The sequence below is a fragment of the Passer montanus genome, unplaced genomic scaffold (genome assembly GCF_014805655.1).
Source record: "Passer montanus isolate IOZ18808 unplaced genomic scaffold, ASM1480565v1 scaffold82, whole genome shotgun sequence".
In the NCBI taxonomy this organism is placed as follows: Eukaryota; Metazoa; Chordata; class Aves; order Passeriformes; family Passeridae; genus Passer; species Passer montanus.
This window is the reverse complement of record NW_024373479.1, coordinates 1599020-1887377: the sequence shown is the minus strand read 5'-3', so window position 1 is coordinate 1887377 and position 288358 is coordinate 1599020. Positions and strand designations below refer to the sequence as shown.

The window sequence follows — 288358 nt, the reverse complement described above, 5'->3', positions numbered from 1 at the left end:
TGCTCTGTTGGACAATTCCCACTGCCAAAAGCCATCCCAAATCCTCCTGGGTGTCTGCTCTTGAATATTTCTTCATCAGCAAGTGCCTGCTTCCTCCTCTTCTCTTTCTCCAGCTGGAGGCATGACTTCATCTCATCCCTTCATCTTTCCAGATTGTAACAGGGCTTGGGTTGAAATCAAATTTGGGGAAATTTTAACTGAGTCTGGCCCAAGGGTTGAATTAATTTAGGAGCATGCAGTTCTGTGGAACCTAGAACAGCAGCAATAAAAGCCACTTGCCACCTGACCAGGAGAGGAAACTAAAAGGCTCCAGCAAAAGAGCTGTTGCCACAATGTGTGCATTCCTCAAAATCACTGAGGGCAGACCAGTGCCCTGCTAAGTTTGATGTTTTCTCAAATTGGCAACTTCTTGCTATTTTTAAACAGTACAAGCATTTCAGGAGGGTGTGAGCCAATGAACTTGTCTGTGTAAATTAAGATATCAAACAGCTCAAATATCTCTTCTAAACTCACCTAGGTTTGAGTTAAAAGATGAAAAGCTGGAAATAAACCCCGAGGCTTATTTTGTTTATTCAACAGTAGCCCTTAGATCTTGGTTTATGACTCAGATTTCTATTCCATTCCATACAAATCCCCAAGGCTGGCAGGAGTGTTGATCTGCTGGAGGGTAGGAAGGCTCTACAAAGGGATCTGGACAGGCTGGATCAATGGAGTGAGGCCAATTGTATGAGACTCAACAAGACCAAGTGCCAGGCCTGCATTTGGATCACAAGCCCAGGTACCACCACAGGCTGTGGGAAGAGTGCTCAGTTTGTGCCAGGAGAGATTTAGATTGGATATTTGGATGAATTTCTTCACTGAAGGGATGTCAAGCACTGGCACAGTCTGCCCAGGAGGAGTCACCACCCATGGAAGTATTTAAAATAGTTTAGATGTGGCACTTGGGGAGCTGGTTAAGTGATGGGCTTGGCTGTGCTGATTTAATTGCTGATGATTTTAAAGGTCTTTTCCAACTCAAATGATTCTAAGATTCCGTGAGACAAGAATCTCTTTTAAAAGAAGAGTCTCTCTTAAAACTGTCTACTACGTAGGCTATGTATGAAACTTCCTTCTGAGGCAGGAGAATAAATATTCCCATATGCTATTAAAAAAGCCCTCAGCATTTGCTAGGTCACCCCAAAATCTATCCCAATTCTGCATGTAATACTGTGCAAGTTTCACTCTTAAAACCTGAGGTTTTAAGAAATCTATAGCCTTGTAAAGTTTACAAAAGAGTAAATGAAGCTATTGCAGTCTCTGGGAGACATTTCATTTTTGGTTGATTAGACAATCAAAAAGAGAGAACCATTGGTTCTCTATTAGGAACCAATATTGACTCGTGGGAATGTGATCCTGGAGAATCCCTGAGAGCCCAAACTGCACCAAGTTCACATCACAAACAGTATAAATTGCAAGCCTGAGCACAGCTCTCTGCTGGAGCATTAACTCTTTACCCCCAGATGCTTCATGTGGGTTGAGCCTGAGTCCCCAGCTGATGTGTGGGGCAGAAAGGAACAGTGCACATCTAACCTCTCCTGCCAAACGTGCTGCAAGCATGAGAAGGAACTCTCTCTGCAAGTATAAATTCCTTAGTGTTGCTTGCTGCATGGGGAGCCGGGGTGGAGGCTCTTTGCCAGCCATGGGTAGGAGCTAATCTTGAAGAAGGGGATCACTTACTGCTGTGACACGACACAAAAAGAGCATTTCTGCCCCAGGTCCTCTGTGGACAGAGCTGGGGTGCTGGCTTTGTAAATGTTTGTAAATTCTTGTGGCAGCTTCCTGTAACCCTCAAGAGGTCATGCAGCACAGGGAGAAGCCCAAGGTTGTTCCCTGAAAGGTCTTGGGAGCTTCTCTTCCTGGGAAGGAGCATGGCAGAAGCTGGGGATTAAAATCATAACCTGACTTCTGGGTAGTTCAGAGCTTGTGATTAATCTGAGATATAAAAAGGAGAGCAATAATGTGAGTGGCATTGAAACTGAGGACAGATGATTTAGATTTGGTGAGATTGAGAAGCTGGCCTGCACCTGAAATTTTTGTATCAGGTTTTTCCTCAAAAAACAGGCATAATAACACTTTTTTTTGTTCTTGTCCACCTTTCACTTACATTTATTTTAAAAGTTTTATGTCAAAAATACCTCATATATGCATTTCCACTTAGCATAATGGAACATGCATAGCAGTTGCGTTTCCTATTGGTGCTGCAATACCAGGAGTTTATTGCTCACAAACCATTTTATTTTATGTCTCTATAACAGTATAGAAAAATCAATGAACTTCTAATTAAGACTTAAAAAGAAATGTAGGCTAGTACTTTAATCCTAGATCAATTTGCTTTTATTTCATAACAGCATAAAAATTTATCTGCTGAGACTATTATTAACTACTTCAGCTTTTGGATACCCAGATACAACACTTTAGAAGAAGTGCAATTAAATTATTTATTTCACATCCATCCAGAAAATTAATTAATAATAATAATATTAAGGGAGAGGACTTAAAACACTGGTTTTGTACTGAAGGAGGGGAAAAAAGGCTCTAGATATAGAAGACATTTGTTGCATGAAGTTGTCTTCTCTGTGGAAATGTAAGTACCACATGCTATTGGTGTGAGGCTTTGCTCAGGAATGTTGTGAATATTTGTGCAAGAAAAAACAAACAAACAGCAAAAAAAGCACTTTTTTGGTCATAATTTTCAGAAGAAAAAAACAGAGTTAATATGGACTGGTGACAGACAAAGCTCAGTGCTGGTGGCATTTACTCTGGGATGTTCTGTTACTACTGCCTCTCCTCCACGGTACCAAGTTCAGCTTTCAAAAACACAATTGGAAACAACTGCAAAGTGTAGAAATAACACCAATTGTAGAGCCGCAAATAACCTTATTGTGCTTAAAAATACAGTGCCTAAAACTCAAAGCAAATTCTTCACATCCCATTCCTGCCAAGTGTTTCTGTGTCTGCTCACTGGACAGGGACAGAGCACACCTTGCAGAAGGACCTAGAACTCATCCTCTGGTTTCCACCTCTTGCAGATGCTCATTTCTTCCCCAGCCAGAAGACAGGATATGGGAGGGCATCTCGAGGGAAAACACCATTCAATGAGTTTCTGTACTCAAAGGCAAGGTTTTGGAATCTTTCCTTTCTGTTAGTGAAATGTGTAATTATTAGAACTGCGGGACTCAAAGAGTTTTGAGATATTGTACTCCTGCAACAAATTGACTGAGGGGCTCAAAATTTTGGAGGAGTTATGTATGTACACACACTGCCAAGTGGCATCTGTTGTGCAAGATTAATTCTCTTTGGAAATGAAGGCAAGAATGGTAATGGTGACAGAAAGATATTTTTCTTCCAAAAGAGATTGAATGAGGTTTGAATTTGACATAGGAAAATTAAATCACTGCTGGACTAAAGAAGACTGCTGTTAAAAGCATAAGCTTTGGGACCATGTCTAGAGAAAAATTGGCAGTTTTTGTGAATCCCTGGTTTGTGTTAACAAAGCCAGTCTATTATAGTTGGATTGAACTCCTTTACAAGATGTGCTTTGTGGATGATATAAAACTCCTTGAGATAAGAGAAGGAACAGCACAGGCAGGATCCTTGTCCACTCACAAGCAGACAATGTGAGAGCTGCTGTATTCTTAAATTGATTTTGTGGCAAGCAAAAAGAAAAATTATTTATTTTCTTTTATTAGAAACTTATTGAATTATAAAAGAAGTTGTGGGGTGCATTTAGAGGTGTAATAAATTTAAATTCCATAGGTGAGAAATTTCCTCCCCTCTTGTTATCTGACATGTCTGGTGATAACCTCTAGTTCTGTGCTGTCTGTGTCAGGATGATGAAATCAGATATTGCACTGCCTGGATCTGCTGTTATTAGAACTGATAGGATACAGAGTCTGTAAGTAACACAAAGCTTCCATTTGACCTCCCTAGGCAGAGGATCAGATTTAGGAAGGAATACAATGCTCTGCAAACATGTCCCTTGCAGAGCTGGGGAGGGGATGAAATGGATTCACCTATTATGTTTCCATGTTTGAGCATGGGAGGTCTGGGCTTAAATTCAGCTTTCAAAATCGAAGACTAGAGTTTTAGCAGAAAGCTGCTCAGGATCTGATGTGAGCTCACAACAGGCTCTTTGGTTCACCCATTGCCTTAATGCAGGAATTGTATCATATTTAAGCCACTTTATATGGTTCACATAATAGCAACCCTCATGTCAATAATAAACTCCCTCTGGAATCTGCCAAACAAAAATGCTATACTTTTTTTGTAGGAACTTTCTGTGTTATAAATGATGGTTTACACATCAGAAAAGTAGTTTGAGAGGACTGCTGTTCCAGCTCTGCTTTAGAGTGCTGGATCCAGAGCTTTTTAAACAATTTATAGTCCACTTTGACCTGACTACACTTCTGGAATGGCCTTTCTGGCATGCCTCAGCATGGGATTGACAGAAATAAACACATCCTTTTCTTCCCCCCCCACAGATTTCAAATGCCTCAGACCTGCTGATTGCAGCACAGCCTGGACAGCAGGCATTTTTTTTCTGCATGTTGCTTCTGTGCAAGGTTTGTATTTGAAGTGCAAAGAGCAGACAGCAGCTTACACAGGTACAAAAAGCAGAAGTTTGCCCCTGTTTCTCTGCTGTGGTGGGCAGTTACATTTGTGTTTTATTTAGCTGGTTCCCAGAAGCACTTTTCACAGAGCCAGAGGTGTAAAAAACGTGGCTCAGCAAGAGCAGGGAGCTTTGCTTTGCTGTCTGCCTTGTGCTCCTGCCCAGAGGGTCTCCTGAGAGTAGCAGAGGTGGCACTAAGGACATGCCAGGCATTGTTGAGAGGAGCTGCAGCTCCCAGGGTAAGCCAGAGTAAGGCAGGGAGAGACAATGTGTGGATTCGGGACAAGGGAAAGGGCAGTGAAGCTGGGCACTACTTGGAGCACCCAGAGATGTGTCAGGCCACAAACCTAACTCCAGAGTCCTTGGGATACCCTGCAGTCCCATGTTAGCTTTGTGTCTGGGATTGCAGCTTGGCAATCGTGTGATTATCCCACTTGGGTGCTCGGTGGGGTTGGAGGAGCAGGAGGAGTGCTGCTGCCAGCCTGACTCAGAGATTATTCTCCTGCAAGACAGCTCAGTCCTGTCAACCACTCCACTGGAGTCCTGCCTTGTCTCTGTGCACATTACCTGCCCCAGCAGGCAGAGGGGATGCAGCTTGTTTAGGAGTGTCCTGGGCCAGCTGAAAGCCCTGCAGCAAACCTCGGGGATGTGCGTGCTGCTCTCCGGGGAGACCCGGCTGCTCCATTTCTGTAAGCCCCATATGAAAAGCAGGTTGCTGAAGGATGTTTCCTCCTTTTGCCACTCTGTGTGGCTGATCCAGAAAAGGGTGGTTTTGTTGAGACTTGAGTATTTCTGAAGGAAGGGTGCGTGTTCATGTGTGTGTGGGGAATAAAAAAAGAAACATCAGCGCGTTCTGACGGAGTCACGTCCCCACTTAACTCAATGGCAGACACCCACCCACTTCACAGGGGTCAAGACTGCAGTATCCTATGTGTGGGGGATCTGTCAGTAATGCTGTCCTTGTTACAGCAGCAGCTGAACTCCTGTTGGCATAGCAGGCTACGGGGAGCTGCCAGTTAGCAGCTCTGTCACTTGCGCTCCCTTCATGCGAGTGTTCGTGTTTGATTGCTATCTTGATTAGCCAAGAAGGCTTCATGTTCCTGGAATGTCCCTGGAGTTATCTTAGTGCTGAAAGAAAATGAGGGAAGAGTCTCTCAAACTGGACAGTTACAGTCTCACATCCTTGTCTTGGGTGTCCTCTTACATGAAGATCAGCCTTACCTCCATCACCTCTCCTCTTCCCTCTCCTCTTAAACCCTGTAGGCATACAGCTACTGACTCATACCTAAATTCAAACCTTTCCAGGCTTGTCTCTGTATTAGGTAGAAGACTTCTGGGCTCTAGTACACCAGAGGAAAATAAGTATCGACTGAGAAATTGCTATTGTGACCCTTGGAAAAGAAAGAAAAAGATGGCAACAACCATTTAACACTGACTTCATACGCAATGAAGTGAAACTCTAGAGCTGTCAAGACTCTCCGGACACTTAACTTTGCTCAAATAATTTTCTGAAGATGTCTGTTCAGACAAACCTCTACAGAGAATGGTTTCACCTGTGCACAGGTGCTCTTTTATCACTCTACTCTTCAGGGCTTTGTTGGACTTATTCATTCCAGGACCTTCTTTTGCTTGGTGCTATACAGACAAAATTCCCTGTCAGAATTATCGGTAGGAACTGGATCTAGCTCAAGAGCAGTTCATCCTCCAAACTACTAGAAAATAAAACATTTTGGAAGCACTGCATCCACTGTGGAAGCATTAATTCCTTCAGCAGTGGCTCTCTAACTAATGTCTGCATCCCTGTTGTGGTGGGCTGAGTTTGAGTTCTCACTAAAAACAACAAAATCTCTCATGTTTCTCAAATACCTGATCTGTGCACTTCCTTCACAACTTATTTTAAATACAATGCTGATTTCTTGAGACAATCTGCATCTGTTTACTTTCTGGTCAGGATCTTGTTAAACTTCCAGATGAAGTGATGCATGTTGGGACTCAAAGCTGTTCCTTTCCTGCTTACAGGGGTATCTTGACTAAACTCTTGTGGTACTGCAAACTTGACATGGACTGTATCTTTTTATTCTTCACACCTGTGCAACTTCTGACATGGGTGAAATGTTCCCTGTTTTACAGCTTCAGAGCGTTGCCAATAAAAAGGTTGTGATTCAAGCTAGAAATAGCACTTTCAAAACTTGCATTTCTTCAGTTGAAAAGTAATGCTGTTTTTGTTGTGAATGCCCTTCAGATCTATGAATCTGTTTTAAAACCTGGAAAAACTGGTAAAGCTTTTCAGGCAGTGCTTTTTTAAGTCCTACATAGGTTACATTTTGTCTTCCATGTTCTTACTTCTGCATTTCCTGCAGGTTTTTTTTTTTGTTTTGTTTTTTAATGGGCTTTGTGTACATAGTCCTACATAGGTTACATTTTGTCTTCCATGTTCTTACTTCTGCATTTCCTGCAGTTTTGTTTTGTTTTTTTTTAATGGGCTTTGTGTACACAACAATGCCCCATGTCACTAAATTTGCCAAACATGATGCAGATGTTTGCATGCATGCAAGTGCTGCAAAGGTTCCTCATCTCCTACTGAAGCTTTAGATCTGAGCTCTAAAGTCACCCTTTCTAGACTCATACAGGCCATTTCCAGTTAAAATCCCTTTCATGTTCTTTCCATTGGGCATCTCTGGCTGCACCTTGGATCAGGAGAACACTTCAGATTCCCAACATCCTGGAGATGTCTCTATTGGCACTCTTGTCTGTGTATATTTGTTGAGGGTTCTCCCTGATCCTCCTTTGTGATATGCAAATGATATGCAAATGTTAGGTACTGATAGCAATGTTTTAATCACAATAGTGTTGAACTTGGGAGCACATAGCTTTTCTTCATATGAAGAAGGCACCAAAAGCTGATTTTCCAGTTGTAGCTTTGGCTTAATGTGGGGAAGCATGTGAAAAAGAGATTGTTTCTTGAAATTTCATAAAGTTAATCTCACTGGAGGTTAGGATTTGTAACTTAAAACTGGCAAAATATTAGATGAACAAACTACAGTTGTTTCTCTCAGGAAAGAGATTGATTTATAAGGAGAAAGAATAAGTTGTTCACAGCTCATTATTTTACCCCAAAATTTTTAAGAGGTAAAGAAAAGCAGGGACTTAACATTGGTATGACATGGAATACATGGCAAAAGTAAGTCCCCCTGGATGCAGCTAATGTCTGATAGATTAATTAATGTTAGATTGAGTAATTAGTGAACACAATATGCGACAATATGAAGTGACAAATCTGGAATTCAGGCATTTTTTCCAAAAGACTAGCTTGTTTAATGTGGGATCTTTTTAGACTAAATGAAGAATCTTGGTAATATACAAGATATTGTGCAATATTTTTTCATTATAGAATATTGCTGCAATTAAGTAAACATATTTCAATATTACTGTGACACAAACTAATGCACTTCTCCTAACCAATTGACTACTCCATATCTGTTAGATAATATGCAAAATACATAGTTAATAAGTAAACATGAAGATGAAAAGGGGATTTTGGAGCTGTTTCTGAAGATGATGTGGCATCTTGTCTGCTGCTAATCATGTTTCTAACACAATGGGGTTTAGGCTGGAGTTTAAAAAAATTTTGTGAGGCTGATTAACTCAGTTTGTTTGGTTTATGTGAACACACTTCTGTAACAGCTTTGGTCCTATTTAACAGGAAAGGGGTTATCAGTCTGAGAAATAAGCTAATAAACTGAAGAAATAATTAGATCTTTCTAAGCAGACAGATGGCGGGGCCATGTCCTTTGATACCGAGAATGCCAACAAGCTTCTCTAGTTTTACAATTAGATTATTTCATCTGATAATTAAAAAAAAATACAAAAACAAACTTAAATATAACAGCTGAAAAAACCCAAACAAAACAGATCATGGCATAAATCTTGGGTTTTTTCCTTTATAGGTGATCTTTACTGTGGCAACATTTTTATCGTGATCTAAAGCCCAGTAAAGCTATTAGTGGCATCCTAAGTACCAAGCCAGACAGAATACTAACATGCTGTTAAAAAAATAAAAAGGAAAAAAAAAACCCAACAAATTTCAGGGTTATGAAAGCTTCCTTCAAAAGCTAAACTGTTTAAGCTCATCACTTTTAGGAACTAGGTCTGGTGTTGGAATGCGAGGAGGAGAATGTGGACTGGTTGAGAAAACGTGCAAACCACTAGAATAGCAGCAGAAAGACATTTGCATTTGTGCTGGGTTTGGGTGTGCTGAGTTCATAAGAGGACACTGGCTGGGAGGGGGCCACAGGAAAGTCCAGGGCAGCACTATAAATGAGCTGTAAAGCTGTAAGCTATAAATGAGGAGGGGACGGACAGGAAGGGTCCTGGCCACCTCGGTGTAATCAGAGCTGAGTACAAAGTGGGTTGGAAAGGTCCGAGCAGTACCAAGAAGTGTTTCCAATTTGGTTATTGCTGAATGGGTAATGTCTTAGCCTTTAAAATGGGATATTGGCCCTTTTCTTGCAAGTCATAGAACCATGGAGCAGTTTGTGTTGGAAGGGACACCTTAAAGACCCTCCTTGTTCCACCCCCCTGCCAAGGGGAGGGACACCTTTCACTACACAAGGTTGCTCTAAACCCCATCCAACCCGGCCTGGAACACAGAGATGAGGCATTCACAGCTTCTCTGGGCAACCTCTTCCAGTATCTCACCACCCTCACAGTAAAGAATTTCTTCCTAATCTCTAATCTAAACCTTCCCTCTTTCAGTTTGAAGCCAGTCCCCTTCATCCTGTCACTGCATGTCTTTGCCAAAAGTCCCTTTCCAGCTGTGGTATCCCCTTCAGGTACTGACATGTGCTCTAAGGTCTCCTCAGAGCCTTCTTTTATTCAGGAAAAAAACATTAAAGAAGGTTCAAAAGTGCTGTATCCCAAAGAGGATGTTAAAACTCTGGTGCTTAATTCACAGAGACCTCTTGGTCATTGGATGAGGTTCAGATGGAAGTAAAAGGCTGCCACTGGGAAAGAAACATGGGAATGTTTAATTCTTCATAGTTTCCATTTATAGCCATAAGAAACAATATTTAGGAGACTTCAAGCTCTTACAGACATGCAATAATGCAATTTTAGAGCTTTATGTACCAAACTGCACCTATTTAAAGTCTTTGCCATGCATTGTTCTCCACATAGCAGTAAATTTCTGTTTGTAGAACAGTTTATCAAACCTTTCAATCATTAAAATAATTCCCTATGCACCTCAGAAATGTTCTATAATGACTATAAAGAAGCAAAAAAATCTTTACTTTCTTAAAATAACTTGGAGTGTAGGAGAAGGCTTTGAGTTCAGTATTGCAGTCTCTGCCTTACTTTCACTGATTCTGCTATTGACTGGGTGTAATGGATTCACTTGATACTCTATCCAAATAGATTCAAACAGCAGACTGGCTCAAGACTCAGTCTTTTGTTTTGCCAGGAATTACATAATTGGGTCTCTCAGTCTACTTATGAAATATGGGAAGTTATCTTTTTAATTGCTTTGGTCACTACTGTTCTATGGAAAATTAGTATTTCAATGGATTTCACCCAGTTTATCACAATGCTTCTTTCCATATCAGGTTTTGAAATAACAGTAGAGATCCTAAAATATAAGTAGCTTTGGGGGGTTGTGGGTGACCACAAAGCCTATTCCCTTTATGGAAAGGTAGCCTTTTAAGCTTAATTCAGAGTTGATGGTAAGAGATGTGATCCTCTGAGGCTGCATCAGGACATCTGAACGAGGTCTCTCTCTCTCTCTCTCTACAGGAATCTGTTTCTCTTCACTGACTATGGATGAAGTTTGGGAACCTTTTCTCCTTGTGCTGACATGAGCCTTTGAGTAACTGCTGAAGACTTCATAACTTTTTTCCTCCTAATGAGGTCCATTAGTGCAATTTAAATCTCATTAAGCTAATTGTAGTCTGTTAGACTACACATCTCTGAAAATATGTTTAAAAAACATGAGGGATGTTTAACTCATCAGCGTGTTCTATGAAGTACTCAATTAATATTCGAGTAAATTTCCCTTGCAGTTATGCTTGTGTCTGGAGCAGTTGGGCTGAGGGGATATTCACCATAAAGCATCAGTGAAGTATTGTGAAGTAATTGCCCTTTTCTATCAAATATAGAAGTGTTCTTCCTAGAAAATTAACCCCTTAGAGTGATGGAAAGATGAAAGAATGTTCTTGGAATATATTCATTCAGGGGATGGGTCCATATATCCAAGTTTTGCCTTCCATCAAAATACAAATCAAAGTGCCCTGGCTTCTGGGATCCCTTCCAGATGCATTGACATGAATGCTGCTGTCTACCTGTAAATGAGAGCTTTCCATTTCCATAAAATTGAATTTCTTTAAGAGGTCTCCCAAAGCAGAGGCACCCCAAATCCCTGCTCAGCCTAGGAACACTCTTGGCTACCATCTAAAGCTATATGACAGAAATAGAAGCGCTGGCTCTCCTGCGTTAGAAAGCTCTTTGACACATTCGTGTTACTGCAAAAACTTCTCAGATCTTTGTTTCTCCAAAGAGTTCCCTGCTGGGAAAGGTTGGATTTGCTCCCTGTAGGCAGCCAGACGTGGTGCAGGACCTGTTTCTCACACCGGGGAAGGAAATGGGGCTCTTCCAGAGATTTTTGCCAGCAATATGCTTGGTTTGGCAGGGCAACCCCAGCCAGCCCTGTTGTTCCCGGGGAATGAAGCAAGCTCTCAGATCTTATTTCGTGCAGGTTTTTGTAGGTCAGAACTCACATGGCTCTGACTGGGAGTGTTCTGGGGCTGTGTGTTCACAGCCTTCACCTGATGAGGAACTGGCTTCTTTCACCACCTTTTTCTTCTGTGTCTGTGCTCTGTCCCACTGGGATCAGTACAAAAAAATCAATGTCCTCTAGAAATGGCAGTGTAGATCAGGTTAACAAGAGACACAAATAAGAACTGGTGGGATTTTTTTCTTATATAACACCAGAAAGTCATCAGTTTTTCCTGTTGAAGTTATCACTTCCCCATCCCAGCTCACCTGCATTGACACTAAAACCTCTGCAAACACTCACAGAGAACTCAGACATTAGAAACTTAACTTCTTTCTTCGTTTCTTTTCTCTAAGTTTTGTAGTCACTTGACTTCCTAGATCTGAATTTTGGTCAGTGGTACAAATCCTCCTTGGGCTTGTACCCTACTGGGCTAGTGAAGTCTGTAATGAATAGAAGAGGTGACATACAAGGAAGGATTTTGACATCTGAGGAAGACCTGTGAGAGAAGGCTGTTCTAATTAGTAAAACTTGTGACTAAATTAAGTATGGAGTAAGGAATGAGAGAAGAGAGGTTGCTGCAGCAACAAAAGCTGTGCGGGTGCTAAATGTGCTGATTATGAGCTTGAATTCCTTGGAAGAAATGGATCCTAACAATTTATTGCTGACAAAAAAAAGTGGTTCAGATGGAAAATTGAAGTGTAACATGTTTGGGCATATGGAAGTGTTACTTGTGGCTTTCAAAGTGGGAGAGTCACTCTCCATTCTGCTTAGCAATGGGGAAAATTAATGTTGAATTTGGGGGTTGTAATAGGAGTAGAAATTGGAGAGCAATGAAGCTTCCAAAATCAGGATGATAGATTAGTGCAGTGTTTGGTATCAAATCTTGTAATGGTTTGTAAATTTCCAACAGAAAAATAGCTATAAAATAGAGTTGTGTGTTTCCTGTAATGACACAAGAAATGTGCAGCTGCTCTCTGGTTTGTGGGAACACTGAGAAATAGGGGTGGGAGGTGACCCCCACCACCACTGATGTGGCTGGGACCAAAGAGCAGTAACAGGAGGGTTACTGTCAGCCAAAGCTGTTTTCATTTTTAACACTCCCTCTATTCCAAGAGCAAAGATTTTGTTGTTGTGGTTGTTTATTTAAATCATAAGATGCTCCTTGCATCATATCTTTCCAGAGAGGGAGAGTGAGAATAAACTATTGACAAAGTCAGTCAGATTCCTTGGTATGGTACCAGAAAGCATCACAAATGAGCTCCAATAACTGAAAAAAGCAATGAGGGGAAATATGGAGGGCATGGAGGAGAAACACCCTGAAAAGAAGGAGGAGAAACATCAAAATTGTTCTAATCTGCAGGGTAACATGACTTTAAGATCTAGTAAGGAGATCAGGCAAATGTTAGGGAGCTTTTTTTGCTCTTTGAGTTTGTTTTCTTTTCTTCCAATGAGATGTTTCATCTGAAGAAAAATGGTATATTGACAACAACGAGGCTAGACTTAAGTTCAGGAGGTCAGGTCCTCATAAGATTTTCATCTTTCAGTCATAATTTAGAGGAGAACTGAATACAAAAGAAATCTTTGTGAAATCTGTTTGAGAACACACTGAGAAAAACATTGAACTATGTCTCTTATGATCCAATCAGGCATATCTTTGAAGCAATAACATTTCCCCACAGGGGTAGGAATTGATATGCAGATCTGCCTGCTGTCTCTTGACTTTCTGGCAATGAACAGATGAGTCTCTGTCCTCATTGCTCCTCCTCTGACCTTACAACTCCTGGGTGACTGGCTAGAAAAGGGTTTTTAATTCGCGCACTCTTGTAGAGAAGGCAGAAATCGGGGTAGACAGATCAGCTGCTAAGTGCAGAAGGCTTCACCCTGAATTTTGATTTCCCTGATGCTCTTTTCTGCAATCCCAGGATAGACCTGTGTCCAAGAGTGTGGCAGTTTGGCACGTGTCCTCTTGACTTCAGCAATGGTTGGCTTTGAGCGTCGCTTACTCAGCGCACCAAAGTGCGAACCCTCGCACAAAGTGTAACTGAGCTGTGGGAATTTTATCCTTTGAACAGCATTTTTACGCAGTTGCAGATCTTGCCATCACACTTGTGCCCTTTTAGCTTCTGGCCTCAAAATGCTAGGGGTCTATCTGATGCAATGTTGGAGCTCAGCTGGGGCATTTCTGACACTTTCAAAAATGCGATTTGGGTTCTCTCTCAAATATCTTTTGTCTGTTACTGGCAGAGTTCTAAAAAAACCCATCTTATGTAAAAGATACCCTACCTGGATTAAAAGAACTCAAATGCAAGAGTGAGTTCTGATATATTTTACCTTGGCCTTACCTAAACTCACCGTACCTTTTGCTCATTTCTTTTTGAACTCCAACTTCCAGTCTTTCCATCTTATTTTGCTCCGCTATCTGGAACTCAGCTGTATCTGAAATCTTGTCCCCAGAAGCATTAGAATAGGTGCAAAGTGCCAGTCTCTAAAGCAGACACTACGTAATGTAGTAAAACACAATGAGCAACTGTTTATTAAAAAAAAACCCCAAAGATATGTGCATGTGCATCGCACTGCCTGATTCGAAATCTCCAGGTGATAAAAGGACCTGGCACAATGAGGATGTAGTTTTGTTCCTCTATTCCTGTTCTTTAATAATATGAGAATTTGAAAGGCATAAATATGCAAGACTTTTTTTCCCAGTTATTTTTATATCACAAGGCATGATAAGAAAAGATACTTTGAGTGAGGTATTTTAATAATGTCCCTTTTTCAGTTGTTGATGATTGAAAAACAACAGCAATAAGGGTACAGTACAAAACCTGTCCATGATGCAGCTTCTAAATAATTACTAGGCACAAGCTTGTCAATGCTATATTAAAACATTATTAAAGTTAGGGGAATGAAATCAGCAAGGGTTGTTTATCAGTTTGCTTATGTATCTGGAACAAGTTGAAACAGACTGTTAAGGGGTTTTCACAGCATGTGGGGAAAGGCTACAGTTCTTTTTTTGGGTGGGTTGTCTGTAGTAGAATTGCTTCAGCAGAGCTGTGCAGAACTTTCCCTTTTCCTCTTATGTGTCCTTGTCCCAAAAATCACAAGTAGAATGGGGCAGGCTTTCACAAAAGGGAGAAGGCTTTCTGGTGGGACCAGCTTTAAAACACCATTTTCCTGCAAAGGTTGCTTCTCTTCTAAGTAAATAAATAAATAAATGCTTTTGTCTAGTTGTTTGACTGCAGTAATCCAGACTATAATGGATGTGAAAAAGAGAAAGCTCAGCTGGAGAGTGAGGAAATATTGGGAGACAAGGTTTTGTGGTTCCTCATGGTTTGATGCATTTCCTATCCCATGAAGAATACTCTATTTATTTAGGTTTAGAAAGCTATAACACATTTAATATACCTGAATATGTAAGTCAGGCAATCCAAAGCTGAAGTATGGGAGAGAGAATTAGATATAATGTGTCATAGATTTTATGTATTTTGGTATGTCTTCAATATTTTGTTCCCATAATTGTGCTAAATAATCCTTAGAGAGAAATTATATTTTTCAGTTCACCTACAGGTTTTGATAAGTAAAGTCCTGTTTCCCTCCATCTTCCTCCCTTTTCCTTTGGAAATCTGGACAGTCAAAAGAATCTGGGAATGCTGCTATAAGTCAATATGGGGTATGTAGTGCCACGGCCTTATCTCCTGACTCTCTCAAGGGAAGCTCCGGGGTGGGATGTGTTTTTGTAGAAAAGACAATGTTTATCACCCTCATGACACAAGATGAGGCACAGTTAGCTGCTCAGAGATGGCTGTAGACAGCTGATGCTCCCTCAAGAGAGAAGGACTGATGTCTCTTATCTCATGTTATTTGCAAAACAACAGTGTAATTTGTTCATAATGATGTTTTTCTGATTGCTTAGCTGAGAACTAAGCCTTTCCCAATGGGAGAACATGGAATTGATTTGATCAGCTGTTCCCTCTGAAATCCTGAGGAGGAGAAGAGGGTCAGTGCAGCACAGGCCAAGATGGGCCATCCTTATGTGAATGAGTGTTCAGACCTTGCATTCTGGGCACAAATGGGAAGGAAATTCTGTTTAAACATATGAAAATACTTTTGCTGCAAATGTGGTTGAAGAGTGAAACAGATTGCCCACGGGGGTGGTGAAATCTCCATCCTTGGAACTGTTCAAAACCTGACTGGGCAGAGTCTGCTCTCCTTGGCTGTGTTCTGAGCAGGGGATTTCAACTAGAGCTTCCTTCCAGCCCCTGCCATGCTGTGATCACAAACTCCCCCAGACCAGGAGTGGCCAGTCTGCTCTGTGTGCTGTTTCCAGTCTAATGCCCTGTGGATAAAGAAAGGTGGAGTGAGCCAAACACAGCAGACAACCTCAACCTGCAAAATTATATGTATTAAACATTTCCTTCTGCTGAATTCTCTTTTGTCTGTCCTTTAATTATCATTATTCAACCTTGAGTCCTACTCCCAACATCCCAGTATGCTCCATCCTTTACAGTGGCCCACTCCAAAGCCAGGTGAAGTTTCTATGCTGTTTCCTTCTGATTTTGGCAAACAGGGATTCAGATCCTAATCTAGCTTTGTCCTCTGCTGGTGGCAAATCTGGATTGTAAAGAGGAGGCATTTTCCTCAATAATGACTGAGTCTCGTGCTGCTGCAGCTAATCTAAGACAGGATCTGATGGAAACTGCGGTTCTAGGTCTCTGCAAAGGAAAAACCTGTGGGAAAACCTCAATTTTGAGGCAGCTGATGGTACTGCTTGGGACACACAAAATAATCATGTTCCAAAGTGATTTGTCTGCAGAAAATCCTGCTGTGCTGTGGCTCCATGGAGCCTCACTGAGTGTGTGCATGCACACACACTTCCTGCCAGTCCATCCTCTCTGACTGGCAGCTATTTTTGCAAAGCTGCCTTCTGTTTTGTCTGCTGCTTTGCTGCTTTGCTCACACACGTCTCTCGCTGATGCCATCCCTCCCTCTCATGGGCAGGGAGCTCTTCCCCCACTTAGAGCTGCTTTGCTTTTCATCCCAGCCCACCATCTTCCCCTTCATGGGCACTGCTCTGAGAACTCTTTGCCTTTTCGTTTGGAAGGACAGATTTCCAGTTTATTATTGACTATTTCTTTTAATACATAACCACGTGCCACGTCTTTTTTTTTTTTTTTCCCCACAGAAACTTCCTTTGCTGCAGCCTTTGTCTTACAGACACCTGCAAGCTCTTTATTGATTTGTCTTGCCAGCTCTCCCTGCTCAGTCCCCACGCTGTCAGGTCTCTGGCTCTGTTTACTTCCTGCAGCTTTTCTCTCCTCACTTAAAGGTGAAGGCAGCTATACCTGTGAGGCCTCTATTGTCAGCAAAAATGGACTTCCACTGTGGCCAGAAGTATAAATATCTTTCCTGTGATCTCATACAAAAAAAAAAATAAAAAAAAAAAAAATTAAAAAAAGCCCTTTTATCAATCTGAACCCACAAAAAGTGCAAAACCACTCTACTAGTGTATTTTCTATAGCTTTATAAATAGACTGTTCCTTTCCTTTCCCTGCTTGCTCAGGGCAGCTGAGTGAATACCATCCAGGGACATTTAGTGCCCTCCACCCCCTCAGTAGACATGGCATTAAAAAGAAAACAAAAAAGATAAAAGGGTTTGATGTAAAATGACCATTTGCTTCAAAAGAACATTGACTGAATAATAGATCAAGCTTCACTTTGGTGCAGTGTTTTTAATAAAGGATGTGCCTTTGCCCACATGTTTCTGCTCAGCATTAACTTGAGAGACTGAAATGTTTGAGTATTCTCTCTAATTTAATAATCAGTGGTTAATTCTCCTCTGGCCTCTTCTGATCCTTCTGCTAGCATGTATTGGCCACTCAGAAAATGAAGCTGAGATTTAAATTGAGATCAAGCCTCCAAAGCTTTGATCAGCAGACTAACTTGGGTTTCTGTGGCAGAAACTAAAAGGTGTTGGCATTCAAATTCCCAGCTAGAGCAAAACCAGAAGGTGCTCCTGCAGTCCCTGCAGTGACACTGCCTGGTTTTGGGGACACAGCTGAACTCTGTGGTAGAGGTAGGGCTGACTCAGCCACACTGAAGTTTTAACTTTAGACTGTTTCATACTTTGCAGGGAGTTTGCCAGTGGTTTAAAATAGAGAATTTAAGGTTGTGCATCTTGGATGCCAGTCCCATGTCATCACAGGTGACGTGTGACTTGTCCCCAGCCCCCTGGCACTGCAGGAGTTCTGCTCCTCCTGTCAGTGTACACAGTGCCACTTTTGCTTTTTCTCCTCTTCCTGTCCCATGGAAAATTCCTTCTTTCACCCTCCGTGTGAGACTTGGTGAAATTCTCATGCCCCCATCACATCATGACCTCTTCTACTGCCTGACACCATGAGCTGTGCTGCTCCAGGTGCTGTCCCAGCTGAGCTGGATCAATGGATGCTGACCTTCTCAGGCTGAAGACTGACACTGGTGGCTGCTCTAAACTGAAATTATACTTCCATGGGCTAATTTCATTCTAAACCTCACACTGGCTTGGCTGAAAGGAAAAAAAAAATCATTTGTAACCCATCTTGTGTTGATTTGCTGTGTGTTAGCCTTGACTTTATCAATATTACCTCAAAGACATTGGGGATGTTTGTTTGAACCCCTGTGAGATGGGAAAGGATAAAAGGATAATTCCAGATTTCCATCTGGTTAATTAAAATCAATCCCTGTGCTTCTCAGGAAAAAAAAACAAAAAACAAAACCACACATAAAACAAAAACACCAAAAAACCAAAAACAAAACAAAACAATACAAAACAAAACAAAACCAACCCCCCCCCCCAAAAAAAAACAAAACAAAACAAAAAAAAAGACCCCACCAAACCCAAAACAGCAAAACCAACATTTATATTTTTGTAGTTTCCTGGTGGCAATCTTCTGTACTTGCTGAGACCCAGATTCTTAAGAACCTAAGGTCAGATTTATTTAAGCTTCCAGTTGCTCTCTATGGAAATTTTGCAATTTACATGAAGGACAGTAAATTCAAATCATCACCATAAGTATAAATAGTTAAATCCCTACTGCTTTCATCCAAATTCAAATTCCTTGCTGATAATTTGAGCAGTATACTGGCTTTGATAAATTCCTTTCCCCGCTTTATTTTATCATCATAATTATTTGCTGTTCTGCTTTGAATCTGCAAATTATCTCATACAGTTATATTTACATATGCAATAAAACTGGGCACATGATTTATTGTCTTGTCAACAGCAAAATAAATAAAACAGTTTGTCAGAGATTATCCCTTACTTTTGGGCAGAGTTGTAATAAATAAATAAACAAACACCTAGATGATAGATTTTTAGAAGGGATAAGTATTGTAACAAGTTTGAGGTGCAACACTTCAGCAAATACACAGCTGTGGGAGTTTTGTCTGAAGGCTGACTCTGAGGTGCTATTCAGATTAGAGATGGAATTCCAATAGGTTTTTCATTTTGAAACATGTGCTGCTAAAATATTCCTCTGCAAAGGGAACACAGCCTTTGAGTTGGAGCATTTGTAGCTTACTCAATAAACCTGTCTAAAAGACACAGTGGATGAAGGTCCATCAATCACATTTTATGGTTATGATAGCAACGTGGCAAAGGAGTAATGTACCAAATAAGTGTTGAAATTGATGGCTGTAGCTTTTATAGGTTATAAAGAATAAAAGCTTGGGAGATGTATTTTTAGCATTGTGGGTAAATTACTTGGGTATTTTGATTGCAAATATTATGAAATTAGATGTAGAATTATTGGCATGCATTTTTATTTCCAAGAAAGTGTAAAAAATGCTGATTGAGAAGACCACCATCCACATGCAGAATAAAAATCCACACATAGGCATATTTCTAAAGAAATAGTCTTAGAGCCGTCCCTCATGGTTTCTACAATTTTTAAATTATTTTCCTACACTTACTGATAACCCAAACTTTTGGTTAAAAATACTTTTAACTAAATCAGTTAAGTATCTGAGAGTCTCATCTGAAATTACCAAGATAAAAATTAACAAAACAAATTTTACATGCTCTTAATTTTGAAGCTGACCCATGAACCTCCACAGCACCTTCAAGATTTGGTGACAAATCAGTACACTCTATTTACTGAACAATAAATAATGCATGAGCAGTCAGCACCCTGACAGAAGTTGAGAAATACTTGCAGAAATGTAACTGTAAAAAAAAACTGAATTAAAATATGATGGTGGAAGTGATTTGTGAAACGGATATGGGTCAACAATGTCAAATTACCAATTTCTTCTGAATGACTCACCCAGCCATGGTACTTATAGTAGTGTGCAGTCAGCAAGAAGGAATTGGGACAATAACTGTGGATTTCCTTCCTTTTTCCATCACAGTGACCTAAAATTCAAACTATCCCAAGTACTGCTACGACAGGCTGTATCTTAATACCTCTCCTAAATTTGTCCATGCTCTCTTCAGTCCCCCAAAATCTAGTGGCAGCTCTTCAGGTCAGCAGCACCTTTTCTGTTACTTCATGTGAGAACATGAAGTTTTCCCTGCCAGAGCCGAGCCAGGTTGGGTCCCTGCAGTGGTGGAAGTCTCCTGTGAGGAATTGTGGTTTCCCTGCTGTGCTCTGTGGAACAGGCAGGGCCTCTCCCTGCTGGATTGGAGCTCTGGGTGTGCTAACCCCATGGCCAGCATGTTTCTGAAGATGCCATCAAACATCAAGTAGGCTGGGAAAGACCTCTGGGATCATCGAGTCCAACTTTGACTGATTCCCAGCCTGCCAAGCAGAGAGCAACACCAAGTGCTGCATCCAGCTTTTCCTTAAACACCTCCAGGGATGGGGACCATTGGCCATGGACCAAAAAAAACCATGATGACAAAAATCCTCCTCTAGATATGTCTCAACAGACTTTAGACGACCCGCTGTGGATAACCAACAGTCTGTGGATTTACCCAGTTGCAATCAAATCTCACCTCACCTTTAGGATGGGCAGGAGTCTGCAGAGAGGAAGCTGGACTCTGTGGAGTACTACCTAGAATAGGAAGACCAGACAAATTATCCAATTTACGAGTGCCCCTGTAGTCATCTGCTCCAGCCTGTACACTCCTTCCAGCCCAGAGCTGCCCCTTGGCTGAAAGGATGAGGAGATCTTGCTGGTGCCACGCTGTGTTCTGCTGTCTCAACGTGCCCTCAGAGCTGCTCAGCTGCCCTCCAGCCCTCTGTGGAATACAAACATCCCTGTCTCTCCCAAAATTGTGGGGTGTTGCCCATGGGGATCTTGGCAGGTCCTGGAAGCCTCTGCCTTTCTATGTGAATGAATGGTTCTCAGGTACCTGGAATTAGGGTGGGTATGAGATTTTTCTTTCTGCTTCTCCTTCTCCTAAGGGTCCTTTGATCTTTCATGCCAGGGAGCCTTACTCTAATAAGCCAAGGTTTGTTTCTTTTGCTGAAGAAACATCAAAGAAGGTAAAGACCTCTTGGGTTGTGTAAGAAATAACTAGACATGATCCTAACCTTGTATATATGCAATGGCTGATCTGTTTGTCTGGAAGGAATCAACACAGACTCATCAACTTAGAGAAGCAAACAAAAGCAGGGCAGAATTACTGAAAGCAGCAAACCCCAAGCTGTATATCAGGTGAATCAATTCAAGGGGAGCTGCAGTGAGAAACTCAGCGTGGGGGGTTTTTTAAGTCTTTATGTGCAGTTTGCTGTACTATAATATCTTCTCCCAACCTACAATACTTTAAAAATTACTACAGATTTCTTGTAAATCAGCACTAATAACAGTCCTTGAAGGACTCTTTGCCAGCGTTTTTTGCACGGTGCTGGAAGTAATCAACTCTGTGTAAAGTAATGATCCTGGAATGTAACATTCCCCTGGGGAATGATTTGTCTTGCCACATTGCCTTGCCCATACCCTGCAGGTATACTTTCCTTAGCTGTGATTGCTTTGCAAATAAGGATATTTGCTTTCACATAACTGCTTAAATGCTGCTGTAAATATGAGCCTGGGGTGGTTGTTCATTCAGCTTTTAGTCTGAAAGAGTGTTACAGCACCAAGTGAGCTGATGGAATAATTCCTCCTGGCCCTTACCTGCAGTGGCAGATGTGGGAAAGGATTAGAGAATATGAACTGGGTGCTGTTTTAGCCTGCACATGGGGTGAGAGAGGATATGTGCTTTAGTTTTGAAATGCCTTTGCTGTTGGGCAGAGCTATTTGCATCCTGACTTGCTCTAGTGCACTTCTGGAAGGTATCCTCGAGAGTCATAAAGCTCCCCCAAAGATATGGGGACACCTTTCCAGGCGCAGGAATGGGCAGCAGTGAACTGAACTGAGCACATGCTAAACACTTTTGCTTGCTGTGTAAGGTGTGAATGTTCCATGGTCTTTGTTTGAATGGCAGCACCTTGCAGTTACCACTGGAGTTGAGCCTTGCTAAGTTCTGCAAAGGAGCAAAAGTGGAGTGAATATTTCCATTTACAGCTCAAGAAGCTGAGATCTCTGTCAGACCCAGGTAATTTCCGTGAGGTTGTGCAGCCCATACACAGCTGAGCTGTGCCTTGAACTAGACATTCCAGCAGTGTCTAGTTCTCTTGACACAAATGAAGGTCTCTCACCATTCTTGTCAGTAGGTTTTTCTAATGCACAGAGCAGAGCTACCACACTGAAGGCTCTTTCTCCTGGACCACTCACACCTTTTTCCAGGTGTGCATGTTCTTTTTCTGAGGAATATGGAGCACAGCTTCTGTCTGACACCTCTGTGCTCTGCTGTCCCTGTTGTGAATGGGTGAGCCTTGAGCAGAATCAAGTCAGTTCCTGGCTGCTCTTTCTCAGTGTGGCCATAAATGATGCTCGGTGCAAGAAGAAAGGGGAAAATTGGAGTCTGGTGGTGACTGCCTAAAAAAATGTGGTTTCTGTCCCATTTTTGAAGGGATGGAACCTGAGGTCGGTCCTTATACAGGACTTGTGCCCAAATTCCAGGATATCCCAGAGCCACTCCCCTGCCCAAAGTTTTTTCAAGTGTCCTGGATTGAGCTGTGTAATAGCATGTCCTGGTAACTGTTTCACTTAGCAAAACTGCAGCCCGTGTTAGCTATGAATAACAACCTTTGTCATTATTGGCAATTATTTATGTCCTGGAGTCTTGCTGTGTATCCTGTGTTTACCAGGATCCCTTACAAATATTGCTCACCCACCTTTTGTCAATGCATTTATTGTGCTCTAAAAGCCCTGAGTGCCTTGAGTAAGTTCAGAGGACATTGGATCACATTTCAAGGTAAAGAAATACGGGTTCTGCTTTTTAGAGTTAAAGCCTCCAGGGATCTGAAAACTCTTCCCTTGAGTTTACAGAACTTTATCATTCTATATCCTCAGCGTCTATCCAGCACAATATACAATATACAGTATTCAATATACAATATTCAGAGACTTCCCTGCAAGAATGCCCAGCTCTGCCAGCATATTGGGGCATTCCCTTTCTCTTGGGAAGTTCTACTTTACATGAAAAAATTAAATGCACCTGGAAACATAAAATGAGAGCCATGGAAATGGACAGTGTGAGCCAGTAACAGTTTTGTATTTTTGATATTACAGTATTTATATTCACAGGTATTTGTATATTCACATAAACATTTACATATATATACATATATAATATTTTAGTTAAAATCCAGAAAATGCACTCATTCCCAAAAGCCATTTAAATGCTGCCTGTCAGAAGCTGGAAAAGCACCCCTATGCTAATCTAGCAGGGATGGATGAGAGGGCTGTCTTCCAAATGCTAAAGAAAATTACTTTATAAACTGGAAATGCTGGGTCCTTAGGAGGAGACACAACTTTGTAGGACTTCTGCTTTGAACATGGTTATAGGTTTTCAGTGAAATGTCTTCATTTCTCCATGATGCAGGAATTCCACTTGGGGTTTTACCTGGTGTGGGGCTGTGCCAGGGCAGGGCTGCACCCACACACCAAGGGGTCAGGGCACAGTGGGAAGGAGGTTTCAGCATGGAAATTTGGGGTATTTGTCACCTGAGTAGCAGAAACCCTCCAGTAAACCAAAATATCACAGCAGGCTATTGTTAAAAGTTCCAGGCAGTGGCAAACTCATCAAAGCAGTCCAGAGGTGTACACAGTGTGTATCTGTTGTGTATCTCAGTTGTATTAAAGATTGATTGAGCTGCACCAGCCTATCTTAGCAGTCATCTGACTCAGTGCACTCTAAAACCAATATAAGCCTGTAAACCTATTTAACCTTCCCATCTGGGAATGCATTTTGTTGAAGATGGCAGTCTGATGTTCATTAAAATTAAAGACAGAAAATAATATTAGATAATGCAGTGCTTTTCCCTTGGCAATGTAGGGCTGGCACCTCCTTGATGTTCCAGTTTGACCCTTTGTGTAGTTTTGAGAAGATTTGTTTTCACATTATTTGGGATATTTTCTCTCATTGCTCCTCATGCTACTTGTGCATTGTCTTAACCCAGATTGTCTTTCCCCATTCAGACATTTTTAAGGGGACAGAATACCTAAACAGAAGAGTTTTCCAGCTATTGGCCTCTCTTTTAGCATAAAACAATTTTCAGTAGAGACCACTGGACTTGCTGTAAGACAAAGAAGAAGAAAGGAGATGCAGCTGTCAAGGTATAAAAACATATTTCTTTCATGAAGGGTACCACTGTGGCTGTTTGGATTTAAAATAACAACAATAATGCTAATTTTGTAGATATTATATAGGTATTTAGGTATTTGTAGATATTATATGCTGGTTACAGCTACAAAGGTATCTTCCCAGTGTTGTGTGTATGAATTTGCAGGATCAGTAACTACAGGATTTTTCAACCTACCACAAGTCTGGGTTACCTCAAGTTGTGGAATTGAGCTGATTTCTCTTGAAAAGTAAGAACTGGAAATTAATAGCAGTTTTTAAAATGTTGAAGGTGGAAGACAGTGCTCACAAAGCTGTAGACCCAGGACTAGAGCAATTACAGACTGAGAAAGGCAATATTTCAATATTAACATGTATAGACCCTGTACAGAACACCAGGATTATGATAATGGAACAAATGTGTGCTGGGTGTTCAGCTGTCTGAGGTCACTGCTGTTCCAGCAATGCTGCTGGTGTGCAACATAAAAGAAAGAGTGCTCTGGTTTTCTTGTTCTTTGTGGAGAATTGTTGCTAAGCAATTGGGAAAACAGTAAGGCAAAAGATATGAAAGCATAATTCACTTTGTAAACAATAAAGATCTTTACAATTTTGGAAGAAACTGCAGCGATAATACATAACATCAGAAAGGAGAAGCTCTACAGAACATCAATAGAACATTATCCAGGTTCTTTTTCTTTTAAGAGTGCCAGAAGACTGACGACTTGATGCTGATGTAGAATTGAGTTACCATCACTGATATCAATCATTTCCCTACCATGGTTCACAGGACTCAAACCACAATGAAGTTAGAGAGGAATGCACATGCACACGCTCACAGTGCAGACATATTTCACCAGCGTAACTTTATCATATCAAAACTCATAACAAGTTCGAAGGTGGGGGAATTTTCTTCACATTAATATGACTTTATACTGTTATTGCTTTACAGATGGTTTTGCATTGTTTCATTTTGGTTTTTGAGGGTTCAAATAAACATCTGTATTGCAGTGGCTTTTGTGTATGAATTAGTACAGGAATCACTGATTTCTGAAAGAGAGCAGAAAATTTCCTGATCCTAGCAAAGGCAATTCCTTGTTTACCACTTTTCCAAAAGTGTTGACTCCCTGGCTGGGCATTTCCAGGTCAGCACCTACCTGGGTGTTCTGCAGCATTATTCCCTCTCTCAATCCTTGTCTGATTGAACTGATGCTGCCCTTTTGAAATCGATGGAGTGAAGTCACTTTACATTTCCTGAGGGTCTGTTCTAATGTGGAAATACTTCCTTTTCTGTCAGCTGGTGTTTTCATCTGGCTTGGAGGTGAGTTTGAAGGCTGCAATACACTTTTATCTTTTTAAATCAGCTGCCAATATATTAAGGAATGGTGACATAATCTGTTCTCCTGTCATCTTTATAAAAAAGATCCAGTCTTTTCTTTGAAACTCCCAGAACTGGGAGTCGACAACTGCTTAGTGCTCCTGAGTACTTTGTGAGAGCTTGCTCAAGCCAGCTTCACATCTCTGTGTTTTGCACAGAGACATGGGGGAAAATCACACATCTTTCATCTGGGCCTGTGAAATTTTGCACAGAAACTTTATTTCTGCCTGTGATTGCTGTATTTTACTACAAACTATTGTCCTTCAGCAAATTTAGGGGAGAAAGCCCCAACAATTCCTTAAAAAGGAATTTTTAAGTGTGGATTCTGGCATTCTCACCTGAGCCAGCCCATGCTGTGCTGCTGCCTTTTCTTTTGCCCTGGTCCTCTGCTGGGTTGCTCCAGCCTCTGGGATGGGATGGGATGGGATGGGATGGGATGGGATGGGATGGGATGGGATGGGATGGGATGGGATTTTTTTCCAAGCTGTGTCCCCTTTGCCTTCACCAGAAAGGAGACCTGCAAACAGGATTGTAAATCCCCAAATGAGTGGCAACATTTAATGCTGCCAGGAAAGCAGCATAAATGGGACTCTGGTGCTAAACCTTTAATTAAAGGCCTGAAATTAAATTCTAACAAGTTGCCATGTAGCTTTATGATCCTTTGAAACCAATGGTCCAAATCCTGTTGATTACAGTGGATCCAGGCTTTCTCCTGAGGTCTTTCTGCTGTACTCACACCCTCTGAAATGCTCAGGATGTCACAGTATCTGTTAATTTGGTGAAGAGCCTTCCAAGTTCATAAGGAGACAGAACAAAAAAAAAAAAAACCACTGTGGGTTTTGGCCACCTACAGTCAATGTGAATGTTTGTTTTTTAAGTTTCACTTTGGGTTTTATATGTTCATTAAACACCAGCAATTCAGATATTTTTTTCTATACCACTCTGGTAATGTAAAGAGTTTGATACATTGGTGAACTCATCCATAACAAATTACATGGCAACTACGGAAACACTCTGCTTAATGGAGTACAAGGTCAGGCTGTCTCATACTAAAAAATTAATCATTCCTCTGGGGTTTTTTTCCACAGGATTTCTTGGGAGGTGGGGAAAAGAGATTCAGATCAGTAGGACATGGCAAGACTAAATAGTGGAATTGATTAGACCTAGCTGAATGAATCACTGAGAACAAGTCACCTCAAAAATCTAATTTTTCTTTTATTTTGTTTGCTTCCACTTGTGTGAGGGGAAGTGTTTATTTCTGCAACTATTGATCAAATTATTTACCTGAACACATTCTGGGGCACTTATACCACTCACAGATATGCCTTTACAACCCCTGGGATCCTTTGGCCTTTCTTGCTCTGCAGTGGCTTTGCTGGTGGTGGTTCAAACAGGTCACTCTGCCATAGAAGGCCAAAATATTTTCAGGACACTCATGAGATATGTTTCAATTTCCATCCAGTCTGACTGCAGGAAAGTTGATTCTGTACTGGGTGTTTCGATTAATCCCCAAATAAATTTTTATATTTGCCTTTGTGGTAGCAATTATTTCCTCTTTTCCATGCAGACCTCCTGTCCAAGACGGGTTTGTCCAGCACAGTCCAGTGCCCAGCAGAAAAAAGATGCACTTATACCACTCACAGATATGCCTTTACAACCCCTGGGATCCTTTGGCCTTTCTTGCTCTGCAGTGGCTTTGCTGGTGGTGGTTCAAACAGGTCACTCTGCCATAGAATGCCAAAATATTTTCAGGACACTCATGAGATATGTTTCAATTTCCATCCAGTCTGACTGCAGGAAAGTTGATTCTGTACTGGGTGTTTCGATTAATCCCCAAATGAATTTTTATATTTGCCTTTGTGGTAGCAATTATTTCCTCTTTTCCATGCAGACCTCCTGTCCAAGACGGGTTTGTCCAGCACAGTGAGTGCCCAGCAGAACAAAGATAACTTTTCATGGAATTTATCTTAGTTTTATTTGTGGTTTGAGAATTTGATAAGATCTCCAGTTTTTTTCCCCTTTCAGTGTTTTCAGATTGTGATAGATGTAGAACCATTCTTTTAAAACTGAGATAATTCAGATGTTTGCAGTTCCATTTAGTGTGTAAACCCCTGCACATTTGGACTCACAGCATACAAAAATTATTACTGAGGAAAGGTTGCATATCAGTCTTTTCCTGGAGCTGAATGTGACACAGCCAGGCCTGTGTAAAAGAGTGAATCCTGAATTCCAGATGGGGAGGGGTTTCATGGATTCCAGGAACAGGAGAAATGAGCTGCCAAATATGCAAGCCTGCCACCCTTAGTCTAATTTTGTTTAATGGAAGTACTTCATGGAACTGAACCAGGCAGTTTGACCTCAATGGGATTTTAGCATATGCTTGAATGTTCTGCTGATTCTGAGATGACAAATCTAGTTAATTTTTACCATTCTGATGAAACAGTGTATTCACAACTACAGTTTTCTATAGAGGTGAGCTGTTTATAATGATATTTTCTTTAGAGAGGAGATAAGGGAAGAAGGGATGGAGACTCCACTGCCAGTATTTAAGACTCTGGCTGGGCTGGCAGGAGAAAACTCTTCATGCCCTGCCTGTGTCAGAGACCTGGTGCATGAGGAGCTTGGCTGTGAACCAGACTCAGGGTGCTGAACCTCAGCCTTTTCCATCCTCCCCATCCATTTGTCCAGAGGAAGAGAAATCAAATCACTATTTCTGTGGCTACATTTCCATTCAGAAAATTTCCGTAAAACCCTTTTTGTCTTCTACCTTTCTGGCTTTCTTGGTGATTTTCAACTATTCTTCCTCTAAGATTTGAAGTATTCTGCTTCAAGCTCTTCTAAAACTTGATTTTTTTTAGTTTTTCCATTTCTTTTCCTTTTAGCAGGTAGGAAAGACTTGCACAAACCAGCTGAGACCTCTGGGCTCATCTCACACCACCATAAATCTGTTGGCCAAGGTTTGTCATTTTTTGATAGTGATGAGTGTCCTGCAGCTCTGGGATGTTTTGTTGCTTTTTCTGACACTGAATTCTCAGCTTTGTATTAGAACACTTGTGTTTAGTATTTTGAACAGTCACAGCAAATGTCACTTTCCTTATCAATTATTGCTTGAATTCACTTTCCTCTTCAAGCTGCTCTTGTTCCCACATGGTCCGTAGCTCTGCTCTCCTCAAGTTTATGTAATAGTTGATATTCTCTGAGTGCTGCCCAGCTGAAGGTCCTCCCTTGTCATTTATGTAGGCTGGTATGAGCTAGGAATGCACATCCATTTTCATGAGCATCCCCTCTACTTTGTAAGGCCAGAAAACCTGCAAGGATTTGGTTTCTGCTGACTTTCCTATTTAGGGTTACAGACACAGGCACACCTGAAGCTTTTCTCTCCAAAGCTGCTTATGTGGGGATGAACGATGCATGCAGAGAAAGGACAGCTTAAACCTGGGAAGGAATCTGGGGTTGCCATCCAGGTTGCTGTGATTAGACCCTCTGGCTTGTATGCTTAGAAGGAGCATGAATCACCCACTTGAGTCTTTTCTGTAGCTGAAATCGACTTCCCTGCAGGTTGATTCAATATTGCCACAGCCTTGTCAGCTCCCCCAGGGTGAGTTTGCCCACCTTTTCCTCAAGGAAAATCAGCTCATATCTAGCACCATTAATAATTTCCCTGTGTGTGGGGATCGACTGCACTCCCAAACTTCAACCTAAAGTATTTCTGAAGAGCACTACAGGCTTGTTCTCCTTCTGCCACCCCCTTTACCTCCATCTCAGCAACCTTCTTCTGCAGGCAGATGGCTCCCACCCCCTCCCAGCTCCCCCTGACACCCTGCCAACACCATGCCCAACCACCCCTGTCATCTGCCTCTTGTCTCTAACCCAGTTCCCTCTGATATGACAGACTACAGTCTCCTCTTTCTCTAAAAAGAAACGCTGCACCAGCACACCAGCACCCAGGAACCCTGCTCAAAGAAATGGGGATGGGGATCAGAGAGGGGGTGCAAGGCTTTCCTACAGACATTTTATGACTTTTTCAGCCAATATAACTGACTTTTTAAGGGTATTTCTTTCTTCCTGTTCAAAAAGAAAAATAAAGAAGAAAGCAAGCACACCCTCACTTCCTCCTCCCAGTCTGGTTGGAAATGCGGCTGCAGCACAGCGTGGGAGCTGCAGTTCAACACTTGGTGCATCCATTCTCTCACGAGGCATCCTGACCTCCCCCCACCAGGGCACCTCCTGTATCCCATCTCCACATGGGAGCTGCAGTTCAACACTTGGTGCATCCATTCTCTCACGAGGCATCCTGACCTCCCCCCACCAGGGCACCTCCTGTATCCCACCATGCTTTCCACAGGAAACCCAGACTGGGGAGATGGAAAGAGCAAGTGACATTTCAACATCAAGCCAGTCACCTGTCATTTCTTTGGCTTGAATCTGATAAATTTTCAAAATACAAATATTTTGGCTTTCCATTTTCTCTAGTGCATTTTTTTGTTTGTTTTTTTAAAGCAGAATCCTTCTTTTTATGGGAATAAAGTCCATAACAATCACAAGGTGTTTCCATTCCCTCAATTTATCTTCAAAATGTTTTTTATCAACTTTAGTAACAAACTGATTTCTGCAACATGTAAAGTAGCCTCATGTCACCATCATATTTTCTGGAAAAATCCCTTCGTCCAGAATTTCTCTCCTGTGAAGCTGAGATGCCTCAGAGAAAAAGGAAAACAATATTATCTCATTTGCTTCTCCTGTGTTTTGCTGCTTTGGAATGTGGTTTGGGCATTGTTTATCCAACAGTGATTGTTTCATTGGTTGCATGTGAATTGTTTTTACTTATTGGCCAGCCAGGGCCAGCTCTGTCAGGCTCTCTGAAGAGAGAGCCATGGGTTTTTCTTTAGTATTCTTTCTATCTTTCTGTATTTCTTTAGTATAGTTTAGTATAGCATTCTTTAATATAATATAATTCATAAAATAATAAATTAGGCTTCCAAGAACATGGAGTCAGATTCCTTCCTTTCTTCCCTTTGTCGGGGGACCCCAAAATTACCACAGCCTTAAATTTGACTTTTCTTGGGAAATCTCTCTAAGATATGTTGGCTCCAAGCTCAATAGGTTTTTTTTTTTAGTTTTGGTACTCCTGATCGCAGCACCCTGGTTAAGTTTTCTTTGTGTGTTAAACAATGTTGTGTTCTCATCTCCCAGCTCTAGACTTGCACACAAACCTTTGCAAATTGGCCTCAGGAGAAGCTGGGGAATTTATAATCAGGATCACAACATAATCTTCAATAAAGTGTCCTCATATAAAATTCCACATTTGAAGTTAGACACGTCTCTTTCTCATTCAGGGAACAATTTGGGACTGCTTCTGTCTTTAAACTTGTGGCTATAAACTACACTTAATCCATTGCCTCCCGCTGGCACACTGGGCTTCCAGTGATCTGTTAGGCAACATTTCATCCCTTCTTTTCATTGATCTCTTGTTTGTTTAATGTATTTTCCATCCCTCAGTCCTGCAGCAATGTGATTTCTCAGTTGTGCTTACTGATACTGGAGAAGGCAGGTTTAAGAAACAATCCTCATTTTCCTTACTTGTTTAATACCTCAACACAGAAGCTCTGTCAAGAGAATAGTGCTAGTACTGCAGAGGGTTCTAAAGTACTTTTAGAGAGGCCCTTCAAGATTTCTCAGTGCTTGATGTATATTTCAGAAGACACAACCCCAGGTAAGGGAGCTAAGAAATCAAGGAAAAGACTGCTATAATCTGTTACCATGCAATATACATACATATTATCACATTAATTGATATTTGTCTGTACCTTGGAAGGTGCCAGTGGATGTAGAGTGGTGTCCTCATGCTGCATTCCTTGGTGTTGTGGCATCTGGGGCAGGGGACCTTGAGTTCTTTGAGTTCTCATTTTATTTTCATTTGATGCCCATAGAGTCATCAATGAGAAATGTCAGCTTAGATTTTTGTGCTTGAAACTGTGCTAACATTTGTAAACATCACTAATTCAATTTATAAACCTAACAGAGGCCAGGTTGGACAGGGCTTGGAGCAACCTGGTCTGTGGAAGCTGCCCCTGCCCATGGCAGCAGGGCTGGAGCTGGATGGTTTTTAAGGTCCCTTCCAAACCAAACCCTTCTGTGACTCTGTGATTAGAAGTGGTCACTGGCAGACTGAAGGAGCTGCTTTCTTCTGAGACACTGAGCTGTTATCAAAGAATCTACAGGGCTGAAAATCCCATCACAAAAACCATAAACAACAACTTCATGACTTTCAAAATCAGCTTGGTGTCTTGGGGCACAGCTGATACACTGAAAATCAGTGAGACTTTTGTTCTTTAGCAATTTAGGTAAAAAATCCCTTTCCCTCCTACATTTGGTGCTAAAGCTGAGATAGGCAAAATCCCAGAAGAGAGAGGTGAGTCAGGAAGAAAATATCCTTGCTTCCCCAAAACTGAAACAATGATCAGCCAGGCTGTGGTTCCCACTTTCTCTAAAATTACAGAAGCTCTTGAGGAAAAAATTGCATTAAAGGCCTCAATAGTTTTCCTTTTGTCAAATTTACCCAGGAAGCCTTTATAATATGTTACTGCTTTTCAGTGTTTTTTAGCATCAATTCTGCTTTTAGTTTCAGCTTGGACAATGTAAATTTAATTGACCTATTTTTGGCCACACAATATTTCTGTTGTTATTATGCACAGCCTAGAAATAGCACTGGGAATTGAGAAGAAATTTTAATTTACAGGACTGGATAAACCTTACCAAGCACAACTGTTTGTATTTTGTATTTCAATTTACTGAAGGTGCACAAAGCTGTCCTCTGTAGCTTTTACACAAGAAAAGTCACATTCTTAACACAGATGTAAAATGCAGAAGAAAATGCAGAATAATAAACTTGGACCTGTGATCAGGGCTTTTTTTTTCCCCCTAAAACTCATTTCTGAAGAGTTAAGTGATAATGCTATTAGAAAGAAAGTGAATAGCTAAACATTATCTTCCAGAAACAGCTATTTCTGGGATTCCATTTAACCAGCTTTGTTTAGAAAGCTCCAGACTGATGTAGTTTTAATGACATTTAAATTTAGCATTCATATTTGCAGGACAAGGAGATGGGTGCCCCTGTACAGCAGGGCCCCCAGTTTCCACACAGGCGTGAAGTCAATAAAGATTCTGCTCATGGTACCATGGGTAGTAACCATGAAAGGAAAGGAAAACAACACCCTGCTTGCCCTCTTGTTGCTAAAAAAAGTGTTTGTGAATTAATAACTGCTCATTTTTTTTAAGCAGCTAGGTTAGCATAAAAAGGAAGAAAAATAATCACTTTGTGGCTGGGGCAGCAACCCTGCCTGAGTGTGACAAACAGCAAGGGTGGGAGAGGGAGCAGGCAGAATATTCATTATTTTCCCACTGAGAAAGGAGGAGGGCAGTCTGAGAGCCAAAATTTGGAATCCATGTAAGCCAGGATTGCTGCCTATGATCCCCTCCAGCCCCACCCAAAGGCCCAGCAGCTCTCTGGGGCATTGGTGTACCCAGCTCCCCATCCTGGGTCACTTAGTGCAAGAGGGAGCTCTGCCTGCTCTGCTCATCTGCTGGCACATTCTCATGGCCCAAATGTCATCTTTCATTCACCTGAATTCAAGATGTGACCCTTGGGTGTCAAAGACCAGGTGCTGTTGGTTAGGAGGAGAGGAGAGGTGGCATCAGCAAGCCCGTGGCTGGAAGATGTTGAGTTCTGGCAGCCATCCTGAAAACAGAGATTTCAAAACTCCGAACAGAGCTACAGAAATGTCTGTAGACATGGGACTGTGCCCTGGAGAGGCTGAGCTTGAAGGTGAGTTAGTTTTCCATCTCTGATGATGGATGGCCTCTGAGACTGGGGAATGGTCTTCAAACTAATGAAGACAGAATGTGGTGCAAGAAGTGGAACAGGAAACTCAGACAAAATCGTGCTGAAAACAGAGAGTGTGATCTTGATAATGAGGATTATTGATCACTGAAACTGCTCATGAGGAAATACACAGGAACATCATCATCATAGACTTGATTAATCAGCCTTCTAAAACATGGGCATTTTTCAGAGAATCTGGGTTTGATGGTGGATTTGGGGTGGAGGATCTTTGATCCCCAAGCTATAGGATGGTACAAAGCTCTAAACAATTCTATGCACATCTTTATAGGAAACACTTTCTGGACCACAACATATTTTTCTTTACACACTTGGGGTATTTTGCTCTGTCCTGGAATTAATAAAATGTAATCTAAATGTTCTGTTGTTTTTCATTTAAAATTGCAACATTTGAGAGAGATTTTTTTTCCCCCTTAGAAATTTATGTCTTTTCTCTGCTTTTATGGCCTGGAGGTTTTCTCTCCCTTTTTTATTTATCATCTCATATTGCTATGGTTTGAGGATATGCAGCAGTGACGCAGGCTGCTGTAGGGTTTTGGTCCTTTGACTGGTTTCTATTTTTAGAGTGTTCTTAGTTGTACTGAGAGCAGGCAGCAGCAGCTGTATTGTCCCCAGTATCTGACACACTTTTTGTCAGAAGATGCACTGTGAATAACACATCCTGCCCTATATTTAGGGACTATGAAGAGCATGATCCTTCTAAAGAACACGCTCTTTCTAAAGAAAGAGTAACAGGTCTTGTGGCTGCCCTGATCTGCTCCTGGACAAAGGAGAGCAGAATGAACCTGGCTCAGCCTCTCCCCTGGGGCTGTGTCAGCTCACCTGCAGAAAGCCAGGTGAGCTCTGCTGCTGCCCAGCTGGCCCCAAGCTCAAGGCCCTGGAGCACAGAGTACTGCAGGGCAGCCCAGAGGATCAGCCTGCCTGGTCCTTCTGCCCAAAGTCTGATTAAAAAGTGGAATGTCTCCTTCAAGAGCTGGAACAGCTCCTCATCTCAACCCTCAGAGCAATTAGAGATGACAGAAGAGCCAGGATTAGCTCTTGCTGGCAGAGCAGTGCCTGTCCTTCAGCTTGCCAGAGTCCAGCTGAGCATCCTTCATGCCAACAGTCATGGATTCTTCTCTTTGCCAAAGCAAAAAAAAACAAAACAAAAAAAAATTGAAGCATAATTTTATCCCAATGTATGGCAGGATCACCATTATTACTGGTCATAATAATTTTTTCTTATCCATGCTCAGTACCTGGTATAGCTTTTTATCAGTTTGTGCTTTAGAGGAAGAGAAATTCCCAGTTCTACCCTTTCCTGCAGCCACCTTCTGTCTAACTCAAACACCCCATAGGAGAAACATTCACTTGGGATAAATAAAATGGAGTGATTCTGTTAGCAGTTTCCTGAAGAAGAAGCTTTGCCTGTGAAAGATTTCTTGAAAGTGATTTTCCTGGTATGTGGTTTCCTTTTTTTAACTTGAATTTCCTCTGAGGTTTTGTCTCTATGTTTTTCCCTGGATTACCTGAAGTAAGAAACTTTTAGCTGAGCTGCATTTGAAGAAGGAACACCAATATTAAGAAAGAAAGATTCTATTTGAGATTGTAATTTCTACCTTTTAAAAATCTTCCTAAAGTTTGTATCAAAAAAGCCCCAAGCTAATAAGAGTGAACAGGGCTAAGTGAAAGAAAATGCAGCCTGAGTGGTGGTGCGTGTTTTGAGTCAATTAAAAAGGGCTCTTTTCCCATCCAGTGTGAAAATATTAACCATTTAATGCTGTATAAATGCCCTGGCTGAGGGAAGAGTCTTGCACAGGCTGTATAATTTCTCACATTTCCCTCTGACTCCTTTTCCAGGTCGTGTTCCCGGGTCCTGCCCTGTTCCTGTGGATATTTTGAGCAGTGATGGGCACTGAGCAGAGCATGTCCATGCTGCATATGCAGGTCCAGCCCTTTCCTGGGGTCAGGCTGGTGGTCCAGGACACCCTTGGAGGCACCAGTCAGGCACCAAGAGATTTCTCTGAGGAAAAGCCTCAGCCTGCACTCAGACTCCTTCATGCCACATGGAGACATCAGACACAGTCCAGACAGTGAACTGACAGCTCTGTCCCCAGAAACGTCTGTCTTAAGTCAAACCTACTTAAGTCTGCCAAGAGACAATGATGTGCTCAGAATCTGCATGGAGTGTGGCTCCCAATATGTTGTATTCCATTTTCCATCCTGGTTTTATCACCCTTTCCCCATCACAGACCAAGCCCCTGTATTTTATTTGCAGGGCTCACAGATGAAGGAAGGAATGATGAGTCTGACTCTGTGCTCTCAGAAGGCTAATTTATTATTTTATGATATTATATTATATTAAAGAATACTAAACTATACTAAAGAACACAGAAAGGATACTTACAGAAGGTTCAAAAGATAACAATGAAAACTCATGACTCTCTCCAGAGTCCCGACACAGCTTGGCCCTGATTGGCCAAAGAGTCAAAACTATTCCCATGAAACCAATGAAACAATCACCTGTGGGTAAACAATCTCCAGACACATTCCAAAGGAGCAAAACACAGGAGAATCAAATGAGATAAGAATTATTTTCCTTTTTCTCTGAGGCTTTGCAGCTTCCCAGGAGAGAAATCCTGGGTGAAGAGATTTTTCAGAAAATATAACTGTGACACCCCTGGGTTGAGAAGTACAAGACAGAACCTCACTGTCTTATTTCCCATCTTGGATCAGGTCTCATGGACCTTTGCCTTGTGACTACTCTTAAATAATTCTGTCTAGCATCTGATTTAAAAATATCTCCAAGTCAAGCTTTGTGCAATATCATCTGTTCAAAGCAACGCCCAGACTGAACTGCAACTGCACACTCGGTGCCCCTGCTTGTTTCGGAGGAGGAGTGAATTTAGGCCAGGAATGGGAGGATTTCTGCAGCTTCTGTGTCTCCTCTATGATAAACTTTTAGTTGAGATGTGTTCTGGATTTGCAAAAGGAATGAGACCTCTTAACTTTTGCAATTTTTTTGTAGTTGTCCTCATTTATTGCTACTTTTGCTAGCTAATCTTAAACCTAAATGTCACATGGCAGTGTATTTTGCCCTAATTAAAGGCAAGTTAATGGAAGTTATAGGAAGTAATGAAAGCAGGTTGTTTGTGATTTTTAAGCTTAATTAGAATGTTATTAATTATTAATAGGATTAATTAGAATACCCCTCTCTTTATCAGTCCTATATCCAGCCTTAAAATTTTTCCCACTATGAAGTATTTTCCACTTTCACATTCACCTGAATTGCTGATTTTACCCCTCCTGCTCCTCTCTGTGCATCCCTAGTGACTGAACATGATCCTGTTATCAGTTCTAGGGCATGTTCCACTCTCTGCTGCCTGGCACCCCCTTTCACAATGAAACACATTGTGAAACTCCAGGAGAGACCACTGTTGTTGTGTGTGATAAAACAGGAAATGCATGGGGCTAGGTATGGTAGCACCTTGGTAATAAATGAATAATTTGGGCCAGAAGGGATGTCAGGAAGTCTTCTAGCCCAGAGCAGGCAGAGCGCCCCAATGTAGGGTCTGAGTAGAGGGGAAGGATGTCTTCCCTTAGCTCAGTGGCTACCCTTGGTTGTTCTTTTCTGAACATTAACTACAGCCAAGTTTGCCCTCGAGGGAGGCTGCGGTGGGAAGGAACACCAATATTCCTCTCTTCTCCAGGAGTGACAGCCAGGGTGGGGTGTGAAAGCAGCAATGCTGAGGAAGTTTATTTAATGCTTCCTCGGGTGTGGGCTAAAGCTGTGGATGCAGCAGAACACAAATGGTAAAGGGTCACATCCACTCTGTCCTCCCCAGAGGCTGCAGCCCTTGAGAGCCCTCACATCCTCAGGGCAATGAGTTTTGTACTTCTCTGCACCAGAAAGCCATAATTTAAATAAAAAAGAGGCTGTTTAGTACTTCATTATAAACCTCTGCCTAAAACATGCCAGAGAATTGCTCCCAGTAATTCCTGCCCTGTGCATTGCATCCCAGTCTCTGTTTCAGCTGGAACAGACCTCTAGACACTGAGATTTACTTATCTTTTAGCAACATTATGAGGTGCAGAGCTTGCAGCTTCCCTTGATAATCTTTTTAATCTAAACAAGTCCCTGAATGGGAGAATGGACTTCAGACTATTCCAGAATAAACTGGAACTTTAAAATATTCTATGAAATATTTTAAAATAGATTTGGTAACTATTTGGAGCTTAAGCTTAATTATTTTTCTGGAAAAAGGTGTCTTGACATCAGCAGCAGACCTGGCAGGCACTGTAAGACCATTTCATTTCACTAAGAAATACTATAATTGCTCCACTATCTAAAGGTTATTCTTATAGGCATTAGCCTTTACAGTAATGCAAATATGTTATTGGTATAAATGCTATTAATTAATAATATTAATTAATTAAATGCCATTTGGTAACATGCTGACCCAGCATGCAGATTCAGTCAGGCAAAAAATAAATCAAAACCTAAACTCAAATGACAAAATCTTGATGGTTGATGCTTTTGTCATGAGGATTCATTGCCTGTGCAATTGTTCATAAATCCAGGGCTTTTCCTGTATCATTGACCAACAGCATGAGAGTTCTGTTCTCTCATGTCAGTAGGTCATAAAATGTAATTTGAACATTCCTTTTTTTTCCTAAATGCAGCCTGAGTGAGTCTGGGTGAGTCCCAGATGAGGGCAGGACTTTGGGAATACCTGAGAAACCTGATCTAGGGTAAGGCTGGAATGAGATGGTCTTTAAGGTCCCTTCCAGCTGAAACCTTTCTGGGATATTTGAGCATCTTTAGCAGCCATTTGGAGACCAGCTGTGCAGCAAACACTGGTTGCCTCAAAAATTGGAGGAAAACTATGCCCTGGACAATTTTTTCAAAATTGTTGTTGGTATACACAACAGGGATGTCCTGTATTCCTCAGGGTCTTCGGCAATCAAATCAATCCCAGATCTATTTCTGCCTCAGGGCTGAAGTTCTGGGCTCCATGGGGCTGTGGCACGAGGCTGGTGCAAAGTCTCAGAAGTGTTTGAGCTGTGTAAGCAAACAGAAGAAAAGGAGTAGAAGGAAATTAGGAAATTTCTGCACAAATGTGTTGCTCAGAGCCAGAGAAACCAGGATAAATGTTCTTTTTGAGAGATTATTAAGACCTCTGTAGTGGAGTCATTGCTGTATTTCATTCCCATGACTGGAGCTTCATCATGAACTCCTCTGTGTGGTGACTCCAAGGTGTTCTCTGTGAACAGAGGCAGAGCTGTGTCCCCCTGGCAGCAGAGGACTGGCTGGCACAGGCAGGATTCCATCTGGGAATGTGAAGTTGGTACCTGCAAGAATCTTTCCACTTGAGTAAATTTATTTGTTATGAACTCTTGGCCTTTACTTCTGGGAATTGCTCACACGATTAAGATGTGCCCTACAAGACTGTTAGTGTGATCATAGCTGAAAAGATTTTGGGTACAAAGAATAGGGTCTGAGATGATACCAGAAATTCTGCAGTATCTCTTTACAGTTGAAATTGGGGTAGTGATGATCAGTGCATTTCCTCTCCCTTTATTTTTTTTGTTCACCATTTTTCAGAAAGTAAAATATTTAAGCACTCTTCCAGCACAGACAGGTGTCATACCTGGTTTCAAAGCACACCCCTGGCAAACTCCATGTGCAAACACATTTCTGGTCAGGTCAAGGACAGCACAATCTCTGTTTTACAGCTGAAAGTCTCTAGTGATGGAGATACCAGGACAAAAAGGTTTTTATTATGATAATCCAGAACTGGATTACAGTAACAGAAATAGTTAAAAGCCATGGCACAAGAGTTTCCCAGAGCCTCTGGCACTCCTGTGTGCCTGCTTTTTTTTCCTCCAGGTTTTTACAGTGTAGTAACCCTCCCCAAAAAAATGTTTCTTATGAGCACATTGAAACTACTTTAGGGGGAAGCAGTTTGACCAAGTAAGTGTATTAAAAGTTGCCCTTAGCAGTGCCCCCTGAGCTGGGATGGCACACAGCTGGCACATCTGCATGCTGAGAGAGGAAAGGCACCACTCCACCTGCAAAACCTCTGCAGCTGGACTTGCAAGCTGCAGTGTAGCACTGACCCTTGCAGTGAGTCTGGTGCAAAGCAAACCTTCCAAAACTTTCTGTACCCACTCATTTGTGAACCCAGAAGCAGTTTTCCACTCACAGTATGAAATTCAATCCCTTATTCACCCAGATGAAAGTCTCATCCTCTCCAGCATGTCAAAATGGCCCAGCAAAGAGATGCTACCACCAGCAGCTATCATCATCACATTCCAGTGAGTTCAAGCTGTTGGAATTACCTGGTTTTGTCTCCTGCACAGAAAAGTTTATTTTTCTTGGGGCTACCTTCTTCACTATTGAAATGGAACATAAATTTTATTAAAATATCTTATCCTCACTTACAAAGGTCGGATGATGGTGTACTATATTATAGTGAAATATTCTGCTCCAGTGCTTAGTTATTGTCACCAATCAAAATGTCCTATTCTATATCTGGATTTTGCAGATTTAAGCTCCAAGGATTGCTACATTTGGTGGTTTGAAGTGTCCTTTTCAAGAGGCCTGCTTCCACTCCTCCTGTCTCTTTAATTCATTTAAATCACACCTTAATTTTCCCTCTGATAAAGAAAATAGCATAAATGGAAGTCAAAAGTTCTGTTCCATGAAGGATAATGGGTTGGGATATTTACATTAATTGGGTCAGAGCACAACTTCTATTAAACTAATGCAAAATGCAGGTAAGCTGTTGGAGCAGCATTAAACTGCAATGTTTTAATGTGACTCAAATATTTCAGTTGGTGTGTTTCTGAGGGAAATTTCATTGAAATTGATTATTTTTATATTGAACATTTCTCTTATGAAGAGATAGCTTCAGATGTGAGATCATGCTGTTGGCAAAATGGTGCTTTGCTTGGGCTTCTTCTTTTTTCTTTCAAGATATATCTTTAAGACAAAGCAGTTTCTCAACATCCTTTCAGAATATTTTCTCTCAATGGCTTTATAATTCCATATGTGAAGACATAAACAGAGTCTATGACACCCCTTTATAAAAACAAAGACCTTTTAGGAACTCTTTACGTTTTGTTCCACTTAGTTAATTTTCCTCCAACAGCTTCTTTTTCAACAGTTTTCTGTATCTTCTTGGTCAATTACCCAAATGAATTGCCAGGGAAGTAATTTGCTGTCTGCTCATGTCATTGCTGTGCATAGTTTGACTTGATTAGACTTGCCATGCCACCTTGCTTCGAGTCTTTCTGCCACTTACTCTGCCAAATGAGATGTTAATCCATCTTTCATAAGTGCAGCTCAGTGGTTTCATTGTCAGTGATTTTATTAACCAACAAACCACCTCACAGCCACTTGTTGCCCTCAGCTTCATTACACGACCCTCTTGGGATCCAAATAACTGCTCCTTCCTGAACAATTTTCCTTTCTTTTACAAACTGTAGACATCTGTGTATCCTTGCTCTCTGCATATTTTCACAAGTGCTTTTCTACCCTTATTGTTTGGTATACAGCTGATTGTCAACACTCCTATAAATCCATGGAAGTTGTTGTGGATGAGCTCCACCCAGCATGGAACTGCTCAGACTTTGCCCCCAGACAATTTCTCCTCCAAATTTCATGTACTTTCTTTTCTATTAGTCTGGCTTTAGCAGTGACTCCATCCCAAAAATGCCCAGGAATGAGTTTATTTTGTGGCTGCCTCGCTGATAAGACTCTCATGTGGATGGAGGAGCCCAGTGGGAATGGGATCCCTTATGAGGTGTGGGTATGAGGGAAGATGGGGCCAATGCACAGTTCTGGGAAGCTGAGGTGCCAAGAGAAGAGCCACAGTTCTGGGAAGCTGAGATTAAGTTACTGGGGTCTTCCCACCAAGGTCCCACAGCCACATTTGCCTTATACACAGGTGCTGCTCTGGCAACTTTGGTGAGAAAACTTTAAAATTTCTTTTCATTGCCATGTTTTGTTTTTGTATTTATAACCCAGGGTCTGAGGGCTGGGACTGTGCTGCCCTAGTTAGTCTGTGATCCTTTTTCCCTGCTGGTTTTCATCCCAGACAGGGTGATGTGTATCTTGTGGGGAAACTCCATTCTAAGGAGATCAGAAGCTTTTGATCTGCCATGGCAGATGGGAGCTGTGAAATGTCTGATCAAAGGGGAAAGGACCTGAGATAAAGCCATGTCCATGAGATGAGATTCAGCCCAAGTGTGCTTCCAGCTCCAGAATATATTTCTCTCTCTACTTTTATTCCTAAGGTGAATTTGTCCAATTTCTAAGTGACAAATGGCCACTTCAGCATCATTTCTCGTTTTTTTTACACGTCTGCTGTTCTGCTGACACATAAAGTCCTCCCTGTTCTTGGGGAGAGTGTCCTAGATCTGAGTATCCAGAATTGCTGCTTTCCCCACCATGTTTTATGTACAATATAGAAATGAACACCTCCAACAGGAGATTTGTGGAAAGGAGTCAGTCAGAAACCAGCCAAGTGCCTGGATGTAAGGACTTTTCCCTAGATTGCAGGAGGTCTGCAGGTTCTGAATCTTTACTGGTAACTTATTAACCTTAAACTGGCACACTCACATTGAGGAAGAATCATGTTGTGTTTGGGTTGAGAAAAACTTTGAATTCTGCACTAATGTTAACAAACCTTCCATCAAAATCAGTATATTTCACTGGAAGGGTCTGGTTTCATTCAGCCAGCAGGTTTTGATGAACAATCATAATAATTTTATTTCCCTCCCTCAAAAAATTCATGCTATGTTTCCTAATTACATGTCCAACAAAAGATTGCAAAAGATGGTTTAAGACCCAGTTGTAGCAGGTGTAGTTTGAATCTTCCAAAGATCATCTGTTCATCCAGGTATCAGGATGCATAACCCAGGAAATTGCATAAGTATGTAGGCTATTGATGACAAAGAGAGCACAAGATTGTGCCTAAAATAAACAGAAAAATATAGAAAATTATCTGTCATCAAAATCACCTCCAAGCATGTTTTAGAATTTTCCATGAGGCATCAGGAGGGATCTTTGACCCAAGCTGAAAAAAAATTATTCTGTCTTTCGTTATGTATCTTAGTCACAGACTGACACTTTAAGTTCATTTCAGCAGTGTTTGTGCCATCAGAATCCAGTGTGAATTCTCCTGTGACAGCATTAGATCAATCATGTTTTAAAGAATGCAAGTAATTGCATCTACTCCATCTTCTGAGACAGTCCAAAACTGACACTTTGGGTTCACTGCAACCTGAGCTGCTAACACGGGTTGGAAGGTGAGAGATAAGTATCACAAAGCTGTATTTTTAATATTCTTATGTAAAACAACCTGGGTTTAAGTTTAAAAAAAAAAAAAAAAGAGTGAGAGAGGATATGAGCAAAACACCTAAAATCAGTTTTTGAAAAATGGGATAAAATGATAAAAGTTGGGACTTCACTGAACCCAAAGCACTGTTAGCACTTATTGAACATACACTGAGGTTATCATTTTAATGGGTAGGTCAGGCTCTTTGAAATACTGGTGTCTGCAATAACCCCTGTGATCAAGGTCTTTAAAGGGAATCTTTGCTACAGAGACAGACCTAAATGGAGAGCAGAAAATGCCACTTGGGTCTAATATCTTGGTGAAGGGCTGGTACTTGTGGTCTTTGAGAAAAATTGGTTACAAGCCCAGAAAAAGAGCTTTTCCTCATACTGCAGGTGTTCTAAACGACTATCACATTTTGTGCATCTTTGCTAAACCTGCATTTCCTTTTCAGAGCCTTGAATGCAGGCACTGGGATTTTCAGAGAAGCCAAAACTAGGCTAGGACCAGAGTGTGCTTTCCATGGCAGTGGCAGATAACCAGTGGAGCACATGTGGAGTATTCTTGTCAGCTGTCTGTTGCTGGCACGCCTTGAAATGAGATTAGGTGTTTTTCAAAATGGAGCTCGACTCCAAATGGAAAAACGTCCCAGGAAGTTCTCAGGTGTGTATTGCACAGAAAGTCAGTCTAGATAATTGCAGTATTTTCTCCTGACCTTGCCATCTGAAGATGTATTCTACACTACCTGGCAAGGCTGTGCCACCAGAGAAGAATGGCAGTGGGAATTTAGAGATTTTCACTGTGATGAATTTGCATTCAGAGATTCCCTCTGCCTTTACTGCTGCTATCCTGCTAAGAGAAAAGCCCTGCCCATTTCTCCTGCTCTTCCCATGTGCCTCAAGAGGCCACTCCAGGGTAGGAAGTTCTCTAAGGGCATCCTGCACCTCCTGAAGCTTTAGCTGAAGGGGATGAGAGACACTGGAAAAGCTATTCCCTTCCCCTCCCTGTCCTCATATCCAGATGGAGCTTAGACCTGGCATTTTAGAAGGAGGGTGAGCACTGAACGAGGCTGGGATTACATCTTTGTCATTTCTCAGGATTTCTAGTCAGGATGGAACAGTAAAATTCTTCCAGAATGGCACAGTAATTGCACAGGTATTAAACTTTCTCCTTCTCCCTTTAATGTTTTTATTAGTCCTTCCCAGGCTTCATCTACAGGTGAAAATGGATATTTGATAGTCACTGGTTGTGTCTGGGCCATGAGTGTAAGATCTGTGTTGAGGCTCGAGGTGATGAGGACACATCAGGACAGTTTTGTCTCTCCTTGTTGCCTTAAGCTATTCAGTTTTCTACAAAGAAATGGGAATCAAAAGGTTTTATTGATTACCTTAATCATCCGAATCTGTTTATCATGTTCCCTTGATGCTGTGAAATCAAAGCACTGCCAGACACTAAAAGGTCAGATTCAAGGGTCATTAAAAGCAGCAGCATGCTTAATCAGGAGCCCTTGCAGAGCAGCACAAAGACCCCCTCCCTTTCTGCACATGAATTATTTTTTAATAAATGACCAAGATGGCAGCCCCTGTAGCACACTGTGCTGCTCTGCAGCAGGGCCCTGTGATCTGCAGACCCTCTCTGCAGTGTTGGTGTCTGTGTGAGCAACCTGGAGCAGGCAGTGCTGCCTTACTGCTCCGAATGACTCCCCAGCCATGTGGGCCTGACTCACTCTGGGTACAGAGATTGCAGAACTCATTATGCAGATATGAATTTTTAAATGGTGTGGTTTTATTACCTTCTGGTTTCCTACACAGACTCCACTGCTGGGTAGCCCAAGGTACAGCAGCTCACTCTTTTATGGGCTGTCCAACCTTCAACAGAAGATGTTGCCTGGCTGTTTTGGTAGATTTGGCTTATTAGCTTCAAACACCAAGGAGGATGGATGTGGGACTAGATGAACCTTCAGCTGAGTTTTTGTGAGGGTAAAATGCAACAGAGGCAGTTGAAAGCTAAGCTTTTGTCCCACTCTGTTGTAGCCCCAGGAATCCCCTTGTGTGGGATTCATCCCTGGAGTTGAGCACAGGGCCTCCCTGATAAGGGGCACGGCCCTCCCAGCATTATCTTCTTCAGAGCAGTTTAGAAGGCAGAGTGCCTGCACCAGCTATCCACACATTTTACACAGAAAGAGTGTGGCCTTGTGTGTTCACAGCCTGAAGAGAAGCAGCCATCCTGCCCTGCCTGCTCTGCTGCCTCTCCTTCACCCTCTCAGAGGAGATTCACTGCCCCATCTTCAGTCCCCACAGTGGCTCAGGGGCTGTGGGCACCTCACCCTCTCCTCTCTCCAGCTCTTCCAGCTCCATCTGGAGCTCCAAGCATGAAGACAGCAGCAGCTTCTGGCTGGCTGCAGCAAGCAGAGTCCCAGTGGTGAGGGACCAGGGGTTTGCAGTCACAGCCCTGGTAATACAGGTGTGTTCCCAGCTTGACTCCCCCTCCTGCAGCAGAAGAGCTGCAATCAGGCAGAGAAGCTCAGAGCACAGAGATCTGGCTGTGAAACAGGCAGCAGGTACCAGAGGACTGCACCTCCTCTGTCTTCCCTCCTTTCCCCCTTTGGGATACAAAATTATTATGGCATTTTTCAGAAAAAGGAGAAGGTTTAAAGTGGGTGGGAGAGGGCAGGCAGAGGGTGATGACATGTGAACAATGCACGAGTGACAGAGGCACCTGCTGTCCTAAAGCATTTTCAAATGTTAAAAACATATAATTGGGGGCATCTGAAAGTTGAAAGAGTGCATGGGGAGCTTTTAAAGAGTGGAGGGCTGGAGCTTACATGAAGGATTGCCCTTTCATCTCTCTGATCCTGGCAGCCTCCAGGAGCAGTCATATTCAAATGGTGAAGGATTAGGAAAAGAAGTTCCATGTGGTGGACAAAATAAGAAATACATTTGCCCTTTCCTTTCAAGTCGTCCTTTTTCATTCTGAGACTTTGCTAAATAAATACATCTTCACACTGAGATCTACCATTTATTGTCTGCATTTCTGACATAAACCTGCCTCTTTCACACTCTGTTTTGTGAGCCACAGAGACCATTCCACAACCCTGGGGAAATGCAATTGTGCATCTAATTTCCTACTGGTGAAGGCAAAGGTTTTCAAGCAGATCTGATGACTGTGGGCAACCACTTTGTGAGAAATCCAAAGGGAACCTGCAACTCAGAAAATGCTGAGCCTTCTGAAAGCTGTCTGCTCAGACAGAATTTGATGGGGGGAGGAAAAAAAGTTTGCTTGTTTTTTTGTTGTTTTTTTTTTTTCTTTTCCATTTTTAAGTTTGCAGATGGAGCGCATATGGGAGCAAGGGATGAGTAGTGAGGAGATGAGGCAGACATAGTACTGTGGGCTGTGTTGAGACTGCCCCAGATAGATGTGTTGATCCCTTGGCATGAAGCATCCTCTGCTGTTCCCATCCCAAGCAGCTCCTGATCACAGACTAACAGCTGAGCTGTGGAGCTGCTTAGCAAAACTCCCAGGGAAGGTTATAGAGGAGCCTGCTTTTTATTGAAGACTGGAGAGTTCACCTGCCTCTAATTAAACCAAAATTTTCAGATCAGTTGGGTATATTTTACTGATCTTGTTGCACAAACTTATCCCACTTGTGTGGCCCTGAGATAGAAATATTTGAAGATTACCCTGTGTTTGCTATGTGTGCATAAGCTAGTTCAAAGAGCAGTGAAGGGAGAAGCCTCAGATTTCTCTCTTTCATTACAAATACCCTACAACAGTGAAGTGTCACCATTTTTAGTAGCAACACATGAGGTGTAGCTGTGGTAGTTTCTGGGGTCCCCAGGACAGAGAAGGAATTGATGAATCTGACTCCATGTTCTTAGAAGGCTGATATTATATTATATTATATTATATTATATTATATTATATTATATTATATTATATTATATTACTGTACAAAAACTATATTAGAGAAAGGATACAGACAGAAGGTTTAACAAGAATGATTAATGAAAGCTTGTGACTCCAGAATCCTGACACAGCTGGACTGTGATTGGTCATTAAGTTAAAACAATTCACATGAAACCAATGAAACACTCACCTACCACATTCCAAAGCAGCAAAACAGGAGAAACAAATCAGATAATTATTATTTACATTTTCCTCGGAGGCCTCTCAGCATCCCAGGGGAAGAATCCTGGGCAAAGAGATTTTTCAGAAAATATGATGGTGACAGTGTAGTTGTGGGTACATGGATAAGTATCACAGAATCATAGAATGGTCTGGGTTGGAAGGGGCCTTAAAGATCATCTCATTCCACTCCCCCTGCCATGGGCAGGGACACCTTCCACCACACCAGGTTGCTCAAAATTCCCTCTAACCTGGCCTGGAATGCTTTCTGAGATGGGGCATCCACAGCTTCTGTGGGCAGCCTGTGCCAGGGCCCACCACCCTCACAGGAAAGAATTTCTTCCTAATATCTTGTCTAAATCCACTCTCTTTCAGTTTGAGGCCATTCCTCCTTGTCCACTCACTCCATGCTCTTGTCAAAAGTCCCTCTCCAGCTCTCCTGCAGCCCCTTCAGGTACTGGAAGGTTCTCTAAGGGTCTGAACTGCCTCAGGTCCCTCTGTCTTTGTAGGAGAGGTTCCAAATCATAATTAAATCACATCCTGAGCACACCATGTTCTGTGAACTTCTGAGTAACTGTGCAGCACAAGAAGGATTTTGCTCTCATCTGAAGGACCATGGCTGGTTAAACACTTCTTCTGCATTCAAGAACCCTGGAGTGGTGATTGAGCTGTGCCAGGATTTGAACTTCTAAAAGTCATTGATTCACTTCAGACAAAGTGTTATGAAGACTCCATGTGTTTTGCTGTGTGCACCCTGATGTAACTGAGAGAAGGATCTCGTGTTTGCAAACCACAGTAGTTTCTTTACCTGCCTTTTTCTTTTTGAGAAGAAACCTATCCTGCCCTGAAATCAACCCCAGATGTCCAACAGGCAGCACTGCTCATGGCATATGAAAAGCCTACAAGGGAAATATTTTGAAAATGTTGCATCTTGTTATTGCTAAAATTACTATTCACTGTGCTTCTGCCAAGAGAGTCTGGCTTGGCTTGGCTTGGCTTGGCTGTACTTCTTTGTGTGCTGCTCCAGAGCCTGAAAAAGAAATGGGCACCAGGCAGCCCAGGTCATCCCTTCCCCACAATCCCAGTGCAGGGACAGTCTGGGGACACTGGCCCCAGAAGGCTGATGCAGCACAGGCCTGGAAGGTGATGTGTCATTCCCCAGCCCCATCACCAGCTCACCACATCACTGCTGGCATGGAGCCCTCCCCCTCTGCCTGCATTGCCCTGTCAGGGCAGTGTAGGCAACACAGTTTGAATGTGCAGTGGTCTGAACTCAGAATATTTCATTTTATTCATGGAAAGTGTAACTATTTTCTCCTATGCTAGACATGAAGCTCAAGGCTGCAAAGAGATACCAAGGAGATAACACAAGCTATGTCTGGCTCTGGCAGCCTCTCCTTGAGGAGAGTGTGAGGAGGGTAGCCATGCTCATCTGCCAAGAGAAAGTGATTTTGGAAAGTTTGAAGCCCTTTGGAAGCTTTGGAGCCATTAATTTATCTGGGCTTTTCTGTATTTTTATTATTATCCTGCATTGTTAACATTTCCAATGTGTGGGGGTTTTTTTCTTGTAAACTTCCCTATGATATTGGTAATATTTGATAAAATAATTTCAATTGACTGTGTCTCAGGTGGAAAATTTAAATTTTCTTCAGAATGATATTTTCATTTTGTGAACTGGACCACCCATCCTCGGAACAGGAATGCACATAAAAGCCAGCAGAGCTGTGATGTGACCACAGAAAAGATTTCCTTTGAATCAGAGCTGTTGCATGGCCTGAAGCAACACAAGTTTTATGTGGGCTTGCATGCTTCAGACATGAAGCATCAGCAGGGAATACAAACAGAGCAGAGTTTGACCTAATGGACATGGAATATACACAAATTTCCTGCAAGAAAATCTCCCATCAGGGTGTGGATGTGTATTACAGGTTCTGGCCTTTTGGACAATTCTTCATTTGTCCTAAAAGTAATGCTGTTTTTTAAAGAGCCTCCTTCATGCTGCTGAGACCCTTCCAAACAGGAGCACTAGCTGGCCCACTTAATGAATATTCATCATTAATGCATAAACCATAATTTGTATTCAGGCAGCTATTGCTTCCCCCTCCATGGTGGCATCAAAGTAGTTACAGGGGTTTTAAATGTGAAGGGCTGATTAGGAGGAGAGTGGAAGGCAAATTTCACACTTCAATTAATGCTTTTGAGCCTGTCCCTCTGGTTGCAGATTGCCTAAACACAATTGGCTGCTCCCCACAGCTGCTGCTGAGGATGAGAAGCAGTCCAACTTGCCCTGAAGTCTCTGGCTAACAGCAAAGGTCATGGGGAAGCAGTGTTGGGGTATTCGACAAGTTAACACTGCAATTAAAAGAGGCGAGGAAACAAAACCCTGCTGATGGCTGCCTTGCCAGCCTCACATCTCTGCTGTGCTGGCTGGTGCTCAGGACAGCTGCCTGTGAAAAGCAAATGAAATCCATCCCTGCTGCACAGCCTGCAGCAGGAGTGTGTCTTTCACAGCAGGAAAGGCACAGACAGGACTCAGACCGGCTCAGATGACCACGTCCTGGCAGCGAGCCCCTCTGCTGAAAGCAGCCTTTGGTGCAGTGCAGCCAGCTCTGCAAGCTCTCCAGAGAGGCACTGGGCTTGTGTTGGTGTCTGTTATCCCCAGGTTCATGCTTGTGGCCTCTTTCCGACCCTTTACCTTTACACCCCCCTCCTTTTCTTACCTATTTTAGCTGTTGTGGCTCAGGGAGGAGATGGAAAGCACAGGAAAGAGGAGATGCTTTAGACAACCCACAGAACTTGCTCCCAGTGCAAGGATCTCCAGAAAATCAGCCTGAAGGACCTGGATCCTTGCTGGATGGAAGGGATGGTTTGGAATGGAGGCAGAGTGCAGACAGAAGGATGTGTGTGTGCTGGCAAAGGTCCCATTAGCAGCCCCTTGGTTGTTAACCCCATCTCTGGTCACCCCAAACTCAGTGTTTTGACTTCATGGACTTCACCCATCACTTGAGGGCCCAGGCAGCAGATTGAGGGGTCTCTCCAGAGTGGCAAAAGTGACCCAACAGTAGTTTTTGGCCTTTTTGTAATGTGGAAGCATAAAAAGAAGAGCAGCAGCCTGGAGATCCCTTCTGTACCTCCCTCCCTGCTCAGGCCTGTGTGGGACACTGAGAGCACCCATTTGAGTCCCAGCCCAGATGAATCCAAGCTGGTTTCTCCATGGTGCTGGGGTGGAACAGCATGCTGTGGTGCTGCCCCAGTGCAGAGCTGTGCATCACAGCCCCTGCATGTACCTGCTGCCTTCTCCCCTTTCTCTTGGGCAAACGTGCTCAAGACTTCTGTGGAATGCAAAGCTCATTGCTGTCACCCTCCATGCTATCCCTCAGCTGAGGAAGCACTATTTTAGATGTGAAATATATCAGTAAGTGAAAAAAAATACCAGAACACATTTTGAAAAATACCAGAAGACATTTAAATACCATTTAAATGTCTTCAAATTGCGCAAATCCTTGACCATGTAGGATGGGAAGAGGTTCTTCAATTAAACTCCTCTGTGTGGTTCCTCCAGGGAGCTTCATCTCCCCTGCCCACCCTGTCCAGGTGTGGGGCCTGAGCACGTGCAGGACAGAAGGCACCACAGAAATACCTGTCTGGTCTGTTCCCCACAGAAAAAAAGCCTTTCCAAAGGGCTTTTTCATAAGGCATTCACCATCCTAGAAAAGCACAGAGCTGCACACCAAGTACGTGGGTAAAGGAAATGCAAACTAAAATTCCTTAGGGCTGACTTGCTCCACTTTTTCTCAGATACAAATAAGTGTAAAAACATAAAATATTGGAAGGTGTGAGTCTGAGTTATTTATCAAACCTAGAGAACGAATATTTGCACCCCATTTTATCTCTGCAAATTATGTGAGAGACCCACTGTCAATCCTGTGATGAGTAAATGGGTTCTTTTAACTCTATTTCCTCTCCTTTTCTTCCCTTCTAGTGCTCTCTGAAATGGCTTTCCCTTGGTTTATTAGATTTGTCCGATTTTGGCTTTGTAATATTTTAAAGTGATGAAGACCCCTCCTGGCTAGTTTTGCAGGCTGATGGGCTGTGTGCAGCTCACTGCTGCTGCCCATGAAATATTATTTGATGCCCTGTGAGAAGAGGAGGAGGTTCCTGGCAGACCAAGAGAAAACTGGAACAGTGTCCCATAGCAGTGTGTGGAAACAGACCCATTTTATTCCTCTGAATTACATTTGAAATATCTTTACTGAACATGACAGGTCAGAAAATGAAATATTCATTCTGCAGGAAACTTACAATTTTATTTTCAAACAAGCACTAGAAGTCAAAATTAAATACCAAGTGAAGTTGGGGAATTTTTTGTTCCTGAAACAGTGAAATGTCTTGATTGAAATGCTTCGTAATGGTAATTTAGAACATTTTGCTCTTATTTCTGCTTGTCACAATGGTAGCTGAAATTATTCTATTGAAACAAAATGATTGAATCTATCACAGTGAAATGTAATTTCTGGTGAAAGAACTGATGGAATTTGATACCTTCTTGCAGCATTTCCCAATTTTAACACTTCAGTCAAAAAAGCACTTACTATTATAAAACTTGGTCAAGCAGCTCTTTTAGGCTTGTTATTCCACTGTCATCTGTGATACTTTGTGTAAAAACAGTGCCAGTGGATGGAAAGGCAGATCTTGATAACCAGCATGGAGAAAGGCATCATGGAGATTTAGGTCTCTTTTCCATCTGATTTTCTGTTCAGTTGGCCTAAATATTTAGTCTCAGAGTTCCCTTTGTCCTTTCAAGTATTTGTCTTAGCATGGGGATGAGCATCTAGCCCGTGATGACAGGAAAACCCATCAAAGCTCTGTGATGATCATCTTCCTTCTAACATGGAGTTTCTGCAGCACCAGGCAGGCCCCAGACCTGAGAAGATTTTCTTTCTCCGTCCTGACTGGACTGCTAGCCATGTCTGCTAAACTCAATGTTTTTTGGAAGTCCCTTAGAGTCTGCCTTTGCACAGGATGCTTCTAGACCCACTCTGGATATGCTCCACCTCTCCTGATGGAGGCTGTGACTGTATTTATTTCTTTGGAACTGAGCTCAGGGGGCTGTAACACCCAGACAGGGTCGTGCCTAGGGCTGGAGGAGGTGACAGCTATTAGATGCTGCTTCACAAAGTGCTTCTCTTGCTGGCTAACCTCCTTCTCATCCATGCTTTTCAAAGACCAGCCAATCCTTTGAAGCACTTGGGAGCTATAAATGCTGAGTTTTTGCATCAGGTAGGCAGAGGGGCACTGTGAGTGCTCACGGGGCCTCTTGGAGAGGAAGATCCTTCCCACAGGGAGCCTTAGCAAGTGTGACAGCTCTCTGACACTAATACTCCTATCACCTCTAACGTCTCAGCTTTGCTAGGCAGGAGCATAAAGCCCACAATATTAGCATCCAAGGTACGTGTCTATTAATAGCTGCTCACCAGTTCTTAATTAGATTGGCATATATTGAAGATATGTAGCTGAATTAAACCAGGCTGAATGCAGAGCTGCTATCAGAGTTTCCAGACTTTTAACCATATTTTCCATTGTTGCCTTGTCTTTATGAGCACGGTGAAATTTTCCTTAGGATGCTGCCTGGGCACCTATAGAGAGATAATAAATAACCTGCTGCTCATTCCCCCCCACCCCCCTCCCTCCTGCATGATTGAATTCTTCAGCACCTAATAACAGTTCCTGCCAGCACAGCACCAATTCTAAATCTCAACACACAGGGAAAAAAGAGTAAGTTTAGACAATATTGAAGTGAAGAAACTAAAAGTTGGAATTGAAGTCTCGGCACTGAGTACAAAGTCTGAAATTTATTCTACTTCTGAAACATCCAAGGCTCCACTTCGGAAGAGACTATTGTGGATATCTTAATTCAATGTCTGAGGGCTTCATGACTTCATTCAGGCCTTTTAAAAAGTCTATTAAATGTTCCAATTGCTTTCTCAGAATTCACAATTGTCCTCCGTGACTGACTGGTTTCTTGTTATTGGGTTTGGGTTTTTTTTTTACCTCTAGCCTCAATAATTCAGACCTGTTAAGTGCTGGCGGATTTTTTTCAATGTCTTAAAGAGCACTAAAATTTCAGCCAAGTGCTGTAGCTAACTGGTTCAGGCTATGAAAATTCAAAGGATTTCCAAAAGTCCTGGCTTGTTCCTACTCGTGATGCAGCTGTGCCAACCGATTCTAACATTTTTGACAGACTTGCAGTGATTGGTGAAGGCAGGAGAGGGAGAGTAATATATCACCAGAGTATAGGATCAGTCAGCTATAGCAACAACAACAAAAACCAGCAACACTCTCTCCAAACTGAAATAGAAAGTAATGTCTTCAAATGTAGACACTCACTCCTCCAGTGGGAGTCACTTGCCCAGGTTGTCAGGCACCCATGCTTTATGTACCCTGTCGGGATATTGTAAAACAACTCCACAGCCATCAAGTATTTGTGCTTTTATAACACTTAATGTTATGCAAACTCTCTGCCAGACCATGCCTCAGAAATGCCTGTACGGCCTCTAACTCTGCTTGTGTCAAAGGAGTATTTTTGCTTTTGTTACACAAGCCAGTAGTTAAATTCACCTAAATGTGTCAAATCAGAAATGCTGGGGTGAGTTTTCTGCAAGAACTTCTGATCTCTTCTAGAGGTGGCACAGCAAGTTTGGGTTAGCATGGAGGTTTGATGCATCATCTATGTTAGTAAGGAGGGAAGTGAGTAATAAAATGAAATGACTCAATGAATTTACTGATGGATTTAAACACTGTGATCAGAAATTGAAAGTGCTGGAAGTGGAAAGACAGTTCAGGAAATGAGAAAAAGTGTGAAAAGAAAATTTGTCATTTGACCATAGGTATTAACTTAGGGAGAGGCTGGCTAGGGGAGGTAAGGCAGGCATTCTAATGATGGATCATCAGATATCTCAGGAGAAGTTCATCTCATACACAACCTCTTCACTGAAGTCTTCAGTGAAATGTGCTTTAATTCCTGTAGTTTATCCTTAATAATGCAGCCTTCCAGTACCTGAAGTCAGCCTGCAAGGAAAGGGACTTGTTACAAAAGCATGTAGTGTCAAGACAAGGGGAAATGGCTTTGATCTGAGAGCAGATTTAGGTGAGATAATAAGAAAAGATTCTTTACTGTGAGTTTGGTGAGGCCCTGGCCCACACTGCCCAGAGAAGCTGTGGATGCCCCATCCCTGGAAGTGTTCTAGGCCGTGTTGGATGGAGCTTGGAGCAATCTTGGAGCCAGAATAGGCCTGGTGGAAGGTGTCCCTGGATGCCCCATCCCTGGAAGTGTTCTAGGCCGGGTTGGATGGAGCTTGGAGCAACCTGGCCTGGTGGAAGGTGTCCCTGCCCATGGCAGGGGATTGGGAATAGATGATCTTTGAGGTCCCTTTCAATCCAAACCATTCTGTGATTCTGTGTTTCTCTGATAACACAGAGAGGTGGGATCACAGGGCTGAGCAGAGGAGGCTTGGCTGCCTTTGTGCAGATGGCAAACATAAGGGCATGACTTGTTGGCAAACATAAACAATCATGACTTGTTCTGAAACCAGAGAGCAAATCTTCTGTTTGTGTCTCTAACCATTAGGAACTTATGTTTTCTTTCACTGTTCACGTCTTGGGAGATTGCAAATGAAAACACTACGAAATAATGCCGCAACAAATTTAAATATTGCTATTATATGGAATTACACAATGAATCTTTTAAGACAACAAAGACGATCATAATTAAAGTGGCATTATAAAGACATTCCATGGCTTTTGGGCTCTCAGTTGCTTTAGTGTCTGTCTGGGTTAATTGACCATATGAGAGAATTGGCCTCCAATTTATCGTGTTTTAATCAAGATTGAGAATGCTGCAGTAATGCTGCATCCTTGCCTGAGTCTGTAATGTTTGAAATACAGAGTTTACTCTGAAATGGACAGCTGCATGCTGGTGGTGATTTAGCAATTTAATAAACAAATCTGCACACTTGCAGTTGGTATGTGCTATCTTTTGAACAAGAAGATACAAAACCGGGAGCTTTGATCTAGTTGTTGTTTTTTGTTAGTCGTGGCTTGGTTCATATCCTGATGAAAAGAAAATAGCTCAGGTTGACTGCCCACTCAGGCTATCTCTGAGGACAGCTAACAAATGCTCTTCTTCAGCATCTTTCTTCAAAATCACAGACATGCAATGGTGGAAAAGTGTTTTTTGGGAGGGAAAGAGCATCTGTGCTTCTGTTGTAATAATATAATTTGTTCAGAAACTGCATTACCTTTGTCTAATACCCTCTCTGCTAGGCAACATTTTGCTGATCTTTCAGGAGGATCTAAATATTAATCATAGGCATCATATCAAGGCCCTTGGTTTGGTTGGACCTCAACCACTTGTTGTGATAGGACATTTGTACTGAGGTAGTGATCAAATCCAGGAATGTACAAAACAGTGATGTGGGTGTAGTGCTGTTCATTCAGACTATAAACTTTGCAATCCAAATAAACTGTTTAAAGTGGGCTCAGTTTATGAAATGTTTTGTGTTACCCTACACAGACACTAAAATGCCTGAATGTAGGGCATAATGATTTAATCACTAAGCTTTGAGATCTTTAGATCCTGAGATCTTTAAGATCTTTAGATCTCATATCACTGGGATACACTGATGGAAACTAGGGGTTTGCTAGAGGAAACCCCATGGTGCTGAGGCCTTCACTGATTTTATGCCTGTGGCAAAATAAAAAACTCTGCAGATGTTATTTCACGAGCAACAAGCTCAGCCCAACACACAGAGGTCAGAATCTGCTGGTGAGGGCTGCTGAAGCTTCTTAATTTCTTTTCTCCTGGCCTTTGATTAACAGACTGTCCAGGCTGTTCTTTGCTTGCAGCCCGGCAGCACTGGCAGGTGCAAGCGAGAAAAATGTTGCTTTGAATGAACTTGGCTGGGCCAGTGCAGTCAGTGGTGACCCCAAGGACAGAGTGGATGTGTCATTGTCAGTGTAGCTACTCAGAGCACTTCAATCCATCAGGGTGGTGGCCCATATCTAAAGGAAGCAGAAGGCCAAGTAGTGCCTTGCCACAGGATATTTCCAAAGACTGGTGCTCAAATATTGAATTTCTTCCTCACTCTGTCTTTGAGACTGGTAGTCCTTGAAAACATCTGAGATTTGTCATCTAGTGTGAGGCAAACAAGCTCCTTGCTGACCACAGGGCCAGAGGGTTGTGATGATTTCTGGAGTGTTTCACAGCTTCTCAGCCTTGGTTGGAATTCTGTGTCATTTTTTAAAGGAACAAATAATGGACTCTGGTCAAACTGGACGGTCTGCTCACAGGGCACAGCCTGTGCATGTTGCTGGGACTATTTTCAGTTGTGTTATTTGATTTGTCCTTTCCACAGAGCTTGGTGCTGCAGATCAGAAAGGCAGAGGGTGGGGAGAAGAAAAGCAGCTAAACATGATGGTTGGTGAAGGATGGCCCAAGTGAAAGGAGAAGAAATGGCCTCCAGGAGTGCCCAGGGGAAGTTCAGATTAGATATTAGAAAAAAAAAAAATCACTGAAAGACTGGTTAGAAATTGCAATAGATTGCCATGGGGAGTGGTGAAGTCACCACCTCTGGAAGTGTTCCAGAGCAATCCAGAGGCTCTTGGGGATATGGTTTAGGGGTGATTAGGCTGGCAGCTGGACTAGATGATCCTGAAGGTGTCTTCCAACCTTGATTACTCTGTGATTCTGTGAATATTCATGTCCTGCCCTTGCGGGTACCATATCATTCAAATATGAGACACAAGGAAATAAAAATTATCAGAATAGAAAGCCAGCACACTCACTGCTGTGTCTCTTAGGGAAAAACAAGCAAGGTGTTTTTCCATGCAATTTTTATTTTCAGAGACTGAAACTGAATTGCCTGTAAAGTATGTTATATAAACTGGCACTGTAACATTAGCCATTGCTCTAGAGAATCTGCAAGGTGGGAGGTGGTAATCAGGATGAGTGGCAAATAAAATCCTCATAAAAGACTGGGGCTCCTCAAAGACTGGCCTTTTTAACTGCATGGTTAAAATGCTGCTTGAAAGTGCTCTTGTACTAAGGGAAACTAAATGTTGCTAGCATAGGCTGAAGCAACCAATATCTCAATATTTTTAGCAAAAGTTTGGCCCTCCTCCTCTTTTCTCAAGCCTTTGTGTTCATGACACTGTCAGAATAGAATCATTGCAGGAAGTATAAATATTATGGAGCATTTTTTTAACCCTTATAATCCAGTTTTTATGTAAGTTCAGGTGATACTCTAGAACTTATAGGCTCATGTGTAGCTATAGTACAATTTCAGCAGCCTGGTAATATTTCATCTCATTCATGTGGTTTGTTGTATATTTTGCATTTAATGAAAGGTAAATGAAATATAAAAGCACAGGCTTGGAAGAGGGACCCCAGGGCATTGATTTCAGTCCTTTGCAAGGGTAGGAGACCAAGAAGTACTCAAAAAAAATCTACAGACTTATCCTCACACCAAGAAGCATTGAAATCATGTCCCATTTGGGCCTGTAGTAAGAAATAAAATGCCTTAAATGTGTGTCAGAAGGGGAACAGAAGAGATTGAGGGAATCAGCAATGTTTTTACACTCCTTTCATACCAGAGAACTCAATAAACAGATTTTCCTTGAGATTATGGAAGAGAGAAAAGGCACATAAAGGGGGGAAGCCAGAAATGCCTCGAAATTCTTGCTTATCTTACCTAGGGGGAAAATTCCCTCCTCGGGAGTTCCAAACCTGTTGGAGTGCAAGCCCTGCACACTTCAGAGAATAGAATTTCGTTGACAGCTCCATAAAATCAGCCTCTCTCTCATGTTGAAATTTGGCTGCTCTTTGGTGTCCAGAGAAAGCAGGAAAAAAAAAAATTCACCAACCAGAAATTAAATTATGCAGCAAGATAAGAGAGAAATGTGAGATTCTTACTGTCTGCTGCATCCACCAGCAGCAGCCCTGCAGTCTAAGGCTTGTGTCATGTGGCTAAAAAAAGAAGTCACTGGCTACTGTCTCCCCTTACAAACCTGCCTGGGTGTATAACAGATCATAAAAAATGCTTGATTTCATGGAAAATCTAGGATGATGAAAATAGAGCATGAGAGAGTCTTAGAGGGGGTGTAAGGCAGAGACATTCTGGTCAGTATTTCCACAATGACTCTGCAAATGAGTGCTGGTTTTGCTCTCTAAGACAATCAGGTAATTGTTTTAATTGCTTTTAGTTTTGCCAAGACCTTGACTCCCTCAATGCATCTGTAATTATGTTGTTGTTATGCTGCCAGACCAGGAGTGGCTGTAATTTTTTTAGGCTGTTTTGTGCTTTCTTTTTTGAAGAGGAATGGGTCTAGGAATTTTTTTTACTTTTTCTACATGTCCAAGCAAATTCTCTGCTGGACCTATTATTTTTAAAAATAATTAGTAAAATTCTGGTGATGGTCAACCAAAATTTCTGAAAAAAAATCTCTCAGATGGAATGGAAGCCTTCAAGTAACTGCTCGCAGTTGATTTTAATCTGACTATAGGGTTTTAAACATATACTGGCATCTTTGGCCAGAAAATGCTGTTAAAATCTAGTCAAACTCCCTGGAGAGGATGTCTCCCTTTAGCTGCACTGAAAGAAGTGCTTCTTCTTTGTCTCTCATAAACAAAAGAATGAGGTTAATGTGGAAAACAGCACTGCAGCATGTGTCCCCTGGACATACAATTTCACTTTCTCACCAGAGCAATAAAACTGTAGCAGGGCTTCTTTTTGAGCCAGGTTCTCCCACTCCTCCAGCAACCACTCCACAGGGAAGGGCTTTGTTTTCTCACTGCTCTCCTCTTCTCACCCCTTTGGTCACCAGGTCTGTACAAGCTCCTGCTCCTTTAGCAGCTTCAGGCAGACCAGGGGCTGCATCTGCCCAAATTCCAGATCCTCAGGAGGCTTGGCAGGTGCTCTCTCAGCTGATCCTTGGAGGTGGGGATATGTACCAACAACCTTCACTTTCTTCTGGTCTTCCCATTGATGCCTCAGGTTTTAGCTTTTCTATTTTTCAGATTCTGTGCTGCTTTAGTGTGTGGATCTGAGCTTTATATTAGGGGATGGTGAGCTCTCTGCACAGAGCAGGGAGACAAAACAATTCCTTCTCTAGCTGGGGACCAAGGACAAATGATCCAAATGTCAGGCCCAAAGAGCACAAACAACGTGGGCTGAAGAGAGAAAAACAAGAAGGATGGTAATTCATAACCTAAAGCTGTAATTGGACAATTAACTCCAACATGCAAATGGAGCGGAACTTATAAAAGTGAGAGGCCCCGTGAGCAGTTGTGCATTTTGTGACAATTTTGGTTCATTTTGGGTGTAGCCCTGGCTGGGCTCTTGTGCTGCCCAAGAATGGATCCATTGAGGCCTTTTAATAAATCCCTGCTTTATTCTTTAGCTCTGTCCAGCCTCTGTTCTAGGTCAGCCTTCACCATCTGTGACAAGCCTGTTTGAAGCCACTTTAGGTGGGCAGCTGTGGTGAAGTGGTTTGTTTTGGGCACCTGAGGTCACAAATGTTTCCCTCAAGTAAGGCATGTTTTGGGGAGAATGGGGCAAGAAGTGATCAAAGGGCATCCTGCAGAGCTCAGGAACCTGGCAGAGCCTGTCTCCAGTATTCCAGCTCTTCCTGTGGCCTCTCCACAGCTCCACAGGGGAGTGATTTCTCAGGGGAACTTCCTTAACACCTCTCCTTCCTTGTTTCCCCTCAGGAGCCCGTAGTGCTGAGCCGTGTGAAGGATAACACTTCTGTCAGCTTTGCCTGTAAGAATGGAGCAAACATGGGAACAAACCATCCCATTTGTGTTGCCCCAGCTCTTCCCATGCCAGAGACTGCAGCTCTGAGGACCAGTCTTACCAGATCACACATGAAGGGTTAAAAGCCTTCAGGACTCTCTTTCCTGCCACGTCCTCACCAGGAGGGTAGTGCAGCTATTCACTTTATTTAGCAAAGTGAAGCAGCTCCCCACTAAACAGGCTTGTCCTCTGCCCTCCAGCCCCAGGGAGCCTGGGCTGTACCCTGGAGGAGCCTTCAGCTGAGGAGACAGCCCATGGGTACCTCCTTTTGGATACCCCAAGTGTGTGAGTGGCTGTAGGGCTTGGCCCCAGGAGATGCAGTGGATGGTGACCTTTACACACATTGATTTCAAAAATGCAATATCTAAAACTTGTTCCTAAGACTTTTTTTTTTCTTCCAGACCAGGATTAATCCCTGCTAAAGTAGCCTGCTTGTTTTAAAATGAAAAATACATCTGCTGGTCTCACTTTATAGACATTGCCTTGGAAAAAGCCTAAATTCAGTGTGAAGGCCTCCAGCCAAATTCATCAGTGTCCAGCCTGACTGTGTGCCCACCACTGGCAGAGAGCCAAGGCAATATAAAAATGCCTGTCCTCCTCATTTTGTGCAAGAGGGCTCAAAAAGGGGCTGATGCTGCAGCAGGGACATTCAGACTGCTTTCATCTGAGGTGATGCAGCCTGTCAGTGGTGCTCCTACTCCACTGCCTTTCCTTCTTCCTCCCCTTCCTCCTCTCCCCACACCTTGCTGCGAGATCTCACCTCCTCCCACTGTCTCACTGGTGTCACAATGCACACTTGGCATCAGGCTGAGCCTCCAAAAGTGGCTGCAAGGCAGCAGGGTGGCTGCTGGATCAGACATTTGCTTGCAAGGTGGATCCCTGGAAGGGAAGAGAGCGACTGAATGGTGCAGGAATCAGCCCTATCTCTCTCTCTCACTTGGAGGTGGATTTTCCTTCATGAAAATCCAAGTTCTCCATGCTAAGATTTTTAAGTGCCTTTTCCATTTACATAAGCAATGGATGAAGTCTTGCTAGTGAATGATTTTGCTGAAAGCAACAAGAAGAACCAGCAGCTAAAGTTTGGAAGTCGTGCTTGGTTACTGGGAGAGGGGTGGCTGGTGAGTGGTTGGAAGAAAAATGGGGGATCAGCCCTTGGAGGTTCCATGCCCAGCTTGATTCAGTTGGTAATGCATGGAAAGTTCCTTACTCTCTTTATGCCTTGGGTTATCATAGTGGTACACAGTGGTACTTGGTTATCCCCAGGGCATTGAGGAGATTTATGAATATGAGGTTTGAAAAGTACATTGCCATCAGACAATGAGGGATATTACTGTCTGCACATGCCAGAAAGCATTTGTAGCCTCAGCACTCCTGGTGAAGGCTGAACACAGAAAATGTTTAGAAATAATAACACTAACAATGAAAAAGGAAGCTGTTAGATTTTCCCAAACCTGCAAAAAGTTATGGTGCAGTAGTTTTTGAAGGCTTTGGCCATAGTTTAGAACAGTTTAACCACTGCTGATCTTACCCTTGGAGATTAATTTTGCTGCTGCTGGAGAAAAACAACCATATGCAATTCATTGCTTCTCATATGGCATTTGGAACTGAGTCACTGTACACAGAAAAGCAGTGCAAGGTGAGGTGTCAGGAAAATCCAGGTTTCAGCCCCCAGAAGGAGAAACTGGGGAGCAGCACAGCTTTCTTCATAAGACAAACCGCTCCCTCAGCAAGCTGGGAGAAAACTGTTCAAGCCTAAAAATCTTCAAGTGCAAAATCATCCCTTTAAATGCTAGAATTGTAGGCTCTAATTTTAGGTTTTTTAGGTTTAACTGACTGACTGTAGTCATTACAATGCTCCATTTTTAGGCACTGCAGGTATTGTAAGTCTGATCCTCTTCTAACACCCTGTTGCTAGGAAAGGCTGTGTTTGATTCCTTTTCAGGCAGTTCAGATGGCAGTGAACAAAGTCAAGCAGGCTTACAAAGCAGAACTTATCTGTGAAACATTCCCCAAGCTGAACTTGTGCTCTCTGTCCCTTTTTTGACTCACAGGAGTGGAGAACAAGCCTGGCTGGGGCTGTGATGGAGGAGTGAAGTGGCAAAGAATAGTTTGTGGCTTTGATTGCTGCTGGCTGAGTGCTACAGATGTTGAGGTCTGACTGTCTGTGGAGTGGCAGGCTGAAAACTGGGAACAGTTTTTCCTCCAAAGTGAGCAGCAGGATTTACTCACAGGCTTGGAGGCAGGTGGAGGTGTGCAGACAAATTCACTGCTGTAGTGGCCCTGCAGGCTGGGGGGACAGGACTGCACGTCCTGCTGGCATCAGTGACACAAAGTTTGTGGCTGTGAGGAAATGACACAGCACAGTCTGTAAGGCTCCCCATCCTTCCTGACTATTCTTCATTTCTGGAAGACCATCCCAGCTAATTATTCTCTTAGTTTAGATTGACTGCCCAGTGAAAATTTGATGCAGTATGATGGGAGCAGGCCAAATGGAGGTACAGGAGATGTGAGACTTGCTGGGCTGTCCCCAGAAGGGACTGCAGCAGGAAGGTTTTTATTTTGAGACACACACAGCTGAGGCCAGATCCCTTCATGCTGCTGAGGACTCCCCAGTTCCCACAGGGTTGCTGATGAGGGAAGATTCCCCTGTCCAGGTTCAGACAGGCATCCCAGGAAGCCTGGCAGGTAGGATGCATGCTGCATGAGTTAAATAAGCATGGTGGAGCATCTGCTGGCACTAATAATATGATTCAGACTTGCAATTCAGAATTAAGGGAAGCTTTTGACATATTCCTCCTTGTAGGTAGCCACCAGAGACCTGGAAATAAAAACACACATGGAAAAGCCAGGAATTTCTTGTTGCTTTAGGCTTATTTTAATTTGTCACTCAGTAGGGAATGTATCAGCCCTTCACTTTGCTGATATGACTAAAATTATTACCTCTTCAGTTCTGAGTTTTGGAGGTTTTTTTGTGGTGGCTCTGGAGTTAAGAAACTCAAAAGAATGAATGCACTACCTACCAGCAAGTTTAGATGTTATTGCTTAGTTTATAAGTCCATTTGAAAAAATGGATCAATCTTCCTAAAAAAGAAGGAAAGAGAAGATTTGAGCAGTTTAACAAAAGGAAATGGGACACAGAAGTTGAGGATCCTTTGGGCATGGGGAGATGCTGAAGGTTCCAAACAAATGTAGTTGTTTGCTTTCTTCATTTATCATGGTGGGAGGAATTTGTCCCTGTCCTGTGTGATGGTTGCCTGCAGCTCCTTGTGTGTTGTAGCTCAATCAATATCCCCCTGTGCTTCCCTTTCCAGTCCTTGCAGGGCAAATCAGAGTCTGCATTTCTTCCTTGTGCCATGGGAGTGGGGATTGCTTTGTGTGCTGCAATCGCACAACATTTCTGGCTAAGTTGCAAAATACTGAGGTTGGCTTTTTACAGAGCAAATTTCGGGCTTTGCCCCAAAATTTAGAATCAAAGATTATCAAAGATTATCGAAATTATCAAAGATTATCAAAGATTACCAAAGATTATCAAAGATTGGTGTTTGTGCAGCCCTATGTGTCCCATCATGGTCAGGACAAGCAGGACATAGTGACACGGATGGAAAGGCCTGCATCAAAGTGTCCCTTAGCATGTTGCTGCTGCTCAGGGTCATTCATGAGAAAAATGGAAAAATGTTGGTGGGAAGCAGGAATTTGGTGGGCTGGTGCCCAAATCACTGCATGGAGGTTTGGGACCACCTGTCCGTGGGTTCTTCCAACAGTAACATCAGGGTCTCAATCCTCACAGCATCTTTGCAATAGGAAAGGGTGACTTGACCCTGATGCAATTCCATTTCACTGATGATGTTTCACTTTCTTCAATCCTGGAGTGAGAAATGTCTGGTCTGGCTGCTGTGTCCTGCTCTTAAATGTGTCTCTGAGAAGCCCCATTCCTAAGAGTAGGGAATGTCACTCTGGAATCAGAAATCAAACAAATCCTTGGCCTATTTTGGGCCTCCAGCTCACTAAAAAACAGGCCTAGGCTTGTAATATCTCCTGCTATAACTTCTTGATTTGTAGAAGGATAGATCAGGGAAATTTTATGTGTGCACTTTGTTTATTCCTTGCTAAAGTGACCATGCATTTTGTATTTGATGTGTTTGAGCATTTCCAGCACGTTCACCATGGTCTCACTTGTCTGAAATAGAATTTTCAAATCCTTCTACTGCTGCAATGTTCTTTTAGAGTAAACACGGAGTTTGTGTCAATTTGGTGCATTAGGCAAAGGGTGCAAAATATCCACTCCTTTCCTTCCTCCAGCAGTGGTCATCCTCTGTTTAGCCTAATGTGCTCCCTTCCCACACTGCTGGGGGTCTGCAGTTTTGTATCTGGTTATGGATTTGTGCTCTCACTTCAACACACAGATTCTTCTTCTTCTTTTTTTTTTCCAATCCACTGATCTACTGATTTTAGTAGCACTGGGAATCCACCAAAGGAAATTAGTTCAGTTTAATATATTCAACGTGTTTGTTAGAAAACCCTTTGTTGAGTTTGAATAATTGGAAATAGTTCATTTTATCACCACTCTCAGGTCCTGGCCCCATCATTTTGAGTCAGATATAGAGATCTAAAGGGAAATTGAAGCCAGTAGCTTATTGGACTATATTCCTGATGGAGCCAAAGTGTGGTGATGAATTGTTCATAAACCACATCACAGAATGCTCCTTATTTTGTCTTTGAATTACATCACTGTCTCCCTAATTGACTTTGATATTGCTGTGCTTATTTTAGGACACTTCTGATGAGTAAATAATTTTCCTTCTTCCTCTTCAATATGAATGTATTATCTGTGGTTCTGTTCACTCTGTTCAAATTTTATTCCAATGCTGTGGAGGACATTAAACCAATTTCATTGCATTAGTTTCTGCCTGTCTGATTTCAGCCCCAGTTCTGGGGGCACGAAGCAAATCATTAGTCAGAAGTAAACTGAAGAAATACAAAATATCTATTAAAATACTTTTTAAAAGTTAATGTCAGGTCCATGTGAGTGTTTTGCCCTCAGCGGGTTCACTGGTCTCATCTCTCCTGAGCAGTGGTGAAGTTTGTCCTCACACCAACCACAGATGCAGCTCAGCTGTCAGGAGCTGACAGGAGGCCCTCACAGCCAGGAGAAAATCCAGCTGGATCAGCTCCAGACCACACACAGGCATCTGAGTGTCCAAACTTGGGAGTCACGGTCGCTTTCTCTCCCAGTTGTTCTTCCACTGCCCTGTAATTCCTGTGCTTCTGGCTGCTCCATGTCCCAGGAAAGGCAGAGTCCCATCCTCACCCACCCAGCATCCCACAGTAGCCAGGTGGCCCTGGTGCTCTTACAGAGCCAGCTGGGATGGAGTGGAACCCCTCTGAGCAAAGACCTGCAGCTGAGGTTATTCCATCCTTGGGCTGTTGGCTGAGTGTGTCCTTCACCAAACACAAAATTTTGAGGCTCTGGAGGCCCAGACACAATAGTTTAGTCAAGGAAGTGTTGCCTTTTCGTTTGGATACACAAGGAACCCTCTGGCCGCCTCAGAGCACACTGAGATTCAAGGGTTGAGCAGTGCTGGAGAGCAGAGAGGCTGCAGCACTTCTGGGACTTGAGCAGAATTTAGGCTGCCTGATGTCACCTGCAGGATCTGATCAAGGAGGCACAAGTGTGCTTCCCATCCATCCTCACTGCTTTCAGGGTCAAGTGCCTTCTGTTGGGTCTGGGAAGAGTCTGTCTGAAGTCTCACTCAGTTTCTGCACATTTAGGGATGGACACATGGCAAAAAGATGAAGTATTCAGAAACTGATGTACCAAGTCATAAGAAAACATTGTAAAGAAACTATTGTGGCCACAGAGAGACAGCTGCAGCCAACAACTCCTTAGAAAGTGCTGGTAAAGCCAGAAAATTCCCTTTGTGTCTGGCTGAAAATGGGGATACTGTGGGCTGACCTCATCCTGCTGAGATTTGGCCACCAACAGAGAGCAAGGAGTCGGGAAATCACTGATCCCCTTAGCTTGTTAGGCATCTCTCCTCTCTCACTGCTTCACCCCCATTTCCCATGACTTCTGGAGGGCAGGATGCCTGACTCTTCAGTCTGTGGTGTCCACTGCCCTCACTCTTCCATCTTCTGATTCACTGCAGGATTTTACATTTGCTTTATGCCTTTTAAGGCAACTTGAGTTCCTCATATGGGGAGCAGCCCTGTATTGAGCATGAAACTTCCTTGGCTCAGATGTTTTGTGAAAGGAAAGGGGCAGATTTTTGCATGATTTCTCACTACCTTTACTGCTCTTGCACTGCAGATGTTGCAGCCCATGAAAGGCCTGAAGAAATGATCAGTCAAGTGTTTTTTAGGGACAAATATGTAGCCCACACAGGGTCTTGTGGGTATTAAACAAGGTTAAGGAAATCTGAGAAGTATTTGGAGTCCAAGAAGAGGAGCACTGGAAAGGTGAGGAGCAAAGCAGGTACAAAGCAGATTGTCTCCAGAGGGACCAGGAAGAATATGTAATCCTTTTACAAAATAGCAGGTCTGTTACCTTCATATGCTTCACTTTAGAGTGGTATCCTGGCTTTCAAATATCCTTTGTAAATTGAATCTCTGCCCATGTGTGCCCTAGGAAACCTCTCAGGAAAACAAAGAGGTGGCTTTCTGTGCTTTCTGTCCTGTAAATACAGTCAGCCTGCATTTTCCTTCTGGAAATGATGCAGAGATCAATGGTTCAAATGAATTAGAGTGGCACTCATGTTATTTATTTCAGCCCTCTAGGATGAACTTGACACAAGATATTAATTACTGAGATCTGTCTCAGTGTCAAACACATAATCATCACAGAAATCTGATTCTGACAAGTGAAAAGGGAAACCCTGTTTGCAAATTCCTCTCAAAAGCTACCTCATTTCAGGGGTGACTTCTGGATGTCACTTCCAGCCTGTGTTTGTCACAGAGTGCAGGGATTTATGGTCAAAAATTCTTGATTATAAAGAGATTTTAGTAAAGGTGTACCTCAGCCCAGAACAACTTGTGGGGACCAGTGTCACTCTGAGGATGGAAGGACTCTTGGCTCACACAGAAGCATGGTGAGAGCCACAGGCCATTTCAGGGAAGGACAAGGATGTCAGACACCCCACTGCACTGTCTTGTGTGCAGAACATCATAGCACCCTCTGCTCCATCCATTCTTTCACAGACCCAGTACATGACTCATTCACATGTGCAATATGATGAATATTGTGCAGGTCACCTCTTGAGCCACAGATTTGGGAAGCACTTGAGTTAGCTACATATGTTAGTTTTCCTTTTTGAGCTCCCATGTCGATGTAGAGACAGCCAAGAGATGCTTTGACCAGCCCCTTGTGAGGCCCTACCTGCAGCACTCTGCAGGTCTGTGCTGTGCCACCCCAGGGTGATGAATGTGGCACATCCAATTGTGAAATTCCAGCAGAGTTTTGCTTGCAGAGGGGGAATTGTGTGGAGCAACACTCGGTTGAGTTTGATCAATGCAGGGAGAGCTGTGGATGGCATTTCCTGCTCTCCATCTCCAGTAATTGACTGTATGTGTTGAGATGAAGTTTTGGAAGGGTTTAAGACGTTATAAGGTTAATACCTGCAACTGAGTTGCCATCTATCCTCAAGCCTAATGAGCTACCTGTGTGCCTTCCTGATGCCTTTGGGTGGAAAGCCAGAGTACATCTAGTAAATAAATTGCTTTCCACCACTGCCTTCAAGTCTGCTTCCTTCAAATGAGCACAGACATGAAACACAGCTGTGAACCTGTGCCACAATCTTTCATTTTAATTTGTGATTTTAACCAAAGCAATAGTCTTCCCAAGGCTTGCTTCATCACAGTTCCAAGGTGTTCAGTAGAACATTAACTATTGCTGGTGCAGTTCCTCAGAGTTTTGGCTTGCTGGGAGAGCTGCTTGTGGCTGCTTTGCATTCAGAGCTTGCTGTGTGCTGCTTGGGCTCGTTCTGCTTCCTCACAGATTCATATTTAAGTGTGGTCATCTCTCAGAAGGAAGGCTAAGTTAACTTGCTGAAAAAGCAAAGAGCTTTCTCTCCGCAGAATGAAATTGCAAGTCTCTTCCAATCTCATTTATGTGGCTGTTATACCACTGTGGACACCTGATTTACGATGCTGGCCTGATTTACAACTCTCCGAGACCAGATTTAGCCCTAAGAGTTTTTTGAATTAATGCGAGTGGAAACATAGCTGGGGGGAAAAAATGGGAAGGAAAATGCACTGTAATGGTTGCTAATGAGAGGAATAATTATGGGTAACTGGTGATCCAATACACGACATCACTGAGCTGAAGCAGTGACATTCGGATTTATGTTCAGGTCTTTAGGACACTGCAGCACCTCTCTTATGGGGAAAGGCTGAGGGAGCTGAAAAACTCATCAGGCAAGTGCCAAAGCCCTTCCTTTTGGGTTGCCAGCCTGGTGGGAGGAAGGAGAACACTGGCATGCCCTGGTTCTGAAGATGTTTGCTCCAGCAGTACACTGCCTGGCTGACTCTTGCTTTTTATTTTATATTGAGATCACAATATTTTATATTATTAGGTGCATTGTCACCTAATGCAGGAAGTCAGGAATCCCAAGTTAAGTAAATAAATAAATTTTCACATCTACTTTTAACAAAAAATATCTGCAAATATGCTTTTCTATGGGAACAGATGGTTTGATCATTTCTGTGTCTGCAGAATGTCTTGTTTTGGTAGAATATGGTCATTATTTCTGTTGTTTTTGTCAAGCTTTTGCTTTCTGTTAGTTTTCAGCATTATCACATCTTGGGTTGCATTGGAACCCAACTCCCTAACTGCAACAAAGTGGCTTTACCAATTATCCTCATGATTTCTTAAAATACTTGCAGCTTTCATTCCAATTTGCAATGAAATAGCAAAATTTCCTGTGCCTAGAAATTGTCATAAGCTCTCATTTTAAAGCAATGGGCCAAGGAACACAGTTTAAAGCACAAGATAAATAACTTGCACGCACTGCCTGCACTGGAAGAAGATGGATTGTGTGTGTTTCCTTGTCTCATCTTTGTCTTGTAGACCATCTTGCTTGATGGACTGGCAAGCAAGGGCTGAAATGTGCTTTAGACATCCTTCAGTGGCAATGCTTTTCTCCTTCCTGACCAGTGGGATTTAACTCACAATGTTTAGAACAGAACTGCACACTCCATTTGGTACAGCTTCAAGAGCACAATAATTACAGGAATAAATCACCAATATCTGCACAGTGTTTGTGGAAACTGAGGTTATAAAGCACTAGAGAACTGCAAACACTGGCAGCTAGAGAGGATGGTGCTGGAAGGCAGTCTGTGTCTAAAGTTACCTCCCTAAGCAAGAGAGTTAATTATGATAATTATATAGTTATTCTTTCATTTCTTTGGGGACCAGAACTTTGGAAATGGGTCTGAGCTGGGGTATAGGCAGAAAAATCTAGAAATTATCCCAAATAGAAAAACCGTGGTGTTCAAGACACCACTTTCCAGAGATGAGAGCATGGAGGATACTTCTCCTAATTCTCTCAAAAAAAATTATGTCTTGATCTTTGAAAATACTCCAGCTTATTGTAGAAGTAAAGGAGTTTAAGATGTCAAAAAAGTGCTTATGTGTGCTATGTAAAGTTCATTTTTATGACCTTGGTCCTCTTGAAGGAGTCACAGCCAGCCCAAATTTACAGACAGATTTAATATACAACAAATTTAGTTTGCATTGCTTGAAAACCTGCAAGCTTGGCCCTCTTGCTGACCATCCTCCCTGTGTGCAACCATGGCAATACTCAGTATTATATTATACTCACTACTATACTCATTATTACAGAGCAACACATATTTATGGAAGGTGCTTCCAAGTTGTGGCTCCACTCAGCACCACCAAAGAGCTCACCAGAAAACTTCATGGTGTGTGTATACACAGCGGCTTGACATGCATTAAAGAAAAGATAATCTCAGCCACTGAGTAAAAGTAAATTTGTTGTGGACATTTATAGACATTACATGCATGACCTTGAAGGTTTTTGGAAAGGTTCTGTATCTCCCTCATGTTTCTTGAAGGAGTTATGGAATCATAGAAACCAAGAATGGTTTAGGTTGGGAGGGACTTTAAAAGTCATCCAATTCCACGCCCCTGTCTTGGAGAAGGACATCTTCTACCAAACCAGGTTGCTCCAAACCCCATCCAGCCTGCCTGGAACACTCTCAGGGTTGGAGTAGCCACAGCTTCTCTGAACAACCTGTTCAGGGCTTCACCACCCTCACAAAAAAATATTTTTTTCCTAATATCTAATCTAAACCTACTTACCTTCAATTTGAAGCCATTCCCCCTTGTCCTGTCTCTCCACATCTCTCTCGTAGGGCTCCCTTCAGAATATGGAATTCTGTACCCCAAAGCCTTTTCTTTTCCAGGATGAGCAATCCCACTGCTCTCAGCCTTCCCTCGTAGCAGAGCTGCCCCACTGGGGCAGAGACGAGTGACAGCCGACCCCGGCACTTGCTGGCCTCTTCTGGACTGGCTCCAGCCTTCCAATGACCTTCCTGTGCTGGGGTCCCAGAGCTGGATGCAGGTGGGCTCTCAGCAGAGGGGCAGAATGCCCTCCCTGGCCCTGCTGCCAGCTCTGCTGGGGGTGCAGCCCAAGATGGGACTTTCTGGGCTGAAAATGCACGTTTCCAGCTCCTGGCCAGCCTCTCACCCACCACACCTCACAGGAGGATCTGCCATGGCTCATTCTGGCTCTAGCCAAGAGTGGAAGCTCAGAGCAGGAAGGGTGGTAGCTGATAAGGCACAGAAAATCATAAATGAAATACCTGCAGGGGCTTATGCAGCCCTCAAGCATAAGGAGTGAATTTCTGCTGTTTTCAGCTGATTACAGTGAATGAGGAGTGTCACTGGCCTGTTGGTACAGATTTACACTGCCTTGCCAAGGAAAAGCTTGTTACCTGGGTGAAACTGTAGTCTCCAAATAAAACACATCATAAATGAGAACAAGTGCCCAACATTTATATGACCAGGCTGGCTATTTTCTTTTTGTCATAAATACCAATGCCGAAAGGCAAACAAGAAGCAGAATCTATTCTGTTCTCCAAAATTTAGGATAACAGACTTTCCAAACTATTTAAATTTGGAACGACTCAAATGCTAAAAAGACATCAAAACCAATATAAGATAGTTTTTAAATATAGTTCAATATGGCTTATTCATTTTGCTTTGATTAAAGTAAGAACAAATTTCTTGTGACATTTTCAAAACAAAATGGGACAACCTCAATAAGTCATTTACTTTTTTTTTTTTTTTCTATCTAATAATAGTTCGAAAACAGTACCCAGAGAAGCATTTCACTTGCAGTGAAACTTGCAGGGAAAATTTCTTCTGGCAAAAATATTTCAACCAGCTCTGGGATTGAAAAAAATTCTGGCTTAACATTTATTTTACAGACAGATCTATTTTTGTCCAAGACCACCTGGCTGGTGAATAGCAGGAGATAAAAACCAACACATAGAAGTCTCAGGACAACGTTTCTGTCACAAATAAATCAATGTCCCAGCAGCACATAAATGTAAAGTGGAGGAGGAGAGACCTTAAGGCCCTGATCATATGACTTTATTAGGATTCAGGTCATGCTGATGTATGAAAAATGTTGTCAGGGAACAATAATTCACTTTACTTTGGACTAGATAGATGAGGAAATATTGAATCTTGCATCAGTTTTCAGAGCTGGTATTTCACATGCATGGGAAATGTGAAATTCTCAGTGCCAGTCAGGAATGAAGCTGTAGGGGAGAGAAAATCTAAGGCTTAGCCAAAACTTTTAAAGGGACTGGTGGCACTGGAATGGTAATGGAATTTTTGTTCAAGAGTAATCCAGAAACATCTGTGTCTCTCTTCATAACTGAGCATCCAAAAAGTGAGGAGCGCATCCCAGTTTAGTAAAACATTGTCTTAGTGATTAATCCTAAATTGTTTCTGGAGGAGAAAGTGGGCACCAGTACCAAGCTGGGGACTGGCCTCTTCTCTCAGGCAGCCACCAACAGGAGGAGAAGAAATGGCCTCAAGCTGTACCAGGGGAGGCTCAGCTTGGACATCAGGAAAAATTTGTTCATGGAAAAGGTTGTTGAGCATTGGAATGGGCCCTGGTGGAGTCACCATGCCTGGAGCTGTTCAAGAACCATCTGGATGTGGCACTTAGAGCCGTGGTTTAGTGGACAAGGTGGTGATCAGTCAAATGTTGGATTCAATGATCTTGGGGGTCTTTTCCAACCTAAATGATTTTATGATCCTGGGGTTCTCTGGACAAAAGAAATTGTGGATTTGTAAGTAATTTGGAAATGGTCAGTACTGGTTTACAAGAACAAGTAAGCAAAATAAATACGACCTTTTTATAGGACATTTTTAGTGCCTTGTTTTCGCATTTTCAGACACCTTTTTCTAAGAACCTTTAGTTACTGCCCAGAAGTGGACTTTAACAAGATTATTAGCATGGTGTCAGGTGACATCAAGTGGTCATTTGAAGGAATCTTCCCATCAAAGCCTTGGCCTTGGGCTGCCCTGCAGACCCCCAGAGGCTGAGACTCACAGAGCTGTAGTGAAATCAGCTCAGTACTGAGCCATGGAACTGAAATGAAAACGAACATTCACAAAAGTGCCCACTCTGTGCATGTACTTTGTGCAGTCCATCAAGGACCACCCACTCCTCATGATTCCACTGGGCCAAGTATTTGGGAAACAAATCCTTAAAACTACCTAGGATTTCTCTACTCCCTTGGACACCTATAGTTGTTGGCATCAGCCAATAAATTCCTAAATATATTGAAAAAGATATTATATTGTTATGTTATATTTAATAAGCTATATTTAAGTTTATAATTTATTAAAGTTTGAGTTTATTATTATTTTTATTATATTTAATATTCCTAAATATATTGAAAAAGATATTATATTGTTATGTTATATTTAATAAGTTACATTTATTATTAAGTTTATAATTTATTGTTTGAGTTTATTATTGTTCTTATTATATTTAACAAGTTTAAGTTTATTGTTATATTGTTCAATAAACCTCATACTGTAACTGTAACAAATCCATGGTCCTGACTATCCGTGTCTGTTTCAGAAGCATCTTTACTTTTTTTGCTTTCAGAAGCATTTTACTTTTTGTAAAATGCAGGTGGGTCATTCTGGGGGAATGTTCTGTTTCAGAAGCATCTTTACTTTTTTTGCTTTCAGAAGCATTTTACTTTTTGTAAAAGGGGTCATTCTGGGAGAATGGGTGAAAAACAGGCTTGTTAGATGAGCAGCCCTGAGCAGCCTGCCCTAGGAGACTTTTCTTGAGCATGGCTTGGACTGGGTGGCTTCCAGGGATATTTCCAGCCTCATCCATTCCATAAGCTGTGATTCTGTTTGGTTGCAACAATATTGAGATATATGTTTAGAAAACACTTATGTGTATTGGTTTTGCTATTGTATTTTTTTCCCCCTCAGTATGTCCTTGTGCTCGTAATGTGGTTTCAATCTGCTACAGTGCAATTTTTCCTAGTGTAAAAACACTTTCACAAAACTTTCACCTGCTGTAATTCCCAGAGTTGCTGTGTGAAAAGCTTCCACATCCATAATAAACTGCCCACCTCTGGAGGCAGAGAAACCAGTGCTTGAAACATTGCTGTCTACACCAGTTCTAGATTCCTTCTAAGTCTGATGTACTCCTAACTGGACTCTGTGCATGTTTTTCATGGAAGCTTAGGACAAAATAAATGCTATAAGTTCATCTCAGTTATTCTCTATGGAGGTTGTTGCTGTCTCAGAGTTCTGGTAACAATTAATTGCAGCAATTTTAAAATTTTTGTCTCTATTTTTTACAAGTGCTTTAAATTTAATAAACCCAGTAACTAGACTAATGTCATCTCATTCATTTCCCTGGTTTCCCTTGTGATCTATTGGTGGAATTATGCAGCTTCAGCCTTTTTTTCAGCTGTTAAGGTTTTATTCCTAAGTGTGTAACACAGAAGTGAACAGCACCCTGAAAGTGCCATTAAAAGTTGTGAATTGAAATCACTTATAGCATTTGTTGCATTTGTATTCCTGATTTGTTCATCATGCTTTTCTTCAGCCTTTCAACTAAGCCACGTTGAAATCATTTGAGGTACAAATACTAGACATGAGACACCTCTTTAGAGGTTTTTTAAAAAAGCTAGCTTGACTAGGAAGTAGAAATATTGGCATATTCTGGCAGCCTTTCTTATGCCACAGTGTTAATTTCTACCAAAGATTCCCTGTGCCACTGATAATATAAAAGAAAAGAGGTCAGAAGTTTCCTGCATCTTTGAAAAAAAAATAGTGACAGGGTTTATTGTTCTGTGGTGATGGGATATCTTCAGATCCATCTGAGAAATGTACTTCTGTGTTGTTAGAAAAGATCTTACATGTGACCTTGATTCCAGGTCCTCTGAGTGGGACCTGGAAGTGTGAGGGGCTGGAGGCAAGCTCTGATTTCGATACAGGATCCAAGGTGTGGAAACCCAGAGCACCTGGAATATTTCTCTGTCTGCTCTGGGGTGCCCTGACCCCAGGGGAGCACTGACTTTGACCCTCATTCGTGGAGAAAGTTTCCTAGACTTCAAGGTAGACTGGAATCCACAAAAGTGTGAAATAGATTATAGAGAGTAATGTAGGTGGATCACTTGGTGAGAAATTGAGGTTTTGGGATTTTTGCTATGTTGTGGATGGAAGCAAGATGGAGGGCACAGGGTGCTGTCCTGGGTTTCTTCTTCATGCTTCTTCTTCCTTCTTCTTCATAAGTTTGAGTAATGTTTTGTAATTAGACAAAAAAGTCTACATTGTGAGCTTACAAGGATCAGCTACTAGGTTAAAATAGAAAATAATCTCTGTGTCCTTTCTTAATTGGATAGTTTAGTCTTAAAAGACCTTGTAACAAGAGATTGTTGGCCATTTTGTACCTTACTAATGAAAAGCTGCAGAACTCATAGTTGTGAGACTGTTTTACTGATAAAAAATATTACACACATAAGTCCAAACATAAAACTACTGTCTCAAGTGCCTTCAATCCAAACCCAAAGAAACCAATACCCAGGATAGAGTCTGTTCCCATCATATCAAGGTATCTCCTGGATGCTCCCATCACCAAGTGATGGTTGAGTCCATCAAGACATGAAGGAACCTTTTTCTCCCTTCATAGCATAGAGATATCTGTGGCAGCTCTCCTGTCCCTTCTTGTTCCAAAAGGCAGAAACCCTGGAAAATGGAGTCACTTTATTTTTAAAACATCACCAGAAAAGATAGACCTCAATGCTCTAAGTTTGTGAGGTGTAGCTTGGAACTGAGCAGAAATTTCCACAGGGAACAACTGCCCTCCTCCCTGATTTCCAGATGTTTAGCCAGTCTTTGGTAGGAATGAGAGTCCTGGTATTGGGAAGAGTAGTTTTGCTTTTGGGCAGAAGAAGAAATGTTAAGAGGCAGCTGGAAAAGAATGATAGCACAGGGTTGCTGTTGGGCAGAATCCCTCTGACTTTTAATTCTGAGCTTTGGGTCAATTTTTGATTTGTCTCCTGCTGTGCTCACCCTCTCCCACAGCAATGAAGCAACTGTAAATGCTACTGTTAAAGTAGCAAACTCACCTAGGAAAAGGTTCTCTTTTATACCATGCAAATTCAGATTGTGGGAAGCTTTGGTTGAGTCCCTTTTTGTCATTTTTCAGATATCAGTTCTTTTATTGCGACTCATCCCACTTCAGCTACTGAATCCAGACTTTACAGAGGTTCTGCAGTGTTTCCTGTCCCAGTGTAGTCACATTTCCATGTGTAATTACATTTGTATCAGTCATTGATCAAAATGACTGATCCAAATGACACTCAAAATGTCACTTTACCATTTTTGCAGTCGCCCTCCTGTGAATTTTCCCTTCCCACTCTGAATTTTTTCCAGACATTTCAGTCTCTTTGAAACCTCTGTTTTTACAGGAGCAGCAGTGCTTTTCTCAACAGGTAAAATTATTTCCACTCCAGGTATTTGCTGAGCAGTTAATAACTATGTCTTATAAATCAAATGACCTAGCACTTTCTGAAAAGCAATGGAAACTTTTCTATCACTGAGAATGTGTCAGTATTTTAATTAAATGCAAAATAATACTCATTACATCTAACAGTGCAAGTAGAATAGGCTTACCATTTATCCAAATAAATGAGCAAACAGTCCAAATCCCAAAGCAACAGAATGAAATGGAATTGAGCTGCTTGTGATGGTCTCCCCCCTAAAATAATCATTCCTGGTCACTGTATCACAGGTGCTTCCATTTTTCAATTTATTTCTTAATTACATTTTCCTTTCAGGGTTTTTTTTCTCTGACTTCAAATGCCATAATTCATCTATCACTTTTTATTCCTTGGACTCAGTCAGAAATGGAAGAGGGGGAGCGAGCGGGGTCACTGATGGAAATGGAAAATGGCATCACTGTATTAAGGTCCACAATAAAAAATACAAAAGTTTCCAAAAGGTAAAGAATTAAAAAAGAAAACAAAACAAAACAAAACAAAACAACAAAAAGCAGCCATGAATACAAAATATCAGCAAAGTACCCTCTGGTTGAGTCAATTTTGTCCTGCATATTAATAAACTACTTCCATAGAGGAGACCCTGAATGTTTGGCTGGCAAAGCACAAAGGCACAGGTGAGAAGTCACTGCTGCAAGGGGGATTCAGGATCTCAGATGCAGGATTTGGGCACCCATGGGGCTGCAGGCAGGGGATCCACAGCCGGGAATTCTCTGCTGCCAGTGGAGTTTTGGAGTGGCTGTGCTGGGTCACTGCCCTGTGTGGGGACCTCGCTCTCCAGCCCCACAGTTTCAGTGCTGTCCAACCACACAGTGACATCCCACCCTCTGCCAGGCTCCTGGGGAATATCTGTGCTGCTGAACGAAAGGCATGGAACCAGCTTAAGTGCTGGGCGTCTATTGTTCACATTGCTTAGCTGATAATTCAACTTTCAGCTCTGTTGTCGACCCATGCAACCCTCTTCTAGACAAATTCAGGACAGAAAGTCTGAGCTCTAAACAGCAGAGATGTGAGCCAGCTGCTTCCACCTGTGCTTGGTGTCTGAGGCTGTTTCCTCTAGCAGCACAGGCATAGCTTAAGCAGCTTTCTGGAGGAATTTGGGTTTCCCAAAATAACGCTTGCAGTTCTTTGGGGTGGAAAGTTACCGATGAGGATTGACTTTGGGGTCACTACTCATTCAGAGGCTTCACAAAAAGACAGTGAAGTAGATTCTGGAATCAATAGGGCCTGGACTCTTTCAAGGGAGTGGGAGAGTTTTCCATGGCTCCAGGGGCCCCATATCTGACCACGGCTGTAGAAGAGCTCCAGGGACTGGGGCTGTGCATGGTCCTCTAGGAAAGTGTCCACAGGGTTTCTGCCCATCAGCAATATCTTTCTGCACATGGCCTGACTGTGTTCTGGCCAGCTGGAGGAAAGCAGAGTTTTTTTGAGCAGTCCACCATCACGTGTTACTGCCTTTTCTGTCCTATTTGCATCCCATAGGCACTGAGCTCTGTTGAGGTGTATTTTTACTAACACAATCTGAAAGCCTAATAGGAGTGACTTCTCGGTCTTTATCAGCAAAAAATGCATGTATAATCTGATATGAAAACTACTAATCCATTAGGACTTGGACATTTCATTAGCATGCAGAGAGGAGCTTTTATAGCCTGCTCAAGCTCATAAACTTGTCTCCAACTGGAAGGAAGTGGCATGTCGTTTGGAATCCTGGGGTTGGGCCCCAGGGGGATGCTTGCAGCACTGTACCAAGCCCACACATAAAGGTCACACCAGGAGAGGCTGCTCCTTGTCGTGCTGCTCTGCAGCAGCAGCTTTGCCTCTGCAGGCACTGCCGGGAGCTGAAGTCTTGCTTGGGAAAGTCCTGCTTGGGTTGGGATAGTTTCTAAGCTGCTGATGAGCTAAGCTGTCCCCAAGAGCATGGAAATGGAGAAAGGAAAGGAAAAGTAATTTACTGAGAGTCACAGGTGAGAATTTACCGGGGCTTTCCACCTGACAGCATCAATTCCTGCCTTAGAGTGATGAACAGTGTGTAATTCACTGGAGAAAAATCTTGTGTCCTTTCTTCCACTGTCCCTCTGTGCTGTCCCAGTCACTTTGACTCTGTTTCACCCTCACCTGTCCCCTGCTTCCCTGCTTCTCCTCTCCCTTTCCTCTCTCAGTGACTCTGCATATGCCCAGCTGGGCTTTCCTGCTTCACTACCCCTTCTCCTACATGGTTCAACCAGATTTATCCTCCTTCTGCCTTTCCCCAGACTTAGGAAGGATTCTTCTATGCCAGCTCTTCTTCCTAAATTGGAGAGCATAGATTTGAGCCTTGAGTGAGGGCACTTCTTCAAAGTGCTCCTGGAGAGGACAAGGAGGTTCAGGGCTGGCTCTACCCCTGGAAAGAAAAGTTCAGTCCAGTGTTTCCTCCTCCTGAATCTTATATTTCATCCAATGGTAGAAAAGATTATGCATAGTCTATTATTGTCAGAACCGTGGTGTAGAACTACTGTAGGAAGACTTACTAGTACTGCGTTTTATAGAGGGTTTTCTGTTGTCCCTCATCTAATCCTAAAGCTGAAACTCGATCTTAAGTTTTACCTTTAACTTCTGAGCATTCTGATGTACAACTCACTGACCTGATAAAGCCAAAGCCAGTCCTGATCCACAAGTACGTGATCCATTAGGAAAAAGGCAAAACCCTCAGTGTATTTCTCTGACCACTTCAGCTGTTACACAATAACTATATGCAAATCCAGGGTTATTCTCACAGCTGGCACAGCTTGGCTTAGATAAATATAAAACTTGCTTTAAGGGAATAGCTCGTAATTGGGTTAGGCCCGGGGTTTTAATTAGATTTACGTAAATGCACACAATGCATGGCAAAAATCAATAACCTGGAGAGCTTCTTTGGGCTTATTGGCTAAATCAGCAACACCAAGTCAGCTGAATTTAACAGGATATTTGCATTCCCCATCCCTCCAGAAATGGCACATTTTACATGGCATGTTTGAAACGTGCTGTGCTCTCCCATGTTTGTGTCCTTTTTTTCTCTGTCTGGCCACTTGCAGTTGGGTGCTTGCAGGCAGAACCCTGTCAGCACAAAAGAAGAAGGTAGGAAGTATTTTAATCAAGGAAAAAATTGAGATTTAAACCAAAAGCTGTGCTATGCAAACAGTTCATGTTCACCTTGCAGCTTGATGTGAGGTTATCAGTTGCTGAAGTTAAAGCATTTACCATCCCTGCAAGTGGTAGCAATGGTAAAAAAGGAAGCAAGATCCTCTATTGTGGTTAGAAGTAAAACCCTGTGAGCTACATATATGTGTCAGAGACAGGGTGTGCTGATTTTCTGTGAAGGACTCGAGAAGAAGTAATTGTTTAATTATTTATTTCAACTAAGAAACTGAAACTGTTAAAAAATAATTGCTTTATTATTTACTGATAAAGAGTTCCTTGCCTCTATTCATCAACTAAGAGGAAAAAGACAAATAGAAAATGGTATTATCAGCTAATTCTTAAATGGAACAAGTTTAAGTGCAGTGTGAAATGGATTTAAAATATCCTTAGAGCTCCAAATAGCCATATGTTGTATTTTCTAAGGGGAAAAAAAGCAGATTTTCTCTTCTTTTCTGCTTTGTTTCCCACCTCAGTATGGTCTTGTTGGCACTGCTGCTTTTCCACATCTCAAGGAGCCTTTTGTCCCTTAGGAAAATTTACATAAAATAAGGGTGAGACTTTTAGCACAGCTTGGCATTGAGCTCACTTACAGCCAGTGGAAAACCACCACCATGAAGTGCTTCAAAACCCTCAAACCATCCTTTTTCACAGGGAAAACTGTCACTTTCCAGGAGCACCATCAAGTGCAGAGTTGTGCACTCACAGGTGACTGCCAGGGTTAAAGAACTCGTGCAAAGTCCATTTCTGCAGACATTTTGTGATATGGTCTTTAACTGACTGACCACCATCTGATCCTCCTGACTTCAGCAGCACCTGAGTGGACACAATTTTTGTCTCCTTGTGGCATTCACATTCTCTGGAAAAATCCCTTGGCCCGGGACTTTTCTCCTGGAAGCTGAGAAGCCTCAGAGAAAAGGAAAACAATTCTTATCTCATTTGCTTCTCCTGTGTTTTGCTCATGTGGAATGTGTTTGGAGATTGTTTACCCACAGGTGATTGTTTCATTGGACTCTGATGTGAGTTGTTTTGATTCGTTGGCCAACCAGGGCCAAGCTGTGTTGAGACTGGAAAGAGTCACGAGTTTTCATTATTATCTTTTCAGCATTTTAGTAAGTATCCTTTCTGTATTCTTTAGTATAGTATAGTACTTTTACTATAGTGCTATAAAATAATAAATTAGCCTTCTGAGAACATGGAATCAGATGCATCATTCCTCCCTGCCACAAGGGTCTCTGCAAATACAACATCTCCTCACTGGGCGAAGTGTGGCTTCAAGCCTTTTTACTGCTGTCCAGAGCCCCAGTACACTGTCCCTCACCAACTGGGATAATCACTGTAGTAACATAACCAGATTTTGGGATGTCTGAAGGTGTTCAGAGAGTTCTAATGGAAGTTTCCAAAGTTTCATTGTTTTTCCTTGGAAATCCCAACTAGGCCCTTCTCTTCCATCCATAACCCTGAGCTCTTCAGCTCTGCACCTCCAACCTGTATTTTTGTTCTCCTTTTTCTATTGTATCATTCAATCCTGCCTTAAACCCTTCTCCTCAATTCAGACCCTGTCTTGCCTTTTCATTCTTTCTCCATTCTGTCATTTTGATGGCTCCTCCTCCCAAACTCATCTCACCCTTTCTTCCCTGCCTTCCCTGCCTCACCAGGGCTTCAAGTTTCGTGTGCTTTTCATTTTCTTCACCTTGTCCTTTCTGTCCCTCATTTGAGTGCTGCACAGTGAGATTCAGCAGTGATGGAAGAGAAATTCCAGCCCCACATCCACCACCCCTGGCTGCAGCAGGTGCTGCCCCATGGATCTCACACGTCAGAGATGTGCAAATCTTCTGAGGTGAAAACTGCCACCTTCAAAAGCAACAACAGCCAAATTCAGAAAAAGAACCAAAAACATTAAACTGAGTCTCATAGCTCGGTGCATTTTCACAGCAGCAGGGAAAGGCAGAGCTGTAACCACAAAGAACACACCTGCACTAAATCTGTGTGCTCATGGTTTCTATTGAAACCAAGCAAAGCAAAACAAAAAACAGAAAGGCTTGCCAATATTATTTTAAGACAAAAATGGAAAATATGCTTCCTCTTCTCCTTAATTCTTGTTTCAAAGCTCTAAATTTTTTCCTCAACCTTTTTTACCTAAAAAGAAGTGAGATAAAAAACCTCAAACCATAATAATCAAAACAGAAACAAAAAGTCCAAGCAAGCTCTCCTTACATGAATTCTCAGAGAGTAGTTGGGGTCACCTGTCCAGGCTGTGTCTCCTCCCAACCCACCCTGAATTCCCAAATTCCTTATCAGTGTGGCTGTAGGAAAAGCAGAAAAGCCTTGGCTTTGTGTGAGACCTGCTCAGCAATAACAAAAACATCTCTGTGTCACCAATGCTGTGTTCAGCACAAACCCAAAACACAGCCCCATACCAGCTGCTGTGAAGAAAATTAACTCTACCCAGCCAAAAGCAGCACACCTCAACAATGATTGATGCCAACACTGATTTATAACATCATAAATGTTATGTCTAAGTCTGATGAAAGAATGGAAATTGCCGTTGTTGAGGGCTTATATTCCCATTTTTTCTGCAAAGTAGATAGAGTGAACAGTAGTGGTATGTTTGTATTTACACAGGGTAAGAAATGGGCTATCTGAGACCTAGGAAAGCAAGCACTTAATAGAAATAAAATCTTTGGACACCTAATTTTTGAGTTTCCATGTTTGCTACTTGCTTCAGTTATTTTTCCTTCCTTACCTTTTCTAAAATTTTTTCCTTGTTTTTTGTTGTTTGCAGCACTGTAGTTCCAAAGAAAATAGGGTGGACTGATGAGTCTATTGAGACTCGTCTTCATGGGAAATTTCTGCTAACTGGACTGATGCTGTAGCCAGAAGTATCCATGTAAATATTTTTAAAAAACCCCTCAATACTTATATCTTTACCCCAATGGTCAAGATAACTGACACAGATCTGTGCTTGAGCATCTTCATCAGACATTCCTGAAAATTATCTTGGTTGTCTCAATGGGTTGAGAACTGATGACCAAAGGATGGCTTGGAGGAAGGAAGATTCAAGGTGCCATTTGTACCAGGAAAACTGACAGTCACTGAGCTGTGCAGGCCAGGCTTAGAACAGAACATCTCAGGTTGAAATCAGGGGTTCCATGGCTAAAACACAAGAAGTCACTTTGGCTTTGGCTCTGTAAGGGAGAATCAAATCGCGACTTGGCCACAGATGCAAAATTTGCAACATCAAGAAACATGCAAATATGTCAGTAAAGTATTTCACATGGAAACAACAGCCACTAGAATAAACAAAACAAAAAAAAAATTAAATTCTTTCCATTCAGCCTTTGAAAGAGCATGAAAGAAATTCCTTTGCAGAAATTTGAAAGTATGCCCAGGCAAGATATATATGGAAAGAAATCTAAATTTGAGGTAGGAACATGCATCTCATATAAAAATGTTGTGAGGGGTTTTTTTTTATTTGGTTTTTGGTTGGGTTTGGGTTTTTTTCAGAATAAAACATTCTTCAATGAATTTTTTAAGACTCAGTTTATGCAGGGAAATGCTAATGTTGCTGTGTAGAGGCAGCTGCTGGGCCAATTCAAATCAAGTTTGGACTGCATCCTATAAAGTCTGTCTGGAGGAAGCATATGCATTTTTGGTGCCTGGATTTGAAAAGCAGTCTCTGAAATAACTTGGTTCAATATTTGGCAGACAGGGAACACAGAAGAAAAGCTGAATCTTCAATAAAATTGTCACTCGTATTCACAAGAGTAATACAGACCAAAGTGAGGTGCTTTGAAACTGCACAAAGGAACAAACAGGAAGATGGAGCAAAAGGCACACAAAACCACAAGAAAAGATAAGTAAGGGTCAATTTTGTGGCAGAACTGACAGACTGCTTAAATGAAAAAGGAAATCAGTTCCACATGGCAGCTAGGAGCCAATAACAAATGAATGATAAGAACAGTAGACAGCAAAAGAAAGTAGATCCTGGGCTAAGAACTTGAAGAAATGGCACAAGGAAATGGTCCTGGACAATGCTGCTTACCTTTTAAACTGGAGAGTTCTGCTTACTTGCAGTACGTAGGCAGCGTACAAAGTGTATCCTGCCATCCTTAAAAATAAAGCTGAGTGGCTGTGGCCTGGTTCAGCACGCTTTTTGCAATTAGTTTTGTGGTGAGAAGATAATTTTGTGAGGATGCAGAAGCCCACCCCCTCCGAGCCCTTGCTGGTGCACAGAGATGAGGTGACCTGTGCAGGGGAGCTGGACTGAGCTGTCCCTCCACCAGCTGGCCACAGTGGTGAGGTTGGTGGCCCTGGATTGCTTCAAACTCTCAAATAATATCCCTCTCAAAGTTCATTACTTAGCCATGTCTCACTGCAGCTGGAGCTGTTCTGACTGCACAGTAGGGCTGGATTTTTCCATTACATGTCTCATGGAAATCCATAACGCAGAATTTTCAAATTGGACTATTGAGATGCTAAATTAATGGGATGGCAATATTTTTTTCTGTGAAATGCTGCAGAGAAAAGAACCTAGATTTCACTGGTTTCTTTTTTGCTCATTTTTCTCTGTTAACAATTTTTACAGAAGGAGCCAGGCTCTCTGCAGTCATCTGGGTCTTAAGGTTGCTCCTGACACTGGTCAAGTCATCCTGCAATTCTCTCAGAAGATGTTTTCCCCTATGTTATCACAGCACTGGCCAAATCCTCCTGGAATACTGCCAGGAATGTTTTGTTCCATGTTACCCCAGGGCCTCCTATAGGAAATAGGAGCTGTTGGTGACCCTGTGGCTCATGGCACTTCCCAGGAGATGGTCTGAACTGTGCCTGGTCAGTGGTTGCAAAGCACAGAGAGATCCAAGAAGGTGGTAGTTAGGGAGTAAAATTAAGAGATCCTTGGCCACAAGGAGTCACTCTGATCAACCAGTCTCATCATTTGCAAAATGAAAAACTTACTGAGGCAGAAATATATTTATGAAGATCAGAGTCCTTCTTTGAGTTGCTTTGGAAATTTGGCCTTGCACAAATTTCAAGTAAGGTAAATCTTCTAAGTGTCCCACAAGAAAATTAGGTTGAAGATGGTTTGAAAGTAAAATTCTTTAATTAATTTCTCCTCTATGTTCATGTAACATTTTAAAGCAAGACTGAAATTTTAAACTTCAAAAATCCTTGAAACACTAGGGTGTGAGATAGCCTGACTTTTTCCTTTTGTTTTCTTCCAAAGACAAAATCTTTGCAGAAAATCAACATGACTTTAGTATTTATTTATTCTTGAGCTATATTTAGTTACATTCAGGTAACATCTTTTCAGATAAACTTGCCTGAATCTGTTGATGGGCAAAGCTGACCACACATCTGGGGCTGGCATTTTTACTTAGCAAGAGAAAGAATCTACCATTGTTTCTCCCAAGATTTGGTGTTATACACTTTAATTATTGCCAGTCATATCAGTGAAGCTATCTGTGTAGTAAGGCACTTGTAAATGTTCAGAAAAGTGATAGAAACCAGCCCCAGCTCATTACCATGGCTATAGTGAAATGGTAATGGTGGAATAAATTGCCTGGTATAATTATGTATATGCCAGATGCTCTTAATCATTCCACTTCAAGCCTCCTTTGCTAACTGCAATTTTGAGCCTTTTCTGAATCTAAAGGAATTGGTAAACATGAGTAATTAAAAAGAAATTAAATGGATTTAAGAAGTGAATTACTGCAGTTCCTGCAACACTAATATAATTAGCACCTCTACAATCAGTCTGAGCTAGAAGATGTGCTTTAAATGGCACAGAAGATGTTTCATTTGTGGTTTGCACTAAAATCATAGTCACTGTGTTAGAGTGGTTAAACATCTCAATAGAACCATGCCAGGCTAGTAAGGAGAAACTTATTCTCTCAGCTGATTTATTAAAATAGAAAGCCACATTTCACTGGTGTAAATCACAATATTTCCACTGACTGTTAGATGCTGAACTGGCTGAGCCTGTGGCCCATCCTTGATTTGGATTCATGCAAGGGTCTATTGGTATCCCTACCCATAATAAATTATTTTTGGCTCTCTAGCTAGAATTCCTCTTTCAAATGAGACAAAGTTCCTGTAGTGAAAGCAGAAGATACCCTACTATCAGTAAATTTTTTTTTGTTATGTTGATATATGAAGTACTTCTCAATTTTCAATACTCAGGGGACAAGAAGGACAAAAACAGATTGCCACAAAGAAAACAAATTTCTGATCAAAAGTTTTCCTCAGAGGCTCAAAGACACCTGTGCTTTGTCAGAACTTTGTGATATATCACAAAAGTTCCATTTATCTGGGAGAATGAAGGTTTTACCAGCAGAGGAAGGTGGGTAAGAACGACACATCTGTTGCAGGAATCATCCCGGAGATATCTATAGTCTGATTTTGCAGTCAGATGTGATTTTATCTGTGTCTTGAAAGCCACCAAGAATGAACCTAAAATCACCTGCCTGTGCAGCTTGCTGTAGCATTGCAGCACCCTCCTGGTGGAAGGTTTTTCCCTGAACCTCCAAAATGGCAATTTGTGGGGATTTTCCCCTGCTATATTGTCTGCTTCTACTTGATCCACCTTTGGAATTCCAGCTGCAGGAATTTGCACATCTTTTCTTTGTACTCCATGACTCTGTAGTCCCAGTCAAATTTCTCAAGATCCCCCCAAAACCAAAGTGAGTCATCAAGGGATAAGATTCCTTTTCTGTGTATTTTGTGCTAAATACAAGGCACCTCCTTGATTTGATCCCAATAAATTCTTTATTTGCACCTAATTATCTTATCCCAAGGGTGCTTCCTACAGACTGGGGTGGAAGAAGCACTATTTGTGTTCTTAAATACAGATTTATTAGAAGCTAGGGCACACAGCTATCTTGCAGAAACACAGGCACCAGAGTACCAGAGCACCTTGGCTGCTGCCTGCCTCTTGGCTGTGGCACCAAACAGGTGGGAAATTCTCTCCTTTCACCAGGCTGCAAGTTGAAAAGTGGAAAGTTGCTCCAGCCATCTATCTGTATGTTCAGAAGTATGGAGAAAATGTGAAGGAAAGTTTTTCTGCTGAGATGCTTGTCTGCCTCCTTACAAACACAGTGGAGCAGATCTTCTGCTGTTCCTGAGTTGGCTTTCACTTCATTGAAGATGTGGAGTTATTCCAGCTGACAGCAGGGCCTGAGCAACAGCACTTTAATGGTTTTTGCCTTATTTAACTATTAACATTTGTTACAGGATCGTTCATTAGATGAGGCATAAAGCACAAGTATTTTTATTAGGTTTTCATCTCTCCTCTCCCATTAGGGAAAGGTTCCACTTTCAAATTAATGTTGGAAGGACTTTAAAGTCTTAGCTATCCCTAATCTTTATGGTTTCATTTGAGTTCCTAATATATCATTTGGTTTATCCTGTGAGCTGGGAGCTATATATTTGAGGGACTTAGCCCAAAGATACAGTATAAGCAGATAGTTTGGTTAAGCTGATTTTTGCAGTTTAAGTGGGTTTAAAGCCCATCATGCCCAGGATTATATTTATACTTGTGGTTAAATTTGACAGAATTTGAGCATTCTTTGTGTATTGCAGTGTACAGCTGGGAAAGTAGAAGGCAGCAAGGTTAGTAGTTTATATGTAAAGTGGAGCTTGAAGGAGCACGTAGACAATTTACATTTTTATTCTTTAGTACATCACTCAGGGAGAAAGTAAATATTTTGGCAGCCTAGATCATGTGATAGCGAAACAAGAGACTTCATTAATTCAGGTATTTCAGATTCAGCAACAGCAGAAAGGAGGGATTATGAGTGCCCAATTTGAGCCAGCTGGAAAAAACTAAATCTAGACCAAGGTCAGGTATATCACAAATGAAGGAAAGGTATAAAATGCATTTAATTTCCTGAGAGCTGTGATAAAATTAAGATAAGAGCCCTGGGAAGAGAGTCTAATACACCACTCAGCCCTATCAGGCCTTACAGGTTTGCTAGGTGTGTCATAGCTGATTTGAAAGGATGATTCCTAAAAAAAAAAACCCAACCTGCAGAATGTTCTATTTTTGTTCTATTAAGAGTTCTTGTCTTTCTGAGCACTGCCATTCACAGAATGGAATGATATTTTTATGCAATATTGCTTAGTGAAGACACTTTTTGTAACTAGGGATAAGACCAGCCTTTCACTCCTGCAGCCAGCCAGAGCTTTTCACTCTGTGAAAAGCTGTGAGAAATCCCCTCCTGTGGCACTGCAGACCCCAGCACTGCAGTGGGCTTGGCTGCCTTTGGCACTTGCCCTTCCCTGGCTCGTGGTGGAAAAGGCTGCTCCTCACAAGCAAAGCAAAGCCCTGGAGGAGTCCTGCATCACTGAGGCTGGGAAGCATTTCCTTAAGCTTAATTTATTTTGCAGAGGCCAAAAAGGAGGGAGCAGCACTAGGTAGGGGAGAAAGAGACTGTGGGAACATCACTGCCTTACACTGCTCTCTCCTCAGCAGTTATTCTGCAACCAAGGGTGAAAACTTGCCATCTTCCTCTATTTTCCCTTCTCTCTTCAGTCCATGCCTTCAATAATTTTATTTGCATGCACATGGGAATATGGGACACACAGGTATACTTTTATGTGTACAGCACACGATTTTGTATAGGGGTGTGTGTACATTTTGAACTGAAATCATGTTGCTGCTTATCTCTCACAGACTAAGGGCCTTGTTCTAAATGGTGAATTTTAATAAATATTCACTTCTGCTTGAAAATCACACCCAACATTTTCTTATTAGACCAGTTCTAGGGGGTCTGGTCTTACTAGACCAGATCTACAGAGGAAAGGAATTTACACTGCCCCCTAACCCAAACCTATTTTCAATTCCTGACATGGTGAAGGTTAGATACATGCGTGAAAGATTCTCTCTGTGTTCTGCCCACTTCTTTGTTCACTCAGGTAACAAAAATCCTCTGACCTCACCCAGAGTGTAACAGCTGGCTCTGCAGCTCAAGAAACAGCAGCCAAGAGCAGGAGCACTGAAAGCACCCAGCAGTGGAAGGGGAGGATGGCAAAATACCTGCAGGCCACTGAGCATTTCCCAGCACTCAGCAATGGCCAGCTGTGAGCGCTAATTAGAGACATTGCATCACCGACCTTCTGCTGAAAGGGAAGGGAAATGGGGCTGTTTACCTTTGCTGTGCTCAGCTCTGCTTCCAAAGGAGCGGCTGCTGCTCCTGGTCTGATGCTGTACCCAGGGCACAGCTCCAGCAGCAGCTGAGAGGGTACAGCAGGGCAGGGGAGCAATGAGGGCTCAGCAGTGAGCTAAAAATTCAGCTGGACTGATAAAAATATCTGTATCACGGTGAAATTCAGTTTTGCAGAGTCTCTCTTCATATCAAAGTTAGATTAAATTTATGTTTAAACAGGAAAGAAATCAAAGGTGCTTTCAGAGCACCAAGTTTAGTGTCAATCCACAGTAGCCAGCACGGTGAGCACTGCACAGCCCAAATCCATGATCCAATGGATTCATGAATCCATTCTCCTCAGAGATCCAGGTGGTGCATGCAGCAGTTCGAGGTCATAATTCCTTCTGATGCTTGCATGTTATTCCCAAGGGTTGGTGAGCATTCATTCACCTTGAAAAACTGTAAATTATGGCTCTGGTGTGCTCACATAGCTGTAGGGTCTAATGCTTGTACAGCTGCCATGTGTCAAGAAATTTTCCATAAAAATAGTAATAAAAAACCAAGATTGTTACTTTCTGCAACCCTCAGCCTAAGCAGGCCTTGTGCTAGATCAAACCCCACCTCTCCTCTGAATACCTCTGTGTCACCTGCTTGTGCCTGGTGTGCTGCTCTCCTGATCATCAGTTCCCAGTTACAATTGTGTCTGCCACACTCCTCTGAAGCCAACACTTTGCTTCGTTTATTTGGGATTTTATTGCTCAGCGTGAAAAGATGTGATTAGATAAAGGAAAACATGAGCTGATTGTTGTAGCCCTGTACCAGCAGCTTGTTTTGGCTTGACACCAGGGTTTAAATGGAACACACAACTGCGAGCCTGAGGAAGCAAGGCACAGGTCTGAATCCTCTCAGCACAGGGGCCACGGAGGTGATTGCACAGGAAGGACAACGTGCTCCCAGGAGCTGTCCAGCTGGGCAGGCAGCTGGAGGGGACCATCAATTAGCAGAGCCAGCAGTGGTGTGCAACTGGGTGTGCAGAAGCCCCTGTGGTGATGGAGAACCCCAGACTGGAAAGCTGGGCTGCAATGCAGGCTGAAATTGCTCTCTCAGGATAAGGCTGAGACTTCCACTGCGAGGGAGGAATTACCAAGACACCTCAGTCATCTCTAAGGAGAAGTTACACAAGTACTGAGTCCTCAGTGGTTTTGGAATAAACAACCCAACAAGCTCATCTTCCTTTGGTGGATCCCCAGTCACAAGGGTGAAGAATCTGCTGAGCACCAAACAACCTGCACCTCTTAGTAATGCCAGGGTGATGCTGACTTTATGCAGGAAGGATCAGCTGAATGTTATGTGCTGCCTGTTTGGGAAGCAGGTTTTCTATGTGCCACATGGTAAATGAACCCCGGCATTGCCCAGGACCTTGTAGGTGAGTTTTACCCAGACTGGCAGAGGGCTCTGGCAACATGGCAAACAAACTCCACAGAGACATCGTGCAAACTAGTTCAAGATGGGTTAGAAATAGGAGCTGCAAATGCCAAACCAGGGGCTAATCATGTGAAACATGCAAAGGGAAGAGATATTCACAAAGATATTCACAAAGATATTCACAAAGCAGCAGTGCTGAGAAAGCTCTGCTGAGCGCCCAGTTTAAACACCAATGAGCCCAGCAGAGTTTCAAAGTGATAATCTGAGTAATAAAAGTTCTTGTAGCCAAAATATGGAGCAAAAGCACAAGGGCAGTAGCCAGGCTGCTGTAACCAGAGGCTGGGAGCACTGCTGCACTCTGGGGGCTCTGGGACCAAAAGTTTGTGGTTATCTGCTGGTCACAGTGGGATGCTTTGCCAGATCAGAGCCTCCAAGAACAGATGGGATTTATCCATGCAAAAGCACGCACCTGCCTCTCTGTGAGGCCTAATTTAAAACAAGAGAGGAAGAGGTGCTCAGTGCAGCATGGCTCATCTGACCTATCTAAATATTTTATTTTGAGAAGAAGTTTTGCTTAGGGAAATTCTGGGACGGGATCATCTTCTTCTCTCTTCTTCTCTCTTTCTATGGGTGTTGCACACATATTTTGTCTGTTACCCTGGGCCTTCAGGTGCTCAAATGGGTAGTACCTGTATTAATGAGCACTGCTGGGCTCCAGGTGAGCAGGTCAGGGCTGAAGAGCCCTGGGTGGAGCTGGACATGGCCTTAAACAGAAATGGGAGCACAGAAGAGCCTTTTGGGGTGAAACCCCAGGTCAGCAGGTCACCAGCACAGCAGCACTGGCAGCATCTTGGGTTTGGGTACTGTCCTCTCTGTGACTCCAGCCCAAAGGCTTGGCATTGATTTGTAAAGTATTTGAAAGCCCTGTAAGGTTCTCTGCACCTTGCTGCTAATGAGATTTCAATGTAAAATAAAAGGAACATTGTCTAACCTAGATTAAACTTGCTCACGAGTTATTTTTAGCTTGCCTAAACTCTTTCAACCCCTTTGGTAAAACTCATCAAAATTCATCTCTACTAAAAGGATGTAACTTCAAAGAAGGCATATGCATTAAATGTCAATATGCTTTACTCATTATAAATTACAGTATCATTAAATCTAACATGAGTTAAATGGCAAAGGTTTAATTTCACTATCTTTAAAATGAAGGCATTTTAGCTTGGGAATAAAATTTTCTTTTAAAAATGTTTTTAAAGTAAAAAGGGGCACAGAAGGTTTATTTTACGTGTTATTATATTTGTATGTAAAAACAAAAGCAAAAATGCAACACCCCGTTGTTCTGAGGAAGATGTGGCAATAGTAGCTGACTTCTGCTCATTTTACAACCCTCTTTTTGGATACACTTCCAATTTAAACTGTGGAAACCGAAAACGTTCCTTTAAAACTGGTTGTCATGGTTATAAAATCCCGAAAGAAATTATGTGCGTCTGCATCTGCTGAGGGAAACATTTATGGCATGATTTAGCAGAGGGGGGGGCAAGCAACCACCCACCACAACCCATTTTCAGACTCGCTTATTACATTACTCAAATTAATTTATCACCCTCCCCAAAAAGGCACGGAAAGGATTCTCACACATTTTCCACTGCATGCAGTTCATTAGCAAATATCATATGGTGAGGGGTTAGTTCTGTCAAGTTTTAAGAGCTTGGGGGGGTTTTTGTTTGTTTGTTTTCTTTAGTTGTCTTTGTTTCAAGCAAGCTTATCTAGAAATATAGAGTGTGCTAGACTGCCAGCATACAGTTGCTGTCACAATTGATGTCTTGGATTTCTTCCATTCTTTTTCCTTTCCCTGATACAGCTAGAAAGTCATCTGGCCAGAATACAAAGCCATGCTGAATGCTGCAGGTCAGACTGGCCTGAACAAATGTCTGCATTTCTGCATGGAGCTCAAAAGGATTAAGCAAAGGACAAGAGGAAAAGAAAGCTAAAGAAGAAGAAAAAAAAAAAAAAGGAGAAAAGGAAAGAATAAAAGGAAAGAGAAGAGAAAAGGGAGAAAAGGGAAAGGGAAATGGAAATGGAAAGAGTCATCACCTTACTGATGGAAAACTAAATCTTCTGTGAAGCCACTGCACTTTCATATGCTCCCAGGACAAAGGTGACCAACCTGTTGAAATAGGTTTATTAGAAATGAGTCTATGTTGAGTCAGGCCTCCTCTCCCACAGGGATGCACAAGTCTGCTCATGGCTTAGAAACCATGGTCTGGCACATTTTGTTTTTCATTAAGAAAAAATGACTGCATAGACAATTTAAAAATTACATCCTGACAGGCTGAGGTAGCATTTTTTGATCTTTAGGGTGAGCGATCTGGTGGCTGCAGGAAATCTGTGCTGTTCCTGACCCTGTTAATGCAAATTGCAGATAAGGATGAGGAGGGCAGTTTAGATAAACAATACATTTTGTGTTATCTGATTGTGAGCCACAAATGGGATTCAGAGTCTCCTAATACCCATTGATCCAGGGTTTTTCCCATTTGAAAACTTCTGCTGGAGAAGGAAGTCCCAAGTGTGAAGCCGAACCCTTGTGAGAAAGTTTGAAGAGTAACAATAGGATGAGCTTCTGAAAGGCTGTGGATAATCTCAGACTCCTTGACTTTCTGCCACCCGTTCTTCACTCTTCTGTTTCTGTGGAAAATTATTTCAAGTGAATATTTTCTACACTCCTGATGGAAGCCCTTAATTTATGGCACCTGAATGGAAGAATATAAGAAACTGGAGAAAAAGGAAATCATCAGGGACAGAATTATGCTTCTTAGTCCTCTTGCTTCCTTCCTTTACATCTCAACAAACAAAACCTTGCCATTGGTTTTGAATCCTTTATGTGGCTTCTGAATGTTCATGTGCTGCATGACCACAGATTTGGCTTTTCTCTTGTTGCCTGTTAAGTGAAAGATGTGCTTTCCTATGTCTGCACTACCTAGCTCCTCACTCTGATGCTTCCTAATGGCTGGAATAAACCTGAGAACAGGCAGGCAGCTCCCTGTAGCTCTTCCTGCAGGCTACTGCCAAGCTGTGGAGTAGTGGAGCTGAGGGCTTTGACTGTTACCACACACACACATATATATGAAAAACAGATAAATATGCCAAAATTCTCCTCCCATGTTGAATAATGTCTGCTCTGCAGTCCTAGATCTCACACAGAGATGTGCTTTTCTTTGAGTAGTGTCTATATCATTGATTTATAATCCTATAAGTAGACTGATTAATCCCTCATTTCTCTCTGTCCATCTATTTCTCATCTTAGTTATTTTCTCTCACGGCATTTATTTACCTAGCAGGAAATAAATTGATTCAATCTATTTCCTTATCCTGTCTTTCTTATTTCTCTGCTAATTATTAGTAGACAGATCCTGTGGGAGGGTCCCCCTCTGCCTTTTGGGTACCTTTGGAGCAGCCCCAACTGCTCTCAGCTGGGATGGATCCCACCCTTCTGCTCTCTCCAGGGGCTAATGACAGCCTGCTTCACTGCAATCTGATTAATTTGGAACTGTGTTACTTTCCTGGAGAAAATGCCACAGGATTACCTAGGGGAGGGATGCAGAGGTTCATTAAATTGGTCAGTCCATCTTCCTGCCAATCAGCGGCAGTTCCTGGCAGGGCACACTCCAGCTCTGCTCCAGCAATGTTTCCTAAGTGCCTGGTGATGTGCTGCCAGCCTTGATGATGTTCACAGCCAGCAGCTTCCCAGGTCAGGAGCACTCAGAGCCGCCCCTCCTGTGCTCTGCCCTGCTGCCTGATCCCTTCCTCCTCATGTTCCCCTGTGAGCACCACAGACAGCTCTTGCTAAGGAAAGTGTTGAGAAGAAGTAATCCCTGCAGCAGCACTTGTGAAGGAATCCTCCCTGGGACAGCTTTGCTGCTCTTTGGGAATGTCACCTCAGTGCCTCTGTCCCGTGCTGCCCACACACAAACATCCCTCTCAGGCTTGCAGGAGCAGCCTGCTCATGCTTGAAAGTAATGATTTATAAACTTTCCTTTGTGCAACCCAGTGAGCAAGAGGCTTTACTCAGACAGATGGAAGATAGAAATTATTGACCAGGAGAGGGTCTGAAAGTGTCTAGAAAAATAGCTGACACCAGTGGCATACCTCTCTTTATCCATTTCTGAGGTGTGCTTTACAAAAGTTCAGGTGGCTTTCGATGCCTGACTCAATTTGTGCCCTGAACGAATCAGCTGTTTTATTTCTATGCAGACAGAAAATTTTCAGTGCTGAAGAACTTCCTTGGTCCATCTTCATTACTTCACTTAATCAGATGTGTAAGGTGATCATTTTAGCCTCATTCTCTGCCAAATAACAGAATCACAGAATGGTTTGGGCTGGAAGGGACCTTAAAGCTCATTCAGTTCTATCTGCCTCTGCCCTGTGCTCCTGCCCTGTGTTGGCTTGTACATGTTGTTTATATCTGGACCCTAAATCAGGACTAGCATCAGCCATGGAGAATAAATCTTCATCCTGCCGTGTTGGATGATGCTCTCCTAAAGGGATTGAGATGTGCATATATTAACTTGTTTCCCTGGCTTCCACAGGGCTTGTTTAGGCAGAGGTTATGAGCACAGGCAAAGCAGTCTGCAATGCAAAATGGGTGCCCCAGGGCCTCAGAAATTTTGGTGGCTGATCCTGCATTTTGGAGAGCATCCTTACCACTACAGGTTACAATGCAAACCCTGTCTGGGGTTGTGAAAGGAGCCTGGGATCTGGTGAGGGCTCATCCCATGGATAATGACAGGAGTTGCCAGCTTGCTCAGGCACAGCTGCAAGACCACACAAACCAGTGCTGTCAGCCAAATCAGCTCCTGCAAATAAATCCATTCTTGCTTCATACCCCATCCTGACAGTTCCCTTTCCAGCAAGGCTCCCAGGGCTGGGATGTACAGCCTTGACACTCTCCCAAATGCCCACTTGGAAGAAGCTGCTGTGCTGATGCTGCCGACTCCCAGTCTGGCAAAAGCCAACCCCAATTACAAAAGACAAGCAGCAGGAGCAGTCCTTGACACTGTTTTCTTCAGCAGTGGAAATTATGGCTTGTTCTACCAGGGTTTGAAGGCTTTAGCCTGTTCTCCTTCCTGTGCTGAGCCCCGGGAATCTTCACCCCAGCTGAGGATGCTGAGAGTAGGCTCAGAGAGTCAAAAACAAAAACAAAAAAAAGCTCCCCAATGAATATTTTACACCATAAATTGAAGAAGAAGTTTTCTGCACCTGTCCCTACAGATGGCAAAACCTATCTGTGGACAACTAGATTTGGATGCTTTATCCTCAAACTGAATTAATGCCTCTCTGTCCCTCACAGCTGTGATGACTCCACACCCAGACACCATTCCTGGCTGGGACAAAACCTTCAGGGTCTGGTCAAAGCCACTTGCAAGAGAATAGAAAAAGCTCCACCAATTTCCACATGTGTTGGTTTCTGCACTGAAGGAGTCCCAAAGCAATGGTGGTTTCAAGAACAGGTCAGCAATGTTGTGTATGTTTATGTCAAAAAATCTCTTGTGCCTTAGCACAGTCAGTTCTTTTGGGAATGCACTTGTAACCAAGCTAATGATGCAAGCAGCAAAGGGAGCCATGTCTTAGAAATTATTTAAATTTCCAAGTGAAACACTTCTGCCTCTATCCCACTGTCCTTCAAAATCTTCATTTTGTATCTGAAGTGTATTTTTTTTGAAGCAAGATTACCCATTTGCAGCAAATAAAGTGGGACATTTTATGAACAAAAGGTTATAAGAAAACACTTATTATCTACATGGATAAAGTATTCCCTCTCCAGCCTGATTTGCTTGGGAGAGGGAATTAGATGCTACAGAAGTTTTATGGATGAGGTATCTGTGACCAGCTCAGCTTGATTTATTTCCTATTGTCTTCAGGCTAATGAGGAGGAGGGTCAAGAACTGTTCCTATTGTCCTGTAGAGAAGCTCCATTGTAACAATAGATTTATGTATCTCCCTCATCCCCAAACCATCTAAAAATAAGATTATGTTTTGCTCATTAATCTCAACAAATTGTATTCTGCTTTGGTCAGGAAAACAAGAGCTGTGGCTTTTATGGTACTCAAGAAAAGTAAGGACACAAACACTCAAGGTCAATAAAATGCACTTTTTATTCTGTATCAATGAAAATATAGCCACATGTAAAGACGTGTGGAAAAAAAAAAATCAACATTGATCCTCCCTGAAGAAGTACAGTTCATTGTGCTAAAACCCATTTTCCTTTGGGTTAGAAACAGTTGTCTGCCAATGCTTTAAAGTGACCCACGATTTTCCTTCTTGTTGAATTTTAGCAAACAGAAAAGTGCAACAAGAAGCTTCCTACAGCTAAACCAACTTCCCCCGAGCACACACACAGGTGGCCAAGGGAGCATCCACTCTGCACAAACTGATGTGGGATTTCCAGTAGAAAGATGGTCCTTCCTTGATGCAATTCCTGATTGTTTGCAGGTTTCAGATATGGTAGCAGAGGTGCATTCCTTTCACAGCTGTTCGCTTTCAAACGCTTTATTTTATTTTTTTTTCCTCCAGGTTTTTATAAGCTTCCTGCTGTCAAAACACCGTTCTCAATTGCTTTTGTAGAAATAATCCTGAAAGGCAGAGGCATTTAAAATCCTCCCAAATCCTCAGTATATTAACAACAGCAAAAAAGATAGCTGGGCTGTTCAAAAATATTGTCGGGAACATGAATGTCATTTGCATTGGCTAGTGTACAAAGAGCAGCAAGTAGTAACAAAAGAAACATCACCCCAGCAATAACCCTTTCCCCCAATTTCTTCCTTGCAAAAAAAAGAGTTTTCTCAAAATACTTTTCCTCCCCACAGTCCCGTGTCTGTGAATCACACACATTCAAAAGCAGCAGTCACTCTGTAGATCAGGTTTTCCAACACGAGCTTTTAAAACCAGTTGTTTTGCCCGACTTCTCCACGAGGGTTGCACAAACACAATTATACCAGCTGGTGCTTTTTCAGCTAATGGGACACCTTGAAACTCGAACACAGAAAACAAGGACCTCAGGGTAGTAAAAAAAAAAAAAAAAAAAAAAGAGGATTTAAAACTCACTATGCTTTGAAAGTCCTGCTAATGTTCGTGGAAAGATTCCCACAAGTCAGGGATTAATCCCTGTTAGGTGCTGGAGGGTGGAGAGAGACACCACAGCACAAATGTGCCACAAATGTGAGATGGGGAGTGCTGAGCTGGTGATACAGGGGAAGAAAAAAAATGCACATTAGCATTTCAGCAGAAAAAAACCCAAAAAACTAGAAGGCAGGTTATACCAAGGTGGGGTGCTCAGCACAGCCCCGTGGGCACCTTGTGAGGGCAGGCTGGCTTTTAGGTTCAACATCTCTGTGCAGGCTTGTACAGCAGCTCCTGCTCAGTTTAGTTTTCAGCTGTCATTTTGGGTGAGGGGGGGAAGCCTAAGGAAAAAAAACCTAGGAAAACAGTACAATGTTTTGACTGTAATGAGGTCCCCTGCGATAACAATTCATTAAAAAGTAATCTCCCCTTGCCATTAATTGTGATTATTCTGTGAGCATGCTCCTACCAGGATACTTCTGCAGACATCACTGCAAAGCTGAGGGTGCACAGATCATGCCCACCCCTTGTCCCTCTTTCTTCCCAGTATAAATTCCCTAGATTTTTTCCTCATTTAGGAGCTCAGTTTGACTAGTTCCCTAAACGGGTGGGAACTCATAAGCATATCAAAGGGATGGGGGAGGCAGGGGAGGAAGCCTAAAACCCATGTGTGCCTCACAGAGCCAGGATTTCAGGCTCGAAGCCTGGTCTGGGTGGGGGCTGCACCTCAGGAACCCCCCAAAAGCTGCCCCCTCCCTGCTCTACTCTGCTCCAGGTGTGGGCACGAACAGGACCCAAAAGTTGAGCACATCTGCCCACAGCTGGATCAGCAGGGCTCAGATGGAGGGCTGCATGGCAGGATTCAGCCTCACAGCACCTGGTGCTCAGCCCCTTGTCTTTGTCATCATCTCTCTCTCCGTGGTAGCAATAATAGCTTTATTTTTAACTGCGCTGCTCCCCAGAGAGTTTGCACAGCTTATGTACATACCTAGCTTGTGCAAGGATATTCTAGACAGTCATGAATTTTGAGCAGTTACTTTGGATGGAAATTACTGACAGTTCAGACACCAAGAATGTCTTTTGGATTCAAATATGTGTTAATTAAAAAGTGCCCTTTCCCTGATTGGGTCAGCTGATTTTTATGGCAGTTCACCTTGCTGTCCCAATCTTCAAACACATCCTCTACATTTCTGCATTCAGCATGCAGCATTTAGTAGGGCATGAAATCTTGGACCCATTTGCATTAGACAAGGGCCTGAAATTAAAATTCTAGTACCCACAGTTCTCAGTTTTGAGAATGCTCAGCCCACGCTGGGACTCAGTGTCAAAATCCCTCTGCAAGAACTGGGTTAGAGTTAGAGAAATTAATGGAAAGACTTCCACTGACCTTAGAAGGAGTATTTACACAAGATGCTCAAAGCTTGAAAATATTTACCTCCAAAACAGGGAACACAATTTAGAAGATCTGCTGAGACCACTTTACTGAACCACTCAGTCACTGGCTGGTATTTAAGCAGGACATTAAAAAATCTGCTCTTGCTACAATTCTTATTAGCATATTATTTCTTCTGAACACAAATGGCAAAACAGATCATTACCTCATTAAACCTGCTGATGCAACATCACTTAATCAATCTCCCCATTTCTACAATTTGCTAACCTAATGATCAAGGCAAGAAAACATGAGAGGAAGGAAGGAGAGAGAAAGAGAAAAGATATAAACAAATAAACAAGGAAAGAAAACACTGCATTTCATTGTGGAAAATATCCTGCTTCATATTATGTAGCTTTCAAAACACAAAAATTAACTCAAGATACACAGCTACACCTGCACATAAAAGCCCAGGCAAGTCTCTGTGCAGAAGAACAGTCAATAGGTATGTAAGGTTTATGAAGCACATCATGTCCTAATTCATGTGAGGGTGGTTGGCAGTACTAATGGGATTTTGTTACATAAACTGTGCTGATAATGCATTGGAGCTTTAAACTGTTAGTAAGAGTATTTTTATGGCTGGCATGTTTTCCAGACAAGATGTGGTGAACCTTTGCCTCTGCTAGCAGCCCCACAAGCTGCCCCACGTCCCTCACAGGGCTGCAGATCCCTTAAAGGGCAAATAATCCACAATCAGCAAGTAAGGGGGAAACAAAGCTGCCCTGGAGAAATGCTGCAGCACAGCTCTAGGAGCATCTCTGAATCCCTGTGAAACCAGGGGCAGGGGGAGGCTGACACTGAGGTCAGCTGGGAAATGTGCCCACGGAAGTGGAACAGTGCCAACTCTCACATTTGGGAAAACATGGTTTGTGTGCAAGTTTTCTGGAAAAGCTCATTAGCCAGTTGTGCCCTCCACAGAAAGGAGCCACAGCTCCCCTTGTCTGAGTGCAGGGATTTGACTGGGGCAGCTGAAAGGAACATTTACAGACCTGCCTCGCACTTCAACGCTAATGAGCTTTTCCACTGCTATCAATAAATTCTCCTGCTCACAAGTTTAGCATTCCTTTGGCATGCATTGCCAGATAAATCCTTTATTGTCTTTCTGGTAGCTTGCCCAATTCCCACCAGGCAGATTTTTGAAACCCAAATCCTGCCTTATTGCTGGCTACTGCCTCTCTCGCCCAATAAATTCAATTTACCACTTGGTAGAATTAGGCAGTTGGTGGCCCTCAGCCCTTCCTTTAAATAGAAAAGAGATTTGTCTGGGAATCTACAGACCAGCAACAGGCAGCAGGAAGAGCTGGGAGGTGCCACTGCATCCTTGCACCCATAATCCTTTTCTGAAAGTCCCATTGTGGGAGGATCCTGCAGAATAAAACCCCTTCTGGATTGATTTCAGGAGAAGGATGTTCACACTCACCTACTGATGACCCCAAAGGGATGAGCTCTGAACATGCTCTGAGTGCAGTGGGGTTGTTGGTATTCAGAAGCTGGGTATAAACTACTGGCTGAGGTGATATTTCAGCTCTGAAATTTTAAGGTACAACCTGACTGAGCTTGTTTGTAATGCCAGGACTCCTAATTATATCTAAAATAAAATTAAAAAAAAAAAAAAAGCTGTTGCCAAATAGCATTTGATGATTCTAGTGAAGAAGGCAGTAATTAATCCTGCAGGGACAACAGAGGACTAATTAGAAGGAGAGCAGAAATTTTGTTTTCCTTTAGAAAAAAAAATGCCTTTTTCCATGAGAGCTCAGATAAGACACCCAATTTACAAACTGAACTGTGACCTCCAACTAATGGCCCTGGCAGCAGCCTTGGATGCAAGTGAATTCCCAATGATTAGTCAGAAACTACTTTTATTTTTTTTTCTTTTTCTAGGAAATAAAAGTGGTGACAGAGAAAAAAGGTGGAACATGTCAAGAAACTCTACTGAAAACAAGTCCAGAACAGGAAAGTACCCACATGTTCTTGGCACAGGACACGTGGAGAAGCTGAGCAGAGCCCTAGGTTTGCCTGAGGAAATACAGAGAAATTCTACTATCACTACATGGCACTGGTTCAAACTGCTGCTAGGGATGAAGTTCACCCAAAGTGGAACTGGAGTAGGAATGGTCACACCCATGGCAGAAGCTGGTGTCTCACTCCGGTTCCCCTTCTCAAAGTGGCTCATTAAAACCCACAAACACTCCAGTCTGCCATTCTATGGAACACTGTGCAGCTCAAGAGTGTACAAAAGGGCCAGGAAATAAAATAATAAAATATAATAAAATATAATAAAATAAGAGAAAATATAATAAAATAAATTAAAATAAATTAAAATAAAATAATATAATACTAAATAATACTAAATAAAATAAAAATGAAGGCTTGTTTAATAAAATAATGCCCTGAGAATGGCAGAAGCCTTGCCCTATTATTCCTGTTTAATTTGGAGACTTGTTGCTAAGCCACAGGTTGGGAAGGATTTTGTGAGCAACCCTGTGAGCTACCACAGAGACTGAGGAGGTTGCAGAGTCTGGCAGAACATCTAATAACAGAGCCAGGTGTGAACCTTTGAATGTGCCTCATCAAGCAGGGAATAAGTCTGGGAATGGGGCTTGGACAGACCCCAGGAATGTGCCCAAACCCCATGGATGTGCCCAGATCCTTTGGACAAGCCCAGGTCTTTTCATCAGTGGTGTCCACACTCCATGAGAGGAGGAGGTTGAATCCAGAGGGATGAGAATCCAGAGGGATGAGAATCCAGAGGATGAAAACCACCTCCAGATCCAGCCACTGATAAAAACCTGCACATTTTTTACAGCCTTGGTTGTGCACATCTGCCAGGGCAGCTCTGAAAACCAGCTCAAATGCTACTGATATTTTGATGGCATTTTCAGACACTGTAATCACCCTTCACTGGGCTGGGGAAGAGGCTGGGAGAGGGTGTGGGTGTTGTTGATGTATCCATATCAGCCCACTGCTTCCAGAAACTGCACAGTCACCGAGACATTGTTCTCAGTGTTTGGCACCAAGGGTGGATTTTAGCTGATCCCTGACTAAATGCTTAATTTATTTGTATGCCATAGTTTTAGAATATGCCAGATTTCTCTGTTTGATGAGTATTGGCTCTCACAGCTATTATCTTGAAAATTGGCAACATGCTCCTCCGCATGGCATTAAAACTGAAAACCAGGAAAAAATAGGACATAACTAAAAACCTTCAACTTTTACCTCCTGGTTGTGCTATTAAAATCTACAGAATCACCAAATGATAAAGCAGGACTTGAGGCTTTCTGGAAATCACTTGCCCTCTGTTAACTGCAGGGCCAGCTGCAAATACAGAGTCCATACACGGATGCTACATAATTCAGATAATGTAGTAATTCCTCTTTGTAACAGATTTTTGGGATACTGGAGGAGCTTTGGCTCTCCTGAAGCCCACGTTTTCCCCTAACAGCATATTTTTAAATATCCTTTAATGGACTTTCCTGTCCCACAGATGTCACCCCAGAAAAGTCTGCCAGCCTCATCCTGTCCTGGAACAGGGAGAGCTGAGCCCAACCTAGCACAAAATCCTTTTCACAGGGCTTTTAATTACGGCTAATTGATGTATTCATGGCAGGCAGCCAGACACAGAGTTGGTGCACACCAGTAGTCTCAGATTGTGGGCCAAACAAGCTTGCATCTCTGAGAAGAAAATAACAAACAAAAGAACTTATCTGCTTTATAGAAAACAGATAAAAGGGTTTGTGAGAACACTGCCTCAGATTCCTGGTTCCACGTGCCATGCATCAGGGGGCTGATTAACATAATGTAAGAAATAAATACAATTTATTCAGCATGGCCTGGTCAAACCCTTTTAAAATGCTTCTGCTATTTGAGTATACAAAATCAATATGTGCCTTCTTGTCCCACTGTGCTCTACAAGGTCAATTTTCTGCCTGGATAAATGCACCCTCAGTAAGGATGATTTTAGTTTGTTTGTCATTTGTTAGATATCACAGCACTGATCTTTGCACAATATTCTTTATGTCAGTAAGAACATTCACTGCTTCTCTGCCAGAAGAAATGTGGACTTTTTGTCAGTTTTAGCTCCATTCAGCACTTTGTTTTAAGAACATATTTCATTTGAAAATGCACCATAGCATATTAAACCAAATAAAACATGTAGAGATTGTGTTATCTCCTTGCACGAAAAAAATTAGGGGAGAGTTATAAAAAATATTCCCAGATGTGGAAATCTAGATGGATCAAACTTTTCCTTCTACAGCCTATTAAGAGCAATGTTAGCAAAACCCATCCAAACCCTCCTCTGCAGGAAAATGGTATTTGAAAACCTTTTTTCAAAAATAAACCAGGTATCACTTTGACACCACCTCACTTGGGGAAAAAAGTATTTTTTTTAAGAGTCAATCTGTCCAATTCTGACACCCAAGAAAACAGGCTTGGGTTTTCTAAATGCTCAAAATCCAAGTAAAAAAAAATGCCAACTCTCACAATATATCCCTCTATGTCCTCATTCCCAAATTCCATATTAAACCTTTGGCTTTTTTATTGTTTTCCCTTCCAGTTCAGGACTTCTTTTTCCCCTAAAAGCCTCTAAGCTATTTCATGAGCACAACATCTGTTTTCTGACCCAGGCAATGATGACATCTGTGGAACGGTCTCAGTTACTTCCAGGGCAATTGCTCTTGGCTTTGGAAAGAGTACAACATTATTTCTGCAGCTTCCAGTCCTCTGAAACTGTCCTGGGATCCAAAATACATATTAAAGTCTGACCTGATAATCAGATCAAACAGCCTTCACACCTGTGCAACAGGGTTACTCTCCATGAGGTGGAAAATGAACTTGGGTCTAGCAATGAGCCCAAACTTGGTGCAGCATCAAGCCCCCATAGTGTGCTACTTCTGCAGAACACAGAAAACAAAAATGGACAAAGCTAAAGTTTGTCACTTCCAGAATCAGCTCTGCTCTAACCCCCCTGCCCTGGCAAAGACAGAGAAAAAAAAAAGATTTACAAATACAAATTCAGAAGAACTGAATCCTCACTACAATATTTTTTTTCATTAATAATCCTGAAGTGCTGTTCTATCTCTTATATGCAACATTACACAAAAAAAGCTATTAAAAGTACTCTAGTTCATTTGCTTTGGGAAGTGTTTGCTTTTCTGTACACATTTTCTGTACATGTTTTATTTCTATCCCAAAGTCCAGAAAGATAAAATCCACTTGAGTGCAGGTAAAATGCTTTGGACACACAAAGCACAGGGTAGGTGCTAAGGATGCTGTTCCCAGCATCTGGCAGGAACATCTGTACAGGTTTTGAGCTCTTACAGGAAAGGAAAGGAAAGCATGCAGCCAAGAGCTCCCTCCTCATGGTGTGTCACTGCTTGAGCACGGCCTGGGTGGAAGTGACACCCTGGTGTCCTTATTGCACTCAATGACTACAGGTGGTTGTTTTCAGTCCAGCCCGAACTACAGGACTGTGAATCATGCTTTTTAACAGAGAAGGAAGGCCCCAGTCACTCATCACATCATGCACAACGTGAGGGGACAGGAGAAGAACTGCTGACGACTCCCCAAAGCAACGTGGAATGCTCCCAACATGGATTTTGGAGGCAAAGTCCTTCAGAATTGCACCAGCCATAGCCAACCCCACAAACTGGGTCTTCCCCAGCACACAGAGCCTGGGACAGCCCAGCCACAGGCTGTGCCTGCAGGGCACCCATCACTCCACTGATCTGTGCAAGGTACAAGCTGGTTCCACTGAACTTGCAGTGCACAGGGCTGGGATATCAGTCAAAGCAGCACTACACATAGACCTGGAGACACCGTATTTGTTTCATGAACTTGGTATTTTACACTATTTAGCCACTCACTACACATTTGAACCACTCAAGCTGCACTTAAACTGTAATAGACATTCTGGGCCTGCCCAAATGATTTTCAAGGTCAGACTAATCCTGTTAAACACATTCTCCCATTGTAAAGTGGCACAAAGTTACACCTGACTTGCAAGATAAACCTAAACAGAGATCCCTTAGCATGCCATGCAGTTCTACCTAGAATTACTATCAGTCATAGAGAAAGAAAAGCTGTCACAAAGGCAGAGGAATGCCATTAAGGCTAAAGCTTTCTAACAAAGCCAACCCCCATTATCCTGCTGTCTCTTTGACAGCATCACTTCATGGCAGGTTCATGCATTCCAGGCATTTTAACAAAGTCTGGCCCCCAGACTGAGCCTGTGTGGCTCAGCTATTCTCCAGGCAGCCCTGGGCAGTGGCTGTGTGTCTGTCTTAACCAGCAGACCAAGTCAGGCAAGAACATTCAACACTCGACATCTTGGCACTTAAACTGTACCCACAAGGTCTGTGCAGACTCCTGCAGCAACCCCAACCCCATAACCCCCCCATTCTTTCGGAGTCCCAGGGTAGAACTTATCACGGGAATGGGAAGTCCTGTTGTTTTGCAGGTTGTCCTTGCAGTCCAAACCATGGCTGCAGAGTCATGGATTTGCACTTGTGTCAGAACAGCAGCTGCAAAATACAGCTGAAAATTCTGACAGAGGCAACTGCAGCTGCAGAGAACTAAAATGAGAGGGTGGCCTGATCACCAGGGTTTGGGAAAAGCTGTCCCCTACTGTGGCTTTTTGTTCTTCTTTTTTTTTTTTTTTTGGTATCTCTAATTTCCCAAAGAAAGGGGCAGAAACAGGACAGAAAAAACTATCATCTCCCAAAAAGCTTCCACGAGTTGACACAACAGAAGCAATGACTTATCTGGCTTTCTTAGGAGCTTTTGGAGCTCTATGGGTTTGCATTTCACAGTCGAAGATATGTTCACCCTAAGATGTAGATTCCTAATTGCCACTACAGCAAATGATGGTTTGTTTGGGTTTTAGGGATTTTGTTAGTTTTTCAGGAACTGATTTAATTTAGTCTAGTTTTCTAATGCTAAAAAATGGATCTAATACTGGTGTGTGTTTAGAATGCTCACTAATTATACCCATGTATTTGATACACCTGATTCATAGTGATGCCTTGTGGTACATACATGTTTTACTCCAGGCACTTTTGAAAACACAGGGTCTTGATACAAGAGGCCATTTAAGCCAGAGCCAGGGGGAATCCCTCCCTGAAGGAGCCACTGTGCTCTGCTGGGCTGGCCTCAAACCACACCAGGTAACATCTCTGAGGCTGCAATGGCAATTTCTGCTATGCACCTTGTGTTACCTGGATTCAAACCAGTGCAAATTGAGAGGCAAAACCCCTCACCAAACTCAGGGGCAGAGTCCCAAAGTCCAGCTCCAAACAGGAGATCCAACAAGATCCACTGCAAAGCCTGCCCTGCTGCAGCCCTGCAGAACCAGCAGCTCCAGCCCAGGAGTGGAGAGGGGGTCTGAGCACAGCCCAAGGCTGGGAGATGCCGATGGGAGTCAGCTAAGAGGAGGGACAGAGCCTCTGACACCGACCTGAGGGACTCAGAGTGTGTGGGACCTGCAAGCCTGCTCCTGAAACGTGGCTCCTCCATGCACTGAAACCTCCAGGAGCCCAAGGCAGGAGCAGCACTCCAGGCAGGGCTCCATCCCCCCAGCACACCCACCCACACATCAGCATCCAGGCACCTTGGACTACAGAGAACTACATCCTGACCAGTTATTTTCTCTCTTTCTAAAGGCAGCTGCAGACTGATAAATGTCCTCATGAAAGAGAGTGGAGGGGGATTTACAGCAGCCTTTTAACTTCAGGCTTTCAGACCTGCTCCCATGGCTCCCAAGAAGCTGAACTATGAGTGCTCTCTATGAATGTTCTCTCCCTTGCTCAGACCTCGTGCAAAGTCTTTCTGCCAGGGGCAATAGGGGAGACAGTGGGAGAGAGCAACCCCACAAAAATGGGACATGCTAATGAAGATACTGACAGAGCGGGACACCACCACTGAGTGCTGCAAAGAGAATTTACATAATGTTACTCTAACAGTTCAGTAAAAATGGCATCAGTAAAAGGAGGCTTTCAAGAAAGAAGTTACCCCCAAACACTCAGGGAGTGCAACTGAGAGAGTTTCTGTTAGTTTCGTTTTGTTACATAAATCACCATTGTTATTATTCTTATTATTATTATTATTTCTTACTTACGATGTTAAAAGAGCAGGAGGATACTTGAAACAAAAGGCTGTGCATGCACAATACCCACACAAATAAATTCCAGTGAACCACCCTAGCACCAGGCACGGTGCCTTTCCCTGCCCACTGAGCTGAGCCCTCCCTTTAGGAGGAGTAGGGGAATTCATCACCAAATATACAGTATATTCTCATGGAATGATACCAGGAAACAATACTAACAGGAGTCTGAACGTGTCCTTCACGTCATAGCAATCTACTGTTTAACTCGGCAGAAAAGACAGTGAGGAAATAAAAGCTCAATTCACCCAGCCTGAGATCAAAACTGTCATGGCAATATTGGCAGGTTAGACCCTGATTCTTTAAATAGTACATTGCCTTTGTTAAACAAAAGTCATTCTTTTATTACATAATAGAGATTATAAATAAATGTAAAGTGTGCATGCAGTCAACTGCATATTATACAAGCAATATCTATGTTAATAATTGCTTTCTTTGGCAGGCCAGAATCCAGCTGGACATGCAATATTTACATATCAAAATCCTTGTTGTGTTCAAGTCATATTGGATGCAAGTGAAAATATATATGTATATATATTTACCGTATACACACACATTTATATATATATATATGTATAAAGGTATATATACACCTCTGCATATATACTGTATACATATATACACATAGGTATATGCTAAAAGTGGATTTCATCTTTTTCAGATTCAGGTGATGCAGGCCTTGAAACACTAAAAATATCCTGACAGGGTATCTGGGGAGGGGACTGGGGTGATAAATGAGACTTGGGGGAAGAGAGCTGGGACACGTTCTTTTCAGACAATATTTTTAAAATTTCTGCCACCTGCTTCTCAAGGGCAGCCATCCTACTGCTTAGCAGCTGGATATCTTCTTTGAGTTCGTGCTTGACTTCCTGCAGCGTGGTTTGTAAGGCCTGCTCAGGAATGGGGTAGAAAGGACACCTAGCATCCGCCTGGATGGGGCTGTGCTCCAGGGGGCTGCGAGTCTCACCAGCTTTATCCAAGCGAAGGTCACTTTTTGTTATTCCACTGTCACAAGAGTCTGTTTTCCTCAGCGGGTTTTTATTTACACCGTTCTCCGAGTCGTTGGACTTGGGGTCGTCGGACAGCAACCCCATGGACTCGGCCTTTGTGACGTTGTTCCAGTCCTCCTTCTTCTCCTCGTGGGCGCCCATGGTGTTCTTCAGCCGCAGCCAGCCCTTCCCGTTCCCGTTTTTCATCCGCATGGGGCTGTTCACTTTGAGGCATTTCTGCTCCCCGTTTGCGTTTGGCTTGAGCTCCATCACGTCGCGGTTGTTCTGCTTGACGGCCTCGCTGGTTTTCATGTAGGCCAGGGTGGTCTGGATGGGCGTGATCTGGGACACGGTGACCACGCTGGTGCCCGTGATGGAGGCCCCGTTCTGCACGCTCCTGCTTTCCACCTGCAGCTGGTTCCGCTCGGGGTCGATGTGGGTCGAGCCTTGGTTGCGCATCTCCTTCTGCTGCTTGAATTTCTGGAAGAGTTTCCGCACAGGGTGGTCCACAGGGATGCTCAGGGTCACCTCGTTCTTCTGGCGCAGGCGCTCCTCTTCCTCCTTCTTGACATCGCTGATCTTCCTGAAAATGATCTGTGGGGGATAAATCCACAACAGAGTCAGGAACCAAAGGATATCGCATGAAATTATTAATTTGAGATGGATAAAAAGTCTTGAGAACAGCCATTTCTCTTTATTCTTAACTATGATCTTCCTTTCCATCTTAATTTTTTGTAGTGAATTCAAATGGAGCTGATCAAGACACAGCAACCTCAAGGTTAACCACTACAGATAGGTTATGTACACACACACACACACACACACACACACACACACACTTTTTTAACAGGATACATTAAAAGTGGGTTTCACCTTTCTTCTTGATGCAGAAGATACTACTACTTGAAGAACTAAAAATATCCTGACACCAACAGGAGGAAAGAAACTGAACAAAGAGAAGAAAGCCGTTGACAAAGAACCCAAATACTCTGATGCCAACCTACCCATTACTCACACTCATACCTGCTCTGTCACTATCTTTAGTACAGATCAAAAGGAAACAGTAATTCAGCAGGGACTACACAGCTGCAAGATCAATTCAATGTACACACCCTTCCAGAGGCTGGAAAATCCCAGTTTGCTCAATACTTTTTGGTTCTGCTGTCAGGATTAGGGTTTTTAGGAGTGTTGGAGGGTGCAGTTATGTTCCTCATGGGCCACGTGTGTGGCTTCACACACTTTTTAAGTGTTTACTACAGAATTAGTATGTCTAATATGTGTAAATGAACTGGAAGCACCATGGAGAAGCAGCGTAACAGGCCTGTGTGTGGCTCTAAATCCCAGCAATATCCACCATCTCATCATGCCATGCCATTTAATGCTGAGTTATTTCACCCAGCAGCATGTCTCAGGCTGCTACAGAAAAAAGAATTTGAGCCTCAAGCTGAGGGAGGATCCACAGAGCAAAATCTTTTTGTTGATTTTCTGCATGTTACTCATATGATTTTTTTTTTACTTTTTATTTTTAGGTTCATCCAGTTTTCTTGAATGTGGGACTGGGAATCTGGGAAACTGGTTCTCTGTTTGACAACACTGTGAAAAGCAGCCTGTGATTAAATACAAATATGGACTGTGAAGGGATAGTGTGGTAAGAAAAGGAAAACAAAGCCCTTGAAATACACAAATAAAACCCTGTGTCAGTCAGCTGTAGGCTTTTGAAATATCAACATGAGTATCCATATTTGACAATCTATTTACTTTCAAGTCTCACATCTTCAGAAGTCATCAGAGAAGTGCCACTATGGCTACAGATCCTTCACTGCATGAATCTGGGATGAGCTGGACTTCAAAGCTTCATTAGAGAGCTTTCAAATGCAGCAGATATCTCCTTGCCTGCTGCTGATAGACACAGCTGCTTATAATAATTCGGTTAACTCGCTTATTAGAAGCCCAGTTAAAAAAATATAAACAAAAGCAAGGGACAAACATGGAAGTTGCTTTAATCTGACTACTCTGACCTAGATGCAGTGACACATTCCCTCATTTGGAGGCTCCCCTTCATTAGCAGCTGCCCTCATGGAGCTACTCTCTCTCTTTCTCTCTCTCCCCCTCTCAGGCCACTCTCGAGAGCAAACAATGGCAAGAGAAACTGCCCTTGATTCAAAATCGAGTGATCACATTTAATTGAAGCCACGCTCTCTAATGGCACATTTGGAAGGTGGGCTGTGTGTGGTGTTTTGTTTGTGCCCCTCTTGCCCCAGAGGGCAGTGCAGCTCCTCTGGCAGAAGATGCATCGGTGAAAGCGACCAGCTGCAAGGATGTGTCCCCAAGGGGTGTCTCAGGGGACACGGCTGGTCCCTCTGCTGGTGTCCCTGTTTGGCTGTGCTGCTCTGCCTTGTGCCGAGTCCCTGAAAACATCTGCAGTGGGGAAAACATCCTCTACCTAATGCTGTAAAAGGTTGTGTAGGGACAGGACAAAGGGGGGATGACTTTAAAATGAGAGTAGGTTTAGACTGGCTGCTAGGAAGAAATTACTTATTGTGAGGGTGGTGAGGCACTGACACAGGTTGACCAGAGAAGCTGTGGCTGCCCCATCCCTGGCAGTGTTCCTGGCCAGGTTGGATGGGGCTTGGAGCAACCTGGGATAGGGGAAGATGTCCCTGCCCACAGCAGGGGGTTGGAAATGGATGATCTTTAAAAGTCCCTTTCAACCCAAACCATTCTATGTTTCCATGATCCCCCTGCTTTGTGGCACAGCCTGTGCCAGGCAGCTGCTGTCCAGAGGCAGTGGCGGATGCTGAAGGGAGGCAGCTCCAGCAGCCTGGCACTGGATGTGCCATTGGGAAAGGCAGGAGGCAACTCTGACAACTTCTGTCCTACTGCATGTTTACAATAACACAATGACAACGAGGACCACAGCAGCAATTTCTGATTCCTCTCCCAAAGCTTGCACTTCACTGAAAATTACCTTCACCTTCCTTTCTCCCCCAGTCCAATCTTGGCTCTTTTGTCCCTCTTCTAGACTCAGTTCAAACCTTCCCCAGACAGAGGTTATCTCCCTGCACAGAATATAATTACCAGTGACTGCTGCTGCTGGGTTTGGCAGAAGAAAAGCAAAAACCTCTTTAATCTGACACCACCTTTGCCTCATACTCCTGAAGTGTGTCCTTATAAAAGTCAGGAAATGACTGTGAAGCTTTTTGCCCCAGAACCACTTGTCCAGGTGTCATTTGGATGGATTAAGCCCGGTGGCAGGGGGGTCTGAGCCTGAGTGCTGCTGTGACTCAGAGCAAACACTTTGGGAACAGGAGAAAAGGATGGTGGCCAAGGTGGTAAATGCCATCAGATACACGATGTAAATCTGCTCTGTGAGGCCAAGGACCCACTCACCACTCACAGCCATGAGCTTTACCCTCCTTTATCCCCATGCAGTGGAGAAGACACACACCCAAAGCCCTGCTGTCACCTCCTCAGAACATGTTCTCTCAGCTTCTTGCAGGACACAAGAGCTCTTCAATGAGTTATTTCCCTTTCCTTCTCTTGGGACAGAAAATACTCCAGCCTGGAATGGTTCTGGGCAGCTCCTTTGAAGAATCAGATCTGCCACGTGCTGATTAGTGCAGAAAAGGCCCAGGGACTCAGAAATCCAGGGGTTAGCTGAGAGTCAAGGATTCAGGACTGATCTACCTCAGTGGAGCCCTATTTCCAGTGGAGCAAAGGTGGGCTGATGCACAGCCCTGAGCCCACTCCCCCCTTGGCTTTCTCATGGAACCTGTATGTGTTCAGAGCTGTTTGTTATTTTCTTTTTCACTCTGAAATGCAAAACCAAGCAGACCCTTACAGCCCAGCTGACCCTGTGGGATAATGGCACTTTGGATGGAGACTGAGGTGTTGATCCTCACTCTCCCACTGAACTACTCTGCCAAGGAAATCATTTCATGGAGAATCCCCCCTCTTCCTTCCCCTCAACGTAGGAAGATGCACACCTAGCACAGCAAGGATCTAGTTTTGGTCAGCAGTACTTGAGACCAGCAGAACATGTACAAGTAAAAGAAAAGAAAGATCTTACACAGACAAAGAACTGAAAAAAAAACAAGAACAAAAAAAACAAAAAAAACCCCCCAAAAAACAAACAAAACAAAACAAAACAAACAAACAAACAAACAAAACCCAAAAACAAAACAAAAAAAAAGTGAATTCTAACACTAACAGAGCAATAGTTATTTTCATTACCAATTTTTTCCATATTAGGAGATTTTTCATGTGGCTGGATTTAATCTGCTTCCAGATTGGTTTAAACTAAACCAGAATAGTTAAAATGTGTTTACATTTACAAACGTTTACATGGAAACTTAATTCTATTAATGTCTAATAACTTTAACCAGATTTTTTTTCTTTATAAATAAGAACTGAAAAACATCTCATGCAATCTGACATTTCCCTGAGATTGGGAGAGCATTATTTTGAAATCTTAAATTGGATGAGCTATTTCATTTGTCCCTGACCTTCTCAGAGAAGTTACACATAGGCCTGCCCAAATACATGTCCCAAGAGCAATTTTCAGACAATTTTCAGAAGAGTTAATCAGAAGAAGCTGAATTGAGTATGTATAGAGTATCTCAAAGAGTAAAGCGCCACACTCCTGTCTCACACCAAGTTCTAAATTCATTAATGTAACAGACCTTAGGTGCAGGACTCCATTTCCTTTATGGATCACATTTTGAAAGACTCTTCCATGTGGCAGAAATTTGTCCCATGGGACCAGGTTCCTGGGTTTCTTTTAGTGTATTTATTTTGGGAAGAAAGGGCAACAGAGATGACATTAATTACTGAGCTGGCAAAGATGAAGCAGAAGTTAACTGACATTCAGCCATGGGGACTGAAATACTCAAGTTATTTATGAGGCAGGCACAGAGGAAAAAACAGCAATTTGAGATTCTCCATCTGATCTCAACCTCAGGCTCCTTTCCCTCCCTTCCATCCAAGAGGTAACTCATGTGAGTGTGAACTCTGTCCCTTCCAAAGGGGAACCTTGCCACAGGTACTGGCAATGGATGTGTCATTGCTGGAGCAGCTCCTGTGAGGTGCCAGCTTCTATAACCAGCCCCAAAACCAAGTGCAGACGAGGGCAGCAGCAATGAGGAGTCAGGGAGGCAGCTCAAAGCTGAGACACACACACTGAATTAAAGAGTAAAGCTGTGGCCTTTTCAGGTGCTTTGAAATGCATCCCTTGTCTGCTGTCTTTTTCTGTAGCAGTACTGTGGAAATCATCCCTCCATGACCTTGCTCCATACAGGAGATCTGCACAAAGATCCCTTAATAAGTGACTCCAAGGCAGGGACGTGCAGGGATTACAGAACTGGTAAAAGTCTTGAAGAATTAGAGTGAGTTCAAAAAAAGTGGCAGGTATTTGACCAGAGATCATCCTGTCCTGTGCCTGAACATCCCATGCTGTTGTTAGTGGTGCTCAAGGTGTGCCTGCTCCTCTCCACAGAAACCCACAGAAAGGGACAGCCACAGATCCAAAGGGAACACAGTTGTCATGGTGATGTATGCAGGCGTGTGCCCTGACTGTGGGGGAGAGAGGGAAGGAGGGAGGGAGAGCCACACAAAGCCATCAAAAAGCAAAGATTTTCACAGTGTGAAGACCCTGTCCTGGGAGAATTGGTTTAACTCAGCTCACTGGACATTTCTGCAGCAGGAACACCACACTTCAGTCCCCACAGCTACATCCACTCAGTAACCACAGGTCACTCTCATTAAAGCACAGACCAGGCTGATGGCAGTCCTGATCATCTCTTGAAAGTTTGTTTCAGGGGCAATTATCTTGTCTGATTCAATGTCTCGTAGAAGCCTCATCCCCCTTGCATCTGATTATTCACAACCCAAAGTATTTGTCCACATCCCTGTATTTTTGTTCCTATTTATTACAGCAACTTCTTAGAAGGCATCTGAGATCAGTCAGACAGGAATCATAGAATCATAGAATCATTAAGGTTGCAATCAAGATCAAGTCTGAACCAGGTTAATAAATTTGAAGAAATAGAGGGCTCTTTTTAACCTGGTCCCATCTGACAGCACAGGTCCAGAGCTGTATGTGAAAACACTGGAGATGGAGCAAGTGGAATGAGCAAAGTGATTTGGAGCTTCCCAAGTGATGGAGGCAGGGAAATGAACCCTTCCTTGAACCACACTGCAGAGCTGGCAGCTGGACTGCAGTTGGCTGAGACCCACCCAGCAGCTCCTCCACCAGCTTTCAGATCCAACCAGAAGGATTTGGGCTGGTTCACCTTCTCCAGAAATGTCTAATTCCCATACAAAAAGGAAATTAGAGTGTCCTCACAAGGTGCGTTGTTTTGGCACTCTTTTATATAAGCCTTTTTGACTTTTTTGGGGTTTTTATTGGAAATAGGAGAGCTGCCTTCCCTTGCCTCCTGGGCCTGAAATTACACAAGCTTAGCTGAAGCTGGCAAATTATTTTAAAAGTTTTAAGTGTATAACCAATATCCAATACTGCAATAACACAGATCTCATTTTCTTTGGAAATAATGCTACAAGGCTGTACAACATAAATTTCCATAAAGATGTCTGCAAAAAATACTATTAATTTTCACATCTTGGAGTGCACTGTACAACAGTAATTTCCATTTTTGTCATGCTAATGTGGAAGGCAGATTTATGTCAGATCCAGGATTAAGACACAGGATACCCCAGCGCAGACATGTGTGCTATTTCCTGCTCCTGAAAATACATAATGCATAAATACATTTCCTGCCCCATAAAATACACCCAATTTCCAGAGCACAGACACTCGGAACGGGGCTCACCTACAAAGCCTCTGTCTGCATCTGAACTCACCCTCCAGGAGCCCTGCACAGCGCAGGGAGGAAGACAAAGGCACTTGGAAGGTGTGAGTCACTTCACCTGCAGCTGGATGTTAAAGCAGGTCAGACAAGCTGTACCCTGAGCTGCCTGCTTGTCTCTGTGTCTGCACAGGGAGCTCCGTGCCCGTCGCCTCTGTGCAGACACCCTCCACGGATGGTGGGGAGGGAGGATTCAAATCCCCACCTCTGGCAGTGCAAATGTCAGGGTTTGGTGCAGAGCGTATAAAAAAGCCTCCTGTGGTTATTCTGTGTGTGTTCTGCACCCTTCATCTGGTGCTGGTTTTATTTCCACCCCAGCTCCTGGCTGGGATGAATTCCCCACAACCTCAGGGCACAGCCAGTCCTTACAGACACACTTTATTCTTCCAAAAGCTGCAGAGGGAGGACAAGCCATGACTGCCCGGGAGGACCTGCCAGACTGGTGGCTCTCAGTGAGAGCTTGTGGGAAATCACATGGAGCAAATGGATGAAGCACCCGCAGGGAAAGGAATGCCACCCCTTCCCCCTTATTCTCACTACACTTCCCAGGAAAACCTTCAATGCCCTTCCCACAGCCCCTGGGAAACTGGAGACCACCTGAGATGTGTCTGCTCTGCACACCCACCCTTTGCACTGCAAAGCTCATCCCCCTCCAGGTGCTGCAGGACAGATCCTGCTTGGATCATTCCCACCTCTGGCACCCAGCACTGCCCAACCCAGCAAACCCTTCCCAGGCCTCTGCTCTGATGGGTTCATGGGGGTCTGGGATGCCTCACCCCTCACTTCTTGAGGATTGGTCCCCTCTAGGAGCCTTCAGCTGTCAAAACAGGGCATATCTGGGATCCTCTTTTCTGATATTCTGAAAACTAGGCCAGTCAAACCCAATTCCTAATGTATAACCCTTGGTGAAAAGGCTTGCTCCAAAATGAACGTGTTTTTAAAATCTAGGCAGGTCCCAGAGAACAAGGCTCACTATTAATACTTGATGTTAAAATGCTTTTAAATCTTATTTTTCAGATTTCATTTTTTCAGAAAGCTCCCAAGACACTACTAATACCTGATGCTAAAATGCCTTTAAATCTTATTTTTCAGATATTATATTTTTTAAAACCCAAAAAACTTCCATTATATTAAAAAATCTTTCTTTTTTTTGTTTACATTAATTAAAATGCAAATTTAAGAAGTCAAACTATGAAAGACTAGATAGAAATGGATTAATAGGAAATGACCCCACACAAGCTTTTAGGCTGCTTCCCCTAATTCACTCCTGCAAATCTCCATAAACTCTTCGCTCACTTCATTAATCTGCACTCCAAGGATGCAGAGTAGATGGTTTGAAATGATGGCTTTATTGTTCTTCTGCTCTGTACGCTCCTCAGATAGCTCCACTTTGATGTGAAATTCAGCCTCAAAAACAAACTGCTCTAACAACTCTTTTAATTGCTCTCCAGTAAATTCCCCTTAATCCTCCTGTCCCAGGAACTGTTTTGTGTTAAACCACTGCTCCATCTGTGTGTGAGAAAGGAATCACTGTCCTTGGCCGTGCAGTGAAAATGACTGACTGCTGAGCAATTAGTTAATCTCCAGGATAGGGATGTCTCACTAAACAGTCTTTCATGCTGGATTTTGGAGGAAAAGAAGATTTCTGCAGGTTAGTCTTCCAGCTGCTTGAAAGAAACAGTAAATAATAGCCTTTCTGCAAGTTTCCATTGATCCTGACTTCACAGACACAGCAACATGCTACAGCAAAAGCTTCCTACCAAGCACATTTTAATTTTGCTTTGGAGAAACTGTATTCACATCCATTCTTCCTAAGCAACAACTGAATTGACCTGCAAAAGATGTGAAGATTTCCAATCCAAGTTACAAAGTCATGTCACTTCAAGGAAATGAGAATTATTTCCACAATGCTAAAAAATCCCTTTTAAGGGATATTTAGTGGCATTTTATGTGCAAGAGGTTCATTCTTTCATGATGACTTAATAAAGATCTTTGTCCCCCAAGCTGCTCATCAAAAGAAAAATCAGGACATGTAATGAGGGAGACACCCTTCAGAAGAGCACAACAACAGACAATAACTGATTTCCAAAGTCCAGAAATTCCATCATCTCTTTACTGCTTGTCCTACTGTTTATAAATTGATTACTGTAGGTCAAATTTTAATCTGGTTCCATTTCATGTTCGCAATCAATTCTCACAGCACCTGAGAACTCTTGCAGAGAGACATCTGTGCGTGCTGGCAGCCAATTAGGCTGATCTGCATTTGTGAAAAAGCATGAATATTAAGAAGAAAGTGGTTGAGAGTTTGACCCATCCACTTCATACTTGGAATGGACCTGAAGTCATCCTGGTTTCATTTAAAACACGTCTGGATGGAAGAAGAAAGAGGAGAGAAGCAGGCAGAGATCCAGGTCTCATTTGTCACATCCCCAGAGCATCGTGGCCGAACACACAGAGCACCAGGCTGGGATTCACAGGGATGGATTATCCTGCTGGCCTGACCTTCAGCCAAGGGGGAAGTCCTGCACAAATCACTCTGCTTCTTCATGTCTCCATCTCCCCCAGTGTAACAGGATAATAACACTGCCCTCATTTCCCCAATTAACTGGAAATCCCTCTGTCACTGCTAACTATTTACAACTGAGAGACTGAGACCCATGGCTGACAGCAGAGAGAGGTCACTGTGCTGGCCTGTTGCCAAAACTGAGGCAGTTCATTAAAAAAAAAAAAAAAAGTCACAGAAAAAATGCACATAGGTGTCCTCAGGGTTTCAGCTCAAGATCAAGGGCCCAGGGCACTGCTGCCCTAAGATGTTTAGGGCAGGGCACAATGGAAGTACAGAGCTCCATGAAGTCCTGTCCTCATGTCCTGCGACATCAACCTCAGATTGATTAAAGGTACTGACACCTACTCTGCAAGGAAGGATCGGTCAGATCACTCAGCTGGCCTGATGGACTCTTTAAATGGTGTGAGTACACGTTCAGCCAAGTGTGGGCTGAGCTATGCAGTCAGATTTCCAAAAGAAATGCCAAAACCTTCTCCTCCCTTGGCAAAATTATACTATTTTCCACCAACTACAAGAGCATTATCTGAGAGCAGCTCGGTTTCCTTTTCTGCTTTTTCAGTCACTCAGGCCTGAGCACCTCCTGCCCAGAGATGCCTCCATCTTTTCATATCCCAGGGGAAAACAACTCAGAGATTTCCTGCAGCTGCAGGTTCAGCTGTTGTCTAATGTCTGTTGGGTTCTTTGTCTGCCTGAAAGGGATGCTGAAGAAGGGCACTGTGCACCTTTGGAAGTAGGGAGCTTTGCCACTGTTTTTAAATGAGACTCTGGAATTGGTCACTTATTTTTGCTGCTTTATCACTCACTATTTTCTGTTTTCTTTTCTGTAACCAAGCAGCAGATGCTTTAGCATGTTGCAGAGCAGACAGCTTCAGAATGATTTCTGCAATACTATCCAAGTGAGCAAAATGCTCTTTCCACATACAAAATCATTTCAATCAATAAACCAGAAAGGCTACTTTGTTTACGAATTTATGGTGGGTTTCAACCAGGGTCTGTTGCTGCTTGGCCTTGTTTAGGGTCAGTCTGTTGCAGAGTGAAGTATTGATCTGTGTGGCCTCAGAAGGACTGTGACCATGATCACAGCTCCTCTTGGGCACCTGTCACAACTGGGAGCAAAGAAACCCAGCTTTAGCCTCCTAACTCCTTTTCAGGACCCTAAATCCTACAATGAACTCAATAAAAAGACAAAACTGGATCAGAGAGCTGAAATAATGCATTGAATCAGAGTCTAGTCTGTTTTCTGTATATCACACAGAGTTGGTTAAACATGGGGAAATTGAGCAGAGAACAATCTGAGTATGACTGCTGCAGGGTAACTATTACTGAGCAGAGTCTTGTGGGGACCTCTACTCCCTCCCTCTCACTGGTTAGGTTCATCCACTTTGGGATTTAAACTCATGCCTTCCTTCACTCCCTAACAACCCTCCCACGTAAACAAGTCTAATCTGGACTGGTTATTTGGTGGGTGAGTAAAGTAGCTGCAGATGTGCTCTTGATGGAGAGTATCACATATTCATCTTTCCTTCCCCTTTTTCTTTTCTTCCTTGTGGATGCAGTTATTAGAGAGCAAAGGGCAAGGGAGGTATTTCTCCTATTTCTTTGTCTGGCATTAAGGCAGAGGGAAAAGCAGATTTCTCTTGACAGTATTTTTTTTTCATTTTTTTCATTTTGCAGATGTTTCTTTCTCCTGCAAGAAGGGAAGCTGAGGTACTTACAGAGGGGGATAGAGGAGCCCTGCATATGGCTAAAAACCCAAGCCCATTAGACCTGAGATCTTTCACTGCATGTGGAAGTGAATCCCAGCAAAGACAGCCTCCACCCACCCCAACCAGAGACTTTCAGAGAGCCCCACTGATGTAAGGAGATGGTGACATGTGGTACCACGTGGCACACTACGGCCACGTTGTCACCACCAGCACATCACCATCAGGTACCCCAGGGCTCAAGAGCCAGAGGAAGCTTCCCACTGCCTCCCAGCCCAGCTGAGGGGTGCTGTGCCACTGCCAGACAGCTTCCTCTTCCACAGGACAGCTCCCATCTCCATCAGGCAGGCTGGGTCCTTGCAAACTTCTATTGATTGGCCGCTGGATCAATATCTGCTATTGGCACTGGCCTAATGAAATGTCAGTCAGCAGCACTGCCAATTGATCCACACTCATCTGTGCTGCAGATTAGTCACTGTCTCTGCATTTTACCAGAGATGATTAAAAGAAGAAAACAGCCTTCAGCTCTCCCAGGATCTCCTGAGGGGGCCACGCTCCTGGGCAGGGAGAGGGAAACACAGCCCAAAGCCTCCAGATGACAGCAGGGTGGTTTGGGCTTGGGGCACGCTGCAGAAACAAGGGGAAAGTGCCAAAAAGACTTTACAAGTTGCTCTTCAGCCTGATTTAACTTGGAGCAGGAAATCAATCATCAATAATAATATGCAGCACTGATCCAGCACTCCCCTTTCCCTGTGTTGGATGAAGTTGGATTTACGTAGCTGCCGTTTGTGCCAGAGGCCAACACAGGGCACAGAGAGGTCATGCAGCACTGGCCCAGGGTCACTGAGCTGGTCAGTGGATAAGCTGGGGGGATGAAACCAAGGTTTCCAACCTAAAGCCCCTGAAGTAGGAAAATCCATACAGCAAAAAGATTAAACATACAAATATATATTTTTAGAAGTGAAAAAACCCCATATTAGTATAATAACAACCTTTCTTTTCACCACTGTCCTGTCTGGTGTGCAGAGTTCTGGATTTGATATAATTGAAAGGGCTCACCTTTAATTGCAGTTAATTGCTGAAATTAAATCCAGACCAGCACAATTTCCTGCTGCTCAGGTTTTTGTTGGAAGAGGGGTGAGGAGGGAGGCAGAACTATTTCTGTTTATTTAGTGACAAAGGTTGTGCTTTTATTCCAATGAAAAGTATGAAAATCCTCATGTTTGGCTTCTGGCCAGCCCTGTTTGTGCAGTGTTCCAGCACATCCCCAGCACAAAGCCACACGGAACACGGGCACAGAGGATTTGCAGAATTTGTGTTTTCTTCTCTGCATTTCTGCCTCTTATTGCTTTTTGCCTGAAGACTAAATGGTCTCACTAAATGCCTAAGAGAGTCTCTCCATTTACAAAGTAATACATCAGCAAAAGAATTGCAAATTGTTCCCCAAATATACTACTCTCTGCTGTCTGCTTTAAGTGGAAATTTAAATTAATTGGAATCATTATGGCTTTCTTTTTTAACTTAAATATTACTGTACCAGACTATAAAGTGCCTGAAATTTAATCTGAAGTCTTCAGACCTGAAAAAGCGTTTTGCAACTGTAAGATTTTTGATTTTTTTCAAGCTACATCCACTGGCCCAATAAAAAATAACACCCGCTGCTATCAGCCTTGCTTCTGACATTGACAACATTCCACCTGGCTTTCAGAAACCTTCTTTTTATATGGAATGTGCCACCAGCTACTCTCTTGACTTCATCACTCTCAAGGTTTTGTTAATTTATTGAAAAGCTTTTACAGCAGAAGCTTCAATTAGAACAATGCACTTCCATTGCCATGCAATGTAGAACAAAATCACTTTTGTTTGGAAGTGCTAAGTCAGAAGCGAAGAGATAATTTTAAAAACCCAAAAGGAAGGGACAAGGGGCAGCCTCTGTACCTAGAAGAATCAAGACACCAGCTTGTATTACAAAACAAGGAGGTGAAACATGCTGCTCAGTCACTGTCAGATATCCCTCACCTCAACCAGGGCAAGTAACAGAGACCAATTTAGGGGAGAGAGTCATTGACTCCAGACCCAAGCTACCTGAAAAACATTCCAGTATTCCTGACCAGAGCAGATTTACACTGGTGGATAGGCAGTCATTTCTTTCTTTCCCATTTGCTTCTAGATTCCAATCAAGGACCTGACCTTTTGGGGCTAAAAGTGAGGGCCTGCCTGTGTCACACCAGGTGGAAAGGGCACCAGGACTCCTTTTGTCCCACAGCAGTGTCCCCCTGCAGAAAGGCAGGATCCAGGAAGATGAAGCCAGGCTCTTCTCAGTGGTGCCAAGCAGGAGAAAATGGGCAGAAAGTGATGCACAGGAGTTCCACCTGAACACGAGGGAAAACTTCTTTCCTATGCAGTGACTGAGCACTGGAACAGCTTGCCCAGAGAGGGTGTGGGGTCTCCCTCACTGGAGATATTCCAGAACCATCTGGACACAATCTTGTGCCCTGTTCTTCTGGGATGGCCCTGCTGGAGCAGGGAGGTGGGACCAGATGATCCACTGATGTCCCTTCCAACCTGACCCATCACAGGATTCTGTGATTCTCTGATCAGGCTGCACTCAGAACTGCTCTCATCTCTCTATTTTCAAGCCCAAAGCTCAAACTATTCCATGGTTCTGCTCTCAGCCAGCCAATCATGACAAAATTACCTCAATTATTTCTTTTCCTGTACAGCCTATTGCCATATCAGAGAAGACTGAAGCTGTCTAAACCAACCTCAGGACACTTCTGCCAGTGCTCACTCCCTTTCTACAGATCCTTTGGATGAAACCTAAGTTCAAATGACCACTGATCATATCCCAGTGCCCACCTTACCCACGGGATGCCCTGCAAATGAAGCCACAGGAATGCTGCCAGGGAGAATGAGCTGGGGCAATTCAGCAACATCTCTGCTTCTCAACTCAGAGACACAGCACAAAGTCCACTGGCAGGGTGACCTGGCAATTCTTTTCATTTGAAATCAAGACTTGGAAAGGATTAACACCTCTGAAAGACAGGGTCAGCCCACTGCACAACAGATGTGAAATAACTCAGTTAAACCATTGGGAAATCCAAATTGACAGGAAAAGAAGACCAAAAGGTTATTTAAACTTTTAATATCTACTTAATTTAACTACAGAAAGCTTGGTGAAATAACCTTAAAAAGTATCCTAGGGATTCTTCAAGTGAAACATCTTGCCCAGCAAGAGCAAATCTTTTCCCAGTTGGGAGCTCTTAGTTGGCAGTGTGTGATTAAGGAGTGCTGGCTGTTGGAACATGCTGAAATTGCCTTTAATATGATGACAGTCACTGCTTCAGTGGGGAGGAACCACTTGGGGAGGAAAAAAAAAAATACCCTAGATGCAAGCATGCAAACATTAAGGAGTATGCTGTCAAGAAGAAATATACCATGAAGAGGATGTGCTACTTGCACCTCAAACTTCTCCCTTTAGCCTGAAGTGGCTGGCATAGCTCTGCCACTGAGGGTGCTTTAGCTCAGGAGATTGAAGGAATTACAGTTTTTTAGAGGCATCTGTAATCGTCAGCAGAGCAGGAGCCTTCTATTTATGGCAGGATCAAATTAAATTATTTTTTAGAGAGCAAAGATGCCATTTCAAAGATTTTGCTAATGTTTCCTCATACCTGAATGTGCACCAGAGAAGAGCTCTTCCTTTCTGGTGCAGAGTCAAGGGAAATCACCCACAGCTGGGAAAGCCAGGAGGAGATCTACCCACCAGCCAGTGAGCTCTCTACCACAGCATGGAAACACAGCATCAGCCATGTGAAAATTCAGAGTGCTGCTCCCTGAAGCCTCTTGTGCAGAGATGGAGCTGCTGATGACAGTCGTGGCAGAGCCACTGGTGGACAGCACCACGGGGCTGCCTCTGTGACACACCCAGAGGATGAGGTGCTCTCCCTGTTCCCAAAGGGAGCACTGCATGTTCTCCCAGCTCAGGAGAGATGGGAGAACTTGGCAAGCAGTGACTCTGCAGAGCCTCACATTTATTTCTGAAGGGGGTGCTCTCCCTGTTCCCAAAGGGAGCACTGCATGTTCTCCCAGCTCAGGAGATGTCACTTGGCAAGCAGTGACTCTGCAGAGCCCCGCATTTATTTCTGAAGGACACCCACAGGAGGAAGAGGCAGCACAGGAGAGTGAGCCAGTGGGGTTATGGGGATGGCAGGAACAGATGGTGTGGTGAAGAGCCATTTCCTTCCCACTTGCACACTGCATTAAATCAATCCCTGGGCTTTCATGGCAATGAGCTGAGGCTGTGCTGTGAAGGGTTTTAACAATCTGACCATATCCTGCTTGTGGGTATCATTCCACTGGGTCTCCACACTTCATCTACTCTCGCGGAAAGCCCCTTCCATTTTTCTCATGAGTTTCTTGGTGATCTTCCCTGCTGTCTGTATGGCAGCCATCTCCTCTTTGCCAGCTGTGGATCTCTGTAAAGCTCACCAGCAGTGTTTTTGTTCCCATCCAGGTACTCAGGCACTGACACAGGATGCTCCACGGGGGCTGAGCCTGCTGGTTCTGCAGCCTTCGCTTATCTCATTGCTCCAGACCTAAACAAATTAGTCTGTAATCCTCAGTATTGTATGCTCTGGAAAACCTGGCTTTAAAAGTGATCAGAAATTACCTCATGTAAAACTGGGGTCAATTTCCTTTTCCTGTCTGGGGCTAGAAGAAAACCCTGTACCTGCACAAATAACAGGTCCCTGCAATCAATAATATTGACGATTCTGTATTTCCCTATTTTTGGCCATGCTTCACCCTGTTTACACACAGTTTGTATTGCTTTCTACCAGTCCCTGTGCACACACAATTAATGAAACACCAGCTGGTGCAGGATAAACACTGCTGCAGGGATGTAAAAAGACACTACACAAAAGTACAGATCTCTACCTCTGTTATTTTCTATCTCAGATGCTGTGCTTGCCTCCCAGAGCTCCTTCTGAGCTCAGAAACTTTGGCTAAAGCATCTTCCTGTTTTTCTCTATGATTTTTTTTTTTCTGACGTCTCAAAAATCCAGCTAACCCCAAGCTTCCCACACAGGACAGCAGTTCCTCAGCCACCTTCTCCCAGGAAAGCCTTGTCCAGGAGGCTGCCTCTCCTCAGTGGGGTTTGCACTCGCCTTAATGCTGGGGGACAAATGTGCAGCTGTGTTGGGTGTTAAGACCATGAAGGTGCTCAGAGGGCTGGAGCAGCTCACCTGTGATGACAGGCAGAGAGAGCTGGGCTTGTTCAGCCTGGACAAGGCTCCAGGCAGACAGACCTGAGAGCCCCTTCCAGCATCCAAAGGGGCTGCACGAGAGCTGGAGAAGGACTTTTGATAAGGGCATGCAGTAATAGGACAAGGGGAAGTGGCTTTATACTGCCAGAGGGCAGGTTTAGATTCAATTTAAGGAAGAAATCTTCGCTGTGAGGAGGATTTGCACATGGTTGCCCAGAGAAGCTGTGGATGTTCCATCCCTGTAAGTGTTCAAGGCCTCAGTGGATGGGGCTCAGACCAACCTGCTGCACTGTACCTGCCCATGGCAGGGAGTGTGGAAATGACTTTTAAAGCCAAACTGTCCCAAACTATTCAGTGATTCTGTAATTCTATGTTCCACCACGGGGCAGAGCTGATCCATGGGGCCAGAGCATCTTGCCCTCAAGAAGGCCAGCCAGGTTAAAGAAGGCTGTGGGGGTTTTGCAAGCCCAGTCTCTGTCCTGGCAGATTCCTGAGCATCCCCATTAGCAGCTGCCTGACATGTTGGACTGAATTTGAGGACAACTGGTCTGGCAGGAAGCTCTTCATGGGACACATACTACAAAATTTTTAACAATTTTTTTTAAGTTACAGCTGATGGTTCATCAGGCTCGGCCTGGCATCTGTTTGGGACATTAATGCATGGCAGCACTGAGCTTGTAAATTATTATTCATGTACTTTTGTAGAACATCTTGAGGTTGTTGGCTGAGTCCTTCACTAAATGGGAACAGGGACAATTATCCACACGTGAAAAACATGCATGATTCACTTCATCCATTTACGTTTCTAGTGTGGCCTGCCTTGGCAGGATGGCCAATACAGCCTGGGAGAAGGATGGTCATTCATAACTGAGCTGCTCTGACCAACAGCTGTCCCATTTAAAAATGGATCTACCTCAGACAAACCATGGAGATGGAAATTCACCACAGAGGCACGGAGCCAAGGAAGGCAGAATTGGTGAAAATAGTGAGGTTAGACACAGAAATTAATTATGGAGATGACAGGATGCTCTGTTAAGGTCAGGGATGTGGATAAGGAAAAGTGGATGTCTGTGCACTGAGAGGGAAGCAGTGGGCATGAATGGAAAAGCAAATTGAATCATAATAAAAAGGCTTCATTTCATCTGATCAGTTAGAAATGTCCTGATTAGAAATGGCTGCTCTTTGCTGCTGTCATCTGCTGGTTGCTTAGGTCTCCATTTTCACATTTTTAAGGGAGTGTGAAGTGTTTTAGGCTCTCAGAAGAAGCCAGAGCCTGTTCCTGAGGTAACAGGAGTGCTGTTCATAATAAAAAAGAGGACAATGGACTGCTTCCAAAGGGATATGTACTCAAAGAGCAAGGAGAGGTAAAGTCCCCCTGCTCTGCAGGTACAGTGACTGATGGAAATTTAATACAGGAAACAGTATATAGAACCTTTTTGGCAGCTGAGACAGCTTTGTGAAGTACTAAGAAAGAATCTGATATTCACCCAGAAGTCAGAGGGGAGGTCCCAAAGTTCAAAATCACTGACAGTTCAAAAGATCACTGACAGTTTAATTAAGGAGTTAAGAAAATCAGAGGATTTTATAATGGCTCACACTGTGCTCCTTTTCTTAACAGTAACCTACAACTAAGACCTATATTATGGTTTTGTTATCTTCAGGAAGGGAAACAAATTAAGAGCTAGGGCTGTAAGCTCTGAGAAATAAAAATATGGGGGAAAACCAAATTAATAATATATATTCCTTCCTAAATGCACGGAATATTTTTAGCTTCCAGTAAGTTGCTCAGAAGTGCAATAATAGGGGACTCAGCTTACTTCAGGTGCTTCCCAAAATGTCCCTGTCCCTCCTGACAGCTGTGCCCACCTCTGGAATATATTTAAGCATCTCCTGAATTTGTTCCTCCAGAGTTTCTTTGCATGGGACCTAAACTGAGCCAGCTTGCTAATCACAGCCACTGGCAGACAATTAAAAAAGGCACAGTCAATCAGCCATCATCAAGTTGGAAGTGACAGGCTGGGTTTTATTTTAAACTAAAAACAGGGGGATTTATGCAAACCTTCCCACAAAGCTCCTCTTGCACTTTGTTTACAATTTAATACTTTCCTACATGCACTGTAGAAAGCAGCCCCAAACTACCACTGAAAGCAAGGTAAATCTGGGATTTGCAGGACTGCAATGACTATTATGTGCTGAACCAGCACGTTTGGGTATTATTGCATCTGTGAAGTGTGAGCTGAAAAATAATAGATTAATGGATTTAAACTTGCACAGAAAAGAAAGGCCTCACACAGGGAGTTTTATTTAGCATTTGAGAAGGTATTTATTTATTTATTTATTTATTTGAGGAGCCTTTTTGTTCAAGCCAAGGCAAAAAACCTAATAAATAAAATCAGTTCTGTCTCCATTGCAAAACTGTGAAATTGTTACTGAACATTTCTAGATGGGTCAAAATGGATCCCATTTTGGGCAGAGCCAGACAATTCCCACTTGGATGAATGCTCACACTCTGCCTGTGCCTTGCGAAGCCCATGGGGATCCACTGATATGATCCCAATGAACAGGGATCATATCAGTGGATGTTTGTTTTCTTTCCCCAGCCATGACTTTGGGGGCATTTCTACCAGCATTCCCAGTCTGGCAGATATAAGGTTTAGGGAATGAGAAGTCCAGGGTAGAAGCTCATTTTATACCTTCAAGTCATACTGTGCTGTTGCTAAAATGTCTGGTGTTCAGCTCCAGGAAGCAATGACAGAATAAATCACCTCAGATTTTTAAAATCTCCCTGTTTTCTTGAAGTTATCAGGTTGAAAAAAAAAATCATAGATCTACACAGCAATTAGACTCAGCAGCCCCTCTAAGAAGAAATCCATTGCTCTGGAATAATTGCTTGGAGGGGTGTGAGGTAACACAACACACCTCTGTCCCCACTTTCTGTGTAAATCCTGCCTGATGGTAAAAACTTCCTTAACTGGAAATCAAAAATGAAATGGCAATGTTCCTTCCCATTGCACCATGCACATTCCCTCCCCTTCCTTTGCAGTGGGAAGAGATTAAAAGCATCAGTTTTAATTGATGAGGAGAGGTAAACACAAAATGTTTATTTTTTAATATTTACAAGATTAAAAATAGCAAACCTTTGATTTATTTATTAGCAGTCACTCATGTCCTGTGCAAGTAAGGCTGCCTTGAACTGATATTAGCAGACAGCCTGCAGAATGCTTTCTGTGTCAACCAAGGAGAATATCTTAATTATGGGAGCTTTCTAAACAACAAAATAGTATTAATTCACAGAAAACAGAATAGCAAATAATCATCAATCTGGATCTTCACTCTAACACAGCCAGTCATATTTTTGTCTCCCTGTGGTCGCTGCCCATCCCTGACATTCCTGTTTAATGACCTCTGCACACACAAACAAATCACCCAGACTGCACTGCCTGCCTGAGGAGGGGATGCTCACACTTTTCACTGGGGTGCATCAGCTGAGTGCCTTTAGCACCAGCTGCCTGCAGAAAGCATCACACCTGCACACAGCATTCTTCTTTCTGCAGTCAGACAATCCTGTTCCAACAGCCTTGAATGAGAAGTATGCTAAATTGCCTTGCATTGCTCAAGAAAGACCAGCAGAAAAACAACATAAAATGACCTTTTGATTTAGATTTAGACAGGGAAGTTCCACATACAGGTAAATAATAAGTGTACCTCTGTAATGCCAAAGGATTATCAGAATTGGGTTCAGTCCTGCTTTTAACAGAGCTGGTGATTTGTCTCTTGCTCCTACAGAAGCATGGTCAGGACGTCTGAGGAAGGTATTTAACTCAGAGATTATATCCAGAATAGAATATTGGCCTGCTGGTACCCTGGAGGATTTATGTGGCTCTGAAACACCACTGAAGATGATAGTGCACTGGCTGATCTCTGCATCTGCCTGCAGTCTGAAGGCAAAATGTGCTAATCCAGACTGTGCTGTGAATCCACAGTACCCCCAACCTCCCAAAGATCCCACGGGATATTCAGTGCCCTGGGCTTTAGGTGAGGAGGAGAGGAGAGGAGAGGAGAGGAGAGGAGAGGAGAGGAGAGGAGAGGAGAGGAGAATCTGCAACCATCATCTAATTCAATTGCCTGACCACTTCAGGGCTGATCAACAGTTACAGCATGATCTTAAGGGCAATGTCCAAAAGCCTCTTAAACACTGACAGGCTCAGGGTATCGACCATCTTTCTAGGAAGCCCATTCCAGTGTTTGTCCATCCTCTCAGCACAGAAATGCTTCCTAATTTCCAGTAAACCATCCCTGGAGCAGCTCTGAACCATCCCCCCACATCCTGCCACTGGACCCCAGGGAGAGACCAGCAGTTCTCTCCCTGCCCTTCCCCTCCCCAAGCAGCTGCAGGGGGAAATGAGGTCACCCCTCAGCCTCCTTTTCTCCACACCAGACAAGCCCAAAGTGCTCAGCTGTTCCCCTTTCACCAGCTTTGCTGCCCTGGATGCCTTCAAGAGTTTCACAATTAGCACCAAGTTCTGAACTCAGCCAAGCAAGAGAAAACCCCTGTGCTCCCTCTGCTCCTGCAGGGAGGGCATTCAGAGGTGCCCCTGCACCCCATTTCCCACGGTCAGCATGACCTGAAGAGCACCCAGAAGAGAAGACCTGAAGAAGAGATGAGTGCACAGGAGATGAAGAAGTGGCAGAAAGGAGAGGGAAAGGATTGAGGCTCAGGGAGAAGAGTCCAGCTGTGTCACAGCTCCAGAAAACCACAGCAGCTCCTGCAGTGCTCACTGTGCTCCAGCTGTCCCACCCTGTCTGGCAGGGGCTGAACTTGAAGCTGCTGCAGTTCTCCCTTTCAATTTTTATGCTGCTCTTCTACCTAGCAAAGTCACACACAGTCCTCCAAGGACTCACTTCCTTGCTTTGAATGCCTTAAATTCAAATCCCCATGTCCCTGAAGATGGGCAAAGACACAAGGAATTGCTCAGGGGAGCAGGAGATGGGAAGGAAGAGCTGCAGAAAAACTCTCACCTCAGATCTGTAATTCTCACTTGGAAGGATCTGTGGGGCTCTCAGGGGCAGAAGGAGGAGGATGGCCTTTGCTGGGCTGTATGTAACCACACAGCTACAAATACACAAGGAACTGCTGCACTATCTGTACTGATAAATTCCTCACATGGGTTTGGATCACTCATATTGCTCAGTTTCTCCAGAAGCTCCAGAAATTTCCAGCCCAGGACCACCAATCAACAATATGGACACTTTATTTGAAGGCTTGGAGTGGGCTCTTATCACCCAAGCCCATCTGACATGCAACTGTAGACACCATCAGAGGGGGTGTTAGATATAAATCAATGGAACAGTCCTTTAGGAAATATTGCAACTGAGTATTAACATATCTGGAGAGAAAGGTGAATGCAATAAAGCTAAACAATAAAAATCTTCAAAAATTCTCTAAAGTGAAAGTTTTTCCAAGCATCATGGGAGCTGCAAAGTCACCTAAGGTGTGAACAAAACAAAACCAAATTGAATTTTGATGGTATAACTTACTTGTTTGGTAATCACACTAAACAGTCACTAAAGATAAACTATCCCTGTAGTTAATTTTCTGGGACAACGTGTTCAAATAAAAAAAAAATACAAAAACCCAGACAAGTTAAAACCAGAGAGAAAAAGGCCTGAGACAAGGGCAATGCTCTGACCCCTTTCCATGTAAGTCACTCTCCAGCACTGATGGGGACTGTGTGTAAGCACCAGCTGGTGAAGTGCTAACAGCTCTGAACTAAGCTCCTGCAATTGTGAGTAGCTCCATTCAGAGCTCAAAATGTGTGAAAGTCCTCGGGTCACCAGAACACAAGTGACCTTCAGGGGCAAGGGCTGATAGCTGAGCAATGCTCTCTGCCGCTGGCGTTCTGCATCAGGACTGTCACTAATGCAGCACACCATTGGGAGGGTCTGGAAAATGAAAATAGGGATGGTGAATGAACCTTGGGACAACCTTCACTTTTAGGACACGTGAATGCAGAATTCAACATAAGACAAAGCTTTTCTAAAAACCACATGACACAGAACTGACGAGTGATTCAGTCAAGAAACCATATGAGATGCATTAAAACCTCAAGCAAGAAGAGGAAGGCAATTTAAAAAGAAATTATTCTAATCTGAAGGAAAAAAGGAAAATAGGACATGTGTGTTAACACAGTCTGATGGCCTCGCCCGCTAAAAAGCCCCAGAGATTCCGTGTGCTGGAGGTATTAGATAACATCAGTCGCTCACAGTGTTGTCCCTGGCTTTAAGAGCATCACAGGTAAAAAACCTGAACCTCCCCAAATGGGATTTCATTGCCTTAAAGGCACTCATCTCCCCTCACATCTCCTCGGCTCGCTCTCAGCACACCTTCCAGAAGCAAACGCACCAGGGGTCAGGCAGGAACAATTGTCCTCTTCTCTGGCTGCTCCTGACTCATTCCTTTAACACAGCTCATTCTGGCCACGGTAGAAAGCAGCAGGATGTGACTGTGTGCCTTAAAAGCTGTGGCTGAAATCTTTGCTGTATGGAAGCACAGGAGAATTTTAGCTGTGATTTCAGGAGGGACAAGGCTTCATCTGGATTTTTCCCCGCGCTTGCACAGGCTGTGCTGGGCTCACAGTTCAGCAGAGGTGGTACATTAGTAAATGGAAGCAATGATGAGAAAAGGAAAACAAAAACCCAGAATGTGGCTGGAGCAGGGGCCATATGGAGGTAGGTAGGGCAGCACTTTTCCAGGACAAACATCCTTGTTCTGGCTCCTGGAAATAAAACAACACGGCACAGCACAAGTGCAGGAATGAGGTTGAGATGTGGGCATGGACAGTAGCAGGGGATCAAGACCACCCAAGACCCTCAAAGCCTTCCAACCCAGTGCCAGGAAGGTCTAGAAGAAGTGACTTTGCATGATATCTAATTTCCATTGAAAATGAGAAACTTATCTCCAGGATGGGAAAACCTATCTACAAAGAGGTACCCCCACAAAGCCTGGGCATGTGTGCATCCCACAACCCTGGACACCACAGCTGGAACAACTGGAGCCAGGACTGGTGGTCTCTCTTCCTCACCCTTCTTTTGCTTGTTTTCTTGCTTTCATTCATCTCTCTCTTTCTCTTCTCCCTTCCACCCCACTCCTTTATCCAAAACCCACTGCTGTGCGCTTTCACAAGGACAGCAGGGATTAACTCATAAAAATTCCCATGCCAAGTGAGTAATTTACTAATGAAACTTTACAAACATTTGTAGACCCCCTGACTTCTGTTGTTCCTTTTGCCCCAAGATTTCCACCCTGGGTGCTCACTTCCCTTTGATGTCAGGATGCCACAGAGCCTCCTAAAAATCAGTCATGACTCCCCTCCTCAGGCCAAACTCCATGGCTCAAGTTTACAGAGAAGGCTCCCTCCAGCTGTGTGAAATCTTGAGAGGCACTTAATGAATTAGATATTATTAATATTCTCTTCCAGCATCAGAAGGCAGTAATTAACTCTTTGAAGACTCATCCCAAACCCTGCTTTATTACTCAATCCTCAGAGGCAGCTATGTAATCTCATTGTGATTTTAAAGAATATCTTTTCAGAATAATTATTTTCCTTGATTAAAAAAAAAAAAAGTTCAAAGTATTCCTGGTATTGCCTTGGAGTGTGCAGTAGTGATGTCAGACATGCTGTAAAGATATCAGAGCACAAAACATGATGTGCTGCAATACTTTTGCTGAGCAGATGCCTTAAGGAGGTCATTCAACATGCCAGGCTCTAAATGCTATTTGGGAGTGAGAAAACATTATTTTCCCACTTCAACAAGACTTTAGCTTCCCTGTCATGTGGAAATAACCTTTTGTGCTCAGCACTGTTATTAATTTATTAGCCTTTTGAACGTCTAAATGTTTTGCAGTCTGTGGACTGCATCAAAGTGCTGGCTGAGGGACAGGGCAGCACAAACACATGGTGTGTGCACCCAAGTCCATGGATATGTGTTTCAAAGAGCAGACCTGGTGCAAGAACACTTCTGCCTATGTATTTTTGGCAGTGAGAACAGCCATTTTCTCAGGCACAAACCCCCAGGGAGTTTATTTAAGTCATAATTAAATGTCAAACCTTATGAGTGATGACTATATAGGAAAAGTGTTAAGTATATATTTCTATAGAAATCAATTAAAGGAGACAATGATTTTCTTTCCATTTAGGCTACATGACTCCAGCACAAGCTGCTGCAGCACAGTGCAGCTGTCAGCCCAGCCTCAGAGCCTGAACAATTGCTTTCTGTTCACCTGATGGAACAGTCCTGGAAGGCACCGATTTTCCTCAGGGGTGAACTCACCGCCAAACGCTTCTGTGATTCCCAACAGGGAACCACGTATCCTTCCAGCAGATAGGAGGTTTGAAACAATCCCCTGAATATCTTTATGTAACAGCACTTGGATTGTGTCCCTGGTGTTGAATGTAGCATGATCTATTTTGTGCCCAGGAACAAAACACAGAATTTCTGCAGAGCAGAGCAGGCTCTGGCTCAGCACATCTGACTGCAATGCCAGGCTGCTTCCAAAACAGTTATTGACTGGAACTGCAGGAGAGGGGTGCAGTTCAGCTGATGGACGTGAGGTATTTAAAAGTTAGTGGTCATCAATCAAAAGGGGATGGTTTTCCAATCCCAAACTGGGAACCCAAACTGGTTCCTCCCAGAGGAACCATCCTTCATGGACTGTGGAGGTGATTGGTGACTACCCTGGACATCATTACCCAGTTTTTAATTAAATGAACTCCACTCTGCATGCCCCACTTGATATGACCCTTCTTTTACTCTTCGTCCACTCTCACATTCTGCCCACACATTCCCCCAAACAGCATTTCTTTTCTTCTGCAAAATCCAACGTTTCTTTAGGAATGCTGTTCCTTTAGGAGTCACTGCCCCCATGTCACAGTCCATGTACCTGACTCTGAGCTAAACAGCAGGTACACTGGCAACTGGAATTCCATGAGTTTTTCCACCTGGGTGATTCCCCATGCCAGGGCCCTGCAGGGAAACCAATTTTCCTTAAGAAAATGAGGAAGAAATTCTGAGAAGAAAGAGAGAAAATGAGAAGAAATTCTGTGACAACTCAGCCAGGAGGATACTCCCCATACACAGCCCCGGACTGCAGAGCTGAACTCTAGCACACAGCCCTGTCAGGAACAGACATGTCCATGTTTTTCTCAGGAAGGCAGCTGGAGTGACAGGCTCACAGTTTTAAGAAGAAAAGAATACATTTTGGTACAATACATGTGGCATTATCTTGTCCCATGAAATCACCATCAGCAATGCCTGAGCAGAGTTGTCATTGCAGGGCTGTAGCTGGTGAGATGGCAAGGGGGAAAATGCTGAACTCAAGGCTTGGAGCACTTCTTATCAGCAGAGAAGTGATAAGCTAGAAATCATGAACCAGCTTCCAAGCCCCAAAGCCCTCCCTCAGGTCTGAAGTGGAGCTAACAACCTCGAGTCAGAGGTAAGCTGACAAGCTGGAACCAAACCTGATTATAACTCAGCTCTTTCAGGCTCCAGCACAGACAGAGGGGCACTGTAATCCCATTGCATCTGCTTCTTGCCACGGGTATTTTGTGCCATACTTGGGGTGTTAATGAGCACAAGTGATGCACAGGAATTGAAACCTCCTCTGAAAGCAGCTCCAGTGGCTAGAGAGCAACTAGACTTAAGAAAGTAAAATTGTAGCTATGTTGAAGTCCTCTTACTGCAGAGGCTGAAATGGTCTTGTGAAATACTGAGGTAGCCTTGGTACATTATCAGGTGAGATGCCCAAGGTACAGCTGCAGAAAAACGTGTTTCAGCAGCTAGAGGATCACAGCTAATGCTCAGCAATCTATAAATCATTGTTATGAGATTTCTCTATGCAAATGAAATTTATATAACCCTCATCAATCGTAAAAAAAAAATCATAAAGATGAAATTTTGCAGCCGCAATGTGAATTAAAGGATCCCTTAACCTGTTTTCAAGATACGTCTTTATAGCTAATTAATTTTTAGATGGAGTGTTCTTTGAAAGGACTAATGGATAGTGAGCATTGCTGATTGATTATAAAATGAGCAGGAGGGTTTAAGAAGTGAGCTGTGAATGTAAAATCACTACCCAGCTTTATTAACTTTGCCATATTAGAATTCTAGACTATGCAACTGTGAGAAGCAGGTATTAACACAGTACCTTTGATGAGTGTATGTTATTTACTTAACATCAATAAATTTCTCTTAGTTGGTCTATAACATGGAGATCTATCAGATTGTCCTCTAAACTGTATCTTAGAGACTTCAAGTTTGAGAAATTCAAAATCTGGATTCTATAAAATATAACTTTATACATTTATGCGACGGGGTGGAAAAAAACCAACAAAATGAGAACCAGCAACTATGAAGAAAAGGAAAAGAAATGCAATCCGTATGTCATCCTGCTAGGACCGCTCTCCAGAGCTGCAAATCTACAGGTAACTTTTACAGAGCCATCATTACCAGCAGTGACAAGAGCATTTATCGAAAGGCCACTCAATCTGCCATGACCTGAAAACATCAGGAGGAAACGGGGGGTTGTTAAACACCGCAAGCACCTGGTGAGAGGAAGGGGACAATAAGGAGCTTACCCTCTTCCTCAGATTGCAGGTGAGCGTGAGGTTCCTCGAGAAGGAGTTGGCAAAAGCAGTGTAGAAGTCCAGCACTTTCAGCAAAGCTTCTCGCTTAATTATATGCAAATCGCAGTAGGTCAGAGCCCGAACGTTGGCACATGCATGGGCCAGGCTGGTTTCCTTCCAGAAGATATCTCCAAACACATCACCTTTGCCTGAAAAACAGCAGGGCAGATTTGTTAAAAGGTAATGGTTGGGAAGAGTTTCTCGGCACACAGATGATTTTTTCACAACCTGTCTTATGCTCTCAATTATCCCGACGCAAGCTCCCAGCCATGAAAACTAACAAGGGTAAAAGTTTTAAAATTACCTAAGGTACTTGAGCATCCTTAGCAGTAGCCCCAGGTTTTTAAGGTATTTATAGATTGCTCTGTGAAGTGTCACAAAGCATAAGAGCCAGATTGCAAAGGTCTCCTTGTAGCTGAGGATTCAAGTAATGGGTTTTTCAAAGGCTACGGGATATAATGAGCCCTTAACTAATGTTCAGGTGATTGAATATTTCAGGTGTCTGTTCCCAGGTAATTTAAGAGTCCTGGTCTTACAAAAACCTTCTGACATCTAGGTTCTTTCATCCTCATGGCTCTACAGTGAGGGGCAGGAGCCAGCTTCCAGGGCTCAAGGACAACATTTTAAAGGACGTTTTAACATTTTTAATTCAGTATCAGTGGTAATAATCCTTCTGGAAAACCCACCAAAAGCCTCACTGAGACTTTTAACTTTTAAGTAACCACCTCTAAATCTTAAAACATATCCAAAAGTATAGTTCTAAACCCAAATTCATCCATTTAAGTAGAGGCTTAGGCTTAAGTCTGTATTTCAATGTTTGCTGAGTAAGAGAGGGTTTGACACCTGAGACACCTACATGTATAAATACCCTCAACCAGAGGGGAAAATTACACCTAAGGCTACTTCTTCAGTGTAGCAGAACAGCTGACTGAGGATTTGGGATTAGCTGTAGCCCAGTGCCATGGACAGAAAGGCTCCAGGGACTGGGAGTGCTCTGACTTAGCCTGGTTTTCTTTCCTCTGCAAGGAATCCACACCCCCAGACCTGTGCTAGACACCCAAGCAGGAGGAGAGGATGAGGACACCAGACTCAGAATCAAATTTCTGACCCAACCAGATCCCCAGCATGGGTGCAGGCTGGAGATATCCTTTCAGGTTTGGACCTTCTGTTCTGAGAAGGGGCAACAGAAAACAAACTGAAACATTCCAAAGCTGCCTCTTGCTGTCTGGGTTTGGCCAGGACCTTGGTGTGTGGTTTGTGGCTGACACCTCAAATCCTCAAAGCAGAAACCGTGGTACAAAAGGTATTTTTTGTTTCACACCCCCAGAGATATCCCAGCTCTGTATTTTAGCAGTTATTAAAGGGAACTCAAATCAGTCAGCCAGTGGCTGACTCTGATCTCAGGCACCTCAAGGAGCCTCTTGGTGAAGGTTAGGGATGTTACAGTTTTGGCATAAAACAGGTAATGGATTTTAGTATTTCCTCTTGTAAGGACTTTTAACAATTTGCTCCACTCTATTGTGGAAACCAGACCAGAGGGGTAATCTATCCAACCTTATTACTTTTAGGGGTCAGAGGTTCTATTTCTCTATTTCCATTTCTGCTTTTGGTATTGTATACAGTAAAACATATCTAACATTTCTCAGGCAGAGTGAAATACAATGTGCAAGTCCTTATCTTCCCTTCTCTGTTTTTATTTTCTAAAAAATGTCTCTATAACAGAACGATCCCTTAGAAAGGTTATAACTGTATCTCATTGAGCTGCTTTTGATTCTACATATTTTTATGTAATTAAATTCAACTACAATACATAACACAGCTGGTATAATTTATAAACCAAGGTGCTTTAAAATGTTTTCTTTAATACAGAGCATTTTCTAGTAACATTATAATTTACCCAATGTACTGCTTTGAAATTACCTTTTGCAGTTAATTGTCCTTGTCTCTACTTATAGAGTTCAAAACCCAGTTTACAGACATGCCCAACAGAGTTACATAATTTATAAAAAACAGTCCATCTCTGAAATGCAGAAAATTGCTTAATGGATTTGCTCTCTGAGGTGGACATAGGACAGAGCTGAGTCCTACTTTCAGAGCAGAGTGCAGTTAAAAAACAGTGTTTTCACCACTGAAATGTGAGCAAACCACTTGTTCTCTTTTCAAATTTAGGCTAATATGTAGTTAATTTAACCAAGAGGTTGAAAGGAGTGGATGCTCACCCGAAACTCAGGACAACAATGTGTTACAGAATCTGTATTCAGACCATGAATGGTCTGAATTCAGGATAAGAGCTTGAGAAGATCTTGCTGTCCTTCTGTGTGGCAGGAATGTGGGACTGCACTGGTAGGGACTTAAAGGTTGGGACACAATGAACTGAATTTATTCACTCTTCCATGAGCCATCACTCACTGGATTTGAAGGGTGAAACTCTAAACTCCTCTTACATTGGTTTATACTCTTCAGAAAGTACAAAATATTGGATGCCTTTAAGGGATCTTGAATTTGACATTTCCCACACACACTTCTGAGCTTGTCTGCTGGTTATAAATGTGCTAAGGAATGTACAGAATGAAAACAAAACCTACCAGATTCTCCAAAACAACGCCTCTTTTTTCATAAATACAGAGATTAATGCACTATACTTTATCCCCATTAACTGCAGTTCACTGTGCAGAGAGGTAATTTCTCACTCAGGACAAGACCAGAAATTAGGAAAAAATTCTTTACTCAGTGGGTGGTGAGGCACTGAACAGGATGCTCAGAGAAGCTGTGGCTGCCCCATCCCTGAAATGCTCAGGGCCAGGCTGGATGGGGCTTTGAGCAGCTTGGTCTAGTGGAAGGTATCTCAACCCATTCCATGATTCTGAGGGTACATCCCTGAAATGCTCAGGGCCAGGCTGGATGGGGCTTTGAGCACCTTGGAAGGTGTCTCAACCCTTCCATGATTCTGAGGGTGATTTTTACACATTGCAACTAAATTAAAACAAAATTTTCAGGGTTGCAAAACAGAAAATTTAACTGGCTAGGTCTGACACAACCACCCAGAGACACATACAAGAATTTTTCACCTGCAGGGGATGTTCAGAGCTCCAGGGGAAATGCTGCTGGGGCTGAGCTGGGAATGCAGAGGTGCTGATGCAGCCTGCATAATACCCAAAGATTCTCTGGAGATTTATTGAGGCCTTAGTACATTCCCTCCCAAATCTGCCCTGTCCTGAGTCCTGAGCACCTCCTGAATGGAGGCAAAGCTCTGAGAAACTCTCCTGTCCCTGCTCCCAGAGCCCAAAGCATCGCTGGAAGGAATGCTGTAAATTAGAGTGCAAGGGAACTACTTGCATACATTTTACACATCACAGAATCCTAAAATACTTTTGGTTGGAAAAGACCAACCATTAACCCAGCAATGCCAAATCCACACTAAAACATGCCCCTAAATGCCACATCTACAGAATTATGGAATTATCGGGTTGGAAAAGAACACTAAGATCATAAAAATTCAGATTTTTGCAACAAGAGGATATGTGAAGGGTGTTGGTGGCAGGTATAGTTTTTGCTGAAATAACTACACTGCTATTATTCTAAATACTATGTGTGTTTGCCTGTACATAAAATATACATATATATTCATGCATATTCACATAAATATATTTAGGGGCAATCATATGGTATGCAGCTCTATAACAGGTCAGGATATTTCTATGCACTGTTCTATATTCTACATTCTGATAACGTTGCCAAACAGATTTGGGGGGACAGCTGTGCTCTGCAGCCTTACACCATGGGCTGACCTGCCAGTTTGTCAGACAGGAGTTCATGCCTGGACCTTTCAGGTAGAAAAATTCTTAAGGGCTTTATAGAACCCCCCAGGAGCTTGCAGATGGAATGAAACACTCAGAAACACTCTGTTTAAACAACATCTCAGAATCCACACATGTATTTATGCAGAGACAAAATTTATCCTCCTTCAGATGGGGACAGAAACTGAGCTAATAAATATCCTAGCAGAAATAAGAGCTTGATGGATCCTTTGGAAGAAAGTTTAGGCAGGCAGTTAAAGAATAAATTCTTGGTGGGAAATAGCACTGGGTAAAAACACATAAAGGGGACCAAGTCTTCTTAAGGAAGTGGGTTTTTGTGCAGTCTTAGCTAATAAACCAGCTACCCTTAACCATTTGAAAATATCTCCAAAGCCTCATCAGTCACGCTAGCACGAGCCAGGCATGATGAATGATGTTGGCTTTCCATCAGGATGCACTCAAATCTGACACCGCTCATGAAAAGCAAAGGCTGATGTTGTTTGAAGATCAGTAAAACTGTACCACAGAGAGAAAATGTTCATCCAATCAGCTCAAGTGCCAAACACCATGAAGTGATGGCAGCATGCATGCAAGTGGAGGTCATAATTACATATATTGGTGTCTATATTCATAGAAATTCATATTTCTGTGCATCTGCAGTGAAACCTCCTGCTGCAGGAGCAAACTGATGTAGAAACCCAATGAGCAGGGAGTGAATCAGCTCCTGCCACCCAGAGCAGCTCTGAGATGGTCAGTGAGCAGTTCTGCATCTCCTCACCATGACACACTGGGACTGGTTGCACAGGTTTACAAAATGATGCCATATATTCATGGAATAAAATCCATCTGTGGCTACTAAACACAAAAGATTTCCCTCTGGGTGAAATACTTTCCAGTGGAGGGTTGGAAACATTCTGGGGAAGTATCACAGTTTCCTTACTTCACTTTCCTGCTTTCTCCTGCACTTCACCACTTTTGGAGACAGGCTGGCTGGACTTCTGGGCGTCCTGGTTGGAGACAAATTTGGGAGGAAATAAATTTGGGAAAAATAGGGGATAGCAGACCATAAAGTCACTCCAAGACATTTGGCTTAGCTGAAATGGTTGTTTCTGCCTAAAGAGGGTGTCTGGAGAAGGTGATGAAGTGGCACAAATCCATCAGGTGCACTTCCCATCTGGGACATCACTGCCAGCACAGCCCAAGATGTGCAGAGATGTTTCCAAACTGTGAGAGAGGTCTTCTTGCCCCTGTGAATGTTTTAGCCTCAACTTCTGGGGCATCCAGAAGGGCCAGAAATTCCTTGAAAATCAGACCAGAATTGTCACTGAGCTGCACATAAACCCACCTCTATGGGACTGCAAGTGAAAGGGCAGAAGGACAGGAGAAAACAGCATTTCCAGCCTCTGAGACACTGTCAAACAGTCAGTAAAGCAGCAATGACTGTGCCAAAACCCTGGCCCATGCTGGCTTTGCATAATTTAACACAGTCAACCTTCCCCATCTGCACCTGGAAACACAAAGGAATTACCTTTCTTCCAGCATTCAGGACTGCTCCAAGCAGGACCCAAAGTCTAGAAATATTTCTCTCCTTATCTTTCTCATTTTTAGTGCAAGTAGCATCACTGCCTGACATCCTTCTAGAATCCCCAGCTCCTGGAGATATTTCCATTTTGATTTTACATAGAAATAGGTTTCTATCCTTCTGACTGAGGAAATCAACCTGAAAGCATGACCATTCCTACCACCTTGAAAACTTGTAGGGCAAATCAGATTGCTTCAAACTGTTAGTCTGATTTAAAAGAACTGTACCACACGATTTTAAAATAATTTTCCTATTCTTGTGCTGGCAATACTTTCCAGTTTTGGCAGTGAAGCGTGCAGGTCTAATTCAAAAACATATCAATTCAGAGAAAGGAATCTTTCTGACTCTGGAGGCTGTGGATCAAATATGTAACACACTAGCTGGCACTAAATTAAGACCGATGTTTCTTATCATAATTAACCATCATGCAGAGACACAAAAATATATTAAATTTACAAAACAATATGAAAAATTCAGGTTTGTTGGCAAGAACTAATGACACTTTTGAACAAGCATCAGTAGGACTAAATCACACAACGGCAGTGCAGACGTCAACCCAGAGCTGCAAGATCTGACTGATTCCAAGGCACTTAAGGAGAACTGCACAGTGCAGACCAGCAAACCACACTCGTTTTCAGACCAGTAAGCCTTCAAGTATTTTGCAAAATATTTTCAGATTCAGCACTTAAAACCCAGCCTAAATCACATTAATTATTTCAGTTCTGCTAGCTGAAGAAAACCTCAACCCTTTCCTTTATGAATAATTTTCCTCTTAGTTAATTTGGAGCTTTAACTCATTGGAACACAGGGGACTTTTCCTATAGATGAAATAGGACACAGTCTGTTCTGTAAAATGCTACTAACCTGGGGAAATGTTCACAATTAGTTTGCCTTGCTCGACGTCACTTGGAAAACAACACAAAAGTCCAGTATAAATTAACAAGAGCTGATTTGACGCAGGGGCCAATTCTGCCACCCTCATTCCACTTGAGAAGAAACCCAAGCTGCAACTAAACAAATTAAAATCAGCCAATTAGCCACTGAGATGGAACTGGACTAGGAGGTTTTCATGTCACAAAGTGCACCACATGCACAGTCAGTCTTGTCCTGCACAAAGCACATGCCCGGCTGCCCAGGCTTGGAAACTCAAAGTGCTGAAGCATAGATACCAAATATCATCTTGCCAATGCCCATGGATGAGAACTATGGAGCTCCTGGGATTCCTGCTCACCCAAATGGGAGCTGCTACTTGCTTTTCCTCTGAAGAACTTTTCTCTGTGTGATTTGGTGGGAGACTCAATCTTTTGACCTCCAAACTCAAGTAACATTAAGAGCAGAAAAAGACTCATCCCTATTTTCACCCGCCACACCAAACTCAAAAAACTTGCTTTACTCCTCTCATACTGCATCATATCCCCTTCCCAGATAAAAAAATTTGGAAATAATTAATGAAGCAGACCTTTAATAAGGTCTGGTTTGTCTAATAACAATTAACAATGGGTTAGTCTGGAATTATATGCAGAACATGCTGAGAATTAACATGTAATACATAAAAGCAAATAACTGAATACTATGGGATCAGGACCCTAATTGTGGCTGAAACATGAATTATTAAATTTATATTCATTCTGACCTGAATATCATACTGAGTTCACTCAGCAGCAACCCCCACCAGGATTTCACTGCTCAATATATTTTTATCGCTATGCAGCTTGAGCAATATTTTTGATCAATTCCTACAATCAACATCTGAACGCAGCAGACCATTATTTTTCTGCTGAAAAAACAACTTCTTTAAACCTTGCTAATCAATATGCCCAGCTTAAGTTACTGCACAACTTAAACAGCCAGCTGTGAAAATAGCAGGAGCTGGAAAGCAACTTTCAGAGCCACTTGGCTGGCACTGCCACCAGTGTGTAACTCCTCATCAGGAGCAAATCCAGGTTAATTGCAGCAGGGTGAATTATGAGGTGCCCTCTGGTAGATGATGCCGCTTTTCATTAGCCTGGGGACTCCAAACCTGGTCCTCCCTGAGATCCTTTGCTGTGACACCTCCCTGTGCAGAGCAGAGGCAGTTAAATTGTTTACTCCTGCTTGAGACGGTGGAAAATTACTGACGTGCCTTCTCAGGGTCACCTTGCTTGCTGGGAAAGTTTGGATAATTAGAGACAAGACTGTTTGCCCTTCTCCATTCTCCTGGCAGCTGCAGATGAGTTATGTTTAAATGTCTGTGTCTCCTTCTCCCCAGTGCAGCAGCACCCCAGCTCTGCACACGGAGTGCTCCCTGCTACAGCCAGGACCTGCAAGAGGTGGGACACTGCCCTCGAAAAGGGGAGGTAACTAATGAGAAGTACATAATGGGGCACCTGGATATCTCCTTTAATGAGTCCTAAAAACTGCAGGTCTACAGCTGGAGTCATTCTCTTAGTGTTTCTGTAATGCTGATTACTGCAGCGGCTGGGCGTATAATTATCCACAAATGAGAACAAAATCAAACTGGGGGGGTACCAAATGTCACAGTGCTGCAAGTTGCCCTGTCAATCACCAGGCTCCACCTGATTTCAAGCACAGGGAACACCAAAGCTGCCACTGTTTGGGCAGGAAGAAAACTGCTGAAAGAAAGGATGGTTGTTCCATGGAGGTGGAAATAAAGAAAAGCACCTGGACAGGATTCCAAGTCTCCTGAGGACACTGTTTCTGCAGGCAGGGAGGCTGGATGTGCCCACTCACCCTGGCTGGAGGCAAGGGAACACAATGAGGGAAGATGGACCAAGGGAAAAAGCAGCAAAATCCATGGAGTGATTCATGCAGGACCTGAGGGAGGACAAAGCCCTGCACTTTGGACGGAAGCACAAATGTCAGAGATGGGACATGACAGTCCTTAACCTGTTTCAATGTCCCTACCTGACTCACTTCTATTGGATATTCCACATTTAAAAATACATCAAACCATCCATCTGCAGGTGAGAATGGTTGTACAAAAACAAAACACCCCTTCTCCCTCTCTCCTTCCTTAAGTAAGGCAAATCACACACTACTGTATTAAACCACATTGCACTTTTATTTCCTCTGCAAGGAGCACGGGCTGCAGACAGAATGTCCTGTTCATTCCTGCTCTCATAGAGGAAATTAATGAGGACAAGTTTCCAAAGGATACTTATTGCATTTCCTGTACTCTAGGTCACTGCTGGGTGGTGGAGAAGATGGACAGACTGGCAGCACAATCCTGCAAGTTGACTTTCCCTGGGAAAACCAGTGTGGCAGCAGATGCTTGGATCTTTCAAAGCAAATACTGAGGTTTTCCCATTAGTCAGTTCTTTTAAACCTGGTTTCCCCCTTAGGCAGATTCATGCTCCTTGTGCTTGAACTTCTCAATGCAGAACAGATCAATAAAAATTATGTTTTGCACTGTCTGATCTGCAGTTGCTGTTTCAGGTGCTGCAGCTGCCACTAGAAATGCCTTTGCAACTACATCAGGCAGAGATTTTCTTCCACAAGTGAATTTTTAGGACAAAATATCCCAAAATTACTCAGTTCACTATTTTGCTAAATAATCTGTCAGAGCATGAAAAAACTCTTCAGTGTGTTCTAGGACTAGGGGAAGCAGTTTATCTTGCTTTAAGTTACATTTACACGTTCTGCCAATCCCTGTAGTACATGATGAACACAGCTCTGAGTCATGGAAGAATTGAAGGCACTTTTGGTAATTAAAGGTAATTCATTTAACCAGATATGGTTAAAATTCTCTCTGGTCACATGGGGATTAACATAGAAACTAGATTTAATACATCTAAAAGGCAGAACCAAAAAGTTCTTACTGTCGTGTCATTCCAAACACACAATATTCATTAATAAATGCAATCAAGTTTTGCATGTAATTCAGGAGTGATAGCTTTATTTCAGTAAATTACATACTTACTGTTTTCTTTGTAAAAAACATTTATCTGTTTAAATACTGCTACTTCTTCTTAAGCCTTTTGTTTTTTAAATAACTGTAAGCAAATATAAGATATCATCACTGAGATTAATTATAAAAATGAAATGGTCCAGTGAGCTGGAATACAAGGAATAATTTCCTATGGAAATTGTTGATTTAGGAGCTCTCATTGTAATGACTTCACATCTGAATATGGAAACAGATTTATTCTTACATGAAATCTTTCTTTTTTATAATTTTAGTGTACACTAGAATACAGAAAGGTGCAGAAGGTATTTCCAAAGAGCATGGATGTGAGTTTTCCTGAGCTCCTACTCCAGCTGGGAGAATCCAAGGGGGTGGAGAATCCTGGGGGAGCTGTTCCCATGCAGCCCCATCCACACTGTCCCCAATCCCACCCCAGACCCAGGCACACACACATTTTTAGGGAAACATGTCAGGAGCCCTCTGAAGCCACCCTTAGAGGGAAGAAGCAGCACAGAGCTTCAGCTGGGTCTGACAGCTGCCCTAGGACCAGGAACCCACTGGATTTGCCCTCAGGGAGTGACAGCTCCACTTTAAGAGAAGGCAAATATCCAAGAGGATATGAGTTCTACAATAGATGGGCCTATTTGAAACAGGTAAGCCAGGCTCTGGGTAGTCTTCTTCTGCAGAACCACCAGTTTTTCCTCCACACAGTTCTGCCTCTGAGGATTCCTGCCTCCACACTGGTGCTGACCACTCAGTCCCACCACATGCCACACCCTTCCCAATCCCATACAAGCTAGCAAGGGTCTGCACTGGGCTCTTTCCCAAAACCAGACAGCACAGTGGAGTGACAGGGTGATTTACCTAAATTCCACCATTACTCAGACTCCTCATGACTGTGGTTTGATACATGGTATAACCCATCCCTTTGCAAGTCAGATCAGACTCTTTATTTTCTGTAAAGCCAGCTCGCTAGAAACAAAAATTCTGCCTCCTTGCAGAAACTGTTTGCGGGTGTCATTCTGGGCTAGAACACAGAAAAATGAAAATCCCAGTCTGAAGGTTAACGTGGAAATCCTCCTAAGGGAGTAAGACAAAACAATGTGCATTTCCTCCGTTTAAAACATGTCAAGCACACAGATGCCATTCTCTTTTGCTCAGAGACACTGTAGCTGTGACCAGCGAGCCATACTGGGCAGAAAGAGCCACAAAACAGGAAGGATTTGCTTCTAGAGAAGGATCTCTGGAGGCACAGCATCTCCATCTTATGACAACTGCTAGCTTCCCGTAGTCCCAGCTGATCTTAGGCAAGACTCGCTAATATTCAAAAGGAAAACACACACAGACCACAAGCACTCCAGCAGAGATCACAGTACCTAAAATAGCCACCACCTCGTCGTCCTGGATGACTTCCAAGGATCCCGAGACCACAAAGCAGAGAGCATCAACGCTTTCCCCGGCGTGGTAGATGAGGTCCCCCGGGGCACAATGGATGGTCTGGAACTCCACGGCCAGGGCTCGCAGGCAGCCGTCGCTGGCCAGCCGGAAGGCAGGGTGCTCGTTGAAAACCTTCCGGTTCAGGTGCACGCAGATGTCTGCTCTCATGTCCTTTGGGCAGATCGACAGGACCTGGATGAAAAGGAAGATGGAAAAATAATCAGCTGGGCGTGCCACACCAAGGCCACTGCTGCTTGAAATAACCGGATGGGTGATCTGAAGATGTGCCTGGGGGGATCTTGAAATCCACCCATCCATCCATCATCCATCCATCCATCCATCATCCACCCATCCATCCATCATCCATCCACCCATCCATCCATCCATCCATCATCCATCCATCATCCATCCATCCATCTATCATCCATTCATCCATCCATCATCCATCCACCCATCCATCCATCCATCCATCATCCATCCATCCATCCATCCATCCATCCATCCATCATCCATCCATCCATCATCCATCCAACATCCATTCATCCATCCATCATCCATTCATCCATCCATCATCCATCCACCCATCCATCCATCCTCCATCCATCCACCCATCCATCATCCATTCAGCCATCCATCATTCCATGATCCATCCATCCATCCATCCATCCAGTCATTTCATACAGCTTGTGGTGGGAATTTTATCCTGATTTGGGGTGGTCTTTTCCCACCCATCTACTGCTTTCATCTGAAGACAGGACTGTTCTGTTACACTCTGCTCACTCCTCACAGCTCTCACACTCACTTCCAGAATCTCACACTCATTTCCAGAGGTGGAGATGCTCTGTGCTGTCTGTGGGTGTCCCTCCAGACCTGGTGCCCAGACTGTCTGCCTGCTGCTGTGCTCAATCCCTGCAGAGCACAGAACAGACACACAGAGCTGAAGGAGCTCAAGGACATGCAAAGACAGACTATCCACACCAGAAAATCACCACATTTTGTTCATACTCAGAATATCCAACTTCAGAAGTCTTGATGTAGTGACCACTTACCAACACGTGTCCAAACATAGCAAGGGCTCAGTTTCAGTGAGATATACAAGGAATTACCTGCTCAGGAGGGCCTACTAGACTACAAAATCCAAAGAGATTGGAGGAAAAAGGAAGTATATTGAAACCTCATGAAATATAAAGGTGAGTGGAGAACTGTCCACTATGAAGACATCTTCATTGTAGATCAATTAAATAAGACCTTAAACTAGTTTCTCACCTTAAATAGCTTTCCTTATTGAAACAGTAACACAAATACACCTGAAGAAAGTGAAAACCTGTGGGTCTTGCTGGGTTTGTAAGCTGTATGTTTAATATCTGCACACCCTCCTAACATTCTCATAGCCCCAAAATGCACAGTAGCTAATTGCACTAAGAAACACATAAAGCCTCTTAATGTTTTTCTAGGATAAACAATAGAAAAGAGCATGAGACTAAGAGCACCCTGGAAGTCTCATATCAAGAAGACTGCAGATCAATAGCACTGATTAATTTCCCATTGTATGGAATTAATCTGGCAGCTTGCTCTGCAGACAGTGCAGAAGACAGGGACACTGGGTTAATGAGTTGACTCTCATGGAATAATAGCAGAGGGAGACTCTGGTAACCCTGACTAAGCTTTGAGGTAAATGGTCATATTATTGAACTCAAGCCACAATTTTAATTTCTGTTTAATGCAGGAGAGGTATAAAACAAATTACTGCAAAGCATTACTAAAGCTCCTAAAGCACAGGATGTGAAAAGAATAACTAACTTCTATTTTAATAATAATAATTAGTCCTTTTCTTATTTAGATAGATCAAAGTGTCTTTGGGATCAAAGACATAATGAATGCAGAAAGGTGAAACAGAAGTTACTCTCCCATTCTCTGTACTATTATGGTGTGTGGTGAGAAGGGGCTGCTGTACCCATCTGCACTAACCTCTTCCACTCCAAATATTCCCATCAGTCCCAGAATACCTGGTAAAATTATAGCCTGGAAGTTTGCAAATGCTACAGGGTATTTGTTCCAATGGACAGCTACTCCCTCTTTCAAAACATGTGTTGTTTCTGAACTCTTTTTTTTTTTTTAATTTTCAGCCAACAGCCAGAGAATCTATGATCTTGTTGAGATAAAAGACCTGCAATACTCATAAATCTCTTACACATGCAGGTTCATAGAATATGACCAGGTCACCTCTCTATTTTGAAAAAACAAGAGAGATAGAAGATGGGTTTTTTTGCCTAACACTATGAAGTATAGGCTCTCTTGGGAAGCTTCCCCCTGCATGAGTTTTTCTCACTTACAACCAACTTCCCAGAGCTACCAGATCATTAGTTTTTATTTTAGTTAACACAGAGTAAGTCAATTTGAGTTAATGGTATTTTCCTTTAACAAAATTTCCTTTAACAAAATGTTGTACAGAACACATTAAAATCCCCTGCATAAGTACGTTTTATCATAAAAAATAGTAATAAACACATTTGACAGGGCATATTCTCTATAAGCCATCATTTGCATTAGTAATAGTATCTTGTCTGAGTCACTGTAGACCATATTCTGTATCACATTTCCATAATTCAGTAGGGGCAAATGTCAATTTTACAAAAGTGTATTTACCTGAGTCATTGCATTTACCAGTAGAAATATGGGCACGCCTTAGCTTCTCAGTAAAAAAAAAAAAAAAAAAAAAAAAAATATTACTTTTGAGAGTGATTGTTTTTGTTTCACCTCGGCCTTACTTGTGGATGAAACAGAAAGTTTGTCTTTATTACAATAACACAGAAACATGCCATCTTTCTTCATCTCAATAGTAATTTAATGAAAAATTCTGCTTTCTTTTCTACTGTGATTGATGATTTTGAACATTTTTATCTACTCTTGGGCCTGAATTATGGTTATAAGTTTTTTATGTCCCTTTAATACTTTCAGAAATTTACGTGCTTTTGACTTAACAAGGCCACAAGCTAGGAATTCTCAAACATTACTCTTAAGAAAAATGTCTGTGTTCATACATGACTGATTACCAAACTTTAGCTTTTGAGCTCCCAAACTGCAGAAAAAATTGGTTAAACTGATGAAAAGGTTGTTCCTGTAAGATTCTGAGATGTTCCAAGACCTTTTGTTTGTTTGGACTGTAAAATAATTCTGTCCCTCAAGAATAAAAGCCACTTGGATGCAAAGCAGTATACCATTTCTTCACAAATACCGACTTAAATACAAAGGATTAAAAGTGAACAGTCGAAAAATTATTCTTTTTATAGACACAAGCAGCATATCTATCATTACACACTCTAATGTGAAGAGACAGGAAAAAAATCCATTGCACAGAGAAAAGCCAGTCCTAGAAAGCATAATTCAGGAATTTTCTGATGTCATGATAAAGTGATTCTCCTAATGACAAATCACTGTACAGAGATATATGGAGATATCAGTTACCAACAACATCAGCAGTGAATGAGTAATGATCTAAGGGTTAGCCAGGAACAAATATGCTTAATTTGATTTCTCTTGCCTGCTACACAGGCATTGAGAACAGAGAATGAAACAGATGACAAGTAAAACAAATATTTAATACTAGAAGATTTGGCAAGGCATTAGTGACTGCTATAGATAAATGCACATACATGTAGGGGGAAAAGAGAGCAAATATAGACAATTGCAACATTCAGCTACGTGTTTACTGCATGCTCTTCAAATGAGCACTTCAAATACAGATGAATATTTATGAAAATGACCCCTTACTGACAATACAAGACTTTGGACATTCTTATTGTCAATTGCTGTCATTGAGATCTCAGCATTTTTAAGGCAGCATGCAGCCAAAGAAATACAAGCTAGTAGCACCATGGCTGTCCCTGAGTCCATAATGTGTACAAATGCACACATGTGGATTCAAATAAAAAAAAAATTAGGTTAAGGGAGAGGACATTCTGCAATGCTCAGTCAGTCTTTTCACTGTGGGAAATGCCTCCAACACATCCTGGTGACAGAACCAAAGCTCAGCTGGGCCATTGGTTCTGCCCCGTGTGTTCTTCCAACAGCACAGCAAAAAAACCACCAAGATGAATTTCTTAAGAGGAGATTTCTTAAGATTCTGTGGCTTTTTGCAGTGAAACATGCAGCTTGTAAGGCAGGCAGGGCATTCAGGTGCTAACTGAGGGCTTTGGAGCACTTGGAGGGGACGAGCGCTTGTGCTGCTACAGAATTTGCTCCATAATAAGTCTTATTTATTAATCTTGAAGCCACATCCTTTGCAGCCAGCCCTCCCCTACGTGTGCAGGCAGCATGAAAGAACAGAACCTGCTACATATCAGTGCAAAGTCAGAGGAGAAAGCTGAATTCTACCCAGAGGAGAATCTTTGCTGGCTGTAGTGACTCTGATTTCACCAGGAAAGAAGCAAGGCTCCCTGAACAGCACACAGGTATCCACAAAGACCTGAGCCACTACAAAGCTGAGGGAGGAGAAAGGAAAGCACAGAATAATATTTATCACTTTCCCTCTTTGCACAGGAAGATGAATCTCCTCAAAGTCAGTGTCAGACAATTGCTGAGCTCTGCCATCACCAGCTGTGCTGAAACAGACCCCAAAGCAAAGACTCAACAGCACCCTCATCTCTAGATCATCTCATATGGAAAATGCTGACAGGGAGAGAATGGCTGGTGGTTGCTGCTGGAGATTGGGAAAGGCAGGAACCAGCTCTGGAAGACTCACAGGGAATCAGCACAAAAGGTCTCACAGTGTTTTCAGCTCGAGATCTGTAGGGGTGGGGAATTAAACTCCCCAGGAGGTTCCATCTGATTTTTTAACTCTCTCATCCATTTCCTCAGCATGTGCAGGCAGCTCAAGATAAGCTTCCTGAACAGTTCAAAGAGCTCTACGGGGAGCAGAGATTATAAAAAATTCAAACAAAAGCAAATGAATCAAAACAAAAACCGCACAGATTAAGAGCACGTCCAAACAATAACTTTTAAGATGGGTTTACAGGTTTAAGTATTTGTTAAAAAATCTGCCCCAGCTGGAAAACACTACAGGATGGCTTAGCAGGTGTTACAGAATCTGTTAAGACTTGTCAACAAAAAGGGCAGAGACCAATGAATAATGAACATCAGCACACAGGATTCCCACATTTTGGAGTTGTATGCTGGGAATATATTGACTGATAACCAAGCCAAGAGCTTTGACATCCTATGGTGCAATGACTAGGACTGTTTCCTGAATTAATAACTGTAACAAATATCAGAGATACTAAAAACGCCAGCTTTGAAAATAAAGAAAATAAACTTCTCCAACCTCAAACCCATTTGAGGCCACAGATAGGTCTTTTTATTTTGTGGAGAAAGGCCACTCTGGGTTTTCAGATATATTCAGCAGTCAGAATCCAGGTCAGCTCTTTGCAAAAAACCCACAATACTCACTAGGCATCTGACCAAGTTACTCAGATTTTTAGAAAGATTTGGCTCATATGAGTATGGAATTCTATTTCAGGCCTGGCCAAAATGTTACATTCGGCACTGGAGGGAAGCCAAAGAGACAAAGGTAAGAAAACAGCTGATTGGCAAATCACAGCATTTTTCTGTAATAATCAGGTAATTTTGTAAGGATCTCAAAGATGATGTATGGAGCTGAGCAGTAATTAACCCTGCATGCATTAGGGTAGTCTTTAGCACATCACTGAGTATTTTGGCACTAAGAACTGGATGTCAGCAGCAATGCTGTGCTCTGTTTTAATTGCACTAAGATCCAGGGTCACTTGGATTTAAATGCTCTGAAATTGAGATCGGAAAATCACATCTAAGTTGAGTTTGGCTTGTTTTTTTATTAATAATATATGAGCTGAACCACTTATTCAAATTGAGAGATTTAGTGGTATCGTAACAAAATTAACTTGTTTTTTTAACCAAGTAAGTTGTTAGAGACATTAAAAAAATTCCTAGAAATTGGCTGCAGAGTCCATTCAATTCAGTTTTGTCAACACAGATAGAATTAGGCTAAGGGTTTGAAAATCAGGGCATGATGAAAGGCAACAACATGTCTTTTAAGGAATCAAGGGGCTACTGGTCTGTCTAATGCACTGAAAAGTGGCACACTAATAACATCCCTGGATGACCCCAAGTAGTAGATCCCAGATTGCCTAAAGGTTGAATATTTAAAGGTTTTATAGTTTTCAGTTTTGTTGTCATAACTACAGCAAGCAAAATTATTGCACAGCCTTCTAATGGGGCAAGGGATAGCACACTACTGGGAAATATATCCTTAAAAAACAGCTTTTTAGATAAATCAAGAAAAAAAAAACAGAAAGAATGTGTCATACATCAGAGACTTTCTCAAGTCACAACAGCTTCTGGCACTTAAGGTCACCCTTGGAAGAATGGAATTGTTCAGTGCACTGTTTGATTTCGTGCTGCTTCTGGAGGTGGCTTCATTTTGCGTAAAGACACTCAGGGAAATGAAGGATGAAAACAGATGTGGATAGACCTTCCCTGAGATGTGGTCAGGAACTGAGAGCCCCTTTGTCTGCCCCATCCCTTTGGTGGCAGTGCCCAGGAAATTGCCTGGCCCATCCAGTCAGGGGAATACTCCCTTGGGAATTAAGCTCATGAACAACTCCACAGCCCTGGCATCTCCTCAAGCATGACAAGTTCACCATTTATTCTGTATCAATCCCAAGATATTACATCCAAGAGGCAGAGATAACCGTGAATACTCTTTCCTGGTCCTGCAGAGTGCATCCAGGAGGCAAACAATCCATAAAGGGGAAACAGAAAGCTCTACCAGTGCACAGGCTCCACTCACAGACCCGTGGGAAGGACAGTGAGATCATGAGCATCTCTCCTGCCTCCCACTCTCCAGAGATCTGTGGATTCCAGCTGTACCTGTTCCTAGCTCAGCTCTGGGAGGTGAGGCACGACTCCTTGTTCACCTCATCCCGATCTGCAAGGAACAACCAACAACCTCTACAGCCTCTACAACAAAACAAAAATGCCTGTCCAAATGATTTTTACCTGCCCTTCACAGCAGGGAACTGTGTGCAGCTGTCACAGCTAATGGTGTGGAAGCTCTCTTTGGCCATGAAGCTTGGCAGCCTTCTACTCCTGGCCATCCACAAGGAAATCCAGCCAGCACTCATGGGTACCTCAGTGTGATGGGGCACGGCAGGAATGGCAGCCTGATTCCTCTATTTGTCTCAGGGTATCACTAATTATTTCTACAGCTCTTGAAGCTTTTATTAACAGCAAACATGAATAAGCTGCACTGTCCTCATGTAGATTCATGTTTAATGAAGTTACAACCTGTGTCTATTTAACATGAACCCATCTCCTTTATGCAAGCTTAGCAGTGAATAATTCTAATACTGTGTTATGTTCCTGTGATTTCCATTTCAGTCAGTGCAATGTGGAATTGGCTTTCATTATCCCAATTGCCATTGATGTTCAGGTTGAAACTAAATAAGATCACTTTTTTCTCATTCAACCTATGACTTTTCTGAAGGAAACTACTGTTAAAACATGATAGACATTTATTTAATTGCTTTCTGAGCAAATTGTAAGCCATACAACAGCACAAAGGTCAAGATGAGAAAATCTTTGGGTTTTACAGACATTTCAGAGTGTTATCATTAGATAAGACCTTGAGACATCTGCATATTAGTTAATGGTTGTTCTGCTTTCCTTGATAATGACCTATTTCTTACAGAAGAGCTAGTATCTATAAATTTCTCATTTGCTGCCTGGATATTTTCATAAAAACTAAGATATTTGAATGCAGTGTGTTTCATATACCAAATTATTGCTGCAAAGATTTTTTTAATCTACTTAAAAATGGTCACACACACAGAAAGCACTGCCTCTTTTACCTCTTACAAAACAACCCCAGGTTCTGATGGATGAGAGATACTGCTTAATACATGAAACACCAAAATCTGCATCACTAAACATAAAAAATAATGATAATTTTAAAAAAATCCCATCTTGTTTGAGCCACAGTCACACCAGGAGATAAGTGTCCATGTGTAACATATCCCAGCTGTCAGAGGAGGGCTCTCATGTTTAAGTGATTTAAGATTATGGATCAGAGGCCACTTGCTTCCCCTTAGTTAATAATAATAAATATGCTAATGCTTTTAGTGTCATTGTTAATTCCTTGTTTGTGAGCACTCAGGGACGGGCTGAAGCAATGTGGTCTGAAGGCAGGATCTGAAGGTGAGTTATTCCCAAGGAGATCCGGGAAGCCTAAATTCTGAGCTTAAAGCACCTCCAAGTCAGTGTGGGAGACCAAATCCTCTTCCACATACAGGGAAAACACACTGAGGTTTCAAATTATTTTCAGGACGTCCTGCTACACAGGCAGCAAGGACTTTATCTTCATTTAACCTCCCCAAATCTAACTTCCACTCTGCCTTCAGTTCTCATGTAAGGACTCATCACTTTTGGCCAAAATCTTCTTTGGGACTACACAATGAATGTACTATTCAGGGATATATATTTGAGTCAACAGAAGTGAAGTGGTAGCAATTTCAATCAAGCTTTTAACTTACACTTTGATTTCAAGCACATTAATTTAAAATCTTTAGTTATCAAAGCAACACGTGTTAACTCTCGCTCCATCAATGCTGGGATTGTTCAACACCATAGAAACCTACTGCAATACCCATATAAAAACTCATTCTTTCTTCTTGTTCTTTAAATTTGGGTTTCAAAACACAGCCATTTCAACATGCTGAGTGACTGAATGAAATGTATTACAAATTTGGGGCAAATGATGTCCCAAAACACACTCCAGTGTGACAATGGAGATATATGTGGAACAATTTAGGATGTAATGGAGTATATTAGGTTGTAAAACATCCTTGGATTATAGAAATTGTCTGATCTGTCTGATGGAAAATGAAAAACTGAAATTCCTCAGTAATTATCCTGTGTCATGAGCACATGTGTGTTTTGCAGGATAATAAGAAGCTTAATGAAAAGTTCATAAAAAGTAAAGAACATGGGAAATCATGTCATGCAACTATATCCTCACAACAGACTGCTCAGAATGTCATTGCAGGAGCTTTGAAAATGAAACTGGCAGAAACCTCCTAGGTCAGGTCCAGGCTGTCAGAAGAAGCAATGCAGAGAAGCAATCCAAGACCTGGAAGAAGAATCCCCTCTTCCAAGCTGGAGCACTGTCTGGACTCAAAACCAAATCTGATGTGTCACTGGGTACCTCGGGGTGCCTCTGCTCCCATCCTCTGGCTGCTCTAGGTTTGGTGCAGATGAATGCAATTTAAGTGCAGAGGGCCTTACAGCATTGAAGGGTTAATTAAAGACCTGAGGCAAGACAAACTACCCACCCTAGATGACCAATCTCTATGATTTTCCAGCTGGAATCTACAACGGTTTCTCATTTATTTGGGTGAAGTACATCATAACACCTTCCTGAGTGGAGATAAATGTAAGACTGGCTGCAACACAGCCTCCCAAGCTTTTTCTAAAGGCAGGGTTTTTGCAGCAGAAAGCAAACTGCCTTGTCCTTGCCCTCACACAGCCCCTGGGCTGCCCTGTGCAGGCACTGCAGGCCACTGGAGCTGCTGCTTTTGCAGACCTGCAGGCTGTAAGGGACACAAAATACCAAATATCCAACACAGTGCTCAAGTTCTTACATTTCTCTTGTCTCTGTTCTTCTGTACCATGGGCTTTTCTGGGAAGCTTGATTAGCTGCAACTACTGATGTCCAGATGCAGAGGTTCCTGAAATCCTTCCACTGTTTTTAATTGGGTTTGCATCCAGGCCTACGTTTAGGCAAGTCGTCACCAAGGGAAAATTGTTAAAAACCTAAGTCACAGATTTTACAGGTAAATTAATTATCTGGCTAAGCAGCCACTCCATCTTACAGACCAGAGAACAATGCTTGCCATGAGTCAGAGATTAGGGCTCTAACTGCGTTTTTATCATCCATAAAACTGGACATGCGGAAACTATGGTAGGAAATTTCAGTAATTAAAGCATAGGTTCTCCTAATTAACTGCAAAGCATCATTAAAATCTAATGGAACTGTAGTGCAGTAACACAGGACTCTAGCTTAATAGCAAGGAGATAAATGCAAATGGCAGTTGAATTTTCATGTAGTTTGAAGTTTATACAATAAGACTGAATGCATTTACAGGAGTTTAGAATAGAAAAGCTCACTTTTAACACTTGTGAATCAGGATTAGGAAGTTAGGGTATTAGTGTACAAGAAGTTAACATATTAAAGAATGTGGCCTACTGAAGCACAAGAGTCAAAGAAATAAAGATTTTTGCTACTTAAAGTAGTTGTATTTGTGGTGGTAAATTGAATTTAACAGCAGATGATAAATCAGAGAACTGGTGTTGCATCAGCATGATGTAAGACTAAATTTTTCTGTGCAGAGACTTCATCCTGGCACACATGAACAATCTGCATCACCCTCCTGTATTGCACCAGAGATTCAACTGAAGAAAGAACTTTAAAGCTTTGCAAGCACATTTCAAGAGTCATCTGTCATCTGTCATGACTCTTCCTTAACTCCTTTGGACCCTTGGCCTTTAAGTTCTTAGGAGGGAAATCATGGATACTGGAGCTTGAATGCATGATTTAAGTTGACGTGTACCAGGTCCACAGGAGCCACAGGAGCATCACTGATCCTCACTGAACAAAAATCTGAACCTAAAACTGTTTTATCTTGCCTCATGTTCAAGGCACTGCAGCTGGAACCCTTCCCTCATCTGACTTCAGCTCTCTGAAATATCCAAGGCTGGACAGGCTCACTGCACATGCAGTGCAGAAAGAGCTCTTGAGGACAAGCCATGAGGTCAGCCCTGGCACATGATGAATCACTCTCCAAAGATGATCTTCTTCCCAATCCAGCTTTTGAAGAAACCTAAATGGCCAGTTCCTTCTGAGGGCTAAAGTCCTGCAGGACTTTTGCCCTGGCATGGATGCCAGTGGTATCACATTCTCTGTCCCTCCCTCCCAAAGGGCTGAAGGGCCAGCCCAGAGATTTGAGCTCAGGGAGACCAATCTCCACTGCCATTAAAACTTATACTAATTATGCTGATGGATACGCCGATGTCCTGGGCATCAGCAAAAGGTCCAAGCCAATCAAACTCATTTAATTGCAATGCACAGATGCCAATACTTCTCAGGATAATACAGATGTAGTTTAGGCACCAAACTATGTTCTTGGGCTAATTCGAAGACCAATTTCCCATTGATTTCAATAGTTAAGTACATTAAAATTATTTAGTATTTAGACAAACTAAGACTGGAAAGCAGAAAACATTTACAACACTGAAAAATAAAGGCATACATTCAAAGCAGCAAAACAGTCCATTTTTAAAACAATCAGGTTTTTTTCCAAACACAAACATAATAAAGGCATTGCATGCAGTTAAGAATTTGTTAGTAAGTTATAAACTGCTATACAGTCCACTTTCTAAGAAAGCACACAATGGACACAAACTCTTTCTATCTAAACTGTTACCTCAGGTACTCACCTTTTCTGTGTCAATTCCTTTAGACATGGACCAGGTTGAGACAATGTAATCCATGACTCTTTCACTAAGGCCTTTTGGGACTTGATATAATTTTAGGAAATCCCTCACATTGTTCAGCATCTCATGGTACCGGTTGGTGTTGGCATACATTTGCTGGAAAATGGTGGTGACGTTTCCAAAAATAGTTGCATAAAGAAGAGCTGGAAAAAAAATAAAATTGTAAATAAATATGTATGCTCTAGTAAATGCTAATCATAATTCAAGGATAATGTCAGAGAATTTTATGTTTTACACTCTAACATTAGACATTACAGACTTTTCAGAAAAGAGAAATATTCTGGTATCTCATAATACCAATGTGCTGCACTACTTCTGTTTTTGACATTATCAATTACACAGAAATGTGCCTGTCATTTTTAATAATCTTTGCTCAGAGGTACTTTATAGCAGAATTCAACTATACATTTCCATATTGCTTTAAAAAAACCAAAAACACCTGCATCCTACAAATGGTAAGAAATAAGCCACTGTGAAAGGAAAAAATGCCTTCCATCGCTCAGTGCTTAATGTCTTCCCTCTACACAACCCATTTCAACCTCACTCCAGAAATCTCACTCTGTTTCAAACCAATTGACTATTGTACATCACCCCTACGTGAGAGATGGCATTTTTAAAGACACACGGTGTTCTCCTAATACCTATCTAATAGAAGAACTGTACTTCCAGTTCACACTGTGATATTTATGTATCCAGGTAGAAATCAGATGTCGAAGTTCATCACAAATACAGGATTCAAACCAATCAAAATCACACAATGTGCACAAATGAACACAAGATTTCTGTTTAAGAAAACAGAGTAGAATAACAGTCTGTGTGATGTTGCAAGGGCAGGTTTTCTCCTTGCTTTTCTGATTGCTGTGTCATATCTGCAAGCTACACAAAGATTTTTCTATACCTCGTATCCATTCAGACATATATCAACACTTAAGAGTACAAGCACATGGATTATAGAAAAGTTTAGATGGATGAATGCCACATGACTTTTTCATTTCTTTAGCTTTCTCTGCTCTTTTGGACTTTAGCAGCAGGACAAACCTGATGAAATATCACTTCTCTTAAGTGCAACATCCCTCATCCTTTTGAACAGTTGCTGATTTATCATGCACTCATCTCATCAAGTATGTGAGGGCAATACATCCCTGATATAAGATGCTACTTGCAAATCATTATAAATGTATAGAGAAGCCCCAGCTGCCCCTAAAATGCTGTTTTTCTGCAGAAGCAGAATTCCTACAACCTCTAACTACAGCTAGACTGCATCTGCAAATCCAATGCCCACAACCCTTCTGGCCACACAGACCTACCCAGAGCACACAGGCTGATTGAAAATGTGCCCTGCAAGACTGGCACAAAGAGATGCAACTCTGTCACCTGCCAGGTTGGAAACAACTAAGAATGCCATGGTGAAAACAGCTTGTCTGAAGCAACTGGCACCTATTACCTCCTCTTGGCACAGATGATTTGTAGAAAAATGTAAAGCCAGAGAAGAAATTCTAGTTCTGTGTCTCATAATATAGTGTCCTGGAAAAGCTGTACTTAAAAAAAAAGTTTCTTCAAGAAATTACAGGTAAAATAAATCATTGAATCAAGCACAAAAAAATCCCTGTAAACACCACCCAGCAATTTCTCACTAAGCCAGAATCCACCAGGCTGCACAGACAAACTGTGGAGACTGCACAGACAAACTCAGCATTGTTTCTCTGTTGGAAACCAAAGCCTTCCTTTCCCTTTGGAAATGGTAAAAATGGTTGAGTTCCTCCAAACACTCCACTTCTCTCACAGGTTACTGCACAAGAGATCTTTGGCAAAGAGTTAAAGGGAACCTACTCAGATGTTCACAGCTTTGGAGCTGTGCCTCAAAGGCTCTCCTCACTTGTGGTGCTCCCCCATACCCACAACCTGCTGAGGGTGGTTTGCAGGTTTTGGGGGGAGAGAAGATTTTTCATAATTTCCCTCTCTCTGTAAATCCTCTCCCCATCCCTGTTCTCTACATGACAACTAGAAGAGGAGGTCGTTTATAAAAGTATGGTTTTATCGTTTTGCAGGCCTTGGTATACAACAGAAGCTTGGAGATGCTGACAGACAAATGCTGCTTTCACCTTCAAAGGGTTAATGCTCTCCATCAATAACCCATACTGTCCATAATTAGCAAGTGAAGATTTGTCAGAGAATCTCTAATGAGCAAATATTGAAGTGACAAGTGTGAGTCTTACCCCTCACCTATAAAAAAAACAAAGGCAGATAAGCACTACCAAGGGCATTTCACTTTTGCTGTATTTTAATTATTTTTGGCAGGTGGAATTGGCAGTAAAAAACAAGTGCAAAAGGTTCTGAAAGAAAAGAAAATGCTGTGTCTCTTTTTACAGCAGAGGTATTTAAACAACCTCTAAAGTAATCTCTGAAGTTATTCATACACTTAAAACTCCATAGTTTTAGTTTAGTCTCTCCGTTTACAATAAACGGGAGAGATGAGGTTGAAGGTGAAATTACCCAGTTTCATGAAAAGACTGCTTAGGTCAAACTGCATTTATTCACCTTCTCTTTAATGACTTGAATTTCTCCAAACATTTCCTGTTATGTTCCTACAGTCATGCAACGCTCATTAACTCAATTGTTCTACATGTGTAAATCTGGAACAGTCTTCACTAAATTTTATAGAGATAAATTTGGTGTAATGATGCAGAAATATTTTTTCTCAGTCCTAAAGGTGAGGTGAGTGGTTAACTGTAATTGTAGTTTCCATTTTTACTCTTAAGTGTGGAAAATCTCCACAAAATTACATACAAGAACCAAAGTACTATATATTTTTACATATAAAATGTTACTACATTTGTACTTCTATAAAACATTTCAGAATGATTTAGCAATGGTGTTACGTAAATGTTTTAGCCTATTTAAAAATAAGGAACTTTCTGGAAAAAAAAAATGACTCAGAGTTACCTAAATAATCCCAAAGCATTTCAGATCTCTTATTATCCTGACTCTATGCTAAATACATCCAGATAGGAACATCTGCATTAAGGAACTGAAGGCTTAATTGAGAGATCTGATTTTCCTTACGTCCTGGAGTATTATTAATCCAACCATATACAATGTTCCTCTAAACTGCAATTGTAAAGAAGATTAGTGAGGGGGTACCAGCCTCTTCTTCCAAGTATCAATCAACAGGACAAGTGGAAATGGCCTCAAGTTGTGCCAAGGGAGAGATAGATTGGAAATTAGGAAAAATTTCTTCACTGAAGGAATGTCCAGCAGTGGAACAGGATGCCCAGGGCAGTGGTGGAGTCACCATCCCTGAAGGGATTTAAGTGACATGCAGATGTGGCACTTGGGGACTTGGTTTAGTGGTGGGCTGGGCAGTGCTGGGTTGATAGTTGGACTCAATGACCATAGAGGTCTTTTCCAACTTAAACAATTCTATGAGGCCGTGATCCTGGAAAAATATAGATTTTCGTTTCTGCATGTTGAGGCCAGCTGTGACTTCTTCTTCAATTTGTTTTTGAAGTTAGCTATTCCTGCAAGATTTTTAGGTAAGTATTATTAAAGTTCTATCATTCAGGAGAGATTCATAAAAACTCCAACATACATTTATTGCCTTGGGTTTGCGCTGCCTAATTTTGGTTCTGAGAGGGTGGCTTCTGTGTACATAGGGGTGGCTTCTGTGAGAAGCTGCTGGAAGTTTCCTTCAAATCCAGCAGAGCCAATGCCAGGCAGCTCCAGGACGGATGTGCCACTGGCCAAGGCTGGGCCAATTAGCAATGATGGCAACACCTCTGTGGTATCATATTTAAGAATAATAAAGGGAAAAAAAAGGTGTTGTGCAGATTTAACTGCAGCCAGAGAAGAGAAGGGTGAGAATATGTGACAGGAACAAGGTGGGTGTCTGGCATCCAGACAGGGTCAAACCACTACCATTTACTAAATATAAATAGAGAGAAACCCAGTACCCAAACACCTGATTTATGTTTTTAGAAGCTGAGCAGTTTTCTGTTATTTCTTTCCACCTCACCTTAATACATCTGCTCAGACTGCAAAATGTTTGCAGGCTCTGTTTGGTGCAACACCAGGCAGTGGCCATCTCCTGCATCCCAAACAGCCTTGCTGAGATGCTGCTGCAGCAAAAAGCTGCCACTTTCTTAACAGAAATAGCTTTCCTCAAATCCACCAACACATTTCAACCAAGTTACTACTTGGGAGAAAATAATCCTGCTAAGCCCCCTCCCCCATCACTGTTTTATAGCACTTCTTTGATGCCAGCCCCAGCCTCCCACCTCTCCCCCTCAGGGACACTCTGTCTGCCAGCTGTGCCAGGGAAAGCACCAACACAGCCCCGTGGTTTTGCAGCTCTTCAAAAGGCCAACCCTGATTCTTGGCCCCACTAAATAGTTTGCTGTTAAAATCCTCTTCCCCCATCCCAGCAATGTTTTACATCAGTGTTTAATCACTGTGTTTCCCCTTTTAGAGGGAGATGCCAACACCAGAGCACACTAACTTTTACATTTTTCTTCCAAAACCATTCAAAGCATTAAAAATAAAAAGACTTTCTTCCAATTACCCCTGCAGCCAGATCACTGTATTATCCCATGACACATTATCCAATGTATTTACCCTCCTAGAAGTGTGCATTGTCCACTTTGCAGAGGAGAAGCTAATGGGCAAAGGTCTGGATTCAGCCATGAAATTCAGCTCTGAATTCCTCACCGAAATCATCTGACTGCTGAAATCAGGGGGGAGTTGCAGACAGTTGTGTCTGGTCAAAAGCCCACCACGACTGCAGGTTCCAGTCTGACTCCACCAGCAGCCTGGCCTTGCACTCCCAGCTGTGTGTCCTGCACTGGGTGGCGTTCCTGCATCCCACTCTGCAGCCACACAAGGTGCACAGCTCCTCCCTGGGTCCAGCTGACTTCCATCCCTGCTTTACCGGCCCAGCAGCTTCACAGAATTCACAGAATTCACAGAATCACTAGGTTGGAGGAGACCATTAAAGATCACTGAGTCCAACCCATGCCCAAACACCTCAACTAAACCCTGGCATCAAGTGCCACATCCAGCCTTTTTTTAAACCTTCCTGATACTGCAGTAGTGCAAATCCCAAATTAAGAGGATAGTGATAATAAAGATAGGCCTGTAAAATCCCTGTTAACATTGATATTTGCTTGACAAGAACTAAATGATTATATAAATTAGATGACTATCAGAAGTTAAGTGCAGGAGCTCTCACTGTTTTTCCCCTTGCAGGGGACACTGCACAGAAGGGAGGGACAGCTGCTTTGGAGGCAGTTGGGCATTTGGCATTCCTTATGCATAAATTCTTATTAAAATTAAGGCTTTCAACTGCACTTGTATGGTCAGTCACTAATTTTTAAGTGGTGAATCTGGGAGCTTTTTGTTTTTTTTCCACGAGCACACTCAGCTAATGGAACATACTTACTTTAAAGCTCCAATGCCTCGCCTCCACACAGATGTGATGACCTGACCACCTGCACTTCTGCACAGAGCTGCAAGCCAAGACTGGCTGAAATGGCATTGCAAAACACAGTCTTAAATTAAAGCCGCCACTGTCCACAGCAATCAGTGAGTTTGGCTTCCAGTCCTGTGGCAGTGATGGACAAGATCTGGAGCTGGCTAAGGTTATTCAGCAGCACAAACAAAAAAATTCCTCATTTCAACCCCCTGAGGATGAGGGGCCAAGGGCTCCCAGGTCTGATGCTAAGCAGCTTCAAATCAGTTTGCACACACATTCCCTGCCCAACATTTCCTTCCACAGCCACCTCAGATTATCAGATTACTTTGTTCCTTCACTGAGAAACAGTGCCAGCCATCAGTAAGAGAGCCCTGCACAGGCTCAGGGGGCTCCTGTTGGTATTTGGATTGAATTTCCTGCATTTCTTTCCATCTGAAAGCTTTACAGGTCTTGGGACTGCCAGGGCCTGCTTCTTCCTCACCACATTAGTCAAGGGTGTTAAGCAACATATGGGAAGGCACAGCCTGAAAAATGGTGGCAATTACACCACAACAGGCAGCAGGGCAAACAGCAGCACCCCGTGTTAACTGAGTGGTAAAAGCATCACTTTGCTGGAAAAATCCTTATTTTGCAGTGAAAAGGCCTTAATTCTAGAATCTTTTTCTCTAAGAGTTCTGAAATAAAAGGCTGATTAGGGCTTCTTTAACACATTTCATATGCTGTGTAAGTTGGGTTTAATGGGTAACAGCTTTTGATGGTGACAGCTGGGGCACGAATATTTAACTTACCATTTAGCAGAACAGTATGACACCAACACAGATAAGAATTAACTAGTGAAATGAGAGAAACCATTTCTTATAATAATGCTTCATCATTCCTGCTTCTTCAAAAAGCCATCACCCCCTTGCCAAATGGCACGTTTAGCACTTCACACACTGCACAAAGTCCTGTGCAAAGGTAAATAGTAATTAAAACACAATCACTTCCCTAAAGTAATTACAGTGGGTGCAGGAGAAAAGTAGAGAAGCAGAATTTAACCAAAGTTTATGAGAATTACGTTCACCATGAATTCCAGCAACTTCTGTGCCTCTAGCACACTTTGCTGCTTCCTTATTTATCATCTTCTCCATTTTGAATATTATCTCAAACATTGCCTCATTTCCATGCAAATCTCTCCAGTATTCCAGAAAAAGCTGAATTGTGTCTGTCAGACAATCATCCACCTATCACATAAATCTTTCTATTTCCATTCTCCATCAAAAAAATATTCCCAGAGTGCCGTCCTTACTCTTGTTACTGTCCAGAAAAAAGACCCAGGGATCAAAACCACCCTGAGCCTTTGTCTCTGTGCCTCAGTGTGTCAAAACTGTCACCAATAACAAGCACAGGACACAAAGGGTCTCCAGCACTACTGAACTACAGCACAGGAACCAAAGGGATCATCTCAAAGAAAAAAGGTTTCCTGAGCAAAGTTGGCAGCTGTCAGTATCCCTGTGTGAAATGACTTCACAGCTCCTTGCTGGATTTGAGCCGCAAGGCTTTTTTCTCTTGTTGATTTTTTTCCTCCCTTTAATACTTTTAAAGGATTTTTTTTTTTTTTAGTGGGACACCAAGTTCTTGTCACATTAAGATGAACTCAGGATAGCAATGTTGCTGGAGGCAGGATGCCAGAACATCACTCTCACACTGAGAACACCTCCTAAATTGCCTGTCTTGTTAAAATATAATGGAAAGTTTGTAAACACACCTTCAAAGTACTACACTGCATGAAAAGATGCTTCTAGCTCTTTGCTCCTGGGTTCTTTCTTTATGTGCATGCCAGTGCAGAAGTTTGTGCTGTATAAATCTGTGTGCTGGTGTGGTTTAGCTATTCCTAAACATACATATATATATATATATATATGTACATACACACATACACAGAGTAAAGGTGAACGAACATAGAACATCAGTGGGCTCAGAATTTCTGCAGCTGCAAATTTCCCTTTGAGTCTTCTAATTTGCTCGTTCTTTGTAGTTCTTTCAAATCCAATTTTGCTTATTCATTTACTTAAATGTTCGGTTTTATCTTAGCACAAATAACAATAGATTTGGGACAATTAAAGGAATTATTCCAGCTATAAAATACAGGCCGTGTACAGCCCTGAGAGATGTGGTAAACACACCTGTTACCATAACAGTGAGTTATACAATACCTGTCTGAAAATATTAATGAAACAGAGACAGAGAACAATATTGCTTCTATTCAGCAGAACTCAGCCTGAACTCTGTGTGAAGATGGATTTTTGTGAATAATTATAGTGTATTTTTAGGAACAAAGTAAAGTACTTAACCCTTAATATTAAAAGCCTCAAATCTGGAGATGATGTTTCCCTCCTGTTATTTTCAGAGTAATTCTGCTTCATAAAATGACCACAAAACTGTTTCACTGAACTCAAGAATAATATTTCTTACTCATCTAAGCCATCTACAGAAGCACTTTCACTCTAATTCTCTATCCAGCAAATTCAGCACTTCTAGACAGAGCTTAGCAAACTTTTGTAACCAATATTTTTCATCTGATGCTGACAGATTAGTTCTGATTAAATTTCACTTCCCTGACATGTTTGCACTAAAACCAATTGAAAAAAAAGTTTCACAAAAAAGTTGAAACAATTCACCTCCAGGTCTTATAGAAAGAACTAAAACAATCCACAGCAAAACATTTTCCCTCTAATCTTTTAATTTCAAATATTAGAAACCTGAAAAATGGAAGAAAATCACATTTTGATGCAAAAAGAAAACGAGTCTTAACAGCCTAAAAAAAAGTGGAACATTCATTATCATCACACATACCCTCAGTTTATATTGCAATGGAGTATTTTCCAAAAAACCAAGCCATGAGTTCCTAGCACACTGCTAGCAATAAGGGCCAATCCAAACTCATTTTTGCCCTATTTATTAGCACCAGATTTCCATTTTATCAGTACATTTGTGCACATGACTGGTGTGAAGCCTGCTCCCCACTCCCACACTTGGGCAGGGCCTCAGCACCTCTCCTCTTTTGCTGGAATAACGCTGGTTTTGTCTAAAAAACTTCACACCAACGCTTTCAGACTTTCAAGGTGAATTAGCTTTACTCTGCTCCGATTATCCACTCTGGGAACCTGTCCTCCATGGCAGTATTGATTTAGCTGTGACAGATGCTGAGCTGTCACCAAGCCTGACAGCTTCTTCAGAGCTTCCTCTGTGGTTGTCTTGCAGAACGGCCAGCAGCCAAGTGAAACCCAGCTGCGAAAACAAGCACGTTCCCCACTTTTACACGCCATAAAATCACGTGTCCTGCTCTGTGCTTGCATCCCTCTGGGAGGAGGAAAGGAGCTGGCCTCTCAATTTGGCACTCAGCACCATCAATTAACCCTCTGTGTGCTCGAAGCACATCCACCCCCCTGCCTGACACGTCGGTGGGACCGCGCTTGTCGCGGGTCGGCGGCTTGGCAGTCACCCAGAGCTGCCCAAAACCACTTCTTACCAGGGGACAAGGCTCTTTGGGGAAGGTGAATGTGCTTAAGGAAAAGGTTTCATTCCCTAAACGATGTTGGTTTGAATTCCAGTATATTTGGGGAGTTTTTACAGAACTTCAGAGAACACCTATGGTCCTGTGCTCACCTTTGCAAAGTGACACAAAGCACCCTGATGAAGGGCAAAATGGCAGGCAACACCCCAAAAATGTTTTTCCATTGTTCATCAGAGGATCACAAAGCCAGACAGTAATATATATATTATCGATTAATTTGTTTAAAAATTTATATGTAGAATTGGACATCAGCACTCCAAAGGCTATAAAAATATCTGTTTTCAGGTGAAACAAGCTGTCCTGTACAAGTACTGTACTATTCACATTACCTCCACTTCTCTCCACCAGTCTCACAGTTCTGCACCATCCCCTTTTCCATAACACCAAAAATAAAAAACATTCCTGGAAACACTGCTAGCACACTGCACAAAGTCCTGTGCAAAGGTAAATGGTTGCACAGGACTAGCTAGCCATCAATGCCAAAACATTGCTAGCCATCAATGCTGTCCTGGCAGAAGGGGTTTGAGAATATTCAAAAGAACAACAGAAGATTGCATATACAGTCAAACTAAGACCAAAAAAAAGCCTGTTTTTTCATTTTGGCCTCAGTGCACGTATTGCTGAACTCTCCATGACTATGTGAGACTGGAAAAGTATCTTTATTTCCTGGCAGCAGCTCCTGGAGCTCCTCTCCTCCCTGTCCAACTCCTTCTGATCAGCACTTGTTTCTACCTGATTACCTCTGTTTTCTTGCTCACTATTCCAGGAAGGAGATGCTGGAATTAGATTTGCTGCATTTCCATTCCTACATTAACACTAATTTCACTGAAGTCAATGAAATTACACTGGTGTCTGGAGAGTGTCTGAGGAGAATAATTGAGTGTATTTTATCACTTTCCTTCGACTTTTTTGGTGACTGTTTCATGGCCTTTTTAAATGTCCCATTTCACTAAAATGCACTTACTCTGCTCTGGGATGCTGCAGTGAAGTTGCTCTGTGGGACCACGGAGTTCTTGGTGTAAAGCTCCAGACAGTGCCTGGAAGATGCCAGGGATGGGAACACAGAGATGTGTGCAGTGATAAATGTGACAAGCAGCACCACACCAACTGCTCACCCAGCCAAAACCCATCCCCCGACTGCAGCCCCCTCCAGATATTTCTGAGAAAGAGCTCAAGAAAGAGGGTGCAGAGTGCACTCCTGCCCTGGGCCACTCCTTTCAGGTTTCCACAAACCCAGGGAGCACAGGGACTGCACTCACACTGACCATCTCCACACAGAATATCTAATACCGCTCCACAAATCCATTTCTGGGGTTTTTTCCTCACCAAAACATTAATTTTTTGTGCTATTCTGCAAGCCTGGCTGCCCCAGCCTTTACACTGACCACCCTCAGCCACCCTTTCTAGAAAGTGACTAATTTCTCCCCTCCACCTCCTTCCCACCACTCTTGATTTTTTAAACCATTTCCCACTCTGTGTTTCCAGTCCTCATGCCATGCCTCATTCCTTTCAGACACCCTTTTTAATCTTACAGCATCTTGCTGCAGAGCAGTGCAGTGTGGTGCAACAACATTAATTTCAATTGCCTGCCCAGGAATCCTATTTGCTTTCTGTTGACTGGTACTGAATATTGCACCGATATTCTCAAGCAACTCTCAGCAGCAAGAGTCAGGTGTCATCCCTCAGTGGGAACTGCTAATTTAGAGAACATTACTGTGTAGGTATAGCTACCTACTCATTTGTGTGCACTGACACTGAATTTCATCAGTCCTTTTCACAATCACTTCTGTGGTGGAATTGTTGGATCAAACCAGAAACCCTGATTCCAGGATTCAGCAGACCTGCAGCACAAGGGAGTTTTCTCCTTTGCTTGTCCTAAGCTAAGTTGTCTCCTAAGCTGCATTTATATACAGCTATGAGTTAAAAATAAAAGTCTGTGCAAAATTTAATTGATTTAAAATTCTCTTAGGTTTATGCCAGTATCACAGCTTAGGTCACAATAATTGGGAAGATTTTATCATCTTTCTACTACAAGCAGGACTGACTATTTCCCAGAGCAGAACAAAGCCGTTCTTGGATGTTACCCAAGAGTGACTAAGCCAACTCTGAAAGTCCAGTGAAAACAAACAAGAGATTTGACAGAATAAAAATATCAATATTTGACCCAACAGTTACAACAGTTATGGGATGGGATATCTCTCAAGCATTAACTCTTCACCAGCAGGGAAAAAGCATGGATTTCTAAAAGACACATTCAGCCCTCCAGTCTGGTAGCCTGAGTGTGCCATTAACACTGAACATCTCGTTCTCTTCATTCACACACCAGTGAGATCAGCCACAGATGCAAGAGGTTAATTTCAGTGGCCTTGATGCCTTTGACATATTTGTTCACAGGTTAAGAGCTGAGGGAATGACTGCAGGGTCTCTTCCCCCAGTTATTCTGCCACCCTCAGCTGTTTCTCAGCTGTTGCAAGTCACTCATAGCTGGTCACTTGTGCCAATAATGTCCTTTTTCAGGGACAATGACATCTGAAATGACACACAAAACAGGCATTGCACATGGAATGGGGAGTTGGGCAGTACATTCATGTTTTTTGAATGCTACTAAACATCTGCAAGTATCACCCACGTTGAGCTGTCCTACCACCACCTACTTCTGTAAGAAACTGCCGCAAGCCCTGCAGGATGGAGTCTTCAAACCCCAGGAAAATTATATTCAACAACCCATCTATTAGCACATCTCTTCAGGCCTTCCAGCCCGCTTCTCCCCAAGCCCTTGCAGTATAGTACATTAATTTTATACTGAACTATTAATTGCAGTTGACTTTGCAAAGCTCTTTTCTTTACATTTTTTATTCAGTTTCACAAACCCAATCCCAAAGGAGTTCATCTTATTCCCCACAGTTGTTTGATCAAATTGCAAATATTTCCTTTAATCTTTTCAGGCATTAACTATGGAGCAGAGCCTCTTCATCTCCTTCTACTGATGGTCTGGGAGAAACAATCTTTCACATATTTCTCATTTTATGCAAGTGCTTGTTCCTGCGAGTACATATTAGTAAGCATAACATTAAAACACGTTTACCTAACCTAAATAAAAACACTTTGAACCAAATTTGCAAGCTAACCTGCTTTAGTTCTTAATGATATTAATCTGAAGTCATTTTTCCCAGAGGTTGTGGTCCATAATTCACTGAGGTCAATAAAAAGTAGCTGCTGATGTTAGTGAGTTTTAGGGTTGGTAATAAACACGTATGAGTGTCTTTTCCTTTGAGAAGCTGTATGAGAAATTTCCCAAAGGCAGGAGAAAAGGCCTTTGGGATACAATTTTAATTTTCTTCATGCCTATTCATAGTTAGAATTAGGAATAACAATAATAATAATCATCATCATAATTTCACAGTCACTTCACATTTCTCATTAATACATACATTTTACAAAGAAAGGTAAATTATTCAATTTTGCTCCATACTTAAACATTTATGATTAAGTTCCACACTTAATCATTTATGTCAATTGTCCCTGTTCTATTTTTTACTAGGAAATTCAGAATGAAATATTTTATGAAATCGAGATGTGCACTCATGGTTTTAAAAATTACTATTTCCTACTTCATTATTTTGCTGGTTTTATTCTATGAAATAGGATAAGCTTTAGCCAAAAAAAAAAAAAAAGTGGCACCTTAACCTGAGTCTTAGTCTGAATTTGTAATTGTAGATGACCTTCTAAAGTAAAAGTAGACATCAAATGTCTTTTTTTTAAAATATGTTCTACTTTTCCACCATTCAAGTAAAGTTTTTTAAAAAATAAATTAAAGTTTCCTCCTATTTTTTTTCCAGCAGAAAAACCAAGGGAAGGATTTATTTTTTTTTTTCATTTTGCTGTAGTATGAAAAAATATCTGAATAGCACAGTAAGAGAATGAGCAAGAAAGGACTTTTCAGTTCTCTGGAAAACAGGGACATATTAGTTCAGATGTAAAAAAAACCCAAACCCTTGTGTATATCAATTCTTTTCCTCAAAATACGTAATTTAGAATAAGAATAAATTTTCAACATAACTAAGGATTTTCCCAAACACTTTTAATTTTATCTGAGTAAGTTTCCACCACAAGTTTTTTTTCACAATCTCATTAACTACGTTCATTTCTTCCTCCTCTCCACATCTGCCTTCATCCTCTGCTGAATTCTTCCAGAAGTGATATAGCTTATTTTTTATTTTGTTTAGTAGCTCAGCTGCCTCCCACCTGACATGACTCTAAGCTGTTTTTCTTCATTTTACTCAATGTTGTTGGTAATTATTTAACCTAATTGATAGGATTCCTCCTCTGGGTAGAACTGGTTGCCATGACACTGTAAGAAATTACTCCATATTTCTCCATTCCTGAATCTTCCTGAAGAATTTATGCAGAACATCTTCAGAGCCTTCACCAGCTCCCTACCTTCGCACACATCCATAAAAAACAATTAATGAGCTGATCCTTGCAGGCAGATTTCACTGGAATAATGGGGCTAAAATTGGGGGTGTTTTTTTTGCAAAGCCTTCTGCTGATGCTGACCAAGACTGCACAGCTTTATGCAATCACAGAATTGTATAGGTTGGAGAAGACCTTTGAGATCCTGGAGCCGAACTCTTCACCCAACGCTGCCAAGGCCACCATCAAACCCCAAGTGCCACATTCACACCTACTTCAAATCCTGCCAGGGATGGAGACTCCACCACTGCCCTGGGCAGCCTGTGCCAGTGCTTGACAATCCCTTGCATGAAGAAATTATTCCTGGTATTCAATTTAAACATCTCCTGGAGCAACTTGACACCATTTCCTTTTCTCCCATCACCTTTTACCCAGGAGCAGAGCCTGACCCCCACTTGGCCGCATCCTCCAGTCAGGGAGTTGTAGAAAATTATGATGTCTTCCCTTGAACCTCCTTTTCTCCAGGCTAAACACCCCCAGCTCCTTCAGCTGCTCCTCATTTGACTTGTTCTCCAGACCCTTCCCCAGCTCTGTTCCCTTCCCTGCACACGCTCCAGCCCCTCCACACCCATCCTGCCATGAGGGCCCCAAAATTGGGCACAGGATTTGAGGTGCAGCCTCCCCAGTGCCCAGCACAGGGGGACAATCACTGCCCTGGTCCTGCTGGCCACGCTGCTGCTGGCACAAGCCAGGGTGTGAAGGCACACAGGTCGTGCTTGATGTGACAAGCCAAGGGCACCCAGAGCAAGGCACCAAGCAGTGAGGTGGCACAACACCATCAGCACGAGGCAGCTCGTGAGGATATGGTTTAGGAGACAAGCCGAGTCACAGCTGAGTGCTTTTGCAAAGCATTCACATCAATTAAAAACATGGAAGGAAAAAAATGGAGTTTACAGTATCTAAGAAAATGGAGCATCACCCTAAAGTGCCAGGCAAGCTTCCTGTAATTGCAGCAATGGGACTGAGACTGTGCATTTCAGAGCAGACACGAATGGCTGAGATGCTTTTCAGGGCTCTGCAGCTCTCGAGGAGCTTTACAGGTACAGAAAAAAGGGCTACCTTGAGAGGAGTTCCTGCAGGGAGCAGGGGCACAGTCAGGAGCTCCAGATTAATTTGACATCCTACTTAGAATAGTGGTCCTTGGGACAAGTTCCCCTCAATTCTGACAAGCCCAACCCCTCCTGCCTGGCCCCTTTATCACTCCAAACTTTAATCCAAATTTTCTCACAACCTCCTCTACCTCCTGACCCAGACCTTTCCAACCAAGACATTAATTTGAAAACATGAAACAAAGCCAAAGCATGTGAAGTACACACCAAGCAGCATTCACAGCTCAATCCCTACAATCCCTTTTGGCCTTGCTTTGGACAGTGATCACACTGCTGATATTACAACCCTCTGGGCAATTATGAACAGTTTAGAAGACCACAGTTTGTATCTAAGGCAGTCTGAAATGCACAGCGTGGACACAGTGTATTTGTCCTTGTGAATGTCTCTAGCAAAACAGAATATTAACTATATTCATTATTTTTACTTACACACACCACTAGAGCTGTGGTTCTGCTTGTCAAAACTATGCACTCAATACTGCAGAAATTATACAGATTGGGAATAGCCAGGCTTTGCATGGTAAGAAAAAATCCATTTATTTTCATTTATACATTATTAAGAAACTTGCTGAGCAAAACCTGCTTTTACTGTTGTTGATGAGGATTCATTCACAAGGCTAGGATAAAAAGCTAATGAAAACTTAAGGAAAAAGTCAAATAACAAAACTGTATCTGAAGTCCTTGATGTTATCTCCCTTTCACACTTCAGAGGCATAAGGCTATTATGAAATTCCATTTTTAAAAATTTTTATTTGGGGCAGATTCACACCAGATTCAATAACTGATTTATTCAGCTAATATATTTATTTTCATTTGTGAAACATTTCTGAGCGCTGCAACCAAAGTAACAGCAAATTAAAATTCTCAAAAGCTACAATTTACTGACTATAATTACTAGGAGCTTGCCCATCTCCCGTCTCATTTACACAAAATGAATTTACAGCCCATTTCCAGGTTCCTCCCTACAAGTAGTCAGTCAACATCATGTATTTCAAAGAACGTAGAATTAGAGGACTGTGTGGAGGGTGAGAAATCATCCTTTTGACTCTGCACAGGACCCACAGATAATTTAAGCAAACCTGTGCCTACCCCATAAATCTCCTGCCACAAGCAGACATGGAGTCATTAATTTCTCCATAATTTGACAAGTAAAAGAAATTAATGTCACCGAAAAATTAATGAAGTCCACATGGCAAAGCATGTCCACTCATGATCTCCTAATTAACAGGTACCATATATATATATATTTGCCTTTGCAATCTCCCTCAAAAATGCATAGAGATTGATATGGCTCAGATTTTCTTCTTCCTAGGAAGCTTTGATTTTAAGTCCAAATGGGAAAGAAAGAATCATTTTTAGATTTAAAAACTGTGGGCAGATGGGGGTGGGTTATGGTGATAGGAATTAAAATTGAATTGGTTTTCCACTATTTTATATTCCACTAGGTAACATGAGACAATAAAAAACTCAAAGCTAAGGATGCTTAATGACAAAATTGATAGGTCAGCTTCTCCCATATGGAATTCATCAGCCCATAATGGAATGAAGGAGACACAGAGTGCTAACAAGTTTATAAAAGACATTTTGGCAAGATCAGTCAAATGCCTCCTTTTTTGACAAATTAGCTTCTTCTATTGAGATAATATTCTCCCTCAAAGATTTTAACTGGCTTTAATCATCTCCCAATCTGTTTCCTAGGAAGGGATTTCTGCAATGCTCCAAGGGTATTTGCATTCAGGGCATTCAGACTCACAAGGGCCACATTGAATATTGAATATCTGTGTACTGAAACTCATGAGGATGTGCAGGCCAGTTACCATTGTGGCACAGTCCAGTACTAAATTACTACAAGCAATTTGAAAGCAATTGTTCATCCAGTATCTTGATTTTTCTTAATTACTGGAAGAAGAAAACTCTTCTCTTTTTGATCTCACGATCCTCACATAGGCTGAGATGACATCTGGGAAAGGCTACTGAGCACATTTACCATGACTGATCCCCACATGACACTTTTCACTTTCCTTCAGAGAAAAATAAAAAATAGAACTTCTCAGTGTCAACTTCTAAAAATACACAGCACAGTCTTTCAGAAGCAAGTCTATTTCTCACTATGTTTCACCTACTTTATTTCAAATAGAAACTGAATCATTAAAACTCCTCTTTGTTAAAATCATGACAGGGGCAGCACACCTGTCCGCAGAGAAGCAGTGGCTTTGTCCTCTGCATGGATCTAAAAGAGGACTTAATGCTGTACTGTCACTGATGAACTGGAGGCTCTGGAGGCTGTTCACCAGCTCTTTGTATCCAGCAGTTGGTCAGAGAAAAGAACATTACCCAGCACTTTCTTTTCCTAACTAAAAATAATTTTTAACAGGTTCTAAATTTATGGGCTTTACATTTAAATGACAAAAAAGACAAGAAGAATCTGTATTAAGTGTAATGTCTTCTATTCAGACAAGAGTGACAATAGACGCTCAGCAGAAAAAAAAAAGTTACATAAAACTGGAATCAGAAGAATCAAACTCCAGTGATTGCAGCAGTCCTTCCCTATGAGCTGACAGAACTTCTTTTCAACAGCCCCTTGCTGGGAAGGGAAAGGAAGGGAATGGAAGAGGGTGAAAGATGAGGAAGGAGGACTGAGGCTAGACTGAAAATATGTCATATTTTTTTCCTGTTGTTGGTAGTAATGGTTTTGGAATCCTTTTACCTTCGCTACATGAACTTTTCATGATCCATTCAAAATCGATACAGAAAGGCTGCCACCTATTTTGAGAAGCCAAAAAGTATCCGTATCCTGACAGTTTGACATTATCTGCATTGTTGGAGGTGCTGAATTAACACCACTCTGACAACAAAACCTCCGGAGTGACTCCTTTGCCCCAGGCAACTCCAGAGACGTTTCTGGGAGTTGTGTATTGATTTTAGCACCAGCAGAAGCAAAGAGGAAATGAAAGGGAAAAGGCAAAAGAATTTAGGTAGCGCTTTGCCTTGCTAGCCAAGCACTATTTCTGACTGAGAAAAGAAATGACAAACTGGGTGATCAAGGATTTTAAGAAGTCAGCTGCACTGGGAAGGCAAACACAGGTGCAATCTTCTCCTCTCTGCCCGTATCCCCAACATCCACCTGACCGTGGTTATTTTAAGCTGCCTGTTTTCAGCTTTTCTTCTCAAGGAACGTACCATAGCTGCTGCTTTTCCCACAAATAGCAGTAAACATGCAGTGAAAGGCATTTGACAAATAAAAGACTATTACTTATGCAAAAAGTATACCTTTTTTTAAAAAGGCAAAACATTATCTTCATTTTCTCCCTTCTTTGTAAGGAGTATAAAATGGCTACAGTGTTCTCAGATGTTTTTCAATTGCTTGTTAATGCACTCAACTGTTTTTGCAAAAGTTGAAAAATAAAGCCTTAAAGTAGGAAGCATTTGCACAAAAAATACCATCTTGAGAATCTGATTTTTTCTAAGAAGCAGGCTTTTTTCAAGTCTTTTAAAATACCAATTTTGGAAGAAGCACTCCACTTAAAAAAATTTTACTTTTTCTTCTAATGCAATTATGTAATTGTATTAAATGCTCTTAGTCACAGAATTTAATTTAAAAAAAAGAAACAAAACCAAAAAAGAACCAGGGGCAGGGTACTGCAGGCAAAACTGGTCTGTACACGCAGCTTTGCTGCCATGCCAGGGCATTTCAGCATAAACATTCAGGACGCAGAACTTCACTTGGATGAGTGCCTTGCAAAGTGAAAACTGAATCATTGTTAGGGTCTTTGTACAGCGTGGAACAGATCCAGAGCAAGAACAGAAGCAAAAAACAAACTTTAAGAAAATTCTGATGCCTGCATCATTGTGTTGCAATAAGGAGTAACCCTGGAATTACTCAGAATCATCAGCTGCTTCTCTTTTTAATCTAAATATTCCCAAGTCACCTTGAATGCTGCTTTTCTGCAGAGACTGAGAGACTCAGCAAAGATATGGGAGGGACCAGGCAGAAGTTCCCGCAATCAGTGGAGGCTGCTGAAAACTCAGAGGATGTGGGAAAGGGTTCAGAAGAGTGGCCAGGTCCTAGAGGAGTGAGTTCACCTGGGAGAGAACACCTGGGGAAGAAACAGGCAGGAACCCAGGGCAGGAAGAGGGATAAGCTAGAAAGGTGACCTGGAACCTCCAGAGGGTGAATGATGAGAGACTGAAATCCCTCAGCCCAAGGATGGCTCCTCAGGGAGATTTTCCTAGGGAAAGAGATGACCAGCTCCCCTCAGGAGCCAGGGGAGGGCAGGGACTCTGCCATGGGGAATCACCCCAGCTCCCGTCAAAGAGCAGCTTCTGACTCCTGCTGCCTTTGTAGGGGGGTCCCAGAAGGGCAGAGGATCCTGGCAGCCACCCTGCCTTGTAACCTTCTGCTCATGGGGTTGCCAGCATTTAAATGCTCACTGTGTTCAACAAGAAATCCACTAAACCTCAGGAAACACATCTGGCCATTTCCACAGTGTTCTGCCCCATGCTCCACAGAATCACAGAGTAATGAGGTTGGAAGTGACCTCTACGATCATCGAGTCCAACCTGTGCCCTAACAGCTCAACTCAGAATCTAGACTACAGCACCAAGTGCCACGTCCAGCCTTTTTTAAAACAAATCCAGAGATGGTGATTCTGCAACCTCCCTGGGAAGAGCATTCCAGTGCTTTATTATTCTTTCGGTGAAAATTTTTTTCCTAATATCCAACCTATACCTTCCCTGATGTAGCTTGAGACTGTGTCCTCTACAGGAAGCAGGGAAAAGGCACATTTTCCTGGACAGAATTTATAAGGTTTGTAGCTTCAGCCAGTGCTTTGAAGATTTGTCATGGTGGGGGCATTTTTGTAACCTCTGGTGTTCATCCTTCAAAACACATCCTTGGAGAAGATCCTGTGGATCAGGTTTAGCTGTCCACATTCGGTCACCCTTGAAAGTGGGTATTTATTTTTGTCTTCAAATAACACTGCAAAGCTAGTTTCCTTTCACTAATACATCTCTATTAAATTTCTCTGCTAATTAAAGAAGCCAAGGCCATAGCTAAGGAATTGAAAAGTACTCTAATGGAATTACTGCTCTGAGGTGGCTTGAATGTCATAATTTCCTTCTCCTAACATGGCAAAATCTTGACAATCACCTTAAAGACAAAGAGCAAGAATAAATGCTGCTGGCTTTTTCAGGGGAAATATCATTATGGATATTAACACCTTCTGTGGTAACAGTAATACAGGCATTCAATATAGCAGCCTCAGTGACTGAAATGTCCATAAAGCATCTGCCACAGGATAAAGCGTAAAGAAAACCCTGGGCTGGGAAGCACCCTGGAAAACTGCAATTAAAAGATCTCCAGCATAACCAACCCATGGCTTCCATCAGACTACAAACACAGTCCATTTCAACTCTTCTTCATATTTAAGAATTTATCTAAGCTACTTTAACATCAGGTTATGCAACATTTGTGGTTTTACCATAATATCAAAGCTTCTTTTCACTGCAATATTCCTATAAAAGAGGGGTACAGTCTTTGCACTATCACATCATCTTAGGGAAGAGGTTAAATGATCCCTCAGCTTTACCCAGTGAACAGGGACGTGGTTAAAGAGCCAGGCTGTCTAACATCAGGACTCTTGTCTTTCACACCACTACTGCTTCTGCATTTAACAAATGAAACACAACTAAGACCAACATTAAAATGTAGGGTGCACTGACATCCCTGGTTCTTGGGAGTTTTTCCAAGGGTTTTTTTGCATTACAGCTCTTCCAGTGTATCATCTTTGAGAGTCCATGTACTGTCAGGTGTTTAATGTTTAAATTGCTGAGAGTGTTGAGTGGATACAGAGCTGGCATTTAATTTTTTAAAAAGAGGATGGAAACAAAAAAAGGAGAGGTGGAAGAACAGCAGACAAAATCTTCTCTTTAATTAAAAACAGTGTTATTTAAATAATAATCAGGATGATAATTTGCACTGATGAATTTTACCCCAAGTCAGGCAAGACTAAGAAACAGAATCATCGGGATAAAAAGGAAGGAGAGGATGTTCAGAAACAAATTTGACAATCCATTTCCTCCTCTTTTTTGTTTGATACTCTTGATGAACATCTTGTCACCAGTTTTAATATGTACCTCTAGAGCTGCTCAAAAGCTGGGATAAAAAAATGGAGAAGTTGAAAAGCAGTAATCTGTGGGTTTTCCAGCAAAGTGAGAGTAAAAAATAAACCAGCATTTGAAAAATGCCTTCCTGCTGTCAGTAGGAAAAATTGCTTAGCAGTAGTTGAGTATCAAACCCCAAATTTACTCAGATTAACCTTTCCCCCCTTACATCTTCTACAGAAGGTGGAACACAAACCAGATCCTCACAGGGCCCAGAAAAAAAAAATTACTGCAATGCTGAGCTCAAGGCTGTCCTAAAAACCAGCTCTAGGCCACAGCTGCACAACAGCACATCCCTGCTCGTGTGGATGCTGGGAGCCAGTGCCATTCCCAGCCTCCTGCACCACTCTGCCCCTGGAAAATCAACCCTGAGTATCCCGGGTGTCACAGGACCTCCAAGCCCTACTGTGCTTGCCAGCCACTGGACTCACCACAGACAAACACAGAGCAACTTCCAAATCAAACCTCCAAATACCAGGATTATTTCCACAGAGTGAAAGACAGAAGGAAACAAAATAAAGAAAGGGACTGAGCACTCAAAGTGACAAAATGTAAGCAGCAGATGGTTTTACATAACTGGCAAAAAGGGAAAAGTAAAGGAAAAAACCCAAACCTTCATTAAAGGGGATAAAATATTGTAGATTGAAGTCTCATTTTAAAAATTGATACATCCTGGGAAGCTGAAAAGCTCAAAAGGAGAGAAATTTTAGGATCCACAGGCTTTCATCTCTCCATCCTCAGCCTCTGCTCAGTGCTGGCCAGTAAATCCTTATTCCTGGCTGGGTTCAAATACAGGCACAGTGCACTCAAACCCAAACCTTCCTGACTCTCTGAGCCTCAACATCCAACTCTTCATTGCAAATCTTCCTAACTCAGATCCTCCCAGAGGACACTGCTGCAATAATATGATAATCACATTTACAAGACTCATCACAGGAGTAGTTTAATGTTCATCTAAGCCAATGATACCCCTGGTAAGGTGACTTGCCACTGCCTGTCAACATTTCCTGCCCTAAAGGTCTCACGATAACTTCTGGGGTCAGAAATCACTGGTTGTCCCTTGGAATGTTTTTGGGTATGGGCATAAAAGCATTTTCTAATTCCCTCCCCACCATGTCAGCCTTTAATCAGAAACAAGGTAAGAAGGCACTGTACCAGATTCAAAGATGTGCTTACACAAAACTCCACTCCACCTGGAGCCCTGGAGTAGAATTAGCAAAGGGATTAAAACCACGAGGTCGAGGAACAGAATTTCTGATAGAATAAGGATCATGAGGTAAAGGAATAAATTTCTTGAGGAAGAGGAGAAAGTGCCTTGAAATCCCCCAACCACGAGGTCGAGGAACAGAATTTCTGATAGAATAAGGATCATGAGGTAAGGAATAAACTTCTTGAGGAGGAGGAGGAGAAAGTGCCTTGAAATCCCCGCTAAATGCTCCAAGCAGAAGATGCTGTCCCTCTCTTTTCCTTCTTCCCCCACTGTGGTTTGTTTTTTGTTGTTTTAAAAGAACTGACAGTGTAAAAGCTCAGAACATTTCAATCTGGCAATGTTGATTGTTTTACTTAGGGAAATTTTAGAATTGAAATGCACTTATTTTATTATAAATAAAATAATGCACTGTCCTTTCCATGAAGGCATTTCCACTGCAAACAAGCCACTTGCACAGAACAACCACTCCAGTTTCACCCAGGTTTTAACATGAACTCAGGTCACTACTGACACTCCAAGTCTGGGCCCTTTTTCTTCCATGAATCTGGATGAGGAAAACCACACTTCTCTGCCATTTCTCCCTTGGATCATCTCTGCCTGTAGTTTTGCTTATCCTTTCCTGAGGTGAAATCTCAGGGATCCACACAAATCACACAGAAATGAGCTTTGCCAATGCAGCCACTGGAAGGAGGAGGCAAACTGAATCCTCCTCCTTGGAGAATTTAGCACATCCATTTGGGACTTGTATTTCCTTAGAAGTGGGGGTCCTTTGCTTCTGAAATAAGTTTGCTACACTCTCTACTAAGTGCTTGATTAATGGACAGCTCTGTAGGTGCTGACTACAAAAAGGTGGGAGTCCGTCCTTTGTGTGGGAAAAGTGTGCATCAGATTTTCCAGTGAAAAATGGGCAAGATTAAAGCCAGAGCAAACAGAATGACTGCTACAAAATGGGCCCAAAGTGCCTTTTTAATAGATGTTTAAAATGTCTCCAATATTCTGTACTTAAAGACTTTGACAACATAATTCTGTGAAAAAGCTTATTTATCCTGCATAAAGAACACAGAGCACTCACCTCCCAAAGGAAAGAAAATACTTATGGCTGTTGCTGTGATAAATGTTTCAGACAACAGCAGAAGCTCTCTCCTCTGCCAGCACACAGAAACACAGGGAGGAGACCTCACATCCCAGTTCATTTACATAGATAGGGTTGGAAAAGAGGAAGAAAAATTCCTGACTGTAATTAATTTTAACCTTTTCTAATTTCATCATGATTCATGTTCAAAAATATTTTCATTAACTAATCCATACAATACTGAGCTACATACTTAGCCTAATTAGATTACAGAAATGGTTTTAAATCTGGAAGGTTTAATTAGCAGCAATTATTTCCCATGCTCCATGCTATTTCCACTGCATGATGGGACCACATGGATTATTTCACAACTAAACAAAAAATATATTTTTCTTGCAATTCCATATTCTACTGTGATGCACAACACAGGCTTATAGAAACAGATCAGCCATAAAAAAAATAATTCTGAGTTGAGAGATACTCACTTTTACATGTCAGCATCACAAATACACCCTGACTAAAGCTAGCTTGGTGAGTGGAGAGAGGAGAGAGAGGAGAAGGAGAAGGAGAAGGAGAAGGATTGAGGATTTCCTTGTTCCATTGAAAGGATGCCCTGTAAATCAGCCTCCAAGATAACAGACTCCATGCTCAACCTTGCCACAAAAAGTGACCTGAAATTATTATCATGTTGCACAGCTGAGCCCATACATCCTGCAGGTCTCCCCTTCTTGTCAAAACAACAGGGGTAACATGGACATCAGGATTTTGCCCTGGGACAACACAGATGGCCTGATCCCAACAGCCAAACAGAACTCCATAGCTGCATGCATAGTTGTGCCACGACAGCAATTTGGGGAGAAAGATTAGGGAAAAATTAATTACCATCTTCACAGAAACCACTTCAAGAAAAAAACAGCACATGAGGATGGAGCCTCTGAGGGTAACAACAGAATAATTGACAAAACATCTCAATCTGATCTCTGAGACACCCAGACTGCTTAAATGGAATTGAGTAAAGTCCATTGTTTAGTACTGGGTTTTGAAATGAGCTAACAGAATCAAAACCGAAGAAATGGATTTGTCAAAAAATTAAAATTTTTCCTCATTTTGTGAAACTCTCAACCAAATCTTCTGAGTAGGATGTCAATTTTCTTCATGTTTTTATTTAGGCATCTTGAATGTGAAGCGACTATAAAATGAAGGAAAGAGGATATTGCAAATATAAAGCTGATTGCCAAATTTCATTTGGGGCAGGAAATGGAAGTAAGGCAATAGTATGTCTCACAAAAGTATAGTCAGCATTGGGGTTTTTTTTAATTAAAAAAGTAAAAAAGTTAAACTGTCATCTGCAGACTGAACACTGCATTCCCCAGCTGAGACAGTTTCACCTCCCACTCTAAACTTCCTTCCTTTAGTCAGACTAATTTGTTTTGGCCTGATATTTTCCAACGTCAAGGTGAATGTTCCCAGGAAATTTGAGGGAAAATTATTTTGGCTGGTTTTCATCTGTTGTAGCTTTACATGAAAAATACAGACTTTTTCATTAATTTTTGGAAGTATGTCTAGGAGTAACAGCAGCTATTGGCACACACCTCAAATTCAATGCAATTATTGATCACAGTAGGATAAAATGCACATAAAAACTTTGGAAATATCCTTCTAATATGAAAAGCATTCGAAACCAACATTTGTTCATCCACAGAAGAACTGGATTTATTGTGGGTTTTTTTAAACTTAATCCAAAATGTTTCAGACAGAAACAGGTTGAAAGAACAAAGATCCAAGAAAATCTAATGCAGAAATTGCAAAGCAATGTGAAAACTGAAACCAGTGAGACTGTGGTTTCCTGTTCTTTATGAAACAAAAAATAAATGCCTAATATTAATTTACTCTTAAGGCTTAGCACTCCAAGACCTCATGTCAGAGGTTAGGGGCCTCTGAGTGGCACGATGGCTTATCTTAACCTTGCTGTTATCTCACATTTCCTTTTTGTGACTAATATTGTGTTGTTTTGGAGAGCAAAAGGAGACCGAGGAGCAGATCCTAAACCAGTTTGAAATGTTCTATATTGATTGCAATGGGAAAGGCTTACAGAAAACAGGGACGTGATGTTAAAGCCAAGATCTCTCTGACAGTGAATGGGACATAAAACTCCCCAAAGCTGTGTTGGTGTTTTCAATATTTGCATATTATCCTATACAACTCCCATTTCCAGTGTCTGATAGGGGACTTTGGCATATTTATAGCAGATCCCTGTTGGGCTTTGCAATGTCAGCCAGGTATTTCTTGCCATTCAACTAAATAATATTGGCTCTGCCTTAAACACTGTCAATTTAAAAGATCAGGGTGTATCAGACCATTGCCTTGATGCCTACATATGTTCATCACATTTGTCTGAGAAGCATGAGACAGGGACTAATTTCAGCACAAATCTGTACAGTTCCCATGTACCCTGGCTATAATAATCCTGGAACTATTTACCATGGAACACACAGCTCCTGGCAGAAAGAATTGCCTCCAGCCCTACTTGATAGGCTCCATCCACTGAAGCAAAACAATGTATGTATTTTATTATTTTTTTAAATTAGGATGAACTACAAGGCTCATCTGATTTATTCCCACAAATGCTACAGCCCAGGCCTGTGTGAGCTCTTGGCTACCATGGAATATCCTGACTGCAGACAATTAGGCCAGCCAGAGCAATGCACAGTACCCTACATTTACCTCTGCCTTCACCTCAGCTTTTAAGCTGTAGATTGGCAAAGATTAAATGTCTCCTGCACTCTTTGAACTTAACCCTAAACCTGAACCAGTTATGTGGAGTCAGCTACAGAAATTCAGATTAATTCAGTGCAGTCAAATTTTTTTTTACTTTTTTTTTCTTTGATTCCTGGAATATTGTAATTTGTTTTCTTCATTCCCTGTAACTCGTAAATGGTTTGGTAGGCACTTTACAAAAACATGTGGAGTTCCTGCCCCCAACCATTTAACATTTAAACCAACAAATCAGGCATGGGTTTGGAGAGTAATAAAGCACCACAGTATTTATCAAACACCAAAGCTCACAATTCTAAGAAATGTCAGATCTGGAAATGAAACCAAAAAGTTTCACTTTCCTAGATGAAAGCCTCAACCTTTAGACACCTCTACCCAAAAGCTCTTGTTTCTATATTAAATGTTGCCAATTAAAAGCAGCCACAGCTGAGTCCTCCTCCTTTTCATGTACACATCAGCAAACAACCTCCATGTGCTGCCATTACATCTGAGCATGCCTTGCTGCTGCAATTATAACCTGACACACAACAAACTTATCGGAAAGTCTGATTAATTCTAACATTCTCATTGTAGTAACACAAAAACCATTAAAGATATCATGCCACTGCAGAGATGTCTGTGTCACTTTGACACGATGATCTGCCTTTATCCACAGCAGAAATTTGGTTAGAAACAGCAGAGCAGCACACAAAGGAATAAAGGGATAAATGCCTTTTGCAGAGATAAAGAACAGAGGACTCTGTTCCCTTTGAATTGGTAATATTTCAGCAAACATCCTCTTTGTTGTCTTCTCAGCTGGCTGAAAATGGATTAGAAGGTGAGGATGCATAACTTCTCTGTGGCCCATTATTTCTTATTATCATCCAGATGGAGCGTGGCTATTAGAGCACCACTAAAAACCCTAATGAACTGCAGTGTTGTAGATTACTAATTCTTCAACAGCATGTTTGTGTATCAATAATAGACTGTAAAAACAACAACAACCTGACTAATTAGGCTGGATCAAATCTGCTCAGCTCGCTTTCCTGTCCCTCCTGCTCTGGGTGTCCGTGTGGGTGTTCAGTACTGCTGCAGCTCCCATTAAACTCCTTTCAAAGCCTCCAATCACCCATGGAATATTGCAAACATTTAGAAACATTTGTTTAAATGCTTACAAGAAGCATTTAAACAAGAGCACACCCATGTTTAAAGCATATGAATAATTTTCTTGCTATTTTGTCTGTAATGCAGGGGAGTTTAAATCTCAGCTGTTCCTAAGACAGGAAGAAGTGGGAGGGCCCCAACATTTATCATTAAATCCTCTGTTTAGCAAAGCACTCAGGATTTAATTCATTAATACTTTCTGCTATTCCTGGGCTTGTTTGGATTTTTAGCAGGGTAAACAGAAACTTGTTCTAAGCTTGTGCTTTCATTTGCTTTGCTCCCTTAGCAGTTGGTGGAACATAAAAAAAGAGCTGCAGTGCTGGGCCCCACTCAAAAGCTTGGGAAAAAAATACTTTCTTCAAAAACATCGAATGCAGCCTGTGGGATCCACAAAGTAAAACTGTAACCCTGCTCCAAACCTCATCAACACACACACAAATAAGGAGCATCCGTTGCAACCCCTGAAAAATATTAAGGAAGTTCAGCCAATGAAGATTTATTACTTTGACACGGAGTAATGTTTCAGACAAATCTCTCCAATTCTGTCATTTTACATCCCATTTAACAGCCAGTGCCACCCCTTGACTTCCCAGAAAGTGCAAGATGTGATGGGGCTCAGCACAGCATCACTGCCATGGAATCACACACACTCAGCCTGGCTCCTCACTGCACAGGGCTCTGCTAAAATCACCCCAGGGCTGGCCCAGAACCCCCAAGGGCTGTGACAGGTTTTGTAGGGATCTCACACACTTGTCTTCCCCTTCTCTCCTCCTTCATTCATCTCCAGACAAGAAGATCTGATTACAAGATCCTTCTTGCATGACCAATCTTCACCCACACGTAATTACTTCACACTCACAGCCAATAAATAGTTTCTTATTTTGGCACTGATGCCAGCAGCTTTATTCTGAACTTCTTTCTTACATTATGGAATTGCCTTTTTTTTTCCCCCCTCTTTCACGATTGTGTTTGATTAACTAGAAAGTTACATTTCCTCGAGGTAAGGTGGATTATCAATTTCAGCAGGAAATGCTTGCATTAATGAAGCTCAGTAGTAAACTTCTTTATGCTCCATCTCCTATTCAAAAATGAGGGAGTGGAAGCAGGCATCAGATTTTGTGCTTTGAAATGTTCCTGATGGAGGAGGAAGAAGGAGGAAAATGAAGCTTGTCCTTTCACCATATACAGGAATGATGGTTTATTCCAATGTCTTTAAAAATCCCTTGTCATTCAAACATATCAGGTAAAAAAACATAATTTCCATACGTGGACCTCAATGAAATGGATGCTGAGGTGTTTATAATAAACCTACATGGATTTTAGGCACGAGCCTAAAAATGGGGCTTACCCCCATAATTCTTGCCAATACTTGGAAGATTCACCAATAAACCTGAAATGTCAGAAATGTTCCCTTCATCATGGTTTGTGGCCAGAGAACACATGAAGGTAAGTTCTCATTAAGCAACAATGAGGTAAATGGGACTTAAAAACACAGCACAAGTTTAAAGCTCCCAGTTCAGGAAGCACTGAGGGACTGGGTAAAATTAATTTAAAAAATAGACAGGAATTCATCACATCTCATTCTGCCCTCCTAGCCTTTAACTTAACATCCTTTGGTCACAGGTGAGACCTGAGGGATGCAGCACCCACTCACAGGTGACAGTGTTTGCCTGGCTGACACCAATGCTGAGTTCAGGTTGTTCAACCTTGCCCATACCATGTAAGAACCACAATTTTTCAGTAGCTGCCACCATTACTGTTGGAATGTACATGCAAAACCACAAATTTCGTAGGGCCGTGGATATGACTGCTCCTTCCCAGTGTTCCAGCTTTGGGAAAAATCCAATTTAAGGGGCTTTTAACTCAGAACTGACACAATTCTCCCAACATGATGCCTTTGGTACAGAGCTGGGCTTTTCCTGCAGAGGAATGCAGCCTCCACTCCATCTCCATTGCTACATCACCATGCAGAAATCAGCTGCAGATATTTATAAACCCTTCTCCATCACATTCATCCTATTTCGATTCTGATTGCACTTCACAATGGGGCTTTGAGATGTGTTTTAATTTTCATGAGACACTTTGGAAAAAATTAAATATTCTGCTCTATTAGAAAATCCTTCATGTTGTTACGCAGCAAAAATGTAGACAAAGTAAGATAAAAGCTTACTAATCTTTGAACTTTTTAAAAGTATTTTTTCTCACTGTTAGTCTTCTTCCTTTTACCTGATTGCTTAGTTTCCCCTTGAAAAAGAGAAATGGATGAAAGTAAGAAAATTGCTCCCAATTTTTTTTTTTTTTCCCTCAGTCTTCAAGGAAAATTTTATTTCCATCCTTCTACTATACTTCCAGCATGTTATATCAAAAGATGCAGCATTTAAAAAACCCTAAACTTTAAAGAAAGACAAGAAAAAAGAAAAAAAAAAAAAAGGTGTGTGTGGGGGGAACAAAATGTCTTACATAATTTTTTTCTTTCTTTAGTGTAAATCTTTATTAATTAGAAAGTCGTTATGAAAACCCAGAGGCAAGAACTTTTAGCTCAGAACTATATTTCAGTTACAAAAATTTTTAAAGCCAAAAAAAGTCAGAACTCCTGTGCTGAACTTAATTACTAGATGTTTAGGGATGGTCAACCACCTAGAAAAAGCGAGCTTTGCCAGCTTGGCCTTGCTAAGACAAAGCAGGGATTCTCTAGCTGTGCCTTACTCTCCTTCCAGCATCAGAGATTTGTAGGCTTGGGAGGGACCTCGAGGGAGTGCAATCCTGAGGGAGAAGCAAGGATACCTGTAGCAGTGCTCATCAGTGAACTGGAGTCTCCAAATCTGGTGCTGCCTCTGCCCATGATCTGCAAAGTTTTGCCCAAGCTGTAAAACTTTTGGTGGCGTTGAAAATCCCTATTTCCAACACCAGTCTTTTGTTCCCTCCTAAACGACCTGACTGCCCTCCAGGAAACACAGAAGATCAATATCTTTTCCCTTTCAAGCACACTCTTTCCATGGTAGGAGTCAATCTCCGTGCTCTCCTTAAACTTCCATCAGCTGAAGCCAAAGTCAGTTCTTCCAACTGTTCCCCTGAGATCCTGCCTTGTAACACATTTTTATGATCTCCTCTCCCTCCAGCTGGTCTACAAATTCCTTAAAGTGCTGTTTCCTTTCTAAAAAAGAAAGGAAAAGGTGACTACGCAGTCCTAGTCACAGCAGAATAAATACCTTTTCAGCTTATTTGTAGCAATGTTCCTGATACTTTCCAGAGTGAAATTTACAGGTTTTACCCCACTGCCGTGTTGCTACTTTAGTCTGCAGTCACCTATTCCTTTTCTCCTCCAATATCCTCCAAAATCCTCTCCAGCCTTGCAGCAGCAGACCCAGTTACTCCATAAACTGTACTTATGCATTTGATTTGTCCTCTTTGCACGTGGTGAAGCGCATTTCCCTCTCTTGACATTCACCTTGCTGATTTGGGGACGCCTTTCCAATTTATTGGGATCATTATGGATTCTGATGCTGTCATCTGAACTGCTTGCAACCCTTCCCAGAACTCTCCCAATGTGCTCTCTCTGTTCTGTCACTCATCTCTGCTAATGAAAGTGTTGAGCAGAATCACACACAGGGTAAAAATCTCACTGGCAATTCCCTCCAAGTTTGACAGCGAAGCCCTTGATTATATTTTGAGAGAGATTGTTCAATCAGTTATCACCAGCTTTGTTATGATTGTGTTGAGGTCATCTTTCACTCATTTGCTCTAAGGCCACTAAGTAAAAAACTGTCAGGAAGACTTCTAAAAAGTTCATATATATTGTATCTACTCAATTCCTTTTATTCTCTAGGCAGTTATCTTGTCAAAGACAGAAATCAGATTAATTTGCCATGAACTCATCTTGACAAATCCACGCTGGCTGCCAGCCAGTGGAAGAAAACTAGTCTTAATCATTCATGACCAAAATATTCCTACTGAAACACAACTGGATTTGACTCAGCACTAGCAGGGATGCACAGCAGGTACCCAGGGGAGAGATGCCAGTTTGGATGCTCTCCTGTCCTTCCTCTAAAATGGAAGGGAAAGGAGTAAAGCTCTTTAAGGAGGAACCCACAGTCACACTCCCACACAGAATATGCTTATTTTACCTCATTCTACCAAAGTTCTTGCAGAAAAAGCCACAGGAAAGATGAACGAGGATGAGAGACACACAGGCCGAGTCCTCAGTGCTCGGAATGTTCAAGAGGAACACGACAATGTACTAGCTCAGACCTACAGAAAGAAAGCAACTAGGAACCAAGAACTGGTATCTGTCATCTTTCATCCAATTACCTGATATCCCCCAGTACCCCCAAATGTGTTACAGCACCACAGGCAGTGATGTGATAACGAATCCTCCCAGAGACTGGGGCTTTTTGTATATTTTACAGAAACAACACAAAACCCCCCAGCTCTGTCAGCGTCTCTGGATGTGTGACAATGTCACACGGTTTTTCTGTTCTGAAAGTCAACCTAACAAAATTTAAGCACAGAAATCTCTTGCTGAACATGAAAAATAGTATTTTAAGGCCTGATTCAGTAGACTCAATTTTTTTGCAACAGGACACTTGTTAAAACATCTCCTCACTGAACTGCCCATCCTAACTTCCACTGAAGTTGATAAAACACAGCAGTTATCTGCAAGCAAAACTGAACTAAATATTAATAAGATTTAAGAGAAAATACCTGGTTTTCCACTGAAAGCAGGGCCTAGCAAGGAGCACATCTCCACTGATACTAGGCAGGACTTACCTGTTCACTGGCCTGACTTACTTGAGTAACTCTCTCTTTCAAATGCCAAACACACAGAGGTTTTATCTCCCGGGTACACAAAATTAACCAAGGATCTCTGTGCAGACACAGACTCAGATCACTCCCTTGGCTCTCTGAAACTTCAGAACAGGCAAACACAAAGGGGCTCCTGAGCCCCCTCCATCCAAGCAGTGTGACACCCTGGGGGTTATCTTTTATCTCAGATTTGTTTATCCCTCTAGCACAATATGCTATAAAACTGAGCTGTGTTGTGTTCTTAGCCAGTCAGATACATTTGCTGATCTGGCTGGGCTAATTAAAACTTACTGTTTCCTGAGAGATACAGTTGTTTTGAGTAATTCAGGACTACTTGATAATCCCTCTGGGACCATCTCAGGTGATTGCTGGCACTCTGTGTGTGAGAATAAAGGTTCATTTTCAACATTTACGTATCATTTATTCGATAACAATTTTCAGTTGTTTTAAATAATATAGCTCCACAGCATAAAATAACATTTCCTTCTTCATTGCTACCTCTCCCACTCACTGTCCTATCTCTCTTGATACCATAATTTCCTTTAAACACATCAAGCCAATGACAATAAAAGTAAACCTTATATAAACACATGCTAGCTATAACCTTGACAAAAAAAATCCCATAAAGCTTCCCAAGGAGGCTGTTTTACAGTTTTAAAGCTCTTTATATAAAGACACATGTTTTTGCTATAGACTAGAACCTGAATATCTAAAAATCTCCTGCTCTGACAGAATTACAGCAAAACAAGGCACATATGGCTCCAACCTGGTGGATACAGCCAGATGCTGGAGCATGTCCTGAGAGGGGAAACAGAGCTGGGGAAGGGTCCGGAGCACAAACCTGATGAGGAGCAGCTGAGGAGCTGGAGAAAAGAAAGATGGGAGGGATCTCATTGCTCTCTACAACTCCCTGGAAGGGGAGTGTAGCCAGAGGGTGGTAGCATCTTCTCCCAGGCAGCAAGCAACAGGAAAGAGGAAACAGCCTCAAGTTGCACCAGGAGAGGTTTAGATTGGATATTAGGAAAAATTTCTTCATGGAAAGGGTGTCAAGCACCACAACAGGCTGCCCAGGGCAGTGGTGGGGTCACCATCCCTAGAGATATTTAAAAGACATGTAGATGTGGTACTTGAGGACATGTTTTAGTGGTGGGCTTGGCAGCTTACCCCACATTAATGGTTTGACTCAATGACATTGCTACTCTTTTCCAACTTAAACGATGATTTTACAATCTCACTCTTACACTCAAGTTCCATTAAAAAGTGGATGATGCTACATCTTTTACTCCCTAAGAGTCATTTGATTTTTTTTACTGTAGGCTATTGAGATGTGATTACACTCTTAAGGCTTTTCTATGCAGCTGCTCAGAGAATATTGAGATTGCCAAGTTCAACTGCTGCACTGACACCAATAACCTGGCTCAAAATACTTCATCTGCCCCACCTGTGAGACACAAGTAAGATTAGTAACAACTAAAAGATATCACAGAAAGACCCTGATATCCCTTCTTTATACAGCTAATAGCACTTGGGCTATGGTTCAGCAATCCAAAAGTGTCAAAATGCTTTTTCAACAGCACTCAAGAGGCGAAATTTTCCCTTGCAAGGCAACTTCTCGTAACTTTCTGTGCCACTTTCTGCTTTTTGCACTAATGGGTAAATGTGAATGTAAAGTTTTACTCTCTCCTGATTTGGATGTTGAAGTACTTATTGCCTTTCTCATTGCTTGAGGATTACATCTGTTTGTAGCAGAACAGTTTGTGCAGTGAAATTGTGGATGTGCCATTCCTGGAAGTGTTCAAGGCCAGGGATGGGACCCTGAGCAACCTGGTACAAGGTCTCCCTGCCCATGCCAGGGGTTTGCACCCAAACAATCTTTAAGGTCCTTTCCAATCCAAACCATTTTATAATTTTGTGATTCTAAGAAACAATGAAGAGCTTGCTAGCAGGGCTGTACGCCAGGGGTTTGCACCCAAACAATCTTTAAGGTCCTTTCCAATCCAAATCATTTTATAATTTTGTGATTCTAAGAAATAATGAAGAGCTTGCTAGCAGGGCTGTATTGTTGGAAGAGACATCCCCTAGCTGGCCCCCATTTTAAGAAACTTGAAGAGCAGCACAAAAATGGCACCAGTCCTCTACTGCTGAAGAGGTCAAACAAACCCTTCTGCAGCTCCTTGATGCACAGCCACGTCTCTCCCACATCCCAGACCTCTGCAGGAAAAGAAACTGCCCTTCCACAGAACTATAGGACACCCTTAGGGGCTGTCCTGGATTTCAACCACAGCTAAACGCTCCAGCCCATGAATTCCTACAGGTGTAAAACCTCCTCATATTAGTATCTGTTGCTAGGAAAAATACAGTTTAATCTGGGTTGCTGGCAGTGATTTTTGCTGGAAGGTGCTATCTCACACACTTTCCTCAGGATCAAAAATTAAATCCTATGGGCTCTTGGGATTGCTTGTCTGGGAGGCTGCCAGACAAGTGCTTCCCTGCAACGATACACTGTTGTGTCAGCGCGTGGGCTTAGCCACTGCTCTACAAATTTGTTGGATAAACTTCCATGATTCATCCAAATGGCATCCAAGTGGCTAACGACCATGTACTGGCAGGGAACTGACGAGGGCTGCTGGAACAATGAGAGAACCCGCTTAAATCGTGAGTTAGGTTTGACAGATCAATGGAGGCTTGACTGACAGCCCCACGTCACAGCTGGGACAGAGCTGAGCAGCAGCAAGGGGGGTGCCACGAGCAGCATTTCAGTGCTGTTTGCCAAATACAGGAGAGTTTAGGGCCAGAGGTGGCTCAGATGAGAGCATCTCACTGGTTTTAAAAAGGAAAGAGCAAGTCCTATCCTCTCTGTTTAATAAAATTAGAAAGAGAGCAGGACATGTATGTGTTTAACATAGATAACTAAGATATCAATGATGTCTATATTTATGTGTCTAGCAGACACCTTCTGGTGAAATATGTCCCAGCCCATCATGGCAGGGAGGCTGGTACTGGATGATCTTTAAGGTCCCTTCCAGCCCAAAGCATTCTGTGATTCTGGGATGTCAAGAGGAACCCACCCACACTCTCCTTCATCATCTCTCCCATGAGCAACTCAGGGTCCAAGTGACAGCAATTACATCTGTCTCCTTTTCAAAGCTGAAAATCATGAACCTGGGTATTTTAAGAGGAAAACAAGAAGTTAGCATTTTGAGCCATTAAACTAGAAATTTTTGGGAAGAGGAATCTAGAAATTACTCCCATTTTCCAGAGAAGGTATCCTATACAATCACTACAACAAATTTTTCTGCTCATTTGCAAAACCACTGTGAATTGCTAGGCCTGTTTTCACCATAATTTAAAACCAGTCACTGAAAAATATCATGTCTCCCACAACCATCTCCCCATAAAACTGGAGTAAATAGGAGCCAAAGTAATTATGTATATAGATAAAAGTATTTCCCTAAAGGAAGAACAACAAAGCACCCTTTGCTCAGCAATTCTGAGGACCAATGGATAACTAAGAGATTCTTCTGAGTTTTTCACAGCCTGAGACACAGTGAATTATTCAATGTTCACTGACACTCCTGCCTTCAGTATCTCATTCTGCCCTTCCCTTGCTGCACAGATCATCAGAGCATTTCAGTGACCAGTGGAATATACTGGATTTCTCCAACTGCCTGGATGTACATGCCAGGCCCACTCAGCTGGACAAATAAACTCCTGTAATTGCTGTATTTATGGGCCCAGACTGATGCAGCAATCTGCTCTGTGCCACACAGAGCCATTTCACTGGTGCACCAAACCCATCACTCCAGGTTACAGCAGCAGCATGAAATGTCTCAGAGACCCTCTGAGCCCCAGGCTGGCTGCTGTGCTTCAAATAGCAGGCAGCTAAAACTCCCCCAGACACCTGCTCATTCCCTCTCCCCCACTGGAATAGGGGAAAGAATCACAAAAAAAAGGCAAAACTCATGGGCTGAGATGAGCACAGCTTCGCAGGACAGAAAAGGAAGTGGACATAATAATAATAATAATAATAATAATAATAATAATAATAATAATAATAATAATAACAACTAGAATAGAATAGAATAGAATAGAATAGAATAGAATAGAATAGAATAGAATAGAATAGAATAGAATAGAATAAACGAGTGATGCACAATGCTGTTGCTCACTGCCTGCTGACCAGTCACCCTCCAGCCCCCCAGTTTTGTTGTTCAGCAGGATGCCATATGGTGTGCCATGTCCCCTTGGCCAGTTTGGGGCACTGTCCCAGCTGTGTCCCCTCATGGCTCCCTGTGCCCCCAGCCTCCTCGCTGGCAGGGAATGAGGAGCTGAAAAGTCCTTGCCTTCCTGTGAGCACTGCCCAGCAACAGCTGAAACATCACTGCTCTATCCACATTATTCTCATTCCAAATCCAACACACAGCACTGTACCAGCTACTGGGAAGAAAATTAACTCTATCCCTGCCTAAACAAGGACTTTGGGAAGCTGGCTGCTGTTCTCACAGTGGAAGCACAGGAAGGAAGAAAGCATGTGACTGTACTCATGTTGTTTAAACATTCACACTTGTTCCTTCAAAAAACCCCATCTCTCCTGAACTTTTCAAGCTATTTCCCCCAATCACCCTGCCACCTTCCCCAAAATGCTTTCCCCCTTTTATTTTCTGCTCACTAAAGGCCTGGCTGTGCAGAGTTGCAAGATAGTGATAGTGGTGTATGCACCAAAAGTTTCTTTCTGTTCTCTTTCTTGATATGATTTGGGGGATTTTCGGTGGTGGGGTGTTTTTTTTGTTTTGGTTTTTTGGTTGCTGTTGTTGGTTTTTTGGATTTATTTTTTTTTTGTGAAAGACACAAACCCAGTCAGTTTTCCCTCTGCACCTATGGCTGTGCTGCAGGAGCCTTAGAGCTGCTTGTGGACAGAAGCAGAGCAACAGGCAGCAGCACAGGCTGAGATTTTGTTTGGAGGCTCTGAGCTGACAGGAGATAATGGGGGGTTTACAACAAAGGTCCTTCCTGAATGATAAACGATTCCTGGTGCATTTGAAGGATCTGACAGACCTACCTATTTGTTCTGTTCTGCACAGAGAGGGGATGAAATGACCTAGATCAACACAAAAGGCGCTACAAAAATCAGATTTTCAATGCATATTCAGCAACTCTAGGCAGCAAAAGCACAATAGGTATTTAAACAACAACCCTTGTAAAAACCTTGCTCCCTTGTCATAGGATGCTTTGTTGGCTATTTTTAGCTTTTCAAGTGTCAAGAAGCAACGCAAAAAAAAAATACTGCTGAACACCACTGGACACCAAGATAAAACAAGTGAGGCAAAAAGAAATCTGAAGCAAGCTCCACAAGATGAGGTTAAGTTATTCAAAGCTCTCTTTCCTGCAAGACAGGTGATGTATTTCAGCTTAAATATCCCACTCGATCTGTCCTCAGTGAACAAGCAAGTGACAAGCTGCCAATCCAGCTGAAAAGCTCCCCATCCATCAGGGCTTCCCCTGCCCCTGCCCCGCACCAAGCAGTGCTTCATCAGCACCTACAGAATCTGCACCTGCCTATTTTTAAACAAGAACACCATCCCGCAATCCTGCCCACCCAGAAGGGTTTGCAAATCTCTCCAAATACTCCTCCCAGGTCCTGATAACTTTGCCAGCATGAATAGGAAACTTGGGGCTTCCAGAACAAGCTGCAGCTCGCTGACAAGGCTGGCGAGATTTCCTTTCCTATCTGCAGCGTGCATGAGTAGGCAGCTGGGATTGTGATGAATTACTATCTCTGATTCCAGTGCTAAGTTTAAAACATTTACTTGGCATAGTCTGTTAGGAAAAAAAAAAACCACTGCCAATATCAGCTATTGGTATTAGCAAACTTCTTCAGGAGAACTACCAAAGGTATTTCACTGCCTCTCTCTGCTTATAACAGCAGCGTGTTTGGGGACCAGACATATTTATTGACTGAACTGTAATTGAATTTTACTGAATGTTTATCTCAAAACACTGTTTCAAAAGAGAAACTATATAATCTTGGTTTGAAAATAACTCAGTTCTTAGTTACACCTTTTCATGAGGCCAAATCCTTCTCCGGAGCTCAGTGGACACTCTGAATGCCTGGGAAATTGCATTTTCCATCAACTATTTGTTGTGCCTCCCTGTTCATTTCGGAGCTCAGGGTGCCATGCTTTCAGCAGCTGGCTCTGAAAAGCGTGTCTGTACAACCCTGCAGGTCTGATCTCTCTGCACAAATATTGCAAATATTAAGTCCATGACCAGTGCCTGATCATAAAGGACAAAATAAAGCTGGTTTATTCTCTAACCAGTGGAAAAAGGTTTGGATTTCAGTCAGGAGCACTCATCACACTGATGTGCATGGATCAGGAATCTTTAAATCTGCACTGATGTTGCAGAAGATTCACTATTTGATGATAATTGAGCACTTTTACTTGCAAATTTTACTTGTAAATAAACCAAAAAGGTTTCTCCTCTCTGTAGCCCTCCTGCCCACCACAGTGCTCTTCATCCCACTCACAAAAGGAGGCACATTTATTTTGGTGTTATTATTTTGATGCAATAAGCAACTCAGTAGTCCTTCTGGCATACTTCTTAAATTTTAGATTCTACTTTTGACTTTGTCTAAAAGCCTATAATCCTACACCCAGTTTCCCAATTGCTGAGTTCACAGCTGCCACTTATAAATTTGATGTTAACATTTAGTAATTTTGTAGGTAACACTTATGGAAATTATTAGCCAGTGCCACATACACAGGCTGTTGTCAACCTTGATCCTGCTACTTTGTATCCACCATCTTTAATATGAGTTTCAGAGATGAAAAAAAAAAAGGAAGCAACCCACCTAGAACAGACAGAAAGCAGGTTACAATCTCCCCTTCCTTTTCACCTGCTGAGGTCATGCACGTATTTTGTTGTTGTTATCATGATAAATAGTAATAGTGGCATTCACCATGTTTTTATGGTTCTCATCACACCCTAAGTCATTTACCACTTAGCTTTTTCTGTCAAATCCCCCTCAACAGGACAACAGAAGTCACCACAAAAAAAAAAAAAAAAAAAAAAAAAAAAAAAAAAAAAACCAAACCAAACAAACAAAAAAAATACCCCAAAACCACAAAAAAACAAAAACAAAAAAACCACCAAACAAACAAAAACCAAAAATAAAACAAGGGAAGTAAATATTACAATGTATAAAAATGTTCTATATCCACTTTATTCTCCAAGTCCCCAGGTTCTGTAAATACCACAAATCAATGTCAACAAACAGCATATCAACTCCTATGGGCTTTTGATGATTTATCTGCAATTGCTCACCAGTGCTCTGGCTTGGGGATTTGCTTTTTGTGGACTTGGAAATGTTTTGCAACACATCAACCCATCATGTAAAAATGATGTTCAGCAGAAATTTCATTGCACATCGCTGCAAGAGCCCTAAAATTGCAACTTCTCTTTTTAAAAAGCATTTTAAAATCTCCAAACAATTGTCTTTAATCTTCTAAAGATCTAGAAAGACTGTGGCAAGAAAACTTCCTTTTTATAGTTCAGTATTTCTCAGAGATGAGCTCTGAGTGTTAGCTGAGATAATTATCAGAGAGATTATGCAGATCTTATTATCAAAAGGTTTTGTTTGCTCTCTTGTTACATAATTGCTTAGTGTTTGCATGGTGCTCAGAAAATAAAAGCACCAGAGAAATACCACGAGTTATTGATTTAACAGAAAATAATTCTCCAAATGGTATTAACAGTTTAAGTTGTGTCTACTACATTTTGGAGATTTCTGGTTATCTGTAGAGCCCCTGAGTGACATAACCTTGGCAGCACATAAAATAAGAGCTGTGCCTTACCACTCCTGATTTTGGACTCTTTCACCAGAGCTGTGAAACAGCAGGAAGAAGAAAAAAAGGTGCAATATATTGTCTCATCATTTCCTGCACTTCTAGCTCTGCTGGTGACAAAGGCTACCACATTCAGAAGATAAAATCATGATTTATATCTCATAGCAGTGCCATAAAGCAAACAATCAATTTGTGGAATCAGTAAATGTTTCAAGAATTGGATAAAACCACATCAAACAATTCCAGGTTTTGTAAGTTTATGAGTGAAACTCAGACTACCTGAATTCAAATACACTTTGTAACTTTTAACCACATTCCAGTAAAGACCTTACAAACACAATAAAAGCCATCTTTAGAGTGCAGAGATGAGGCCCCAAGTATAAACTTGCCACTGGGCACACTTATGCACCCAGACCACTTAGCCTTGCAAGCAATTTAAAAGGTACAGCAACTTCATAATTTCAATACCTGTTTTAAAGAATTCCAAGCTCATTTCATGCTTATTTACAGGTAACATAGTTTTTTTTAGGATGACAAGAAAGCTTAAAGCAAGTGCACTATACAAGCATGGCGCTGGCCACAGAAACCCTCAAACCCAAGAAAATCAGATTTTACTTACAGCCAACCATCATCATGGCCACCGAAAAAATCTTCTCCCCATCCGTGGTCGGTGCTATGTTCCCAAATCCTATGGTTGTAAGGCTTGTCATGGTAAAGTAGAGGGAGGATATGTACAAGGAGTCCTTGCTGGGCCCTCCTTCCCACTGGCCCGAGCCCGTGGTGTTGTAGCGATATGGGGTCCCGATGCTCAGGGCCAGCTGGTAGAGCCAGCTGTCTGTTTTGATGGTGTTGGTCAGTTCATCAATCACTTCGTAGTCCCCAATGCTGTACCAGATGCAGGCCAGCCAGTGGGCCACCAGCCCGAACACACACACCAAGAGCACCAGCACGGCAGCACCATATTCCAGGTAGTGGTCCAGCTTCCTGGCCACCCGACCCAGCCGCAGAAGGCGCACCACTTTTAAGGAGCTGAAGAGGCTACTGATTCCCTGGAAAGGAATAAAAAGCATTATTTGATCTGAAATACCCTGCTGGTTAGCACAGAAGGCTACACAGCAATTCCTGCATCTGCTTAAAATCTTTCTGTGTAATTTTTCAGGCCTCAGATAACAGAACACAAGATCAAACCCTCCTGTCCCTCCAGTGCTTTTGTCCTCGTCAGGCTAAATTGAGTTTGGCACTCACTAGGTGGATAAATTACTTTGTTCAAGCTCGGTCTTTCAAAGCAACAGAAGGGTTCTGTAGAATCCAAAGTGGAAACAGCAAGTTTATTACAAAAGGAGTGGTTCAATGCTTCGCCAGTTTGAAGTAAATTGGAGACTCTTTTGACCCCAAGAAGATAAAAGGAAGTGGAAGAGGAGTCACAGATGGAACTACAACAACCCTGTGGAGTTTTCCTGAAGTTTCCCAGAGAACAACCTTCTATTAAATCCAAGCAGAGGATTGTTATTCTGGCCAAAAGGGGGGCACACCTACTTTAAGAACCCTCAACATTAAGAGATGCTCAAGAGAAATATCAGAACGTAATTGCAGTGGGAAACTCAGATAAATCTGCCTATTGCTACTGTCATCCACCAAACAGGAGCTGAGTAACTTCCTCCAGTACAACACTCTCCATCTCTTATTATCCTTCAAACATAACCCTGAATATTTTATTATTTACAGAAAGTCTCACTGACTGACCATGGAATTAAACAACTGTGGGCACATCACCTTCCTGAGCAAGGAAAATATGGATCACAAGGCACATGCCTTTGCATACAGGGTTAATTTCCTTTCCAATTAACAGATATTTTCCTAAAGCAAGTGTTGGTGCAGTGTTGTTGTTTCTTCCTGTCACGCAAGATAGATGACATACAAATAAATGGAAATACAAATATTTAGGGAATAAGAGCACAAGGACCATCAGAAAGTTAATAGAAACATCTGAGAAGGGATGAGAAATGTGTACGTCCTTCTCGATGCACAAATGGTTTGGGAGTTTAGAGATGCAGAAAGAGAACAAAAATATGCTCTTGATCTACTGCAATCCCATGATATAACTAACTTGTGCATTAAATTAACTGGTGTCTCAAAATAGAAGGTTTGTAAAGGAAGGTTTCTAATATAAAACATTCAGAAGCTGAAGACATTTAATTTAAAGTAGAAATTAAGACATAGAAAGCAATGAGGCAAACATTCCTAGTTACCGTGCCAAGATTAAATTGCCCTTTTCTATGCATCATTATCAAATCAGTCTAGTCAAAACACTGGCTAATTATATTATCAAACAGTTAAAGACTAGAGTTTCTGGAGTTTTCCACACCAGAAAAACATTTGTCTCATTTGCACCTCTGTTTCTTCTTCTTTTGCACCTTCCCTCCCTTTTCCCAGCATCTGAAGGGTAACACGCATCTGATATTTCTAGATGTAATCAGTTTGGCACAGTTCTTGTATGCTTTTCAAATCCTGTTGGAATGTGTTTCAGATCCGCAAATCCTTAATAAATTGAAGCTCTATATTTGCATTCAAGATCTCATGATGACTAATACCACAGAGGGAAGTGGAATTTTCCCATTTTGATTTCTGCATTTTGCATTTACACAAGACACAGATCACAGTATCATCCTTATTTCCATTTAAATGTATATCTACTTATTTGCTTTAGGATTTATGACTGGGAAACACTCTGAGCAACCAACTTTTCCAATAAACTGGGAAGTCCCTTCCAATATTCCTGACACAATGGACTGTGGCCAATGGTCTACCGAACGAGGGTCCAACACCACAGTAACAATATCTACATTTAAAAAAAAAAACCAAACAAAACAAACAAACAAAAAAAACAGAGAGAATTTCAGACTAGTTTCATATTTATTCTGCAGTATATTTTACTGAGTTAACTTTGACTTTGAAAGCTTACAACTTGCAAAAGAGGGAGAAAACAGCAGGGTGTTTTTCTCGTGGGACCAAATCCAGTTGCATCGGGCAAACAGAGATGCATTAATTCTGGTTTTTTATTAAAGTGTCACCTTTCATTTCCAGGATTAATGCTGGGAAAGGAGTTTAAAACCTGGAATTCAAACTTGGGGGGCCCTTTTTTAAACCCAGTAGTTTAAGTTTGTCCCAGTGGCACAGCTTACACTGCACTTTTTACTGCACAAACAACCCCTGAACGGAAGAGTTTACAGAGTGACCTCCATCCCTCACCCACACTTCATCTTCTCTAAGTTACATGGACAATTTAGCAGTTATATAAATAATACAAAAATACAGCATTTATTTCAAAGTCTGGGAGAAACTTTGTGCTGTCACTTTTTTTTCCTCTAAGCACAGGTAACAATCACATCTCTTATGTATAAAACAAAGAGAAATATTTCATTTTAGCTGACATTGAAATGTATTATTTTCAAAGAGTAATTCATTCCAGTAAGTTTCACTGTAAATCTTAAAGCCTGTTCAGTTTGACCCCTTACTTAAAGCCAAAGAAACAAGAGATATACTGAACATTCACATTTCATGTCTAATACTCCAAAACAGAAAGACAATATTGGAAGCTTCAAAAGCCTCTTACATAGAGCACTTTGTAGGAAACAGCAACTAAACAAATGTGAAATGAATATTATATATATATATATATAACAAAAAAAAAAGTGTGTGTGTGTATGTGTATATATATATATACACACACATGTACCAATCACATATGCACTAACCACTGTTGGGTCAAGCTGGTACCTTCATAATTATAAAATTGCAATTAATGCACAATTGTTAATATGCAAGGCTCTGCCTCAGATTCAGCAACATCTTTGACAAAAGTTATGTGAAAGACTAACTGCCTTGAATTACATTTGGGCAATTAAGAATTCAGTTTTCTAAACTCGATTGCAGGTTGCCTGTAATTTCATTTTTTCTTTTAACTGTATTTATGCTCCATAATGAATACTTTGGAAACCCTCCTACTCCAGGATGAGCATCTGCTCTGGCAGAAGTAACTTCAGCACTCAAGGAACAGAGAGGTGATTAGAATGGGGGGTGAATGGGGCATGTAATCTAGTTTGGATTTATTTAATTATTTTGTGAATAAAGCATGTGTTGGATCCTGGAGATCCAACCTTCTGGGAGGAGCATTTGTGACTCCACTGCCATTTCAGCTGGGCCAACTGTCTGCAACAGCTGCTGGGCTGTGATCTCTAATTGAGAATATCTCCTTATGTTATCAACCATCCAATCCACCCCCTTGGGGTTTTGGCTAATGTATTTTATCACGTCCTAATCAGATGAGGACACTCAGCTTGCTCATCATCAATCATCTCAGCTGCAGAAACCTTTCCACTGAAAAACCACCTACTCCAAAACTGTGTTTTGGGTGTCAAGTTTGGAACCAAGCTCCCATCTGACACAGATCATCCATTTATCTGTTCCAAATGTGAGTCACAGGAGTCCTTCCCAGGGACTTCTAAGGATCAGGAGAGCCAAGACAAGAGCAATGGCTCTGAACCAGCCATTTCTGTACCACCATTTCAATTCAGGAGACAGATGAAGCTGTTCAAAAGATGTAGACTCTGTCAAATTTATCCAGAAAGATATTTTTGAGGGATGGATGTTTAACTTTGGAATTAACTTAGACATTCATGATTAAACAAAGCCCAAGTTGCTTGACACAAGAACCTTGCAAAGTCTGTGTTCTCAAATCCTCTTGATACACTAAGAAAGGAAATTAAATTTGATAGTGGAGTCACAACTGATAAAAGCACTCAGTCTGACATGCAGAGGATCCAATCCTTCCTTTTAAACTACCTGACTCTTGCCATTTCAGCCCGTAGATGTTACCACATTGTCAAACTGCCGTCCTGCAGAATGAAAGAAGTGTCTAAGCTGTGTGTCTGCATCCAGCTGAACTTCTCCAGCCACAGGACTGAGACAGATGTTTCCCAAAATTGCCATGCACGGCATGGGAACAGATCTCTGCACCTCCAGCAAGAACAGGGAGCAAAGTTCTCTTGCACTTAATGAATCTCTGATAAGCCAGGCAGCAGGAAGAATGAAGCTGATAGACTTGTGCTGTACAGGGGTCAAGAGCCAAACATGCAAGAGGATGAAGGGAATACTGTCACCAAAGGAAAAGGAAGGTTAACAAGGGCAGGAAATCATCTGAGTCCACAATGACTCTACCTAAAACCTCCTGAACTAGGGAAAATAGAGTGGAGTCTGCTCTACACTGAAGCAGCAGCAGAATAGCAGAGCTGCATGTTTGTAAAATCTAAAAAAGAATAGATGGTTGCTTGCTAATCTAATTAATCTTTTCTGAAGTTGGAAATTACTGCTTTTTTTTTAAAGTAAAATAAAAACAAAAACAGCCATTAATTTCAACCATCTAAATATACAAAATTCTGCTTAAACCTCGAAATTAAATCCCAGTATGCTGAAATGGTAAATCATGCATATATTTTTCTTTCTACTAGGGAACAATGTGTTTTTAACTCTAGGCACTTTTTCAATTAGATTTCACTCCATGATTATTTATTTATTTGCTGTTAGCTTTGGGTACACACGCAACAACAACAACAACAACAACAACAACAACAACAACAACAACAACAAAAAGAAACTAAATACACATTTTAAATGTGTTCTAAAACTGAAATACTCCAAGCTTTGAAAATGGGGATCGGTACTGTGTCATTTAATAGAAAGCGCCATCTCAAAAAAGGTTAGAGGAAAGAAACAACTTTTCACTCAGTTTTAATGTCCAGCACACTGTGGGTTTGAAGAATTTATGGGGTGGCCAAGAACCAGAGCTATGAAATGTTGGTAGGATGTGTTGCAAATGCAGTGAAAGGGTGATTGCACCATATAGAGATGTTAAACTAAATTTAACCTAGGATCTTTATAGTGGACAGAAGCAACTACAGCAAAACTTTCATCACAGTGATAAATCCTAAGAGGAATTTGCAGCCAGGGCTCACCTGTGTGCAAGAGCAGAATGGTTTTGTGAGGCCACAGCATTACAAAACCACGGACTGAGCTCCAAGCACCCTCTGGATCCCACAGCACACTGCAAGCTGACGGCCAACCACCCCACCCTGTGAGCAGCCCATCCTTCCTCCCTGGAGAGGAGGAGTGGGGCATGCCAGGGGAGTGATTCACCCCATGCACCTCTGACAGATGGGGAGGGATGAATCACCTCCCTCCCCTGGCACTGAGCACAGGGAGCTGAGGGCTATCGCTGACACAGCTGCTGGGAGGAGAAACCAAACCCACCCCCAGAAACCCAGAGAGATGGAGCTGCACAGCTCCCAGTCTGTGCTGTGTACCAGAGAAACAGGCACTACAGAGCACTGCCTCCCAAGGTGAGACTCCAGAGGAGCTCGGGGAATAAATGCTATTAATAACAGGAGGCTGAGATGCTCTGCAGATGCAACAGCATGCTCATTTCTTCATTTAACAGCCAATTACTCCACATAATGTGATGCTACACTACCTTCGGTTCTGGCAGGGCTTTGCAGAAGTCCCCATTGGTTTGAAGAAGAAATTGAATCAGTTCATTAAAAAAATGAACAATCACAAAGTAAACTGGACTTGCTCTCAAAAGGGCAAGAGCTGGTAAATCATAAATATTGAACTAGAGACAGTAATAAGTGAAGACAGGTGGACTATGAGAGGTAGAAGAGTCAGGCACCTGGAATGTCCTTTCATCAAAAGGTACAAAAGGTTGCAACTCAAAGAAATGGAAAACTTGTAAAGCTGGGCATCAGTTATAAATGAGTAAATAATCACCCAGAGGAAGAAAACAGAAACAGAGAACTGATAATATATAAGAAATAAAAAATTGATCAACAGAAAACTACACCTTAGAGACGAATCAGAGATAATGTAAGAATGCCAGGCTGAACTCTTCCTTCGAAAGAATACTAAAACAAATACCCAAAGATTCTTCAAATTCAAAATTTAAAAAAAAAATTAAAATATTTAAAAAAAAAGAAGATAAAAGAAGAGAAAAGAAGAAAGGAAAGGAAAGGAAAGGAAAGGAAAGGAAAGGAAAGGAAAGGAAAGGAAAGGAAAGGAAAGGAAAGGAAAGGAAAGGAAAAGAAAAGAAAAGAAAAGAAAAGAAAAGAAAAGAAAAGAAAAGAAAAGAAAAGAAAAGAAAAGAAAAGAAAAGAAAAGAAAAGAAAAGAAAAGAAAAACTAAAGTGATCAAGCTGCAATGGGGTAAAAATAATCCAGGCTTGGGCTAAAATTTAAATTAATCCTAGCATTAGTTTCCAAAAATGATGTTGCTATTTCCCAGAAAATCTAATGCATCAAGAAGGAAATAAACAGATACATTACCTGAACAAATATTAAGGGAAAGAGTAATTAGAAACTTTGAGATAAATCAAAATGCAATCAGTGGAGCAGTAGGTTAGCTAAGCTCAGGCTAGCTGGGATCTATCCAAGGTTTCCTGATAGCTGTCTCTGATAACACAGACCATTTTCTAAATATAAGAAATGAAGTATTTCAGTAACATCAGAGGTGAAATTATTATGAAGCACAGGGAAAACAGGGACCACCACTGGGATACCAGGGTGACTGAAGAACTTGTGCACAGGGTGGAAAAATGGAAATCTTAAAAGGGGAGTCTAGCAGAGTGTACAAGTGGTGACTCCTAGTAATTTTTCTGGCTTCCTAGTGAAATAAACAGAAATAGTACATGGTCACAGAATCTGCTAATGGCACCTTTGGAACAGAGAATAACCACGTGGGAATAAAGGAAAATGTGATAAAGCTTGACAATACAGAGTCCCAAGGCATTACAGCACAAATTAACAAAAATGTCTACAGCTACAAGGGTCTTTAACTGAAAATTACTGAGGAAAAGAAATATTTGGGTATATGGGTTAATCCCACCTACCCATCCCACATGGCAGAGCCATCAGTGAGCTGCACTCACAGAAGAGGTTAATCCAGCTCCAGGACAGATCAGCTGATGTTTCCACCATCAACAGGAAAAGCCAAACCCCAGCTGCAAAGTGAAGATGAATTCCCCACCTGGAGTAATCCATAAAGCTCTGCCCTAAAGAGATGTATTTGAACTTCACTTCCTGCAGAGAGAGGCAGCTGGAACAGCCACAAAAATGCTCATAAAATTACATAAATGAGTTGTCTAGACACGATCAGTTTGCTTGAACTAAGGAAAGGAAAATAGGGGTGTTTATGCAGGGGAGGGATGACTCTTCTTTCTAAGCACATCGAGGAGACAAACATGAGGGAGGGAAAAGAAATATTTAACCAAGAAGGCTGGAACAGGAAGGAATGCACAGACTGCAAATTAAGAGAGATTTATTAAGACATCATGAGAAAAGGTGGATTTTGACCTTTGAGTTTATAGGAGGGGTGATACAATGAACTTGCTCACCAAAGCTGATGACTCAGAGACTCAAAAGGACCCTGTGAGTTTTACACCTATTTTTTTCTGCTTTTGCTTTTATCCTTTGAAAAATCGAAGTGAGGCAAATACAGCCTCAAGGGGGGATATATTTCACCCCAGCCCAAACTAGACCATAGAGGAGTTTGCATCTGAGCTACTCACAGTAGTGTCACTACTTTCAAGGGTGAGAAATAGAAGTTCTAGGGCAGAATGACTCCTCAGACCTGCTCTGGAGATACATCTTAGAACATGAGGAGCCATGCCCCAAATTGCCTGTACCTCCTTGTTTCATCAGGTGAATCCATGCTTAGCACATTTTGAAACACAGTCCAAATACTTTCTTTAAAGATGCGTGAGCAAAATTTTCCTTACCTTTCTCTCACCAGAAATAAAAACAAAAAAACACCCAAATAAGTCACGTAGCTGATTCTGTGAATTCTGTAATTAAAGTACTGGAGCAGTGAAAAGAGGCAGGGTTTTTGTAAACCTTGGGCAATCTCCACCAAACAGCTGCTACACGATGGCACACGATGTAAGAGGAAACAAAGTGCTTGCAGATTTTGGGAATGACTGCAATGGTGAGCCCTGCCAGCACCAGCAGGTGAGCCTGCAGGCACACAACAAAAAAGTTCTATTCTGTGCAGTGCAGGAGGAGTATCCTGGAGGAGGTAAAGGCTGTTTGAAATGCAACCAGCAAATCATTCCCAAAAGAAATTTTCGAGCTTAGCTACTTAAATAGAGCTTAGCTCCAAAATCCCTGGTTAGCTCCTTAATTCTGCTTTACTGGAGTTAATGTTAAAAGAAATCTTCTAACTTGTATCAGAAATCTTTATTTCTTGGTAAACAATTAATATAATGAAGCTGCATAGCTACAAAATCAAAATGAGCGAATGACAAAAAAAAAAAAAAAAAAAGGGGGGGAAAAAAAACCACCAAAATTTGATATTTCTGATTTACCCCCACTTTAAGAGCAGAATTTAGAGTTGTATTTGATTATGAAGATACACACAGGAGTAAAGGGCTTTCCTTCTTCTGCACCAGCTGTCTAGATCCCAGGTCCAGATACAAGCAGAGCCCAGTTAATATCTGACCCTGCACCACTGGAAGCAGTAGGATTAGTGACTTCAGTGAGCAAAAATTTGAGTCCTTACAGCAAAATGTAAAAAAGCAGGTTTCTTCATGTATTTTTCAAAATTACCCCTAAATTTTTTGCTTGGGATTTATCTTCTGATTTTTTACCAGGGGGATGAAGAAACTTTCCTTTTTTTTCCCTTTAACACAAATGTCAATAAGCTGTAACATTATAAATAAAATTCCAGTGAACTGTTTATGGCACAACCATACAGTGCAGCACATCTCCAACAGTAAATAACGGAGGCTACAAAGAGAAGGGTTATTGCAAAATATTATTTCTTCTAGATGCAAGATAAGGGGATTGTGGCATTTTGCACTATTTAATTTTTTAATGCATCAGTGTGCCCAAAAAAGGGGGGAAAAGCCAGTATCATGAAATATGTTAATTTTCACTCATGTAGGAAAGGTAGGCAGAGAAGAAAATGGGAATTTGTGTTATTCCCATCAGCATCACTTCAGTGAGCATCTGATCAGGTTTTTTCATTTCCTCATCTCCTTTGTAAGCCTTCCCTTCCTTTGTGAGCAAAAGGGATCACACAGAACTCCAAGCTTCCCTTGAAAGTGCTCCACAAACAATTTCCTCTGCTGGATTCTGTAGCAGCTTATACAGCTCTGACTGAAGATTTGATTTAAATGGCTTGTACCCAACATCTGCTTCCCAGTAATATATACATCACATTAAAATGAAATATAAAAAAAAAAAATAAAAGGAATAAAAAAAGACCACTGGGACATCTAATTACAGTTCAGTATGCCATAACCCACACCAGAGAGGTGCATGAGGCTATCAGGTCACCCACCAGCCCCTGCCCTGCCTCTGGCTCAGCTCCTTCCTTTCACAAAATGCCCCTCACATCATGGAGACTCTCAGGTGTCTCCACAGGGAAACCTGTAGACATATCCCAGACCTTGTACAGCATTAAAGTAGCTGGTTAATTAATTAAGAAAAAAAAATTAAAGCTGATTAATTAAATGATGGCAGAACTTTAATGAAACCTTAGAATAAAAGCCAAAGAGATGCAATTCTGCAAGTCAGTGCAATGGGGTGATAGAGGTGACTAAGTGAAAGGGGTGAAAATGCTTGAAATTCTACAAAATATATACCTACAGTGGACACATTTATAACTTAATGCCATACCCATGCCACTGTATTATTCTATTGTGGGTTTTCACACACTACAACACAATGACAGCATTCTCCAGATTTAATTGTCTTGTGAGTGCATAACAAGGGGGGAAATGCCAGGTCCCAGGGTTGTGCCTCTGTCATTACTTGCTAGGAATTTCCATTGTAGTTTAACGCTTGGTTGCAGCCAGGATTTAGTTCTGGGAATTATTTTCTCCATGTCAGCCACCAAGATTTTAAAAAGCTAGCTAGCCATAGACTGTACTTGAGAGCCAAAGTCACATTCCTGAAAGACACCAATTTTTCACCTTGCACACACCACTCAGCCTGGTGCCCAAAACCCTCCTTCAAACACCTCCCACAAAGGGAATGTTTGCAGTAAAGCACTGCAGGTGTGAACGTGGCTACACCAGCTTAATCAGCTTTTATTTGCTTTCAATTTACAGACATTGCAATTTTAGTTTCTATTAATTGCAATGATACAAAGAAGTTTCTGACGGTGCTGAAATAGATCGATAATAGCAATTAAAAGAAAATTACAATTACAAGGAGTCTGTGCTTTAGTGTGCCCTGCATAGATCACTAAATTTGAAAGGCCACTGGGTCATGTAGCCTTACATTGTTAAACAACAGGCACAGAACTTTACTTTAGGTAATTTACATTTCTCTGCTTTCATTTCCAGCCATTGGCTTGCAAAAATTAATTTCTGCAAAAAGGATGATCTTTTATACAACTCATCTGAAAACCAAATGGATGCCACCCTGACTTTGTGTCCCTTTCTTCATAGTATGTGACATGTCATTTCAGGACCACGATTCTGGCACAGAGGAAATCTAGCTTCCAGATATTACTTCATGACAAACTCAGAAATTCATGAATCTAACTTAAAATTTTGATTAAAATTTAAAAAAAAAAATCGTATTTTTCAAAATAATAAGAGACTTTTTCAGCTGAATTTAACCCTTAATTTGTGGAAGTATTTTCCATTTGGCCAAAAGCTTGTCCATCCAGCTAGTCTGGAGAATATTCAATCAAAATACTTATTTGCAGAGGCTCTAGTGCATGTGAAGACAAGAGCCAAAAACCTGCCCAACATCCTGGTGTCCTGGGATGCCAATCAATGGATTTGATCCCAAAGAGAGATTTTAGCATGGTTTTACCATACCTGATCCGCATCCTTGGGCACTGCAAATTTGCTGACAACTTCATCACAATATGAGCCTGATAATTCTGACTTGTATGGAAAAAATTATTACAAACAATTGTTTGGTGGCCCAGACTGAGAGAGGTTGCATATTTCTCTAATAGGCAGAGCACATATAAAGGCTAAGTCTCAAGGTTACATAATTCTCCAGCTTCAAAAGCAGGGAGTCACAATTTTATAAATTTTACAAACTGGGGCATACAGCAGTGCAAGAGTTGTTACATGCAGCTCATAACTCAGGGAAAAAAAAAAATTAGAAGCACTACAAGCAACATGGAACTTCACAACAAAAATCCAATTTCCAGTCTCTACACATTTCACATCCTAATAGCTACAGGAATTTCATGGGACCAAAATTTTTGGATCCAAACACCATATTCCCCTTTAATCCAAAGTTTAGTGGTTTTGGTTTTTTTTCTTAATGTTAAAGAGGACACAGGCAGACACTTTTAGACTAAATAATTTCAGAGAACTCTTACACTAAAAAAAAAAAAAAATTTCAGCCAATTTTCAGAGACTGTCAGCACACACACTCTGTTCTGGTTTGCTCCTTGAAAACTGCCTGGATTCCCCACAATGCTGTCCCCTGTCTCACTTCTGTACAGGACAGGTTTTCTGTATGGTTTTGGTTTAGCCAGAATGTGTTTCAGTGCAGGATATGCTGCCCAATTAGAAAATACATCATGCATTTTTCTGATTTTCTGGGACTATCATCCTAGCAAGTTTCCTAAATCAAATGTCCCACTTTCCTCTCCATTAGTACATTTTTCTCCAGCCTATTTTGCCTTGTTTTCCTGCCCTTTCAATACCACTTAGCCGCTTAATTCCTCATCCATCACAAAAACTTAGATCACCCTGTGCTGTGCAAGGTGTCTCTCGTTATGTTCCCTTTCCCCCCTCTCACACATCCCAGTCCCCCTGAGCAGACTCCAGCAGCCTGGAAACCAACACCTCTAATTCTGCCTCAAATCATCTTAATCCCCCCCAGTTCTCAATTTGGGTGTCATAATCCTCTCCATCAAATCCTTCTACCAAGGCTCTACGTGCACTCAGCCACAAAATAACTTTGATTTGCAGTCATGTTTGCCTCAGGTGGGAACTCCAGCCTTCACCTAAAGCCATCTGTGAGGGAAATGCCACAGCTCTTACTCTGGCCCAGACTGGCTGCATTTGAAGGACTACAGCCCTTGGTAAGAAAACACCACACATTTCCTTTTTTCAGCCTTTTTTTTTTAAATCTTTCAATTTATCTCCTTAATTTTGGCATTATAAATAGCACTCTAGTGCTCAAGGCATCTTAGTTCACTTCAAGCACCTGTATCACACAGAGCAGACTACAGATACAACAGAGAGACAAAATCCCAACCCTCCTTGGCCATGTCCTTCTTCATGAGTGAGAGATCTGCCATAGGCAGGAAAAGAAACCCCTCCAATGATGTTCCCCCTTCTCATCTAGCTGCTTAACAACTAGCAAAAAAGCATTTAATGCTTTATGTGGGACAGCAAGGGTCAGAGGTGGGAAAAACAAGGGAAATTTGGAGATTCATCTTTTACTCAGCTGGCTTTTAGGGCTGTTCACTCTGGTTTGGGTCCATCCCTCACCACCACACCAAGAACTCAAAGAGCACCAGGACCTGCACCCAAGGTCTTTATTGCTAGACTCATTTTCTGCAACTTTATCTGAAGTGCCATAATCATCAACTTTAAGACTTTTATCCAACACCCAGGGCCAAGACAGAGAGCTAAAACCTTGCAGAATCAAGAGCTAAAAGAACTCTTCTCTCTCCTGCTTGCCTTAAAAAGGAAAGACCCCTTTCTAACCAGAAACTTTGCTTTTAATCAGAGTATCTCTCCCAAATTAAGATTACGGATTTACTTATTCTTTACCTCTGAACAGTGTTTGAACACCCTGCTGCTGGGAGTCCAAAAAGTTAAATCCCAGGCAAGAAGTACCAGTTAAAATAAATGTTAAAAAACCAAATGAAGATAAAGAGCATTAATAACTGCAACCACCCAGAACACACCAACCAGCTCTAAAGATTTAAATGTCACAAATGAAAACAGATCACAAAAAAAATAAGATCTCCCCTGAAGGACAGGGAAAAGAGAAAATGTAGACCCAAGGAGGAAAGGCTGACTGTTTACGTACCTGTTTTCAAAATCACTTCAATTCTTTTCAGACACTAGGGAAAGCTGGAGTTGGAGGGCAGGGAAACCAAGTAAATATAAACCTGGAGGCTCCAGAGCCATAACACAGCTCTTCATGACAAGGGAATCTTACTGTTGTCTCCTTTATTAAAAAGGAGTTAATGTTTCATTTGTTTCAATTTGTCATTGAAAGCAAATGACAGCTGCTCTAGGATCACTGGAGTTCATGATACCTTGCTACTGTTATTATGTTTTGATTAAAGTTTGTCACTTTAGGTGTGTCTCAATTATAATGCTCTATGTCAAGATTCTCTTCCCTGTCACAAATATTGCAGATGGTTTATTTCCCATCTATATGTTAGAGAAAAAGGTTAACCTCATCCTTTAAATGTCCTGCTTGGGCACAGAAATTTTCTGTTTGTTTTACATATTAAAGCACAAAAATCTGGAGATAATGCTGCATTTTTAATAAAAATCAGGTTCCTCTGAGTCTGAAAGTGGTTACCTTAAAAAGATGTATTATGTCTACAATCTTGCTAATATCACCTTCTTACACAGCCTGACTGTACAACCTGGTTTCAGATGGGCAGCCCTCACAGGATATTGAATTTAAGCTGCAAGTATTATCACTTCTGTCATATTTGCTATAAATAAAATGGAACAATGTCAAAAGATGCTACTCAGCATGCAGAGGCAGGGATGGAATTTTAAAGGAGCTCTACAAAATTTGCAGCAAAGCCTGCATTAAAAAAAAAAGAATGTAGGTTTTATACAGTGAGGATATTTAAGTGCAGAATTGAGAATTAAAAAACAAACAAACAAACAACCCCACTAAACGGTATTCTAAGAAAAAACTGTTAAAATGTTCAAAAATGAACAGAGAGGCTTCTTCATCTGTTTATGGCCCTGAAGATAAAAAGCTCTAGAGAAAAATTAAAACAAGTCCTAAAGCCATTACAGTTCCATTTTAATAATGAATTTCTCTACACTGACTCGTGCATGCATTATTTGTTGTAGTTATTGCTTGTTTTCTGTATTAGCTTAGGCTGCAAGCTCGACTGCATAAATGTTAACACTCTTAGCAGTTAAAAAACTTTAATTCAGCATCCATCTATGATATTTATGTTCTCTCTCCTCAATCAGTTTCTGAAATTTTAGTTGTAGTTGAATAAAAATGAAAACAAATCTCCCTCTCAATCAAACATTTAAAATAGCATTAAAAAAAAAATTACAGCCTGGTTCAAAAGGTAGTCCTAGGGCAGGATTTTAAAAAAATGCTAATTCAGAGCCATTCCCTGTTTTCATGTAAGTGGGAAATTTGTCACCAGCTTCAGCCAGAGCAATACAGAACTGTAATCAAGGCCTGCAGTGGGTAGAGCTGCCCAAAGACTGAGCTGAAAAGGAAGGCTGTGACAGGGGACACCCCAACTGGCCCAGCCCACTGTGACAGGGATTTGGACCAATGCTTCTGGATGACATTCAAGCTATTCTAAAACCCTTGTCACTAAAATAAACATCCACCTGTGGTACTGGGACCCCCAGACACCCCTCCACCAAGACAGGAATGTTTTGCTGGTAAATCCCAGCAGCTCAAGGCCACCCCCGGTATTTGCACAGAGCACGAGCTGCCTCACTGGGTGATGCCTCAGGTTTTAGCTTTTGTATTTTTCAGATTCTCTGCTGCTTTAGTGTGTGGGTCTGGGCTTCATATTAGGGGATGGTGAGCTCTCTGCACAAAGTAGGGAGAGAAAACAATTCCTGCTCTAGCTGGGGACCAAGGACAAATGATCCAAATCTCAGGCCCAAGAGGAGAAACAACGTGGGCTGAAGAGAGAAAAACAAGAAGGATGGGACTGTATAATCTAAAGATATAATTGGACAATTAACTCCAACATGCAAATGGACCAGAATTTATGAAAGTGAGAGACCCCCTGACCAGTCATCCATTTTGTTACCATTTGGGCTCATTTTGGGTGTAGCCCTGGCTGGGCTCTTGTGCTGCCCAAGGTGGATCCATTGAGGCCTTTTAATAAGTCCCTGCTTTATTCTTTAACTCTGTTTAGTGTCTGTTCTAGGTCAGCCTTCACAAGGCACCAGGGAACAAGCTGCTAAATGAATCCTTAGCCAAAACAATCCTTTTGAGACAGACTACAGCCACTTACCTCATCCACATTCTCAAAGGCATTGATGATGTCATATGGTAAACAGGACAGCAGATCAATCACAAACCACGTCTTCAGGTAGTTCATCCTTATGAGCTTGGGATCAGATATAACCTCTCCCCCAGGGCCAACAAAGGTGGTGTGAAAGTTCAAAACAATGTCAACCAGAAAAATAACGTCCACAACGCTGTCCAGCACCAGCCAGGCAATGTTGTTCTGCTTTGTCTTGAAGGACACGTTATATGGAACCATGATTGCTGTGTAGAAGGTTAGAATTAGGATGACCCAGTCCCAGGTGGTCTTAAAAGCACAATAGTGGAGTATAATGTGTGGTGGAGTCTTTGGAGCTTCTTGCTTGTACTGAGGAAGAATATCAGATCCCAGCTGGAGAACCTGTAAGAGGCAGAGAGGCAAATGTGACTGTTTTCAGTGAATAGGATCCAGTGAGGGGTCTTACAGACTTCTGTGAGGAGCACAGAGACAGGACTGTGTTCATTGGACACTGCAAACCATAGTTTCTAAATAATCTGATTTATTTAGGGATGTGTAGAGGCAGCTATCACTCAGTGAATGGGAGCAGCATGGCACCTGAGGACATTCCTGCAAAAAGGAAGGTCTTTGCAGATGGACTGAGGGGAAACCATGCCAACAGTAAGGGAAGAGAGGCTCCATACAGAGGTTTTGGGTACTGCCACACCAGCAGATACTTTGCAATTAAGAATATAAAATCACAGAATGGTTTAGGTTGGAAGGAACCTAAAAGATGATCTGTCTTCAACCCTCCTGCCATGGGCAGGGAATCTTCCACTAGATCAGGTTGTTCCAAGCCCTATACAACCTGACCTTGAACACTTTTAGGGATGGGGCAACCACACCTTTTCTGGCAACCTGTTCCTGTGCCTCACCACCCTCACAGAAAGGAGTTTCTTCCTAACACATAATCTAAACATGAACACTCATTCAGATTTATATTAGTTACAAGACTAATTCTCAGTGCCTGAACTCTTTTTTTCAATCACTGCTAAGCCAGAGCAACACCCTATGAAAGGTGAAAGAGACCCCAGCCTTGCTGGCTGACCTCCTAAAAGGAGGCATCATGTGCACAAGCTCTGCCTAAAACCCTGCCAATATCACACTTCCTTCATATTTTCTTCAAAAAGTTGTTGTTCCCACAAGCTCAATATCACTAGTGGGTTCTCCTTTATTTCCTGTAATTACTTCTCATTTTTTCTGCATAGGACTATAATCTCCTGCATGCTCACTGCTGTAAAATTGTGGAACTGGAAACACTGCAAAAACCAAGCCAAATTCACTTAAGGCATTCCCAGCTAATCTAATTACCTCTTATCTCAGTCCAACACAAGAAACAAAAGCACAAAGGAATGCACACGTGGCAATTTATTGCACTGACAAATGAAAAATCCCATTTGGGGATCCATCTGGGGATCTGAAGTCTGTATGGGATAAAATAAGTAATTATACCAACTTTAAAACTCATTTCAGCTCTACACCTGCCCCATAATGGGTGATGCACCATGTTTCCAGGATTGAAAACAGCAGCCTCAGCGGTGAAAAGCTGATCAAACACAGGATCCTTCCTCAATGGAGAGGAGTAAATGGCTCTGAATAAACTGTATAATAGCTAAGAATATGAATTAAAGCACCACAGATAGGGATTCTCCATTAATTCTTTGCAGTCTTGTCTTTTAGATGTTTTAAAGAGGAAGCTGTTACTGAGATCAGACAGTAAAAGTCTGGCTCTGCTAAAAATCTGCTCTCCAGGAAACACCAAGGGACAACTACAGCTGCCTCCCTCATTCTGTGATGGAGGATGTGGCTCCCCAAGATGTCAAATCTGGGCCAGGGTCAGGCTGAAGGGATGCAAACCTGCCCTGCCTACCTGGTCCCACCCTCCCTAAGCCCACATTCAGCAATCAGGATCTGCAGGGAAAGTCAGTGGAGCTGACACAACGAAAATCTAACTTGTTACGTTAATTAGCCATTTCTTTTCTACAGGGTCAGCAGAATTGCACAGATTTATCCCATGGCCAGAAGAGCACTGGATTCACTACACAGGCAGCAGGGAGAGAGCAGCAGAGACCTCCAGGAGCCCGTGGCTGCTCCCTTTGCCAGCAGCCCCGTGTCACACCAGCCCCTTTGTCACACAAAGCCCTCTGTGGAGTGGTGTGGTCCCAGTGGCACTTGTCAGAGACAAGCACACATGCCAAACCCCTGGTGAGACCCATAAAACATCCAACTCCAGGTGTCCAGGACAGACTCACTGTCAGCACTTCTATAACCACTGCAGCACACTGAACTTTTTGGTGAATCCACGGGGTTTTCCCTGGAATTAAAGCAGCAATCAACACAGTCATTTTCTCACAGCTGCCTTGTGAAAATTTCTTTCAAAGCGAAAATTTCCACCTGCACTTAACACACCATTTTGGCTTTGCCTCATAATTTGGTTGTTATCTCCAGATATCTCTTTGGACACATCAGTGTCCAACACTTCACTGATAAATCAGCACTGGGACTTCTTTCCCTGGTTTCTCCAGGCCTGTTTGTTCCCTACCTTGTTCACTGGGGCAGGAGCTGGAAATGTCCTCACTAGAGCTAGAAAAATAAACAACTTAGGGCTCAAGCAGAATGCAATTAACATATGCTTGATAGTTCCCTGTGCCTCTGGTGGTGGAGTGCTTGGGAGCTCGCACGATGCTGTAAAAGCATAATTATTATTCTTAACATAATCTCATGCTGTTTGACATGGTGAGTGGGTGGCAAGTGGCTGTGGAGACCACTGAACTATAATGATTATTTCTTTCATGCTGCATGGATTTTTAATCACCAAAGAATACACAATATCTTGTTAGTCAGCTGCATTCACCACAGACTGTCTCAATTATTCCTGTGTACAGCTAATAAAAATGACTGGTAACTGTTAAGTCTGATAAGGTGAGCAGCACATTCTGCAAGGGATGAGCTATCAAGATAATGCTCCTCCTCAGATACAGAAATATGGAAATACAATGGTGAACCCTCCCTCAGTCTGCCTTCCTCACAGCACTGTGCCTACAATGCACTTTCCAGCCACAAACTACTTTTAAGAGAGGAATTTGCACACTCTCCAAGCAACTGCTCCTGAGTATGACCTCATCCCAGCTATTCCTGAGCACACCTACTCCCTTACCTGAGGTTTTGCTGCTGCCTGATCTAAATCTCCCTTGCCATTTTTTTTCCCTCTAGCTATAGTGGTCCTGGTGAACAATTTCCTCCCTCACTCTACGCAGCTGCTTTGGACTCCTTTGAATATTGTTACCATAATATCTTCTCCAGCCTTCACTTCTTTTTCCAGACTAAACCAAGAATGGCTGCAACTGGATTTACAGGACACTGAAACACCATGAATGTGAAAAGAATGAGGTGTCAGTAATCCAGCATTTATTCAAGTTATAGGTATGGAATCATTCAAGGGAAAAGGCCACACTGACAACACCTGAAAACTGTGGGTTTCCATTCTGATAATTTGAGATTTTTATTGTCCAAGTCCACTAAAACCAGAAAGGTAATGAAAACAAAACACCAAAAAATCAAACATTTAAAGCTGCTATCAGTTCTAACTCAAGGAGAACCTCAGGTAAGGGAGTGGAAAGTGCATTGTAGGCACAGTGCTGTGAGGAAGGCAGACTGAGGGGGGGTTCACCATTCCTGTACCCATTTTCCATATTTCTGTATCTGAGGAGGAGCATTATCTTGATAGCTCATCCCTTGCAGAATGTGCTGCTCACCTTATCAGACTTAACAGTTACCAGTCATTTTTATTAGCTGTACACAGGAATAATTGAGACAGTCTGTGGTGAATGCAGCTGACTAACAAGATATTGTGTATTTTTTGGTGATTTAAAATTAGAAATCCATGCAGCATGAAAGAAATAATCATTATAGTTCAGTGGTCTCCACAGCCACTTGCCAGGATAAGTTCTCTGGCACAGGGCTGTCTTTTTTCAGTAGCTCATATATTTTGACCCTGTATTTTTGACCAATTTATTTTTCATTACCAGTGGATGTGAAGATGAAAGCAGTATTTCTGTTTCAGAAGTTAACCTGAAGATATTCACTTGTTGAACCACCTGCACTGTTAAGGAGATATTTGCAACCTGCCAAAGAGTTCATTTCATCAGTTCTGAAGACAAAAGTGATGAGGGGAATATTGTAGGACTGGCTTTGCAGGAAAGTCAAGATCAGGGTATATATGCAGGCATCGGGGACCCAGACTGGGATGCTTCCATAGAGGTTCCTCAAACAATCCCACTTTCCTGGGAGAGGGACTCAAGGACATCAATCCTGGCTCCATGCTCCAGCACAGTAGAGAAGCACACCATGCACCTCAATTTAAGGAATAAACAGGAAGCTGAGGACTGTGTGCACAGAAATAGTATTATTTAAATAAAGTGTTTTTATGACCTGTCCTAAACACGTGAGCTTGCCACGTGGTGCTGCTTTCCGACAAGCAGCAGCGAGGCTGAAAAAATCAGAGTCAGGAAATATTTTCCTCTAAGAACATCCTTTCCCAGTGGGAATTAAGGTGGGTTTTCTTCCCCCCACCTCCCCAGGAAGGGAGCAGGCTGGTGTCCAGCCCACCTACCTCGGCCAGGCGGGAGTGCTTGTGCACCACCTCAGCCTTGTTCATCGGCGTCAGCTGCTGCAGGACGCTGCGGCTGTTGGTCAGCGCCCGCGTCAGCCGGGCAAACTTGGTCCAGCCTGCAGGGAAACAAGGGAACCGTGTCAGAAATCACACCACAGCTACCCAGGCCTCACGCAGTGCTAGTAAAGCTCCTTTCTGCTCAGTGAAATTCAGTCTCAGAGCTGAATGGTTTCTCTAAACTGAGAAGCTTCAGGCTCCGGGCTTGAAGACTTTGCAAAAGGGAAAATTCTGCTCCTTCAAGGCAACACAGGTAAATGTGAAAGGAATCAAAGCATTCTTTCTTCTGCCTTCTGGAGACATTGTGTTAGAGGGATGACATTCTGTTTTCAGCCTTCTGGGGACATTCTCTGCTGCTGAAATCTAATTCTAAGCCACTGAAGTTCATGCAAAAGCTTCCCAGGCCTGCAAATCCTGCAGAAGGAAAATCCTTCCCCGCTACAGAAAGGCTCCTGCTGATTCAGGACCACTGGAGCAGCCCCAGAAGTCTGACCCTTAAGTCTTTACTGTTTTTTGCCCCAGCTAAACTTCAGGGACAAAAATAAACTGGAAAAAAAAAAAACAAAACCAAAAAAAAACCCCAAAAAGACTGCACCAGCAGCAATGCTTCAAACAAAAAAAAAAACCAAAAAAACAAAAACAAATAGACTGCACCAGCAGCAATGCTTCAAACCAAAAAAAAAAAAAATCATTAAGCATTTAAAGTCAGATTAAGAACTTGATTTCAAATGGCATTAAGAAATAAATTTAGCTATTATACTAATGATAAACATCTGCTTTAACTGTAGCCTGGGACCCACACAGTGAGCTGCCCCTGAGGAACATTTTCCTGCAGCACCCAGCAAGGAGCAGCATGTTACTGACAGCAGCACCAGCCCAGGGACATTTCAGCAAGTCTCTCCTGCTGGAAAAACACCCCAGTGTTTGTGACGGTGTGGATGCATCAGTGGATGGAGTAGATGGGTGCAGCAAAGAAAACACCAGGATTTCCAGCAGTGTAGCACCTCAATATTGGGCAGGAAAATTGAAAATCCAAGTATCTTTAGGAGGGAAACATATTCCCAAGGACACGGAAGAAGATGATGAACATTCAGTTTAGCCAGGTGTAATGTCATTGTTTTATCAGAGAGTTGTGGATAAAATATCAAACAAGTTACAGACAGGAGAGGGGTTCAGGAGAACATTTAACTTTCATTTAATTTGAATGCTGAGTAGTGAAAATCAGGAAAAATATTCATATCTGAGAAAGGAAACATAGCATTTCTACATTAGAATCATCACAGAATCACAGAATGGTTTGGGTTGGAAGGGACCTTAAAGATCATCTCATCCCAACCTCCTTCCAAGCCATAGACAGAGACTCCTTCCACCAGACCAGGTTGCTCCAAGCCCCCTCCAACCTGGCCCTGAACACATTTCCAGAGATGAGCTACAACTGCTCTGGGCAACCTGTGCCAGTGCTAGGCTTATATTTAAATGCCTTTTGCTGATAGGAGTCAGGGACCTGGAATGTTAAGGGAAGCCCTGAAGTAGACGAAATAACAAGCAGGGAACAGAAAAGACAGTAAAATTTCAAGAAAAAATGATGTACAAACTTGGCTTTGCCATTTACCACATACAAGAAAAAATGATGTACAAACTTGGCTTTGCCATTTACCACATACATATCGCGTCCACTCAAATGTAAATCCATTGTTCACCATTTAACAATCAGAACAGCTTAAAATATCATGACACGCCACCAGCACTGCACAAACATTTGTGTCTGGCTATTTATACATGACCTCAAAAATGCACATAAAAAATTCACTGGGAAAAGGTAAAAAATAGAAGCATTTTATTAACTTTTCAAATGTAAACTTTAAATGTGAGCTTTGGATGTGTCTCATGCTTCTGGAGCTTACAGGGATATTCAATTAGGAATATGCACTTTCTCTATTTAACAAGGTCAAGGCAGACTACAGTGATCTGTGAACTATTAATTTCTATTTAAAAAATCCTTGCACTTTTCCTTTTCCTAATTGTCTATAAAACTGCAGGAAGAAGACAGCTTCAAGACAGAAGTCAGAACTGTTCTTTATTTTTCTAAACCAGCAATTTCAAAGACCAAGTGAGCCTGGTAACAGCATTGTGACAGCTCTGCCCCAGCATTTCTAGTAATTGCTGGAGGCCACATTGCACGCAGGTGATTTATTTTGGGTCACTGCAAACACACAGGAAGAAGCAGGTAAAAAGAGCAGCTTTCCTCCAAGAAGGTGTTCACTCGCTTCCAGTCCTGGACAGGTACTCACACACTCATGTACTCAGTCATGGTCCTCTTCCCCTGGAAAAATATTTCCCTGTGGTCCAGAAGGACTAATATGGACTAGTCCCCAGCCTTTATTTTGTCATCCTGCCTCACAGCTGATATGAGAGTGATGGAAAGTGCCCAGAAAAAACAAAACCACCACAGACAAACTGCTGGGTGCAGCCCAAATCACCCTCGTTTGTCACATCCCAGCATTGTCAGCTACTCCAGCTTCTGACAGGGACGTGGGGATGTACAGCAGGGAGAGGTAAAAGCCCTGTACCTAAGGAGGTACAACCCCATGGACCAGTACCTGCTGGGAAGTGGTTTGGCAGAAAATGGTGTGGGGATTCCCAGAGGACAGAGCTGAACCTGTCCATGGTGGAAATCCCTGGCTGAGTGAGACACAGAACTGCCAGCAGGTCCAGGACGGTGATCCCTCCCATCCCCTCCTCACTGCTCAGCCCAGTTCCTGCACTGAGGAGGATTTGGAGAAGAGTCAGAGGCTGGCAATGACAGGAGAGGGCTTCATGCACTCTAGAAATCCTCTGTCATGGTGCTTTGCAGGCTGAGAGATCCCTCTCATACAAACACGGGGTTTAAAATGCCCCTCTTATAAAAGCAGAACTGGTAAGAAATCCCTTGTCACTGTTTCAGGAAAGAAAAGCATCTGTCCTGCATTAACCACAAATGCAGAATTCCTGGGGAAGTTAGGGAAGATGCAGCAGTAAACTGCATGCCAGACAACAGCAACCCTTTTGCTGTAAAAATAAAAAAAGAGGAAAAACTATGATTTTTTTCAAATCCTTCTTTACCACCACATGAGATCATCAATGTCGTGTGAAAGAAAGAGGCCCCACATTTTAGCATTCAAAGTTACCATTCTGCTCATCTGCTGTGACCTCTTCTTTTCACAGGACAAACCATTTCATCGTGTCCTTTCTCCACCAAGGCCAAAGCTTTGCTTTGTGCCAGAGCAGACCTTCTGCAGAACCCTTCCAGCCTCATTTAGAGACTTCACATTTCTTTCAGCCCTGTGAAGCCCATGATTCTGGACACTGGAAGCACAGAATACACTAACATGACTTTTTTCTCCAAATCAGCACCAAGTCCATCATTATTTCACCTGCTCCAATCTACCCATCTGCAATAGTGTGAAAAAAAGTACCAGGATCTTTTGTTTCTTATTTACAACCCGAGAGAATGGAAAACACAGCAACAGCAAGATGCTGGGTTATGAGTGGGAAGGTGAAAATGCATACAGGCTGCCTTGTGTCTGAAATAATCTGCACAGGGAACATTTCTCTCTTTCTTGACCTTGTTGTAGACTAGACAAGTTCAGAATTATATTTAAAACCAATGCCTATGTTTAAATAGACCAGGGGAAATTTGCATAGCTGCCTACTGCTGTCAATGTTTCTTCAAATGATTCTCTCCTTTCTTTTCCTCTTTAGACAGACACTTGAAAAGAATGATAATTTTATCCCAAGTATTAGTGACCGCCTGTCCTCACAGATATTTTCAGTCTGGAAGGAGTAAAGGAGATGCACAAATAGCAGGTGCAAGAAGGGCAGAAACAAAAATGTACTTATGAGAAAATGCAACACTTTTGATGCTCTCTTCAGCTCAGCTGGATTGCATTTTTTTTCCACAACAATGCCTGAACAGTAGCACCCTGAACTTGCAGCACTGCACTCACATTCTTGGGAAAAAAAGCATCATCATCATCATCATCAGATCACACACCAGATCAGGCCAGCAGCTGCTTCTCCTTACAAGCAGTTAAACTGGGTGTTCCACACAAAGATGTGAACCACCTCGAAAGGAAAATTCTGGAATAGTCATAAAATTATTGTTTCCCCTGGTTCTCTTTAATTACTTTCTTATCCAGGGACAAAATACGAAGCATTTGTTCCCCTGCTTTAAAAAAAACCCTCATGATCTGCATTCATTCTCAGGCTCCAAAACAATGATCTCTTAAACAGGAACCTAGCAAAATATTTGCCTGTTTCTATCCATTATCCAAGTAAAATTACTGCATTCTCAGTAAACGTGAGGTTTAACAGTTACAAGAACAGGACACGAAGAAGGCAAGCATGCTGACAGACACAGGCTAAACTACTCTCTGCCCTTCCAAGCTGGCAACTTCCTTCTTCCTCCATGAATTTTACACAAAATTAAATATTTTACATCCACTATTCTCTATGCCTCTTGCCCTAAACCAGACTGCCAATTTGACAGCCCTCTGACTGTGGGTCCAACTGAGACAGAGATGACTTTGTGGTGTCCTTCACACAACAGCTGAGCCAGAGGTTTCTCTGAAGAGAAATAAAAACAGGAATACCAAATTAATTTTTAAAAAAGGTATTTCTTCTAAACCTTAGATGCTGTGACAGTGATTGAAGTTGTTGATGCTGTGACAGGATGCCTGGGGGAGTGCAGGAGCATGAGGGCAGGTAGGGAATAGTCAGGTGAAGCAGACAGAGCACCCAAACACCTCCTCAGAGGAGGAAAAGCTTTCCAGAAGGGTCTGAGGTGCTCATTTAGCCACTCAGTGGTTTATGAATGTATAGATTCACTACAGAAGCTTCATGGTGCCTGAGGGGACAATGGCATTTCAGGGTTAGAACTCAATCCTTTTCTCCCTCCACCAGCAGAAAGTCCAAACTATCCCACTCACTACAGCACTGCCTTTCCATCAGCTCCTCCTCCAACAACAGCAGCGTTATGCCCACACATCTTTCTCCCTGAGATCCCAAATCCATCATTCTGTTTTACACTGGACAGCTGGGATGGGCACATCTGTGCAGCATCTCTGGGATGGGCACAGCTCTGTGGCAGCTGCTCTGCAGCTCCACTGCCGCCCTCGCTGCTTTCTCTGCGTGCAAAATCCTTTCCAGACTCTTTTAGAGACTTCATATTTCTGCCAGCTGCACCCTTGCACTGCCACAGGGACCCCTCTCTGCCCTTCTGGTCAGCAGCCTGCTCCCCAAAAACACACCCTGCAGATGGGTGCAGCACACAAACACCCCCAGGCAGCTCCAGCGCTGCTCCTCACCCCTGCTGCCTTCCCTGGGCAGGGACAAACGCCAGCCAGGTCCAAGGTGTTGATGCAGTGTATAAAAAAATGTGATGTTGATGCAGAGGTGTTGATGCAGAGCATAAAAAAACCCAAAAAAAACAGTAATATCTGTCCAAAGAAAGTGCAGCAAGGGAGGCTTCCCCAAGCAGAAGTGATGCTGGAATGGATGAGACAGAATCATTGAATCGTTTAGGTTGGAAAAGACATCTGAGACTCTTTCCTGAAGGTTATGTGGAGATCTTGGAGTCAGAAGGATTTCCAAGCTCACACAGCTCATGAAACAGAAAATATTTTCAAATACAACTAAATGCAAGTGATAAAACCTTTAGAACTCTCACCATAATTTAATTAAGAGTTGAAAATTTGCAGTCTCTCTGACTGGGTTTGTGTACAGTTCCAAATGCAGATCTAACCACCTAGCTAGCAGCCACACTGAAAAAAAACACATTTACTTCATAAACTACATTATGTTATTTTAAAGCTAAATTCATACATCAGAGTTTATGAAGAGTTTGAAATCTCAAGGTGAAATGTTAATGTTCTTTATGGTGCACTTGCTCTGAAAAACCTCAACATGACTAGCTCCCCCTAATAAAGCATTAATGTACCTCTACTGGGTTGCAATTAACCTTTTTGTCAGGGTTTGTCTGGTCTTAAATAATGATGACTTTTTAATCAGTATAATAGGGAATTATCCCCTACCTTAGATTACAGGGAATACACTTGGGTTAAGAATTATATTCTGTGTGAAAAAAAACAATTGTAGAGGGCAATTCCAGCAGTGCTTGTGTTGATTCCTGCACAGGGAACAGATCCCAGCCATGGAAAGATTGTTCTGATGTCATTGTGAAGCACAAAACAGTTAACATGCAGAATGCTTAAATAATACATAATTTATGACTTACCCACAAGAGCAAAGAGACAGCACTGCTCAGAGTTAGGAATTCAATTGGTAGCACAGATCATCCTTTGGCATAAATAGTTAGCATGTATAAATCCAAACTATTTCTAGACTCTCAAGCAGTAAAATCATGACAATGGCTGGCTGTTTGCTCTTTACTGCAGGCAAAGTATGTCTGAAAGAGTTCACTGTCTCTTTGAAAAACTTGATAATCCCAGTACTGGGCTTTTAGAGACAGAGGGGAATAAACAGGATTCCCGAATAAACAGATTAATAGTCAAACATTGTTCAGTCATTCCCATGGTGCAGTAAAAAATATCTCTGAACTTAGAGTCTATTAAAATGAAATTCAAAATATTGGGATAAATTTCTGGAATTGAAACTCTGTGTGTTCCACTCTCTGCAAATGCACTGCACTGCTGGGATAATTTTTACATCCAACCTCCCTTCTTGCTCAGTGTTGTCTTCCCAGTTACCATCCACCCACTGCAACTGCTGGGGAGCTCAGTATGGATGAAGAACTAATGGGTAATCTTGGGCATATCATTTTACCTCTCTGAGCTTCAGAGCTTCTCCTCCTTAAAATGAAGATAATGCTAATTACCTAATTTGCAAGCCATTTTGAGATCTACTGATAAGGAGAGCCAAGATTTATATAACTCTAGACTACACAAGGCATACATTTTAAAATTACAAAATATTTTTTTATTCAATTCTCAAATAGCCTTAAATGTACAGTGCCCAACTATTTACATTTCACTTTTCTGCAAATAAGGCTAAACTTTATACACAAACACGGGGCCACTGGGGAATTACTTCCCCTAAGTGTACAAAAACAGGTGCAAATTTTGGGGAAGAAGAAGGGGGAAAAAACACTAATTTCTGTAAATATCAGTTAGCTGCTGGTTTTTAGGAATTGGTCAGACAGCAAAGTGCTCATCCCATCACATCACCTCATCCTGGCTCTGCATTTGAATCACCCCAGAGACACGGAGTGGCCAAAGCCTCTTGCACAGCAATCTTCACCAAACTGACCCTTGTGTGACACTCTCAACAAGATATTGAGAGCACACAGCTCAGTAAATTACAGGTTAAATGGGTGAAGAATTTATTACTTGGTAAGTATCAAACAAGGAGCAGTGGAAAATAGTAAAAATTTATTACTGGGATCCTTCCAGACACCAGTGGCCAGGCATCCTGTTCAGTGCTTATCTCCAGGGTATGCAAGTCCTTATAAAATGACTGATAGAAGTGTCAAATGACAGGAGGATTAGAGGAATGTTAAAAGCACTGAGGACAGTCAAACAGAATGATGTGCCTGATGCCTGGACACGTGCCATTAGAACACATTTTAAATGGAAAACAGTCATCCAGAAAAAAGCAACGAAAATTGTAACTCCAGCACAGGAGGGGGAAATGTCCCAAGCAAGACAAGGTCTGAAAAGGATCCAAAGGTCTTGGTAGATGAGCAATTCAGCATGTAATTGGCTTTGGCAAAAGTCACCTACTCCTTGGATACATAACAGTAAAAACTGGGCTTGGAGGCTGAGCAATGAGCAATATTGAGGAATTAGCTGGAAACCCACCCAGCCACAATAATTGCTGCAGAAACTCACTGGGGACCTGGGAGGATGAAATCCAGGCCACCACAGCTTCATCCCTGCTGCTGCCAATGAGCTGGATTAAAGGGCAGCTGAAATATCCATGTATCTGCCATCACCAGACCTCCAAATTCAGTCTAGACAGAGGTTTAAGGAGCAGAACTCATTTACTTTATCAAATGGAGGCACAGTGATGAGCTGATTATATGTGTAAATGCCTTAGTGGGACTTCCTTAATACAGTGAGAAAAAAGACATAAGAAGATGCCACTGCAAGAAGCTGAAGCCAGGCTAATTTGACACTTCTTTAATGCCAAAAGCCTAATGGAGAAGCACAAAACATAGCAAGCAAAGTAGTGGATGCTCAGCCTCTTCTAAATCAATACTGGATGCCTCCCTGGAGGGGATGATTTAGTTACACACAAGTTCATGGGTTCAGCAGAGGAGCAACTTAGTGAAGTGGAATGCCCTGTGTTACACAGATCAGACTTTTAAACCCCACCACATTTATACTTATTATTTTAGATTTGGCTAATGATGAGTGTTCAGTTTTCTACACACTAAGTGTATCCATCTACAAACAGCTTCTGCTTCAAAGATCAGCTTCCAGTTTAATTCAATCTCTCACAGGGCTAGATTTCATTTCAACGGGATTTCATTTTCATTGCACATTAAACTTCCAGAAATTTGCGGACAGTTAATGTGCACTGATGGGTTGCTGATGGAGCACACAAAGGGCTCCAAAGGCTGTATCAGATTCAGAAAAAAAGTACTTCATTTCTGTGAAAGAAACTAAACAACCCGGGATATGGAAATGGAAATTCCCTCTTCTTCATGATGGTGGGTCTCCAGCAGCAGTAAAGCAAAAAAGGATACAGAGGGGGAAGAGGGAGTGAAAATAAGGCCTTGGGGCATCACTCCTGAAAGTGAGGAAGCAACTCTCCCTGTGACTATTCAGCCTGTGCAGTGTCTGCAGAAAGTGCCTGCAGCACACCACTGAAGGCGTGACAGGGATGAATAACAGGGATGCTTGTCCTGCAGAACAGGAAAAAAGCAACCTTGGAAGGCGTTCCAGGTTACTGGCAAGCTGTGCCTATCCCAAATGGATGGTTTAAAATGCTACCTAAAATAGTATTTTCTCTGAATATTATCTAACTTTCTAAATACTAAATACTAAGAGATTCTCTCTCAGCATCATTGCACTGAGTTGTCTGCTCTTGGCACTGAAAACCCACCTGGTGTCCTGGCAAATGCCCATTCTTGGCACCCCTCCCAAACCAAAGCCCTTTCTCCCAGCCCAGGAGTCCCTGGGTGCTGCACTCCAGACCCAGGCGAGAATGGAGAACTGGAGGTGATCCCCTTGCTGCCTGGAAGGGAGGAAAACCGCAAATCACAGCAAAAGGAAGCAGCATGAGAACAAGTGGGTCTCTATTGTGACCCTTGTTATTAAAGCCACAGAAAAGTGCAATAAAAACATGTTAAGGATATCCAAATTGTAACCTATGAAATTACTGTGATGGATTACTGTCAAGGTGATGTACTCAACAGGGTACACTGTGCTTCAGCTAAAGGTAGAAACCTTATTTTCATGCTCTACTCCCTCCACCCACTTCTTCTATTATCATCAGGATGGATACCCCCTCAAGGAAAAAAAGGTTCCCATGTGCAACTAGTTATATATGCTTAATAACTCGCACTTATTAAAGATAAAAAGGGATCAGAATTATAGGCTTAGCAAGGATTAGCAAGCCATAAGTGCATATTTCTGCAACTACTACACTTTTTATAGCCCTGTCACACTCTGAGATAGAGTTGTATCATTATATAGAGTTATATAACCATAAAGAGTTATATCACTGGAAGCATTACAGCATTGTCCCAGACAGACTTGATTATCAGAGTCTGGCTCTATCAAGTGAAAAGGGAATAGAAAAAAAAAAAAAGCAACTTCAGGATCCTGCTGTGCCATTTCCTGATCCCATCTGTTAACAGCACACAGTCCTGAGTTGTAGGGGGCTCTTTAAGACAACTTTGCATCCTGATTCTACATCCCATCATTATATCATTATTCACTAGGACTTCCCCATCACTACAGACGTGACAAGACTGATGTTTCGCTCCACAGAGACTCCAGATAACCAGTGAGATAACCAGCCAATTCCAAAAATTCTAAGTTTACACAGAGGCCACACTTTTTCCTCACTGATGATAACAAAGGAAATAAAACCACTGCACAACTAGGTGAAACTCCACTATTAACCAAAATTGCTGGTCTTTTATATTTTTTCTATACTTAAACATTTTGTTCCATAGACTCTACACCACTCCTGGATTCAAATGGAGTTAAGATTTTAAGTGGCCCCATTCACCCTTGTAATAGTTAGGGCCCAGAAAAATGGCTTAATTTTTTTCCTGACAAATAAACAGAAGATTATTACCACTGTGTGTCTTTGGAAGAATTGAAAGTCTTCAGATGTTTTTAAAAGGCCATTGGGTAAAGACAGAATAAAAGCTCAGCAAGCTGATAAAAGCATCCAACTGTGACCTGACAATGGTACAAACATTAAAAAAAAAAGATCTTTTGGGTTTTATTCGCCTAAAGAAAATACATAATAGGATCTTTCATATGCTTGTAATGGCCTTCCACCTCTGCTGTGCACGGCCTTGAGCTAGGAGACCTGGGGATGTGTCCCTCTGCCACCACAGGTGGGACCTGCTGCTTGCTGCTGAATCCAGGCAAGACAAACGCTCCCATTAGCAAAGAGGAGCAGGAGAAGGAAAGGAGAGATCAGACAAGCACAGCACAGCTCCTTAACCAGAAAATAAAGCACTGGCCCAGTGACCACCAAGGGCAGCCATCACCTCCTGCCTCACCTCAAATTCTCACACCTCTTCTTCCTCCACGCTGTCCCCATCCACAGCTCATCAGCCACTGGCTCAGGAGCTGGGGAACTGTATTTGCAGGGACCTTTGTGGCAGGGAGGAAGGATGAATCTGACTCCATGCTCTCAGAAGGCTAATTTATTATTTTATCATACCGTATTATATTACAGAATACTAAACTATACTATACTAAAGAATACAGAAAAGATACTTACAGAAGGCTAGAAAGATAATAATAAAAACTCATTACTCTTTCCAGAGTCTCCACACAGCTTGGCCCCAATTGCCAAAGAGTCAAAACAACTCACATCAGAGTCCAATGAAACAATCACCTGTGGGTAAACAATCTCCAAACACGTTCCACATGAGCACAACACAGGAGAAGCAAAGGGGATAAGAATTGTTTTCCTTTTCTCTGAGGTTTCTCAGCTTCCCAGGAGAAAAATCCTGGGCGAAGGGATTTTTCAGAGAATGTGAATGCCACACTGGGGCACTATAAATCCAAACCCAAACCAATGGAGGGGCTTCTCTGCATCCTCCAGACCTCCAAGCTGCCAGTGGCACCTTCACCCAGGAGGGAACACATCAACCAGGAGGCTGATCCTTCCTTCCATCATCAGTTTTGCTGCTTTTGCTGGAGTTGCTGGGGGGTTTTGACACTTTTGACTGCTTAGACACTTTTTGAAGTAATTTTCCATTTACAAGGAATGGCTTTACAGCAGGTTTTGGTCACTGTTACATTGCCATACATCAGAGGTCTCCCACGCCTCACCCAGCAATAACAGATTGGAGCACAAGTAACAAGAAAACAAGCCAGTCCAATCTTCAGCCGGCAGGCGACTGCCTGTACCCTCTCAGAAAACAAGGGGTTTGATCTCTGTCACTGTATTTTATGAGAGGAAGGTGGCTTTTAAATATCCCTTTTCTCAAGTCTTGCTTACAGTCCAGTAAGTTTCAACAGCTTTCTGGTCTGCAGAAAATTCACAGCCCCCTGGGTGAGCCCAGGAAAAAATTTCATTACTTTTTGTCCCTCCAGCAAGCAAAGCTCCCTCCTCCTGCCTCCTTCCTCCTCCTCCTCCTCCTTTCAGCATTAACAGAGCAAGTGGTGAGCACACAGGTAAGCAGAGACACGCCATCTGTCACAGTGTCCCAGACCTCCCTGACTCCCTCTGCTCGCACGGGGCCTGTCCCCGTGAAGTCAACTGCATTTTTTGCCCTCAACAAACACGTTTTAAAACCCACACCAGGAAAAAGAAAATCCCACCTCACCCTGGTAATGTGCTCTGTAGTAAGACAACTGTTTCATTTGTCTGCCCTGTTTTCACAAACCCAACAAGCTTCTTGACACTTTTGGGCAGATCTGCATCCTCAGCACCACTCTCTGTCCCCCAAACCTGCTGTTCCCTGGCAAGGTCTCCAGGAAATGCCAACCCCACTGCAACCAGGTATTTCCAGGAGTGGGGACACACAGACACTCTGCAGCGTAGAAAAACCAGTGGCATGATTTAAATACCTCACAGGAGCATGATATACTGAAGCTTCACAACAAAGCAACACACCTTTGAACAGTGCAGAACGTTTTGGTATGGAGAGATTATTGCATAATGGCATCAATATTTTATTCCTGCTGAATTTTTTATCTCAAATTTACTGCTCCCATAAGTAACACACAGTAACTCATCTGCACCATAGTTACTTATGTATTATGTATTGCATGGTCCTGGCAGAATTTCTTAAGAAATATCCTTCTTTTAAAATAGCCCTTTCAATGGCAAATCCCAGCACTCAGCAGCAGCATTTTATTGAAACCCCTTTCCACAAAAGTTTAAAAATTCTCAGCTAAATTTTAACATATATGTTTACCAATCTCATCATTCAAAAAGAAAGTGGCCTGGCAGCTTCTAAGCACATTGTAATGTTATCTGCAGGGACAATGAATTATGTATCTCTCACAGCACCATGTCTGACACAAAACCACTATGATCCCAGTGCCGTGGGATCCCAGAGACCCACACAGCTGAGACACACGGGGGGATGCAACAGTGCTGCTTTCCCACCCCTGCAGTAAAGTGCTGCAAATATTTGAATATGTTTTCCTTATATCAGGGGTGCAAAAGACAAGCTTTAATTTATACAGGAGCAGAAGAAAAATCGGGTCAGTAGTTTGTGATGATGAGGTTTGTGATGAGGCACAGATCAATGCTCTTCAATGCTCTAACCAAAGCAGATTCCTAAGTCTCCAATTCTGTGCTTTAAAGAAATGTGGGAAATGTGGCTGCACTGCCTCTGCAATGTTCTGTTTCAGTTTGGGGGGTTTTAGAGTATGAATTTGACAGAAGTAAGGGCTCTTTAGACATAGAGCCAAACCTCTTTGGCTGCTGAGGGCTACTTTTTGTGATGTCCATCATTAATACCTGGCATTTTAACTAATGGTGCTCTCCAGTGCAGAGCAGCAGCACACAAGTCATGCATTTCACTGCTACTGCTCCTTCCCATAGGAACATATCTTCCTGCTCTGGATGCCACATGGGCTCTGCTCCTCCTCAGCCACAAGATGGGGAGGGGAAGAGCTCAGCCCCTGGAGCACATCCCTGCCTCCCCAGGGAAGGCAGCAGAGTTTGAATCTCCCAGGCTGAGAATCCAAAGGAGGCAACTTTCATCATTTCTGCATTTGAGAGCCACCTTCAGTGTGTTCTCTCTGTCCTGCTGCAGTCCAACACTTCCCAGTTCAATTCAGTCCTGCAGGAAGTGGGGCAGAGCTGGGAAAAAGGGGGGATTTGGGAGCTGGTTCCATGTGAGGTACATCTTGGTTCCTCCAGAAGGCATCAAATAGGGAACTTTACATGAGGATTCTTGCAAAGACTGGCTTTTCCTTCTACAGCTCACACTATGTATTACATACACTGCAGCAAGGAGCCAGTGCCATGCCTTCAGATACCTATAAAGGCCTTTTAATTAACCATCATTTACCCTAAAAAACTCAGATTATTTCCAGGCAGAAGAATTCCACATTATGGAGCTGAAAATGAAATAAAGAACATTTGCAGGTTGCCAGCAAAATTGTAGAGGCAATAAAGTTTATGATGGCTGAGAAGGTATTCCTATATCAGGATCTTATAATTTTATGGATAATACTCTCTCGACAAAAAGAAAAAATGTCATATTTAGTGTTAGCTAGGAGGGGAGCATTTCATTTTAAGTCTACCTTTATAAACTGACTTTTCAGTTATCCAAACACTTGCAGCAAGTGCTATCTAGATATTAAGAAGCTTTTTGCATTCAAATGACACCAACTTTTTATCCTAAAGAAGATGGCTTAGAGCACACCAGCTCCAAGTAAGATATCAAGCCTTCTTCAAGCATGAAGGGAAAAACATAGTAGAGAATTAATCATCAGGAGGCAACTTCCAAGAGATGTGGATAATGTCCTTCTTTATGTAAGCATGCATTGTTTCACCCAAAGCCATACACATGTAAACCTGACACAAGACACGTGTTTTGTAACTAAAGCAGAGGATGGTGCTGTCAGATCCTCTGTACCTTTCCCCACAAATTTCTCCTGCAAGGCTGCAGGTCTGGCCAGGAGCTGTTCAGTGACAAGAGCATTCCAACAAAATCCTGCCCTGCAGCTGATAAGTAACAAGCACAATGCCCACTGCCATGCAGTCATCACTCCTCAGCAGTAATAAATGACTCAAGCAGGCTGCTTCATGTTTCACCTCCAAGAGGGAGAATGGGAAGAAATATCAGCATCTCATCACAAGGAGCTGGAATCATTTTTTCCCTGAAAAGATGACACCTGTCCCGTAACACAAAGATCTCCCAAAACAGCACAGCATTCAAATGACTCAAAAACTGTAATATTTAGAAAGGGCCTGCTGTAGTGATGAAGTGAATTACAAAGAAAAATGAAGGCTTATGACTCTAGAAAAACATTGGTAGGGAATTTCCACTCATCCTTTTTTTTTTTAATAATTTAGGAGAGTGGCATTGAAACTCTGACAGGTCACAAAACATTACCTCAGTTCAAGACACAGATCACAGACACGACACATCCCTGTGACAGATCTGAGCTCAAGCATTTACTTCTGTCCTTCACAAAAAATAATAATATACTTCATGTTTACCTTTTGTTGAATCATCTTCGATCGGTTGCTTGAATAAAGTGATATCCTTAAAAGTGCACAAGAACAAAACCACTTTTTCGTGCTCATTTCTTATAGGTGCAATTTGCATGTAGAACCAAACTGGGGTTCCTGGGGCAGAGAAAAAAGTGACATTGGAATGTGGTGTAGCACAGACTACCCCCAACCCACAACATTTACACATTGTTAAAACACACATGTAGTTTAGCTGTGTATCTCAATATATCTGCATCTTCCAGAGTTTCTAACTTTACTTCCTCCAAGGAAAACAACATATTCCCATTTTTACAGCTTCATTAATCTAACTAGATGATAAACACAGACAGAAGGCTATATAAAAATTTATTCTGAAATAAAATACATTGTTCTTCCCCTCTTTCTCTTGTTTTGTCCCAGCATGTTGCACAAACTCAGGTCTGAAATGTAGAAAGGTGAGAAAAAAACAGGCGGATGGCATCTTTAATTCTCTCTTTACATAATATGGAGCTATCAAATCCAAAAATTATGGAATATACTGTGAAGTGCTCCAAATTTTATATGACTACAATATTTAAGAGGACCTGAGTTGGACTCTCAATGTCCTGTCAGGACAAATCAAGATTTGATTTCTTTTTTTTGTCTTTCAGGTCACACCTCCACCTCCTCACTGCCCTGCCCAGTGCAGCACTCTCCCAGCACAGTTATCTCTGCTTAACTTCTGAAATGAAACCAAGTGTTTTTCAAATCCTACCACCCACCAAATAAACAGCCCAAACCAGCCCTTGGTTTTGGAGTGGCCAGCTTGACTTTTGGTAAATCCCCCCCGTTGGCAGAAGGGCTCCTGCAGCTGCTCAGGAGCTGAAGCTTCCAGGCTGACACACACGTGGCAGTCCCCTACACAGGCAGGTGTGCTCCACAAGGGGTGAAATCCTAGAACTCTGGAGCAATTTTCTTAGAAAACCCTGTTCCCCTGCAGGGCTGGGAATGTCAGATGCTCTCCATCCAGCAAAGCTCTGTGTCCCTCCCTCCCAAACGAGCACCTACGCACGCTGCGCCATAAATGCCTTCACAGCCAGGTAATTACCTATGGGATTTGATGTGCTTTCAGCCAGTTGACAGAATGGCTTTTCTCCTGAGCTGCCTGAGAGCTGACACATTGACACAAGCCTCTTGCCCACCGTTATCCCACATGGGCACTGCTGGCCCCCCCAGTCTCCTGTGATGCACCAGGTCCGGGAGCTGTGCCAGCAGCTGCAGCACAGATCCCAGAGGGCAGAGAAAACCATTTGGGCTAGGATTACTGTGGGGAAGGTTAAAACCCACAAGGGTTTATTGAAATTCAACCCAGATTAAACCAGTAACTCACTACCAGTAAACTGGAGAAGTGGGAGAGATGTGGGACTGCTTTTTGTGATAATTCCAAAGCTATTATGCTGATTACTTGATTATCTTAATTCCCAGTTGCTAACCCAAGACAAAAGACTTTTCATAACTGCTAAAACAGAGTGCTGCATCTTTCTGGAGAAGTAATTTGCACTTATACCTGGGAATCCATTGGTACCCTTTGAGATGAAAGCAAGTAGGCAAAACACCCTGCACAGGGGTGCTGACAAAAATCAAAGACAGAGGCAAGGTGGCTACTGCTGTAGAAGCAGCAAAATGAGAAAAAGCAAGAAGTTTCCTGAGTATTACCATGTAGATATTCATATATAGAGAGAGGCATGCATATACATATATCCATATATACATATATATATGTATATATGTATGTATATGCAGGCATGCCTGATGTAGTTGGTGAATAGCTGTGTGGGCAGAGGTAAGGACTATATAATAAGGGATTGCAGCAAAGCAGAAGAGAGTTGTAGCAAGCTTTCAAGTCTTGAGGCTGGAAGCTACAAGCTGGGTTAGAACACACCAAGGGGAATGTGAAAGCAGCAGTCAAACAGATGCTGCTGGAGAACATCAGCCCTTAAAGATCATCTCTAACAGAGCAGAGAAGGATGGGAAAACAACCTGAAAACCTCAAAATCTCCCTCTGCCAGAAGCAAAAGGGTAAAGAAAAAACAAACAAACAAAAACCCAAAAGGAAAAAAACCACCACATTGTGCCACATTATCAAAATTACACAGCACACCTGGACCCAGTTTGAAAATGTGGGTGGGAGGGTGCTCTGAAGGCATTGCAAGCCTCATGTAGGTGATAAACACAAGCCCTTCCACAGAGTAACCACCTACACCCTGCAGAAGTACCTTCATACCAACAGATAACTAATCCTTGTTTCCTTGTCTGCTCCAGTTTTCAGCCTGGAGGATAAGCAGGCAGTGTCTTCCACGAGGCTGAGAGAATGACAAATGGAAGGAAACCCTGAGCACATCAGATGCTGAGCTGGAGCCCAGAGGTGAAACTGTTAGCATGAGTGAGGGGTTGAGGTTCTGGGCTTCGGGTGATGGAGAAGAAAGCTGACAACAGATGTTATGGATGGGAAGTGACTCAAGCCCAGAGAGGAATAGTGAGTAATTTTCCATAAAGTCCTTCTGTAATCCTGCATAATTTATGGAAAGTGTAGACTTGGAGGTCTGGGCAAAGGTGAAGATTTTATTAAGGCAACTGCAGCTCAATAAATCTCTGCAGCATCATCAAGCTCCAGCAGACAATCCACAACCCAAAGCAAAAAGCCTCTGCCTTGTTACAGGAAAGTCACCAAGAGAATATTTTTCTCTTTTTATACATAAATAAAATAGGAAAGAATAAAATTCAGGCCCATTCTAGAGCAAGAGTTAAGAGCAGCATTCACTAAGAGAAGCAAGGGTTGGGGAGAGCACAGAGTCTCTGGGATCCACTTTGGAAATCACATGGACACAGGGCATGGCAGTGCTGGGCATCACCACGAGCAAAGATACCCAACAAGAGACCATCCCAGGAGATTCCCCTGATGTGAGGGGGCACCCAGGTGACCTGGAATGCACAGGAAACGGGAAGAGAAGCAGAAGATCTGTGGAACAGACACATCCATATGCTTAGGAAACAAAAAGAGGTCATTTGGAGGGCTCCCCTGGGCACCAGCAGGAACAGCTGGACTTCCAAGCTGCTCTGGATTCTCTCCTTAATTAACATGTTGGCTAAAATGCCTTGATGCAGGCAGAACTGAGAACTCTACAGGCATTTCCTGCTATTTTGGTGCCCACAGAGGAAGATTGAGTCTAAAAAGGGAAAACAGAGGTAAAGCATAAGAGGAGGTGTCCAGGATGCTCCCTTCAATGTCATGAAAGGTTTAGGTGAGTTTGCAGTAAAATGGGGCAGTCAGGCACAGGGAACTCTTCCTGAGGCACAACATTCCCTTCCCTCAGCCACAGCACGCAGGGAAAAGCTCTGGCAATCCCATGTCAGCATCAGAGCCCACCCAGGGGAAGCATGGCCTCAGAGTCTGGGCTCCAGGCAGGTGAACCAAGATCCCTGGCCCCACAGCACCTGCATTCTGTACTGAGAGCCAAACTGAGGAGAACATCTCCATCAGGACTGCTTGGCCTGCTCTTGGCCACCAACCCAGTCACCTGGACTAATTCTGTGCAGAGCAGAGGAACCAGCTTTTTTGGAGCACCTTTAATCTGAGTTTTGGTTTTCTATCTTGGAAGATGGTCTGTGCTACTGAAGGAGGCTGCTCGTTTCCACTGGCAACAACAGGAATCACAACCACCAGCTCAGCAGATCTGTCCACCATGCACAAGTCCAGCGTGAGGCCACACAACAGCAAGGGCTGTGCTCAGAATGTGCTCTGAGATCAACAAGCCAGTACTGCCCAGGACAGAAAATGTGACTGCAATGGCTTGTGGTTAAGACAAAATGAAGAAAATCTCTGGTTCTGACAAGCTCCTGCAGACCCAATGCCACCAAGAAGAAGGAACACAGGCCCTGAATTTCACTGAGCCATGGAAGTCCCTGCTTTTCTAACTAACCCCTGGGCAATGTGCCAGGCTTAGTGCTGTCCCCAGAGCTGGTACATGCTGGGTTACACACCACAGAGACATCCTGACACTGCCAGGAGCAGCCACTCCACAGCCAGGGCCTGGCTTCTCACTTGTGGAGACATGGGGGAGTTTCCTGAGGGATGTGGGGGAACTTCATTCAGCATTACTTTGCACTTAACCCAGTCAGTTTCCCTTCAGGGAAACAATCCTCAAAACTAAATATATTTTTGAAAGAAGGAGTCAGACTAGAGGCAGCAGGGAACAACTACTATTCTTGGCAATCTGAATGCTTGGCCTGAAAAGAGAGTTGTCTTCCTGAGCTGTGGCAACCAAAATGCCTGTTTGTTCTCCAAATCTTGCCCCAAATTTACCCATATGTCAAAATGAAAATTTCTTTCAGTCTATTACATGCTTTCAATATGCTTTATCACTCACTCCCAGCACCACACACACACATATATACATACTGTTTTTCTTGTAGAGGAGAATTTCAAAGCAGTTTGATTCATAGTTGTCGAAAGTCTGTCTGACTTTTTCAATGGTCTTCTTGTCTGTCAGTTCACCATACATAAAACTGAAAAAAGAAAAGAAAATTCTCTTTTTTTCTAGACAAGCAAGAAGATTGTTACAGTCACCTTAAGTAGCAAAAGCATTAAAGATGCTATGAACTGTCATTTACCAAGGCTTAATTGTGATTTACACTCCATTTAAATATTTAGAGTGTCACAAGGACACCTGCAATAGTGAATAACCATGACCACCTTCTTACTGCAAATAAATCCAACATAATGCTTCATTAAGTGCTTTACTGAGTATATCTTTAAGGATATAAGGTTAGAAAAAGAGCTGTCAGCTTATGAAACCATTATCACCACAGCTGCAGGCCACAGCAGTATTCCTGTCAAAACAGAGAAAACTGAACAAAACCTCCAAAATCTCCCAAATTTTGTTCAATCCTCCTGAAAATCCTTCTGGAGGAGGGATGTAAGTTGCTACAGGTAAAGGCTGTTGGCTGAACCCATGGCTGCAAATCTAATCTTGTCAAGATGCATCTGGGACAATGAGATAATTGGAATTCTTTTACTAAATGCCAATACAAATACAGGTAGGATTGGAACAGTGAGGAGCAATGACTGCAGTGTGTAGTTATGTCTGCACTACTATCAAACAACCAAATTCATCCTCATTTTCCTTACTTTATACTGCATTTCTTTAATAGTTCAGTGGAAAATACTAAAAAGCTTCTGGAGACTCATCCCTCTCTGGGCTAAGAATATAAAAATGTAATTTTAACTCTGCTATTTCTTGCCACTTAAGCATCTCATCTTTGCATTCTTTTCCAGGTCAGACCTCCAGCTGGTGTAAGCAAACCCAACCCCCTGACCTTGCTTTTGACAGCCTTTGTAAGGAAACAGCCAGGCTTTTACTGTCATTCTCCCCTGGATTAAAAATAAGTAAAGGCTGCTCTGTGCAAATTACAGGACTGAAAGAAAATGGAACACCAGATAAAAGCTTTCAGACGCTTGGATGAATATACTTTTTAATTGATCAGACTTTTCCCCCTCCCCATTCTCTTAGTTCACAAACAGTTTGAGCTTCAGCTGAAACCTACAACAGAAAACCCTGAGAATATGAAAGGGAAAAGCTATCAGAGCCTCTGTGGTTTCAGTGCAGCTTCTCTTATTGATCCACAGACCTCCAAAGGTTCAATAAACATTTATTTTATGTCTCCTGCTCTGAAAGAAACAATAAAACAACACAGTGGTTAGAGGCTCAGCAAGCATTAAAGTACTCAATGAAGGCCAGACCGTGAATCTTTTCCCTTCCCAGCCAGCCCAGGGAAGCAATGGAGCTGCTCCCACAACAGGGTCCTGCCTGGTCTGGGTGATGGAGGCATCAGAGTGGCTGCAACATCACAGGCATTGATCAGATTGGGTACTGGGAAAACCAGCACTGAAGGGTGGCCAGGCACTGGAGCAGGCTGCCCAGGAATGCTGTGGGATCACCACCCTTGGAAGTGTTCGGAAAACACGATGTGGCACTTGGGAACATGGCTTTGTGGTGAAGGTGGCAGTGCTGGGGTAGTGTCACCTTTGGGACAGCAAAGGAGGTGCCACGGAGCAGCTGACAGCAGGAAATGGTTTCACCCAGGCACGAGGCTTCAGTAATTCCTGATTATCAGTTCTCAAATGGCCTGCCTTTCCCATTTCACCTGATAACCTCTTACACATTTATCTATGAGATGACAACAAAAAGAGTTTGATATTTTTCATTTTTTTAATCTACGCCTTTTTTAATGCTCTGTTGCATCTCTCTTTTTTTTTGTTTTCTTGAGACTTAAAACAATGTTTCTCATAGTCCTGAAGGAAAAAATAGCAAGAAGTTGTTGAGTGCTTGATTTTACATGATTTATAATACAGAAAGTCATTATTAATTAGTGTTAAAATGACAAATCCTACTTGATGATGAGAGGTGGACGATACCAGTTACTTCAGCAGAACATGATCAATCAACTTTATGTTTTAAATTACAAGCAGCTTATTGTTGCAGTAAACCTGTAATGCTCAAATCTCAAATTATATTCACACATAAAGAGACATTTTAAAGGCTTCTGAAACAATAAAAACATTTTTCAGAAGGCAATTTTTAACATCACCAAAGGAACCTCAGAGCTTTTCACTGCACAAGTTATATAAGATTTTTGCTTATCACAAGTTTAATTTAATTTAGTCTGTCCTATTTTGTACACATGGAGGGACTCCTACTTCTTTAGTCAATCACTCTGTCTTTTTCTGCCTTTTCTTTTTTTTTTTTTTTTGTCATTTTGTGCCTGTCAAATGCCTTGAGTGCAAACTGTACAAGACAGAAATATCAAAACCACTCTGCTACTGGGAATCTTACTACATAGAAAACACACTTTTCAAAGAGAAGCAAGACTTGCTGAAGTACACAGAGAGAGGCACAATCTTAGATATTTTCTCCACCTCCAAAAGAGACCAGTTGTCATTTAGGATGCCTGGGCTCCCACCTTCCTGTTAAAGCATCTCTTGGCATGGAAAAGCCTCGGCTGAAGTTTCACATTGTGCTGCTCTGTCCTTTGCCAGGATGCAGAGCAGCAGCATCAGAGCAGGTCTGGGTTTGCAGGGCAGTAGCAGCTCTTTGAGAGGAATTATCCAGCACAGAGGGAAAGTGAAGCACAGAAGGCATCCAGCCCTACACCAAACTTACAGCTCTCCTCATCCAAAAGCAGTCAGGGCATCAATTACAAGAGACAAACATCTGCCCAGGTGGAACAGCAAATACAGAGACACATCAACAGCTTCAAAACTCTGCAGGGTGAAGAGCAAACACCATTCCTCAGGTGCAGCTCTGTGGGTTCCACAGTCACCCTCAGTGGGGCTTCTTTGCACAGCTTTGGCACTGCAAGGACACACAAAACTCAGGCCACAGAGGTGCCATCCCAGCACCAAATCTCCTTCAAGTCCAGCTGTACTCACCATTAATAATCCCAGTTCTTTGAGCACAGTGGGAATTTTGCCATTAGGTTCACCAGAGCCAGGATTTCCCTTGCAGACTGGTTTTTAATCCCACTTGTCAGGGCAGTAAATCAAAACAAGGCAGGGCAGAGATGCTGACCAAGTGTCCCAGTGGGAACAGTGGCTGTGAAAATCTCATGTGCAAGGAAAGGCAAGCAGAGCAAAGCCTGGGGTGAATGCCAAGTGCCAAATGCCAGGGTAGGTCCATTAAAGGATGCCTGCTCTTCCAGAGGCATGATGAAATCACAAAGCTTAGCTGATAAGCAGCAATATTTAGAAAACACTGATATAACTTGCAACATTAAACTGCATTTCAGTGTTTTACAAGTGTTTATTCTTTCAATGTGTTCATGATGATATACATGGTCATGTCTGGGGACCACTAGGCACAAAACCAGTGACTTTCCTGGATGCTGGCTGACCTACTGATACACCTCCAGCAGGGCTTTTTTTGGTTAAATGGAGGTTAGAGGCGTCTCAGTCACACATAAGCCCTGTTCTTCCTGGACTGTCACCTCGTTTTCAATCATCACAGAATGGGTCAGGTTGAAAGGCACCTTAAAGACACAAACCCCCTGCCATGGGCAGGGACACCTTCTACCAGACCAGATTCCTCCAAGCTCTGTCCAGCCTGGCCTTGAACACTTCCAGATATCCCATCCTCTGACCCTAATGCCTGGAATTGGTCAGTCCCTGAAGGCAGAAAGGGAAAACCTGCACAAACTTGTATCCCAGCCCTCCCTTCTTGCCCCTGTCCTTTGTTTGCTTCGCTCACACACATCAGGGAGCCAGTCCTTCCCCAAAAGCATCTCTTTCTAAAGGAGGCAGCAGGCACAGCTCAAATGCACATCCAGCCACAAATCACAGCTGCTGGCTCCTGAAAGACCACCAATAAAAGAAAAGAGCCATAAAGCTGCAATGCTTAGAGTAAATATATCAGCAGCCTAATCACTCTCTTGGGAATAAAGATGCACTTTGTGCATTACTGGGCTCTGTGTATGCTTAATAATAGTGGGCTGCAGAAGAGCCCACTGCCTCCTGGCTTGTAACAGCAGAACTCAGAACCATCCAGCAAAAGTGTCTTTGAACTATATAACCTAAACCCCCACTCTCTTTAGTGGATCATTAGCTAGAGTACATCCTCACCAATGCTAGCCAGGATAAATTTCAAGGTGCTTTACCATGTTCTGTGTAAGTTGTGAGCTGTATAAATTCTGTATCAGTTTCATGTCAAGCCAATTTTAAGACTTCAACATCTGCAAAACAATGCCTTTCTCACTTCAATCCTTTCTCCCAAAACCTCACCATTCTTCCCAGCAGATTAGAAGTTTCCAAGGGCACCAAGTGGCAGCAAAAGAGGCAATGGGCATACCTGCAGGTGCTGCTCTTCTGCATGACGTCAGCTCGGTGGTATCCAGAGAGTTTACAAAATCCGTCATTACTGTAAACTACGGGCCAGTCCACAATCTGGGCGTTTCCCAACAAAAAACTGGATTCTGAAAGGACAAAGAGCAAAAGGGAGAAAGGGCTGCTGTCAGTGGCAAAGTACAATGAAATCCTCCCTGTGTTACACAGCAGATGCAGAGTTATTTGTGACAGTAATTTCTGCCTCAGCGTTTCAGAGGGAAATCCAAGTGGACATCTGAAAAGAATTTGTGATCAAACAGAATATCTGTATAATAATAATAATTAATAATAATCATCATCATCATCATCATCCTGGTAATAGAAGTACCTTCCTACACCACAAACACCAATATAAGCCCCAATGCTTTAACAATTTAGAAAGCACTCATTTATTCACAACACCTGGGCAAGACAGCGTGTTTTATTTTAATTTGATACATATCTTGAAAGCAACATTAAATAAACATGCAAACTGAGTTTTAAATGCTGAATTGTATGCATGCCCAGAGCTGATAATGACTCTTTTTCTTGTGAGAAGGAATTTTTTCTTCCTGGCAGGTCTGAGTCTGTTTTGCAGGACACAGCCAGCATCCCTGGGAAGAGGGACAGAGTGCCAGGTGATACTGGGGAAAGCAGATGTTTTAAATTGCAGCCCATGGTAACCATCAGTGTTTTCTTTATTTTTATTGTTAGTTTTCAATTTCTTTTTGACTACAGCTATGGAACTACATGGTCCCATTCACTGGTGCTAAAAAGCTATGAAAATATAATTATTAACAATCATTGCTGCATAAAAATTACAGGAAATGTTTCTTTCAGCAGTTTTTTGGGGGGGGAAAAAAAGGATATTTTTACGAATTTTCCTCATAATAGCCAAAGAATGGTTATGACAACAACAGACATTTACTCAGGTGTGCATTCTGATTTAAACATAAAAGTGACACTGAGTTTGCATGAGCTACACATGTCCTACTCAGAGTGTTTATAACTGTGACTGGATTGTACATTCTGCAAATATTATTCTATTGGATATGGAACATGTATTTAAAAAAAATAGTATTTCTATCTTTTTTTCTCCATATAAGCATGAATTTTGAAAAAAAATAATCTGGAGATTATTGGATTTTCTACAGAAAAGCAGAGCTTAAAATATTTAAAAGCCAACCAATGGGAGAAATAGAAGTTTAGATTTTGTGAAATCTAACACTTTTATACTCAAGGCATTTATTCAGATCCATTACAAATAGTCTGTAAGCCCAAATGCCAACTTAAACAATTTGCTTTCCTGCCCACAGGAAGATGCCCGCACTACAAACAGTAGGAGACACAGAGTAAAGCACGAGTATTACATAAAATATCACTGGATTCCACCAGCACAAACCCCTGGGAACAAAGGGTTTGCTGGAGCTCATCCCACTGTGCTGGCTGCAGTCCCCCCACACCTGCATCTCCACTGATGCCTAAAGATTTTTTAAGTTTTTATATATTTTCATCTATCTGAAGCCTTGTAGATTTTTAATATGTGAATACCTTCTAGTACTTTTCCCGCCCTTTCTAACTAAACTAACCCTTTTCTAATACATTCTTGAAATTCTGTTTAATCTTATACTTAAGGAGAGAATTTCTCATAAGGACATTTTGTTTTCCACCACAACTTAAAAGCTATAACAAGAAAATAGGGCAAAGAAGCCCCGGGAGCAACTCCAAAGGGCTGACCCAAGGGTGGGTTACTGGGGAAGCTGATTTCACATTGGATGTACTGGCTAGATGCACTAATTAATTAACCTTAAAAAAAATTGTGAAACTCTTTTTTCACATGTGCAGAGAGCCGTATTTGTGCACCGTATTTTGCAGCTTTCATTAAAGAGTTCCTTTTTATCTTACCACTTTAACACTGTTGCAAGGTTTTTTTTTTTTCCTTTTGTCATTAGGCAGCACCTCCAGTTTGGAAAAGTGGAGACATCCCCAACCCCCCAAACCCAGGCTGTCCCCATGGCTGCCACCCCATCACCACCAATAGCATTTAATGGTTGTTTTCTATGGATTTTATACTTCTTTGCACCTGAGGGCCTCCAAGTATTTGACAAGGCATTCATCAAATGGATCAAAGCCACAAGAAACTTGGGAGGGGACAAAATGTAAAGCCAAGCTATTGAAAAATTGTTGTGGGTTTGTTTTTCTTTTAAATCCCATAAAATTGAGGTTAAAAAGACACTAGAAACATCTTGGTAGACATTAGTATTTTTAATTTTGAAGGTTGGATCAGATTCAAAATATTCATATTAGAAACTTGACCAGATTTTAGATGGTGTTTTCTTTTGTCCCCCCGAATTTTCCTTTACTTAATTGACTTCTTTTTTTTAACCCTTGTCTCCTAAGCAAGCAAAGCTCATTCACCCATTCTCAGCACAGGAATATGAATCACAGAATCTTTTAGGTTTGAAAAGACCTCCAAGATGATTGAGTCCAACTGCAAACTCAGCACTGCCAGGACCTTTACCAATATCTGTGTGTGTGTGTGTGTTTGCAATTCCAATCGAAGGAAAATCTTGAATCAATCTCTGCCTCTTGTTAGAGACCAATAAATCCAAGTGCAGGCACAAAGCCACAGGAATCCATGTTTCATTAATGCTGCTGCTCACTGATCAAGCTGATAAAATTGAAGGAAGAACAGGTCAGTGTCTGACCCTTTGGTTTTATTGGGTACCCAAATCACAGTATTCACAGTACCCTCTGTATTTAACCTACCTTATATTTTATCACTAGTTATTATTTTCTTCAATCAAGGCACAATTAATTCTTCCCTATTTCTACAGTTACAAATCATAACTCCATGCAGATTTAATTCTACATGAGCCAGTCCATACCCAGTTGTAAAAATCCAAACTGTGTACTGGATGACAGGACTTTTTGAGAGAACCTCTATGGTTTTGACCATAATTTTATAAAATTATGTTATCACCACTAACTAGTCACTGAAAGTCCATTTCTGCAGTTCCCTCCAATGAGGATGGATCCACAGCCTCTTCTGGACTAAATCCTGCATGCCTGCCTTTCATGTTCCCACAGTTCAGATTCATGATTTCCTGGCTAAGAAAGGTCATCACAGTTGTGTCTTTGATTATAATTTCCACAAGTCTATGCAAATTCCACTCTGCCCAATTTCCAGCTGGTTGCCTGAATCAGGTGTAACAGACAAGGGCTGGAAAAAACCTCATTTTATCTCCATCTCCAGTTGCCACAGGGCGGACAAGAATGGAGGTGTTCAGACTCCCTTCATGGGAGAGGCAACCTCTCCTTCCCTGCCCAAGTCTTTGACAGATAAAAGGGGTGTTTAGGTCTTCTTCAGAAGAAAAAGAAAAGGAGACAACAAAAGGTCTGGAAATGGCAGGGTGATGGGCATGGCAGCAGCACTGGGATCTCCACAGCCATATTCCTGTCAGATCCAATAGACAAGAACTATATTCTGCAAACAAGTCTTTTGAGAGGGTATGTTCTGTTGGAGGTATTCTCTTTAGAGAGTTTAGTTACTTGTAACTGGGCATCACTGAATCCAGCCACTACACCTACACCAGGACACATGAATTTACTTTAATTGTGTCACAACTTCACGGAAAGATCACAACAGGGATTGCCAAGGACAGCCAAAGCTATGAATGGCACGGCATAAATACAGCTGACGTCAGCTGTAAGGTGCTGTAAACCAAAACTTGGGCAATATCCCTGCTGTGGCCCAGAAAGGAAAATCTCTCTCTGTGAAGCTCTCAATCTCACAAGTATTTTTCTACAGAAGCTGGGGACTTCCCCACTGGTCAGCGAGACACTGGTGACTGCTGAAAGCAGGACAGTAACTCTGACAGACCCTGGTCTGATCCAGCACACGGAGAAACTCCAGGAAACTGGGATCCAGATGACCATGGTGTGGTATCTCAAACTCTGAAAACACTTACATGCAGCTAATTTCAAAACTCACACGATGATTACCCCAAAATCTCTGGTGATGTGTTCATCCTTCTTGGATTTCTCCGATGCACTGAAAGTGCACGTCCACGTCCCATTTCCTTACAGATAAAAGGTCAATTTTTATTATTTTTAAGCTTGTCTTGATGTCATTGCCTCCACCAACCATCTTCTCCACCCATTCCCCTTTCTGGTGCACTGTAGGGAGCCCAAATCACAACTCTGTAGGTTGTGCATGCTCCTTGACTGACACCTCTGAACACCAGTGTCTGTCTGTCTGTCAGGAAAGCAGGGTCTGCCAGCCTACTCGTCTGTCTCACAGTTGCCAGATTCCTCTCAGGAAGGCAGCAGGCCTTTTATTAACTAACATAACTCTCCTATTTGCAAGGTTTAATGCTGATGGCAAGGAAACGGGGCATTAGAGGCATACAGTCAGCAAAACTTCAGGCTGGAAAACACAATTGAGGAAAACAATTTTTTAAAAGGCACTGCATTTGCTGTTGCCACGCTTTTATTTTGTAAAAAGGCTCTTTTGTATAAAGGCAGCCTATGCTGTAGAGCAGCAAGCTTTTAATCTTACTCTCTCTTGCAGTAGCTAGCACTCAACACGGTGCTGAGCCTTGTGTTTGTTATTAAAACAAAATAAAAAGACCACAGTGTGCGAGCAATTTTTTTAACTAACAAAGTGCCTAAAGCAGTGTAAAATTCTTGTTATGTAATGACAGGAGAGCAAGAACAGCTAAATCATGCCAGGAGATATGCTTAACCAAGTGAGAAACGTTGTCTCTAATCATCTTTCCTCAAGAATGCTTGGGTACCACTTGCAACCAAAATTGTTTAAATCACCATTTTTGAGAATTCCTTCTCTTCTCAAGGAAACTGGCAACTGACCTTCTTTAAAAAGGTCACCACTGAAAAGATGTTCTAAATAAAATAAAGTAGCAGCAGAACACAAACAACAATAATGATTATAATAACAAAAAAGCAGCAGTGTTTTCATGTAGGAACAAATTCCTACCTCTATCAACTTTGCACAGAGCTGTCCTTCAGAACTACCACCCTCCCACTGCACAGCAAAGGCAGCTCAGGCCTCACGGGGGCTGGGAAATAACTGGAATTTGCCCTATTTTTGCTAATATGAAAGCTCCAAACCACTTCAACAGCTGTCAGTTGATTCTACTCAAAACTACACCAGGTCAGCAAATTGCTGCAGACTTGTTTAGAGCATCTTGGAAAGGGTGTACTCAGGAGGGATGTAATAAAAAAGGTCTCTTTTTGAATTTTCTTAGCTTTTCTGAGTGAGTCCTGGCCCTGACAATCCCCGGTGTTGTCTGTGGTGTCTCCAACCACGTGCCCAAGATGTGCTGTGTCCCCATGGAATATAGAGAAAGATCCTCTTGGATCCAAGATCCTCTTGGATCAGAGGGCACAGCCCTCTGAAAACTGCCTCAACAGGCACCAACATCCCTCCAGCTCTGGGGCTGGCTGCAGACAAACCTCTGTTCTTGAAGCACTTTGTACTCCTGTCTGTAAAACCACAGTGCTGTTTTCTAACAAAGCTATAATTTCCCCCGTGTCTTTAAAGCATGCAAAACATCAGTGTCATCCAATTTACTCAGTACACTAAGTGTTGCTTGCCTGAAAAAAAAAAAACAAACTCTCAAAGGACCGACTCTTTACGTCACCTTTCTGTGCCAGTGTTGTCTTTATTTAATACTCATGTTATGAAGATGGAGCGAGGGCTAAACCCAGAGCAAGGTGTGATCACACTGACTATGCTGAAATTATCCACTTCCTGCCTCAAAAACGTGCTGCTCAAATAAAACAGAAGATGAATAATCCAGCACTGGCTGAAGTATTAAATCCACGTGTAAGCCACTCAGCTGGGAAAACAGCAGCTTTCAGCAATTTAGCAAGCGAGCTCAAGAAGAAAAATTAGAACCTGCCTGAAATTTACCTCCTCAAAAGTCAGAAAATTAACTGCAATCATTTGGAATGTGGAAGCACACAAACAGCCCCTGCCTTTACTGTGGCACATCACTGACCCCAGGAATAGCTCTGAGGCAGTAAGAACATGAGAGCATTTCTATGAATTACCTGGAAAATGACATTTCATACAATTCTGATCACAGTTTCTCCCCCACACATCCATTTATCCTAGAATTAAACTAACCCTCACCTATCCCAGTCATCATCTAAATGTCATGGCTGAATCTGCTCTCTGTAATTAAAATTATGCAGAACACAACACAGATGTACTGAGATAAACTCAAACTGGAGCACTCTAGGCATACAGGGAGAAGCAGAATCCAAACTTCCAGCTTTATACAAATGAAAGTGCAAATTATGCAGAACACAACACAGATGTACTGAGATAAACTCAAACTGGAGCACGCTGTAGCTCTCACTCAAGGCATACAGGGAGAAGCAGAATCCAGACTTCCAGCTTTATACTTTCATTTAAGTGTTGCCTTCACATTCCCAGAGGAGAAAATTGTGGTAGCAGGAGCTCTTCAGACACGGGGCTCCTCTTGCACACACTGAGCCTGCACCAAGTCCTGGCTGCAGTTTCACAGAGCTTGGCTGCTTCTCGAAAAAAAAAAACAAAACCTGTTTGGGCAGAAAATCACCTGCACCTCCTGTGCTCTCCTCTCTGTGCCAGGGGCTGGAGCAAAGCTTTCACCAGGACTGATCCCAGGACCCCTCCAGGGTGGGGAGTCAGGCCCTGGCCACTTGGGATGCTCAGCAGTTACAATAGCCAGTCTCCTGATTGTGCTGATTAAACAAGTATTGTCCTTTTTTTTAATCTGAAAAGCAGATTACTAGAGTACCAACTCCAAAATCTTCTATTATTTAATGTTATCAAATCAGAAAATCCCATTTCCTTCAGCTATCCAAGGGAGTAACTTAAAATGCCAGTTCACCACCAGACAGCCTATAAAACACACCTATAAAACAGGCTAATTAAATCTATTTCCACTTCCTGAGATTATTCTTTGGTTGTATACTCCTTCCAACTGCAACAGAAAACCTGAATGTTTCCTGAAAAAAAAAAAATCAATTTAATTATTTTCCTTCTCTCAGGTTTCAACATTAACCTGGGAATGCAGCAACTCTTGCAGTGACCTCTTGTGGCAAGTGCTCAGCAGCTCTCAAACTTCCCAAAAAGAGAGGATGGAAACCTCTCCCACTACCCCACCAAGCACAGAAAGAAAGACAAGAAAGAAAAAAAAAATAGAAAAATATTACAAAAATAAGAAGGAAAGAGGAAGGAAGGAAGGGGCCACAATTAGAAATAAGACCACAAAACAGCTGATCATATCTCAAGAAAATCCAGCTTTTCCTTTCACTAACAACATGGCATTCTTTAAGTTTCTAAATTACTAAAATGGCACAGAGCTTCCATAAGTATTTTTTAATGTAAAAATAAACACTTTAGACCATGCAAAACTCCCCCAATTTCAGCAGCAGCAAACAGAGATGCTTAATCTGTCTGTGCTCAGTGAGCCCACTTGAAGAGCAAGGAAAACACGGTGTCTGCAATTGCAAACCCCTCACATATGTCATCTAGTAATGCTTGTCAGTGTAAAAATCCACTTTGCATTGATTTACGTGTCAGCAAGCTCCCTGCAGCCACAGAAACTGCAGAAGGAACCCTGTGCCTTCGAATGCCAAAGAAAACCCCAGTGACATGAGCACCTTGGTAATCCCTTCATTAACTTCTGAGCTGAACTGGAGGATGGAAACTTTCACCCCACGGTGCATTCTGCTTTACACAGGGGTTCAGGGAACTGCTGAGCTCTGCATTGTTCTCTGAGGATCCCAAGTGATAGACATCTACTAAACTTGAAGTACTTTGCTTTAAAGAACTTTCTCTATGCAGCATGTGTAATTTAATTGGTGCCAGATGAAAATGCAGTTTGTTTTAATATAGGGGAGAGAAGCCCACATGCATGATGTCCCACATCCCTGCCTGGAAGACAGGAACCCTACACAGCTAGTAAGAACAGAAGAGAAAAGAGACACTTATTTTATCTGTAATACCAGTGGAATAAAAATTAAAAAGGTGTCTTACTGCTACAGATGTAACACTTGTTTCCCTCTCCTTTCCAGGTAACCTGCCTTGACAAAAACCACCTATGAACAGGGCTGATCCTTCCACCCACCAGTCACAGGGAGCCAGGAGGACATAAAGGTCTCTGTGAAGGAATTGCTTTTTAGGAACATAGCATAAAGCTGAAAAAGGCCAGGAATAAAATGCTAGCTTCATTAAAACTCATGCTGAATTTCCCATGGAAGCCTTAGAGAGCTAAGATTTCATCCCAGTGTCAAAATCCATTTGTGAAAGACCCACTTTCATGAGGAAGCTTCTAAGAGTTATTGCAACAGAAACAATATCCAATAATGATGACTCTTATCATATAGATAAGATTATATACAGTTTTTCACTAAATTCATCCCCTCATCCAAACTGTTAGCAATCTACTGCCAGACTCACCCTTCTCACAAATTCATGTTCTTCCATAAAAGCAAATTATGCCATTAACATATACTTAGTTTTTCTGTTGATAGAACTTGTGAAGGCAAGACAGACTTCCATGGCTCAACTCACTGGATGACTCTGCCCATGGACAGGTCCATAAATCCCAGCCCTGATCTCGAGACTTGCCCAGTTCTGTACCCTCTGCACTTCCACAGTGCTGAGCACAGGTCAGTATCTAAGCTCTGAATGCACTGAAGAAGTGAACAACAATATCTGTAATAACAGGCACAGCCTGCTGAGAACATCTTGGGAGAGAACATTGCCCTTAGGATGGTCCTTATTAAACATCCCAAATACTAATGGCAGTAAGAGGCAGTCACCTTAATGTGATTTAGCCCAGTGCTCTCACAAAACACCTTTCAGCTCAGCAAAACACCTGGTGCTCTTAAGATCTAGGGCACAGCCAAGGCTGTAGCGAGATCGTATCAATCTTTGTGAGCCTCAGATAAGCCTCCATGTATTTTCACTGTGCTTTAAAAGAAGAAAGAAAAAAAAAATAGATTGCAGAGAGTGCACTGAGATTACCCTGAAGACAGGTCTGCTTGTCCCTCTCAGCAGGCACAGCAGCCCTAAGGACAGAGCCTGTTCTCCCTGTGGGCTTTGGCTCTCCTTTAGTGGAGCTCAGCTGTGGTGAGGGCAAAGACCAGGCAAAGCAGAGGCTGCCATGCAGCACCCCGTGCTTTGGGAAGGACCTGCAGCCTGTGATGCTGCCCAAACACCGACCTTCAACCCTGACTAAAACACTTCACAAGCTCCAAGGTGTAATGTTGTCTCCAAAGGAGATGCTGTTCCCCCAAGGGAACGTGGTGGGACCTCTCCATTGCTCTGACAGCAGCTCCATCCTTCCCTAACACCCTGGCATGGAGAGGGGCATCCAGCAGGGCTGCCCAGCTCTCCCCCTTTCCCACACAGAGGGCAAAGTGCCACAGTCACCATTTCATGGCCACCCCTGTCACAGCCACCCCGTTCCTTTCTGCTCAGCTCCTTGCTGCCTTGCTCATGGCTGCACACTGTGAGCACTTCTCCCACAATTTCAACCGGATGAGCAGCCAAAGATGAGGTAAAAGGAAGGGTTCATGACATTCCTAAAGAGAAAGTGCCCAAATAATGCTGAAAATTTAATATATGATTGCTTTTAACACGAGGCTAGACATCTCACCAAGCCTGCACACCGTGTTCCCGCTACACCCGCTCCCAGTCCTGACTTTCCACATTTTAAAATTATTACAATTTTGTCTATAAATTTTGTTATTAGGATCCATCTCTGGTAACTCTGAGTAATTTGTCTCCATCAACACTTCATTTTGAAGCCATTGCTTCTATTTCACCAGAAGAAGAGCCTATCTGCTGAAACACCTGCCTGATTTTTCCAGCAGTACCCGTAGCCTAATAGAAGTTATTACCCATACCTACAAACCTTCTCTTGGCTGTTAAGAAAAGATTTATGATCAAGAAGTGCAATGGGATTGCATAAATGTGACAAATCTCAAACGAGAATGCTCCTGAACCAGGAATGGTGACAGAAAGGTTTTCTGGGGGGGGAATGCTGAAGATGTATTTTTAAAAAACAATCATCATTTCATCCCATTCCTCAAATTGTCAATGAAAAATCTCTTGGAACTTGGTGAATCCAAGTCTAAAAACAAACCCAGCAGAGAGCCAGCAGACCAAATCCTGGTCTTCTTCTGAGCACTGGCAGGAGATACCTGAAGCAGATTTGCTCCACAGTATACTGTTAAGTTTGGATTAAACAATACTGAATCCAATGAAAATTACTATTTCTATAAAGGATAAATAAGGCTATGTCCTGGATGACAAAAATAAGAACTAAATCATGTTTCAGTTCACAACACTGACAACTTACATGAGTTAAATACAAATTCCCAATCTACTTTCCTCTTTGTGTCCAACAGGGAAGATTCACCTCTCTAGCGAACACCATGCTTAGACATCATCAGTGGCACAAAAAAAGCAGAATGAATGACCAGATCAGCATGATTTACGCTCCTAAATTAAACCAGGTTAAAAACTGGAGGGGATACATGCTTTTAAAGTATAATGTTCAAAAGCCTACTGAGCTTTTCCAAATTTTGATGTCTCAAAGCTTTACTGAGCTTTCACCAGGGAGGATGTGGGATTTAATTAGAGCACGATACAAAACCATGGCATCCCCAAACCATGCTCCCAGCCCTACCACTGACATGCTGCATGACCTGGGGAAATCAGCCGTGATGGCCCAAGCCCCCATTCACACCACAATTCGATGAACAGGTAGAGAAAACCTCTGTATGTCCTCTTCCACAAGGAGCTGTGAAGTGTAATTAAATTCCACCCAACACTTTGAAATTGTCAGAGGGAAAGTGCAATATAAATGCCTATTAATTAAGCCTGCATTTAATATTCTGGGAAATAAATACACTATTGTGGGAAAGCAGCTCCTGGAGATCGGGCAGCTACAGGGCTTGACAGGGAGTCAGCTGCCGACCACAGAACTGACACAGGCAACACGACAGGGAGGAAGCCCCCCAAAAACAGCTTACTACAAAGCTGGCATTTTAACACACAACATTTTAAAACAAATTCCAACTCCTCATCCCACTCCTGCTCATGAGGAAAATCCATGAATCACCAATTCACTACCTGCTGTCAAAATCCACTCCAAGCCAGCACACCAGACCATGCTGGTGTGACTGTGAGGTACACCCAGCACTGTGCAATATGGAAAGGTGGAAAGAAACGTTTTTCAGCATAATTTCACAACCCACTGGTGTCTTGATTAATACTAAATGTAGTAACCCTTCTCAATGCTCTGCTCACTTTTCCCGCTCCTGTCTCCAGGTGTACACTGGCACAGGGATGCTTCCCCATGGCAGCATCACCCTGAACTTGGGCTGACCAAGGAGTTATCTTTTAGCAAAACCCAAAGCCGAGCTCTCCTACATTTGTGCAAACACTCCTATGTCTCAGCAGTTCTATGCCAGTGCAAAAACTACATTAAAAAATTAAAGTACCTAGCACAGGACTTGCCTAAAGCAGCGTCTACACCAGCACACCCAAAGAGACAGTGAGCTGCAAACACATCGTAACTTTAATGGAGCTGTGTACACTGCTCTTGATCAGTGCTTTGCACTACAAAGGGTGAAATTGACTCCAGCAGCAAGGAATAACTGGATGCCACAGTCCCGAACTAGCCCTGTAAACATTCACCTAACAGAGGAGCCGTAAATGACCAAGTGCAGACAGTTCTTTAGCCATTTGCTCAGCCACAGGATTGCCATCATCCAAACCACAGTCACTCCCTCACCGCTTTCCCGGCACCTTCGCCACAGACTTTGAAGTGCCACAGAATTGCAAAAAAAAACTTTGAACCCCCTGAATAGAAATAGTTGCAAGTCCTAATTATTACAAAACTATAAAACAAGAAAAAGGGGGGGAAGAAAAAAAGACCCGATGAGCGGAGCGGATGAGAATTTATTGTCTCGCAGAAGAGAAGAAGGTTGGAACTGGCAGTAGCGATTGCGATGTAAGAAGTGCGGGGAGACAGGGCAAGGACCGCGAGGGGATGCTCCGCAGGGGACCAGCGCATCCCGTTCCTTGAAGGCACCGCTTTGGCACCAGCGGGGCGAGACACCGGAGGGACGGAGGGGGTGGACGGACAGACAGATGGACGCATGACGGGGGGAACCTCTCACCGCTGGAGCGCCGGACGATGTTCTCCAGGAAGGTGTTCTGCGGTGCCACCAGCCCTCTCTTGCCCCCCGGCATCCTGCAGCGCCGGGCTCGGGGGCCGGGGGTGCGCGGCGGCAGCGGCGGCGGCGGCGCGCGCCCGCCCCCCCTGCGCCTGCGCGCCCGCCCCGCCGGCCCGGGGGACGCCCGGCGATGGGGGGGACCGAAAGGGATGGGGGAGGACGGCACGGGATGGGGGGGGATGAGGGGGACACCCCGCGCAGTCCGCGAGCATCCCCCTGCACACCCTTCTCTGGTCCCCTGCGAAGTTCTGCCCTGAGCGAAACTCACGCCGACCCCCTGGTTTTGCATCTATTCTGTATTTGTTATAATATATAATATGTAATATGTAATATATAATATATGTGTATGTGTGTATTATATATGTGTTTTGTTTGTGGTTGTTCTTTGGGTTGTGGGTTTTTTGGTTTTTTTCTTTTTCTTTCTTTCTTTTTCTTTTTTTTCTTTTTTTTCTTTTTCTTTTTTTCTTTTTCTTTTTCTTTTTTCTTTTTTTCCTTTTTTTTTCTTTTTCTTTTTTTCTTTTTTTTCTTTTTTTTTCTTTTTTTTTTCTTCTTTTTTTCTTTTTTTCTTTTTTTTTTTTCCTTTTTTTTCCCCCCCCAGCGGTTGGGTTTGAGTGAAAACACTCGGGAACGCTTCTGTGGCGCACTGGAAGGCGGCCGCGCGTTGCCCGCAAAAGATAAAGGCAAAGCGCAACGTAACGGGTTAAACGCCACTAAATTCCTGAAGGCATCAAGATGTTTCTTGGAGGATTCACCCCCTCTCTCCCGTGAGAGGCAACAGGAGGCGGATTTGGGGCTGGAATCCGCTTTTTTCCACGGATTCAGGGAGCCCCAGAGGTGCAGGTGAGTCCGTGCCGGGAGCCGCCCCACCCGAGTCCCAGGGCACGCCTTGCCCTATTCCTGACCCAGCCGCCCTCCTCCCTCCGGCCCTTTCTTGACTAGGACAGTATTTTTTAAAGCTGTGGACAGTAAAATCCTGGAAGGAATTTCTAGACCTACTGCTTCTGCCTCTGCCAATTTTGCATGCTGCTGCAGACGGGAAAGGATCGTAGAAGGAACTAAGACATGGAAAATCAGTGTTTGTCCAGAGCAGGAGCACGCTCTGCAGAGCACATCCCGCTGTGCCGAACGCTCCTGCCCTGCTTGGCACAAGCAGCAGTGCTTCTCCCAGAAGACATCATTCCACTGTGGAAAAATCAATTTATTTATTTTTTCATTCTGCTTGCAACACCTGCTCCTTCCTGTGCTTGAGTCTTGATCCAGCAAGGCACACTGAGGTCACCTGCACTCCACGGCTTAAAGTTTGAAATCTCTACCACACCAGGAGCAGCACTTTCCTGGGAGCCACTGCTGCTGTTCCTGGAAAATAATCTGGTTTTTTTTTCTTTAATTTAAACAAATGCAAATCAGGAGCAGCTCAGTTGGGAATGCTGACAGAAAACAAGTTTGAGGTGTGAAGCACACCCGATTTGTCAAACATTCCTGTTTTCCTCCCAGCTCTGGCATCTTCAGGGCTTTCCTTAGAGTGGTGTGGTTTAAAGACGCTCCTGCTGAGCACTGCCCCGAGGTACAGGGGAATTTTTCTCCCGGTAATTGGATGGTGGAGGGCAACACCTTTGTTTGTTTCAAGTGAGTTTGTTTCAGCTCACCTAACCCAGCTGTGCACAGGCAAATACTGTGTGACTGATCTGTCTGGACCGTGCTGCCAGGACCTCTGCTCCCCAGTTCCCTCCCTCCCAACCAATCTGAATTTTTCTATTCATTTCCCAACCTCATTTTGAGACCTAGATTTGCTACTAGCCCTCCCACACCCTTTTTCATCAAACCCCTTCTTGTTCACCCTTTCTGCTAAACTTTTCATGCCCAAGAGTCACTCTATCCTTCCTGCTCCAGCTCCTCCAATTCAGATTCCTCGTTTTTAAGTTCTGTTGCTGTATTTCCAGTGGCACTAATTAAACAATAGGTTATGGAGAGGGTCCAGCTCCAAAAACGTGTCTTTAAATATCACAGACGTCAGATAGAAATGGCAAGACATGGTGGGATGTTTCTATACCAAGGTTGCAAAAAACTCCAGAGGACACTTCTTTCTTTTCCTGGAATGCTGGATGAAGCTAAAGATAACCTTGAAAAGAAGAGTCTGACAAAGAAAGCAAACTGGGAACTGCGAAGAGACTCTTGTCTTCTTTTGGGAATCTTCACATCATGCTTGGAAACAGCATCGAACCACCACGCAGGAAACTGTCAGAAAGGTTTGAGGTCAGTGTAAGTAGGAAAAAGACAACTAGGCAGCTTCTTTCCACATCAAAAGTACCCCAGTCTCAACCTGTTGTTCTCAAGTGCAGCAGAAAACCCACTGTGATTCAAAATGCCTTTTCTTTTTTTTTTTTTTTGCAGAATAGGTAAGTCAAAACAGTTTCAATTTTAAGGAATTAATTGTTAGAACATTAAAAAGAAAAAAAAAAGTAGTTTAATCTAAATGTAGCAACATTCCTGATGGATGATCAGAGCATTCCTAGTTCTTTCTTCCTGGTTTGCAAACTTCATTTCTTTAAGGGAAGAAACCAGTTTTCCTTTCCTAAAAGGAAAAAGGCAGAATGAGCACATATCTGTACCAGCGTAAAAGTAATCATGATTCCTCCCTCTTCTGCTTCACCATTTCCTTTCTTCTGAAATTTGAAGCACTTGCTCAGGGTGACTTCCCTCTTTTCTGGTATTTCTACAAAAGGCACAATACCTCAAATCCACCCAGCAGTGGGCAAGCACCGAGCTCCCACAGCAAGTGGAGACAGCACACGCTATGAAGTTCGGCTGCACGTGGTGAAGAGCTGACCCTTGGAATCTAAACCTACAGGAGAGGGTTATTTTACTTCAGGGACTATTAAACATTTCAGAACTGGTTCTTATTCACAGCACAGAGCTTTAAATGTGTCTTCTGCGAATTTATGAATTGAAGAATCATCGCTCCCAGGGCTCCTAGGAGAGGAGGGAGACACAGAGCAGCATAAACAGGTCAGGCACTGATCCAACCCAACAGCCTGAGTCATTGGCAGACCCGAGCTGCTGAACAGATCCACATCTCCTTTGCTCTCAGTGCTGTGTGTAACAAGGTGAGTCAGGTTCCCTGGGACTGCCCTGGGGACACAATGAGACTCACCCGTGTAGGTCTAAAAATGTTGTGAGCACAGCTGAGTCAAGGGATACCCTTGGCAAGGCTCAGAGCTGTTTGCTACCCCAGGTGCACACAGAAGACTTCCCATTCTAAAAGCCATCATTAAGATGACCATGGGCTTTGGTTATCAACAATGTGATTTGTACATATAAACTCCAAATTAGCACTATTTGATTTCCAATTTCCAGCAACAGCTCAAGTGGGAAACAAATGCCAGAGACAGATATTTGAAGGATGTTAAATGGTAGAAAAGCAGGTAGAGTTTTCTCCTTAAAGCCAAAAAACTCTGCACCAAAGAATGTGACAGAAGAGACTTTTCTGCTAAGAGGCATTAGACCCTTCATAAATCTTTCTCCATGAGTGAAGTACATCTGTTGTCAGATACTGGGGCGGGACAACAGGGGAGCTCATGCTGCAACTTTTTCTCCTCAGGAGGGAGGACTATAAGGTCAGGAGTTTTTTTACTGACTCCAGAAACTTCCAAGAACTGTTTGGAGGTTTGTCAGAAATTGCAGGAAGCAAAGCAGCATCCCTGAGCCCACCATCTGCTCACCATAAAGGTGGAATCTGAGTCTGAAAGTTGCTGAGGGGATGGCATCAGATCTGCATTTCTGCATTGCCTTCAGACAGTAGCTTTCAAAAAGGAGGAAATACCTCCGCTCATAGCAACAGCTGATAATGCCAGAAAAAATACTTAGGTGACAAAAAATAGAGAGGGGGAGGAAATAAATTGCTGTTTCTTTCCTAAAAATAAAAAGTTGCTGTTTCTTTCCTTCCCTGTTTTGAGGGGTTTTGCTTCTTACCCCATTACAAATTTGAAAAAGCACTTTGGCAGACAGGAAATCAATAAAAACTTGACAAAAGTTGCTGCTTTTGGTATAAAAATTGATGGAAAGTATTGATGAAACCTCAGACCTAAAGTACTTGCTGGATTCTAATTTGGCACCAATGAGAATTCTTTATTCTCTGTTGTGTTGGGCAAGTTAAGTCTGGACAACTAACCTGGAGATTATGAGTCTCCTGTCCCTCAGTCCCTTTGGCAGTGGAAAGAAAAGGAATGCAGAACTTAAGGGAGGCAACAGCATTCAGCTGAGTCAAGCAGACAGGAATTAGGAAGAATTAAGGTTCCCTGTTTATCCTGGATGCACCTGGGATGCACTGAGGATGGCTCAGTGCATGGATAATGGCTAAGCCTCTCTCTTTTACACTTCTCATTCAACATGGCCCTGTGCCACATTCCTGGGACCCCAGCCAACCTCTGCTCAAGTATGGCATGATTAATTTTTTGTGTGTGTGGTGCTCATCACTAATCTGCTGGTGCTTTGTAGGCACCATTGAATATCTTCATTTTACCTCGTCATACCAGGATCAGACAGGAAACTGGGGCACAGGGAGATTAAGGTCAAAATGGTCAGGGAAATCACAATGTCCAACTTGAGACATCCAGGATGCTTTTGGAGGAGTCCCAGTTCAGCAGAAGTTTGTGCATTCAGTGTCTGGAGGCTTTGGTTACAGCTGAGAGAGCAAAGCACTTCTCCAGATCACAACCTCTGCATTCCCCAGGAGCTCATGAAAAATAGAGGAAGAATGGGCAATGGGAGATCCTAGGCTTGAATGACTGGCACAGCTTCATGGAAGATCCCTGTTTAACAGGAGATTTAACATTAACAGCTTGCTTTTAACATGACACTTTTTATAGCCCTTGCCTTATTATTTCATAGCTTTCATTTTCTTTAGTGGGCACACCAAAGATATTACAGGCTAAAGTTGTACACAAGTCAGAAGTTTAGACACACACATACATGAAATATTGTGGGGAATGTAACTGTAGACTGTGTTGCATGCACAGACATAAGGGCAGAAGCAACCCAGCCATTATAGGGCTATTGCCTCCCTTTGGAGTGCCTAAAAACCAAATTTTTCTTTTCCACAGTCTTTTCTTAAGCCAGAATCAGACACTTGGGAAAAGAGCCTTTAACACATTATCATTTTATTAATGTTGTTTTTCATATTCCTTCACCTCTGCTTCAGTTATCATGAGTCCAACTGTGCAGACACAGGGAGCCATTAAAGCTTCTGAAATGACCTAAAATAACACCTGGAATTGAACAGCATCAGAACTTTCAAAGTCCATTATCACAGCATCAGGCAGGTGCTGTAAAGTCCAAACCAAGGCTCGTGTGTACTTTCTCCCTGGAAGGAAATAAGTCCCTAATTTTCAAGGGTACAGAGCTCATAATTCTAACCCTGAGAGGAAATACTGACACATGCTGCAGCACATTTGAGGCTAGGGAAGCATACAGTGATAAGAGTGAAAGTTTTCATGTGTTCAAGACCTTTCAGGAGAGAAGAGGTGGAAATCTCAGACTCCTGCTTGGAAAGGAGAGAAGAGTCCTCTGATTTAACCAAAAGCTCCAGGACGACCAGTGCCACAGGATGGCAGCTTGCAGATGCCCAGCAATGTTTGGGACAAGCAAATCACAGTCAGAGTCAGATGTGAAAAGTAAATGGTTGGTGTTCAATAGTCAAAAATGTATGTGGAATAAGGGGAGGAAATGTTCTTCCATCATAAGGACAGCAAATATCAGGACCCACATTAATCACTGGAGGCTCTGATGAGTCCATGGCAACTTCCTCTCCCAGGGTTTCATCCTGAGAAATAAACTGATAGCAAACAATAATTTATTGGCAGGCTTTACAGAGATAAATCATTGTATTAATTACAGAGGACCAAGAGAAATGGACTCATGCATGCCCTTTCCTTCTTGCTGTTATTTTGGATGGGGGGTGTGTTTGTGTTTTTGTTTGGGGTTTTGGGTTTTTTTGGTTTGGTTTTTGTTTTTTTTTTTTTTTGTTGGTGGGGCTATTTTTACGGGGGTTTTTTGTTTGTTTTGGTGGCGGGTTTTGTTTTTGTTTTTGTTTTGGTTTTTTTTTGACGGGGGTTGTTGTTTTTGTTTGGTTTTTTTAAGGGTAAAATATTTTTACCCTGAACAGGTTAATACATTAAAAAACAATCATGGGAAGATAGGATGACAGTGCTTCAACATCATACTCCTCGGCTTATTTTTGCCAATAGCTGAATCATCACAAAAAAGATCCAGAATTGGAAACAATCCACTGGTTTATCTTAGAAGAAGCATTTTGCATTTAAAGTGGTGTCCATCTAAGAACACATTGCAGAAGCACGTTCTGCTTTTCTTGGCCTTTTTGACTAATCCTGGATTTTTACCCCAAAATCATCCTTGCAGGCATGCTCTGAGGAAATCCATGACAGAAGCAAGGACTGCACAGGCTCTCAGGTCCTTCCTGGGTACAGCTTGCAATACACTTAAAAAACCTCTGCTCTTGACCCCAGTGTTCCATATTTTGGGGAGTCTTTGCACTACTTGAACCATAAATCCTTGGCACCATAGGGGCACGAAAATCAGAAATAAATGCTACCCTAGTAGCAGAAAGGGATGTTTTTTCAGGCAGGAGTAGATAATAGCCTGGATTAAGTCTGATAGAAGCCCCAAACATCCTGACACCGCTTGCACCTCAAAGGTCACAATCCCAGCACACAGGGGAGCTGGGGGAGTGCGAAAGGAACAGCAGCAAATAACCCCCACTCTTCTGGAGCCATGGCCACACATGGGAGATGAGAGGAGAGCGAGCACCCTGCTGGAGAATGGAGCCATTTTCTGCATCAGAGCTGTTTTTCAGGCTTCCTGCAGACACCAAGACATTAATTGCTCCACAGGCTCTGCTCTGACCAGGTTTCCAGGCTTTTTGGGGGATTCCAAAGTGAAGATATTTTCTTTGCTAAAGAAAGGCAAGCTGAGAGTCCCTGGTCCTATGACTCAAGGATCTGGGGCTCTAGTTTTCATCGTGGCTCTTTTTTTATTTTTTTGCATGGTGAATATTTTTGTCCTTCCACAGGTGGTAGCACACACATGGGAAGCTGCACTGGCAGGAGGGGGGACAGAGCAGTCAATAATCACAGGTGCCTGTGGCAAAGTGAGACACTTCATTTTCCTCCCCAGAGGTGGTACAGGTTATTCCACATCTGACACCTCTTCTGGACCCTTCTCCATGTGAGAATTGTGCCAGTTTTGGGGCGTCTTCTGAAATCAGCAGGAGCTACAGAAAAAAACCTTCCCCAGAACTAAAAGTCCACTGTGTTCACCACATTTTATGTTAGAGGGATACCTCTGAGAGCCTGGGGATTGTGCCACAAGTACACTAGAAAATCTCAAGGATGGACATAAATGGGTGACATTTAATGTCCTGGAACTTAGGTACCTGAAAACCCAAACACCAGAAAAAGGTATTAAACACAACATTTGCTCCTAATGCAGACAATCTAAGTGTTTTATATGTTTGGGGGAATACGTTATAATAACAGTGATGCAGTTAAGAACGAGTTGTTGGGTATTTTTTTCTAATTTTAAACTTATTTATATACACTTGTTTATAAAAATTATCTTTGAGAAGGAAATTACTTGCATCAGAGCTTAACTAATTGCAATTTTTATTTTTTTTTTTAGAAATTGTCATTAGAGCTCAGCATGGGGCTAATTTTGCATCTAAACATTCTTGTTAAAACTTGTGTTACTGGAAAGCCAGAAAGTGTAGCTGTCCAAGTGTAGGATGAGTGGTGGCTGGCTGCTTTTTCTTTTTTAGATTAATTCAGTGTGAGTTTTCATATTGATTTTCACGGGAGCAGAAAGAAGCCCTTAAATTGGTATGTTTATAATAGTGACTCTTCAGAGAAGTTAAAAAAGACTTAGCATGGAATTGCCTCTTTTTAGTGCAGTTAATCTCAACCTATCACCTCGCTGGCAATGTTTTCTCACATTAAGTTTTATTAGGATTTGTTGCTGGCTCTGCAGAAAAGCACAACACAGAGGCAGAATCTGCTGACACACAGACCTTTCATAACAAGTCACACAGCTGCTACTCCAGCACTTCTTTGGAAAGCAGGAGCATCTTATGTGACTAATTGATTAGCATGGAAAAGGTGTCCCTAATTTGCTGTTCTGTTGGATACACAGAATAACAGCACTCTCCACTAACACAGACTGGCCCAGCAGATGGGATCCTGTTTAAAATGCTGTTCAGCCTGAGTTAAGTATTGGAGGAGACAAAATTCTGCTCAGTGAGAAGGAAGGATGTGCCAGGGCATTGACCAAGCAACTTTAAAAGAAAAAAAATCTTTCTAGGTGATCTGGTTCCTTCCCTTGTGTTTACAAACAGGGTGAGATAAAATTCACTTTTCTGTTTGGGTGATCAGCCTGAAACCTACAGACCTTGAACTGCTTGCAGCACATTGGAACTGTGGAAAAAAGTCTTTGGATGAGGTGTCCCTCAGAGTCAAGCCACTGATTAATTGGATCCAACCCTCCCTCCAAACAACTTCTTGCTGGATAAAAATTTCTTTCTTTTTTTTTTTATGGCAGATGTTTAAAGAGGGCTCAGGGGAAAGGAGTTACTGTGTGCCACTGATCCATTAGAATTTCTCTGACAGTGGGGGGAACAAGAGTTGCTGAGAGTATTCCAGCCAAAAAGTCTGCAACCGATGGAGGTTGATAATTTCTTTATTTCAAAATCCTAACTTTTACTTTACTTTGGAAGAAGTTATTAAGTGGTGTAGAACCCATTTTAACATAAGGCAGGTAATTAAATCAACTTATTGAAACAGAGCATCTGAACATTTGGGACAATAATTTGTTTTGACATTGCTTTATGAAAGCAGGTCACAGCTGTATCCCCTAACTAGTTGACATCTAATTCCTTAATCTATTTCCGTGTTTCCAAATGGAGACTGTAGAAATCACTTCACCTAAAAAAGTTTTCCAGCTGCTGGGGTGACAGGAGTGCAGAGCAGGCTGCAGTTTTCCACTTCATGTGTGAAGAGGAAAATGTTGCCCCAACAGTCAGTGCTGTGAATACAAAATATAAAAGTAAAAGGAATGTGTGTATGAATAATGCCATGTACAGGAGTATGAGAGGTTGTAGCCATAATAATTATCTCTGTAATAAATATTACTTTCGTTTCCAAAGACCACAGTTTGTGCTTGCACTGTAGCTCCTCACTGAAGTCCTTTGCATTCAGTAATCAAATAATTCGGAGCAAGGTTTTCTCCAAAATTAAGGGCAGCAGTTGACTGTGCACTGCTGAATCTCATTTCCATCAGAAAGATATAATTGCAGCCTTACGTTCATTTCTGGTTAGAAAACTGGGAATTATCAATATAAACAAATTTGTACCAGAAACACTTCTATTTTTCAAGTGCTTTTTGAGCTGCAAATCATGCAAAAATCATCTGATTATTAATTACATCTATCTTGCTTATCTTTGTCTCAGAATAGATACAGGCTAGACCTGAAGAAGAGCAGACTTATACAGTTACTAAATCTTCTGGGAAAAAAACCAACCAAACACAAGAATCCTGCATATTTTATAGGGTAAAAGATTCACATCCTGCTGTTTTCAATCAAACTACTCAGAGGTTTTCCTCTGCTAGGAATAGAAATACACATTTAATAAGCATAAACCTAATGCCCCCTGTTGGTTATATCCAGCTTAAACCCTCGCCTGTGCCCACGGGGACTCCTCATCCCCTACTGCTGACTAAAGCATCCCACGGAACATTTAAGGTTTGCATGGGCACAGAGATTATGCTCCAGATTCACCTGAATTAATTTCTCTCCTCCCTCACATGCACAGTGTCACATTCTGCTATATAAATTGTTTCTGTACCTACAAAGCCAGCCCATACCATCAGAGTGCTCTGCAATATCCTGTCCTCAATCCCTGCACATGGAAATTGTAGGAAAATGGAATCATAGCATCATTAGGGTCAAAAAACACCTCTAAGATCACTGAGGCCAGCTGTTAAGCCAGCACTGCCCAGCCCAGCACTAAACCATGTCCCAAATGCCACATTTACTCATCTCTCAAATCCCTCCAGGGATGGTGACTCCACCACTGCCCTAGGCAGCCTGTTCCAATGCCTGGCACCCCTTCAGCAACAAAACTATTCCTAATATCCAATCTAAACCTCCCCTGGCACAGCTTGAGGCTATTTCCACTTGTCCTATGACCTGGGAGAAGAGACCAGCTCCCACCTGGCTCCAGCCTGCTTGCAGGGAGCTGTAGAGAACAGCAAGGTCCCCCCTGAGCCTCCTGTTCTCCTGACTGAACAACCAGCAGTCATACAGCCTGGGGCTTCTGTGTGGCCTGTTAGAAAAAGGCAAAATGCTAATTGTGGGTCAGGTGTTTAAAGCCAAAATTACTCGGGGTTTTTGGCTTTTCCACCACACATTTCACTGGTTTCTGAGGACTCCTCCAAACTGAAAACTAACAGCATCTCTAGCTGGGTGTGTATTCTGTAGTCAATTTAACCTAAATTTGGAATTGCCCTTCCTTGAAAAAATGTCTTAGAAACAATTAAACAAAAATACACAAAATTAAGTGAAGAGCTTTTTTACCAAAATTCCTCTGACCAGCAGCACTTTTTCTGTTGAGTGAATGTGGAGCACAGTGGTTCACCTGGCTCTTCACAGCAGAAGATGCTGAGAGGCTCCTGCTACCTGTGGTCTCAGGAGCAGCAAGAGCCAATATCTGCAGAGGCAGGAATCACTCCTGTGAGCGGCAGGAGGCTGCTTGTACCCCTCCCTGTACCTCTGCCAGCCACAGCTGAACACTCCCTGTCCCTCCTACCTGGCAAACACATCCCCAGAGGAGATGCTGGACCAATCCTCCAGAGCTGGCTGAGCACCTTGTCCCTCAGAAAGACTCCACTCAGTGTGGAATCACAGAGCCATTCAGCTGGAAAAAATACCTTTAAGGTTATGGAAGTAACAAATAGCTCAGACCTCTGCAGCAGAGCAAAATGCAAAGATCATCCTCTTGTCCTCACATGGAAGCAGCATCAGAATTGGAGGCACACAGCAGGAATTACCATCCTCTCACATTTTACTGCAAAAGCCACCATTGAGGTTGGCACATTTGTGAGGAATCCTGTGCCACCCCCTCTTGTTTGAGCCTGTGATGCAGCAGACTCCAGGGCTCCTCAGGGACAGCAAGGCCAGGACTGGGGCCTGCAGTGGCATCCTCCTGCTGGGACACAGCTGGTGTCCACCACACTGATGGAGAAACTGTTCAGAGCTGAAGGGACTGGCAGTGTCACAGAACCACAGCATGGTTTGGGTTGGAATGAACCTGAAAGATCCTGTATCCCAAATCCATGGAATTTGGGCATGGGCCATGGGCAGGGACACCTTCCACCAGACCAAGTTGCTCCAAGTCCTATCCAGCCTGGCCTTGAACATTTTCAGGGATGGAGCATCCACAGCTGCTCTGGGCTACCTGTGTGAGGGCCTCACCTCCCTCACAGGCCAGAAATTCCTCCTAATATCTAATCTAAGCCAGCCCTCTCTCAGTTTGAAACCATTGCCCCTTAATCCCACTCCATTCCTTAGCTCAGCTCCTGGAGTAGCTCCTCTCCTTGCAGGACACCCTAATTTCTGTCTTCAGATCAAAGAACACCAGAGATAGCAGGGTTAGGAGCAAGTGGGACAAACTGCTATGAAAAGACAGAACACTGAAATGCAGGGGAACACACAAGGAGATATTTTGTGTCTGCTGGCCAAATGAACCTCATCTCCCTCAGCCAAAACCAGCTCTTCTCCTTTGTCTTGCTTAAATCACTGCAGAGATGTTTCTGCATGCTTCAGCTCTCCACACCCAGCTTTCCTCAAGCCCCTCTCCTCACTCCCTGCCAGGCTGTAAGTGGCACCCATGCACTGCAGGGATGCTGAAATCCCCAGGGACACAGAGTGGGAGCCCAGGAGCCCCCCAAGTGCCCCCCAGCCCCTTGGTGCCCTGCAGGGGCACTGTGTCACTGGCAAAACCAGGCTTATTGGTCCCATTTTTACTTTTTGTCCCAGGCAGAAGGTACTAATTCATCCACCTGGGTCTCATCCAGGAGATCAGGAGGCAGCTGGTGCAGGTTTTGATCTTGCATGGTGGGAGCCAAGATTTGGGGTGCCACCCCTCCAGCCACCTCAGCTGTCTCTGGATGTGGGCAAACCTGAGTTTCACACCCAAAGTCTCCCAGTTCCCCATCTCTGGCACAGCTGAGCTGTAAGCTATAAAAGACCCAGGCTCCTTAATTGCAGCAGCACATGGAGAAAGACAGCGTGGCTGAAATTACAGTGTAAAACACAGGCAATGGAGAACCAAGCTGTAAGCTTTTCTCTGAATCAAATCCAGCAAAGCCTGCAACAATTTTCCAATATCCAGTCGCTCCTTCAACAAATGCAAATGTAATTTCCTCTCTGCCCTTAATTTGAAAACATTCTACATGAGATTATTTTTTGGATACTCATTAATGAAATATAAACCCTATCAGTAGTTAGGCAACAAAATTCCTTTGCTGCTTTTGTCATAAAATATCTTTACTGAGACACTCTTGTACCAGCATTATTTGGATGGAATGAAAATGTTATTTCAGGTCCTTTGAAAAAGGTTTGGGGATATTTTTGCTCTTCCTGGCACTTTCTCCTCCTATCTTCTTTTAAATAAACTCAAGAAATCTCATCAGTGATAGGAGAGAGGGGAGGCACTGCGAAGAGTATCTGGATTTATGTGTTAAAGTGTGTTTTGCAATCCAGTCTGACTTTATTCCATGCTGGGAAACCTGATGTTTATCCCCACATGTAGTTCTTTGTGACCTCCAAGGCCATGAAGATAAGAAGAGCAAAGCTTTTAAAATAATGCAGTGTCATATCTCTGAAAGATTCCTGTAAATCTGCCTTTGAGGCTGAAGGGAGGGAAGGGGAATCCAGCTGAACAAAAGCTTTAAAAAACACATGTGATACACTACAAATCTGTGTAACCACTCAAGGAAACTGGAAGAAAAGGAGCAAAAAAACCCCTAGAAAACAGCACTGCAAATGGCATGTGATGCAAGAAAATGATAAAGAAACTCTTGCAGCCTTTAAGGACATCAAGTGAAATGCAAAATGCTCAAAGTTGGCTTGGCTTGATCTCTGCTTGATTTGAATTTCAAGCTCTGATGTACAAAAAGCTTTGTCTCCACACAAGGTTTTGAAGTCCTGCAGGACTGCCTGCCTGGATGCTTTTGCTTTGAAGCTGTCTAAACCTTCCCTTGCCATCACTGTTTTGCATTAAAATATATATTCTCCATTGCAGGACTTAGCAAATAGATTTTCTGCTATTCCATCCCCTTACTCCATCAGACTGTTTTCTTCAGGCTCCAAGTATATGCAGATTTAATGGGGAGATCTTTAAAAAATAATGCTTTCCTTAGAGAAAACAATAAGTTAAAAGCCATTTGTTGTCTCATGCTGTCAGCTATTTGCCAACAAAACCAGAAAACACAATACAATCAGAATTATCTATGCTGTGAAGCAAAACTGCCTGCCCCTTCTAAATCATTCTTTTGTCCTGGTTACATCAATTCCTGACACCTGGTTACATCAGTTCCATGATTTCAGCCTCCTGCCAGGTGATGCCCAAGCCCAGTCCCATGAGCTGAGCAGAAAACAGAGGGATGCACTCGATGGTTCAGATCAGAGGTTCAGCAGATTCCCTGTGCCCTGCACTTCAGGCTCAGTGCTGGGTCCTCTGCCAGGCTCCAGTGGCTCCCACATCCTCCCAGCTCAGAGTATCTGTGCCTTTCCCTCCTTTTGCAGCCTTTTCTTTCTCCCTCCACTTCATGCTTCCTCTCCCTTTTCCTCCTTTTGACCCTGATCTCTTTCCTCTTAAACTCCTCTTCTTGCACTTACCTCCTCCCCCGGCCTCTTCCAAGGGTGGAACAGGTTCAGAATGAATAAACACAATGGATTCAGAGAACAGCACTGCCATGGAGGGAACCACCAAACTCACCCAAGGATATGAGTTTTTGCAAAGGGAAAAGAACACTCCCCTCTTTCATGTTCCATATCATGAGTAATAGTGATAAGGATCTGAAGATGATCTTTACCTGTGGCAAAATTTAAGAAGGTTTCAGGCAAAGTGTTATGTATTTTAGAAATGTGAATATACTGTGGTGGTCTGTGAGCTGGCATAAGCAGACAAAGGAACAAGGAGCTGCATCAGTAAGGAGCACACTTAAAAGAGATAAAAGCAATTTGATCTGCAGCATGAGCAGGTCTGTCTCCAGTTACTCTTGTCTTTGCCTAGGAGATTTATTGGAAACTAAATAACACAATTCTCCTTTTAATAAATAAAATTTACTAATCCTATATTGTGTAGTCTGAACAGAGGCTCAGTATAGAAAACATTGCCTGAAATTTTTTCCAACTCCATCTACTAGTTTATTTCTCAAGTCCTGCAGCTTCAGGTTGCCCTTACGTTCTGAATCCTGTTTCAACCCACAATCAATCAATCAATCAACCAATCAATAAACCTCAAAATGGTTTGGGTTGGAAGGGACCTTAAAAATCATTTCATTCCAACCTCTTGCCACAGTCAGAGACACCTTCCACTAGACCAAGTTGTTCAAAAACCCATCCAAACTGGCCTTGAGCACTTCCAGGGATGGAGCAGGCACAGCTTCTCTGGGCTGCCTGTGCCAGTGCCTCACCACCCTCACAGGGAAGAATTTCATATAAAATCTAAATCTATCTTCCTTCACCTTAAAGCCATTCCCCCTTGTCCATGTGGGGACATGATCCAATCCCTCTCCATCCCCTCTGTGCCCTGCAGACAGGAGCTCTGTGTCACACACACCTCCCCCAGATCATCACCCCTGCTTTCCCCTGGGTGCTGCCAATCCCCCTCCCTCTCCCCAGCACTCCTGCATAACCTGAGATCCCTCTGGAAGTGAAACACCCCAACCCCTTGCAGTGTTTACATCTCTCCAGCAGCTCGTGGTGGAAATCACTTGAGCAGCTCTGGTTTATATCTTTGTGAGGTTTCTTAAACTGCTGCCCGGCTCTGATTAATTTGTCAAGCCCCTGGACTTTCTGTATTACTCCCTATTCTCTTGTTAACACAGCTCCCATAATGTTCTTGGCTTTTCACAGCTGCTTTGCATTGTGGAGACATTTTCCCCAGGTTCACAGGGACACCTAAAGCTGTTCTTTTCACACAACTAAAACCCTGTGTGCAAGGGTGCCTCTGGTCTGCCCTGATTTTCAATTTCCTCCAGTTTTCTTAGCTGAGAGTGTCTCAACTGGCAGATTTCGAGGAATTAATATGAATCTGGAGCAAAAGTAAATTTTGCTGGAAATTCACCAAGCTCCAAAGCACATGATCTCTTCCACGTTCCTGCAGGACATCTCAAATTTCTTTACATTTTCCAGGCTCTGAGGGACCAGCACGTCAAACACAGCACGCGATTCTGCCTGGGCCATCAGAGGCAAAAGCTGAGTCCTGCTTCCTTCTGGGCAGATTTCTATAAAAGAACACAGAAGACCTTAATAAATAATAGAAAAATTGGTAAATTTTCTTGGAGACTGCTGGTGAAAAATAGGCATAGCCTTATGTTACATCCTTCTGGGATTCCTCAAGCAGCTGTCCGGTTCAAATTAACTGAAGACATCTTTTAAGGCAACATGTCCTCTTAATTTGTAGTTTCCTTTTTTGAAATGTGTTTTGATTAAATGGTTTTTCACTTATCAAACTCGAAGTCTTGAGTACAAAATTTAGGAAAAAAAAAACAACAAAAGGGAATGATGTGTAGGTTTATTTTTGATAGCTGGGATATTTTCCAGGCAGGCTACCACAAGACAGGGTGCAGATACACCCCTCCACATGCATCAGTGTGACCAGAACTCATCTAAATGGCATCAGGTGAGGGAAAGAGGCACCCAGCACAGATAAACCAGATTAATTAGGTATTTGCAGAGAGGCCTTTTCTTTTCTAACACACAATCATCAATTCTTTATTGAAATTGAACCCATCAAAGAGCTCCCACTTTGTCCTGATGATGCCTTGTGAAGGCTGACCCAGAGCAGAGGCTGGACAGAGCTAAAGAACAAAGCAGGGATTTATTAAAAGGCTTCAATGGATCCACCTTGGGCAGCACAAGAGCCCAGACAGGGCTGCACCTTAAACAAATCCAAAATTGTCACAAATGGATGACCAGTCATGAGGTCTCTCACTTTAAAAGTTTTGCTACATTTGCATATTGGAGTTAATTGTCCAATTACAGCTTTAGCCCATCCTTGTTTTTCTGTCTTCAGCCCACGTTGTTTCTGCTCTTGGGCCTGAGATTTGGATCACTTGTCCTTGGTCCCCAGCTAGAGCAGGAATTGTTTTGTCTCCCTGCTCTGTGAAGAGAGCTCACCATCCCCTAATATAAAGCTCAGAACTACACACTAAAGCAGCACAGAATCTGAAAAACATGAAAGCTAAAACCTGAGGCATTGCTGACAGTGGCTGCACCAAGGGGCTGGAGAGGTCCCAGCTGGGGCTCACAGCATCTTGGGGTCCACTGGTTATTTCCAGTACAGAGTTCTCCAAGACTTCTACAGCCAGATGACCCCATGTAAGTGCTGCACTGGCCTGAACCACTTATTGAAACTTTCCACTGCCCTGCTGCTACCACGTGTTTCTTTCACACTTCCCTGGTCCAAACTGTGGATGCCAAAATGACTGGGACTGAGGAGAAGAATATGAGGTTGTTTCTGATTCCCTGGCAGCATTGAAAAATGATAATTTGGGCAATCTGATTAAATCAAGTATATGAAACTAACCCATTGTTTTTCCTGCCTTTGAGAGCAGCTCTCACAAAGAATTTAATCAAGAGAAAATCAAGCCACAAATGAGCTCATATGCCCAAAGTGAACCACAAATAGTTTACTGCTCTGATTGTTATTTAATGAAGTTTGTATTAAGCTTTTAAGGGATTTTCATGAGGTTTTGTCACATGCCTTTTTAATTTTTAGTGGTTACTTTCAAAATGTGACAGTTTCCAGAATTACCTGGGATGCACTTCACTGCAGCACCTTTCTGTTTCAATACACTTTATTTTATTTTTGTTTGATATCAAACTTTGCAATGTAGGTTATCATATCAACAAGCTGGTTTATCTTCTGCTGTGATATGCAGCCAAAGTAGCTCAAAACATCAGGTGTGTTGCTGCTGAGAAACATTTTCAAAGCAACAAAGTTTTTGTGGTTTCATGACACGGAATAAGAGCACAAGGGCAAAAACCTGAGATGCTGCTGCAGATAAAAGACCCATTGTCCTGTTTCCAGCACGGACTAAGAACAGGTGTATTGGAGGGAATACAGCACCTGGCAGCCACGTGAAGATACAGTCCATGCACTCCAAAATGGATATTTTGCACTCCTGGAGTTTCCTCAGCCAGAGATATTTCCTTTGCATTTAACATTGACAGGCAGCTTCTTCCTCTGTGAGTTCATCGAGCTGCTCTTTGAGCACTGAGACAAATATCTGAACCAAAAGTTCTGGTTTTTTGTTTGTTTGTAATAGGAAATCTGAGGGCAGCAGCTGCCATCACGACTGAATCTGAGAAAAAAACTCTTACACAAAAAGTATAATAAACCTCACAAATGTTTATTATTCAACAAGGCCAAGTGCAGCATCCTGCACATGGATCAGGACAATCTGAGGCTTAGAACAGGAATAATTTCTTGATTGTGAGGGTGGTGAGGCCATGGCACAGGCTGCCCAGAGAAGCTGTGGAAGCTCCATCCCTGGAAATGTCCAAGGCCAGGTTGGATGGGGCTTGGAGCAGCCTGGGATAGTGGAAGCTGGGCCTGCCCATGGCAGGAGATGGAACAAGACGGTCTTTAAGGTCCCTTCCAACCCAAAACATTCTGTGATTCTTCATTCATGGATTTGGCTCCCAGGAAAACAAAACCAAAATAAACAGACTTAAACAACAAGCATTTCTCAAAGATCTAATTTTTGCACGTGTAAATGGCAAGTTGTACATAGCAAGACAATTTTTTGCAGCTCCTACTGGTAATTCCCAATGAACATCCTTGAGCCTAGGATGAAAAACAAAACTCAGAAAACCCCATCCCAACTGAAAATTCTAATTGCAGACAGTATTTTCTTTTTTTGGTAACAACAACAACAAAAGCACCCTATTTCAATCATCACTATCAAATTCTGTTTCAGAGGACAAAAATATCCCATAGAAATGCAGGCTGTCAGAGATAATGTCACTTCTTTGGTTTTGATCTTTATTCACTGTTTGCAAAACACATTTCCCCAAAATGAATTAATTTGGTGTAGTTCCCTAAAACCCAGGTAACCCTCAGCTCCTGACTCCTCCCAGGAGAGCCACTTCAACACTGAAATAAAGTGAAGGAGCCAAGGACTGCCAAGCATCTGCCATTGCTGGGGCCTCCATTTCTTACATCACAAATGCTGCTCAGCCCAAACAAAGCTGATTTATGCCTGAAAACTCCTCTTTCTAATTGTCTGCCCCTGCCAGAACCCAGCTGACCAAGAAAGCTGCATGGGGTATATTTTCTCTCGGTGTGCACTTAACCACAGGAGCATATTTCTGTGGGAACATCACTGTGTCTCATAGATGTGCTGGTGCTGCCACGAGCTTTGCTCATTATTGCTTCCAAAAGCTTCTGGTCAGAGCCAGGCACAGTTTTTTCTCTCACAGCTAGACACAGACATGGTGTGGGGCACATCCTTCCCAGCCTGGGCAGTGTTTACTCGTGCTGAAGGGATAAACAGCTGGCTTCCCCCTTTTCTGGCTGTGTAACTCCAAGCCTTTGCACAGACACATCCTTTACATCTTCCTTCAAATGAATTGGCAAACCTTGAAGGAAAAAGATGCTTTTGGCACCTCTGAATCATAATGGAATAGGTCTCTGATAGACATGCAGCTTTCTGGTGACTTTAAATATCGCTGTGGTTTGTTCTTTGATCACACACTCAGTGCAGACACAAGCTTGAGGTAAGAGTTTTCATCCCAATTCCACATAAGGAAAGAGGCCACCCAGAAGGGCCAGATGAGCCTTGGACCCTGGTTTTGAAGAACAGATGCCTTTTAAATTTTATATTATTGCATTGTATCACTATATTAGGTTATACTTTATGTTGTGTTACGTAATGTCACACAGTAATACAGGAAGATTTGTAGACTCAAATTTTACTCTCAGCTCCCTGAATCTCTGTTTGTTAAAGGATGGAGCATGTACCTAATATGTCAACGAGCCTGTTTTTCTTCCTATTATAATAATGCTGCATTCTTATCCAGTGCTTTCTTCAAACTATTGAGTTAGTGGAGCTGTCATTGTTTAGAAGACATGAGGTTATTGGTTCTGCTTGTGAAGGAACACACACTGAGGGATTAATTGCTTTAATTATGCAATAAGCTGTCTGTTCCCATCTAACTGCTGCTGCCTTTGCTCCTACAGGACCTGTGCCCCTCAGTTTTGGCAAGCAGGAATTGCCACTAGGCTTCCATTGCCTTAACATCAACAAACTTTCTTTTTGATTTTTCATCTTTTGTTAGGGTTCATCCATACAATCTCCTGGAAAACTTTTGATCACCTAGGGGGTTGTTGTTCACTCAAAAGTCCTTCTCTTGCCATATCTGTGGCCAGCAACCTTCCCAGGTGTCCCTCTGCAGCCTTTGAGCCACACCAGGAGGTGACAGAACAACATCTGGCACTTTGCAGGGTCAGTGGGTGACACTCGACCTCAGTTTGCCCAGGGCTCACAGCTGAGGGAGACCTCAGGGCCAGTGTCCCATGAGAGCCTTTTCTGAGGTCAGGGAGGACAGAAATAGTGACTGCCACCAGCTATGGCATGGAAACCTGCTCCAGACTTCAGCAGAAGGGTAAACAAGACGCCCAGGAATGGTGGGATTTGGGGAATTTTCAGGCAATTTGCTGCTGTTCTCCAAAATTATCTTTTTGTGGTTTAATTTCCTGTGGAATGTTTCTACCACAAACCTTCATCTAGGTGCCCAAATTAGGGAATAAGTTACACCCCTTGTCTAGCTAATATACATAATCCAGCTGCTCACCACTGCAACTGAAGATTTTACCTGTACAGACATAATTCTATTTCAGGGTATTTGAAAACTGCCAAGGGAAAAAGATAAGCAAGCATATATCAGAGGATGTGAGAAAAAAGTCACACATTTCATCCACACTGACTGTTGGGCAGGGCATTGTGCCTCATCTTCCGAAGGTAATTTTTTTTCTTTTAAAGTTTTCCCAGACAATCACAATAGAGCTCTCAGTGCAGTTTCATACAGATCCCCAGTAGGTGTAGGACAGTGTGATCTCCAATAACTCTGTTTGTGTTCATGGAGGATTTGGCCCAAGGTGTTAAAATATTTACTGCAGAGAGAGCCATACATCTATTAGAATTACATTTTATCTACTGATCCCACCTCTGACTGTTCCTAGTGCCTTAATTACTAAACTTGGATTTCTTCCAGGAAGAGATAAACACCAGTAGACAGATGGGGAAGAAAAGAAAATATTATAATTTAACATTTCCCTGGAGAAACAACAGAGAACAATAACCAAAATTAAGAATAGATTAAGAAGTTCAGCAGTCATTGTTCAGGAACAAAATCAGACACACTACAAAGGGGCACAAGCCATGGTACAGCTTCCTGTACCCAGCTGGTCCCTGGTGCCCACTCACCCACCAAGGTTCCTTCTGCCCATCAAATAACCCTTTTTACTGAAATTTTTGGTGCTCCTTACATGGATTATTCAAAGCTACAACACACCACTGAGAAAATTTTCTTGTTGTTCCACACAAGGTTTTACCTTCTGATCATCCCAACTTTGGCTTTCAAGGCTCTGTGACCTGCTGGATGCAGTTCTGTGACCCCACAGGAGTTCACCAGTTCCCTTGCAATAATTTGTTCTGGTTTTCAGCTGGGGGTAGGAATTAAACTAGAGGTAACACACAGGTAACTCACATTAATCATCACAACTTCCCAGTGCTGCAGGGGGCCACCACGAGCTTTCCTGTGAGCTGAAGTCAGGAGGGCAAAAAAAGCAGACAGGAACTGTGCAAGGCAGAGTTCCCACAGAACCCTTCTTTCAGTACAAAGGTGTCTGGCATGAGCAAGAGCTCCAGGGAATCTGTTCCAAGTCCTTTCCTGGATGGGTATCACACACACACATGCTGCTGGCTGTTGGAGAAGAGTTTTCCATAAAGACCTCACACGTGCACGCTCAAAAAAACCCCACCTGAACAAAACACTGCTCTGCCCACACTTTTCCTACCCAAAGAGAAGCCAAGAGCACAATCCAAACACACACAAGAGCTGGTTTATTTGTGTGCTGCTGCAAGGTGCTCAGAGGAGGGAAGGACATGCCAAGCTTGCAGACACTGTGTTGGCTGCTTCAAGATGTGGTATGGGATATTTTCCAGCTGGTGGCTTTCAGTTTGCTGCCAAAGGCCTGCAGATTCACTCCTCCCTAATGTTAAATTAAGGGGTCACAAATGGTAGAAAAATAATAAGATCAGAGCATTTAAATGCACTTTTACAGAAAAGAATAGAGGTGCCTCTCTATGAAAACTGCTGAAAAAAATATGTTCTTGAAAAACAGTGTGGGGGTGTTCTCTGTCACCATATCAAATCCCAAATCCCAGATTTGGTATGAAGAAGGAAGGGAGATGAGGCTGTGTTGCTCTGCAATCTCATCTCTTCTGCTCACCTGCCCCTCACTTCCCAGGGGGATGAACTATCCAGACTCAGCTGGAAGCAAGCTCAGCCTGAGTCTTACCAAGCCCCAAACACCAGCCAAGAACACCATGTGCATGTGGAAGACAGGGAGTGAGAGGGGAAAGCCCCACTGTAGGTGGACAGGCAGTGTCAAGAGTTCAGCTCATGCTTTGAGCTGGTTGTAAGAAGAGCTGCCAAATCACTGCAGGGCAGACATTTCACTTCTGACACGGTCGTTCCTTCAGTGTGAAGTAATTAACCAAATCTGGACCCCATCCCTGCACAGCACCCAAACTTGCCTCTTCCTGACTTAATTTGGATGCTCGTTTTGCCATTCCTGTACATAATAGAACCATAAATCACATTTCCTGGAAGAGCAGAGGAAAATGCATACCTTACTCATCATACAGGACAAGACAGATATAATTTAAATACAGATGTTCCGAAGATGATGCATCTGAGGCATTTTTTCAGAAAATCAGACATAGCTCTGTAACCATCTGGAACTTCAAAATGAGTACACATTTCCCAGTTACATCATTAGAGTTTCAAAAATAGTCATTACATCAGATACAAACTAATTTACCTGCATTATTAGTCTTCATTAGTTGAATTACTAATCCTCTCAGGAGACTCAGCTGTGAACAGCAACCACCATGAGCAAGGCTAAGTGCAAATAACATCAACAATTATCTTTTTACCTGTTTTTGACATTTATACAATTTGTGCCAAGCTCTTCCCAAGAGCAACACAAAATTGACACCCTGGGTCAGTTCAGTCCCCTCCCCTCAAATCTTCAGTCAATGCTAATTTATTTTCTTGGACAGATTTCCTGTTTTCCCTAATTAAGCACGTTCTGTCTCAGACACCACACATTAAACATTATTTAACATTTAAATATATCCTAGAATTTCTTTTTAATTTTTTTTCTCCATCCAACAGTCTCTCTTGGTTTTGCGGCATCATCAGCTCTTTCCAAGGGAGCAGAAATGAAGCAAAACCTTAATCCTAGCAAGATGTTTCTTGCTGTCTGACTTCAGGGGGGATCTAATGAGTTTCCATTCCCTGGCAAAGGAGAAGGCTTCAGCTTTCCTGTGTTTTGTAGGTTATTGTGGAGCTGTGCATTTCTTTGTCTCCCCAAAGCCAAAGAGAAATATCCCCTGAAATATCCTCAGCAGATTGTCACTGCTTTGTCCTCTGTACCTTCAGAAGCAGCTTCAGAGGGCCAGCAACTCGCCAGCCTGAATTATGGATGGCCTGATTGCTCAAACATCACTTAACTAGGTTGTATTTAAAAAGATAACTCCATGAGATAGGGCAAGCCAGCCAATTAACCAGGAGAAAAAGAAATGTGTACCTTTTCTTCACTGTACCTTTTCACTGACTTAGGATGAGGGCCCAGATTCTCTACCATTTTGAAAAGGTTGCATATATTCCAGCTTTTTTCAACACTCTGTTTCATAAAGTGTAATTTGCTCAGTCTCTGCTCTTTCTGGGTGCGGGGTGTCAATTCATCATCATCAAGTAACACTCCACGGTTGATTTCTGCTATGTAATTATTTAATATTTCATATTAACAGGGACAGATGCTGTCCTGAGTTGCTTTAGAAGTGTTGCACCACTAAGTCAGTGAGGTTATTACCAAAGTAGAGGAGTGTTTGCACCAAAGGCTGTTCAACACCTCCAGGGTATTCCTAAATACCCAGTCATGGCAGTGCCTCAGGGCTAATGTTGTTGTCACTGCCCACTTTCACCTCACTTTTATTTAGATACATTCTTAGGATGCAAGATGTTTCCCGAGGGCCATTTTGTTAGCCACAAAAGAAATTTTAAAAGTGATTGTGTTTGTCTTGTGAGATGTCTTCCCAGCCAGGGTTTGTTAAAAGTTAAAATAGGTCTTGCTGAGACCACGGGGTCCCACAGGTTTCTCCACCACCAGGGAACACCAGGACACGAGTGCAGAAGCCAGTACCCCTGATCTCACTGAAAGCACAGGATTTATTCTCATAGCAACCCTTGGGTCACTTCCCCAAGAAGCAAGGTGAGTGTACTTTGCAGCTGACCTCAAGCATTTATTGCACACCACTAGGCTGACAGGTTTTTCTGAAGGACTCTCCTTTATGCCTCTAGTGACCCTACAGTCAAATCTTTCTCATTTTAAGTACTCTTTTAGTGAGAGAAGGGGTGTACCTGCATAAGTGAGCTGCAGTCTGCCCTGTGAGCTTCCCATTAAATTGTCCCCAGTACTCTGTGAGCTTGGCTGCAGTTCCTGCTCATTATGTCTGCAGACACTTGACTGAGAGCTCTCTGTAATGGAAATATTTGGCAACTGGGCTTTGTGACCATTTTTTCTGCTGACTTAATTTCTTCTGACCAAATACCGAAGGAATGAAGAAGAGATCTGTTTTAAATAATGACAATATTTGACTTGGGAGCATGACGCATCTGCTTTAGTATTAAGAAAAAAATCATCACTTTTAAATGATTTTGTCTGTCACGTGGGAAAGCACTGCAGAAAGGCAGAAAGGGAAAAGAAAACTACTTTCCATTAGCAAAGATTACTGAAAACTTGTGGTTTGAAGGAAAAACACCATGGTAGAACTCAAAGAGGACCTGATTTGGCAACCTTTTATTTTTATCATGAACCAGTTTGTGCCAGGTGGCCAAGGAGCCCAGGGGCACCTGGCCTGAATCAGCAGTGGTGTGGCCAGCAGGACCAGGGAAGTGATGCCCTGGCTGGGCACTGGTGAGGCCTCACCTCGAATCCTGGGTCCATTTTCGGGCTAAAATATTCCCTCACCTTGAGGAACTCAGTCATCCCCTTATTCCTTCAGAGCGTTGACTTGTATGGCCATGCACAGACTCACATTTCATAGCAAGGGGCTAAGGCTGAGACATCCTACATGTAAACAGAGAACCCCAGGAACCACTGCATAGCATCAAAACTCCTCCTTAATGCTAAATAAAAAAATAGTTCTTGTGATGGTACACATCAAGAGTGTTTGAAACTGAAGTTTATTATGACAAAATGATGGGATTTCCCCAAATTTTCATTTTCTAAGCTGTGAGGAATAGAAATCACAAACTCAGATCCAAGATAGCAGTGGTACACTTTGATTTAAGCATTTACTTTCCTTAATTGAAAGACAGGCAAAGGGAAAATTAAGAAGTTATTAATAACAAAAGTGTCTTCTGAATTTTCTGTACTTTTGCCTTGTGTTATGTTCTGAACAATAAAAAGGATGCAGTTGTCAGCAGCAAGAAGATAATAGTTTTCATAAGGGATGTTTGTGTCTAGCACAGCTTATTAAGAAACTTTATATAAGCATCATGTCCCAGTACCTAATCCACCAAAATAGGTCAATCAAGCATTGCCAGAGAAAAAGAAACTTTTTAAAACAAACTGGGAACTTAATTCAGTTTTTATTAAACTACAGGGTTCTTTCATTTTTTTCAGCACCAGGGATTAATGTGGATATGACAGCAGTCACATGTCTGACTTTGGCCTGTCAGTTCCTTCAGTCCATCAGTGCATTCTGGAAAAGGCAAGTTTGGCTTTTCCACACTGGGAGATGGACAGCAGTGCACCTCTGCCAAAATATCAAAATCCCAGCATCCAAACACCCAAATGATGGATTCTGGTGATGCTCCGGTTTGTGAAATTCTTGTCTGGCAGATGCTTTTCTCCCTGCAGCCCATCCTGAGTGAGCCACCACTGCTGCCCCCCACCCTGTGCAAAGGTGGGATGCTGCTGCTGGCCCAGCCTTTCCCTGCTGCCTTGTTATCTCTCTGAACATCCAGGTCCTAGAGCTGCTGTTGTTCCTGTTTAATCCTCGGGATGACTCAGAATAGTTGCTACAATGCAATATTAGTTTGCTGTTTCTTGCATAAAATGTTTTGTGTTGCACACCAGGAGAGTAAACAGAGTACTTTTAAAGGTGGAAAATTAGGGTCTGGGGAACCAAAAAACTATCAGTCTGGAAAGAGAATAGCTCAAATGATTAAACAATCTGTTTATAAACACCAGGAGAACTATAAAGTGATTTTATAAAAGCTAGAGTGAGTGTCAAGAACATGTAGTACCCAGCCCAAACTCATTTCCCTCTTTGACAGGATGAGTGGGAAAGCAGGAGGTGGTAGATGTTGGATGTCTTGATTTCAGTGGTGAGAAACAAGGGAAGTGTGGCTTCCAGGAGCTTGCAAAAAGGTGTCCCACCAATCTGTCCTCAGACTGAGAGCACACTGGGCTCCTGACGTGCTCTGTCCTGCTCAGTTGCACTCAATACTTCCATTCATCACGTTAATGACCTCAAGTAAAGCTTCAGAAGCATGCAGGTGGCCTCAGTGAGGAGGGTCCTACCCACCAAGGAGGGCAGGACATGCCCACAGCAAACCAGAGCTGGGTGTGACCAGGCAGGGCCAAGAGACAGGGTGGTGGGGAAGGGATGCTGTGACCAGCAAAGCATCATCAGCCCCATAGCCCTACAAACACACCCTTTAGGTGCTCAAGGTGTAAATTAGGGTTAGCTGCCAACCTAACCTAGTTTGGAATTAGTCAGTTAATCTACATTGACAGCTTCTCTGGCACCCTCTGTAAAGGAAACATCTGCTGAAAATAAAAATATAAAAACCCCCAAGCTCTCTAACATTGGCTGTCAGTAATGTCTTATTTAAGCAAGACAATGTGTCCACAGCCCTGTCCCATGCTGTTCTGTATTTCAGAACAGTTAGCAATAAATATCTGGCTGTATGTTTGGAGAGAGCCACGGCAGCTGGGAGCATTGACAAGTGAGCTCCGTTTCCCTGTTATTTACTGAGGTATTGATAAGAGAGCTAGAGGGAGGATGCACATTTCTCTCCATCTGCTTTATTATACCACTCTAAGGCACAGCATGAAGGTCCCTGTAGAGTCAAGTGGAGAAAATAATAACTAGGTTTTAGCTGAGAAGGAATTTAACTTGCACTTCTTCCATCCCAAAATGATCCCACTGTACCTTTCAGAAACATGGTGTCACATGTGGAAACCTCCTGCCAAACCTTTTTTCTCCTCCTCACCTGAGCCACAGGATAGTTTGATCCCTTCCCATGGGCTTTCAGCTTCTCTCCCTGGTTTAGGTATTTGTTAAAGACAAAGTCAGTCTGACACCTGAGACAAGTGGTGGGAAGTTTGAGGGGAGACATCTGTCTTCTCTCCAGGGAAGCTTGTCCCAATTTGCTAGAGCTGAGAGCAGTTCAAATCTCAGTTAAAAGACTTTATTAGTGTGCAGCAGGGGAAAGCTCATCAGCAAGCAGTGAATTGGGTATGCCAGGGTGAGGTGGGGGAGCAGCATCGTGAGGGAGCAACCTCTGAGCCCCAGAGATCACCTGGGTCTGCATCCAGAGGGAAGAGACAAAGAGCTCAGGGCAGCCTCCAATTCCAGGGATTTCCTACAAAATTCTTCTGGGAATTTTGTCTCTTGGAATGTGAGCTGATGATCCAGACCCCTGCCTTGGCCCTGCCTCCACATGTGGGACAGGACAGGGGCTCCCTAGAACTTTCCCAGCTGGAGAGGACACTCGAGCTGCCCTGTAAATGATAATGCCTCTGTCAGCACTTTTGGCATAGCTGAAGTCTTTAATTACAGTTTTCAACTTTCATTTTCCAAGTTTTATTCGCAGCAAGAAAAATATCATTACCCTCATTTCACAGCTACAGATTAAGAAAATTGCAGTGAAGTGCTGGGAAACACAGCAGGAGATCATCTCATTCTGAGGCAGGGAGACATCCCTGGGTAACCCAGAGTCAGCACCAAGTACCAGCAGGGCTCATCTCTGTGATGTCTTGGGACCTGCTCTAAAGGAGGGGTAGGAAAAAAAAAAAAAAAAAGCACTATTTTCCCCAAAAGGCCCACTCCCCATGGATATGTGTGATGAGCAGTCTCAGGGAAGGTAGTGGAATGTCTTAATGTCTTGTCTTACTATGACCATGTTTTTTCCTCCTATATATTTTCCTCGTGTTACTGGTAACTCCTTAGGGCATTGGAATGGGAAGAATTCAAACTTTGCTTTCACTGCTCACTCTCCTGACTTACTTATTCATATTGAGGAGAGTCAGCATCAGCTTTGCTTAACATCCATATTAATTTTAATTTCATATTCCTCTCCCCTCACCCGATGCCACACTATTTCCAGAATTAACCACAGCCAGGCCAAACACACTGATGATCAATGAAGATGTTTCTGTGCCTGTCACATTTCAGACTTGCTCTCACTCACCACAAAACCCACAGGAGGAGGATTACAGCAGAAGGAAAAATCAGCAGCCACAGCCCAGTCATTGGTTTACAGTCATTTCCTAACGTCAGTTCAGTTTCTTACACTCACCATATTTTAAGAGTGTGTTGGAGTAAAAAGGAAATCCTCCAGGGATCCTCCTCTCTGCTTTCATCTGAGCTAGATAACCTACAGCAAAGGGAGCAACCATCTCCTCCCTGATCTTCCCATTTTGTGCAAAAATCAGAGCATGGATCTGCTGCTGAGCACCCTGGTTTAGGCTGCTGTTCTGCTAAAAGGCTCTCAGTGACCACTAGGTGGGGAGAGAAACTTATTGTCCTTCAATCCCATGGAAAACAGGCAGGCAGCACCCTGTGCTCTCTTCTCCCAACCCTCAGTGCTCAACCTGACCTTTTCCCTCCCTTCCCAGATAAGCAGTGGGGCCATGAACTCGATGTGATTAGAATAAAAAAAAAAAAATCTCAGTATGATCTGAAGGTTTCATTTATGATCTGCAGCTTTTCTGGACTCTGTTGCAATCCCTGAGATACAGGATCTTAAAATTTGTTGATAGTGCAGGAGTAAGTTTAATATTATGTACAGGAAATGTTGGGCCAAAGCAATTTTTAGGGGTGAGTTCCTTACTGACAGATTTATTTGGCAGAGGGATTTGGACTATTGTGCATTTCTTTGGTTATTAAATAGAAGGTACTTTTAAAAAAGAACTGGGTTTGCAGCTTGTGAGTCCTAGGAGAGCATGATCAGATTCAGAGAGTTTAAGATGACTGAAGAGATGCAAGACATGAGTTATCTCTCCAGTTATCTCAGAGATGCCAATATTCCCTCTTTCCAAAGACTCAGTCATCTAAATTCTCATTAGGTGAGTACTTGTAGGGTGCCTGGGGTCTGTGGAGGGGTGGATCTCCCTAAAGAATATCAATCCTTGGCAGCCAGGAGCCAGGAGTCCCAGGTCAGCCACTTTTATGGCATGAGTGTGAGCCTGTGGGCTGCCTTGCAGAGCACTCTCTCAGGGTTAGCTCCAGGCTGAAATGCTGCCTTCCCCCTTGGCTGTGCAGACAGGCACAGCTGATGAAGGTGCTCAGTCCCTGCTCGCAGCCAGCTGCTCCTTTCAGCCTGGCTCTGCCCTGAGTGTGGCTGCAGCACCAGCACGTCCTCAGAAACCTGGGCTCCCGGCTCTTGCTTTAGAGACAGAGCCAGCAGCTCTCCTTCTCACTTGCAGCCCGAGCTGAGAACTACAACAGCGCCCACAAACAACTGTGGTTGCTATAAAAATCGTCTTTTAGTCACCTCTCAGTAGCAAATACCTTGAAAGCATTTGGCTTCGGTAGCTGTAAGTTTCTCACTTCATGCCTGGTAGTAAACAACATTATCCTTCAAACAAGATGTGAAGGTTGCCATGGAGCTCCCAAATCTTTCTGGCCCAAGAGAAGTTAATGTTTCAACTCCAGCATTTGGAGGAGGATATTCTGTGTGGTCTTTTTCCTCCACATTCCCTGATAGAGGAATCATTACCTATGACCAAATAAGAGAAGCACTTGGCAGCTATTGCACTCATCTACCAAGTTCAGTGTAATGTACTTCCAAGAGGAACATCTGGCTCTGTAATTTTGTTCCTTGGCAATGCAGCTGTTGTCTGCATGGCTGGCTTACCCCTCTCTGCTGGCAGCTGTGAAACTGCACTGGGGTATGCTTTGGACACAGACTGCTGCCTTATGATGTCTGGATGTTCTTTGTCCTTTCCTTCTTCCCAAAAACGCCTGCACCTAGGAATGATTTTGCTTTGCAAATGAATGCAAGGTGCACTCCCTCAAATTCCACCTCACTGCAGATGGAAGCAGCTAGAAAAGAACAACAGCATGAGCCTATTATTTACCTACTCAGCAGAATTAGCAGCAGGTGTTAGTGAATTTAACACCCCACCTGCAGTTGGCAGGCACACATCACCACATATGCTGCCCCCACACAAGGTAAGAGAGGAAAGAACTGTTCTTTCAATCACAGGCCATTTTATGTAAGCTTTGCTGAGATCTGAAGTGAATCTGAGACAGAAAATAATGAGTTTTCAAGGGAATTTAAATGTCAGATTTATCTGGTTAAGAATAGTAAAAATTCAGGATGTGCAGGTCTCAGGCCACCACCATTAAATCTGCAGAGGGGGAATGCAGCATTAATAGCTCCAGTCATGCTTAAACACTGAGGAAATGGCATGAACCTGGGTAGGGGGAGGTTTAGGGAAAAGTTTTTCTCCCAGAGGGTGTTTGGGCACTGGAACAGGCTCCCCAGGGCAGTGGTTACAGCACAAGAAGTGTTTGCACAATACTCTCAGAGACAGGATGTGACTCTTGGGGTGTCCTGTGCAGGGCCAGGAGTTGGACTCCATGATCCTGGAGGGTCTCTTCCAACTCAGCATATTCTGTGATTCTGTTATTCTACACTGACAGCTGACTGGTCCATCACTCAACTGTCCAGTGCATTCAAATCTTCTCAGAAACAATTCAGATTTTACAAAAGACTCATAGGATAAACATACCAGAGCAATGCCTAACACTAAAAGAATTATAGATTTTCATTTATGCTGGAGGAGAAATTCTTAGGCAGAAGAACCCAGGTATGGGCTAAAAGAAGGTGAAAATGCCAGTAATGCAATGGATACCTTAAAACCACCTTTGTGTTGGGAAAAATGAGTCTTGCAAGGGATATGTGAAACAAATAGGTTAATATTCTATCATCACAGAATCATTAAGGTTGGAAAAGACTTCTGAGATCACGGAGTCCAACTGGTAATCCAGCAGCACCCTGTTCCCACTGAACCATGTCCTGAGCCACCAGAGAGCCCTGAATGATGTCTTTGTGTTGAGCACCACACCCTTCCTTGCTGAAGGTGGGCAACAACAGCAGAAAAGACAGAATAGGCTGTAAATTACTGAAAAATCATGTACCAGTAAGGAGAGGACAGAGTCCTTGATTGTAGCAACCAGATTGTGACTGGAATTTGGGGTAAAGTCAAGATACTCCAGAGGAATGAAGAAGTATCTTCCAACAGGGCACTTCAAGTTCATCAAGGAAAGGATGACAGGAAATACCCCTGTCCAGGTAGAGCATGCACTGGGTGAACACTGCCATCAAATTTCATCAGGATAATGGCAAAACACTTGAGGCAAAACACCACACGAACCCAAAAGTTTGAGTCCACTGGAACAAAAACAAAACAAAGAAACCCCCCCCAAAAAAAATCAAAAAAAAAAAAAAAAAAAAAAAAAACAAAAAAGCAAAAAAAAACCCAAACCCACAGACTTGCAGATGCTATGGCCATTGTCACAGTGTCTGGCCCAAAAACTCAGGCAATTTGAAATGCCTAAGAATTACTGTGCAACACTGTGCTCCTACCAGAAATGGGCAGAGCAGGAGCAAAGTGATCACAAGAGCACTGAGAATAGTTTTTTGTAGAAACAACAGAAAAGCCCACTTTAAAAAAAACAAAAAAGCAAAAAAAAACCCAAACCCACAGACTTGCAGATGCTATGGCCATTGTCACAGTGTCTGGCCCAAAAACTCAGGCAATTTGAAATGTCTAAGAATTACTGTGCAACACTGTGCTCCTACCAGAAATGGGCAGAGCAGGAGCAAAGTGATCACAAGAGCACTGAGAATAGGTTTTTTATGTAGAAACAACAGAAAAGCCCACTTCATAAAAGGAAAAAACTCTCCATCAGCAACGGATGAAACAACAAAACCTTTATTTTAAATTAGTTTGGAGGTGACAAGGCAGGGTCCCCTGAGGAGAGTGACATTAAGGGTGTTAGAAGTCCCATACCTGCCTGCTCCACAGAGAGTGGGAGCTTGGATAGACCACAATAACAGAGCTCAGTAGCTCAAGGTGACAGAAACCCTGTTTTTAAACTGTAATGTTCCCACTTTAGTGCTCTATGTTTTTTCCATCAAACAGTCGGAGCAGTTCCCCAGGATCCAAACCACAGTTGGCCTCTGACGCTTGGAATAACCTTTAGAGCAGATAAACCCCCCATTTTCTGTCAGGTACAGCTGAGTGTTTGTTACAGCTCCCTGGTGAGTTGCTATGAAAACCAGTGTCAAATTAATAAAAGCCTTAGGAAAAAAATGTCACAGGGTCAGACACTGCTCCATATTTGGGGCTGCTAATTACAGAGAGGCGGGAGAGGCTGGGATTTCACCTGCTGGCACCCCGCTCACCGCTACTCGTAAAACAGAAAATGCCTTCACGGCTGGACACGGAGGTCAGCTGTGGGAAAAAAAGAGAGAGAAGGAGAAGCAAATAGCTTGTTAGGGTTTGAAAGCTCAAGTTCTCCCCCTGCATCTTAACAGCAAAGCTGTGTGTATCCACAGTGGGAAACAGCAGCTGTGAGCAGCTGCCTGTTGTGGGAAATTGCTTGTCCCACCGAATCTGTCCTGCTCGGATGTAAATGTGGTTTCTACACTCTGGAACGAAGAAAAGGTGGGATGTGATTATGCACCTGAGAAGATCTCATGTCTGTATTGTCTTATCTTTTTGTATTCCAAGCCCATTTTGAACCCATTCTTCTGAAACCCCCAAAATTTGCCAGCTTGTTGGTTTCCAAACTGATTTGTGTTGGCTGGGAACCAAGGGACTTGCCAGCCAAAGAAATTTAGTCACAGGAAGTGTCCAGACTTGGATTTTGCCTCTTTGGGCAGAATGGCAGCAGCTGGTAGGAGCTGTGTGCTGCAACAAGCTCAAGCACAGATTTCAGCCCAGCCAATGGGATGGTCTCAATAAGAGATGCAACAAGAGGAGGATGAAAGAGCTGAACTAAGGAGAGGCCTCTGTGTCATCAGGTGTTCATTGCTGATGTCTTCATGGTCTTTGATGCAGCTGGGTAGGGAGAAGCAATATTCTTTCCTAAAGGACATTTCCAGGCAAACATCTCTGCTGTAACAGGGAGAAGCACAAGAGCCCTGACCTGAGCCGTGAGAATTGTCTGCTCTGCTTGAGTGGCACCTGCAGGACAGTTTACACAGAAATCACAGAGCCACAGAATGGTTTGGGTTGGAAGGGACCTCAAAAACCATCTAATTCCAACCCACCTTCCACTGGACCACGTTGGTCAAAGTCCTGTCCAGCTTGAACATTTCCATGGATGGGGCAGCCACAGCTTCTGTGGGCAACCTGGGCCAGGGCCTCAGCACCTCACAGTCAACAACTCCTTCCTAATATCCAATCCAAATCCACCCTCCTTCAGTTTGAAGCCATTCCTCCCTGTCCCATCATGCTCTGCCCATATAAATATTTCCTCTCCAGCTCTCCTGGAGTTCTTTTTGGTGCTGAAAGGTCACAATATGGTCACTCCAGAGCCTTCTTTTCTCCAGGCTGAACAGCCCTAACTCTCTCAGCCTTTCCTTGTAGCAGAAGAGCTCCATCCCTCTGATCATCTGATCATCTTCTTGGCCTCCTCTGGACTCCCTCCAGCAGCTCTTTGTCTTTCCATTTTAACACCTTACACCCAGTCCTTCCCTAGTGCTGCAGAGTAGCAGGTCCCACAGCAGGAAAATCCCATAAGCAGCTACTCTGGCCCCCAGCTTGCACTCAGAGCAACCTGCTTCAGGCACAGCACATGACACAAAGGCATTTATCTCAGCCAGAGATAACCAGTGGCCATGGGTCAAGGGCACGGGCTGCTATTTCTGGCAAGCCCAGAGCCTCACACGTCAGCTGGACAACACTTCCCCTTCTGGTTCCCCTGCTGTCACTTGCAGCTCTGCCCTGCTGGAGCTGCTGGGTGTCCCTGTCCCTGTGCACAGTGCTGGCTGTGACAGGAGCGTGTTCCCAGTGGCTGCTGGGTGCAAACCCCGTGTGCCAGCTCAGAGCCATGGGAGCAGGGCCCGGAGACACGAGGGCATCTAAATCAGATTATGCAAACATTGAATGAGAACGCAAACCAGACCTTTTACGGAAATAACAAGCTCTGGTTGAGTTTTCCCTGGTTTCCACTCACCCCAGTTCCATCAAAAGCGAGGCAGGCAGTGACATGGGTGAGTGCTGAAAGGCTGTTGCTCTGCTATTCACGGCATGACAAGTCACAGAAAGAGCTGTCACATGTCACCCACTCTCAGATGATTTCCCAGTGGACTCTTTTCCAGTCCTCCTTACCTCAGCACAAATTTGGAAAAGGACTGTTAACAGGACCCGGTCAAAAATTTGGGAAATCTCATGAGGACAGATTTCTGAAGAGCCTGACAGCTCCTTTTCTGGGAAAACCTATAAAGTAAGTTTATTTGTGTTACCCCATGTATTACTCTTTTTCTTTTTTTTTTTTTTATTATTTTTTTTCTTTTTCACCAAAAATTAAAATGTAGCCCAAAATTATCTTGGTGAAATTGAAAGGCATTGAAATGGTAGCAATCTAAGCTGTACTTCCAAACTGGTAAAAAAAAGAAATTAACAGTACTGAAGACATCTAAGAAAGAGGAGAAATGTATGCAAGCACCATGCCATTATTCAGATGTCATGCCACAATTCAGATATTTAATGAGTGGCTTTAAATGGGGATTTCAATTTGTAATGGTTAACCAGTAACTAAAATTGGAAAATTGGTCTCAATGAGCATTTTGAAAGTGGATGAAGCTCTGAGGATGAGCTACAGGAAGGACTAAAAGCCACTGGAGGATTTCAAACAGTGTGACAGCGACAGGCTGAAATGAAGCCTCATTCCTGCTGTTCCTTTGCAAACAAAGGGTAGGGCTGTCACCCATGACAGAGGGAAAGTCACAACATATTTCAGGATTCCAACCCTTTTCCTCCTCAGGTAGGGCTGAGGCATGGCTGAGAGAGGACAGGAAGGGCAGAAATGCTGTTGGAAGCCGTCTGCTCTCTTTGCTGTTGTGAGCCTGAACACAACATCTGCCATGAGGGATTCCTGGCTCAGCTGATGGTGGTGATGAAGGCTGGTGGGCTCAGGACTGAGTGTGGGAGCCTGGCTGTGCTTCACCATCCTCACAAGCCCTGTGGGCCAGGGGAAGAGGAGGAATTGCTCTGGAGGGTGTGACCACGACGGGATTCCTGCAGCCCTGTGCTCTCAGGCTGCTTGGGTGCCCCAGTGGCAAAAGACAAGAGTGTGTGACAAAAGGAAGCTTCACAGCTGGGACCCCTGGCAAATCCAGGGCAATACGTGGTCACAGGGCTCAGATGAGC

The 288358-nt window shown here is 42.5% G+C and overlaps 1 protein-coding gene across 1 annotated transcript; it reads right to left on the bottom strand.

Annotated features, from left to right (window-relative positions):
* Positions 1-105999: 105999 nt before the first annotated feature.
* KCNH5 (potassium voltage-gated channel subfamily H member 5) lies at positions 106000-253098 on the bottom strand. The gene is made up of 11 exons (XM_039733062.1): positions 253026-253098; positions 240796-240919; positions 236355-236461; positions 231923-232051; positions 216986-217101; positions 212344-212736; positions 196736-197165; positions 156446-156645; positions 144859-145111; positions 134152-134348; positions 106000-107715 (listed from the first exon to the last, which is right to left on the bottom strand). Exons 1-11 carry the CDS (start codon positions 253096-253098, stop codon positions 106768-106770), a joined length of 2970 nt encoding a protein of 989 aa, XP_039588996.1. The 3' UTR covers positions 106000-106767.
* Between the last annotated feature and the right edge of the window lie 35260 nt (positions 253099-288358).

Excerpts from the sequence above, each read along its gene's own strand:
- KCNH5 (XM_039733062.1), bottom strand. The coding sequence starts at position 253,098 with ATGCCGGGGGGCAAGAGAGGGCTGGTGGCACCGCAGAACACCTTCCTG. Across the intron at positions 197,166-212,343 it reads CCTTTGAGAATGTGGATGAG|GGAATCAGTAGCCTCTTCAG; the intron begins GTAAGTGGCTGT and ends ATTCCTTTCCAG. Across the intron at positions 156,646-196,735 it reads GGCCATGATGATGGTTGGCT|CTCTTCTTTATGCAACTATT; the intron begins GTAAGTAAAATC and ends TTTTTTTTCCAG.